General features: G+C 43.2%; 3 protein-coding genes and 1 non-coding gene across 12 annotated transcripts in view; 3 read left to right on the forward strand and 1 right to left on the reverse strand.

The window, feature by feature from the left end:
- Nucleotides 1-13,289: 13,289 nt before the first annotated feature.
- On the reverse strand, nucleotides 13,290-32,488 carry WBP4 (WW domain binding protein 4). Of its 2 annotated transcripts, XR_012275294.1 has the most exons (12): nucleotides 32,306-32,488; nucleotides 30,722-30,745; nucleotides 29,416-29,488; nucleotides 28,450-28,512; nucleotides 26,643-26,769; nucleotides 25,775-25,936; nucleotides 25,255-25,310; nucleotides 22,489-22,561; nucleotides 22,190-22,410; nucleotides 20,594-20,763; nucleotides 15,769-16,954; nucleotides 13,290-15,376 (listed from the first exon to the last, which is right to left on the reverse strand). XR_012275294.1 is itself a non-coding variant. In XM_073663930.1 (11 exons), coding segments are annotated over exons 2-11 (1,155 nt in total). In that variant the 5' UTR covers nucleotides 30,724-30,745; nucleotides 32,306-32,488; the 3' UTR covers nucleotides 13,290-16,746. The 2 variants fall into 2 exon arrangements, 1 of the variants encoding a protein (XP_073520031.1); XM_073663930.1 differs by having other exon boundaries at nucleotides 13,290-16,954.
- ELF1 (E74 like ETS transcription factor 1) lies at nucleotides 32,434-147,055 on the forward strand. 5 transcript variants are annotated; one of them, XM_073663926.1, is made up of 11 exons: nucleotides 32,440-32,588; nucleotides 58,733-58,853; nucleotides 60,174-60,220; nucleotides 107,066-107,361; nucleotides 129,327-129,501; nucleotides 131,900-132,007; nucleotides 132,900-133,055; nucleotides 133,162-133,245; nucleotides 136,577-136,769; nucleotides 143,281-143,721; nucleotides 145,546-147,055. In XM_073663926.1, the coding sequence occupies exons 4-11, from the start codon at nucleotides 107,290-107,292 to the stop codon at nucleotides 146,159-146,161; spliced, it is 1,845 nt and encodes a 614-aa protein (XP_073520027.1). In that variant the 5' UTR covers nucleotides 32,440-32,588; nucleotides 58,733-58,853; nucleotides 60,174-60,220; nucleotides 107,066-107,289; the 3' UTR covers nucleotides 146,162-147,055. The 5 variants fall into 5 exon arrangements, with proteins under 5 accessions (XP_073520026.1, XP_073520027.1, XP_073520029.1 ...); XM_073663925.1 differs by lacking the exon at nucleotides 58,733-58,853 and having other exon boundaries at nucleotides 32,434-32,588; XM_073663928.1 differs by lacking the exons at nucleotides 58,733-58,853; nucleotides 60,174-60,220 and having other exon boundaries at nucleotides 32,446-32,588.
- Nucleotides 32,919-32,990, forward strand: TRNAE-UUC (transfer RNA glutamic acid (anticodon UUC)). Its single transcript has one exon. It is a non-coding gene; the product is annotated as a tRNA-Glu (tRNA).
- Nucleotides 147,056-196,345: 49,290 nt separating the features above from the next.
- The window catches only part of SUGT1 (SGT1 homolog, MIS12 kinetochore complex assembly cochaperone), a 123,289-nt gene continuing 31,276 nt past the window's right edge, over nucleotides 196,346-288,358 (forward strand). Inside the window, exons 1-11 of one of the 4 annotated variants that reach the window (XM_073663933.1) lie at nucleotides 196,346-196,462; nucleotides 198,141-198,205; nucleotides 204,190-204,235; nucleotides 210,122-210,212; nucleotides 217,940-218,009; nucleotides 222,117-222,187; nucleotides 233,151-233,204; nucleotides 237,128-237,147; nucleotides 240,970-241,004; nucleotides 245,934-246,030; nucleotides 261,964-262,071. In XM_073663933.1, coding sequence (XP_073520034.1) covers nucleotides 198,192-198,205; nucleotides 204,190-204,235; nucleotides 210,122-210,212; nucleotides 217,940-218,009; nucleotides 222,117-222,187; nucleotides 233,151-233,204; nucleotides 237,128-237,147; nucleotides 240,970-241,004; nucleotides 245,934-246,030; nucleotides 261,964-262,071 — 606 coding nt within the window. In that variant the 5' untranslated portion in view covers nucleotides 196,346-196,462; nucleotides 198,141-198,191. Of the gene's footprint in view, nucleotides 196,463-196,488; nucleotides 196,553-198,140; nucleotides 198,206-204,189; nucleotides 204,236-210,121; nucleotides 210,213-217,939; nucleotides 218,010-222,116; nucleotides 222,188-233,150; nucleotides 233,205-237,127; nucleotides 237,148-240,966; nucleotides 241,005-245,933; nucleotides 246,031-261,963; nucleotides 262,072-288,358 lie in introns of those variants that run through there. The other 3 variants (XM_073663935.1, XM_073663932.1, XM_073663934.1) reach the window with 3 other exon arrangements.

Consider the following 288,358-nt stretch of genomic DNA (forward strand, 5'->3'; position numbering starts at 1 on the left):
TTTTCCTGCCAGGTAGAAGCATTTGTCAAGCGTTTTTGCATGCATTTCTGCATGCGGGTTATCAAGCACTTTTCCAAGCAATTTTAGCATCACTTGGGAAAAGTGCTTGACAACTTAGTCACACTATATAAATCCATGCAATCGGCATGGATTTATATAATGTGACCAAGTAATAGTTTAAAAAAAAAAAGATTATACTTACCTTCTGATGGCCCCTGGTCTCCTTCTCCGATGCCTCCGGTCTCCCCGATGTCTCGCGGTTGTGTAAAAGGACCTGCCATGACGTCATTTAGTCATTTGACAGGTCACGCGACCGCCGACGTCAGCGGTTGCGTGACCTGTCACATGAATAAATGACGTCATGGAAGGTCTTTTCACACCACCCCGAGCCGCCCAACACACCGGACGCATCGCTGAGGAAGCCGGGGGGCCATTGGAAGGTAAGCATAATCTTTATTTTAAATTCTTTTTTTTTTTACAGGTACTATGGTACCCGGGTCTGGATGAGTCTCCTCTTCTCCAAACCTGGGTACCATCCGCCCATTGAATCGCTTCATATCCGCGTGTGCACATGTAGTAATGCGGATATCAAGCGTTTCAATGCAAGTCAATGGCGGCAATTGCGCTGCGTGTCCGCAAAATTAATGGACATGCTGCGTATTTTTCCGCAATGATAACCCGCAGCGGAAATTTCCGCAGCATGTGCACAGCACATGCGGATTATCATTGGGGACCATGGGGCACGTATTACCAAGTGTTTTTTAAGCGTTTTCGCTGCGGAAATTCCGCAGCAAAAACGCTTGAAAAACGCACAGTGGGCATGCAGCCTTAAGCTGCCAGTGAACAATTGATGGCTGTCAGACGAACAATGCTTCTGCCGATCGTCCAGCTGACTCTACCATACACAGAAGCGTTCATTCAGCCGACTGACATGTTGGCTGGTGGATTATTTCTGGGAGAACAATGCAATTGGCAGTCCACAATTGGACCTGTCTGATCTACATCTCTCTCATCAGTCGTCCACCGCCCCATGAACATTAGCCGTCAATATCGGCAGCTTCAGCCGACATTAGTATGTGTTAGGGGACCTTAAAGTCTCATTCAGACATCTGTGTATAGACTTATCAACATACTGGCTCTTGGTCTAATGACACGAACTTGACAGCATCATAGGAATATATGTCAAGTTCAGGTCAGGAGACTCGTGGCCAGTCCGTGCATCACGGTCCATATACGGACCGTGTTACACAGATGTTTAAATTTGGCCTCAGGCCAAATTGGTGAAAATGGGCTTTTGCATAAACGGTCAATCATTGATGGCCCCAAACATATCACAGACTACATTCAACCAATATTAGATTTTTTCAGCCAATAATTAAATAATAATATAATAATCTTTTTATTTATATAGCACCAACATATTCCGCAGCGCTTTACAATTCAGACAATTTACTGACATTATAGGCAGTGTCCCCATTGGGGCTTACAATCTACATTCCCTATCAGTATGTCTTTGGAGTGTGGGAGGAAACCAAAGAACCTGGAGGAAACCCACGCAAACATGGGGAGAACATATAAACTTCTTGCAGATGTTGTCCTTGGTGGGATTTGAATCCAGGACCCCAGCGCTGCAAGGCTGCAGTGCTAACCACTGAGCCACCGTGCTGCCCATCAGCCTGCGTTTATCATTGTCCAAAAGAATCCAACATGGCCCACTGGTGTTTTAAATGATTATAAACATTTGTCAGCTGGTCAAACCGATCATTCCACCGAACCAGTCGTTGGTCTTTCTTTATGACCAAAATCGGCCATTTTATTTGAGTTTCTTCTAATGTGCATTGGCTTCATAAGGCTATGTGCCCACGATGCAGAAATGCTCCGTATTTTTCCTGAGCGTTTCTGCATCTCTCTGGCAAAAAAAAAACGCATGCGGATTGTACATGCATTTTTCCTGCCAGGGATAAGCGGATGTAAAGCGTTCTTCACTTGCATTTCCGCATGCGGGTTGACAAGCGCTTTCCAAGTGATTTTAGCATCACTTGGAAAGTGCTTGACAACTAGGTCACACTATATAAATCCATGCAAACAGCATGGATTTATATAGTGTGATCGTAAAGAATGGTAAAAAAATAAATCTATACTTCCCTTCCGATGGCCCCCGCAGTCTTGCTTCACTCTGCCCTGACTGCCGGCAGATCGCGGTACACTGAAGGACCTGCCGACGTCAGCGTCGCATGACACGTCACATGACTATGACGTCAGCGCAGGTCCTCCAGTCCATCGCGATCTGCCGGCAAGGGAGGATGAGCGCAGGGGGGGCCATCAGAAGGTAAGTATAATATTTATTTTTTATTTTATTCTTTTTTTCACAGTTTCTATGGTACCCGGGTCCGGAGGAGAGTCTCCTCTCCTCTAGACCCGGGTACCATCTGCATATTGAATGCATGCATTCCGCATGTCCTTATCTAGTGAAGCGGAATGCATGCGTTCTAATGCAAGTCAATGGCGGCGAAAACGCAGCGCTTCCGCAAAATAATTGGTAGTGCTGCGTATTTTACCGCAATGATAATCCGAAGCGGAAATTTCCACAGCATGTGCACAGCACATGCGGATTATCATTGGGGAACATGGCAGGCCTTCTACCATGCGTTTTTTAAGCATTTCTGCAGCGTTTTTGCCGCTGCGGAAACGCTTAAAAAACGCATCGTGGGCACACAGCCTTTAGTCAGCAAAGCCAATTATACATGAAGCTTTAGGGGGCATTTACATTTAGAGATCCCATCACAGATTGCAATTAACAGCAGCACAATCGATGGAACTCTTATTTATTCAATGCCAGAAGTCGAGAAAAGCTAATCAGCACGTTGTGGACAGAAATTCACAGAAAACAGGCTGCCGTGGTCCTACTATCCTGCAGCTGGAATTAGTAGGCCTTATGTATAAAGGCTGCAAACTCTTAACGGCTCATAATGACAATGTAATTAAAGTGACTCAAAAATGTCACATTAAAATCCATATCTGCTGATTTATGTTCTACATGCTACTTGTAATGATGTTTTGTACATGAAGAAGCTAAACTTAATATGTTTATCTTGAAAAGTAGCAACATCATCTCTCCTTATCTAGACACACAGGCAACTCCTCCTTGAAGCTGAGAAGCCCCGATAGTACTTACCAGCACTCCAACATCTTCTGTGCCTGAGTCTTCTTGTCCACAGAGCCCGTATGGAATTGTCTGATTTCTGGTCTGCTGAATCCTAGTTCGCGGGCAACTATAGTCCATTCAAAGCCCAGCTGACTCCCCAGGTCCTGGACGGACTTTAGGTTGATCACTGCATCCTAAGAAATAGCATATAGAATGCATTTACCTATTAAACCCATATGTTCAAAGCCAGACAGAAAAGGGCCCCGATGCAAGAACAATATTTGGGCCCTTTGTAGCCCACAAAACCTCATCATAATGCACACTTCCACCTGCTTAGGAAGTGGAAGTGGTCCTCTTACTTCTTGGGCCCCAGGTTACACCAATGGTATGTCCACCCCTAGCACAAAACCACATGAATGGAGCCTGTATGCCAAGATATTACAAAAATATTCTCCCATAGCAATGCTCCAATGGACATGTCACTGTTATATATGGAAACATGGCAGAGGAACGCAAAAGCACAGTATGGTCCCAGCGGTGGCTGTTTATGGCCCCATACAGCATGGAGGTTGAACAGAGCCTTATTACCACCCTGTACAGTACATGAAGCCGATATGGATACTAAATGTATCACTCACCTCTTGTGCTTTATTGGGCATCTTAATATGGTTTCCACTTCTACATCTGCCAGTGCTCTTCGGCCAGCTCAAAGAAATATCTAAAATTACAGATATGCTATTTTACATATTTTTTGTCATTATTATTGATCCCTGATGATAAAAAAAAAATAGATGTTTGTGATTAAATTTTGTCTCCACAAAAAAAAAAAAGGCTCAGGCTATGTTCACACGTTACAGAAAACTTTTCACTTCCACGATAAATCCACAGATAAAATCAGCATGTGTTACTTGCGGATTTCACACTAGTCCATTTATTAAACTTGAATAGGGTAAAAAAAAAAAAACAATAAAAATCCACATAATAAAGAGCATGCTGTAGAATTTAAATCCGCGCCATGCTTTCATTTTCATGCTGAATTTTCTTCTGTGTGTAACTGGAATTTTGAAAAACCCATTTACTGTTATTGCTTCTACACCACAAATCCAGGACGTGTGAACTTGGCCATACTATTTAATCACTGTTGCTGACAATCTATTCCCCTGTATAACTTAAGTTTTACGATCTAAGGAATTGAAAACAGATTTGATGCTTACCTCTGTGTCGGACTGAGCTCAGTATCCACAAATCAAGTGTCCTTATGGAAAGACATATAGGCAATAACACATATGTCTTTTTACACAGGTTTAATATGTTGTTAGGAGGTTACCACAACAAATGCTAGAAATCTTTCCGTTAAAAATTAAAGAAATTCCTTGATGCCTAACTGTTACACATGACTGGAGCTCACAGCTTTGGAGTGATGGCTTATAAACTTAGCAACTTTTAAGTAGTTTTTTGTCCTTCTTATCAAAACCAAGAGAACATTATGTTTATATTACACCAGACTCAAGCATTAGGTTACCTCTATCTTCCTATAGGTAATCCCAAACTGACACAAAAGGGGTTTAATTCATAAATATATACATTTTATTACACAATAGCGATAAAAAAGTGTAAAAACGGATAGGGAGGGGAGAGGACAGCTAGAGAAGGCAGGGTAAGATGAGGGCACCCTGCTTGGAGACTGACATCCCTAGAAGCAGCTTACAGTATATAACAGATGTAAATATAGGCTGTCGGCTAGATAATACGATGATAGAAAGTCCTGGCAAAAAACATGCCAGGTAATATCAGATCTACCAGTAATAATATGAAAATGCAGCATGTAGCATATATGACCGGCAATAATGGATTATAAGTTCAGATATAACGCTTTAAAAATATCTGTATCGTCAAGTCAGTAGCATTATATGGTTCCCATTACCTTGAGTCATTATTGGTAGAGTCTAGGGCAGCGTGTGGTAAGATGCTGGGGATGCCTGGCAGCCTCTCCCCTCCCTATCCGTTTTTACACTTTTTTATCGCTATTGTGTAATAAAATTTATACTGTGTAATAAAATTTAGATATTTATGAATTAAACCCCTTTTGTGTCAGTTTGGGATTACCTATAGGAAGATAGAGGCAATTATTTATAATAAGGGGGTCTTTTCTCCCTTCATATTTTACCTCTTATTCCCAAAGTGAACTTTTGTTGGTGTTGTTAGTCTCATAGGGGTCACGGACCATATATTTTATGGCCAGTTAATAGGATTTCAAGCATTAGGTTTTAGCTTTTTAACTCACAGAGGTTTTAGTTACATTTTCCTTCCCTTTAAAGAGGACCCTTTACCTGTTTGAACATGTCAAAATGGCCATATTATGGAATAGTAACTACAGAGCTGAATAAAGCATAGATTTATTTTATAATTTCTCATCTCTCATACCGAGATATTAGCTTGTAAAGTTTAAGTTATAATTTATGATAAATAAAAAGGGGGGAGACTTTTCTCTTGGGGCATGTACTTTGTCCCCTATATGACATTGACCAATCATACTCAGGAGGCATCTTGTAGGGGTAATAACAGATATAGTAATAGACATCCCTGCTCTCTGCAACTATTGTTGCAGCTGAGTGTGATTACAAACCCTTTTCAGAGCAGTAAGTGTAGCGGGAGGGAGAATATAGCAGAGGTGATGTGATTAACTACACTTCCATATCTGCTTTCTGGACAGTATCAATGTTGGGGATCTGATAAAGCTTTGAGAGAGCTGTAGTTGCAGACGTGTTTATAATGATACTCAGCACTGCTGTATTCTTTCTTCCCCCATACTGACTGTCATGACATGTGATCTGGAATTGTTTGTAATCGCATTTAGCTCCACTGTATTCTCTCCCCTACCACACTGACTGCCTTGAGAGGAAACTTAGAGGTGTTTGTAATCACATTCAGTAGCTGCAAGAGATCAGAGCTGAGAGCATGGCTGTCTATCATTACATCTCACAGGAGAAAGAATTTTCTTCTGACCTTCTGGGGGTGTGTTATTTTTCCCCTGCATGACACCTCCTGCTTATTATTGGTAAATATCATGCAGAAAACAAAGTACACACCCCAAGAGACAAAGCCCTGGTAACACCCAATAGGGTTGATCATAAATTATAAACTTTACAAGCTAATAGCTTTGTAATGGAGAGGAGAAATTAAAGGGGTTGTCTATTACTAGGACAACCCCTTCTCATTTCTCAAGTGTGGTCCCTTTAAAATAAAAACACCTATACTCACATTCCGTGCTGGCACTGTTCCAGCAGTGTCGCACTCGCGGTCCAGGGGCTAACGTGAGGTTGTTATGACACATGAGCCCTGCGCTAGCGTCACTGTCCCAGCCTTCGGACAAATCAAGCATCTGCGAACAGACTTGGTGGTGGAGTCGGCTTACTCTTGTCCCCACAATGCACCTTCCAGGTCATTCCCCCAGTTCCCACCCAGTTCCTTGACCATTTTTCTGTCTGGCTGCCCCACTTCATGTCCTCAGATTTACCAACCCTTATCCTGGGAGACTTCAACATCCCCATAAACAGCCCCACCTCCTCATCCGCATCCCAGCTTCTATCTTTAACCACTTCTGTTGGCCTCTCACAGCTTTCAACCGCTGAGACACACAAAGACGGAAGCACCCTTGATCTGGTCTTTGCCCTGTTTTGTTCAATCCCCTACTTAGATAGCTCCCCTCTTCCCATCTCTGATCATAACATTCTCTCCTTCACCCTCACAAATTCTTTCCCGCCCCAGCACACTCCTACCTATCACACATTCAGAAATCTACAAGCCATTAACCCTCATACACTTACAGACTCCCTTCACTCATCACTGTCCCCAATCTCCCCTCACTATCCAACAACCCCAAAAAACTCTTCGACACCTTTCACTCCCTCCTCAGTCCTAAAGCGCAGGCCCCCATCACAGACATTTGTGCTGAGGACTTGGCCTCCTAGTTCACAGAGAAAATAGACACCATCCGTCAGGAAATCAGCTCCCAGCCACCAAGTGCCGTGACTCCCATCCCTCCCCACATCTCTGGATCACTCTCTACATTTGACCCAGTCACAGAAGAAGAAGTCTCCAGGCTCCTCTCTTCTTCTCATCCCACTACATGCACCACTGACCCCATTCCCTCACATCTACTCCATTCTCTCTCTTCAGTTGTCACTGCTCACCTAACTAAAGTCTTCAACCTCTCTCTCTCTTCTAGTATCTTCCCCTCCTCCTGCAAACACTCCATCATTACTCCATTATTAAAAAAAAGCCCTCTCTTGACCCTTCCTGCACAAACAACTACAGACCAGTTTCCAATCTCCCCTTCATCTCTAAACTCTTGGAGCGCCTGGTCTTCTCCCGCCTTGCCCGTTACCTCTCCATTCACTCTCTTCTAGACCCATCACAGTCCTTCTTCCGCCCCCTACATTCTACAGAAACAGCACTCATCAAAGTAACCAATGACCTTTTGACAGCAAAACGTAATGGTGACTACTCTCTGCTCATTCTTCTTGACCTCTCTGCAGCTTTCGACACCGTTGACCACCACCTCCTACTCTCTATGCTCCACTCTATCGGCATAAAGGACACAGCTCTCTCCTGGTTTTCTTCCTACCTATCTGACCGCTCTTTCAGTGTATTGTTCGATGACTCCACTTCTTCCCCCCTTCCTCTCACTATTGGGGTTCCTCAGGGTTCTGTCCTTGGCCCTCTTCTCTCTCTACACAGCCCAATAGGACAGACCATCAGCAAATTTGGCTTTCAGTACCATCTTTATGCTGATGACAGACAACTATATACCTCATCCCCTGACCTTACCCTCACTGTACTACAGAACACCAGTGACTGTCTGGTCGCAGTTTCCAACATCATGTCCGCTCTCTATCATCTACTCACCTCCCTAAATCTGACATCTCCCTCTCCATGTGTGGCACCACAATAACGCCAAGCCAGCAGGCGCGCTGTCTGGGTGTTGTGTTTGACACCAATCTTTCCTTCACCTCCCATATACAATCTCTTGCCCACTCTTGTCGCTTGCACCTAAAGAACATCTCTAGAATCCGCCCCTTTCTCACCTTGGAAACAACAAAAAACCTCACTGTTGCCCTGATCCACTCCCGCCTTGACTACTGTAACTCTCTATTAATTGACCTCCCCCTCACTCGACAATTTAAATTACTTGTTCTCACCCACAAAGCTCTCCAAAGTGCGGCACCCCCCTACATCTCTTCCCTCATTTCTGTTTATCGGCCTATCCGTTCTCTACGCTCCGCAAGCGACTTTCAATTAACATCCGCACTAATCCGTACCTCCCACTCCCGGCTCCAAGACTTCTCCTGAGCTGCACCTATTCTTTCGAATGCTCTACCCCAAGAAATTAGGACGAACCACAACTTACACAGTTTTACGCGCTCCCTAAAAACACACCTGTTTGTGGCGGCCTATCACGTTCCCTAATCGAAGTCCTTTTTATATTTTTATAGCCCATTCATTATTTCTCCAAACATAAGTCTCTACAAACCTCCACCGCACCCAAAACAACTACAGATACTGGCTGGTGACTAGCTCATGCAGCCTTTATCTATCCCTCATCCCCCCCAGATGGCTGGACCATCATTATAGATAAGCCCATGTACTTTGTGTCACCCCCACATCATTGTAGATTGTAAGCTCTTACGAGCAGGGTCGTCATTAGTTTTGCTTTAATTATTGTATTATCTTTAGCTATGTTACTTATGACTGTTGTATATGAACCTCTGAATTGTAAAGCGCTGCGGAATATGTTGCCGCTATATAAATAAAGATTATTATTATTATTTATATTCTAGATTTCGATTGTAGAAATAAAGCATGGTAGCCCACTCACTGACGAATTCTCGCTTCACAGCGGAGCATTATATTAGTAAGTTGCCTGTTTCCCTCTTACTGAATCTTTTGTACAGATTATACATAAAGCAACCTATCCCTTCCAGGATCTGACGTGACTTATTAGACATATAGAAGATTTGGTTCCTAGAGACAATTTGATGCAGATTTTATTTATTTTTGTATTTCCAGATAATTTTTTTTGTGAACTTCATGTGGACATTTTAAACTACTAGATGCAGTTGGCAGAAAACCTTAATAGATAAAGGCCTGATCAGGCTGTACATCCAAACTTAGTTAATGCCAGTTACATTTTGAACCAGGAAACATTTTTGGTGCTCAAGTTGGTGAAGTCCTTGAAGAAGATAATAAAGGAAATTGTTTTTCTTCTCCTCAATCAAATGAAAATTCAAGCCCAGATAAAATGTTGTTCCTTCTGTCAGTTTATGATGTCAGGTCAAGTACTATCCCAGATATCTGTCTTGGAGGCGTTTCAGAGTGCCAGTCTCAGAAAAGGTGGGGGTCTCGCTGTCAGACCCCACTGATCAGCAAGTTAAAAATTAAGGTGATAGCCTGCCCAGTCAGGAATAACTATTAAAGTGCATATCCGGGACTTTATATACATTGCTCAAAAAAATATAGGGAACACTCAAATAACACATCCTAGATCTGAATGAATGAAATATTCTCATTGAATACTTTGTTCTGTACAAAGTTGAATGTGCTGACAACAAAATCACACAAAAATCATCAATGGAAATCAAATTTATTAACCAATGGAGGCCTGGATTTGGAGTCACCCCCAAAATTAAAGTGGAAAAAACACACTACAGGCTGATCCAACTTTGATGTAATGTCCTTAAAACCAGTCAGAATGAGGCTCAGTATTGTGTGTGGCCTCCACGTGCCTGTATGACCTCCCTACAATGCCTGGGCATGCTCCTGATGAGGTTGCGGATGGTCTCCTGTGGGATCTCCTCCCAGACCTGGACTAAAGCATCTGCCAACTCCTGGACAGTCTGTGGTGCAACGTGACAGTGGATTGAGCGAGACATGATGTCCCAGATGTGCTCAATCGGATTCAGGTCTGGAGAACGGACGGGCCAGTCCATATCTTCAATGCCTTCATCTTGCAGGAACTGCTGACACACTCCAGGCACATGAGGTCTGGCATTGTCCTGCATTAGGAGTAACCCAGGGCCAACCGCACCAGCATATGGTCTCACAAGGGGTCTGAGGATTTAATCTCGGTACCTAATGGCAGTCAGGCTACCTTTTGCGAGCACATGGAGGGCTGTGCGGCCCTGCAAAGAAATGCCACCCCACACCATTACTGACCCACTGCCAAACCGGTCATGCTGAAGGATGTTGCAGGCAGCAGATCGCTCTCCACAGTGTCTCCAGACTCTGTCACATCTGTCACATGTGCTTAGTGTGAACCTGCTTTCATCTGTGAAGAGCACAGGGCGCCAGTGGCGACTTTGCCAATCCTGGTGTTCTGTGGCAAAAGCCAAGAGTCCTGCATGATGTTGGGCTGTGAGCACATCCCCCATCTGTGGATGTCGGGCCCTCATACCACCCTCATGGAGTCGGTTTCTAACCGTTTGTGCAGACACATGCACATTTGTGGCCTGCTGGAGGTCATTTTGCAGGGCTCTGGCACTGCTCCTCCTCTTCCTCCTTGCACAAAGGCGGAGGTAGTGGTCCTGCTGCTTGGTTGTTGCCCTCCTACGGCCCCCTCCACGTCTCCTGGTGTACTGGCCTGTCTCCTGGTAGCGCCTCCAGCCTCTGGACACTACGCTAACAGACACAGCAAACCTTCTTGCCACAGCTCGCATTTATGTGTCATCCTGGATGACCTGCACTACCTGAGCAACTTCTGTGGGTTGTAGAGTCCGTTTCATGCTACGAGTGTGAAAGCACAACCAACATTCAAAAGTGACCAAAACATCAGCCAGAAAGCATTGGTACTGAGATGTGGTCTGTGGTCCCCACCTGCAGAACCACTCCTTTATTGAGGGTGTCTTGATAATTGCCAATAATTTCCATCTATTGTCTATTCCATTTGCACAACAGCATGTGAAATTGATTGTCAATCAGTGTTGCTTCCTAAGTGGACAGTTTGATTTCACAGAAGTTTGATTTACTTGGAGTTATATTCTGTTGTTTAAGTTTTCCCTTTATTTTTTTGAGCAGTGTATATATAAAAAAAAAAAGTGCCTAAGCACTAACAGGCAGGTGGTTGCTACCAAGCTGCCTGTTGTGGTCGCTCTTCCCCGGTACAAAGCCGGCACAGCGGTCCCCTGCCAGCGACTCAGATACCTCTGCTGAGCCGACGGGGCGTGACTTCTGACGTCATTCTGATTGACAGCTGGCTCTCCCAGTTAGTTAGCGGGGATCCAGCTGTCAATCAGAATGACGGAAGTTCAGCCCGGTCAACAAAGCCTCCGCTCTGTCAACTGAGGCATGTAAATCGCTGGCAAGAGCAGTCTGTGACGGCTATGTGCCAGGGAAGAATGGCGCTGTCACAACAAGCAGGTAGGTAGCAACTACCTGTCTGTTAGTGCTTAGGCATATTTTATGTTTTTCATAAAGTCCCAGTTATCCCCTTTGAAGTCTTCTAAGATTTTTATTCAACGAGTGTTTAAATTCTCAGTTTCTATAAAGAGCTTGGAGTGTTTATCCTCATATTATTGTTTCCAAAGCCAAAAAGAAAGATCAGGTTGATTGTAGATTTAAAGTCTATGTACACTTTTGCACGCATTTTTATTAAAAATTGTTCAGTTGCTTCTTAAATGCAAAATTAAGCTGCTTTATAGTCTTCATTATAATCTTCCTTCCATTTTGTTGCTGCAGAATGTAAGTTCTTTATCTAGTTGAGTTCTGTATAAAACGGACACAAATTCAACTAGACATTCTGATGAGACGTGCTTGGCCTCGCTGAGTACAAGTGAATTGAGCGAAGCAGCACACATCTAGTTGGACTGTGGCCAGAAGTATGGAAATCAATCATATGACTGCCCACGCTCACTGCCGACACTGGAGAATCCTCACAGCACACAGTGTCTGCAGACTTTTAGCAGAACACAGGATATCCCCTTTAATGCATTAGGATTGTATAGGGAGGCAATAGTGTTTTCTCTGCATTGTGTATATTACACACATATGGCTTTACAGCACACACATTACTCTGCAATGCACACACATTCACAATACTGCTGCATGCACAGTCCACAATCACTTAGGTTTGCACATACATTTCTACATTTTGAAGTTTCTTTCAGGCATGAGACTGATCACATACCTGAAAAGGTAGATCTATTCAGGACTCCTGGTAGCTTTCGCTCCTGCTCTGCATCAATCAGACTGATCGGTGTGGGGCAGGAGGAGAGAGAGCAGTTCGGGAAGCTGCCTCCGAAATACAAAACGCAAACATTTTTTTTTCTTACAAAAAAGTGCATTTTATAGTCCAGAAACCACAGTATACTATTTATATGCTGCTCTTATATGGAGATACAAAAGTTTGAATGTTTTCTCAAATTAAAATACGGACTATAAACAAGCTCAGGGATAAATCAGATTAATGTGGAATTGTTGTGCACCAAGCAGGTGAGCTGATTGACTTTTTACCTGTGACTGTATACAAGACCAGTGTTACCATTTTCAAAAAGGGAAAGAGGTGACTCATGTTAGTTAACATGGTTCCACGTATTAAGGATACCAAAACTAAAACAGAGTTCTAAAAACAAATATGAAATTTCAGCCCAATAGATTGTATATTTATATTTTTACACATGTTTCGTCTCAGTATTTCTTATACTTATAGTGGGGAGCTACACCATAGCCCTAATGCCTTCTTCATGCATATTTCCAATGCTACTATGAACAATATTAAATCAGAAGAAAAATCCAAGAGACTCCCTCTTCCCAAGCCATTCATACCCTATCATCCCCCCATTCAAACACTGGACAGTTGGGTAGGGTGGCTCCGTGCCTGCTGAGCGGCATGGGGGGGCTCTATTCATCCTGATGTAAATCCACAAAGGCTGGTCTGTTTGCGCATGAAATTCATACTTCTGAAAGTGTGGACATAAGAGATAAAAGGTAGCTGTTATATGCGCAATTGTGACCACAACAGCGGTGTACATCGAAGCATGGAACGGTTAATCATATAAAAAGAAGAGGACATATAGGACACAGTAAGCCATAACTGGGAAAATTTTATTTTTTAAAAAATAGTTATTTACCAAGTTGCTTTTTTAGAACTTAGACAATGTAAATAGCATCAATTAAGACCCCCTATTGCAAAAATGGGGACAAACCTTGTTCCTTAAGTGTAAGAATGTATTCACACATGCACACAAAATTTCATTCAGGCTGCTGTATGTTAAACATCACTTTTAGACATCCATTTACCCTAGATGCTGGGAAGTTATTCTATTCAATATACTATAAACATGAAGGTTTTACAAGGGTATTACCGGTAGACACAGAGGCATGTTTACTGTATACATCCTGATACACATTCAATGAACGCCTAAATGTGATGGGAGCATAGCCAAAATTCAGTTACATACAAGAATCTTTCCCATTGTTCTATAGAAGGAGAACAGTGCTTTATAGGAACGCTGATTCTGTTCTTCAGTCTATAAAACAGTTAAATGACCCATATACAAAACTAAAAATGAATAAAAACACTGTATCTAAGGACCGCTTCCTTAGGTCCATAAAAGAGAAATGTAAACTCTTCTTTTCGACCCTTGTGATGTCCCCATTAGGTTTTATTCACATGATTCACATTATTTACAGATTTAAATTAAATCTGTGAATAATTAAATCAAATTATAAAACAGAGAAGCTTTTCATGTCACACCAACTATATATGTCATGTACCATAAATAACTGAAAAAAAAAAGAAGAAAAATTAAGAAAACAATACTCCTGCCTATGGAAACTCAGAAAAGCAACACAGGGCAACTACGGCATCCAGTACAGCATTTACTAATGAGAAATAAATCTGTAACAATAGATGTCCAGGTAAAGTCAGAAGCTGCCATTCTTCATCAAAGCCGTTTCACCAGAATTCCAGCGTAGATTGCTTTGAAAAGTTGCAAAATTATGGAGCAACTCACAGTTGCGCAAAAAGATTGTGACTTTTGGCGTTTTCACATCAGTTTCTCCCAGCTCCGCCAAAATGGGTAGGGCGTTACACCAAAGCTGGTCTAATTCATGACAAGCTGTGGCGTTCTGTACGGCAGAAATCTCACTCCAGTCCCAAACTGGAGTAAGATTTCTGCCGTGGCGCATGCCACGCCACTTGTCAGATGCTCCACATTCATTAAGAGGTGTGCGCCTCTTCATAAAACAGGTCTGACTCCACGATGTCCCCTTATTAATCAAGGGCTAGATGTCTAATTTATAGTATAAATAAATAAAACTATAATAATATTTAGTATTGTCTTCTTGGGATACTTTGAAAAAATAGTTTATTCTGAAGTTGTGCTTCTCACAGCTTGCTGCGGATACAGGAGGACTAATTTTTGTCCAAGATTTATGAAAGCAGAAAAAGCACAGCTCCTCATTATAGCATCTGTCTGATATTGTATTTCAGCCGCAATAAATTGAAGAGGAATGAGCTGCAATACCAGACTCATCCAAAAGATGGTGTTTACGGAGCAGCTAATAAGAGTAGAAAAACATAACAGCTTCTTCCTGAAACAGCACCACTCTTGTCCACAGGCTGTATATGGTATTACATTATAATTCCATTAATTTCAGCTGCAATACCATACTTCACTCATAGTGAAAAGTGGCAATGTTTCTTTGGGGAAAAAGACAGTTTTTCTAATCTCGTGCCACTCATATGCTCATACCTGAAAGGTAACACCAACACCTCCGATTCACCTACTAATGCACACAAACTATAGAAATAAAGATAACTAAAACGGTTATTGCATAGATTATTTCTCACTTCCTCCTCACACAAAATAAAGTACACCAGATAGGTGAACAACAAGTTGTACTGGATTTGAAGAACATGATGGATTTCTTCCAAAAAAAGCACCACACCTGCCTATGGCTTGTACATGATTTACAGCCCAGATCTTGTTAAGTGTACAGGCTGAGGTTCAATACCACTCAACCCATAGACAACATGTTGTTTTGGGGAAAAAGCAGCAATTTTTTTTACACCTCATTATTGGCTAAATCAGTTACTAAGGCCTGTACTATAAGTAGCTGGATTTCTTAATTATTATCATATATAGAAACATCCTACTATTCTTCATCATTAAAGAGGTTGCCCACTACCCTGATTAAGTTACTGGTTTTGCCACAAATGCTTAAAGGGGTTGTCTGGTCTAAATCGACAAGTCTGCAGACTTATGAATACCCCCCTGTGCACGCACTGTGTGCTGCGGGCATTCGCCAATTTATGATCCAGGACTGGAGGGCATGTATGTGTTATACATACTGTAGGCCAGGGCCCGTCCAGTGGGCATGGCCATGCTCCATACACCTGTATTGAGTGAGGCCACGCCCCATACACCTGTATTGAGTGAGGCCACGCCCCGTCTGGCAACGTGGCCATCCAGCGGGTGTGGCCGGCTAGAGGGCGTGGCCTCGTGCCATACAGGCCCACTGGCCGGGAGTATGTATATGCGATGGAGGGATTCATAAGTCTGCAGTCACACAGAGTAACTGCAGAAAGATCGATTTGGACCAGACAACCCCTTTAAGGATAATGCCCCTAAAGATCCCAATATACCTTTTCTGCCAAGTTTAATTTTGTTTTAGGCCTTTCTGCTTCGCTTCCTGTGCCTTGTTACCAGTTCTGTTGTCATAGCGATCACTTACTGTTCAGAATCCGCTGCTTCCTTCTGACTACATTTCCCATCATGCCTTGAGCTGGGCTGCAAGCCAGCAGTGAGCACAAACCTGTAACTCCACCTCCTACTCCTCCCCCAGGTTCACATACAGCCCCAGCACAATCTCTTGTACAGGACACTGCAGGGCATAGAAGTAATGCAAAGCACCATTACACCAGCCCTGAGAATAAAGATTATATCCTACTCCACCTCACTAACATGGATGATTGGATGGATGTATGAATAGATGGGGTGAGACCTTAATGTATTCACACTATAAAAAGAATAAAGCAGAGTGTATATACATTACACAGGATATCCAGCAGTGTGTGCACATGTATATACACTATGCTGTATACATACAGATGCAGAGGAAAGCTGGCAGCATGTACGAAAACTGAGTGAGCTCTGCTGAATGCAGCCCTGCCCACCTAGGCTGCAAGCCCCGCCCACCCGTTTCTACATCTGGGAACTGAGGGAGGATCAGATGTGACATCAAAGGAAGCAGCAGACTCTCAGCCAGCCATCATGTGAACATTAGAGCAGCTCAGGTTACAGCAGAATTTGGTAAAGGAAGGTATTTAGTGAAATGCTTATCCATCTAGTTAGTTTACATGAAAGGTACATGTGAAGCAGTGGCCAACTCCTTTAGGTAAAAGCAGAGACAAAAAGACTTCCGAAAGTACAGAAGACAGTCCTGAAATCACAAGCATATTCCCTTAACTGACCTTCAAATAAAGAAATATAGAAAAAAAAAGGGATTTATTCACACCAAGCTCTCACACACAAAACTGAATCCTATAAGCTTCCAAACATACAGTTAAAAAAAAAAAAAATGTCCCAATTAATCCAAGCCTTCTACTGGTCATTTAGTCTCTGACGTATGTTTCGGGACCTCACATTTTCTAGCTTCCTTCTCTTGAAGACGGAGGCCCCAGTGGTCGAGTCACCAAGGGAAGTGATGGTCTTTTCTTTAAACTTCACTTTGGGCTCTTGTGGCACATCGGGCACAGAGACGGCAGGATCATCGTACTCCACGTTCGGCAGCTCCAAATCCACATTCTCACTATATGGAAAAAAGATCCAGTGCTCAATGCCAGCAAGTAATTACACACAGGAATATTCATACAATATACAATTGTCATTTCAGTAAAAGCCCCTTTACTTAACCTGTACCTGAGGCTTATAACTACACATGATAATATACACCGGTGCTGCGGACAGTGATAGGACAGTGTTAGAAGACACAACGCATTGCAGCTTGCTGCATATTGGGCAAATAAGAAACATGCTGAGCCTTGTTCACCACCAAAGCACCTACAATGGCATGGGAGCATCAGAGATGGAGCAGGGAGTTATGGAAACAGCAGCCTGATCTAAGAAATACGTTTTCTATCCCCTCATAGGCAGATCACGGTGCGGGTGTGACCTGGGAAGATATGATGCCAGGGTGCACTATGGTAAAAGTCAAGCCTGCAGAGGCAGTGTGACGCTCAGGACAAGGTTCTGGGGTCCTGGCATTCATGTGGAAGTTACTTTGTCACGTATCACCTACCTACACATCATTGCACACTAAGAACACCCAATAATGGCAACAGTGCTCCCTAATGGCATTGGCTGCTTTCAGTAGGAGAATGTGCTATGCCCCGAATAACATCAAAAAAGCATGAACTCTGCCTTAAAATGTCAAGCTCTTAAAGGGAATTAGTCATTGGATTTTTGCTACCCCATTTGAGAGCAGCATAATGTAGGGGCAGAGACCTTGATTCCAGTGATGTGCCACTTACTGGGCTGCTTGCTGGCATGATAAAATCACTGTTTATCTGCTGCAGATCTAGCATTTCTTTGAGCACTGTATATTCCCACCCCCACCACTGGATTGGCAGCTTTCTGCCTATGCACAGTGTACACAGAAAGCTGCCACAGTGGTGGGGGCAGTGTTATACGGAGCTCATGAATGTGCTCGATTACTTGGCAGCAGGTATATTTATCTTCTAGTGAATCTTCTGCTGATTAAACAGTGATTTTATCAAAACTGCAGCAATCAGTCCAGTAAGTGATAAGTCACTGGAATTGGGGTCTCAGTCTCTACATTAGGTGGCAAAAACCTGGAGACAGATTCCTTTTAATACAATTGGATCGCAAGTGGATTGAACTAGAAAAACAAGACCAATACATGATGGTCCCACCGTGAAACTTACAGGACTTAAAGGGAATCTGTCACCCCCTGGGAGTTATCAGACCGCTACTATGGGCATACAGGGTATAGAAAAGTAAATCTATACATACCTGTATGGCCCATAGCAGAGGTCTGATTGCAGAGAAAAGTAGCTTTATCTTTTTTGTTTTCAACAGGCTTGGCGTCCCCCAGAATGCCCACCTATCTGATTATTATTCCCCTAAATCGCTGCCTATCAGCCTAGTATCCATTTTCCCTCCCTCCCCCGCACGTCACAGGATGCTGTGCCGTGCGCTTTCCTTCCTCACCTCCCGGCACATGCTCTTATAGGCCGCGCTTTGTTTCTCCCGGCTGGGTTTGTATGAGCACAGTGCCGCAGTGCTCTACTGCGCAGGCGCCGGGGAGTCACTGTGCCTTCCGCTCCAGTGACCCCCGGCACAAAACAAGAAGGCACTGTGTTCATACAAACCCGGCCGGGAGGAAACAAAGTGCGGTCCATAAGAGCCGCGCTTTGCGCATGCGCCGGCAGGTGAGGATGGAAAGCGCACGTCACAGCATCCTGTGACGTGCAGGGGAGGGAAAATGGTAACTAGGCTGACAGGCAGTGTGAGGCAGTGACCGGGATCGTATACGAGGGACGTTATATATCCCCAGAATGTGTACAGAGACCTATTAAATCCATTGGAGTGCATTGCAGTCACACACACAGCTGCGGCTGCAATGCTGGAATGAAGGTGAGCATTGACCTGGTCAGGCTATCTGGCTAAGGCAGACTAAGTAAAACCCGGCAGGGCCTTCATTTCTTGGAGGAGGTCACAGGAGGCAGTGGGGCGGCCTCCTCCCTCCAACCCGGGTTTTCCAGTGGCTCTTGCCACAGGTCCTTTAAAATCCCTGCACTAAGGATTAGTGTTGTTCAGTGCTGGGACCTGCTAGGAGGATAGCAGGAAAGCTTGGCGGACCTGTGTGTGGCTGAACCCACGCCTGGGAAGCCTCTGCACCCGTCAGGCTCTGAGCGGCCCGACGTGGCCCTTGTCCCCGGCAACCGTTGTTATGGACTGATGTTAACCCGGCTGCGTACCGGAGGACTTTCTGTTTTACCCGTGAGTTGTTGAATAAAAGCTGTTTATGTTGGACTTGCTTGGGTCACTGCCTCAGTTACTGCATGGTGTGAACACCGCCGCCTTACAGCGGTGATTTAGGGGAATAATAATCAGATAGGCGGGCATTGCTTGGCATCCCCCAGAAGTCAAGCCTGTTGAAAACCAAAACGATAAAACTACTTTTCTCTGCAATCAGACCTCTACTATGGGCCATACAGGTATGTATAGATTTAATTTTCTATGTATGTCCATAGTAGAGGTCTGATAACACCAAAGTGGTGACAGATTCCCTTTAAAGGATTTGCTGTGAACATTTTTTAATTTAGGTCTAGTAGAGTCTGTGACTGGAAAAATCAGTGTGGACTTGGCAGGGGCAACCATTATATTAATGTTGTGGCTGATCCATGTATTTCCCTTTTATTATCCAAAATGCTCTTTGCTATTAGCAGCACTGAAGCAAGGAAATTACATTAGCTGAGGTTCACTATTTAGGCATTCCCTATAATGTGACAGCCCCTGCATCTGTCAGGATGGGGGAGACGGCTGGGTGTGACCCTATGCTACGTCAGGACCTGTCAGCATCCGAGTGCTGCAGATGAGAAATACAGGACTAGCGAATATACAGCACAGAAACTACATGGTATCCATTTTTGTTAGTATGCAAATTTTTAAAATCAGTCAAACGTATTTTTGTTACCAAAAGGCAGAACACACTGCCATGTAGAAACCTAGCTCCACTATGGAAATCAACCACTACCTTGGAAACATTTTACAGAAACCTTAGCAATGGGCATTATCTACATCTAGAGGGGAAAAAGGCTTCTACACCAACAGACAAAGGGATTCTTTACTGTAAGAGCAGTGAGACCATGGAGGGCTCTGCCTGAGGAATTGGTCATGGTGTTGAAGAATTTAAAGGATACTTTATTTAATGTAAAAATATTACAAGTTATCACTAATAAACTAAACCAATATTTGGAATAAAGAAGGAATTTTACACTAAAATTAGCAAAATTAGATTTTTGTTAATAAGGTTTTTTTGAGTACCAAAGGATGAATATTGCATATAAACAGGACAATCTGGAGGTATTTTTCTCAGCTGTAAGAACCATGTCAGCAATTCCACAATTAATGAAAATGACCCTTTCCAAGCAGGGAATGGGCAGCCGTAGGGAACCTGACTCCTCTTGCGCTGCCCATGCACAGTAAGCAGCATTTACCGGATTGGGAATGGGATACAACTATACCTACAACTCTATTAATGGAAACTAATCACACTGAGCTGTGGAGTCTACGCCAAATCCTGCATCTGATATCGAATACATGGAGTGCACTGTGTTACCAGCAATTCTGCATCCATAAAACTGACTTGGTTGCCAAAGATGTATTTAACACTATGGGATGATTTTTCCCCACTAGTACATACTATGGATGCTCCTCTTCTTGAACAGTCTCCCATGCTCCATACGGATTCAGCTTGGCTGGCGGCTTTTGAGCAGCAGATTTTGGAGGATGATCTTTTTTTTCATCAGCTTCCTCTTGTTTGGGTTCAGGATCAGATCCCTCATCACTGTCTGATGTGGACTCCTTTTTAGGCTAGAACAGACATTTTTTTTTTTATTTTTAGTAATATTTAATCACACCAATTCAATATCAATTCAAAAGGTTCAAAGTTACATATATAATAAAAAAAATGTATTTTTACCTTCACTTTAATATATAATAGCCATAAAATTATGTCCAGGAGTAAAAATGCCCATACTTATTATTTATTTCACTGCTTATATAGCGTCATTAATTCCACAGCGCTTTACAGACATTGTCCTCATTGGAGCTCACAATCTACATTCCCTATCAGTATGTTTTTGGAGTGTGGGAGGAAACCGGAGAACCCGGAGGAAACCCACGCAAACACGGGGAGAACATACAAACTCCTTGCAGATATTGTCCTTGGTGGGATTTCAACCCAGGACCTCAGAGCTACAAGGCTAGAGTGCATTCTGCCAACAACCATGTAAGGTGTATGGGAGCCTTAAAAGGACTCTGTCATCAGGTTTTTGCCTGTGGGCACAGATCCGGATTCCAGCAATTTGTCACTTACCGAGCTGCTTGCTGTCATTTTTATAAAATCACTGTTTTATCTGCTGCAGATCTAGCAGTTCGCTGAAGGCGGAGCCCTGTATATCCTCGCCCACACCACTGATTGGCAGCTTTCTGCATACACTGTACATGACCAGAAAGCTGCCAATCAGTGGTGTGGGTGCAGGGTCATACAGGGCTCATGAATATACTTGGCTGCAGGTTTGCTAGTCCTCTAATGATTATCTTCTGCTGATATAAATATGAATTTATCAAAACCACATTAAGCAGCACAGTAAGTGACACATAGCTGGGATCAGGGTCTCTATCTCTACATCATGCTGCTCTCAGATTATGTGGCAAAGACCTGGTGATATATTCCCTTTAAAGAAGTATTTCCATCCATGTTATATACAGAGGATATGTCATAAATGTCGGATAGATGTGGGTCCTACCTCCAGGCCCTGCACCCATCTGGGCGTTAATGCTAAATATGCGTGGCTCCCTCCATTCACTTCTATGGGAGTACCAAAAATTTAAAAATGATTTAGCATTTGATTCAATCTACTCTATTGCTGAGAATGATGATTTTACATTACTGACAAGTCGCCTCACGTGTCTCTATACATAGTGCAAGTAAACCTTCTGTAGTATGACCAGCAGCCATACTCTTTTCCATTACATTCACTATAATATGAGTGTGTGATAATTACGTTTTTACAAATTATTTAACAAGACATGGACATGAGACAGTAGAGATTAAAAAAAAGCATCCATGAGGAAAGCCCCTGGAGTGACAGTACTCCTTATCAGGAGAACTACAGAGTGACAAACAGCACCCCTGGTAAGGAGAAACTATGCAGAGTAGGGAGGTCACTAAATAGGACAATAGAGAACAATATAAAAAAACACTGATAAGAAGGATAATTGTGTTTACTCCTACCCTATAATTGATTTTAGGAGTCTGTGGAATTGCAGGAGTCTTGTCTTCGGGTGTGGTGTCTTCGGATGGCGGGGACTCCTCAGAGGTAGAGTCTGTGGTTACTTCTGGATTTGCAGCTTCTCGCTCATCTGCTGTGGAGACATCTACAGCATCTGTGGAATCTTTCTTATCATCGGGGACCAGATTGGGATCAAAGTCTTCTGGTTTGTCCCATCTGGATTCTGCTCACAAGAATCATCTGTTAATGAATGTAAATATCAAGTAGCAAACAGGCTGTGGTTACTAGATGAAGCCCTTACCTCCAGTTTCAGAATTGTAGTAGTACGTATAACCCTCTTCTGAGACTCCTTCCACCCATGCAGATTTGGTTTCCTTTTAATAAAATAAAAATACACAGAATTAACCAGTCAAATAAATGAATGAAGAATGGCAGAAGACACAATGTGTTGTACATAAGTACAGACCCCTGACGAAGCTGCACTTAGTGGCAGCCCGAGTACAGACCCCTGACGAAGCTGCACTTAGTGGCAGCCCGAGTACAGACCCCTGACGAAGCTGCACTTCGTGGCAGCCCGAGTACAGACCCCTGACGAAGCAGCACTTAGTGGCAGCCCGAGTACAGACCCCTGACGAAGCTGCACTTAGTGGCAGCCCGAGTACAGACCCCTGACGAAGCTGCACTTAGTGGCAGCCCGAGTACAGACCCCTGACGAAGCTGCACTTAGTGGCAGCCCGAGTACAGACCCCTGACGAAGCTGCACTTAGTGGCAGTGTAACGAGTTGGGTATTTTCATCCTAGCGGCAATGTGATCTCTTTTATTTGCACTTAGGTTTTCTATCATGTGGTATTGTTTGTTGTTGTTAATCTCAATTCACATTGATTGTGTGTATTTTCTAGCATTTGTTGTCAGAAGACATATTAGGAGTAGGATAGTTTCCATTATTATATGGGTGGGCTGCAGTGGTTTTCCTCATAGTTATATTATGGGAACATGTTTCTGGTATGTTTTTTAATGTAATTGTATTGCTATACATTTCAATAATTTTATTTTTCTCATTTCTAATACTTTGTGTGTGCGCAGACAAAGTAATGTGGTTATTTTTCTTATCATACACTGCTGTTTTGTCACCCCTGTATACATATCATGATTTTTTTGTAGTGCCCATCCTCTTTTGTACATGAGTATATTCCAAATTTACAACGGAGACCGCAAGATTTAAAATTTACAACATTTTAACAATGGGATGACTCAAGTATACAACTCCAATCCCCTTGGTCATAATGAAGCTAGTCTTTGGAATTTTATTTTAGACACAAAATCCTGCAACACCGCATCTATTTTACAGGGCTGTGGAGTAGGTAAGCCAAACCTCCAACTCCTCAATTCCCATGACTGCGACTCCACGACTCCCTCATACATGGCTCATGTTTAAGTGATAAATTTTCTGTAGCACAGATTCATCTCAGCTAAAAGTCTAGACCCTTAGATCAGGAATAGGACGTTTCATAACTTTCCCAAATTCTTCTGAAAAAATATTCCCCACAAACTGCATTGTACTACTGCACCCAATTTATTATATATTTTAGGAGTCTGAGTCAGTCCATTTTATACCAACTCAGACTCCTCCAAAATTGCTCCGACACCATGACTCCGCCACCACAGCCCTCATGAATAAATTACGAATATGGAAAAGAGACAACTGATGTTCTGAGAAACAAGAGTCCTACAGATTTAATTAGACCTGGAGATAAGTGGCAGCTACGGCACCAACTATTTGTCCCTAATAAATTAGCTTTCTGGGACCATTGTTTTTTGTGTATTGTCTGCACTGCCCAGACAAAAGTAAGGCACCTTTCACACTGGGTGCTTTGCCAGTGGTCCTGTCAGTGATTATGCTTGAACCCCCCACAAAACGGCTTCCAGGCATATGTGCTGCTGGAGCCAGTGATTATAAAGGTGCAGACAGTCACAGTGTGGTCTGTTGTGCATTATTTTTAGGCATATATACCTACTGGAGGCGGACATCCAGACATAGTAGACTGCATGGTAAGGTTTAAAAAAAAAAACACAGAGTGGGAAAACCCCTTTAAACAACGTGCCACACTATTAGGAAAATTATGGCCTAAACATTAAAGTAAACATCAGCTTCCTTACATGCCCACCAACAAGAAGCAGATCTGTGATGTAGCTGTTGGGGCCCCAGAGATCATCTGTAATCAGTGGGGAAATCGAAAGTGCTATTGTTTTACCGAGTAGCCTGGGGCATACACAGAAATCCTGGGGACCCATAGCAGAAGTTCTAATCTGGGCCCCACATTGTATAGTGGGCCCCCAATACAGTATAATGGGCCCCACACAGCCCTCCATACAGTATAATGGGCCCCACACAGCCCTCCATACAGTATAATGGGCCCCACAACAGCCCTCAATACAGTATAATGGGCCCCACAACAGCCCTCCATACAGTATAATGGGCCCCACAACAGCCCTCCATACAGTATAATGGGCCCCACAACAGCCCTCCATACAGTATAATGGGCCCCACAACAGCCCTCCATACAGTATAATGGGCCCCACAACAGCCCCTCATACAGTATAATGGGACCAACAATGTACTCTTTGATTAAAAAAATATAAAATACTCACCTCTCCCCGTTCCCCGGGTCTCCTCAGCGTGTCTTTTGCAGCAATGCACTGCTCGGCACAGCGGGTGCGTTGTAGTGATGTCATCGCGCCCGCTGCGCTGAGATGTCAAACGCAGAGGGAGAATGATGGAGGATGGAGCATCAGCTGACTCATCCATCATTGCTTTCAACTGTATCAGCATCTAGGATGCCCAACCAGTTGAAATTGCGATGCTGAATGGGGGAGCAGTGCTGGTAACGGGCCCCCCCCAACTCACAGGCCCCATAGTGGCTGGGTGGTCTGCCGCCATTGGCGGTATGCCACTGCCAATAGCACTGCAGCAGGTGAAATATAGCATTACATGTTTCTAATCTAAACCAATCACAGTTTGTACTGTCAAATCGGGTGACAGATCCATATCTGGTATTCGGTGATTACCTTTTCATTCTTGTCTTTGTTCTCATTAAATCCCTCCGGCTCTTGCCACTGAGATTCTGATAGAAAAAGAATACGTGATGTACTGCTTCTTCAGAATAAAATAATGAAAAGGTCAAATATCATGTCTATGAGTAATGAATCACCAAGCTTTCTTCATTACATATATGCACCTACCTAGCAATATGGCAGTAACCGTAACCCTAAACAACTAACATAAGGGTATATAATTTCTGGGTGTTGCAATGATTTTTATCTATTCACATAAGTAAAAAAAAAACAGTTTTCAACAGCAAGTGAAAATCTATGATGTTGCTGAAGTGATGGGAGGAAAACCATGAATATAAGAAATGATATTTGATTTTAAAGTGAGTTACAGCAAGGCAGAACCGCGTCCGAGTCCAGTGGTGGCCATGGATTCTTTCTTACACTATATGACTACATGTAACTGGGCCTCTTAGACAGTGTGACTTTTCAGAATAATACTTTGTGAAACTTCATACATAAAAATACACACAAATACCTCCTGTCAATAAATTGTAGAAATAAGGGTACCCTTCTGGAGACAGGGATTTTGTCCACTGCCTCTTAGCATGGTGTTTTTCTAGAGCTTCTATTTCCATCCTCTTCTGCTCATCCCGTGCCCTCCTCTCTTCTATGGTCGGAAGTATAGGAGCTAGAGGCGCTAAAAGAAAGAAAGTCTTATTGGGAGCATTAGAATATAATGTCTTCAACGCCCAACTTAAATTATTATTTCCAATGCAGAAAACAAAGCATTACCCAAATATTTCCTAATTTTATGCTATCTTATTTGTAGTAAAAGAAAAATGCAAATGGATAGAAAAGACTTTGGAACAAAACATGAAGAACAAGGAGAATCAGGTAGGAAAGGAGAAAAGGGAAAAAAAAACAAAACGAGCGAGACCACAATGGCACGACATTTGTTAGAAGTAGGCCATAAAGTATGTGATCGGGGATGGATGATGGTGGAGGAGGTACGTGGTAGAGATGCATAAAGGGAATCATATTGGATTTTTACACTGAATACTCTGAATCCAAAAGGCTTAAATGAAACCAGTGGTTTTGAATGCATATTCATAAAATTTTACTGCTGGCATTAGAAAGAACAGCCACGGTATGAGAAAGCATAGCGATGTCTCCAGAAATAGCGATTACAGGCCGTGTCCTTCTGTGCTAGCATACGATACAGCTGCAGTGGAAGTGCATTATATTTCCATCCACCATGTGGATCCCACAATGAATGGATTTTTTTAATACATGTAATTCAAAAGCTTTTCAAACCTCTTATTTCTCAATGCATAAGAAAGCGAAATAATAATAATAATGACAAAAAAACAAACAGTTTTCCTGCACAGACCCTTGGACTTTACCTGGTTGTTCTCCTTCAAGTCTCTTCAGGTCTTCTTCATAAGCCTTTAGCGCAGCTTCCTCCATTGCAGCAAACTCCTTGGACTTTTTTTCATCTGCTTTAGCTTTGGCCACGCTTTTTTGCTTAATCTAGGCCAGAATGGATGTTTAGCACACAGCATTTGACTTGTCTATCACAATCACTAGTAAAATCATTTGAAATTCTCTTTAACTCAGTTGAAGCCAATTTCCGTTTTTTGTGCTTTTGTTTTTCCTCCCCTTCGTCTTTTTCCATCAACATAGTGGTCTGAGGGCTTGGTATTTTGCTGGGAGTGTTGTAGGTTTCAATGACATTATTCACTTTAATATATAATGTACTGGAAAATGGGTAAGACATTAAAAATCAAATTAAATGGTGAAAGGAAAAAACAAATTCCACTGTTGTTTTTTGGTGTTTCAATTTTACACCGAGCCACGTGTGGCAAAATTGACCCAGCAACATGATTCTGCAGATCAGTACGGTTATGGCCATAACAAACATCTATAATTTTATTATTTTCTAAATATAATTTACTGTTTTTTTTTTTTTTAATTCTGAATTTAATCCAATTTTCTGAAACCCATTTCGGGGTATATATGATGTTTTAATCACATTCTTTGGAAAGGTGCAAAAACCAAAAAAAGTCAATTTTTTTTTCGTTATGCCATTTATTATGTGTAAAATCATTTTATATTTTTATAGATTGAACTTTCATCGATAAAACCGCATATATGATATTATGATATTGTTGTATTTAAAAGGTTTATATTTTATTTTTTTAAAGGGAAACTATTATGTCCACAAATGCTATTAACCTGCAGGTTAATAGCATAGTAAAGCAGTGTGGCTGCCGTACTGGAAGCCCGGCTACCGGGAGGAAATAATCTTCAGTCACAACTCAGTACTTAGTGAGTGGCGGTTGTAACTACGCCCTGACACTGACAGCTGGCTCAGCACTGACGCACAGCAGATGTGGCTGTCAGTCAATTTGCCAGGGTGTGCTTACAGCCGTTGCTCACTGTATACTGAGTGGCAACTGAACCGCGCCTCTGACTGAAAGCCAGGGGCTACCGAGAAAAATAAAGGTAATTTTCTCCTTGTAGCCGGGCCTTCAGTAGGGTGGCGCATGGCTTTAGAACGCTATTACCCTGCAGATCAACCCCATATCTGCAGGTTACTAGTATTTGGGGACATGACAGATTCTCTTTAAACTACTTTTTACATATTTTTGGGCCACATAGGCGACTTGAAACGGCGATTTAGTTATGATGTGGGCTTTCAGTAGGTCTCTGGATGCCATAGTAATCTATCGGCACCCCTTGATTGCATCAGGTCTGGAAGAGGGTCAGCAATCAGCCCCCAACACCAGGAATAAACCATTTATATGCTGCTGTCAGAGTTCACCACGAGCTGGTTTCACCCATGACAAAAAAATGACACAAGACGTGACGTGAATAGCAATGTCATTTTGATTTCACCCAATAAAGAAGAGCTTTGCTCATGCATCACGTGACTGGCAGCCTGTTAGACTGACCGATAATCTGGAAATGAGCATCCCTAAAAATGCTGGTTCCCAATAATCCCTTAGTTTTATTAGGGAATCTTACTGATATCTTAAAGAGATTTATCTCCAGAAGGAAAATGTTTAGGGGACCAACTCCTACTTTAAATGTAGTCCATTTATTTATAGCATGAAAATCAGTATGGTGTAATAAATTATATCCTCAGTAACTTAAACACCTCCCAATATTGTTTCTTGGTCAGATCTATTCTTAGTTTAAGCAGTTTACCTCACTGATTTTCTTGGTAACATTTTCTTTGTGGTTTTTCCCTCTTTCATGGAATTCAATACTCTACAAAACAAGAGAGAGAGAAAACAGGAGTCATTAAAGAGTGAAAATAAATAGATATAAATGTAAATTATATATATATATATATATATATATATATATATATATATATATATATATATATATATATATATATATATATATATATATATTTCTACCGTGGGACAACACCATTGATGTTACTATGCAAGCATCAAAGCCAGAAGCAGTCAGTGGAGTCCAAACTGCTCCCTCTGTAGTCTGGTGTCCCATTCCCCTGTCATAATAGGGGATTTCAGACATCAGTCCTACAAGAGATGGAACTAGGGGCTGGATTGATGGACAACAATATGTAAATTAGTTTGATTATTTGAAACCTAATCTCCTAAAAAAACAAAACCCCATTTTCACCATACTATAAAAAAATAAAAAAAATACACACATAAAATATTAAATTCATATACACCTTCACATGAAGAAATAATATATTGTAAGAATAAACAGATCTTCCGATTAAAAAAATACAATAATAATCTTAGTAGCACAATTTATACTTGCTATTTGGACTGTACTTGAAACGTTTTTAATTTGCTGAAATAAAGATTCTAGAATCATTTATGGGCTGGAGAAATCTATGCTTTGTTGTTATCCACATATCAGGTGAAGCAGGAGTGGTGTTTCCATGCCGAAGAGCCAAAATGAGGGTAACCTAGTTATTTTTATTCAATTTCCCACCTAATGCATTTATCACCTACCCAGAGGATACGTCATTAGTGTTTATCACCAGGGCCATCATGACCACCAGAACATTGGTCCAGGAGTGAACTGTTCTCCCTCACCCATAGGCAATCAAACGCAGGATAGATGATAAATGTATTTGATTGGGAAAACCCTTTAATGGTGACATTCATAAGTATAAAAACGTACCGGCTTATTGTCTGCAATCCAGCACTTGCAATAGGTACAGAACTTCTTGGGTTGAGATTTCCAGTAGTCAGCCCTGCAGGGACAGAGATGTTAGGAAAAGCGCTCAGCACTGAGGCGGGCAGAGCAGTGCTGGCCTCCTGTACAGATGACATTTACATATATACTGTAGCTGCACAGCTTTATGCCCAGAAGCACAGGGGGCCGATAGAACAGGAGGTCTTCAATTACAGCACCATAATCTAAGTGAAAGATCCACCCTTATTCCATTGATCAGCAATTAAAAAAAAAAAAACATCCTACATTGCAGAGCAATACAAATCAATGGGGTCGTATATTAACCCCGAGGGAGATAAGCAAGTTGCAAAACGTCCAACCATGTCACATATTTTGCAACTTGCTTGTCATGGCATCTTCGGAGTTGCAATATGACTCCACTAAAGGAATTATCTTAAACTACAAATCTGCAGTCACACTATGGGACTGCAGACTTGTGAATCCTCACATTGTGCGCACTGTGATTCTCCAGTGCCGGCCACGTGATCTCAAGTATGTGATTTATATAAAGCGGGCATGTGCCAACTAGATGGGCGCGGCCTCACTCAATCCAAGTGTATTGAGGGGTTGTGTTACCGCAAGTATGCAATTTGCATACTTCCGGCCACATTCCGACAAGACTGTATCCGGCCTCCAGATACAGTCTAGTCGGAATGTGGCCGGAAGTATGCAAATCGAGTACATGTAGTAACATGACTGCCCGCTCCCAGCATCGGAGAGTCTTCATAGCACGCAGCTTAAGACTGGACAACCCCTTTAATTTGTATTGCATTGCGATGTAGCAGCGACACCTGGGAAACTTTGGCCGCGTGACTTTCTATAAGGCTAAAGGATAAAGCAATAGCCTTATGGAAATTAACCACACATGAGCTGCAACCTTTCCAATAAACTTAAACTTTTTGTAGTTTTACCTTTCCAATAAAAACAGGGGCCAGTTATGAATTTCTTGGGTCCACATGCACAGCAATAGGACAACTATGCCATACACTGAACCTCTCTAGAAACGACCCTTGATAAGACCACATTTTCTGTCACAGATTTTCAGTTTTATCATATATTTTACAAACTGGCCATTTTTTTGTGAGACGATCACCCCCTAAAAGCTACTTTCATGCAAATTTGATTGCTTGTCTCAAAGGCTTCACTGCATTGGGTCAATAAGCCATGAACATCTGTGCTGTGAAAACCCCTACAACTTTAATATGGTAAGTAGACAAAAGACCTGAGAACAATCATCCAGAACACGACTTACATGCTGGTTTTCTTCAATTTTTTCCTGGTAAAAAAAATGAGACGATAAAACACAGATTAAAAGGCTTAGCATTAACATAAGGGGGATGGGACAGGAAGGCCGGACTATACATGCACAACTCAGGTCTGAGCATTTTGATGACTATAAAACAGAGTTTTCCATTCTCAAATTTCTGCTGGCCACAGGCTTGTACAAGGTAAAACTACAAAATGAGAAGAGAGAGTTTTATCGGCATAAAATTGAATTTTATTACATAATTAATCAATATATAAAAAAGTATTCACACAATAAATAGAGAATAAAGTGCATGGAGATAGCAGCGATGACCACCGGTGTCAATAGTTCTACATATAGAGGAAGCGGCAATTAGAGGCCGCGAAACGCGCGTCGGGGCATGCTGGGATAAGCCATTGCTTACCCAAACCGTGGGGTCTTTTTTGGCCCATTTACTTGGTAAGACCAACGATGACTCTCTTAATCTCTAATAGATAACTCTCTTAGGCCATACACAGAGGTTTGTGTAACATATAAGTATCTTACCAGTCCTATTTGGAATCTACTTTGTTTACTGGAACCATATAATTACATTTTCCATAGGACTGATACACAAACTCATTAGCTAATTTAGCTTGGCCATATTATTTTCTACCCACTATTCGTAGATTACATGAGTTTTAGCTATATGTAGAACTATTGACACCGGTGGTCATCGCTGCTATCTCCATGCACTTTACTCTCTATTTATTGTGTGAATACTTTTTTATATATTGAATAATTATGTAATAAAATTTAATTTTATGCCGATAAAACTCTCTCTCTTCTCATTTTGATATGTGTATTATGAGTCGGCACTCCTTGGGGCTTGTGGGAAGCACCTTCTCCCATAAACACCAATATAGCTATAGACGGGTTGTATTATCAAGGTAAAACTACAATCAGCCTTGGGCCGCATTCACACATCCCTGTGTCTCGGTCAGAGGATGGACAGTGACTCATGAACCGGCAATACGTATCCCGACCCTACAGCCTCATATATATGGAGACTCATGGCCGGTCCACGAATCACGGTAAGAACTCAGAGCGTGACAAATGGATGTGTGACTGTAGCCTAACTCACACTCCCCAGGTCCAGCGATGCCTCTCTGAGGCCTGGGGAGGGTGAGTAATGATAATTTTGCTATTTTTAGCTAGTGCTATCCTATGCGCAGAGAAAACAGAAAACCCCTTTAAGTTTCTATAATCTATAGTCTAAGAGAGGTTAAAAGTAAGAAAATGAGTTCCAGTTACTCATTGCTGCCCCCAGCCATTGCTGGCAGGCTGCAGCAGTGACATCACGACTACTGAATGTGACCGATGCAGCCAATCACTGGGCTAGCAATCACTTTGATGTGGATGGCACTAGCCCATTGATTGGCTGCAGTGGTCGCGTGTGCCCAGAACCGCCGGCACAGCTACTGCTGAGGTACATAGGGCAACGATCACCCCCAGCAGAACCGCACAGCGTACACTACAACTCCCAGCATGCACAGACAGCGGCAACACTGCATGCTGGGACTTGTAGTTCGGAGACAACCAAGGACATACCAGAAGCAGCGCCGTGTGCACAGCTCGCCCGACGTCGGTCATAAACACATCGGTGCAGCCGATAAGGCGCCAGCAGATAAGACTACGGAAGCCGATACACACAGCACAGTGTACGGCGGCTGAGGAGGCTCACTCCGCGGTGTCTGTATCGCCTTCGCCTCCCTCCCTGTTTAGTGGGCGGAGGGAAAGCAAACTTGGCCGGAGAGCAGTGCAAACAAGTCCAGAGACCGTGTCACCCGCAGCCCGGGCACGGCAGGAGCGGCCGCCCGGGACCGGTGCTCAGGTGAGTGCGGGAGTGACCGGAGATGGCGGCTGCTCGTTATTTACTAAGTTGTTTGTAGTTTTTTTTTTCATTTTCACTTTTTTATTTTTCTGACGCCTAATCACGTGTTGTGCGGAGAGGGTTAATGTGACAGACTGTAACCGGCTGCACGGGGCACAAAGCACTGGAGGCGCCTCTCACTTTCCCGCTGTGACACCGGTGCTGGGGATGCTGAGAGGAGCTTGTGACGCCGCTACATAGTGCGGGGCGCCGCTGTCACACAACGGTCACGGGTGACGTCACGTGCTGCGGGCAGGGCTGAGTGCGCGGCGCCGGGCTGGGTGCGCAGCCTCCCATATGGTCTAGCGGTTAGGATTCCTGGTTTTCACCCAGGCGGCCCGGGTTCGACTCCCGGTATGGGAATCCGCCAATGTTTTGTCCCTATTTTGCAGCTGTATTGTGCAATGTCCCCAGCAGCGAGGAGCCAAAATACATTTTTTAGCAAAGATATTGACTTTTTTTTAACCAAACATGAGCCCAGCATGGCTGGAGTTCCTGTTGTCACCTGTACAACACTTTAACCCCTCACACAATAGACATTTATCACTTATCCAGGGAGAGAGGTGATAAATGTCTGATCGCTACCTCCCCCCCCCCCCAAACTGTAGCCCCCTGTGCTGCCTGATTCAGAGGGCAATAAGTCCACTGCACTCCACTTACTCGACCACCACACCTGCAGTGGGGGGATCGGGGCCTCTTTTCTGGAGATCAGTACGGAGGGGATTGGGGGCTTCTTTTCTGGGGATCAGTACGGGGGGGGATTGGGGCTTCTTTTCTGGGGATCAGTATGGGGGGGATTGGGGGCTTCTTTGGGGATCAGTACGGGGGATCGGGGGCCTCTTTTCTGGGGATCAGTACGGGGGATCGGGGGCCTCTTTTCTGGGGATCAGTACGAGGGATGGGATCAGGCCTCTTTTCTGGTGTTCGCTGGGGGGGCTCCACCAATCAGCTATTGATCACCTATACTGTGAATAGGTGATCAATGTTTATTTTGGGGACTCCCCATTAAGGATGTGGACAAATTATTATTTTTTTACCATCAGTGCAGGACTTTTTTTTTTTGTGAAGCGAGCTGCATTTTTTTAAAGGCACTATTTTACCATTTTGGGGTACATGTAATTCATTGAAATTTTTTTTGTTGTTGGAGGTTAGGTAAGGAATGGGCAAAGAACACCAATAATGACGCAGCTCATAACACTTGTTCATTGGCAGTGCATTGTCCTGTGTACACAGCGGTCTGTGCACTGATCAATCTACTATAGATCACTCAGTGCGCATCGTTTGCTTTGGTTTGACAATCAGCGGTCATATCGTGCTGCCAGTCGGTCTGTGAAACGAGACCCTTACAAAGGAGCCCACTCTTTCTGTCAAACCATTTAGATCTGTGACATCTGCTGGATTAAATGACCGGGATTGGAGATAACTCTGATCACAGGCATTGGAGCAGGTTGTCAGCTGTAAGTCAACTGGCATCACCTGCTTTAGTTGTGGGCACACCATGCATTTACAATGTTGTCCACAAATTGTCTTAAAAAAAATTCCCAAAAAACTCCACAAACTGTACTAGCCTAACAATCCTTTGCTGCTGGCCGGGTCTCTTGCTATCTCTTCTAGGGAGTGCTTGTGCCCATTACAGCCAGTGAATGGTTATGTACATTCATCTGCGTATATACAGGGGTTGCTGTGGTGATATAACCCAATTAAAGGGGGTCATCTACTACCAGACATCCCCTTAGTAATAGCTCCGGGATGCCACGTACATTTTCGTTTAAATATTTTATACATGCCTCCCAGACCAGCTCCACTCTCAGTCTTGTCTCCCGACATCAATAAGGTTATGTGACTGTTCCAATCAATCGGAGCTGAAGAGCCGGTCCGGGAGGTAAATATAGATTTTTTTTTTTTTAATTATTATTTCATTTATGCAGCAACTCGGGCTAATAATAATGGATTGCTTAGTAGTGGGCAACCCCTTTAAATGAATAGCATTCTAGAACTGCAGTAAAAACTGACACAGGGTTCTTTAGTAGAGAAGAAGTGGGAGGAAATGTAATTCTTTATATCATTGCTGGGTTGTGTGAGAACAAAACTGCCTACTATGTGATGTTACTGAGCATCTGTCACCCAGATAAGGTGTTATGTCCTGCAGGACTGTGACTGTGGCCATGATGAATTCCACGTATCGTAGGAAGATCATTTCTTCATTACCGTTTATTGCCGATTCAGTGTAGAAATGCCTATCAGTTTGGCATCTGTACAGATGTATGAGCTTCCCCAGTGATGGTATATGTACAAAGCAGTTCTTCCAGGCGGTGAAAAACACGTTTCGTTAGTGGAAACCACTTCAGGAAACGTTCCTTCTGCGAGGAGTTTTTGGAGGAGTTTTTAATTTCCTGAAGCAGTTTTGGAGTTTTTTTTTTGCAGCCTTTTGATTGGCCATTACCTAGCTCAGAGCGGATTCCATCAGGGGAGGAGGGTTCAGGGAAGTGACCATCAGGCTTTTTTATCCCACAAGTTGGAGGAAAACACTGAATGTATGAGCAGCACAGTGGCTTACAATAGAAATAAGGAATCTTTCCAGCGACTTTTCAGACATCTTTTGGAGCAGACTCCTCCAAAAACCCCTGTGTGCGCATACCCTAAGGGATGTCCGCACCCTGATCATTGGGGAAAGTCCCGTGCACTCTGGTAGAAGCCCCGGGGTCACTTTGCTCTGCTGATGGAGCTAACAGACCAGTCCTGTCCTCTACGAGAGGGTTAATACAAAGGTCCCACTTTAAACAAAGAGCGTATTGATTGGTGTAAATGAATAATTTCTCAGTATTTGTAGAGGTCGGTATCCATGTGCTGCCCTGCACTGATATCACAGCAGCGAGCCCGGCTCCTCCGCCTGTGTCCTCTCTGATGTTTCACATGACATGTTTGCTTGGGTTCTTTCCTCCCAGTCTGGGATTTCCCTGGAAAATCACCGCAGCGTTCCAGCCGGTTGCTGGGAATAGCGGTCATGTGACTGGGAGAGGTCCCTACGTGGGCTGTGTTCAGATTGTAAATAGACATGGCAGCCTGAGATTGGCTGCTGTAAGTGCGATCTGCCAGATCTCAGCTACCACCGCCCTCAGCAGAGCTGCCTGGAAGAGATGTCATTCTGGGGAATTCACTTACAGCCCTCTGCCTTTCTGAGGAAAGTTCCTAGTACTCTCCATGTACGCCGAGCATGATCATGAAAACAGATGCAGTTTACACTGACCAAAACTTCTATCTATCAATCTATATATTCTTTTCTTTCTGGTCGGGGTCACACTAGCATATATTCTCTCATGCTCGAGAATTGGATTGATTATGTTACTGATACTCCGATCAAACTATGATCTGAATGTCCGTTTCCTGTTATCTGATTCTCTGGGATGAGATAATTGTATCATAGGTGAGGAGCAGAACATCCATTTCTCCATTCTGTGGCTGTTGGACTGCACTCAGATGGCACACGAGTGCAGTCTGATATTTTACACGCACCCATAGACTTGAATGAGTGCAGATGAGCCGATTTACGAAGCCATCAATTTTTTTCCAGAAAAAAAAAATAGCAGATCTGCACTGCTGCATAATATAACATTGATCCGAGTGCTGTTTGATAAAACATGGGAGAACACTCATCTGAGTTGTATGCTCGTGTGAGTGATATAGTAATGGTGGGAGAAGGTGGTCGTCTGCAGTGGTCTGGCCTAGTATAGCCTGGGAAAATGTAATTAGTTTTTTGATGAGGATTTGAAAAACCTGACACATTAATCTGCTTAAAGTGTTCTCAGAGATATGTAAAATAATGAAATGATCCTCGATGCCGGTTCCAGCGCCACATTCCTGCCGGTGTACTGTTTACATTGATTGGCTGCAGACGTCGCAGGCCGTGCCCCGCCAATCACTGACCTCCGCAGTTCCAGGCCGTATAATGCTGGTGCCCTTTATTGGTTGCACACATCACGTGGGGTATACAGGCTGTGATGTCCGCAGTCACTGTATAGCGGCAGGGACACAGCCTCGCAACAGAGGATGAGCAAGTGTTCCTTATTTTAGCGTTCCTGCTACCTGTGTGCAGAATTTTACATCTCTCCAAGTACCCCTTACTTGCTTGTACATTTGGTTGATGGAGCATATATGGGAGCAGGGGTCAGTAATAGGTGGCACTGTAGCTGCTATAAACTACAATCCCTGCATGAGCTGGCCAGGAAATGCTGGGAGTTGCAGTGGGCTGTTGCAGGTAGCTGACCCCTTGTAATATAATCTCTATATTCAGCTGTACTAATAGCAGATCCATAATATGACACTATAGACAGTGGCTATGCAGGGTGTCAGGTACTGTAGATACCCCGGGGGCTTCAGGCCTAATGTTATACTGCCCAGGAGAATGGCCGAGTGAAGAGCTGCCAGTATTTTGTTGATGGGTCTATGTGACGTGGGCAAGAAAACTGCTGCTCCGTGCTGCAGAGTAACGTCCCCGGCTGTGAGGGGACCATTTCTGTAACGCCATTATATACACTATCTCCCATTGAGCCGATTCTTGAGGCCTCAGAATCAGACTTTCGCTGTCTTCCTGGCACAGATGTCTCTTCTACATGGATCAATGTGACATAATTTCCTGTTTCTCCCCAATGGCAAGTGTCATGGTTTGTCAGTGAGTGTGACACGGAGTATTAGATCATGAGGGTCCCACCTAAACTGTTCACTTTCCATTACTGTCAGTTTTGGTTACATTTGTGCATCTTTCTATTTTGCGCTTCACTTTAACTCTTTCATGACCTCTGCTTACTGTCAGAGGCAGAAGACCTGTCCCGACCACATGCAGCTCACACATGGCAGGAGAAGGGATTTCCACATTTCAGAATTAAAGGAGTTGGCCACATTTCTTTAATCTTAATAGATTCTGAGATTTTACCAAGATGACGGATGTTGTCTAAGGTGGAGCGCCACTTTAATCCAGGGAACAGGTGTCCCCCCGCAAGGTGAAGCGTTACAGTAAGCTGAGGATTGGGATATGCTGTTATTCACACTGCTGTCAGGTCAGCTTGTGGTTTACCAGTAAAGTCTGGGGAGTTTCCAGAATGAGCGGACCTCGCAGGTTATTGAATTGTTGGAGTTTGTGGAGAATTTTACAGCCGATCTAGGTGTAATTCTGTCACCACACAAGCGTCAGCCCCGGCCACTTCGTGGAAGCTGCCATGTCATACATATAGTGGCACACACAATGCTGAGAAGTACCTGCCCCTCCAGATGTTTGTATGTATGTCGTCCTTGTCTGGTTGTTTTACTATAATTTTTAGCATTTTTTTTGTAAGAATTTCACAGAGACTGCTGCGTGCCAGAAATTGTGCGTGGGCTGCATCTGGTATACAGACCCCATACACGTCTGAAGCCGGACAGCCTGTGGGGCCATCGAGTCTCCTTCATCCTTACACACTTCTGTCCTATTCTCCTCCACTTTGTGGATCAGATTTGGTTGTTAAAATCTACAGGGATCTGTATAAAATGGATGAGAAACTTGAGACCGCGTCCCATTTGTGTTTTCTTCTGTTTTTTCACTAATAAGGGTCAATGAATAAACCAGGGTATGTGCACACGATCAGGAAATGCTGCGTGTTGTTTAGTGTCAAATCCACAGCAGACAGTTGTTACAGCATAGTGTATGGGATTTCTAGAAATCCCATGTCCACTATGCGTCTCTGCACCTGCAGATGACAAGCGGACACGGACATGCGGCTCATCTTTCAGACCCACTGCATGTCAATTTCTCTTGTGGGTCTAAGATCTGTGAGGAAAGTCCGCATATGAAAAAATAAAAATAAATTGCAGGCGCTCATTTGCATAATGAGGCCGGAAGCCGCGTGGCTGCTCATCGTGGGCACGTACCCTAACAGTACAGGCGGTTTACCTACTTCAGGCTTTAAAAATGAATGAGGAAAAAAAAACAGATGCAAAACAGAAAGTGTTCCGTTCTACATGGATGTAGCATTCGGCTGAATTCATGTGTCCAGGTATGTACCCTGAAGCACGGAATGGACATGGCTCCCTGACCTGAACCTGACAACCTCATGTATGCTTGTGGGCCGTCTGTGTATTGCAGCCCACACTCAGACCGTGATGCATGATTGTTGAGTTTTCATCAGTGTTTGGTCAGTGTCAGTTTTACCATTAGTGTTTCATCAGTGTTTTTTGCGTCTGAAAAAAAACAACCCGTCTGCTATTCATGACAGTATTAATCACGGACGGCACACCGTCGCACGCCGATACCATCCATGTGCTGTCTATGATTTTCATGGACCCATACACTTGAATGGGTGATTTTGATCGGTGACTGGGATCAGAGTCGGACGTGTCTCCATTATTTTTTCTGGTAATGGGTGCGTGTTCTATCCATGCACAGAACACATAGGTGTCTCCCGGCAGTCTGAATAAGGCCTGAGGGTTTTGCTGCAGGAACAATAAGGAAAGCTCTATATTCCAGTATCCTATGGATGGATAGAAAGTAGATTTTCTTTATTGTTGTTCCTCACTGGATACATTCCCATTCTCCTGCTGATTCTCCAGCACATGCTATGGGTAGTAAGGCAGGGCCACCCTCAGGTGCTTGTTTGTTGGAGACATTCAGCACAGTGATTAAAGTCCATAGGTCATCAGGGTGCACTATGGGTGGAGCTGAGGCAGTCTGTACCATGGCATACAGCTCCTCTATTAACCCTTTATATACACAGCAAGAAATGAGGTCAGTATATTCTACCTGTCGTGTATAGCTTAGCTATAAGGCTGCTTTCCCACTGTAAGGCGTACATTTTTGATGTTGCAGATTCCTTGCACCTAACAACTAAATTACCATAAGTTACTTATTCTTTTTCATTGCATTTTTTTTTAGTGCACTTTTTTTTTTTTTAACATGCGTAATCTAGTTTTTGTCTCTTGTTGGTATATCATTTTTAAATAAAGTTGCTTTCTTTTTGATACTTCTTGGTATTTGACTTTGATAAAAGTTTGGTATAGTCATGTGCGGAAATTATGTTTTTTAATGCGTTTCTGCAGCAGAATTACATTAAAAATGCATTTGTATTTACCTGCGGATTTTCCACATCTAATGCAATTCTATATGAGAAATCTGCACATAAAGCTCAGCGTACTTACAAGAGAAATTGAAATAAAAAAGCCCAGTGGGCAGGAGATCTCTACAAATCCCATCCACTTTGCTGGAACTGTAAGATGCTGCACTTTTTGTACTGCGGAAATACAGAGCATCAAAAACTCCTTTATGGGGTTATCTGGGATTACAAAATTGAAGGATAAGTCATTAGTATGAAATTACTGGGGTCTGACTCCCTGCCCTCCTGATGATCATCTTTCATTGTTTACTAGGCATAGCACCATACACTTGTTAGTGGATGTGCCTGGTACTGCAAGCTTTGGCCCGTTTGTTGCACAGAGTGTGTAAAGCATCCATTCTCTGCTCAGGACCTTAGACAATACCCTACTAAATATCACTTATGGTATAACCTGAGAGGGATAAAAGGGCTTCCTGTACCGGGGACTACTACTATTCTCTCGGTGTCCAGCAGAGAGCACTGGTTGCTGAAACAGAATTCCTAAGGACAAGTTACCATATGCCATTTTACTTTATTTTTCCTTTCATATAAATCAAGATTTTGCAACTTTTTTTTTTTCCAATAGAGAAGAAGGATTTCAGCTCAGTTCGCTTCATGTCAAGTTAACTAACCTCATATGGGAGATGGTGCTTGGATTCATTCTATGTTGCAAGTGGTGGTAGAGACTTCAGAAATAGTAAGGTACCAAGGATTAAAAATAGCATTTATCTCATCCTTTTCAAAGCAAGTATAAGTATGTGCCAAGAGGCAGCCATACAGGTTTCCAAGCATGTTATCAGTCGTAGCATATACCGTATTTTTCGGACTATAAGACGCACCTGACCATAAGACGCACCTAGGTTTTAGAGGAGGAAAATAGGAAAAAATGTGGTCATGATGCACTGTTAAGGGGGAGGGGGTCTGCTGCTGACACTGTTATAGGGGTAATGTCCTCCAATTCTGTTAATATCCCCCATCAGGGCTGGCGTCAGCACCCAGGCAAGAGCCGGGGCCCTGAGCAGACGGGGCCCACTCGCGGTCGAGCACCCCACCGGGCTATGGACGGAGGAGAGCGGTGCCAGCGCCCACTCTTCTCCCCCGCTTGCTCAGGACCCCGGCAGCCGGATACTTACCTCTCCCTGTGCCTGTGCCTCAACAGGAAGACAGTGGATCTGCTCTGCGCTCCCTGTGACGTCTCAAGTCAGAGGGTGTGGTGACGTCTTTCCACCGCGCCCTCCCCTGAGCCAAGACAGGCAGCGCAGAGTGGGGCGACGCTGGAGTTCAGAGCAGCAGCAGCAGGTGAAGAGGAGTGAGGTGAGTATTTGATTTTTTTTTTTTTTTATGTACAGAGGCATGGGGCATTATATGGGGGGGTTGGGTGACATCCTGCATGGGGCATTATGGGGGTGTTGGGTGACATCCTGCATGGGGCATTATATGGGGGGTGACATCCTGCATGGGGCATTATATAGGGGGGTGACATCCTGCATGGCGCATTATATGGGGGGGGGTGACATCATGCATGGGGGGTGACATCCTGCATGAGGCATTTTAAAGAGGGGGGGGTGACATCCTGCATGGGGCATTACAAAGAGGGGGGGTGACATCCTGCATGGGGCATTATACGGTGGGGGAAAGGGACATCCTGCATGGGGCATTATATGAGGGGGGAGAGGTGACATCCTGCATGGGGCATTATATGGGGGGGTGACATCCTGCATGAGGCATTTTAAAGAGAGGGGGGGTGACATCCTGCATGGGGCATTACAAAGAGGGAGGGGTGACATCCTGCATGGGGCATTATACGGTGGGGGAAGGGACATCCTGCATTGGGCGTTATATGGGGGGGGGACATCCTGCATTGGGCGTTATATGGGGGGGGGGGGAGTGACATCCTGCATTGGGCGTTATATGGGGGGGGGGGGGGGGAGTGACATCCTGCATTGGGCGCTCTATGTGAGCTCTATGTGAGCGGTGCTTTGTGCATGCCCGAGAAGTCAGGGAGCACAGTGCACGTCACAGGGCCCTTTCTTGGCGTCCCCCGGACGCCAAGCCTGTGCAGCTCGGAGTTTATAAAAACAGATTTCTCTGCAATCAGACCTCTACTATGGGCCATACAGGTATGTGTAGATTTACTTTTCTATAACCTGTATGCCCATAGTAGAGGTCTGGTATCTCCCAGGGGCGACAGATTCCCTTTAAAGGCATATAGAAATGCCTTTAGGACTATTGGCTAGCCTCCATCTACGGTGACTGGCTTCTATGGGGCCGCAGTAGTCAGCAGCCGATACACACCAGTTTGTTCTGTGTCTTGTGATGTTTTGAGCTAAAGTCGCAGCGTGTATCACTTTTTGTTCATAAGTCAAGGTCAGGGAATTGCAACATCTTTTAACAAGAAGTTCATCCAAGGAGCTGCTGACTCTGCATCTTTTGGATTAACTTTTTTTCTTTTAAATGTAATCCATGTCAATAACGTAGGGTATTTCCACATCCATGTTATGTCGCTTACACCTACAGCACATGGACACATTAGTCAGTTTCTTCTCATGTCCTTGTTTTTTGCAGCACCTGAGAACAGTCACTACACCATGAACAGAGCTGTGCTGTCAGCTCTGTGTACATCCATCCGCCGCTGGGGGTGCCTGGTGTCGGACCTCCAGATCTAATAATGATGAACTATCCAAAGAATAAACCAAAGAAAGATTACACTTGGAAAACCTCTTTGCACTCTTCCTAATTCCAATCATTCACATGAGATGATCTTTGCAAACACATAAGCTTAGAGAACCTGTTACAAGGTGAAAAGTTGCTAGTTTTTGCTCTTATATTTTTTTTCCGCAGCTCCCAAGTATTTTATTTTTTTTAATCAGATATGGTCCTTTTTATTGAGTGCGCCCAGTATACTCATTTCTATGGTGTTTGCAAGGAGGCATGGCTTACAGGATTCCTTGGGTGAGTGTCTCACTCTGATCTATACAATTACCCTATGATCCACACCTCCTTAGTAAAACCCTTAAAAATGAGCAGACTGGGTGCACTAAATAAAAAGGCCTATATCTCAAATACTGTATAGTGGACTAAATAAAAAAAGAAAAATAAGAATACTTGGGGGTCAGTGGAAATATAATAGCAAAACTGATCACTTTTGATCGATTGATAGGGTTGAACAGTTTTGTAAACAGGACCTATCATTACTTATCAATTGGCCATATTCATCCATGTATATGGCCTACAACCAAGGGGCAGTCAGTAAACTCTGAAAATTATCAACCACAGCAGATAATTGTCACTTGTAATTTATGGTAAGATGGCTGATTATCAGACCATTAAACTTTATAATAACAGCCACTGATCAGTTTTGCATCGGAAGGTTGGTTAAGGCTGTGTTCATATGCAGCAGTTGTGCTGCAGCTGAATATAAACCTCCTTGTGCAGCTGTGGTCTTTCTTTACCAGGGCTGTGGAGTCGGTATAAAATGGACCAACTCCGACTCCTAAAATCTATAATAAATTGGGTTCAGTAGTACAATGCAGTTTGTGGGGAATATTTTTTCATAAGAATTTGGGAAAGTTATGAAATGTCCTATAAATGTCTGTCCTATTCCTGATCTAAGGGTCTAGACTTTTAGCTGAGATGAATCTGTGCTACAGTAAATTGATCACTTAAACATGAGCCATGTATGAGGGAGTCGGAGTCTTGGAGTCAGAGTTGGTGTCATGGAAATTGAGAAGTCGGAGGTTTGGTTACCGACTCCACAGCCCTGGTCTTTATGCTATTTCCCTACACAATGACTTTATCTTGCAAGAAAACCAATGTTTTACCTTGAAAAACCACGGTGCCATTTCAATCAGCTGTTCAGTCTCACAGGCGATACATCTGTTTCCTTGTAAGATTATAAGGGCGTTTTTGCAGCGTGTTTTTTTTTTTTGCGTATTTTAAGGGTCAACGACACTGCACTTTACAGTGCCAGCAAAGTGAATGAGTTTTTGAAAATCTGATGCACGTGCTGCTTATTTTTTCCTTGGGAATTTGAACTCTCAAAGCTTTTTTTTTTCAAATCTGCAGCATGTCAATTCTTTCATTGTTTTTGCAATACTTTCCCTCCCATTCAAATGAATGGGGAAAGAAAACGCATAAAAAAAAAAACCCATGCAGATTTTACACTAAAAATTTGCTACAAATGCTCAAATTGTGCACATACCTTTATTGGAAATGGAAAGTATGAGGCTAAGTGCCCACGTTGCGGAACTGAAGCATATTTTTTACGCTTCTCCCTGGCGGGAAAATTGCATGCGGATTTTACATGCGGTTTTCCCGCCAGGTAGAAGCGTTTGTGAGGCGTCTTTGCAGCGTTTTTGCATGCATTTCCGCATGCGGGTTATCAAGCACTTCTCCAAGTGATTTTAGCATCACTTGGAAAGTGCTTGACAACTTGTTCACACTATATAAATCCATGCAACCGGCATGGATTTATATAGTGTGACCAAGTAATAGTTAAAAAAAAGAATCAGAATGGTAAAAAATAAAAAAATAAAGTTTATACTCACTTTCCAATGCATTCTCTGCCCCGTCCGGAGTCTTGAGCGGCTCACCCTGTTGTGTGCAGGACCTGCGGTGAAGTCATTGAGTCATGTGATGGGTCACATGACTCAATGACGTGGCAGGTCCTTCACACAACAGCGCGACGGAGGGAAAACATCAGAAGATAAGTATAAACTTTATTTTTTCTTTTTTTTTACAGGTTCTTTGGTACCCAGGTCTGGAGGAGAGTCTCCTCTTCTCCAGACTTGGGTACCATCCGCACATTGATTCCGCATGCGGAAACGCAAAATTAATGAACATGCTGTGGATTTTTGACCGCAGCATATACGCTGCGGAAAAATCCGCAGCATGGGCATTGACATTGCGGAATGCCATTGGGGACCATGGGGTGCGGATATACATGCGTTTACGCTGCGGAAATTCTGCAGCATATACGCTTGTAATACGCAACGTGGGCACGCGGCCTAAGGCTGTTGCGGTTTTCAGCCTCAGTGTGACCTCCTGCACGTGAACGCAGTCGAAATCTCATGTCTGTAACCAGTTTAATTACAAACATTAATCTTTTCTCTGTCTGGACAATTTTGACAAACGCAAATCAGATTATAACCCCATACAAACACAGTAAAGCCAGCTCACCGACAGCCACAGCAGATGCATGGAGCTCCGTCCTGATTAGACGTGGTAGACACCAAAAATGAAGGAATGTTCCAGCTTCTTAAGAATTCCAAGATTTATTTAGTCCATATTTAAGACCTAAAGTGCTCCTGAACCGCACTCGATCCAGAGGAAGAGAGACTCATTTCGATTGCTGCAGTGATCTTTATCAAAGCTAAAACCCTTCAGTTCCCACAATGCTTTAAGGCTACACTACTGCCCATATCCATATATTTTTTAAAGTAAATTTCTGTCACACGATGAAATAGCCACCACTTTTTTATATTCAAGAGTGCCCTCGTTTAATGCGTTGTAAACCATACAAAAAAAATCATGCTTGTGCCTCAAAGTCTGAGCCTATATATATATATATACCGTAATATCAACTCAAAATAAAAGGTCAAGATGTGTACAATTTATACATCACTTGTGCTTATGCTTAGATACACCTATATTCCCTTATTCACCAGAACTAAATGGACAAAAAATATCCCCTGTCTGAATGTCAATAAATGTTCTGCAACTGCTTATCTTTTCACCCCTGTAGTAGAACTTAAAAAAAGACCCCGAGTTCCCTCCCTTAAATGCGATAATCTGAGAGCAATATACTCTTATTAGTAAGTGGGGTGATGACCTGAATAGTGCCTGTATGACCCCAGATGATCTGTTGCTCAATTTTCCCAATACCAGTGCCAGACCCTTCTCCCATTATGGCTTCCCTTTGTTGTAGTCCATGCCTTGTTTCTCAAGGAACTCATGGAACCCCTTTAACATCATCTCCCAAAGCTTTTTGATGCGACTTGGTCAGCTTTGAGTATTTAGTAAATTTTACAATCACCCATGAGTATTTCTAGATCTCACCATCCATTTCTCTCAGCTGGCTAATCATCTCTTCAGTGAGCTCCTGCTTGTTTTAGAATTTATTTGATTTTACTGTACTTCCTGGTTCAGACCTCCAGTTAACAATTCATCTGCTGTAAACATAAAATTCTTCTCTATTACTGCCCTGTTCACACTACTACCCTGCTCCAACAGTGTGTAATCTTTTCTGCAAGATAGTATCTAGTTTGTCTGTTCATCACTACTGCCTGTGATAACCATCAATCTGTTGATTGCATACAACTCTGCCATTAGCCATTTGATTGCTGAATGTCCTGGACTGACTATACATCCACAGCTCTTATGTATATGCACAATCTTGGCGCTAAGTCTTCTTGGGTTTTCTGCTTACATTTTTTTTGTTTGCCTTGATAACCTTTAGTCCTGGTCCTCACTGATCCGCTTGCAGTGCAGCAAGTCCTGCCTGTTGTGCCATTGCCTTTGGTCCTTGTTTCTCACACTAAGCTACTGCTTAGATCACCCACCTCACCAAGTGAGCCCATAATAGTATCTTTGGGCTTTAGGCCACGGCCCCACTATCAGTATTTGGTCAGTGTTTTTTCTCAGGAGTGGGAGCCAAAACCAGGAGTGGGTGATAAATGCAGAATTGGTGACTTGTTTCTATTATACCTTTTCTCTGATTGTTCCTCACCTGGTTTTGGTTCCCACTCCTGAGAACAAATACTCAGGAGTGGGGCCGTGGCCTTAATGTGATGCTAAGATCTGAGTGAAACTATCTTACAATGCTAGGTGAGCGGCATCTGACAGGGTGTCTAAGGGGTAATGTTTCTCCTTGTGGAGAGTGCCATGTCTGTGATGGCACTAGAGTTCGAGTCCTTTAACACTGAAGAGGCTATTTGGAAGTTTTAATTCCCAGTGGATAATTAAATGGCCTACAAGTCGTCTTATGCTGACATGGCACTCTTAACAAGGGGAAATGTTACCCCTTAAAAATAAATGAAGATTGGATCCAGCACGTGGATGAAGAATTTGTTTTCTTGTCAGGTGCGTGTGAATGAAGCCTAAGTTGATCTGTGATATAGATGCACGGACTGGCCATGGATCTTCTGACCTGAACTTGACAGCCACATAAATGCATCATGGACTGTGAGACACGGATGTGAGAATGTGGTCTTAGGCTGTGTGCCCACTATGCGTTTTTTAAGCGTTTCTGCAGCGGCAATTCCGCTTCAGAAATGCTTAAAAAACGCTTGGTAGAAGGTCTGCAATGTTCCCCAATGATAATCCGCATGTGCTGTGCAAATTTCCGCTGCGGTTTATCATTGCGGAAAAAAATGCAGTACTACCAATTATTTTGCAGAATCGCAGCATTTTTGCCGCCATTGACTTGCATTGAATCGCATAATATCCGCATCGCTACTCGTGCAGATGCGGATATCATGCGGTTCAATGTGCAGATGGCACTCGGGTTTGGAGAAGAGGAGACTCTCCTCCAGACCCGAGTACCATAGTAACTGTAAAAAAAAAAAAAAGAATAAAATAAAAAATATAATTATACTTACCTTCTGATGGCCCCCGGTCTCCTTAGTGATGCGTCCTGGCTCGCCGGCAGCTCGCGATGGTCTAAAAGGACCTGCCATGACGTCATTTAGTCATTTGACGGGTCACGCGACCTCTGACGTCGGCGGTTGCGTGACCCGTCACATGACTAGATGACGTCATGGAAGGTCCTTTTAGACCACCGCGGGACACCAGACGGATCGGATAAGGACACTGGGGGCCATCAGAAGGTAAATATAATATTTATTTTTTACCATTCTTTCGGTCACACTATATAAATCCATGCCGGTTGCATGGATTTATATAGTGTGACCAAGTTGTCAAGCAGTTTTCCAAGTGATGCTAAAATCGCTTGGAAAGCGCTTGACAACCCGCATGCGGAAATGCAAGTGAAGAACGCTTTACATCCGCTTGTCCTTGGCAGGAAAAATGCATGTACAATCCGCATGCGTTTTTTCTGCCAGGGAGATACAGGAACGCTCAGGAAAAATCCGGAGCATTTCAGCATTGTGGGCACATAGCCTTAGGGAACATTCTGTCACTCTACATGGATGTCAGATTGCTGATCCGACCTACACCAGTTTCATTTTGTTATTTCTCAGATTACGCCCTGTATATACATTTGTGCACCATATATACAGTATTGATTCACAATTACTAATGGCAAATGTGTTTAATGGCTAAGGCACTGTGTGATGTGTTCACCTCCAGTCTCCTGCGGACCTTGGAGTGAAAATAGGACAGCTGCCCGGCTGCCTCATTTGTTTGTCTGGGTGGGGAACCCAAGTTCTGTTTATCTGTAAAATGAGCAGTAACTTTTGTGCAACTTCTCCATTTGCGCTTTCTATGGAACTGCTTTTCCATTATCAGTGACAATGAGATCTGCTGAATCCTGGCCATGTGATCTGTGAGTTACCTTGTACAATGAATGTCCCCAGTTTAGTAATACAATGATAAAGCGATTGCCACATGTATTCAGACAGAATATACAGTTGTGGCCTAAAAGTTTTGAGACTGACAAAAATTTTGGTTTTCTCAAAGTTTGCTGTGTTTTTAGATATTTTAGTCATATGTTTCTATAGTTACTCAAGTACAATTACCAGCTTTTTAAAACTTTTTTTTTGCTGGGTGTCCATAGTCGGGCCCTGGTCCTTCTTGGTCCTTATTCACATTAAAGTAATTTTTGACACATTGTAAGCGTTTAATACTAGAGATTACGACCGTCCCGATTGGGTACACCTTAGCGTTGGTGGGATGGCTTTTGAGGTTTTTTTTTTTATCAAAAACCGTGTTTACTAAAGTACTATTATTTATATGCACTATTGCCTTTTACTTACATAAGGTTATATGTTCATTTTGTTTCTATCTTGGGTTTTGTCTGTGAAATGGCCACAGTGTGAACATGCGCCTACACGTTGCATGTATACCAACTTGTAATCCAATTCACTTATTTCGGTTTTGCAAATGTTCATTCAGCCAACAGATTTCTGATTTATATAGGTGCCTTAAAAAGGCATGTAATACCAGCCCTGTTTTCACTGATCTTCCTGCAATGCTGTGTGTGGTTAAACACCTTTTGTCATTCAACAGTCAGAATGGGGGAGGGAGATGCATCAGACTGTACTGTGAAAGGAGAGCTGCAACTTCAGACGTGTTTGTAATTGGTCAAAGCTCATTTCTGCTGTACTGCCCCTCCTACACTTACTGCTGTGAAATGAAAGCTAAAGAAGTATTAGTAATCCTACTTTTCTCCCAGCATTTTGGAATCTCCTAGAACTCTGCTCTGAGATCAGTGAACGCAGACTGTCATTACATGTATCGCACATGAGAGCCTGCTTTAAGCTATTGAGGGGCTGTGATCTTTTTTCCATGATATATTGCTGCCTATTTATGATTCGTCAATATCATACAAGGGAAGAAGTACATGCCCCCAGAGGGGAAAAACTACTTTGGTAACTCCTCCTTGGGCACTTCCATACATAGGAACTACTAGAACTTAACAGCGTTGTCCACTACTCTGACAATCCATTTTCAATTGGTATTTTCCTCATATAAAATAATAACCGCATCTACTTTCCTCCGGTGCTGGTGCCATTTTTATGACATTGGCGCCTCGTCTCCTGGGGGTCCCATGTTATGTCACGTGAGCTTTACACTCAATCAGCGGCCGCTTCACTCTCTGTGATTGTTGGTTGACTTTACAAGTCTAAGAACCCTTTTACATGGGCCGGTAGTAGGCCAAACACTCATTCGTGGAATCATCCTTTCTCTTACAAAGGCACTGATGACGATGAGCATGAATAGATATTTTGTTTGGCCTACTTTAGAGGGAGGGAAGGGAGCACCTGTCAGATACTCCTTTACTTGCGAAACAAAAGGAATATGTAGTTTAAGATCAACCTTGGCTTATTCTTGTGTCCTACAATAGAAGTTGTCAGTGGCAGTAGCCTCTAGAGATGTTACATGTCAGCAGTCATTGCCCTTTGGCAGTTAGTGCTACGAGAGAATTGTACTAAAATCTGCTCTACTAGAACCTGTTTTATTTCTGCTGAAGTTGTAGAAATATCAAGAATAAAGGGACAGAAACATACATGTATCTTCTAAGGACTCATTTAGACATTCGTTTTTCACATGCTTTTCTATCCTTGGTTTTCACTGAACACGTAATATATATATATATATATATATATATATATATATATATATATATATATATATATATATATATATATATATATATATATATATATATATATATATATATATATATATATATATATATATATATATATATATATATATATATATATATATTACGTGTTCAGTGAAAACCAAGGCTAGAAAAGCATAGATAGAGATATGTGCAGTGCCTACAAGTAGTATTCAACCCCCTGCAGATTTAGCTGGTTTGATAAGATGCAAATAAGTTAGAGCCTTCAAACTGCAAACGAGAGTAGGTTTTATGAACAGAAGCATAAATCTTACAAAGCAAAAAGTTATGTTGCTCAGTTGAATTTTATTAAATTTTAAACATAAAAGTGTGGGTCAATTATTATACAACCCCTATGTTTAATATTTTGTGGAATAACCCTTGTTTGCAATTACAGCTAATAATCGTCTTTTATAAGACCTGATCAGGCCGGCACAGGTCTGTGGAGTTATCTTGGCCCACTCCTCCATGCAGATCTTCTCCAAGTTATCTAGGTTCTTTGGGTGTCTCATGTGGACTTTATTCTTGAGCTCCTTCCACAAGTTTTCAATTGGGTTAAGGTCAGGAGACTGACTAGGCCACTCCAACACCTTGACTTTTTCCCTCTTGAACCAGGCCTTGGTTTTCTTGGCTGTGTGCTTTGGGTCGTTGTCTTGTTGGAAGATGAAATTACGACCCATCTTAAGATCCTTGATGGAGGAGCGGAGGTTCTTGGCCAAAATCTCCAGGTAGGCCGCGCTATCCATCTTCCCATGGATGCGGACCAGATGGCCAGGCCCCTTGGCAGAGAAACAGCCCCACAGCATGATGCTGCCACCACCATGCTTGACTGTAGGGATGGTATTCTTGGGGTCGTATGCAGTGCCATCCAGTCTCCAAACGTCACGTGTGTGGTTGGCACCAAAGATCTCGATCTTGGTCTCATCAGACCATAGAACCTTGAACCAGTCTGTCTCAGAGTCCTCCAAGTGATCATGAGCAAACTGTAGACGAGCCTTGACATGACGCTTTGAAAGTAAAGGTACCTTACGGGCTCGTCTGGAACGGAGACCATTGCGGTGGAGTACGTTACTTATGGTATTGACTGAAACCAATGTCCCCACTGCCATGAGATCTTCCCGGAGCTCCTTCCTTGTTGTCCTTGGGTTAGCCTTGACTCTTCGGACAAGCCTGGCCTCGGCACGGGAGGACACTTTCAAAGGCTGTCCAGGCCGTGGAAGGATAACAGTAGTTCCATAAGCCTTCCACTTACGGATGATGCTCCCAACAGTGGAGACAGGTAGGCCCAACTCCTTGGAAAGGGTTTTGTACCCCTTGCCAGCCTTGTGACCCTCCACGATCTTGTCTCTGATGGCCTTGGAATGCTCCTTTGTCTTTCCCATGTTGACCATGTCTGAGTGCTATTCACAAGTTTGGGGAGGGTCTTAAATAGTCAGAAAAGGCTGGCAAAAGAGATCTTTAATCCACACATGTGAAGCTCATTATTCTTGGTGCCTGAACTACTTCTTAATACTTTAGGGGGACCAAACAGAATTCTTGTGGTTTGAGGGGTTGAATAATAAATGACACTCTGAATTAACTTTTAACGTTTTAAAAAAAAACAAAAAAAACAAAAACAAAATTTGCTGCAGTGCATTTCCCACTTCCAGGCTGATCTACAGTACAAATGTCACAATGCCAAGTTAATTCCGCATGTCTCAACCAGCTAAATCTGCAGGGGGTTGAATACTACTTGTAGGCACTGTATACAGTATAGACCAAAAGTTTGGACACACCTTCTCATTTAAAGATTTTTCTGTATTTTCATGACTATGAAAATTGTACATTCACACTGAAGGCATCAAAACTATGAATTAACACATGTGGAATTATATACTTAACAAAAAAGTGTGAAACAACTGAAAATATGTCTTATATTCTAGGTTCTTCAAAGTAGCCACCTTTTGCTTGGATGACTGCTTTGCACACTCTTGGCATTCTCTTGATGAGCTTCAAGAGGCAGTCACCGGAAATGGTCTTCCAACAATCTTGAAGGAGTTCCCAGAGATGCTTAGCACTTGTTGGCCCTTTTGCCTTCACTGTGCGGTCCAGCTCACCCCAAACCATCTCGATTGGTTCAGGTCTGGTGAATGTGGAGGCCAGATCATCTGGCGTAGCACCCCATCACTCTCCTTCATGGTCAAATAGCCCTTACACAGCCTGGAGGTGTGTTTGGGGTCATTGTCCTGTTGAAAAATAAATGATGGTCCAACTTAACGCAAACCGGATAGAATAGCATGCCGCTGCGAGATGCTGTGGTAGCCATGCTGGTTCAGTATGCCTTCAATTTTGAATAAATCCCCAACAGTGTCACCAGCAAAGCACCCCCACACCATCACACCTCCTCCTCCATGCTTCACGGTGGGAACCAGGCATGTAGAGTCCATCCGTTCACCTTTTCTGCGTCGCACAAAGACACGGTGGTTGGAACCAAAGATCTCAAATTTGGACTCATCAGACCAATGCACAGATTTCCACTGGTCTAATGTCCATTCCTTGTGTTGTTTAACCCAAACAAGTCTCTTCTGCTTGTTGCCTGTCCTTAGCAGTGGTTTCCTAGTAGCTATTTTACCATGAAGGCCTGCTGCACAAAGTCTCCTCTTAACAGTTGTTGAAGAGATGTGTCTGCTGCTAGAACTCTGTGTAGCATTGACCTGGTCTCTAATCTGAGCTGCTGTTAACCTGCGATTTCTGAGGCTGGTGACTCGGATAAACTTATCCTCAGAAGCAGAGGTGACTCTTGGTCTTCCTTTCCTGGGGCGGTCCTCATGTGAGCCACTTTCTTTGTAGCGCTTGATGGATTTTGCATTTGCACTTGGGGAAACTTTCAAAGTTTGCCCAATTTTTCGGACTGACTGACCTTCATTTCTTAAAGTAATGATGGCCACTCGTTTTTCTTTACTTAGCTGCTTTTTTCTTGCCATAATGCAAATTCTAACAGTCTATTCAGTAGGACTATCAGCTGTGTATCCACCAGACTTCTGCACAACACAACTGATGGTCCAACCCCTTTTAAAAGGCAAGAAATCCCACTTATTAAACCTGTCAGGGCACACCTGTGAAGTGAAAACCATTTCCAGTGGCTACCTCTTGACGCTCATCAAGAGAATGCCAAGAGTGTGCAAAGCAGTCATCAAAGCAAAAGGTGGCTACTATGAAGAACCTAGAATATAAGACATATTTTCAGTTGTTTCACACTTTTTTGTTAAGTATATAATTCCACATATGTTAATTGATAGTTTTGATGCCTTCAGTGTGAATGTACAATTTTCATAGTCATGAAAATACAGAAAAATCTTTGAATGAGAAGGTGTGTCCAAACTTTTGGTTTGTACTGTGTATGAAGGGTGGAGCCAGGCAGTCCAGTTAGTTGAGAGATTATATATATATATATATATATATATATATGTATATATATATATATATATATATATATATATATATATATATATATATATATATATATATATATATATATATATATATAATTTTTTTTTTTTTTTTTTTTTTTTGCGAACTGTGCATGTGCCGAAAAATCACAGCGATATATCCTTCTTTGATTCGTTTCCCAAATCAAAATTAGCTATGCAAGTCTATGGTGTTTGTGCAATCCCTGTGCTGTTCTTGATTAACATTGCAATGTGTAGCAGAAGCTTTGCAATTATTTATTTTTTCAGCAGTGAAAATTGCTGATAAAACCCTGATTGTAAAATCTGACACTCGGACCAAACACTGATGAAAATTGGACTGTTTGTTGCGTATGCGAAAAACCAATGATGTCTGAAACTTGAAATGTAACTTTGTGCTGTTAAAATGTCCTGAAGATTGTTTCACATTCTCCAGGCATTCTCCATCCATTTGGAAAACAATAGTTTATACCCTGTATTTCCACGTTTATGACGTCTCTTATACGCGTTACTAAACTGCAGTTGTCTGACTTAAATTGGGTGTGCTTGGTACCACTCTGCTAATCACCTGCAGACCTACTGGCCAAACAGCTGTCTGCCATGGATATCCTAAAGGAAAAAGAAATACAACAGATTTGTATCATAACCTTGTGCCCATGACCCTCCAGACCTATAGTCAAAGCATTGAAAATGTAAGGCAAGACCTGGGGCCTTCTGATAATCTTGGGGTAGAAGACTGAGATGAGTGACACAGTGCTGTCGATACATACACCATGATCTATACATATGTCGCTATATTGTAACTGTTGTTTAAAAATAAATACACAATAACTACACTGTGTGCAGAATTATTAGGCAAATGAGTATTTTGATCACATGATACTTTATATACATGTTGTCCTACTCAAAGCTGCATAGGCTTGAGAGCCAACTACCAATTAAGTAAATCTGGTGATGTGCATCTCTGTAATGAGGAGGGGTGTTGACTAATGACATCAACACCCTATATAAGGTGTGCTCAATTATTAGGCAACTTCCTTTCCTTTGGCAAAATGGGTCAGAAAAGAGATTTGACGGGCTCTGAAAAGTCCAAAATTGTGAGATGTCTTGCAGAGGGATGCAGCAGTCTTGAAATTTCCAAACTTTTGAAGCGTGATCACCGAACAATCAAGCGTTTCATGGCAAATAGCCAAAAGGGGCGCAAGAAGCGTGTTGGCCATAAAAGGCGCAAAATAACTGCCCATGAATTGAGGAAAATCAAGCGTGAAGCTGCCAAGATGCCATTCGCCACCTTTTTTGCCATATTTCAGAGCTGCAACGTTACTGGAGTATCAAAAAGCACAAGGGGTGCGATATCAGGGACATGGCCAAGGTAAGGAAGGCTGAAAAACGACCACCTTTGAACAAGAAACATAAGATAAAACGTCAAGAATGGGCCAAGAAATATCTTAGGACTGATTTTTCAAAGGTTTTATAGACTGATGAAATGAGAGTGACTCTTGGTGGGCCAGATGGATGGGCCAGAGGGTGGATCAGTAAAGGGCAGAGAGCTCCACTCTGACTCAGACTCCAGCAAGGTGGAGGTGGGGTACTGGTATGGGCTGGTATCATCAAAGATGAACTTGTGGGACCTTTTCAGGTTGAGAATGGAGTGAAACTCAACTCCCAGACCTACTGCCAGTTTCTGGAAGACAACTTCTTCAAGCAGTGGTACAGGAAGAAGTCGGTATCGTTCAAGAAAAACATGATTTTCATGCAGGACAATGCTCCATCACATGCATCCAACTACTCCACAGCGTGGCTGGCCAGTAAAAGTCTGAAAGAAGAAAAAATAATGACATGGCCCCCTTGTTCACCTGATCTGAACCCCATAAAGAACATGTGGTCCATCATAAAATATGAGATCTACAGGGAGGGAAAACAGTACACCTCTCGGAACAGTGTCTGTGAGGCTGTGGTGGCTGCTGCACGCAATGTTGATCGAAAACAGATCAAGCAGCTGACAGAATCTATTGATTGAAGGCTGTTGAGTGTCATCATAAAGAAAGGTGGCTTTATTGATCACTAATTTTTTTGGTTTTTGTTTTTGCATGTCAGAAATGTTTATTTCTACATTTTGTGCACTGATATTGGTTTACCTGGTGAAAATAAACAAGTGAGATGGGATTATATTTGGTTTTTATTAAGTTGCATAATAATTCTGCACAGTAATAGTTACCTGCACAAACAGATATCCTCCTAAGATAGCCAAATCTAAAAAAATACCCTCTCCAACTTCCAAAAATATTAAGCTTGGATATTTGAGTCTTTTGGGTTGATTGAGAACATAGTTGTTGCTCAATAGTAAAAATAATTCTCTAAAATACAGCTTGCCTAATAATTCTGCACACAGTGTAGTTGTGCTCCTAAATATCTTTCACATACTTATCACAGTTTATAAAAAAAATAATAAAAAAAAACTAAAATTAATCTTAAGCTGATATGCAGCTCTCATTTCTCAATATACTCCTTTATCTAAGTAATGGCCTCCCATCCTGGAACTGTCTTTCTATATTATCGCAGAAGTATAACTACCACCATCCTTCGTAAATGTCTTAACCCAGCGACTTTTGCACTGAAGACAATTAATACCACCTTTTAGAAATCACAAGTGCAGCAAAATGTGCAAACGTCTTAACTTTTGACTTTCTTCTGGCTGTATATAAATGAGCCTTGTTTCTATTACTAAAGTCACAGCAGTGGTATAAGGGTACTTTCAAACTGTGTCTTTTCTCACCGTTTCTTGAGCTCCAGAAAAATGAAATGCTCAAAAGAATGCTCCTAATAATTTGCTTGGGAAACGACTTGCTCGTATGTTCAGACTTTTGAATGTCGAACCCTTCAGGCTTCCAAAGACACCAAGCATTTGAAATGAGTAGCATACTTCTGCTGTTTTCTGCTAGTAAGAGACTCCATACTCTTCAATCAATTTTACCAGTGTTTTTGCTTGAAAAAATAAATAAAAGCTTAAAAGCTAGTATTTTCTTCATTGTTCAACAAATTTCAAAACGTCTGAAAATCGCCAGTACAAAAGATGCCCAAAAAGTGTTAGGAAAAAAATGCTAAAAATAAAAGTTGGAAAACAACCCAAAACCTGTTGCAATGGCAGGCTTGTTATAATATTATTAATTGCTGCCTTGCAAAGTCTCCATGTGCCTATATAACGTCTAATGTCTATTCTACTGTCTGCGCTTGGAAGATAACACTCTGCAGCCTCATCTGTACAAGTAGCGAGCGTGTACGTACATTTATTGTACATGATATTGCTAATAGAGCAAGCACTGATAGGACATGTCAGCATGAATGCCTCAATACCTGAAGAACTGGTCACTCTATCTGGAACAATTGCAATGTGACATTCATGTCCAACTTCCCATACCAAGGTTTATTTTAGCAATAAGCAGTGCTGTCAAAAATGAGGCAATGTTCGTAAGTTTAGGATTCCATGCCTAAGGGGTAACGTTTCTCCTTGTGGAGAGTGACACACCGGCTCTGGCATGTCAAGCTAAGGAGACTTATTCGCCGTGAAGTGCTCCTCTGCCTGAATCCTGAGAGAAATCGCTGACCATCTGCAGCTAATCCACGTGAATGGGGCATATTACAAGACATGCAGTGTCATGTAAACTTTTACTGAGCCATTTGGCCAGTCACCTTGAAAAGAACAAAAATGTCTCTTCAAGGTGTTTCACTAAAAAAGGGGTATTATCCAATCAAGACCATCCTATCCATGTGCCATTCATGCCATATGATCCCCTCAGGAATATAATACTAATCTCTTCTTTAGTTCTCTGTTCCTGAAAACATGATTTACTTTGAAGAATAACCATATTTAGTGTTGAGCAAAAAAGATTTGCAGGATCTTGGTTCAGTGGCCACTTTGGTAGTCCATGGCCACCAGAGCAAAGCTCTGCAAACCTCCTCCCAGCTGCCAACTGGTCAATAAGCTCAACAACACGTTCTCATTGCAGTGTGACGTCGTGCTGGGAATGCGGCAGGTAGGAAAAGGTCCGCACTGCTCAGTCTGTGGTCGCAAGACCAGTTAACATGCTAATTCGGTCAGGGTCTTGCAAATACTTTTTTTTTTTTCTGTTCCAAGTCTAGTCATTTGTGGCCAGCATGCAAAGATGTAATCAAATGAGCATTTTGCCTTTTCATCCGTCCTTTTTACATTGGGCAATGATCTGGAATAAATTTTCGCATGAATAATCGTTCGAGAGAAACTATCGTCCCATGTAAAGCTATGACCATGGTCAATGAAGAGCTTTATAGTTTGCTAAAAGGGTTTTCCAGGATTAATGTACTGATGACCTATTCTTGGGATAAGATATCAACATTAGATGGGTGGTGGTCCAACACCTGGCACCTCCACTGATTAGCTGTTTTCACCTCTGCTGGCACCCAGATGTATAAGCATTAAAGGGGTTATTCAGTACTCAGACAACCCCTCATAAATACTATATTCACCAGTTTAAAAAAAAAAAAAAACCTTCTTAGTCTCCCTCATCGTCGCTGTCAGCGCCGGGTCTTCTAGTGCTCCCATGACATAGGCTGAAGCGCTCCTAGGTCATAGAAGCGCTGGGAGACTTGGAATGGCACTGGAGCAGTAGGGGAGTAAAAGGTTTTTTTTCTTATTTTGTATGTGTCACTATTGCATATAAGAGTTGTCCAGGAGTGGATAATGCCTTTAAATGGAAATGAACTCCGTTCACAGTAGTGGTCGTTCCTGGATCCTGCAGGTCAGTTCTTATTCAATAGGAGCTGACCCCCTAGGACCTGAGACAGGACCACCACAAAGTGAACAGATCCACGATGTTCGGCTCCATTTAATGTTTACATCCTGCCGCCGTCAGAGCTGAGAAGAGCTGGTGGTGATGGTGCCAGGTGATGCTACCCCACTGATCTAATAGTGATGGGCTATCCTAAGGAAAGGTCATCAATAGCAAACCTGGACCACCAATTTAGGAATCGTCCACCAGGACAAAGACATATGACAATATTACAAAAGGCTTGTATTATTGATATGTTTTAATTTCTTTTAATGTTAGCTAAATGGGTATCACAGTCTTAAAGGGTTGTCCAGCTAAAAAAAAATCTTTAAGGTGTTTAAAATTGAATTTTATACAACTGACTCAGATATTTTTATTATCAAATGTCCGCCGATATCCTGCTGTTGAGAACTGTCTTTGGTCCCTGCAGTTCCATATCTGGTTTGTGTTCACACCGGGGAGAGTTTCCTGTGTCCACACGTGGCTAGGAAAGTGTATGAAGGGGCTGAATAACTGGTGCACCCTTCTATCAATCGGCCTTGACAAAGAAGGTAAGGCAAAATAGTCGGCACTCCTTGTTGCGTCGTGGAGAAAATCCAAATCAGAAGAAGGATCCCGGCACTCACGTGTTGAACAATGGCTGTTTAATGCAGTTCAATGCAAAGTCCAATTTTTCAATAATTGAAAAAAGCCTGGGATGGGCTGAAATGTGTAAATAGATTTTGCATTGAACTGCATTAAACAGCCGTTGTTCAACACGTGAGTGCCGGGATCCTTCTTGTCCCGATTGACAAAGAAGGTAACTAAAGGAGCTAGTCAGCCAGCACCTTTGTACACATTACTGGTCATCTCCCACAGAGGAAGCCTTCTCCTGTGCGAAACGTAACCTTGTAGACAGTGTTTGATTAGACTGCAGATAACGGAATTATAGATGGATGTAAGGAGATTCTTTCTAGCTAGAAAACCCCAACAAATCCTTGATGGGTGCTAGTCCCACCTCTGTGAACATGAATAGTGATACTGCCCCCAAGGGAGGAAACCTAATGTGACCTTATAGATGCTAAGACGCCGGTGTCGGTGACAATTCAGAGCCAGTCAGAACACACTGACTGCACAAGGGCCTGATGTGGCCCAACAGCTTGGTGCACCTACCCATCTACATGTTTTCCATCTATCACCGCCCTTCTCTGGCTCTAAATCCAGAGCTGTCAATCACAATAGAGGCGTGTGTGTGTGTGTTGGGCGGATAGTAGGTGGGAAGGTGCACTTAAATGTTTGGCCACCCAAGGGTGCTCCGAGCGCCTGTACTTGGTTTGAGCAGTCACCCTGTGCCGACAAACTCCCTTTAAAGTATATAAAATGTTATGCATTAAAAACCGTAGTGAGGAGAATATAACTCTATGGTATTGGTGATATATTAGTCTGCAGTTTTAGAATCTATGTCTCATCCTCTCACAGTCAGAAGGAATTTGCCTGTTTGTAGATGTAGTGAGTGCTGATCAGCAGATTTCCTCCTGCAGCCCTATATAAATGGCTGTGGGGTAGTGTAATACATTCCTTGTTGTCTCCCAAGTACCTGGCCCTCCTTATTGCTCTGACTTTCCAGACGCCTGCCTCATGCACTTTGCTCTGTTCCTGGGTAAGGTGGGGCAGGGCGTTCCTCTTCCCAGCCTGCCCTGTGTGTTTTGTCTTACCTGCACATTTGCATGTTTGACCTAGCAGGATAATTGGGCCCCAAGCAACATGGGCGTTCCCTCCTTCACTAACACACAGTTTCATGTATGACTCATAAGGCTGAGGCAAAGATACCACTTCCCTAATCTGCCGTGGCCATTTTAACTCTAGCTTTTAAAACCTTTTTCTGATTTCAGACTTGTGGAGCATATACATGCAGGATCCTCGGGGAGCTGGTGACAAGGTAGGTGCTGCGCCTTTGGTTTCCTCCTCGCAATGACAGATCTGACAGGTAAACGCGTATTTTCCATCAAGGCGATTCTGAACCTCAGTTCTCTAGCTGCAAAGCCACAACCTGTCCGAATACTCGGAGTATTCCACCTCCCCATGTGAAAAGTCACATTAGGTCAAGGGGGCTGTATAATGAGATCCTGACATGTATGACAACTGTCATACCTAGTGACCAGGGTTGGGGTATTAAGCGCCACTGACACCCTAAGTATTGGCTTAATATCTGATGACTGATATGAAGCTTAATATTATATGGTCATACTAGTGTTTATTACATTACCCATCATCCTGTACATAGGCTGGTCGTAGGGTCTTCTAAATAAAGCAGGAATTGATTCACTCTTAAGCCCCCATACATATCAGTTGTCTGTCAGCGAACGATGCCTCTTCCATACACAAGCACTCGTTTGGCCCAGCGCTCCTGTACTCCCTATACATATTGTGCACACATTGAGTAATGGCAGCAAATTTTTCTGCACCAAAAGCTAGAGTGTTGGAAGGAAAAAGCACTCTGTAAAATCCGTATATTTATTTTTGTGTTTTTACATTTGTTTTTGATGCTTTTTTCTTCCATGCATTTGAATGGGTGAAAAAAGGCTGGAGGTATTGATATGCTGCAGAATTAAAACACCTATTGGTTCAAATCTGCAAGGAAAAAATAAGCAGCGTGTCCACGAGCTTTCAGAAAGTCATTCACTGTTTTTTACCGTTGAAAAATGTGTGGAAATAACGCAGCAAAAACACAAAGTGTGAACCGTCCTATGAGAGATGAATTGCAGACATGTCTGCTGGCTTGTCTCCAGGAGGAGACGGTGATCGGACATGCATGATCAATATATCCCAGTTGACCAGCGCTACCAAACACATTGACCAAACTTGCCCATTCTGGCGGGTACGACCGACTTTAGTCTAATATGTACGGGAGTATTTTAGTTGTGTGCTTTATCCTATTAAGGATTATATCGTCCTATGTCCACATGCAGAAGTGCTATTGCCAAGATGGAAAATAATTGTTATTTTTGACTGTGATCTAGAGAAATTGATGGTAAGCATACTGGAAAGAGTCTGGTTTCTGCTCCACTTGGAGAGGGTTATTTTGGCAGTTTAAAGTATATTTATTAGGCCGGTCAGTGGACCCAGTAGCAGTCAGCCCTCGGATCGTGAAACATTTAGGCTGTGTGCCCACAGTGCGTTTTTTAAGCGTTTCCGCAGCGGCAAAAACGCTGCAGAAACGCTTAAAAAACGCATGGTAGAAGGCCTGCCATGTTCCCCAATGATAACCCGCAGTGGAAATTTCCGCAGCATGTGCACAGCCCATGCGGATTATCATTGCGGAAAAAAACGCAGCACTACCAATTATTTTGCGGAAGCGCTGCGTTTTCTCCGCCATTGACTTGTATTGGAACGCATGGAATCCGCATCACTGGATCTGTAGATGCGAAATCCAAACGTTTCAATGTGCGGATGGTACCCGGGTGTGGAGGACAGGAGACTCTCCTCCGGACCCGGGTACCATAGAACCTGTGAAAAAAAAAAAAAAAGAATAAAATGAAAAGTAAATATTATATTTACCTTCTGACGGCCCCCACTGCGCTTGTCCTCCCTTGCCGGCAGCTCGCGGTGGACTGAAGGACCTGCGCTGATGTCATTTAGTTATGTGACGTCAGGTCCTTCAGTGTATCGCGAGCTGCCGGCAGCCAGGACGGAGCGAAGCAAGACTCCGGGGGCCATCAGAAGGCAAGTATAGATATATATTTTTTTTTAAACATTCTTTAAGGTCACAGTATATAAATCCATGCCGTTTGCATGGATTTATATAGTGTGACCAAGTTGTCAAGCACTTTCCAAGTGATGCTAAAATCGCCTGGGAAGCGCTTGTCAACCCGCATGCGGAAATGCATGTGAAGAACGCTTCACATCCGCATGTCCCTGGCAGGAAAAACGCATGTACAATCCACATGTACAATCCGCATGTACAATCCGCATGTACAATCCGCATGCGTTTTTTCTGCCAGGGAGATGCAGAAACGCTCAGAAAAAAATCCGGAGCATTTCTGCATCATGGGCACATAGCCTGATGCATGAAACTGGACTTTGCTACATTTAGCGCATTTTAATATCAATTTCTGAAATAATTTTGTCAGATTTATTTTTTATCCCGGATCCCTTCTTTTGGACCACAAAACCGGACACAGGCTTAGGCATGGTCCCTAACTGAAAGGGTTTCTGATTTATAGTATATATAACATAGTATAGATTTTGATATAATATTGAGGGCTGAAGTTATGGAGAGTTTTGACTTCATATCTACCTTATGTTTACAGAATAAATTAATTCTATTGTTTTTAAACCTTGACTATCTATTAGCAGATCTGTCATCAGATTTCACAATACAAACCATCTGCTTCATGGGGGTTTTGCCTATAGATCAACACATTAGGTTAAAGGTTGGACTTGATGGACGTGTGTTTTTTTTAAACCTTATTACTATGAAGCTGAAGTAGTAGTAGTGTTTTAGATCTGATGAGGTTAGTGTGTTTACTTTGAAAATACTTGTGAGAATGGCTGTATATACCGTAATTGATATTAAACTGAGCGTTTTATAATTCTTAAGTTTAGCTCTAGCTGGACTCTAAAATTTCCAATTCAATATAAGGAATATACAACCTACAACCATTATGACGTGGATTTTCAAAGGAAGTACACCCGCCTCATCAGATCTGAGAGATCTGTTTAATAATGTATGCAGTTTGTATTGTTAAATCTGGTTGAAGATCAGCCTTAAAACTTCTTAAAACCAGCCTTAAAACCATACATATTAGACAAAAGTCTACTGAATTTTTTTTATGTCTGTGGGGGCCTTGTGACTCTATGAAGACAAATGTTTGGGAAAGAGTAATGGGCATGTTTCAACATGCTCGATCTTTAGTTCCTGCGAAACACAAGTCCATGTCAAAAGGCTCTATGTGCACAGAGCCTGCTGTGCGATTCTTGCTATAAAGAGTACTGGAAACCTGATGGATCCATTGAGGTCATTCAAGATTCTTCATGAATACAGTACATATAATATAATTGGAAGTCTTGATGTTAATATGAACAAAGTTGCATGCTGCACTTGAACATCTGATCAGTAGCGGCAATCAAAAAGATTTGCAGGACCCGGGCACAGGGGTCACTCTAGTATTTTGTGGCCCTCTGGACCGGAGCCCTGTGAACCTCCCACAACCTGCCAGAATCCTCAATGCCTCATCTGATCAGTAGACCGGACGACTAGAAGTTGGCCATGCCAAAGTCCCACCCAGCTAGATCGATGATGCTGAGGACACAGGCCGCCCAAAGCAAACTGCTGCCTGGTTTGGGATAACCGTTTGGGTACATCCGCCATGTTCTGTTTCACTGGCAGTAGAATCATCAGCGGTAAAGGCATTGCTAAGCATGAAGTCCGCGGTGTCATCCAAAACATTAAAGTGATATGATATGTGGATTTTATACTTGCATCCCTTCTCAATTTACATTGTGGACTTTTTCTGCTGTATTTGAGTGAGACTTCTTGAAATGTCATTCACATATTGCTACTGTAATGTGCAGCGAGTTGTCTGCGGGCAGATCGGCATTGTAAAATCTGCTCTGTATTCACCCCCCTGGGGACATTCTGTAAGAATTTGGGTGGAAGACACTAAAAGCTGTGGCCTGAGGGTGGATGTGATAACTGCATGTTTAAATGTGAAGGAAAGATCCTAAAGGTCCATTTACATGGACCGATCAGCAGTCATTTAAATGCCTCTTTACACAAGCAGAACTAAGTAGATGATCTATGATGGATCGCTTAGTGCGCATAGGCGGCCGTGGTTCTCGGCAGCATGAGTGCTGTTCACACAGGACAATGCACTGACGAGAACGATGTTTTTTTTTTTTTTAGATAATTGCACTTGATAAACAAGCGCTTTGCTCATTAATTGCGTGATCGGCAGTCTGATAACACTTCAGATTATCATGAAAAGAGCATTTTTACCAACACTTGTTATCTTGCAGCATAAATGCAGTTTTATTCCTCTTTACCTCAGATGTGAAGAGGAAGCCATCTAGGACTGCTGGGCCCCCTCTGCAATCTTACATTTTATCAGCAAAAACCCTTTAAACTGTGTATAATGATTAGCGATCTGCTTTTTTCTGTAATCTATGGCAGCTTGCTAGGCGGGATCCTCACTGTTTGGGGGTGTTCATGTGCTTTCTTTTTGTTGCTTCCCTTAGTAAGTTCTGCACGATATGTTCATATAATGTAGAGAAGCTATTTCGATAGCTGACCATTTTCAAGATTTTGTCTACTGGTGTGTGACGGGGAAGACTGGTGATATCCAGTGACAGAACCGTGCTCAGCACTGACAGTGGGCTCACCACATAGTATGTGTAGTACTTCCTCCCCACCCCCATACATTCTCCACCCAGACTTCTATTTAATGTATTAAGCTTGTCTTACACAGCGACAACCTGTGTTGCACAACCTGAAGGTTGCGGTGACTGATTGCGACATTGCATCCAATGCTTGTCAGTGAGGTCACGGAGCAGCCTGTCGTGACATGACCGTGCTGAGCGCCCCCTATGTTGCCTTGCCATATCATCATGCACTCAGTAGTACCAGTAGTATTGCACTCGATACAGCAGAGACCTGTAGATCTGGTGTTGAAATCACATGTAGGTTTCAGGGGAAGTGAGAGGAGATGTTTCTGGCTGGCGAGTTGCAGAGGCCGCACTCATCAGCTGCTTTCACACCACATTTTTGCTGTACAGTTGAGGCCATATTTGCTCCCAAAGCCAAACAAGCAGTAAGCAATTTACTGTGGTGGAAAAACACTTCCCCAAACCCTTTCTTTCTAACACACTTCGTATATATTTTTTAACATCTGCTCTTTTGTATGTGAACAGGAACGTCTTTGTTTCATCTACAGACTTTTAATTTTTATGATATTAGTTGTAAACTTTTAATTTTATAATAAAAACCACTCTGCATCTGGATCCATTACATGGCGAGTGCTGCAAGCTTCCATCCCCGTCGGTCTGTGGTGTAGTACATCAGCATCATTTTATCAGAAAACAATGCCAGCAATGAGTTTTTAGCCATCAAATTTGACAGCCACACACAGGTTCACAATGCACATGTCAAGTCATAAAGTTTTATCAAACAATTTAGGAATATGCACCAAGTTGAAACTGTAAAAGTTAGAAACCGAAACTTCATGTCTATGAAGCATGAAGAAGAGTAAGATGGCGTCTATATAGATAGGGGAAGACTCTGCTGAAATTGAAAATGCAACACATTTAGTGACACAGCGCTCCTCCTCTTCATCTGAATTATTTATCTATCCTACACAGACAGCATTTTCTCCTACTTCTCTCCTTTCCTGCACTTTACTCAGTGCAGCCCTACTAATCCATGTCAGCGCCACCTCGTTCTTCACAACATGCAGGTATGTCTGCTGATGCCCGGGTTTACTCTAGGTGATGTCACAGGATCCAAAGGGCACTGATTGGACTTATTAGGGCTAGGACATGGCAAACAAGCTACTTGGGTGTGTGTTGCCTGTAGAAAAACCTGGTAATATGCATGGAGATCCCCTCCCCTCTTCCCCATGACTGTATCTTCTATGCTGCTTTACAGAACTATACCCTTGGCCAGATACCTGTGGCTGGGGTCATTGTTCTGTAGCGCAATAGATAAAATGCAATGCCCAGGGAAGATCTACTGCAACTTTCTAATACTATTGCAACTGCTTTATGTAAGGCCAGGGCCCAACAAGAATTGTAAGGCTATGTTCACACATTGTGCTTTCGCTGCATTTTTTTTCTGCAGCAAAAGCTGATCTCTTGCCAGGAGGCTTGTTTAGATTTTTTTTTGCTTTTTAGGTGCATTTTTGCTGCTTTTTTTTTTCACTGGCCTTTTGTCTCTTTATGCATGTACATAAAGTTCAGTGGAAAAAAAAAAAAAAAAAATTCATTCTGGTTTTGAAAAACACCTGCATTTTTGGTGCGTTTTTTTTCACCACCCATTACTTCCAATAGGTGAAAAAACTAAAAGAAGTGACCTGCTCTATTTTGCGAAAAATCATGCAAAGCACAAAATACTGAACATACATATGTATGCTCTTATGACAGCTCACTGATCGTTCACTGACCTGCCTCCTATTTTACCTAGGCCCACACTACTAGATGCATTATGTAAAATAGGAGGCAGGTCAGTGAAGGGTCAGTGAGCTGTCATAAGAGCATACAGATGAATATGTAAGCAGAGCACCAGATAGAGCGCCACCCACAGGCCGCCCTGGAGCACAAGCATATCATTATCTCCAAACTGTAAGTAAAAATTACACCAGAAGCACAGGACGGATTTCATCAACCAAGGTATTATTTTAATCACTGTAATGTCACCCATCTGACAGTGTGTGCAGTTTACTGAGCACAATCCTGCTGACAGGTGCTCTTTTAAGTATTCTAACTTTTTGTTATAAAGTAGAATGGTGATCTAGTGAGAAAATATCAGTTATAAAGTAGCATGAAGGCTGCCTGTACTAAGAAGCTGACCATTGACATCTGCCTCTTGTTGGTGGACCCTAATGCATATGGGACTTTGAGTATTGTTGTCAGAGAAAGCGACAATCCATCATTCTTCCTCTGTACAGTCATTTTGTTTCAACAGGAAAAATAGTTGTCTGCCTCCAGAGACTCTTGTCTCCTAGAGATGATCAAAAAGATTTGCAGGACCTTTGTCCAGCTTTCACATCTGTTGTCCGCAACCGGCAAACCGATCTCTGTGAACCTTCTTCTACCTGCTGGCATTCCCTGTGCCTCCACTGTTTAGCAGTGTCGGTGCGACGCACTCCTGCATGGGAGAGAGGGTTCAGGGGGCTCTGTCCACCGACTATGGACTACCAAGATACTCTGAATCTTTTTGATCATCTTTACAAGTATTTCCTTACCCCACCCTATTGAAATAACTCTGGTTTTAGTCACTTTCTTCAACCCTTTTTTTTTTTTGTTATCTTCACATCTACTGATATAAACGTTCCTTTCTTAGAAGCGTGATAACAGATTTTCATTTCTGCCATATAAAGGTTAGAATAGTCTTACTCCAGTAGTAGAGAGATGTCCCTCCAGCTTATGTGTTCAATAGAATTTATGGTATCAAAAATCCAAATGGTTTTGGATCGGGGCCATATATGCAGGCAAATAATCGGACCATATGTACATATTGCATTAATGACTCCTTTCATCATTTACCTCCCTAGTAGTATTAAATTCAATGCCGGATTAGATGAGGTGGGTGATTTAATGTTTTTGTAGTATCTATGTTTTTGGAGTATTTTGGAGCAAGTGCAGTTACTGTGTTAAACCCTTGTCACAGTAAAAATGTGAATGTTAAAAATCTTAGGGTTACAAGAAATCTTTGATAATAAAATCTGATCCATTGCTCGCACTACAACACATGCTCATGTGTCACATGGATAACTTCAGAAAAGAGGGAAGGGTGTTAGTTATTATTGACAGATTTACCCATCCGTGACCCCCACACGAAGTCTCATCTTTTTATAGTCATTGTGTGAATTTGACATTGTAGCGTTCCAGACACTGGCATCACCTGTACCTTCCGCCATCTTTACAGGAGCCAATAATTGACTGAATGGACATTCACAAGAATGCTGATATTCAATCATTGGCCCATGAATTCCTGCCGCCCATCAGCCGACAATTGAACATTGCATTGTGTATGAAGTGCTGGTGGGCACTGGAAAAACAAAAATTGCTCGGATCCCTTTTTCTTCTGCTTACAACATCGTTGGAATCATTTAGCCTTTCGTAATAAGTACTGACCACTTCCCGTTACATGAAGAGACTTCCTGTAGGATTACGGCATTGTGCAATAATGGACGCTGATAAACCAGACCTACAGATGTTCTCTTGGAGGTCACATCTTCCTAGTAGACCTTTCTCCCATCATACCTCATGTGACCGCTCTGGAAATCCGGTAGAACAAACTACATTTAGTAGCTTTAGCCGACCGGTTTTACATACAAGTTCTGCTGGTGCACACTTTTATGGATCCATACTTGTTTGTTCCAAATACTTGAGACTTTAGCAGTCTGATAAACCTGTCCTGGAGCTAATTTGAGAATAGGTCACTTTTGTTGGATCAACAGGGGTTCTAACTATCAGCACAGTGAAGGTGACCACTACACGGCTGTATATGACTGTACATCGCAGAATGATGCAGGGAATGGGGTCACATTGCAAATCACAAGGTACCGCAGCCGCAATAGGAAATTCACAAAAAGTCAGACCCAGTTGGATTTTTTGTGAGTTGCTTTTTGTGGTCGTAGAACCTTGTGGGTTGCATCGAGACCCCATTCACTTGCATTACGCTACAGTGTAGCATAGAGCATCTTTCTTTTTATTGCTTACATGACCTGTGTCATGGCTAAAATCGCTGTGTAACCTAAGCTTTATTGTATACACAAACACACTGCATGAACGACTGTGCCTGATGCTGATACTCATTCCCATTCAGGTGAATGGGACAGAGGTGCAGTACCAGGCACTGCCATACAGACATATATGATGCTGTCTGTGTAAACCTTGTCATTATGTTGATCTGCAGGAGTCTTAAATATGGTTGGTCGATGTTCAATTCCTACAAAGTCCCTTCAAGAACAGGGACAAGGAAGGCCTGCTTTAATCAGCCACCCAAGAAAATGCCTTTCATGTTTTCATGACTTTCCTTAGGGTGCTTTTACATTGTGTTTAGGCATTTATTCAGTGGCTCTGTCGAGGCTTACATCCTAACCCCTCGCAAAATTTGATTTGGACTTATGCACCGACAGGGCTGTACAGTATAATGGTGCTGACAAGGCTTTGCTTAATGGGTCTCCTCCAGTAGGTGTATAAGCCCGACAATGATGCGCAGCAGAGTGCTCGTTCGCTCTGTCGGCACCATTTTAGTCTATGGCTCCATTGATGCATACTTCCAAATCCTATTTTGCTGGGGGCTCGGATTTAAACCCCAATATGGCCATTAAGCGGATGCCTAAATGCAATGTGATAGCACCTTTACCCAAAATGCGCTCCACTGTGTTGTAACTACAGGTAGTAGTGTTTGTAGAGCTGAATGCAGAGAATGTAACCTTTGGTCTAAACAATTGATGACCTAATTTGCTTGTATAACAGGGAAAAGGTTTCATTCTGTCATATTTTCCATGACAAACCGTTTGTGATATATATATATATATATATATATAGACCACGTGGAAGCATTGATTTATCAGATATCATTCATTAAATAGTATTGAAATCTTTTAAAGAGGACCTGTCACTGACGCGCCAGGAGATTAAATAATTGTGGTTTGAGAAATGGTCATCAGATTGTAGGTTACAAGTTCACCCAGACTCAGTTACTTCATGATGCTTTTTCATAATAAATATATATGCACAAATGTATTAAAAAGTGTTGTCCTCTTTCAGAAAACTTTATGCCATATGCTGCGGGAGTTGTGAAAAAAGACAAAGCGATTACTTACCCTCCCCAGGTCCAGTGCCAGCTCTTTATCGCTACCCCAGTTTCTGTTTGGTTGCAGTGCTGAGCCTAGTGGCTCTGACTTGGTTGACGTCACAAGCTGCTGAACTCAGTGATCGGCTACAGCACTTTCGACATTGTCACCGTTGCAGCCAAACAAAAACTTGGGCAATGGTGGAGAGTTGGCTCTGGACTTGGGGAGGGTAAGAAATACTTTGTTTTGTTTTTTTTTCTGTTTTTTATTTTTTTAACTGTCGCAGCATATGACATTAAGTGTTCTAAAAGAGGACAACACCTTTTAACATAAGTTTTTCTTATCCATGTGCTGTCCATCTTTAAAACTGACCCACAGCACACTGACCTTATTATTTATTATTATAGCGCCATTTATTCCATGGCGCTTTACATGTGAAAGGGATATACATAGCACAAACAATTACAATAAATTTTGAACAATACAAGTTGGCGACTGGTACAGGAGGAGCGAAGACCCTGCCCGTGAGGGCTCACAATCTACAAGGAATGGGTGAGCATACAGTAGGTGAGGGTAGAGCTGGTCGTGCAGTGGTATGGTGGAGCGGTGGTTACTGCAGGTTGTAGGCTTGTCGGAAGAGGTGGGTCTTCAGGTTCCTTTGAAGGTTTCCACGGTAGGCGAGAGTCTGATGTGTTGGGGTAGAGAGTTCCAGAGTAGGGGGGATGCACGGGAGATTATCCATTTAATAGAACAAGTTACACATCCTCCTTTAAAAAAATTAAAAAAAAAATCTGTCTCCTCTGTTTCATGGATTAAAATCTGTAATTCTGGCCTCTCAGGATCTATTAAAAATGGATGAAAAATAGAAAACATCTGGTTTTCATCCGTTTTTAACTGTTCTATTGGTAAGTGACAATTCACCTTCTTCAGTTTAAAAAAATCCCAAACAAACAAAACCACATAAGGGATGTCACAATGTTAGCTGCAGAGTTGTAGGCGATTTGATTTCCGCACCATAGATCTGAGCTATGTCCCCCATATATAACGTGTATTGGGGAATGGTTTTTATGCAATTCTCCTCCATACAAGTGCAGGTTCACTTGCTGCTGAACTCGAATGTACATTTTTCCTTTTTTTTTTGTATAGCATAAAAATAATAACGAAGTGCTGAAATGAAGTTTACAATGAGAGCATGTTCTTCTACAGAGCTTATTATAGCGGGGTTGTGTCGGTGAACTGGTTTGGTTATCTGATTATCTTTCAACTGTGTCATGGAAATCTTCTTTCACACTTTGGTTTCAGGTCACATGGTGGGGTCTGCTACTGAAAGCTGTCACATTTCCTGTGTCCTACTACCAAACAGAACTGTACGGGCTTTCTAAGTGCCCATTCAGACTGACCGATATTCCCCAATTATCAGCTTGTCTGAACAGGCAAAACGCTACTTAGCTGGATAAAATGATTTTTTAGTCATGCTGCTTAAAAGTAATCATTCTCAGCAGCACATCGTCCTGGTTAAATAGGACCTGAGAACAATGACAGTCTAAGTAGTATTGATAATGTTTTTACATAAATTAAACGTATACATCGAAATTTTGGCAGACTTTAGCCAACATATAATGCACATTTTGCATTCATTGTCAACATATACATTCAACGCAGACTTACAAATGTGAATCTATCTTTCCTGCCACATACATGTTCTTTTCATTCTGTAACCATTATACTGCATCAAACTATAAACCGTACTAACACACCTCTGAATACAGCATAGCCTCTGAGTTTTTAGCTTGAGAACCAGATCCTGACAGAATATACTAAAGAAGTCCTCTGAGATATACAGTTGAAACAGAAGTTTACATACACAATATAAAAAGACACGCATGTTTTTCTCAGTATCTGACATGAAATCAGAATGAACCTTTCCCGTTTTAGGTCAGTTAGGATTACCATCATTTTTAATATTTGCCAAATGCCAGAATAATGAGAGAGAGAGAATGTATTAAGGCATTTTTATTACTTACTGCAAAGTCAAAAGTTGACAAACATTTCATTAGTATTTGGTACCATTGCCCTTAAACTGAATGACTTGGGTGAAACTTTTGGGATATCCTTCCACAAGTTTCTCACAATAGTTGGTCAGAATTTGGGCCCATTCCTCCTGACAAAACTGGTGTAACTGATCCTGGTTTGTAGGTCGCCTTGCTCGCACCTGCCTTTTCAGCTTTGCCCATAAAGTTTCAATAGGATTGAGATCAGGGCTTTGTGATGGCCACTCCAAAACATGGTCTTTGTTATCCTTAAGCCACTTTGTTAGCATTTTGCCAGTATGCTTTGGGTCATTGTCCATTTGGAAGACCCATTTCCGCCCAAGCTTTAACTTCCTGGCTGATATCTTGAGATGTTTCTTCAGTATTGCCACATAATCTTCTTTTCTCATGATGCCATCTATTTTGTGAAGTGCACCAGTCCCTCCTGCAGCAAAACAACCCCACAACATAATGCTGCCACAGTTAGAATGGTGTTCTTAGGCTTCCAAGCTTCTCCTTTTTTCCTCCAAACGGAACGATAGTCATTATGCCCAAAAAGTTACATTTTAGTTTCATCAAACCACAGGACATGTCTCCAAAAATGACGTTCTTTGTTCCTGTGTGCATTTGCAAACATTTAATCTGGCTTTTTTATGCTTCTTTTGGAGTAATTGCTTCTTCCTGGCAGAGTGGCCTTTCAGCCCATGTTGATACAGTACTCATTTCACTGTGGTTATTGACATAATCTTACCAGCTTCCGCCATCATCTTCACAAGGTCTTTTGCTTTTGTCCTTGGGTTGATATGCACATGTCGGACCAAACCACGTTCATCTCTGGAACACAGAACCCGTCTCCTTCCTGGGCGGTAAGATGGTTGGACATTCCCATCTTGGATGTACTTGTGTATAATTGTACAGATGAACGAGGCACCTTCAGGTATCTTGAAGCAGGGATGAGTCAGACTTATGCAAGTGACCATTCTCTTCCTGATATCTTGGCTGATTTCTTTAGATTTCCCCATGATGCTACACAAAGAAGCAGTGTGTTTCACGTGTGCATTAACCCCTTTAAAGCCCATGACGTACTAATACGTGTCTGTGCCCTGGGACTTAAGAGCCTGACCCATATTAGTACGTCATGGCGATCGCGTGCGCACACAGGCTGTGCGGGCGCGATCGCTGATTGTCACAGCTGACACCCGGTACTATGTGCAGGGAGCGGTCCTGCACCGCTCCCGGCACATTAACCCCTGAAAGGCTGCGATCGATGTCGATCGCAGCATTGCGGTGGCTAAGGGGAGGTGATCGCAATACTCACTTCCTCTTCCGGCCTCCAGCGCTGTCTGCCGCGGCTTCCCGGGTGTTGCCATGACGACCCGATGTCGTCATGACAACATCCGGGTCACCAGATAGCAGGAAGATTTTTTGGTCATGCGCAGTACATGACCAAACAATCTTCTCACTGTGCAGCGCTGACTGCCTGCATGGCACAGGGATGGCACCATCCCTATGCTATGCAGGCGATCAGAACAAAAAAAGTGAAAGTCCCATAGTGGGACAAAGTAAAAAAAGTAAAAAAAACTGTAAGAAAGTGAAAAAAAAAATTAAAAAAGAAATTGTAAAAAAATAAAAAAAATAAAAATATAATGTACCCATCAATAAATATTATTATGAAAAAACAAACAATAAAAGTACACATATTTGGTATCGCCGCGTCCGGAACGACCTGACCTATAAAATTGTCCCACTAGTTAACCCCTTCAGTGAACACGGTAAAAAAAAAAAAAAAAACGAAGCAAAAAACAATGCTTTATCATCATACCGCCAAACAAAAAATGGAATAACACGCGATCAAAAAGACGAATATAAATAAAAATGGTACCGCTGAAAACGTCATCTTGTCCCGCAAAAAATAAGCCGCCATACAGCTCCATCATCCGAAAAATCCAAAAGTTATAGCTCACAGAATAAAGCGATGCAAAAAATATTTTTTTCTATAAAATAGCTTTTATTGTGTAAAAGCGCCAAAACATAGAAAAACTATATAAATGTGGTACCGCTGTAAACGTACTGACCCGAAGAATAAAGCTACCTTATCAATTTTACCACACGCGGAGTAGAATAAAAAAAAAATTAAAAAAACAACTCCTGAATTGTTGTTTTTTTTTTATTCTGCCTCCCAAAAGCTGGAATAGAAAGCGATCAAAAAATGTCACGTGCCTGAAAATGGCACCAATAAAAACATGAACTCATCCCGCAAAAAACAAACCGTCACATGACTCTGTCGGCCAAAATATGGAAAAATTATAGCTTTCAAAATATGGCGATGCAAAAACTAGATTTTACAAAATATGTCTTTTAGTGTGTGACAGCTGTCAATCATAAAAACCCGATATGATTCTGGTATCTCTGTAGTCACACCGACCCGAAGAATAAAGTCGTCTAATCACTTATACCGCACTAGGAACGGCGTAAAAAATAAACGCTAGGCCTGGGGTTGGGGTTAGAGTTGTTTTTTTTTTTTTTTCAAAAGTAAAAAAAAAAGACGATATAGCAACTAGTGTTGAACGCAAGTGCTCGCTACTTGAGTTTGCATCGGGTGCTCGGGTATGCATTGAGTATCACGGGTGCTCGAGTCTCCGCCCCATATGCTTCGCGGCCAAAAAAACCTCGCGGGGATTGCCTGCCATGCACGAGCGATACCCGCATGTTTTTTTGGGGGTGTCTAATAACCGTGAAACATGCAGGCGGGGACTCGAGCATTTCACTTGAGCACCTGTGATACATGGTGCATACCTGAGTACTCGATGCAAACTCAAGTAGTGGGCACTTGCGCTCAAGACTAATGACAACTTATTCAATATGATGACCTAATGTTATCAAATTCTGTGTCGTACCTCTGGGTTCAAAATGTTCACTATACCCCTTAATAAAATCCTTGAGGGGTATAGTTTCCAAAATGGGGTCACTTGTGGGGGATTTCCACTATTTAGGCACATCAGGGGCTCTCCAAACACGACATGGCGTCTGCTCTCGATTCCAGCCGATTTTGCGTTCAAAAAGTCACACAGTGCTCCTTCCCTTCTGAACTCTGCCGTGCGCCCAAACACTGTATTTTCCGTATTGGCGTACTCAGGAGAAATTGCACACAAGTTTTTGGGGGTCCATTTTCTCCTCTTACCCTTGTGAAAATAAAAAAATTGGGGCTAAAACATCATTTTTGTGGAAAAAGTTAGATTTTTTTATTTTCACGGCTCCATGCTATAAACTTCTGTAAAGGACTTGGGGGTTCAAGGTGCTGACCACACATCTACATAAGTTCCCTGAGGGGTCTAGTTTCCAAAATGGTGTCACTTGTGGGGGGTTTCCACTGTTTAGGCACATCAGGGGCTCCCCAAATGCAACATGGCGTACGCTAATTATTCAAGCAAATTTTACATTTAAAAAGTCAAATGGCGGTCCTTCCCTTCCGAAGCCTGCAGTGCGCCCAAACAGTGTTTTTTCCCCACATATGGGGTATCTGCGTGCCCAGGGGAAATTGCACAACAAATTTTGGGGTCCATTTTTTCCTGTTACCCCTGCAAAAATATAAAACATTGGGTCTAAAGTAACATTTTTGTGAAAAAAGTTAAATATTAATTTTTTTCTTCCACATTCCAAAAATTCCTGTGAAGCACCTGAAGGGTTAATAAAGTTCTTGAATGTGGTTTTGAGCACCTTGAGGGGTGCAGTTTTTAGGATGGTGTCACTTTTGGGTATTTTCTGTCATAAAGATCCCTCAAAGTGACTTTAAATATGATGTGGTCCCTAAAAAAATGGTTTTGTAAATTTTGTTTGAAAAATAAGAAATCGCTGGTCAACTTTTAACCCTTATAGCTCCCCAATAAAAAAAAAAAACATTTGGTTCCAAAATTGTGCTGATGTGAAGTAGACATGTGGGAAATGTTATTTATTAATTATTTTGTGTGACATATCTCTGATTTAAGGGCATAAAAAATTCAAATTTTGAAAATTGCAAAATTTTTGCAAAATTTCAATTTTTTTCCCAAATAAACGCAAGTGATATCGAAGAAATTTTACCACAATCATGAAGTACAATATGTCACGAAAAAACAGTCTCAGAATCAGGGGGATCCGTTGAAGCGTTCCAGAGTAATTACCTCATAAAGTGACAGTGGTCAGAATTGTAAAAATTGACCTGATAATTAACGTGCAAACCACCTTGGCTTGTAAAGGGGTTAAAATACATCCACAGGTGTGTCCCTAATTAACTCAGATGTTGCCAAAAAACCTATCAGAAGCTTCTAAACACATGCCATCATCATCATATGGGCAGTCCAGAATTGTTTAAAGGCATAGTAATCTTAGTGTATGTAAACTTTTGACTTTGCAGTAAGTAATAAAAATGCCTTAAAACATTCTCTCTCTCTCATTATTCTGGGATTTGCCAAATATTAAAAATGATGATAATCCTAATTGACCTAAAACAGAAAGTTTATTCTGATTTCATGTCCGATATTGAGAAAAACATGCATATGTGTCTTTTTATATACTGTATGTAAACTTCTGGTTTCAACTGTAGTATACCATACACATGAGATGGTGGTTATTATTGTTAGAGCACCATTGATTCCTTGGTGCTCTTAATGTAAAAAGGGGTTAAATACAAAACACAAATATAGATTACAATGACAGACTGGTACGGGAGGTAGAGGGCCCTGCCCTTGCCGGCTTACAGTCTACAAGTTAATGGGAAAGAAGACAGTAGGTTGCGGGGTTGCGGCAGCACTGATGGTGGTGAGGTGGCAGTGGTGCCATTGCAGGCTTTAAGCTTTCTTGAATATGATTGAGGATACATGGGAGAAATCTTGGAGGCAATTGGGTGAGAAGGCGGTCTCACGTTTGAAAAGATAACTGAAGATTAGTTAGGAGATATATAGAGGAGACAGATTATGGACGGCTTTGTAGGTCAATGTTAGTAATTTGAAATGTATTCATTGGGGAATTGGGAGCCAATGAAGGGATTTGGAGAGGAGAGAAGCGAGAATAGCAAGGAGAGAGCTGGATAAGTCAGGTAGCATAGTTAAGGACAAACTGGAGAGTTACAAGACTGTTGTGAAGGCCACAGAGGAGGATATTGCAGTAATCGAGATGGGAGATGATGAGGGCATGCACTAGCATTTTAGTAGATTCAGAGTTGAGGACAGGACGGATTCTGGAAATATTATTGAGATGGAGGCGGCAGGACGTGGTAAGAGCTTTGGATGTGCGGTTTGAAGGACAGGGTAGAGTCGAGGGTTACTCCGAGGCAACGGACTTCCGGTACAGGGGAAAGCGTGATGTAATTTATTGTGATAGATCAATCAGATTAGGGAATCAAGTGGGATGGAGGAAAGAGGAGTTTGGTTTTGCCTACATTGAGCTTTAGGAAGCGTGATGAGAAGGAGGAGGATATGTTTGATGGACACTCTGGGATTCTGGACAGCAGAGAGGTGACGTCTGGGCCAGATAGGTAGATCTGAGTGTCATCAGTGTATAGATCGTACTAGAAGCCATGGAACTTTATAAGTTGTCCCAGGCCAAAGGTGTAAATGGAGAAGAGTAGGGGTCCCACGACAGAGCCTTTAGGGACGCCAATAGAGAGCGGGAGGGATGAGGCGGTAGTATGGGAGTGGAAGACACTAAATGTGCTGTTAGAAAAGTATGAGGAGATCTAGGGAAGGGCAAGGTCGTTGATGCCAAGGGAAGAGCGAATCCGTAGTAGGAGGGAATGGTCAACTGTCATAGGCAGACGACAGGACTCGAAGGAGGAGTATAGAGAATTGTCTGTTAGCTTTGGCAGTAAGTAAATTGTTAGTAATTTTGGATTGGTAAATTTCAGTGGAGTGGTGGGGATGGAAGCCGGACTGTAGGTTGTCAAAGAGCAAGTTGGATGAGAGGTGAGAGGAAAGTTGTGTGGACGTGTTAGGCTATGTGCCCACGTAGCGTTTTTGCGGCATATTTACGGCTGCGAAAACGCTTGTAAAACAGTCTGCCATGCAAAGCAATGTGAATTCGGATGTGCTGTGCACATGATGCGCTAATTTGCATTGGTTTGCAAAACGCAGCATGTCCATTTCTACCGCGATTACGCTGCAGCGTAATCGTGGTGCGTGTGGTACCTGGGATGAAGAGGAGACTACAACTCCTCTTCATCCCGGCTACCACACGGTGAAAAAAAGAAATAAAAAAGTTAAAAATAAACAAAACCTGTATATTCACCTCTCCGGCGGCCCCCAGTCTGCTCCCGGCCGCGTCTTCTCTCTTCAGCGTCCCGCACTGTACTGTCAGGACCTGTGGTGACGTCATTTAGCCAGCTGATGGTCACGCGACCGCTGACGTCGGCGGTCAGGTGATGGTCGCGGGACCATCAGCTGACTGACGTCACCGCAGGTCCTGACAGTACACTGCGGGACGCTGAAGAGAGAAGACGCAGCCGGGAGCAGACTGGGGGCCGCCGGAGAGGTGAATATACAGGTTTTTTTTTTTTTTTTTTAAAGTTTTAATTCTTTTTTTTTTTTTTTTTCTTTTTACTACAGATGCTGAATTTAAAGCATCTAAGTTGTTCACACATTATAAATCCATGCCGGTTGCATGGATTTATATTGTGTGATCAACTTGTCAAGCACTTTTCTAAGTGATGCTCAAAATCGCTTGAAAAAACGCATGCGAAAACGCTTCTCTCTGGCAGAAAAAACGCATGTAAATCTGCATGCGTTTTTTTCTGCCAGAGAGAGGCAAAAATGCTCTGCATCAAATCTGCTACTTGGGCACATAGCCTTATTGTTGCTAGTTGCTGGACATCTGGGGCAGGTGAAGAGGACAGGTATGGGAAAGTAAGTAGATGGTGGTTCGATAAAGGTACAGGTGAGGTTAGATAGGGAGAACAGGCAGGTGAAGGTAAGGTCTAATGTACTGTATGTCTGTCTGTGTGGATGTCTGTGGATAACCATTGCGTAAGGGTATGTGCATACGGTCAGGAACTTCTAGAAATCCCATCCACGATGCTGTAGCATCTGGCCGCTGCGAGTTTGACACTGCATAACACGCAGCTTCAAACAAACTCGCAGCGTCTCCTGACCTTGTGTACATACCCTTAGACCAAAGGTTAAAGCAAGTGACAGAAGTTTGAAGGCTACTGGCTGGCGGGTGTCAGTGGGGATATTGAAGTTACCCATGCTGATGGTGGGAATGTCAGCGGAGAGAAGGTGGAGAAGTAGTTGATGAAGGCAGTGGCCGGGCCTGGGGTCAGTATATACCTGCCACCTGGAGGTTGGAAGGAGAGTGGATGTGGACAGAGTGCACTTCAAAAGAAGGGAGGGTAGAGGTAGGATTGGGTTCTAGGTGCAAACGATTAGAAAACACAACTAAAATGGGCGAGTTTTGTATCAAGTCTGATTTCTGTGGGGTTCTACACAAAGGATTAATAGTAGATTATTCTAAAACAACTAGATTTTTTATTTTTTTTATTTGTGGTGCTAGAACTTATTACAGGCTTAATATAAACCTTAACCTTTTTATAATGTGTATATAATGATCCAGCTTGTTGCTGTACATTGCAAAGCCGTTCATCATGTGTCAGATTACGTGAATGTCTTTATTCCTATTACACTGGAAATAACAATAAAGTCTGTTATTCTATAGGAATTGTCCAAGAATTTAAGAAGGGAAACTAGCTACTGTAAATATTATAACATAAAAAATCAAAGTACTCGCCTGTGTAATTCCCAATAGCTTCAGTGCCGATGATCTGATGGTCCTCTGTTTTCTTTGTTTCTTAAATTCAAGTTATGTCATTGATTCAGCAGTCAGTCAGCATGTAAGGGTCCGCTCACACTGGCGTCTGTTCTCACATGTGAGAGAATCGGGCCAATTATGCTAATGACGCTCGGCTCAAAATCTGTCAGAGTTAGAGCCGAGTGTCATCTTACTGTGATCAGATTCTCTCACATGAAAGAATTGCTGCACAGGTGCAGTAAAGACAGAGAATTTAATTTCTCCATTGTCTGTGTAAATCAGACTGCCCTCGGATGACATCCGAGTACAGTCCAATGTTTTACCCATAGACTTGTAGGGTGTGCGTGATCCGATTATCGGATGCACACGCAGCATGCTGTGACTGTTTTCTCATGCCAAATCAGCAGGAGAAAAAAACCCCCACAGATCTGCACTGCCCCATAGTATAACATTGGCCTGAGTTCTACCTGATAAAACATCGGATAGCACTCTGCCGTGTTATACGCTCGTGTGAGTGAGGCCTAACATTTAGACCTGGTGTTTATCTTAAAGGTTATTTCTCATCCTTCTTTTGAGGAGCACACCACTCCTCTGTCTCCTGGCTTCCTGCTTGCCTTGGGCCGTGTGCTCCTGAAGATTGACCGTTCAGGACAGTTGCATGGCTGAGATGTTGGCCCAAACTGTACGCTCTCATGCCGCAACCAGAGCCTGCTTTGCTTCTACAGCTTCAGAGGAGTGCAGAGGCTCTGTTGCTGCCAGATGCAGTGAACCGGCCAGCATCGGAGAAATTATCAACGTTCTAGCAATGAGCTTGCTACCATTCAGGAGACGACTACCGCTGGTAGACTGCAGAGGAGACCTGGCAACGAGCAGTAAACCATAAGATCATACAGCCCCTCATACTTGATAATGGGAGGGATATTTAAGAAGAGATAAATTGCAAAGCTGCTTGTTTTTACAAGATGGTTACCATTTTAAACATTTATCATTTATTTGAAAATGGGAAGTAATAAGCGTATCCTATGTCCTGCAGAATACTATATGCTATTATCTGATATGATTACTCTGCCAGAAGACTGTATAAGAGCATACATGTCGCCAGCCGGTGCTGTGTTCAGTGGTCTCTGGTGGTCCTGTGACATGCTGGCTACATACTGGTATACAGGCAGCAAGGAATCCTTTTCTCATTTCTCTACTAATTAGAATTCCAACATGAGCTCCGGGTGCTCATACTGTATCCGGCTGCTGCCTTTACTGTCTCTAAGCAGAGTGTTCCTGAGTAGTCAGTGGGGGGAAGAGTGAAAGGTGATGGCAGCTTATATACAGGGACAACACAAGGATCAGACATATGTATTGAAACAGCCCCATGGTTATCTCCCGTGACCTCATTTGTCAGGGGGGGGTTGGAAAAACCTTTACTTCATATTAGATGGTTGGTGTCAAAAATGAGGTCTTCGTTTTACTAATGTACAGGTGCTTCTCACAAAATTAGAATATCATCAAAAAGTAAATTTATTTCAGTTCTTAAATACAAAAAGTGAAACTCAAATTATATAGAGACATTGCAAACAGAGTGATCTATTTCGAGTGTTTATTTCTGTTAATGTTGATGATTATGGCTTACAGCCAATGAAAACACTAAAGTCATTATCTCAGTAAATTACAATAATTAACAAAATAGCTGCAATGGCTTCCTACGCTTTTAAAAAGGTCCCTTAGTCTGTTTCAGTAGGCTCTACAATCATGGGAAAGACTGCTGACTTGACAGATGTCCAGAAGGCAGTCATTGACACACTCCACAAGGACGGTAAGCCACAAAAGGTCAATGCTAAAGAAGCTGGCTGTCCACAGAGTGCTGTAGCCAAGCATATTAATGGAAAGTTGAGTGGAAGGAAAGTGTGGTAGCAAAAGGTGCACAAGCAACCGGGATAACCGCAGCCTTGAAAGAATTGTTAAGAAAAGGCCATTCAAAAATTTGGGGGAGATTCACATGGAGTGGACTGCTGCTGGAGTCATTGCTTCAAGAGCCACCACACACAGACGTATCCAGGACATGGGCTACAAGTGTCACATTCCTAGTGTCAAGCCACTCATGACCAATAGACAACGCCAGAAGCGTCTTACCTGGGCCAAGGAGAAGAATACCTGGACTGTTGCTCAGTGGTCCAAGGTGTTGTTTTCAGATGAAAGTAAATTTTGCATTTCATTTGGAAATCAAGGTCCCAGAGTCTGGAGGAAGAGTGGAGAGGCCACAATCCAAGCTGCTTGAGGTCTAGTGTGAAGTTTCCACAATCAGTGATGGTTTGGGGAGCCATGTCATCTGCTGGTGTAGGTCCACTGTGTTTTATCAAGACCAAAGTCAGCGCAGTCGTCTACCAGGAAATTTTAGAGCACTTCATGCTTCCCTCTGCTGACAAGCTTTTTGGAGATTGAAATTTCATTCTCCAGCAGGACTTGGCACCTGTCCACACTGCCAAAAGTACCAATACCTGGTTTAAAAACAACAGTATTACTGTGCTTGATTGGCCAGCAAACTCGCCTGACCTTAACCCCATAGAGAATCTATAGGGTATTGCCAAGAGGAAGATGAGACACCAGACCCAACAATGCAGACGAGCTGAAGGCTGCTATCGAAGCAACCTGGGCTTCCATAACACCTCAGCAATGCCACAGGCTGATCGCCTCCATGCCACGCCGCATTGATGCAAAAGGAGCCCCGACTAAGTATTGAGTGCATTTACTGAACACACATTTTTCAAGCTGTTATCAAGTATTCTAATTTACTGAGATAATGACTTTTGTGTTTTCATTGGCTGTAAGCCATAATCATCAACATTAACAGAAATAAACAGTTTGTAATTACTCCATTTAATATAGGAGTTTCACTTTTTGTATTGAAGAACTGAAATAAATTAACTTTGATGATATTCTAATTTTGTGAGAAGCACCTGTATATGGGGGCTTTTAATCTCCTAAAGTTTGATTGTGCCTCCAGACTAGCGGTGCATTTACCACTCCCCCTTCCCCTCCAGTTGTTTGCTTGTCCTGCCGCCAGTATCTTATGCATTACATATTGTTTCTCTTCCTTTTATATAGACACTCATACAAGCAATGATTGATTTGTGTGTTTGCTGAACTCCCTCTTTTCTAATGGAAAATGAACAGTTAGTCCAGAGTAGTGGGAGGGAACGCTGATCATTTCCCAGCTAGATTATATGCTGGATTCAGAAGCATGTGACCGTGGTGAGATCACTGAATGCTGCTTTCATTCCAGCTCTCATCCTTCAGGAGTTACTGTCTGGCCAGATATGAATGCCATCTTTGATAATGGTCATGAGTCAGCACAGTAACATTATGCTTTTAATATCTGGGGAACAGCCTGATATAAACCCGATGATGGCAAAGGGCAAATCTTATTTTTAAAGGGAGTCTCTCCGTTTGACATCTCAAACCTGCTGACCGTGCAGTACAGGTACAGTACCAGATAGCAGGTGAGACATACCAGTATTTATGTGCAGGCTTGATAACTGTGTAATCCAAGCTTTAATCTCCCAGTTCAGTGACCAAAAGACACCACTTCCCCCCGTTTTAAAGGGATTTTACACTTTTTTTTTTTTTAAAGTGGACCCCAACTGATTTTTGTTATGGAAAATAAGAAGGTCAGATCTCACTCGCACTCCACCACTCTATCGCCATCTCCTCGCTGCTGATCCGGTGACGTCACGCCCACCATTCACATCACCGCAACAGCCAGTCACAGAGCTCAGCGGCTCGTCCAATGTAGATGACAAAAACTGCTGAACCTGTTGATTGGCTGCAGCGGTGATGTAAAGAGTCGATGTGACGTCACAACTGAAGCTGATGTAGGGAGCCAGTGCTGGAGCTGGGTAAAGAGCACTATCTGGCTTTATTTTATGTCACTGGAATCATTTGGGGTCCACTTCTCTAAAAGTAGAAAACCCCTTTTAAGGCTTTAGAGCCAGGAAGGAGTTGCCAATCATCCATGAATTCACAGACAATCTATAAAATGAAGGGACTTTTTATTAGTGTAATAATCACAGAAATTGCACTTGTATTTTTATATATAAACTGGAGGAGCGTGTGCAGTTAACAATAGATGTGTCTGGTGGTGGTCTGATCTGGACCCCTCACTTTAGGACTCACCCACCATGCATATTGTTTTGGGAACACCTAGATGTCGTACATTGTGTGCACTTCACATCTTCTCTTTTTGATGGTATTGTTGTGTTAATGTATTAACCCATTACTTGCCAAATTAGCAATTTTAATTTTTTGTTTTTTTGGACCTAATTAGAAAATCTTAGTTGCTAGAAGCAAAAAATTAGGCGTCCCAAAAAAGGACATGGGTAGATAATGGGTTAATGGCATTTTGGCCACCTTCAAATGAGGTTCCTCATCAGCATCGATCCCCAGGGGAGAATAATGTAGTGAAATTTGACCATTCAAATGAATAGGAAACCATGTAATACATTGTTGCGCCCCTGCACAGTATAATATAGGTCATTATTGTGCACTTACATACAGTAGGTAATGTAGAGCGAAGTCTGTGGCCAAAACATTTGCATACATCATTGACACCAGGGTGAAAGTCGGGAATCCCAAGTGCCACTTTTGTGTTTCTAATATCCCTAGTCCTTAGGAAAGCCTGGCAGCCTTCAGCATCTTTTCTTCTAATGATGAACATAGATTATTTTTAACTAATGAAGAAACAAAACTGATGCCGGAAAGGCAGGAAATATTTGTCACTAGTATTGCATATCTGCCTTTTGGCTTCCTGTCAGTTGAACCACTAGTAACGTAACAGATGTGCAAAGACTGGTGCTAATAAATGTCATTTTAAAGCCCATCCCCTAATATAAACTAAATAAACCCCCTAGGCAGATTTATTAATACTAGAGCAGGTAGAATTTTTGGTGCCTTCTATAAACCGCTCTTAGGCCTCATTCACACTTCTGTGTTTAAACATGTACATGAAAAAAATGGTACCAGTGTCATCAGTATTTTTCACGGATGAATAAATACATTACAATCGTCTATCCTTTGCAATGTTAAATACGGACGGATGGTATCTGTGCGCTGTACTTGTTTTTCACGGACCCATAGACTTGTATTAGCACTTCTCATCCGTGATACTGGAGGAAAACAGACAGGTCTCTTTTAGTTTTGCACAGACGCATGTGAACAGCCACATAGACTATAATGGGTATGTGTTGGATCTGTAAAAAATACGAATAGAACATTTACATGTGTGTGAGGCCTTACACATTACAAATTTGTAATAAAAAAAAAATGCATAGAAATTAATGTTTGTTGCTGTAACTCTGATGAAAGAAAAAAACAAAACTGAATACTGCCTGGAAATAAAACTTCAAAATTTATTTATTTTTTTTAAACACTATTTCTGCCTATCCGTGCTTGCACATATCTTCAAAAAAAAAACACCATAACGGAAGCAAGCAGAAATCTGATTGAGGGGAACCACTGGCGGCATGGATCAGACACTGGGCTGTCATCAGCCAGGTATGTGTCACTGTGAAACACTATAGGATTTCAGAGAAAACATAAATTTAATAGATGTGCAGGGACCAAGTGGCTTGGGTGACTTGTCCAAGAGGCTGGTCCCCTATGGCTTCTCCGAGGAAGTGGGGAGAAGCCGCGGGGACAGTCTTCTGAGACTAGTCACATGAGCCGTATGGTTCCCACCGTCTTTTAAATGTTGTCTTTGAAACCCCAGAGTGTTTCAGGATGAAACGCCCTGCTGAAATGGCGAAGCTGAATTGTGATCCATGATGCCTGTGCCTCGAGTACCAAGAACCAGTTGTCAGGTTAACTTGAATCTGAATTATGTCTTGTTAAAAAATGTTCAATAAAAATTTGAATTGGAATCTGAAAATGTTATTTCCTTTAAATGTCATTTGTTTCTTTTTTTTTTAGTTTTATTTACACACTTTGAAAGGTCCCAGTGGTGAGGAACAGCGAAAACCAGGAAAAAAACAAAGGGAAATTCAGCACAACCATTTAAAAAATAAACCTTTATTAGTAATCCATGAAAAGCTGGAAGTTCACCTGATGACTGCAAATCTGGCATTACAAATGCCCTTTATCATATTATACCATGTTTGTAATGCCAGAAATGCTTCAGTTTTGCATTCATCATGTGGACTTTCAACTTCTATTGGATTAATAAAGGCTTTTTAAATGGTGGTTGTGCCAAACTTCCCTTTTTGTTTTTTTATATATAATTCTGATGTACTCTTGCATAACTTTTATTAGATAGATGGCACAAAATAGATAACGGAGGCAACAGAGAAGGGACATTTTCTTGTGTGTTAAAACGAATGCGTAAATGATGCGGATGGGGCCCCTGGTGCGGCATTAAAGCTTGATATTTAGGCTTCCTTCTTATATTATTTTTAAACTTGTGTTTTTTTTTTTTTTTTATTCAACTTTTGTTTTACGTTTAAGCTATTTTCTACCAACTTTATTTATCCCAACAAACCCCATAAATGGTATAGCGAAGGACACCACGCCGCCCCCTCAGTCACCATGCCATACATCTCCTTTTATATTGATTGACTGTGTTCGCTTGCCCAGAGCATTGACGCTGTAGGAAATTATTGATCCCGCTCACACCGTGTCAGTGCGGGCACGCTCTTATCCCTCTCTAACATATTCAGCTGCCACACGCTGCACTGCAACCCAGAAGGTAGCGAGCGGCCCCCGACATTCTGCATAAGGGGAGCTGCGCAGCATGATGATTAGCGGAAGGGATGGGAGAGACGGTACACTGAAACTCTCTCATGTTGCTTAAGAAGTGTAAACACTTCAATGAAAAACTAAGCTACTAAAACGATACTACATACTATACTGGAAATTGATTTTTATGGAGGCTAAGTCCACATTATGACTGTATTGTGCAGATGTGAACAAAGCCGTAAGCTGTAGTCCAATAATAGAGATCCATGGTACTCACCCAATCATTGCAGTTTCCTTTATTTCAGTTCAAAAGGTTCATTAGCGGTAAATCCACTGGAAGGACAATACAGCATGCAGACTTTAAAGGAAATCTGTCACCAGGTTTTTGCCACCTAATCTGAGAGCAGCATAATGTAGAGCGAGAGACCCTGAATTCAGAGATGTGTCACTTCTATGCTGCTTAGTGTGATTTTTATAAAATCACAGTTTTATCAGCAGGAGATCATCGCTAGAGGACTAGTAAACCTGCTGCCGGGTAGTCAAGCACATTCATGAGCTCTATATAACCCTGCCCCCCACCACTAATTGACAGCTTTCTGCTTACACTGCACATGGGCAGAAAGCTTTTGTGGTGGGGGTGGGTTATACAGAACTCCGCATTCAGAGAACTGATAAATCTGCAGCAGATGAAACTAGTATTTTATCAAACTAAGAGCAGGCAGCCCAGTAAGTGTCACATCGCTGGAATTGGGGTCTCTGCCTCTACATCATGCTGCACTCGGATGTGGTGGCAAAAACATGACAACAGATTCCCTTTTAAGATGATCACGCACCTTCATGTGTTCTATATGAGGACAGGAAAGTCCCTGATAGACACTAGATGGCTGTTGGCTGAACAGTCTTTTGGCTGGTAGCCATTTTCTTCAACTCCTCTATACACAGGAACCAGACTCCTCTGGTGGCAGCTTATCTCCCAGAGAACAAACAGATTGGCTATTGGAAATCCAACGTTCAGGTTAGTTATCTTCTTAGACGACCTATATTGCATGAGAGTTGAGGCCCCCCATACAAATTAGACTGCCGGCCAATCCCACCGGATAGGGTTGGGTTCTGCTGACTGTAGTCTGTGTATAGGAGCCTTTATCTGCTGCCGTGGCTGATCTACAAGAAGAACAAACTTTATTTCAAACTGCCCAATCATTCTCATCAACTTAATCTATTGGCGGTGGGTCGGAAAGCCCCCATACATACATATTGGGGCTGATCCTGCAGGAATCTGCATACTTGGATTATTTTAATGTGTTTGGGGGCCTTTAGATGTTATTGCTTGAAGAAGTTGAGATTGTACTGACTTTTCCTGTTCTGATATCTCGGAAGGATAACTTTAGATTAGACTCATAAACTTTCACACGCAATGTTTCTGTCTGCCCACACTGTCTTGTTGAAAATACATTGATAGAGTTGTAGTTGTAATTGAATTTGTGAAGAAATGCAAGTCATGGGAAGACTATTGATGGCAACAACCAATTAGTTTTGTGCACATCATTTAGAATTTTGTATTTGAAACGTATTGCTGAGCATTGCAAAAGTAATGGAATAGATGAGCAGTTGGCATATAGCTATCTAATCTGTGTTGCCAGCTTTGTCTGATGGCTATTTCCTAAGCTTGAATTCTTGGCCATCTCTTGCCACAAAGAAACAATTGAGTAAAGGTGCATTTACAGTGGCCGATTATCAGGAATGAGTTCTTCTAGGAATGCTCATTTCATGATAATCATAAAGTCTAAACAGGCTGCAGTTCACCTGACAAATGAGCAAAACGCTTGTTCATCAGGTGAAAGGATTTTTACTTTTTAGTTTGCACAAAAGATTATCGTTCTCGGCAGTGCATTGCCATGCTACCGAGAACTATGAGAGTCCATGTGCGCTTGATGATCTATTACCGATCATTCGGCGTGCATTGGGAGTGTGGCTCTGCTTGTGTAAAGTCTATTGAACGACTGCTAACTGGCAGTCTAACGCTGTGCACTGTGCAGTGCGATTGGACCTAAGTTGTCCAATTTGCAATATTTTTTGCTTTACATCAAGGGACCGTTGGACTATCCCAATATCATTAGCTGATCCCTCTGAAATTAAGGTTGGCTATCGGATTGCCAGCGTAATCCTGCTTAATTTTTTTCCTTAGAATTCAAATATTTTCCATTCTTTGAGTGATGTAAATATGGAAAGTTCTTCTCCCCCTCCCCATTGACGACAATCTAGAGCCAAATATTATGACCCACAGATACACACGCACCGTAGCTTGGTCACTTTGCATAGGTGACCATCTTTGTAGCTGTTATCAGGTGATGAAATACATTACAGCGGGAAGTCTACCCGATATAATATTGGGAGCGACATGCATTGGTAACGTGCTAGTGCCGCCTCTATTCCTTTGTAAGGTTGGTGCTAGGGACGGGGCTGGTGCTAGGGACGGGGCTGGTGCTAGGGACGGGGCTGGTGCTAGGGACGGGGCTGGTGCTAGGGACGGGGCTGGTGCTAGGGACGGGGCTGGTGCTAGGGACGGGGCTAGGCTAGGGACGGGGCTAGGCTGGAACTTGTGCTGTGCATCTCAAATTGTACACAAACTGCTGCTTTTCCTTACACTAATATAGTCACTCAGGATCCTACATTCCCATTGACCTCTGGGAAGTGACTGTCACATGGGTCTGATGGCAGATGGAGATGCCGTGAATTAGTGCATTCATATAGAATCTGACTGGATGCAATGGACCATGAAGGCAACATTTTCACACTGAAATTTGTCATTAATGATTTGATAATGGAACATTACTGTGTATTTCATTTTGATATTTTAGTATTTGTGTGTCATTATTTTGTACTACATTGCACAGAACTAAACAAAACAATATTTATTTTTTTTCTTCTTAAGGAAAGAATAGTGTGACGCGCCCCCTGGGACATATTCCTTTTTGAGGGGAATACCCGGCACCGGATCAGATGGGGGGTTGTAGTCTCCGAGCGGCTGTGACCCGGTCCCGTGCCCAGGGCGTCAAGCTAAGTGTTATGTGGCAGCTTTACAGATGTTACTAAAGTTCTTTTGTGTCGACTACGCCACCCGTTGTGATGCGGTCACTGTGGCCGCCGCTGCTGCAGGGTCCGCTGAGGCTGATGGTGGGTGCGCAGCTTGGTGAGATAACCCCCAACGGGAGGGGTATAGCCTCAGAGGGGACAGGCGCAGAGGATGGGGGTTGTGGTGGTGCGATGCAGCCGGCAATGAAGACAGACTCGGGTTGTGCAGTTAAGGGTGTTTACTTACTGCTGATGTTGTACTGGTCACTCCAGCTGCTAGTGACCACCCGAGCCGTGCTGCGTCCACCAGGTCCTGGATCCGGCCAACCCCCAAACAAGTCCAGAGCGTGGCCCTGAGCTCTCCCTCTGTCCTTTCTTCAGCCGTCCCCACCAGTGATTCACCTAGGTCCAGCTCCCTCGGGCCTTCTTTTGGGACACCCTTGGCCCTGGGTTCCCTGACCCTTCATGTGGTGTGCCTTCGGGGTGAATGTGGTGGGTGACCGTGACAGACACTGCCCACGGTCTCCGGTCTCTGGCTGGGGAATGTCTTTGCCCCCACCAGCTTGGGTTCCGGTACCCTCTTGCTGACTCCTCACCCGGTGCTCTAATTTGGGTTCTTGGGTCCCTTCAGTCTTCCCCCTCTGGGTCTTTCTCTGCTCCACTCTCTCTCTCTCCAGGGCTGCTGTTTCCTTCTCTCTCCTCTCCAACTGACTTGTTCTCAGCGTCTGACCCTGATCTAAGTTGGTGCCCTCCTTATATATCCCTCTATGTGTGAGCTCAGGTGACCAGCACCCAATGAGCTCCTATCACTACCCAGACTGCTCCCCCTATCTGCCCCTACACTACATGGGATGTACCACCCCCCTCCCACTCCAGCCAGGAACAGGCTCGGTTGTACCTGCACATTTCTAAGTGGGAGTACCGTCGGCCTGCTCCTCGGAAATGGGATGTATGTAGTGCATGCAGTCTATCTGAGCTCAGTTCCACACTCCTTCCTTACCCGGGAGTGGAATATCACACCTCTGGGTTGAGGTGCAATACCCCTGTAGCAGCCGAATCCTCAGGGTGCTACAAGTGCATAACATGGAACTAAGTCCACTAATATCTGTCCTCAGCATATAGATCTGTGAGCCTGGAAATAAAAGGAATCTATTCCGAATAAAGTAGTGCCACCTGGTTTCTGAGCAGTGTGGGCTCAGTAACAGCACAGTGACCATTTAATGACTGTATTTCTTTTAGTTGATAATAGCACTGGCCAAGATTTACTGACCTTAGACTCTATATATTTAGGTTAAATGCTAGCTAATGATCCATGACCCTTTTAGATGTCCCTGCTATTGGGGAGGGGGTGTACAGTTATAGGAGAGGGAATACTTTGATCTGTTTTGTAATTAAGGGGTCTCTTGGAGCTGGTCTCATAGACAGCATTGTCTGTCCATAAACTAAAGACCTTTTGTTTCTCCTAAAATGCTTCGTTTCTGGATCCTTATTATGTATATTTTATTACAGGGCGGTTTAATATTATGTTTTAGTTTGTTTTGTCTCAAGCTTGTGTGTTAAATGATGAAATGAATTTTTTCCCCCATTATTTCCAACTCCTCTAGTAGAGCATGTCCATTGTATGGCTGGGTGCTGTGTCCTCATCGGTGATACCAGTAGTGCGACATGTAATCCCTGTGGCCACTGATTGGCTTTAGGGTCACACGTACCCACAGTATGCACAATATGCCGACAACCAGTCAGTGTAGAATTCCCATGACTTGTTGTTTTAGTAGCTGTATGTCCATGTCTCAGAAGGTGCATTTATTGCTATCTTATCACATCAGCACTGAGGGGAACAGTTGCTTCCTCACTGAGGTTACATCTTCCTATTTTTCTGCACAAACCACCGGTCTGTGTTTCTGCAGCAAAGAAGAACACTTTAGAGAAGTAGATGGAGCGCAGCCATGCTATTTCTCAGGTTTCATAGAGAATGAATGCCATTTAGTTCCTGACCATGGTTGTGATGGCGGCACCAGAGGAGACTCTGTGCCCATCACTTCTTATTGTAGCCACCGTTTAGCCTCTAATGCCGAACCGAGGTCACTTGGCCTCTGGGTCTCTCAAACACGGCCCAGCCTGTGGATACCTTCAGCTGGTTTGAAGAATCGGTCTAGTAAGGCAGTTGTTTTTTTTTCACTGCATTTAGTGTCTGCATGGCAAACATGTCAGGTCCAATTATCGGACCCCCACGATCCGCAAGTTATTCCTTATCCAATGAATAAAGGGATAACTTGCGATTTTGAGAAAACACTTATTACCTGCCGGGACCTAAAGGTCCTTTTGGCCTCTGTTGGGCTGGTAAATGTCAATAAGCTTTATTTTGCTGTAAGGAATAATGCAGCAGATCTGAAAAGGCAGCCAATAAAAGGACTGATAACACGATCGTCTGAACGAGGCCTTAAACTAGTCTCTCAAATACAATAAACGCCATTTGATCCATAATTGTAACCAGTATATTATGCTTTTTGCATGTAATTTAACACATAGCTTACAAGTTCCTTGTTCTAGTAGGAAATGTTCATTCAATATGAACACTCCTGCCATCTTTTTGTCTAGAGAAAGATGCACTTTCTTATTTTTGTAAATTAACCCTGAAAGTATATGCGCTATTGTTTTATAATGCAAAAATTACACCCAGTAAGAACTCAAAATGCCCCTGGCTAGGGAGAAACTAGACGTGGACTGTTTTTTAGGGGAGGGGGGGGAATGACTTCTGAATTTTAATATGGATCTGGGCAGAAGTATAAGCAGATGTGATGTGTGTCTCTACATGCATGCATGCTGTGGGTAATTTTGGGATTGCGCATAGCCTTTTCACTACTGATATTGAAAAACTATCCAGCGACATGTTTATGGCCATTGTTTGATGTTACAATAAAATTATTAAGCAATAGCCATAGTTACTGGCCATAGGCCATCCAGTGGCTACATTTACTCTGTGATTTTTGCATGTTACATTAGCCATCTTTGCCACATTGGATGATCATAGTTTAATCATACACCTTATCGAATCCTATCCTATTTACCTTTTTCAACACACAGGGTGAGATCGGCTACTAATCTGCCACAAGATCCACATATCAAACATGCAGATTTTGCAAGAGATTTTGCTGCCAATTTAATGTCTAATCTGCAAAAGACTAACGGTGCCAGTCCCAGAGCAGAAAAGCTCAGAATGAGCAGAGATTTAAGTACCACTCTGGAGGAGTTTGTTTTTTATTTCACCACCAGATGGGTATCAGTAATGTTTGTTCCTTGTGTGTAGTAAAATACTTAACGATCACAGTCTTCTGCTGTTCCCAGCGCTGGCTTCTGTCGTCTTCTGCACCACGTGACCGGAGTTGTGACTAGTGTTGAGTGAATTTGTTCGGCATTTCAAATTCGTGTTCGGAGTTCCGACTTTCTCAGGAGTGGGAGCCAAAACTTGGTGAGGAACAATCCGAGAAAAGGTATAATAGAAACAAGGGCACCAAGTCTGCATTTATCACCCACTCCTGAGAAAAAATACTGACTGAATACTGATAGTGGGGTGGCTTTAGGCTCTCATAGATTACATTGAGAGATAGTGATTGTTAGCAGTGACTTCTGACCAGCTAGAGCTGCGGCCACAAGATGGTAGAAAGTGACCGGAGCGGCCACAGAAATAGTAGAAGACAGCAACCAGTTAGTATTTTACAACACACAGGGAACGTACATTACTGATGCCTATACTGTGGTGAAATAACAAAGAACACTGAGTAGTTGTTTTAAATGACTAAAATACAGGTTAAACTGAATCTTCACAAAAACAATATATCCATGTGCTCCGCTCCTCCTGCTCTGTAACACGCAGCCTGCAGATTGGACTGCATTTTCCATGTGATAGTCTTTATAAACAAGCCTAAAGTGAACTTGATAGCTGACAGATGCTGCCCAACCCACGGGCAGCATGCATCAGTCCCTGGCTGTATAGTGACTGACAGGTCTCTGCCTATATGCGCATGTAGGCAGAGACCCGTCAATGCGGGGAGAAGCCGCCGGGGACCCAATGATCCAACTAGTCAACAGTGCAGCTCGGGCCCTGGCGACTCTTAAAGTATTGGACCGGACACTGGCTCTATGGGATCATACAGCCAGTACCTAATACAAATTCTCCATCAAAGCACATGTAACATCTAGCCGGCGTGTTATTTTAGTGCTGCACCCCATGGAAATTCTATTGAGCGTTTGTCTGCAGTTGGGTTGGCTACTTGGCAGACTTATTTAAAAAAAAAAAAAAAAAAGCATAAGGTGAATAATAATCAAAACATTTTGCAGTGGCTTCTAGAACAATCGCAACAACGCGAGTTGAAAAATGTTACATATAATGTGAAGGTAACGCAATGATAACATAATGTCACCATCCATATGTTCTTCAAAAATAAAATAATAATGATTCTTGAGGCTGTAGTTTTTATCATGGAAAATGCCTGCTTTGTTTTGCACTTGCATACAGAATGGAAAGGGTTAACAATGAAGTCAACAGGTATAGGCACATCCAGGTATGTGATATGTTTGTTTTGCAAGGTGCTACAAATGCTCACTGTGTGCAACCTGACACCAGGTAGGCCGGGCTAGCTTGCCTAGGAAAGCAGGCAGCAATGTAAGAGAACTGGAATTTCAGGTCCTGCTGTGTAATAGCAGCCGGCCCTCCCAGGGCTGTGACTGGCCATCCTGTCAACTCCAAGCTGAAAATAGGGGTAAGGTTCAGAGATGGTGCTCAGTCCAGAGCCTCCTTCAATGCCAATTTTGCAGAAGGTAAGGGATCTGCCTCCTTTGTCCATGGACCCAGGGTTAGTATTATTCATTATAGGCCTAAAATAATCTGGCTTCTTGATGGTACTGCAGAATAAAGCTGTTGTTGTATAGGACATAGCGACTCCTGTGAGTGCATGACCTGGATATAGCACAGCAGATGATGGCGCTGCATTTGTCTTTTTAGGCATCGTTGTCCTTACTCTTTCTGCACATTATGGAGAACCCTGCAGCCTGTCAGATAATTGCAGGTGATGGCTATCTGGGTGATGGCTATCTGGGTGATGGCTTTCGGTACTCCTTTAGTGCATCCTGTCTACTTCATAGGTTTCAGTATGGACTCGCGCTCAGGAAACTTTGCCTGTTGTCTGACTACACATATAATAGACTAATATTTTGCTGATTTCCGATGCCTTTTAGTTCTTGGCTTTATAAATAAAGCATTGATCACAAGTTTGACACCATCTCCTCTTATTGTCAGTAGATTGTTAGCAGGTATATGAGGCGTGAATGTATGAAGATGTATTGCAGCATGACCAGGGTTGTACCTACAGCTCATAAGAGTAAATGTCAGGAGTGACTCAGCTGCAGGTTATAGCAGGTTAGGGCTGCGCCTGGTCAGATGCTTCTCTTGTCTTCTGATGTTCTTCTTTAGACTGATTAAACCATGTTTCTCTTGATTTTTATTCTGTCCCTCTTTTAGTGATAATCAACCCCTCATCTAGTTGACATTGGACACTCACCTGTTGGCTGGTGGTAGACCCTTGTCTCATTTGACACCACTGTCTGGGGTCATGCTAGACTAAAGTGCATCTTGACAAAATATGACGTCTTAGTGTGTTGTCTGCTCAGCATCTGATTGGTTAAAGGTCCTAATGTGTTTCTTCATTGGATTAAGTATCTTCTTACTTTCTGTAAGTAGTTTGCAGTACAAAGTGTAGTTTTCATTATTTGCTTTTGTGCAAGTGCACCCTCTTATCCATAGAGTGGTTTTCGATGTGCGGCCTATGGAGACACTGGAACATGGGCACATACTGTGGGAAGAGCAGATTGCTGCTAGTATCCCTACCTAGAGTTTACATTGGTGATAATCATAAGGGATGTGGAGACCTCCTTTACTATTCTGGATAATGTCATTATATGTGTACCTACAAAACATTAGTGTGAAAACAAACATTCTGGATGTTAATCTATGGGGGAACTCTTCTGTAATGATGGCTATGCTTCTTTTCACCTAAATGGCTTTCTTAAATGCTAGGATTTGAGTAACACAGAAGATCATACCAGCAAAGACAGAAGCAGAATTGCGATATTTGTTAAAATTTAGAAATTCAATCATGTTATTGGGTTCCTTTGTGTTTGGCTCAGGAAGGCGTTTTACTTCGGCAGCAGTTTGGGATTTCATCAATTATTAACCCCTTAGGAAACAATAAAGGTTTCCTGACCAGCTATTTTGCAATTGAACGGACATGATTTCATATTATCAGTGAGGACCAAAGTAAATCTGGCCATAAAATTAGATGCCCCCTTCTTTATTTTATTTGTCTCATTCATTTTAAGGCCAAGACCACACGAGCGAATATTCTCTCGGGCCAATTATGCTAATGACTCAGATGAAACTCTGCCACAGTTTGATCCAAGTGCCCCCTTAGTATGATACAATTCTCTCGCATGAACAAAATTTCTCCAACGACTGTGCGAGTACATCGGACTGCACTCGGATGACATCCGAGTGCAGTCAAATTTTTCACTTGCACCCATAGTCTTGAATGGGCGAATGCGATCCAAGCATTGAATGCACTCTATTGTTTTCTCATGCCGAATCTGCATGAGAAAAAAAATCGCATATCTGCATCTACCTCATTGAATAAAATTGGCCCAAGTGCAATCCAGTTTTTTTTTCTTTATCAGATTGCACTCTTCTGATTTATTCGCTGTGTGAGCGAGCCCTGATAGGATTTGTTAACAGTATTACGTCTGTGTGTCTCAGCATGGATGCCTGTGCCCTCAATCTGCTAGTGGAAAGAATAGTCCGCATGTTGGATGTTATTGGTGTCTAGCATTGGCCTTTTCCCATCTCTCTATGGAGATAAACATGTATGCTTTCCAATCCGGACGCACATTTACCCGGAGAGTCTAGAAGGCTTAATTCGGCTGACCGCTATTTGAAAAGCACGGCCTGCTTTAGGCATTTTTCTGGGGTTGGAATATGTGATAAATGCATTTCTTTAAGCCCATGAGTTATTCATAGACCAGTGGATCTCTATAAGCATAGGGATGGCTGTTTTAAATGTGCAAACAAACATAGGAAAAGAGCCTAAATAATAAAGCATTAGGCAGATGTTCTCATTGTTACCAGTAAGGTGGAAAGCAAGTGTTAAAATATATATATATATATATAGTAATGGGGGATGGGGAGTCAAATTAGCCTTGTACCCTGTCCCAACAGGTTTCGCCTGTTTCTCCTCCTTCAGCAGTATTCTGGTTGTAGCCGCTTGTCAGTACGTGAGCCCGTCTACAGTGAATACCACCTGCAACATGTCATAATATATTCACTTGTAGCTTGTGACAAGAAGACACAAGGTGAAACCCAGCGCTTTCACTACTTCATCAACTGCTTCTTTTCTTGTGGAGACCTCCTCTATGATGCCACTGTTTGGGCAGGCTCAAGTTCATGTGACTGCTCCGCATGTAATTCTACATTCATTTCGGTTGGCGGGTGCTTCCACCACTAAGATCACCTGTTTGCTGGGGTTACAGGAACCCACTCCAGCCACGTTAGTTAAAGCACCATTCCAGCATTTATTTGTGTTTTGGCCTTGTAGTGGTGCCACTAATCTAAGTGCCCTGACCCTAGTAATATATTTACCAGCTGCTGTTTTCGGCTTTTCCCGGTGACGCACCGTTCCTTATCCGCCATCTTGTGATCACAACTTCTGATTGACCGAAAGTCAGAGGTAGCGGTCACAAGCTCTCAGTGTAAGTCTATGAGCTTCGTTATGGCCTTCTTCTGGCTGTCATAGACTTACATTGAGTTCTGACTTTCAGTTCTCCCAGCAAACACTGGACCAATCAGGGAGGTAAAAACTTGCAAAAGACCAGCCGGAGCGGTGCCAATAAAAGATGAAGATGGTGGCTGGTGAGTATAATACGAGGGGCAAGGAGCTTAGATTAGTGGCACCACTCCTGCAGTAAAATAAAAATTGCAGGAGTGGTGCTTTAAGGGCTTTTCTCTAGTGTGACAAATCCTTCAAGAAGTAGGTTGCTTGTCTATGAAGTACCTTCCTGACTCTGCTGTTGAAGAGCGAAGCAGCCATGACCAATGTGACTTACTAATGCTGTTACTTATCCATGAAAGTAAGCGATATTGCCTGTCTGCAAATGCCCTTCCCTCTTCTTCTTTTTCACCACCTAATAGTAAAAGTCATACTGCAAGATCTAAAAATGTGAAATGCGTCAAATAAATGGAGCTCTAAAATTGACGGCTTCATTTCTGAACTAGAAATGGTGGCAAGCATATGGGACACCGCTATGTTGGATAGCCACTGCCGCTATATATTTTTGCTATCTGACCCACATGATGGATTTATAACCTGAACTCTGAATGCTCTGCATATGTACTGTGACCTCCTTCAGTACTACCAGCAATGTGGGATTCCAGTCTTGCGGTGTAAAATTAAAATTTGTATTCATACATACAGGTGTGATCTACTGGAATGTGACTGGAAGATGATGTATTAGCAAGAGACTTAAATTTACCCCTCTGCAACTGGAAATTTTCTTTGTTATTCCTTTCTTAGGACTTCTTCACATTATAGAGTTGTGTACAGAGTTTTTATTTTACTTAGCTACTGTATACTTGTAAAGATCCTGCTTGATGACTGTCTTCTAATGACAACCTCTTGTCGAAAAGTCTTGTTAGGGCATATGGGTTTCATAGAAAGGCCTCATAGAGAATTCAACTCTAAGTCTAAGTTCACGTGTGCTGTAATCAACCGTTAGAACGGATGCAGCAAAGTTGTGAGAACACAACTTTTTTGTCCGCCTGAAAAAACTGATTTTGAATGGATCCGTTTTTTTTAACATTGACGTCTATGGAAAATGGATCTGACGCGCCCCTGGGCCTGCTGTGTCGCGCAGCGTCTCGCGCACGGGGGCTTACCCGGAACCGGATCAGATGAGGGTTGTAGTCTCCGAGTGGCGGGGACCCGGTCCGTGCCCAGGGGGTCAGACTCAGTGTGTGGCAGTCTTGATAGATGTTATTTGAGTGTCGACTACGCCACCCGTTGATTTGCAGCTATGGAGCTGCCGCTGCAGGGCAGACCGCTGAGGCCGGTGTAGAATTGTGCAGCGTGATAGTATAACCCCCAACGGGAGGGGTATGGCCTCAGGGCAGCCGACGTGGAAGATGGGGGTAGCAGGAACCACTCAGAGACGGTGCGGTGTAATTCAGGGTCTTTACTGGTAACAACGATAGACCCTCCCGGAGTACTTGCTAGCGAACGGGGCCTGGTCAGTCCTTGAGCAGATGGGGTCTCCCCTGACCAGGCGGAGTTGTAGGCCTCCCAAACTGACTGTACTCTTCTGGCTACCTTGCTAGAAGCGGATATAAGTAGCCCACGTCCCTGAGTGTACCGTGTGGTGCTCACCCGTATGGCCGGTGACTCGGGGCCTTCTATTGGCTTCCGCTCCACGATGGCGGTGCTGGTCCCACACGTGTGACCGTGCCTTCGGGTTTCTGGGCCTGAGGACCTGAAATCCCCTGCCGGTCGGCTTCTGCTGCTGGGTAAGAGTTAGTCCCCACAGCCTCGGACGCCGGGTCCAGTAAGAAAGCTTCTCAGTCAGGGCGAGCTCTGCAGCTGCCAGCCCCTGACTCGTAGTAGTATTGCTCCCACTGAGCTCCAGCTGTTTCTTCCTATGACTGTCTCTTGTCTCTACTCTCCTTGACTCCTAACCCTGCTTCAGCCCCGGGTTTATATAGGGGAAGTTCTTCCCCTCCCAAGACTGGGCAGGAGGTGTGGCATGCACAGGATCCCTGACCAAAGGACCTCCCACCTGCTCTCAGACGTAATATCTCTATCACTGTGGCAACCAGACCCCTGGGGTGTCACAGATCCATTAAATAGCCATCCGTTTTTCTCCCATTTGAAAAAGGATCTGTTTTTTGCTTGCTGGAGGTGGAAAAATTAAATATTTCACATTCACTACTGGACATGTGAACTTTCAAGTAATCATCTATTTGAAACTGATCCAATAAGCAAAAAAAACAGATCTTTTTCCAGTGTGAGAAAAACGGAACCAATTTTAGGAGCAGAGTTGCAGGGGCAGGGAGATTGGCAGCCTGGGGACCTGATGAGACAGTAGGCGAGCTCAGACTACCTAGACTCCTGAGGGTAACTATCCCTGTAGCATCTGACTCATACATACACTTGTACATACATACACTTGTAGCTTTACCAATAGTATTGTAATCAGACACATTAGTATTGTTAATCTGCAAATAGGTGTGCTTTAATATAGAAAACTTTCAGCAGGATTGTGCTCAGTAAACTACATATACTGTCAGGTGGGTGACATTACACTGACTAAAATGATACTTTGATGAAACCCGTCCTGTGCTTCTTGTGTAATCTTTACTTAGTTTGGAGATAATGAGATGCCTGTGCTCCGAGGCAGCCTGTGGGGGGCGCTCTATCGGGTGCTCTGCTTACATATTCATCCATATTCTCTTATGACAGCTCACTGATCCTTCACTGACCTGCCTCCTATATTACATAATGCATCTAGTAGTGCAGGGCTAGTTAAAATAGGAGGCAGGTCAGTGAACGATCAGTTAACTGTCATAAGAGCATACAGATGAATATGTAAGCAGAGCACCAGATAGAGCACCCCACACAGCCCGCCCACGAGCATATCATTATCTCCAAACTGAAAGTAAAGATTACACAAGAATCACAGGATGGATTTCATCAACCAATGTATCATTTTAATCAGTGTAATGTCACCCACCTGATAGTGTATGTAGTTTACTGAGCACAATCCTGCTGATAGGTGCGCTTTATTAAGTATTTGTTTGCAGTGACCGTAATATTTAGTAGGTATACAGCATAACTTGTGAAAATCAGTAGCATTAAAAGCTGGATCCATACAGTTTGGAACATTTGATCATAAAAATGCTCACATAATGTTAAAGCGTTGTATGTGATGTATATTACAGAGCTGAGCAAAAAGTATCGCGGGTGCTCGAGTGACCTGTTTGAGGCCCTGCATGTGTCGCAGTTGTTAGCCACAAAACATGTGGGGATTGCCTGTGTTTGTCAGGTAATCTCTGCATGTTTTGTGGCTGTCTAATATCTGCGAAACATGCGGCTGCGGGGACTCGAACATGTCACTCAAGCACCCGCAATTCTCTGTGCATTCCCGAGCACCCTAGACAACTCGAGTAACAAGCACTTGCGCTCATCACTACTGAGCAGATTTGTGTAGGATTGTGGGAGAAGATTCAGATGTTAATGAAAATCACAGCACCTTCTGGGCTCAGTGGTCAAATGGACAGCCTACTCCGTGCCTCCCGCTATCAATGAGTGAGACCACCCACTGGATTCTATAGTTTGAGCAGAAATCTAAAAGTGTAAAATAAGTTATTCGAAATCTTTTCCCTCATTGTGCTTAATAATATGAGGCTGGTAGATTGGGCATGGTGACTGTTTCCATTTAAGCTAGTCATTCACATAAGAGAAATGTCAGGTGGGATCTGGAGGGTGCCAGACGTTCTCCCACCATCCACCTTATGTAACCAGCTCTGGTCTCCAAGTGCTCCAACTTCTATTGTCCGGATCGCAGACTATTGGCGCTCTGCTCACTCTTGGCTCAGGATTATATCCCATGCCTATATGAAGGTCTGGGGTGGTTGTCATTTTCAGGAATGATTAGGTAATAGACTTCTAGAAGCCTGTGTAGAGCGGTAATTACACAGCAATAGACTATAATGGAGATTAATAAAGCTTTTACTGCGAGTGCTTGCTGGCAGGCTCACCCGGTGTGCCCTTATGTGGGGTGCGCCTACAAGCCGAGCGTTCTTGCACATTTATTACCCACAGCAGGCAGATGTTTAATATTTAAAGCATATTTTGGGCTTTGTTTATTTGCTTATAAAATGTTTTTTCTTTTTGTTCTTTTCATATTGTTGTCTCATATCAGGCTGATAATGGTGGCATAAGATGTTGTAAGCATTAAAGGAGCCCTTTTAAAGGGATTTTTCAATTTTATAAAAGTATATCAACACAGAAATCACTTTTTTACTGGTTAATCAACATGTACGGAATCTGTTGTTTCTGAAGTCCACCTCCTCGCCATGCTCTGATCATTTCCATCTTGGCGCTGTTACGGCAGTTCCCTGTACGCAGTGCACTGTCTGACCATGCTCTGCGTCCCTCCCCTAGTGTCCTGCTCCCCTCTGCACACGCATGGATCCGGCTACATTGTGCTGGGTCTATGTATGTGTATTGCACAAACGCACTACACTGATCTGGGGCGTTATTGTAGATGGCGCAGCGATAGGTCAGTGCTGTGGAGCCTCGTCCATTCCTGACCAGTAAATGTGACCTAATCATAGGCTGGTCACGATACATCTTCCAAAGTCGTGCGACACTGAGGAGCTACATGGAATGGGGACCAAACCAAAACTGTAGGTGAAAAACAAAAAGGCTCTTATCTAATAGACTAATAGATCTATGTAATAGACAAAAAATGTGAAGGGGGTTCACAGTCTTAATACATTTATGTGCTATCTTTAGGATAAGTCATCAGTATTACATTGGAGGGGGTCAGACATCTGGTTCCCCATTGCTTAGCTGTTTTCAGTTGTGACAGAACATAAACAGTGTATTAAAGTGAATAGGAGCTGAGCTGCAGTACCCGCGAACAACCACTACATAGCGGATAGCGCTGTGCCGTTCAGCACCTTTCATTGTTTACATCCGGCTGGTGCTGACAGCAGCTGATTGGTTGATGTCTGACCCTCATCGATCTTATATTGACGAACTATCCTTAGAATAGGTAATCAATATCTTAACCTAAAGGAGTTTGACCAGACTTATGTCCACACATTTAGTTTTGCATCATTTTTGTATGCAAAATAAAAACTACTTTTTACAGTACCAGCAAAAGCTGAGATTTCAGAAATCTCATTCATACACTTGTTTTTTTTTTTTTTTCCTTGACTGAATTGGAAAACTGCAGCAGTCATTAAATCTGTAGCATGTCAGTTCTTTCAGCGTTTTTGCAGCAGTTTTTCACCCATAGAAAGCAATGAGTGTAAGAAAAGCAACCATGATTTTTACTGCATTTTTGGTGAATAAAATGTAACTTTATTAAGCATGTACTGTAGAGAAATGACACATAATCTGCACCCAACAAAACTCCGCTAAACCTACATTTTGTAACCGCTTCTGTACTTCCAAGAGAGCAGGTTTTGCCTGTAGAAAAAAAACACTGCAAAAAACGCAATTTATGAACTTGGGCTTAATAGACTGACTATCTCACCCTTATTTCTCTGTCGCTGTTAGATCCATGGACTACTATTGTGTTTTGGGGGGAGGGGAGCTGGTAGCTCTCCACTCTAGATAATTGCTAATAATTTTTGAGCTGTTGACGGGATAGCTGTTTTACTGTGGAATTACATGGATGACATTCTGATTAATTACAATTTTACATTTCTCCTGTATTGGAGCCTGCACGATGCCCATAGCTTTGTGAAGTCATATACATTATGATTGCTATCCTGCCAATGGTTCTATGTTTGTATGGATGTGGCCACCATCTTTAGGAGGCATACTGTATATCTTGTGATCATCAAGTGAAGGATTCCTGGATGAACTGTGTCCTGAGATATTAAATATTAATTGGAATGTGTTATTGCAGATATCCACCCATTATAGTAATTCACAGCTATTTTATGGTAATAGAAATACCCCTCTAAAATAATCTATCTTCTAGTTATATGTTATGGTATGTCTATAAATAAATGCCTTTTACAGGTGGCGGTCACAGCAGTGGATATGCCATATCCCTTTAACAAACCTTCTTCATGCAGTTAAGACCCTTTCTAATATGATTGCTAGTGCGGAGGTTTTTACTTGTTCTACAGACGTCTTATGTCTAGTCTGTAGGTGTCAGTCTGGCTTCTATTAGCCTGCTAATATTGGAGGGCTTGGCAGGCGACTCATTATAACCATCAGGGAAAGCTGCGACTGTCTTAGATATCCGCTCTCTAGAACGGCATGATTAATCATGTGGTGTTTTCATAGTCTTCCTGTGTACTAGGAGGGTCCTTGACCGTACACCCACACACACTGCAAACAGAATGACTTCATTATAGACTCATCATGGAACTGAGCCGTGATGGTTCATGTGAATTGTGCAATACAGGAGAACACGTCGGTCTAGAGAATATAGTGGCAGCAGTTTTCTTCTTCTTTAAAGCTATGTTCAGACTCTCAGGATTTCATGAAGATTAGGTTGCTGATTCCTCATCTAAATCATTATGAAATCTGCTCATCCACATCCAATGCATGTGAATGCATGGTAAATGGTCAAATCCTGGACATGTGGACACACCTGAAAGCGCTGTTCACACTTGCATTTTTTAAAGGGGTTGTTCGGTACTTTAAAAAAAAAATGCCAGTGTGTTTTAATGATAAATACAACCTTCTTTCTAATTACCTTGCGCTGCTGATACTGCCTGTGAGTGGCGCTATCACTGGCCGCTCACAGGCAGCACATGACCCCCGGCTGCATGCTGCGGATTTCTCCACCAGTATTCAGTGCTGATGCTGTCTGATTCGCGGTCAGACAGCACTTGCATTTGAACATCGTTCATATGAACAGGTATTTGTTGTTGTTTTGTTTTTTCTCCAAATTCATCAAAATGGCACTCGCGCTCCATGAATTTTTGTCAAAATAAAGAAATGTTCTATATTTGTCTTTAACACTAGCTGAAAGCGGCAGTTTTTCTCTTATTTAATACCTGCTGCTCCCCTGAGTATCCTGTTTTTTGTTGTGTTTTTTTAATTCACCATACAGTTCTAGACATAAGGTAAGGGTTTTTTTGTACTTGGTGCAGGTTTTTATGGTCCTTACAATGGATGCGTCTTTAGACTGCTCTGCCAAATTCTTTTGTGAACCATGCCCCAGTGTAAAGGCTCTAACCATTAGCACTGAATGAAAAGGCCCAGATCTCCGGCATCATATGAGGGATTTAGAAATAAAACCAAAAGGCGGAATCCTTAGACCTTGTGACACGTCCGCTTCAAAGAAGGCACGAATGGAAACATGCAAAACAGAAACTGGGCAAAAAAAACTGGTGCAAATACAATAATGATGGGTCCTACATGGTCATGTACAGTAGTTGATCAATATATTTGGAATCTGTAGAAATCCAGGTAAGCTATCATTAAACCTAGGCTCACATGAGCGTATCTTCTGTATGAGTGCTGTCCGTGAAGAAACTAGGTGCACGGACCAGTGTTATTCAGTGGGGCTGTTCAGATTACTGTTTTCTTTTTTTTTTCACTGAAAGAATCTACATGAAAGAAACTAGTGAATGCTAAGATTTTTTTTTTTTCACATCGGGTCAGACTCGCCCATTCAAGTCTGAGCTCTCAGAACAAAATGGATCCCTTGCAAAATTTCCATATAGCATCCACTTCTTTTAACGGATACAGTACAATTCTTTAATGTAGGAAAACCCCACAGATTGCACATGGATGACAAGGGAGAAAAAAAATCAACCGAGTTTTCTGGATGACCGTTTATTTTAATACGCTCGTATGAACCTAAAAAGCAGATCGTTCTCCATTCCCTGACTGATTCATGCTTGGTATAGAGGCCCATTCACACGAAGCATACTTCCCAGGTTCTGACCACAGAAGTTTTATTATTTTTTTGCATGATTTATCATCCCTGATGTTTTGTATGTGTTTTTCCCAATTAAAGGGGTTGTACGTTATTAGTAATGGCTAGTACAGTGATCAGCCGATATCAAGCGATCCGGGGATCAGAGGTGTCCTTTGTTATGTGTAAACTTTCCCTGCGGGGATGACACAAATTAATGGCTGTTTATGTAATTTAAAGACGAAGACTAAAAACAGCTACACCAGTTCCTCATTCGTAACCTCCATAAGTTAGACAGAGCAAACCACAACTGCAAGCAGCGCCCATCGCCCCGGAAGAACTAGTACATCCATGGAGAGCTGAACGATTCCATGCACATTATGGAATGCTTCAAGGGGATATCCGAGACTTTAAAAAAATAAATAAAATGTGCTTAAGCACTAACAGGCAGGTGGTTGCTACCTATTTGCCTGTTGTGCCCGGCGCCCATTTCTGCCGGCACATAGCCGTCACAGACTTCCGCTGACGTCACATCAACAGAGAGGTCGTTTCTTTTTCTGTTGTCAAGGCTTCACTACTGGTATCATGCTAATTTGACAGGCGGCTCCTCACTGCCCAATTGGGCGAAGCCGGCTATCAATCAGCATGACACCAGCAGTCGCCCGGCCCTGACACCAGCAGTCGCCCGGCCCTGACACCAGCAGTCGCCCGGCCCTGACACCAGCAGTCGCCCGGCCCTGACACCAGCAGTCGCCCGGCCCTGACACCAGCAGTCGCCCGGCCCTGACACCAGCAGTCGCCCGGCCCTGACACCAGCAGTCGCCCGGCCCTGACACCAGTAAGAGAAACCACTGCTCTATTGACAAAGAGCAGCTAAATCTCCGGCAGGAGCGGTCAATGACCGGCCCCGGTACAACAGGAAGGTAGGTGCTTCTGTTAGCAACTACCTGTCTGTTAGTACTTAGGCATATATATATTTTTTTAAGTCACTGATATCCCCTTTAATCCTCCTTGTGGTGGCGCTACAGGGGAATTAAACACATAGAGTCCGGCACTGCAATAGTAGTTTATATAATTTCACCATCCTATTACTGGTAGAAGCATCTAAAAATATGGCATTATATAATGTGTATATCTGTATCTTTCTATGTCTAGAAAAATGGAGCCAGCGATTTGATGGCTCAAGAAGCAGTTATGATCTCATCTGTGCGAGATCCTTTAGTGTGAAGTTTCCACTTGTGAGGCTTGCAGATGAGACAAATCTAAATCATGTGATTGCAGTATGTATTTATATATACTGTGCTCCGGCCCCTGAGAATGATGACGGGGTAATCCTTTGCCCTCCAGGCCAGATGAGCCCGCACATTAGTGGCAGCAGAGACTGTCCCCTCCTACTTGGCTGGCTCCAGCCCAGCTGTTTCCATTTTGCCCTCTGTCTTGAGCGGTGTCTGGGGTGGAGTGGTTGTGGTGTGTGCAGATCTTTGCATGTTCTCTTTTGCCGTGACGTGGTCATCACGGTTTCCTTCCTGTAGTTCACAAGCTTGTTCTTCTGATAAGCCTACTTATAGTGTTGAGCAGAACTGCACAATGTCAGGGTAGAAATGCAGGGAATGTATCTGTGTTATGCTGCTTGTTGTCATTGCTTTATATGAGCTTTTTCTTTTATTTTCAGATTTTTTTATCCTGCTGCTATGTATCATACGAGTCACAGCGTGTGGATTCTGTATTTTCACTTGCAGCAATAATCATTTCCTTGTACAAGAGATAACATAAGTCCATCGTTTCTAGATATAGGAGGTCTCAGCAGGTAGAATAGGATTTCTACAGGTTATTTTTTGCTCCGGTTTATTTTGGGTGGCGTACTGTATATAGATCTTGTTGGTATTACATTTTCCATTGTACAAGATTGCAAGTTTCGTTTTGTGCAGAGAGGAAATATAATTTTTTTTCAACATTTTGCAGGCTTTGACATCCCAATGAAAAAAAACAGCTGAAGAAAATCCTTTGCTGCCTAAAGGACAATCTATTGCCTGGAATTTGATCAACTGAAATATTTGTGAATGACCGAACCCGAAAAAGCACTTTAGAAGCCTGGATTTACCGGTGTTCTTGTTTCATTCCATACAAGAAACCAACAGGGTTCTCTGTACTTCTCATGAGGATTTGTAGGACGGGGAGGCACTAGGATGGCTACCGCTGTGCAACCAAATGAGCTGGTGTTCGAGTTTGCAAGTAATGTCATGGCGGATGATCACCAGGTAGGTAGAACCTTTTGGAGAATGCTCTGCTATATATAACTCGCCAATTACACATAGTCCATATTCTTTGTTTTCAATGTTACACGTCCTTATCAGATGATAATGTTTTATAGATTGTGAATTAAAGGAGTTCTCCGGTCATATGACATTGATGAACCATGTGCAGAATTGGTGATCAATATCTTATCGGTGGGGATTGAACAACCGGCAGCCCTACGGATCAGCTGTCCTCAGCTCCACCAGTGGCCGGATGTTATTGTTGAATAGAACTTCATTACGCAGCTCCATTCAATCTGTAGCAGCTGGTGCCGTGTACTGCAGATCAGCTACCATTCTCTGTGCTGTTCAGCTCTGTTCAGCTTCTATCTGGCCGCTGCTGGAGCAGATAACAGCTCATCTGTGAGAGTGCCGAGTGTTGGAGCACCACCGATCTGATATTGATGATTTATTCTGAGGTTAGGTCCTCTATATCATATGTCCGGACAACCTCTTTTACAGGGTTGTCCACTATTGGATAACCACTGCTTAATTAATTCAGGGCCCCATTGAAAATAAAACCAATGTTAACTCCCCTCCCAGAGTGGCGTCATTCCAGCAAACATGGTTTTTTATTTTCTGTGGGACGCTGACTTTATTATGCGGTGGTTGTCAGTAGCGGGCACAGCATGGAGTATGAACAGACTATATTCGTATTTGTTTTATAAAATTCCATTAAATGTACCGGACAAAACAGATCGGAATGATTCAATTTTTTTGTCTGATCGAAGGACTGACCCCTTGATGGAAACCCAACAGATTGGCCAATGGCGTCAGTGGCATTTTTGGTAGCGTTCATTAGATGGATCTTGCCCTACTTTCGTTTTTATATTTGTTCTTCTACAATAAAGCATAAGATAAAAAAGAAATTGGGCATGACAGAGGTTTTATTGTGTGTGTGTGACTTGGGGTTGATGGCATTGCCACACTGATGACCCAGTATTTGTACTTGACGAATGATTGGTCAGATTCCAATCTAAAGTAAACCTTTTCTAGTCACTCTGTTGGTGTTGCCTCTTTAGATATCTTTCAGATGCTGTTTCCAGTCTACAATTGTGATTGACAGGCAGATTTAAGCAAGTCAGATCAGTGTTCTAGAAGATGAGACCGATTCAGTCAGATCAATTGGCCATTTACAGATCCCAATTTAGATTGATATTGGTCATATTGGCAAGGAATTGGGAAAGGAAAAGTATCCTTATATGGCACAAATATGGCAACAATTATCAGTTTTTCATGCAATTTGTATACTTGACAAGCGTGATCCCACCTCATTCAGACTTGTGAGAGCAAAGTATTCATTGCTCCGTCCTGCATTAGACTGCAGTAAAGTATAGGCCAAGTCATCAGTGACTGTACTGCACATATAACCCTAGATTATACTGTACACTACTAATAAGACAAAACATTGTTGGGGTGTACAGAAGATTATGGGCAGCACGGTGGCTCAGTGGTTACGCACTGCAGCCTTGCAGCGTTGGGGTCCTGGGTTCAAATCCCACCAAGGACAACATCTGCAAGGAAATTATATGTTCTCCCCATGTTTGTGTGGGTTTCCTCCAGGTTCTCTGGTTTCCTCCCACACTCCAAAGACATACTGATAGGGAATGCAGATTGTGAGCCCCAGTGGGGACAGTGATTATAATGTCTGTAAATTGTGTGAATTGTAAAGCGCTGCGGAATATGTTGGCGCTATATAAATAAAAATATTATTATTATTATTATTAAGAATAAATAAAAAATCAGGGATCATAGGGTACAATTCAAAGACACAGAAAATGAAGAGTTATAGAGGATGGGAGATAATCTTCAAAGGGGTTTATATGCAAAGCCATGTGCTAGTGCAGAAGCAAGGGTTCTAGAGGGCCTAGTGCTGGCTGGCATCTGATGGGCCACTCTGGGACCCAGTGCTACATCTGTTGTTGTCTATAATGGATCCGGCAGGGAAAAACCTTTTCTTGCTGGATCTGTTTTAAATGGACTTCTATGGATGCCACATTAACAGATCCGTTGCCCATTGACTCCAGTGTTAAAAAAAGGGATCCGGCAGAGATCAGTTAGTGAATAATGGACTAAAAAGTTGTCAGCACAAATGTTTTCCTAACTGATTTCTGCTGGATCCATTTTAGCGGATTATTGCTGGACTTGTGAACATAGCTTGAGTGAGATTCCCAACTTTAAGGGTGGAAGTGCAAGAAAAAGTACATCCAAATATAATTATATAGTATGGCCTCTATTTCGAGCAGTGCCCCACAATCGTTTATAATCAGATCCGCCAAGCATATATGTTTATGGCATAGGGAAAGTGGGATAAGCAGCTTACAGGTACTTCTGGCTCGGTTTCCTTCAGGTAAACAACATATTCTTTTTTTCCCACATAAATGGATATATAAAGTATGTGGCCCATTCATAGTGTGACCCTGAAACACAGCAGAGTGTTTCCAAGTGTACAGCCCACCGTACACAATATAAAGCTGTTGGTCAAATTATGGCTGTCTCTCCTGATTCTTTTGTTCTGCATGAAAGAGCTGCTGCCAGAGGCATCTGGCAGCCGGTTATATCACTGAAAGTAAAAAGATTGGTAGTCCAGAATCAGACATGCCAGATTCATCTCTCCCCAAACATCATCTGTTGGGGAAGAGTTGGGAGGCCTTATACACATTAGACTGTCAGCCAAAACCAATGATATCGGTGGGGACAACCGACATAGGTCTAATCTGTATGGTGCCTTTAAATCCATTGTTTATAGCTATGTTTATGTACCTATTTAGATCATCCAATAGTCAAATGTGTATGAGGGCCTCCGGACTTCTGCCCCCAACATCATCTGTTGAGGGAAAAAGGATCTGGCCTGAAGCATTGCCAACGACTAATCGTTTTGTTCTTTGGGAAATCTCATAGCAAACACAGGAGCACAGAGTCAAATGGTCAAAAGGGTTATTCCCACCACCCAAACTCCCTCCATTCCTTCAACCTGCACAAAAAAAAAAAGTTAGCCCCTATTCAGCCCAACAGCTGGGACCCACAGTGATCCTGAGATCTGAGCTTTGTAGGCCCCATCTTGAGTGGAGTGTCACTGCACATGCTTGGCCTCTATTCCATGCATCGTCAATGGAACTATAGATCTGGGTGTCCATCAAATAATCAAGACTTGGCACTTCTCAGTACAACGTATAAACCTTTTCCAGGGCAAATGAAACCCCAAAGAAAATGAAGAGTTCCATAGACTATAAGAATATTTAAAATATTTAATCTTTATTCAAACAATTATAAAAACAGATGATCAAATATATTTTCCAAGAAATAAGGACAGAAAATGCCTTGAGGTCACTACTGCAGTTTATAATAGTAATAATTATCACAGTATCCGGCAAGTCTTTTTCCAAAATTATATACACTGCTCAAAAAAATAAAGGGAACACTTAAACAACAGAATATAACTCCAAGTAAATCAAACTTCTGTGAAATCAAACTGTCCACTTAGGAAGCAACACTGATTGACAATCAATTTCACATGCTGTTGTGCAAATGGAATAGACAATAGATGGAAATTATTGGCAATTATCAAGACACGCTCAATAAAGGAGTGGTTCTGCAGGTGGGACCACAGACCACATCTCAGTACCAATGCTTTCTGGCTGATGTTTTGGTCACTTTTGAATGTTGGTTGTGCTTTCACACTTGTGGTAGCATGAGACAGACTCTACAACCCACAGAAGTTGCTCAGGTAGTGCAGCTCATCCAGGATGGCACATCAATGAGAGCTGTGACAAGAAGGTTTGCAGTGTCTGTCAGCGTAGTGTCCAGAGGCTGGAGGTGCTACCAGGAGACAGGCCAGTACACCAGGCGACGTGGAGGGGGCCGTAGGAGGGCAACAACCCAGCAGCAGGATCGCTACCTCCGCCTTTGTGCAAGGAGGAACAGGAGGAGCACTGCCAGAGCCCTGCAAAATGACCTCCAGCAGGCCACAAATGTGCATGTGTCTGCACAAATGGTTAGAAACCGACTCCATGAGGGTGGTATGAGGGCCCGACGTCCATAGATGGGGGTTATGCTCACAGCCCAACACCGTGCAGGACACTTGGCATTTGCCACAGAACACCAGGATTGACAAATTCGCCACTGGCGCCCTGTGCTCTTCACAGATGAAAGCAGGTTCACACTGAGCACATGTGACAGACGTGACAGAGTCTGGAGACGCCGTGGAGAGCGATCTGCTGCCTGCAACATCCTTCAGCATGACCGGTTTGGCAGTGGGTCAGTAGTGGTGTGGGGTGGCATTTCTTTGGAGGGCAGCACAGCCCTCCATGTACTCGCCAGAGGTAGCCTGACTGCCATTAGGTACCGAGATGAGATTCTCAGACCCCTTGTGAGACCATATGCTGGTGCAGTTGGCCCTGAGTTCCTCCTAATGCAGGACAATGCCAGACCTCATGTGGCTGGAGTGTGTCAGCAGTTCCTGCAAGATGAAGGCATTGAAGCTATGGACTGGCCCGCCCGTTCCCCAGACCTGAATTCGATTGAACACATCTGGGACATCATGTCTCGCTCCATCCACCAACGTCACGTTGCACCACAGACTGTCCAGGAGCGTAGAAAACAACTGATTAGCAGATTTCTGTGTACACTGTGCATATGCAGAAAACTGCCAATCAGTGGTGGCGGTAGGGTTATACAGTGCTCAGAATTATAGAGGACTACATGGCAGCAGGTTTACTAGTCCTTCAGTGATGAGTTATTTTATTAGCAGGAGATTATCAAATCTAATTCAAACAGCCCAGTAAGTGACACACCGCTGGAATCAGAATTTTTCTCTACATTACGCTGCTCTCCGACTCGGTGGTAAAAACCTGGTGACACGCTCTTTAAAAGAGTTATCCTCTCAAAAAAAAAAAAAGGTATCCCCTTTTCATATGATAAGCGATAACTAGATGGATCAAATATAAAAAACCCCGTCAACTTTGCATTAAAAGTTCTCTGAAATTTCAGTGTAGTGAATCTATATAATGGGCAGTGCAGTGTGACACATAATACAGATGATTTCTTCTGCATTGTCACACCGGCCATTGTACAGATTCACTACACTAGTTCTTGTTTTAATTTAATTTATTACATGATTTTGAAAACTAACTGAATTTTAGGCACAAAACTTAATATCAGTCAGTGGGGCGCAAGTTAAAGAGGACCGGTCAAAAGTGGCCAGTTTTTGCTTTTCTTTTATTCCCGCTGCTCTCTTGAGTGATCTTTTTTTCCCCCAATCTGCCTTTTGTTCCCACAGATGTGGGTCTTGTTTAGTGCCAGATTTCTGGTTTTTACCCACTGGGTTGTTCTCGGGGTAATCCTGCAGAGCAGCCTAAAACACACCCACTTGGTAAAGACCATAGGAATTAGCACTAAATGAGAAGCGCTAGATCTCAGAATATGGCTGATTTTAGAAGTCAAAAACTGAATAGGGAGCAGTGGGAATAAAATGAGCAAAAGCTGCCCCCTTGTGACCTGGCGACAGGTCCTCCATAAAGGAGACGTCGTCATGATAATATTCCTGCAGACATTTTGCTCACTTGTTTTTCCTAGGAACCCTCATCTATAATTAGAAGTGATTTGACTCTGCAGCCAATTCCGATGTCTGCATACAAATGAACAAGGGAGACATCTTTTGTTTTTACAGTAAACTGATAGAGCTGTGTCTGATCCACCCTGTGACCACGGGCAATGTGTAACCTGTACCTACAGACACACCCTAGCCCTACTCCATGTCCCCGCCATTTTTTCTGAGCCTTTGTTGTCCTTCGCCACTCAGGTGATTAGCTCACGTCATCCCACCAGTGGACTGGTCCTGACTGCTGTAATGATTCACTGGTCTTACTGGTCTGTACTCAGGACGGCCAAGTTGTCTTCTCCCACAGCACAGGTTACCTGGTAGAGCAGGATCCAGAGCACTGCAGCAGTCTATGGCAGCGCTATATGTCGTGTATATGCTGCATGTGGGGAGAAATTGGTGTCTACTTGGGTTTTTAATAAAAATATCGCACCTCTGTAACTGTCAACACATGAAAGTAGTCATTTAACACAATGTATGTCGGGCACTCCTCACACTGTATATAGACCTGGAATATATTGTTACCTGCTGTTGTATCCTGTTTCATATTGGTATTTATTCTAGGAGTACTCCAGACTTTGGTTGGCATACAGGGAACCTGTCATGTCCCTAAACGCTATTAATCTGCAAATATGAGGGTTAATCTGCAGGTTAATAGTGTTCTAAAGCCGTGTGACTGAAAGCCTCACTACCGGGAGGAAGTTACCTTTATTTCCCCAGCAGACTCTGGTTTCTGTCATAGAGGCACGGCCGGTGCGGCGTCTGTCACCTCTCAGTACATAGTGAGTGGCGGCTGTAACCATATACCGGCACTGACTGACAGCCGGCACCGCACTGACCACTGCAGGCACGGCTGTCAGTCAATGTGCTAGGGTGTGCGTCTATGACTGAAAGCCGGAGGCTGCCGGGAGGAATAAAGGGAATTGGTTTCTGGTAACCGGGCCTTCAGTGGCAGCCGCTCAGGTTGAGAATTCTATTATCCTGCAGATTAACCCCATATCTGCAGGTCAATGGTGTTTGGTGACATGACGGTTTGCTTTTTAATAGATATAATTTTTACTCAGCCATTCTCATTTAGGAGCCACTATTTTCTTCCAGCATGTTTGCACACCACTTAGTTGACAGCTGATTTGGACAGGAAGTCCTGTCATGGAATACTTAAAGATTGACCAGCACTTACTAACAGAATTAAGCAAGTGTGAACAGGTACAAGCTGCTATGACTGCATAATACACAAACAAAAGCATACAGCAGCCTCTGTATGCACGAAGATGTATGCAAACATTGAATTTATGACATTTGCACTACATTACTGCTATATAGAACATACTCATAGAATGAATGTACTTGGCACACAAATTGGCCAATTCATATGTGCCCACCAGCAGCAACAAGGCAACCATTCTCTGGTGGGACCTTTCTTGTAGGATGATCACCAACAATTCAGCATTAAAGCCGCACTCCAGTGTGGTTTTTTTTTACCGCTGGAGTGGTGTCTTGAATCTAAGTTCTCTGCACTTTGTCTGATACTCGCCTGCCACCGTCTTCTACCGCTGCCGTTCCCTTTGGTCTCCTGCAGTTTGTGACGTGCCAGATCGCTTCAATGTTTCTTGGATCGAACCAGAGGTCACAACTCAATACAAGTCTGAGACTCCTTCTGGCTCCCGTCGACTTGCATTTAGAGCTTTTGATGTAACTTATAACTTCCGGCCAGTCAGAAGTTGCGGTCACAAGATGGCACCGCGGGACCGAAGCAGTGCCGAAAAAAGGTGAAGACTCTGAAGGGTGAGTACAAGGCTGGGGGCAGGGACCTTACATTAGAAGCACCACTCCAGCGCTGGAACAAAAACACTGGAGTGGTGCTTTAAACCAGGGTTAGACTGTAGGCCCATTTAGACGAGACCATACGACTCATCGTGCAGGATAAATAATTGTGTATAAATGGGGTGAACAAGCAAACGATGTGTCCAAAAATGCTTGTTCATCATGCGTGGAAATGTTTGTGAGTGAAAAAAATTATTGTTGCTTGATTGTGCAATAATTACCATTTTTTTTCACTGGCTTTTCCTCACTACACTCCCAGCTATTGTCCACTGTAAATCCAGTGAACGACTTATCCATGATTAAACGATTGAATATCTTGTAAGGTTTCTTACACGATTACCATGACCTGTAAATGCTCATCTAATATCGTGTACAGATCGTTAGTGATCTTATCGTTAATTGATTACCCAATTATGGATAATATTACAAACGGCTTTTAAAAACATGTAACCTTGCAATTTACTTATTAAAAATAGTCACAGTTCTCAAGACCGGTGGGATTTTTAATATTGTTTGCTGCTCTTAGCCTAGGTTGGTGCTCTTAGGCCAGGAGCGCAGCTTACAGGGTCCTGGCTGTAGAGCTTGTTAGGACTGGTTGGAGCTGGCCGGATCACTGGATCCAACCCAACCAGCTTCAGTGCCGTTGCTCCTCCGATGCTGCAGAGGCACCGTTCAGGCCCCAGTCCATGGCACTGCTCCGAACTGTCAATCAGAAGCTCTTTGCCTCCCGACAAGCAGGAAGCCAGGAGACGGGAGCAGTGCGCTCCTGAAGATCACTTCAAACAACGTATTTTTTTGTCTTCAACTGTGTAATTCTTAAATCAAAACAATTGGTCAATTTTTAACCCGTTTGTGACCAGGCCAAATTTTTCCAATCTAATGTGTCCCTTTATGTAGTGATTCGAACACTCTTATTTCGTGACACATTGTACTCAAGTGGTAGTCAAAACTGCTGTTAGGCAGTTTAACCCTTTTAGGTGCTTCACAGTAATTAATGCAAAGTAAAATGAACATTTTTAAAAAAAAATTACCAGTTTTTTTTTTTTTTTTAATACACTAAAGTGTTAATAACAGACCACCATAGCTGGGAGACAAGTCCATTACTTGACCTCTGGTTGTCATGGCAACCATCAGGACCACATGGTTGCGATTGTGGGATGCCGATGCTATTGAACCAAAAGATGGAGGTGAAACGCGTAGAGCGCCGCACCACATGAGATGCAGAAGAGTATTCTGATACATGCTTGGTTTAGCTTTGTTGGATAATATACCCACTATTTGAACCTTGTTCCAATGCGACATGGAAACGTGGCCCTGTGTCTTGATCCCACTTATCTGGTATATTAACTTGATATATGACAGGGATACGTAACCCTATAGTTTTATCTACTTACTGCTGCTTCTCACAAAATTAGAATATCATCAAAAAGTTAATTTATTTCATTTCTTCAATACAAAAAGTGAAACTCATAAATTATATACAGTCATTACAAACAGAGTGATCTGGAGGCGATCAGCCTGTGGCATTGCTGAGGTGTTATGGAAGCCCAGGTTGCTTTGATAGCAGCCTTCAGCTCGTCTGCATTGTTGGGTCTGGTGTCTCTCCTCTTTCTCTTGACAATACCCCATAGAGAATCAGGCGAGTTTGCTGGCCAATGAAGCACAGTGATACTCTTGTTTATAAACCAGGTATTGGCACTTTTGGCAGTGTGGACAGGTGCCATGTCCTGCTGGAGAATGACATTTCCATCTCCAAAAAGCTTGTTGGCAGAGGGAAGCATGAAGTGCTCTAAAATTTCCTGGTAGACGGCTGCGCTGACTTTGGTCTTGATAAAACACAGTGGACCTACACCAGCAGATGACATGGCTCCCCAAACCATCACTGATTGTGGAAACTTCACACTAGACCTCAAGCAGCTTGGATTGTGGCATCTCCACTCTTCCTCCAGACTCTGGGACCTTGATTTCCAAATGAAATGCAAAATTTACTTTCATCTGAAAACAACACCTTGGACCACTGCGCAACAGTCCAGGTCTTTTTCTCCTTGGCCCAGGTAAGACGCTTCTGGCGTTGTCTATTGGTCATGAGTGGCTTGACACAAGGAATGCGACACTTGTAGCCCATGTCCTGGATACGACTGTGTGTGGTGGCTCTTGAAGCAATGACTCCAGCAGCAGTCCACTCCATGTTAATCTCCCCCAAATTTTTGAATGGCCTTTTCTTAACAATCCTTTCAAGGCTGCGGTTATCCTGGTTGCTTGTGCACCTTTTTCTGCCACACTTTTTTTCCTTCCACTCAACTTTCCATTAATATGTTTGGATACAGCACTCTGTGAACAGCCAGTTCTTTAGCAATGACCTTTTGTGGCTTACCCTTTTTGTTAATTATTCTAATTTACTGAGATAATGACTTGTGTTTTCATTGGCTGTAAGCCATAATCATCAACATTAACAGAAATAAACACTTGAAATAGATCACTCTGTTTGTAATGACTCTATATAATTAACTTTTTGATGATATTCTAATTTTGTGAGAAGCACCTGTATCTATGAATTTATGATCCCGTATGCTCATTGTAGTATGGTTTATGCTCAGGTTATATGAGGGTTATATAGGGACAGTCCTCGGTGAGGGGGAGCCGTTTGCGTTAATCTTAGGGTGCCAACCTCCACGGCAAGGCAGGGATTTACCAATGAATCTACAGGAACTAATAGGCCCCTTTTTGCAAAGTATTCATGGTGATTTGCTAATCCAATTCTGTGGTACTGTGACTTTATCAAACTTACATCTGTGACATATATACACATTTGTGTATATATACATATTTACCTATGGGGAGGGTGTTTTTAAGTATTACTACAAAGGGCCTACGCACTGTCTTTCCACTGGGGCCCTCATCTGTCTGTGTCTGCCCCTGCATCTGAAAACTGAAAACCTGAAACTAAATTGCATCTTGGATGTTTCTGCCCCCTGTATGTTTGGCCCTTGTTAACATTCCACATACTCAGCATTATGAGGTCAGCATTGTTTTAGTTTCTCCAGAACATAGTTTTGTACTCTTGCCAAGTCCGTCATCTGTTTTCAACTTTGTGTCCTGTGAGTTACTATTGTTACAAACATATGGCAGAACTTCAGTCTCTTCCTCCAGCTTGCATGTATGCGCTGTACCTGTTCTGGCCTCTAACTACGAATACTTTACTATTTATAAAGGGGAAATGCTCTAGAAATTAGGACTATTCTATTTGGATTAGATGTCTATTCTAAAGAGGGATCTAAGGGGTATCCTTTCTACTTGTATAGAGTGACAAGTCAGGCCTGGCATGTCAGAGTGAGGAGACTTATATGCCAAGCAAGCTCCTCTGGGAAATTACATATGCAAATTGCCTCTCCAGAGAGGAAGAGGACCTCTACTTATTATTGGAAGTAGCAATCCTAAAAGTCAATATTGACCCTTTAATGAGCCTTGCCTAAGTCATATGGGAAGGCTCGTTAAAGGGTCGATATTGACTTTTAGGATTGCTACTTCCAATAGGCTGCACTTGAGTTCAAGTTTTCTTCCTCTCTGAAGAGGCTATTTGCATATTCTTGCGGGAACATTGTCATATGGCTGCTTTAGGATGACTTGTTGTACTTAACTGCAGATTTCCGAGAGATCACATTGTATAATTTTAGTTCAATTTAGATGACTATAGATAGATCAGATTACAGTTCACTATTGAAGACTGTGGAGAGTTGATTGTGGAGGGGGGGGGGGGTGGTGGTCAAGATTGCCAGAGGGAAAGACCTATAGAGACTTCTGCAGTTTTCTAGTAAAGGTCCATTTACACAGGCCAACCAGTGGCACGATACGACTGCTGTTCAGTAAACTTTTGCCAATCAATAGTCGCTTGAATGCCTGTTTACACAGGCAGACCAAAGTAAGCTCCTAGGCTTCCATAGCCCTCGGCAGTGCAATTTCTGTTTACATGGGACAATGCACCACTAAGAGTGATTATTATGCTGCGCAAAAGATAATTTCACCCAATTGAACAAGTTTTGCTTGTTCATCGGGTGATCTGCAGCCTGTTTACACAGCAAGATAATCGTTCACGATGATCATACAGTGTAAGTGCCCCTTAAAGGGAACCAGTCACCAGCAAAAAATGCTATTAACGTGCAGATATGGGGTTAATCTGCAGGTTAATAGCGTTACGCACCTGCCCAGCTCCTGCCCGTAGCCGGATGCTGCAGGGAGAAATTTAACTATATTTTCCACAGCCGCATTTGTTTTCGAGGGCGGCGATGGCGCAGGTTCAGTCACCGCTCAGCGGCTATAACCGTGCCCCCGGCCCTGACTGACAGTGGATCTGCATAGGAGCCGGTTACAGCCACCACTCTGTTTACTCAGAGCGTTGACCGAATCGGCACCGACCCCATGACTGAAACCAAATGCTGCCGGGTAGAATAAAGCTTATTTTCTCCCCGCAGCTTTCTGCTACGTGCAGGTGACGGGCAGATTAGTGACGCTATTAACCTGCAGATTTAAGCCTATAAATCTATATAGATTTAATAGGTTAAAGTATTGTACCTTAGCCCAAGTGCTGGATTCACAGCTGCACTGCTTTAATATTACTGTACTATATCCAACAGATGCTGCTGAATCTGAACATGTGCAACATAGAGACTAGGGAGCTTCATGTCTGTGTGTGCGGTGTATGGGAGACGACATGGCAGCTAGTCTTCACCCACTTGCTCAGGGAGAACCGAATATTGAAAATAAAGCCCACATTGAGGAAGACTGGTGAAATCTGAAGGATACAAGTCATAAAATGGTTAGTTAGTGGATTTCCTCATGTGCACAGAAGATGGTTACCTAAAAACAAAAGGAACTCTCTTAATTTCTTCAAATTGAGTACAAATATAATAAGAAGGCAAGAGCATAAGTTTTGCATATCAGACACTCTCTTACGTTTTTAAGGCTGTGTGCCCACGTAGCATTTTTCAAGCGTATATGCTGCGGAATTTCCGCAGCGTAAATGCTTGAAAAACGCATGTATATCCGCACCCCATGGTCCCCAATGGGATTCCGCAAGTTCTATGCACATGCTGCGGATTTTTCCGCAGCGTTTATGCCGCGTTCAAAAATCCGCAGGATGTCATTTAATTTTGCGTTTCCGCAAGCGGAATTGCCTTTGTCCAATGCATAAAAAACGCAAGGCAATTCCGCATGTGGAAAACGCGTGATAAACGCGCGAAAAATGCACGATAAACGCGTGCGGAATTCCGCATGCGTTTTTCCGGGAGAGGACTTGCATTTATGCAGCAGAAATTTTCTGCTTCATAAATGCAACGTGGGCACATAGCCTAAAGCAGTAAAATCTGCTTGTGTGATATAGGTGTGGTGAGTCAAATAAAAATAATTGTAAAATAGAAGACTAGAATAGAAACATAAGCTGGAACTAACCAACATAGTACAGTTGACACACAAGGTGGGGGAAAGGTGAAAACACAATGAGCAAGAGGAGGTAACTGGAATGTGGTCTTCCTCGTCTTGCAGTAGGGCCTGTCCATTCTCTACAAATATTCTAACAACTGTGGCCAAGCTAAAAATATTGAACTGCTCTGCACAGATGTGGGTCACAGCAACTACATGAATATAGGAACCTGTTGACTCATTGTTTCCTGTAGGATAGTATTCTGGGAATATTCTTTGATTTGTGCAGGAATGGGGTAGGAGGCGAGCTGTGACCATCACTTATTGGCAGCGATGGATCTTATATTATCTGTCTCCTGCTGAGTTTCTTTTCATTGTAATTCTATGAAAATTATTATTTTATTATATATTGTTCCTTTTGTGCGATGTTGTCCTTTTAAAGGGGACAATTTCTTAAAGTTGACCTCAGTATGTGAATAAGGGCAGACAAAGGACCGGGTCCCGAAATATGGACTCCAGCCAAAGGAAGCTTTTTAAATGTGTTATCCAGCTCTAGGAAGGGAGGCCACACCCTGGTTTGCACAGGAGTTGCCTGCTTTGAATATTAACATTTTAATTAGAAGGATTCCCCAACAATAGACTGATCCCAGTATACCCTAAATCAGATTCTTAGGCTATGTACAGACTGAGTTTTTGTGGGTTTTTTGGGGGAATGGTGGGGTGTTGTGTTTTTTTTTTAAGTGGAATCTGCTTCAGAAAATGATCCTTTTTTGGAAGTGGTTTCGAAGAGTTTTTAAAGCTTTTTGGAAGAGGTTTTTTTTTCCTAAAGTGTTTTTTGTAGCCTTTTGGACAGTGTCCAGATTTAAAAGGATTCCATCATGATATGCTTCAAAGAAGTGACCTGCACTGTCTTTTTTTTTCCACCAGGTGTTTTTCAAAATCAGGAGTGGAAAAATAACATTCATTAAAAGAACTCCTTAGCAATTGTAAAGATAACTAGCATTGAAATGAAAAGATCGTCTTTTTTTTTTTTGTTTTAAAACTTCTTTTAGACTGATATGCTCAAGAAAATCTCTGCAGATAGCCTAAAAAGTATGTGTTTTGTGGTAGAGCACATTGAGGATCGTGGAGGGTGCTTTTCCTGAGACTCTCACCATTTTACTAAGAAAACAGGATCCTAATGCCGATAGATGAGCTTTAATACATCTCGCTGGACACTGCCGGTGCATGCACAATTGTAATCACTCCCAGATCCATATTCATGATCATCATATAAGAGGGTTTTGTTTCATGTGTTCCATTTCTGCTAGATCTCCAGTTGATTATTGTGAAACTCTTCATCCTCCTGAGGACATGACTGCCACAATTATTGGCTTGTGTCCTTGTGTGCGTGCGATTACTATGAAGTCAGCATTCCTTGTGCAGTGCTGTTTGTAATGCTGTGTTCTTCAATCCTATCATGTAACCCACAACATAAACTGTTTTACACAGTGGGCTGCATAATCTTACAGAAAGGAATTGGGCATTTCATCGGCTTGCTTGGCTTTCCAAGTTTATGAAAATGTTTTTAGGCACTATCTATACAGCTATTATACTATGTAAGGGTATGTGCACACGATAAGTAGTTGGTGCAGACATTTTTGCACCATTTCTACATCTCTTGGCAGGAAAATCGCAGCGTAAAACACACACCTTTTTTACGCATTTTTACATGTGTTTTTGGTGTAGATTTTACCCCACTAATTAGTATTGGTGAAATCTGCAGCAAAAACACTGAAAGAATTGACGTTACTCAGATTTACCATAAATCTTCAAGTCACAAATAACCAACATGTACATGAGACTTCAGGATTCTCATTCACTTTGCTTCAGGTTTTGTGACAGAACTGCGCAGAATAAACACGCCAAAAACGCATCGTGGGCACACAGCCTAACAGAGAGTACTTTGTCGTCTCAATAGCATTCCCAATCTGACTGCATCAATCTTAACTTGGTTATACACATTATATATAAACAGTTGAAGCCTATAGGTTTAACGCTATCTGACAAAAAAAACCTTTGTATTGGGGGCTCCTGATTATCTCTGCCAGTATTTGTTGGTGAAGGTGGGAATTGGCCTGCTAAATTTTAACTTGCCTGATCCTTTGTTCCCTTCAAAGATAAACAGCTCCCAGAATGCCCTCTTTCCTATAAGTAAGCATGCATGCTCGCCCACGCTCAGTGTGCAGGTTTACCTGGCAGCCAGAAGCTATGCCGTGTACGGTCAGATGTACAAGACAGAGAAGGGAAAGGAATTTAATGTATCCAATTATGTTTTCATTAGATAAGGCTTCTGTGATGTATCTGGAGTGCTGAACTAGTCACCATGATTGTAATCACTCATTGCCCAAACCGCCAAAATGTATCTTTAAAGGGATTTACAGAAGTGGTGTTGTTTTTTTTTTGTTTTGTTTTTTACAGGTAAAGCTCGTCGAATACAGTAGGTGTCTGTTGGACAAACAATGCTTTGGGCGATCGTTCAGCCAACAACCATCTCTTCCATATACATGACTGCCTGTTTGGCCAAGTGCACCTGTGTTCTCTACGAAAGCTACTGGCATCTTATTTCCGTGATTGGGCATTTCTGATTTCAAATGGCCAATCGACATCTTCCCCGGTGACCGGTTGGCCAGCGCCCCCATACACATTCTCTTATAGGCTGAACTGTGAATATCATTAGGTTCAGCTGACATTAGCCTAATGTGTATGAGGGTCTTAAAGGGGTATTCCATCTTCAAGATCCTATCCCAATATGTAGTAGGTGTAGTAATAATATTAGCGAATCAGAAGAATTTTACTACATTTCTAATTGAAAGTATTTGCTGTGTCGCTTACCCCATGTGCAGGGCATTACAGTGGCTTAGGTATCCATGGTTACGACCACTCATATAGTGACAGTTAGCTGTTAGTGGTCGTATCTAGTGTTGAGCGAATTTGTTCGGCATTTCGAATTCCGGGTTCGTGTTCGGGGTTCCGGCTTGTTTGCGCCAAAAAATCGGCTCCGCCCATTAACATCCCTGATTTGCCACGCTGTCACGCAGTTATCTGCGCGACAGCGTGGAAATTTGTCATTCGTATGTTCAGTCGTTCACATCCTTATGACCTCTGTTTTTATACAGAAACATTTAAAAAACATTGATTTGATGTCATCTATGAAGGAGGATCTGATGGAGGTGATACTATTTTTCAGATCAAATTCATAGACTTAACAAATGTTATTCAGTACCTTTTTTTGAAAACTGTGTTTTTTTTCCACTTACTGCATAGTGTATAATAAATTGTAAATATGCAAAAGTGTTTTTTTTTTTTGTATTCCAAGTTGTAGTCCAATAAATATATTTTATGTTCTACCTAAATACCTTGATTATTGTATCATAATAATGATTAAAAGCCTGATGTTACCATTTTACTACAGTAAATTTATAACTTAAACTTAAACATGAGCAATGTGTGAGGGAGTCGGAGTCTTGGAGTCGGAGGTTTGGCTTACCGACTCCACAGCCCTGGTAAAATATGCTGGTCTTAATGAGCCCTAAGGATGTAGGATTGTAAAGGCTTCATACACATTAGACTAAAGCATCTTAACCAGCTGATATTGGTGGGATTGACCAAAAGTCCAATGTACATGGGGGCCTTCTGACTCTCCATGACAGATTAATTTGGTGGGGGGGAGTAGAAGAAGGATCCTGCTGTTGGAATTTCAATGACCGATTTTTGAGGCGAGATAAGACGCAGCCAGAAGAGCCCAGCCGGTGCCCTCTAGTAGAGATCACAGTATGGAGTCTGTAATATTGCATAACATTGGACTTCTTGCAAATGTCACTAAATATTCATATATGGTGATGTTTGAAAGTTTGTGAACCCTTCAAAACGTTCCATATTTATGCATGAATTTGACCTAAAACTACATCACAGTTTCACACAATTCTAAAGAATAGATAAGGGAACCAAATCAAACAGATGGGTGAAAAATATTAGACTTTGCCATTTTTTTTTAAAGAAAATGATCCAATATCACATGGAGTTGCAAAGGTATGTGAACCTTTAGGATTTGGAGGTGAAATTAGTCTAGATATGAGAGGGTAACCTATAATTTAGAGAATGGTATTATAATCTTCATAACACATGTAGATTTCTGAGGACCTCTGAAGAAGAGTTTTGATATTCATCAGGAAAAGGTAGCCAAACCATCTTTAAAGTAAGTTCCCACGATGAGTTTTTGACTCTGCGCAAAAACCCCAGTGTGTTACAGTTCCAGCAAAGTTTATGGGATTTATAGAGATCTCATGCCCACTCTGCTTTTTTATGCTGTGTAAACTGACCTGCAGAGCATTTTTGAAATCCACAACATATTAATTTTTCTTGCGAGTGGAGTTTTATGTGCAGATTTTCCCCATAGAATTTACACTGCTCAAAAAAATAAAGGGAACACTCAAATAACACATCCTAGATCTGAATGAATGAAATATTCTCATTGAATACTTTGTTCTGTACAAAGTTGAATGTGCTGACAACAAAATCACACAAAAATCATCACTGGAAATCAAATTTATTAACCAATGGAGGCCTGGATTTGGAGTCACCCCCAATATTAAAGTGGAAAAACACACTACAAGCTGATCCAACGTTGATGTAATGTCCTTAAAACAAGTCAAAATGAGGCTGTATGACCCCTCTACAACGCCTGGGCATGCTCCTGATGAGGTTGCGGATGGTCTCCAGGTTGCGGATGGTCTCCTGTGGGATCTCCTCCCAGTCCTGGACTAAAGCATCCGCCAACTCCTGGACAGTCTGTGGTGCAACGTGACGTTGGTGGATGGAGCGAGACCTGATGTCCCAGATGTGCTCAATCGGATTCAGGTCTGGGGAACCGACGGGCCAGTCCATAGCTACAATGCCTTGATCTTGCAGGAACTGCTGACACACTCCAGCCACATGAGGTCTGGCATTGTCCTGCATTAGGAGGAACCCAGGGCCAACCGCACCAGCATATGGTCTCACAAGGGGTCTGAGGATCTCATCTCGGTACCTAATGGCAGTCAGGCTACCTCTGGCGAGCACATGGAGGGCTGTGCGGCCCTCCAAAGAAATGCCACCCCACACCATTACTGACCCACTGCCAAACCGGTCATGATGAAGGATGTTGCAGGCAGCAGATCGCTCTCCACGGCGTCTCCAGACTATGTCACGTCTGTCACATGTGCTCAGTGTGAACCTGCTTTCATCTGTGAAGAGCACAGGGCGCCAGTGGCGACTTTGCCAATCCTGGTGTTCTGTGGCAAATACCAAGCATCCTGCACGGTGTTGGACTGTGAGCACAACCCCCATCTGTGGACGTCAGGCCCTCATACCACCGTCATGGAGTCTGGTTCTAACCGTTTGTGCAGACACATGCACATTTGTGGCCTGCTGGAGGTCATTTTTCAGGGCTCTGGCAGTGCTCCTCCTGTTCCTCCTTGCACAAAGACGGAGGAGCGGTCCTGCTGCTGGGTTGTTGCCCTCCTATGGCTCTCTCCACATCTCCTGGTATCTGTTCCATGCTCTGGACACTGTGCTGACAGACACGGCTACCCTTCTTGCCACAGCTCACACTGATGTACCATCCTGGATGAACTGCACTACCTGAGCAACTTCTGTGGGTTGTACTGTAGACACCGCCTCATGCTACTGTACCTCTAGGGGTGAGAGCAATTGCAAAATGAAAAAGTGACCAAAACAACAGCCAAAAAGGATAAGAACAGAAAAATGGTCTGTGGTCACCACCTGCAGAACCACTCCTTTATAGGGGGTATCTTGCTAATTGCCTATCATTTCTACCAGTTGTCTGTTCCATTTGCACAACAGCAGGAGAAATTGATTGTCAATCAGTGTTGCTTCGTAACTGGACAGTTTGATTTCACAGAAGTGTGATTGACTTGGAGTTACATTGTGTTGTTTAAGTGTTCCCTTTATTTTTTGAGCAGTGTAGTTGTGAACAATTCACAGGTAAAAACCACATATGCATTTTTATTGCGTTTCCTCTGCAGAGACGCACTAAAAAGTCATAATGTACATAAAGTTTCTTAAGGCTGCGTGCCCACTATGCGTTTTTCAAGCGTTTTTGCTGCGGAATTTCCGCAGCGAAAACGCTTAAAAAACACTTGGTAATATGTGGCCCATGGTCCCCAATGATAATCCGCATGTGCTGTGCACATGCTGTGGAAATTTCCGCTGCGGATTATCATTGCGGAAAAATACGTTGCATGTCCATTAATTTTGCGGACACGCAGTGTAATTGCTGCCATTGACTTGCATTGAATCGCATAATATCCATATGAGCACATGTGCACAAGCAGATATTATGCAATTTAATGTGCGGATGGTACCCGGGTCTGGAGGAGAGGAGACTCCTCCAGACTCTGGTACCATAGAACCTGTTAAAAAAAGAATTTAAAATAAAAAATAAAGATTATACTTACCTTCCGATGGCCCCCGTTGTTTTCTCCGCTACGTCTGGTCTGTTGTATGGGTCGCGGTGGTGTGAAAGGACCTGCCTGTCATTTTGTCATGTGACAGTCACGCGACCGCTGACGTCGGCGGTCGCGTGACCTGTCACATGACTAAATGACGTCATGGCAGGTCCTTTCACACCACCGCGACCCATACAACAGACCAGACGTAGCGGAGAAAACAACGGGAGCCATCGGAAGGTAAGTATAACCTATATTTTTTACCTTTCTTATTCTTTTTTTTTTTTAACTATTACTTGGTCACAGTATATAAATCCATGCCGTTTGCATGGATTTATATAGTGTGACCAAGTTGTCAAGCACTTTTCCAAGTGATGTTAAAATCGCTTGGAAAAGCACTTGATAGCCTGCATGCAAAAATGCATGTGAAGAACGCTTGACAAACTCTTCAACCTGGCAGGAAAAACAAATGTAAAATCCGCATGCGTTTTTCCTGCCAGCTAGAAGCGGAAAAAATATCCAGCATTTCTGCATCGTGGGCACATAGCCTAAATCCAAATATTAGGAAACCAAATACCGACAGCTGAGCTTCACATACTTTTACCATGTACAGGTATGTGATATTGGATCGTTTTCCTCAATAGAAAATTACAATTTTGAACTTATTTTTTTTCACTTTTGTCTACTTTTTAGAACTTGCGTAAAAATGTAATGCAGTTTTCAGTCAAATTTATGTATAAACCTGAAGCATTTTGAAGCGTTTCCCAAAATTTCCAGCACACCTTCAGGCATAAAAAGATGTAAATTGTAAGATTTGTAAATGCCATTGCTTGATGGCTTGTCGACCAAACAGCCCATCTAAACTTTGGTGGCCCAGCTATGTATCATGAATCTACAATAACCATTCCATTGTAGTATTGAAGAATTACCATGTACAGATGTAGCAAACATTAACTTCCTACTCATTGCACTGTATGCAGCAAATCTTAAATTGACATTTTCCATGGCTTCTGCTGTATTACCGTATATGTCGGATTAGTTTGCTGCGTAAGTTCACATTTGGCTCATCTGTACTATTACCAGTAGCGAATAGTTGCAGAAACAATAAATGGTCCACATTATTACGGCACATTGCTAATGTCGTAGGTTAGGGTGTAGTGATCGCGCTCCGATCAGCTCTGAATACACCCAGGCAGTATGGCTAGATGTCACTGTTTGGTTTCTGTGACTCGGTGCAGTTTGAAGATGGATTTAAGACTGTATAGAACAATAAGATACCATAACTATAGAAATGGCACATTGCATGCCTGGAAATGAGGTCTGAAGCAGGAACAGTAGTAATTACCAGTTTGTGGGTGACCCTGTAACTGGTTTATTTTTAAAGAAATTGGAAAGTGATTGAATCGATGACCGCGGTGTCAGATAATACAGTATCTCCTTACATCTTAAGGCCCCCTGTACACATGGTAAAGATTTACAAACCTGATAAACGTGTGTATCAGTCGGCCATCTGATGTGTATGGGGGTCTCTCGGCTGTCCCAACATGGGATGTAGCAGTTTGAATTCAAAAGCCCAATCCTTATGTTCTCCAGCTGGATAAACCGCTGCCAGAGATGTCCGCTCGCCCTAGAGAAGTACTAGAAAGCAAAGGGGAGAGTGCTTTTACCTTCAGATATTGTATTGAGAGGACCCCACTAATAAGGCAGTTGGTTGGGTAGATAACTGTTGCTGCTGCTTTGTCCCATTTGGTACAGCCATGAACATATCCGGATATAGTGAAGTCTCATAGGACTGTGGGATCAGAGCTGCATTGCTGCTGATGAAGGATGCATGGATGGCCAATACCTGGTCACAATACTCAGGTCTTATTGTATTGGTCACCCGTCACTCCTATGGATTCTTTATTAGCGGCAACTCAGCCGCTGATCCCGCAGTCCTGCGGCACTCCACTATATCCGAGAACACGGGAACCTTCAGCTGAGCATTCATGTGCAGGGAGTCAGGGAGGCTGCCATCTAATGTGTTTGGGTATATTTTGATAGTTGTTGCCGACATCTATTCCCCCCAACTTTGGAAAGCATTCACCTGTTTTAATTGAAGAAGGAGCTAAACTGCTAAACAGGTACATTTGGGCATATTGAATTTCACTAACATCTGCCATCATGGGTAAGTCGAGACTCCCCCATACACATCAGGCCATGTTCAGTATTTGGTCAGTATTTTAATTCAATATTTGTAAGCCAAGTGCAGAAGTGGTGACGTGTGTCTATTATACTTTTCCTCTGATTGTTCCACTCCTGATTTTGGTTTACTGATACTCAACATGTGAATATGGCCTTAGATGGCTCACTTTGAACTGATGTGTATGGCCACCTTAGATCAAACATGGCAACACATTAAAACTGCATGGTATTCAGACTGGTCAAATAGTATAGGGCGCCATTGTTTCTGACCTGCCCATAGAGTTGTCATATTCTAATTGATCTGCTGTCTCCTGGCGTACTACTACTGGTACCTGGGAATGGGCTTAATAATGGAAGATCACCTAGTACTTCCAATGCTCTAAACATGACACTAATGAGCCCTTTTTCCCCATCTACAGCTTGACGACCCTTCAATCTTCCCAGCTGTCATTGTAGAGCACATTCCAAATGCAGATTTACTGCACAGTTACTCGGGGTTAACGTGTGTGGATGATCCCAATGATCTAATCACTGAGAACTCACTGGACGTGGCAGAGGAGCAAATCATAGAAGACGATGACCTCACTCTTACAGGTAAGACTGCAGAATGGACACCTGTCAATGTGACCACTAGCCGCCTCTCACTCCTGTCCGGCTCTGTCCTGCACACAGACAGGGGAAGCTGCAATCCCACAATATCTGGCCACATACATTTTTGGTTTGCGGTAAAGCAGTTCTCCACTGTCCTTAGGAAAGACCCTCTATGTTTTAGTTTTACCTTGCGTAGTAAATTAGACTTGTGAAACATTGTGGCACGAAAACTAACTCCTAATATTAGCGCTGAAGACATTGAGCATTAAAGTGACCCAATTATTGCTTTGTGTCTCGCACGTTATGACCTTTTCCTCGGAGTACATTATTGGGGTTACCTTTGCTATAAAATGTAGAGAACCAGATCAGTGGCCTAGTTATCAGATTAGCGTAAATTCATGGTGTACTGTACTGTGATAACTAGTTATGTAGGAGTAATCCTTTTGCCAAATCCAGGTTACTTTAGGCTCTGTTCACACTTTTTGTGATTTCTCCTGGTATATACCTCCTGACATTTGCCACTATGTACGGCATACATGTCGGCTATTGATTTCACCATAGAAAACCTATACCACACTGTATACTCTTCTTCTTTTTTTTTTTTCTTCTTTTACTGTCACTAAAAAATATAGAAGACCTCTATAGTGAAATAACGATTATGCCCAGTGCATGCCAAATGGACACTGTTGGCAAATATGCTGGGTGCCTTTGGGCCTATATATGTCCACCATGGGAGCTTTCCCCACACACAAGTTAGAAAAGAAGTGGCATGTGAATAGAACTTTATATCGAGAATGGATTTAGCCGAGTACATGCAGGTAGAACAAAATGTCATGTGTCAAGTGACATCTCGGTGTCACAATCCGATCTATGGCTTGGGCCTCCCTGCACTGTGTTCATCCAGCATTTTGCTGAAATTCTCACGGGGAGATCTATTAGTTTTGCTGCCTGGGCAACATAATATGGTAATGTCACTGTTACATCATGACACTGGTTACAAACAAGTGGCTCCTGATTTGATGGAGAAGGGGCTCTATTAGAAGACAATAAGTTATCTGTTAAAGGAGTCTGTCAGCCCAGTATTTCAGTATTTATTAAAGCCTTGTAGGGTATGTAGCCCCTATAAAAATCCTAACCTTACTGTTCTAGTCACTCCCACCAAACTGGAGAAACTGAAGTTTAATCAAATATGCAATTTAGGGTGCTTGGCGTACCCTTGGTGTGACAAAGCAGCTTTCCACCCACTGGTTTGCAAGCTCCACCTCCTGGTGACTGACAGGACCGGTGTGCCTGGAGCGAGCACTGTCTGCAGGAAAAGCTCAGGCTAGCCACTGCTGTCAATCCTCCGAGAGAGTGGGGGTGGGGCGTGCAAACCAGTGGGTGGAACAGTGCGCTGAGCCTCTTGGTCACACCAGGAGTGCCCCAAATGCCATAATTAACATACCTAAGTACACTTCTGTTTCTGCACAACTGAGGCAGCAATTCGACCTATCAAAGGTGCAGTGTTTATATGGGCTATGTCCCCTGCAAGGCTGTGTGTTTATACTGTCAAAATAGACTGACAGACTTCTCTTAAAGGAGCCTAGCATAGCATTATCACTTATGGCATTACATTCACCTGGTTAGCAAGACTAAATAGATGGCTGTGAATAAAGTGTTAGTTTGTTTTTGTTTTTTTCAAACCAAAAGGATCAAATGTAGCCAATCATTTAATGGGGGCAGCAGGGCGACCAATCTCAATGCATCTAAGGTACGTTTAATGGCCGCCTAAGGATGCCTTTATACTGACTTACCAGCTGTTAAATGACATCAGAATGGCTACATAAAAGCCCATCGGCAGTCCTTTACTAGCCTGCTTATACAGGCCAGCTGGACATCATGTGCTCAGAACAATCGGTAATAGATTGTCCTGTGCGCATAGAATATCATGTGATCAGCAACGCAGGTCCTGTTTACACAGCACGATATGATGCCAAGAAAGATGATTCTTAAAGCAGCCCTCCCACCAAATTGTATTGCCTAACCCTGTGTAAATATATGTGTAGTGTCGTGTAGGCGTGTTAATATACTCACCGATCGGCATCTTCACAATAATCAGCCAGTATACATGCATTATTTAGGCTCTTACAGGTATCTTGTTTGTTTTTGTTTTTTTCGGTATCATTTTAGAACACATTTTGCCTTTTTATGACAATAATGTATCTAACCCATTCCAGTTTTCACTGGCTAATGCTGTAAAACATTATTTGCCGAGAATTGCACTGATGAAGCAGTAGTGCCATCTGCTGGTTAATTCTGAAAATGCAGAATCGTGACCAATTTAAAGCTTCTTGGAAATGAAACCCACAAAGTGTATTTTACAAAATGTAAGCAATAAGTAACGGAAAAACATCTCTTTTAGTTGAAGCTTCCTGTCATAATGGTGATGAAACCATGGAAACAATTGAAGCCGCTGAAGCACTTCTTAATATGGACTCTCCCGATGCATTACTGGATGAGAAAAGATTAGGTGAGTGTGAAGTGCTTTATGTGATAACATTTGGAATTTCAAGGCTGATAAATTCCCACAAAGTCATATACAAGAAAATAACAAGCTCCAAAAAGTCTAAGACTTAGACTCTAAGTTGTGGACATAGCTTAAAAAAAAGAGCTGAGCACGGAGAGAAGCATCTGCTTCCTATATGGGAAAAAAAGTCCTAGGTCCCTCAAATTGGTCCTGCTAAAAACTACAGCTCTCCTACAGAAAAATCAAACTTTTTGGGTCTGAACGTGACTCCAGACACAAATTAAATTTTTACTTTTTAAAGTTGTTGTTTTTTTTAATTACATATATTTTATTGTTTTTGAAGGAACATTCCTGCATTTTTTATTGTCCCCGCTGTCTTCTGTTGTTCTGAATCCCATAGTCTTACATTGAGAATGTGACATCCACGTCCATACAGAAGATGCTGTGCGAATAGGCAGGTCACAAATTGGATCACATAATATAAATTGTAAAACACTCTCTGCAAATACAATACTGATTGCTAACTGGTGACAATGAAATAAACTCCTTTAAAAGCAATAAGATATAGAAACGGCTATAGAAATTTGTTTCTGACCTGCAGTAATTTTTTACTGTAAAGGCCGTAGAATTGAAACCTAGTTTCTCAGTGGTACAGTTGTGTGTTTTCACGATTCCACTCCTCAAACAATTAATGTTACGGTAACTTAGTGTCATTCAAAATTACAACTCGTCCTGCAAAAAGAACAAGTCCTCGTACATCTATTTCTACAGAAAAGTAGAAAAAAGATATGGCTCCTGGTATAAAGAAAGGGGATGAAAAAAATGTCTGGAGTGGGAAAGGGTTAAAGGAGTGGAGGTGTGAGAATGATGACATTCATTTTATTGATCTTTCTAGCAAACATATTTGGAGCAGATGATGAGCTGATGGTCACTCCGATCACACATGTGTCCGTCACCGTAGACGGAATTCCGGAGGTGATGGAGATACAGCAGAACATTTATCAGGAGCCAATCGACTCTCCTCCGGACGAGCAGCCGAAGAGGAAAAAAGGTTTGGAGAGTTACCTGTAATGAATTGCTGACAGTTTATATGGCCATCAGCCTGAAGAGGTTTCTATACAAGCTGATATTCTTTCTTCTATTATATTTTACCTTAGGAAGAAAAACAAAAACGACTCGCTGTGAGTCCCCCACCACTACTCCAAATATATCTGTGAAGAAAAAAAGCAAAGATGGGAAAGGTAACGCTGTAGCTCATTAGCTGATCGTCCAGCCAGCAGTTGTCACCCATACCCTTAATCGTTCATGCTCTTCATACCTGAGTGTGCGCCTTATTTCATTTGGAATAGTGGGATAAGCGCCAGTGATACTTCTTCCTGGAGCAAGAAAATTGTCAGACGTGACCTATCCAGCCTATCTAAGCCTAGTTTCTCTCATAAAAAGATGTCTGCACAAAATTGGTCTCAATCTAATGTGTATAATGATTAGCGGAGACACCGACCTTCCTCGTATATTTGGAAAAGCATCATGACAGGCTTTAGCCATATTGGTAATTTTCTACATTTAAGTTATTAAAGGGAACCTGACAGCTGATACTTACTGCCCGATCCACTAGCAGCATGTACCGGGCACTGGCTGTATCATTTCAGCCATATGTTTAACCTGGAAACACTGCGGCGTTTCAGAGAAAAACAATTTAATAGCCACCAGGTACCGAGCTCCATGGCAGACTAGTCAGACAGGTGGGTCTCCTGCGGCTTCTCGTTCGGTGACTGGTTTCTCGCTGCATGCGTGTACCGGGAGAGACCTATCACTCAAAGGCAGCGGGTGGGGAGAAGCGGCCAGGGACCTGACTGTCCAACTAGTCTCCCATGCGGCTCGGTCCCCAGCACTTATTAAACTCTGGATTTCTGCTCCAGCATTTCAGAGTTAATGCAAAAAACGCTGAAGAGAAAAAATAGTGCAAGGATAGGTTCTTATCTGATATGTTTTTTTTCATTTCCTGAAGAAGAAGCGGGTTACACTTTGAAACGCGGTGAAAAATAAAAGAAACCATTATTTTAGAATACTTCTGACGACCGACGTTTCTTCACAAGCTGACAGTGCGGATATGGACCACAAACTTTCCATGTTTTATTTGCATTTCAGAGTTAATCATACGTGGCTGAAATTATACAGCCATGGTCTGGTACATGCTGTCCATGGATCGGGTAGCCGGTATCAGCTGTCAGGTTCCCTTTAAGTAAAAGATACCGGAAGATGAATATTGGAGAACTAGGAGTGTATGTGAAAAATGAGAACGCGCAGCATAAAGTTATCAGTTGGATTTGCAGGCCCTAAAACTGCAGCTTCAACAATGAGGCTCTCATGACAACACTTCCTGTCTTTTCTCTGGACTTGCCCCAGGGAACAAGGTGCGGCTCCACATTACCAGAAACATCCTAACCACATTTATGTGTTGGTACATTTTGTATTTGTGAATGTTTGTTTAGATTAACTCTGTGTCCTGAGTAGCAAATCTTATTTATGAAGTGTAAGGGAGCATTATGGAGTGTGTGGGGTGCATCGCTGCATCATGGAGTGTGTGGGGTGCATAGCTGCATCATGGAGTGTGTGGGGTGCATCGCTGCATCATGGAGTGTGTGGGGTGCATCGCTGCATCATGGAGTGTGTGGGGTGCATCGCTGCATCATGGAGTGTGTGGGGTGCATCGCTGCATCATGGAGTGTGTGGGGTGCATCGCTGCATCATGGAGTGTGTGGGGTGCATCGCTGCATCATGGAGTGTGTGGGGTGCATCGCTGCGTCATGTAGTGTGTGTGGGGTGCATCGCTGCGTCATGGAGTGTGTGGAGTGCATAGCTGCATCATGGAGTGTGTGGGGTGCATCGCTGCGTCATGGAGTGTGTGGGGTGCATCGCTGCGTCATGGAGTGTGTGGGGTGCATAGCTGCATCATGGAGTGTGTGGAGTGCATCGCTGCATCATGGAGTGTGTGGGGTGCATCGCTGCGTCATGGAGTGTGTGGGGTGCATCGCTGCGTCATGGAGTGTGTGGAGTGCATCGCTGCGTCATGGAGTGTGTGGGGGGTGCATCGCTGCGTCATGGAGTGTGTGGGGTGCATCGCTGCGTCATGGAGTGTGTGGGGTGCATCGCTGCGTCATGGAGTGTGTGGGGTGCATCGCTGCGTCATGGAGTGTGTGGGGTGCATCGCTGCGTCATGGAGTGTGTGGGGTGCATCGCTGCGTCATGGAGTGTGTGGGGTGCATCGCTGCGTCATGGAGTGTGTGGGGTGCATCGCTGCGTCATGGAGTGTGTGTGGGGTGCATCGCTGCGTTTTGGAGTGTGTGTGGGGTGCATCGCTGCGTCATGGAGTGTGTGGGGTGCATCGCTGCGTCATGGAGTGTGTGGGGTGCATCGCTGCGTCATGGAGTGTGTGGGGTGCATCGCTGCGTCATGGAGTGTGTGGGGTGCATCGCTGCGTCATGGAGTGTGTGGGGTGCATCGCTGCGTCATGGAGTTTGTGGGGGGTGCATCGCTGCGTCATGGAGTTTGTGGGGGGTGCATCGCTGCGTCATGGAGTGTGTGTGGGGTGCATCGCTGCGTCATGGAGTGTGTGTGGGGTGCATCGCTGCGTCATGGAGTGTGTGGGGGGTGCATCGCTGCGTCATGGAGTGTGTGGGGTGCATCGCTGCGTCATGGAGTGTGTGGGGTGCATCGCTGCGTCATGGAGTGTGTGGGGTGCATCGCTGCGTCATGGAGTGTGTGGGGTGCATCGCTGCGTCATGGAGTGTGTGGGGTGCATCGCTGCGTCATGGAGTGTGTGGGGTGCATCGCTGCGTCATGGAGTGTGTGGGGTGCATCGCTGCGTCATGGAGTGTGGGGGGTGCATCGCTGCGTCATGGAGTGTGGGGGGTGCATCGCTGCGTCATGGAATATATGGGAGTGTGGGATGCATTGCTGCGTCATGGAGTGTGGGGGGTGCATTGCTGCGTCATGGAGTGTGTGGGGTGCATTGCTGCGTCATGGAGTGTGTGGGGGGTGCATCGCTGCGTCATGGAGTGTGTGGGGGGTGCATCGCTGCGTCATGGAGTGTGTGGGGGGTGCATCGCTGCGTCATGGAGTGTGTGGGGGGTGCATCGCTGCGTCATGGAGTGTGTGGGGGGTGCATCACTGCGTCATGGAATATATGGGAGTGTGGGATGCATTGCTGCGTCATGGAGTGGGGGGGGTGCATCGCTGCGTCATGGAGTGTGTGGGGGGTGCATCGCTGCGTCATGGAGTGTGTGGGGGGTGCATCGCTGCGTCATGGAGTGTGTGGGGGGTGCATCGCTGCGTCATGGAGTGTGTGGGGGGTGCATCGCTGCGTCATGGAGTGTGTGGGGGGTGCATCGCTGCGTCATGGAATATATGGGAGTGTGGGATGCATTGCTGCATTTCGAGGCTGTTTAACTTTTATCGCTATAGGTTTTTTTTTGTTGTTCTAGGGAAGAAACCTTTAATTAGATGTTTGCACGCTTTACAGGACATGGGAATGGTATAACTTCATTTACTTAGCTATTTTTGCTTTTATAGGAAATACCATTTACCTTTGGGAGTTCCTATTGGCTTTGCTTCAAGACAAAGCTACTTGTCCAAAGTACATTAAGTGGACCCAGAGGGAAAAGGGCATTTTCAAACTGGTGGATTCCAAAGCTGTTTCTAGACTTTGGGGAAAGCACAAAAACAAGCCTGATATGAACTATGAAACGATGGGTAGGGCACTCAGGTAAGTTCATACACAGAGGGGCGCTGTATGTGTTCTTGGAGCTCTTCATCATATGGTTGCCACTTAAAGGGGTCATTTGGTCCAAACGTAAAGTTGGCAGTCACTGTGTGACTGCAGACTACGGAGTCTTGACAATGTGCACAGCGTCACTATTCTCCATACAGGATGGCGTACAGGCAGTGATTTGCATACTTGCAGTCATGTGCCGACTAGTCTCACCCTGGCTTGTTTCGATATAAGAGAATTGAGAGAAGAGCAGGAGTCTAGACGGCATGTGGCCACCCACCGACACAAGGGAGTTGTGACAGTGTGCGCAGACTTTTATTCTGAGACCAGATTTCTCCTTTAAGCAACATCCATTTTTTATACTAGTTATCTAGTCTGGTGCTGAAAAATTGCAGCCGTTGTATTCCCACTATTAACTGCTGTATATGTGAATGACGCATCGCTTTGTGATCACCACACAAGCTTGTGTTGTTAAATAGTTGAGTTAAAAATTATTTCCAAATTGTTAAGTTATCCCAAATCCATAGGTTAGGAGATAACTGATCGATGAATGTCCAAATGTTGGAAAACCCGTCAATCCCAAGATGGGGGCCCAGCAACCCGTAGTTGCTCACCTGTCTTTGCTCCATGGCCAGGCCATGTTCTTTTGCCTGTGGCCGCCTCCCTTTTTTGTGGTCCATGCTGATTTTCTCAAGTAGCCTGGCAAATGCCGGTGACATCACTTAAAGAGGTTGTCCACTACTATTAACAATGCCCCTATCAATTTAAATTGTGGAAACTAGTCTTTTTGTAATTACCTTCCATGGACATTCTTGCCTGTGAGTGGCGCTATTGCTGACTGCTCACCCGGCATCACGTGACCCCCGGCTGCAGCCTTTTCTGACATCCGCTAATGTTACGTCAAGTTCCGGCCACAGCCAGGCGTGATCGAGTTAAGCTCACTCCCGCTGATTGATGGGCTGTGAGAGGGGTTTCACCGCACGTCACAGCCCAGCATCCACCGCTCGCTTTCACAATGAATGCAGAGGAGAGGGAACACGCGCGGCCAAAAGGCTGAACATTTCCTTTTGTTTGTTTATGGGCACCTGTGAAGTCCATGCATGGCTCCGCAATTTGTGGTGGTCTTATCCAGTTCCGGAATGAGAATGGGATTTTTTTTTTAATTGGAGCACTAGACATTGAGGACATTTTAGTTTTGCCACTTTCTGACTTATCAGTGCTTTTGAACATTCAAAGATAAGGCTACATATTCAGGTAATTAATTGGTTGTCAGGCCAGATCGCCCAGTCGGGATCATCTTGCTTTCAGAGTGCCTCAAACCTCTATAGCAATCACTCTGTTTGAAATTTTGCCTCCAATTTGCCCCTTCCAAATGTCTTTTCCAAGCAGAAGACCAAGACACTAAGTTCACATCAACCTTTTAGCTGGTCCATACCCCTTATTCCAGGTACCCAGTTTCAGCAAGAGATAAAGGATAAACTCTCCCTGTGAGGTGAAATGTACATCTCCAGCCGATGCAGGCTTCTCCGTACGAAAGAATGATGGCTCTCTGAGACTGTGCTTAGACATCTCAATAAAATCACTCTGAAAGACCTTTTTCCATTGCATTTCACCTCTGACCTATTTGACAGGATTTAAGGTGCTACCTCCTTCTCTAAATTGCACCTGCCTGGAATTTATAACCTAATCTGCATAAACAGCAAATGGAAGACCACATTCATCACACATGGCATAGATCTCATCATGCCTTTCATTTTATGCGGCACAGTGACTGAGTTCCAGCATTTCGATAATTATTGTTTTTGTGATCTACAGTACCAGTACGTCCTAGTCTACTGGATGATATCCTAATTTTCTCCAGATTCCTAGATTAACAGTCTTTATGTCCGCTCTGCTCTGAAGAGACTGTGGCAAAACCATGTTTATGCTAAGCTTGAAAAATGTCTGGAGATCTGCGTAGGGATCCAGAGAATGTTTCTGCTATTTTGGATTGGCAAAAAAATTTTAATCGCAAAGGCCTCCAGAGACTTCTCAACTTTGCAAATTATTACTGCTTGTTCGTTAAAAATTACTCAAGTAGTAGCTCCCCTTATGGCCCTTACTAGAAAAATTTATAATTCTCGGCACTGGATGGATTCTGCTGTTCATGCCTTCCAGGAACTTGAATTTTCACTACTCTAATCTTACCCCATCCTGATGTTGACAAGCCATCTTCCTTGAAGTGGCTGCCTCTATTGTTGGTTTAGGAGCAGTTCTGTCACAACATTTCTCTGAATCAAGAAATCATCCCTGAGGCTGTGTTGCCCAGGATGCGTTTTTTGAGCGTTTCCGCAGCGGCAATTCCGCCGCGGAAATGCTTAAAAAACACTTGGTAGAAGGTCTGCAATGTTCCCCAATGATAATCTGCATGTGCTGTGCACATGCTTCGGAAATTTTCACTGCGGATTATCATTGCGGAAAAATCCGCAGCACTACCAATTATTTTGCGTAATCGCGGCATTTTCACCGCCATTGACTTGCATTGGAGCGCATAACATCCACATCACTACATGTGCACATGCGGATATTCTGTGATTCAATGTGCGGATGGTACCCGGGTCTGGAGAAGAGGAGACTCTCCTCCAGACCCGGGTACCATAGTACTTGTAAAAAAAAAAAAAGAATTTAAAATAAAAAATAAACATTATACTTACCTTTTGATGGCCCGCGGTCTTCTCTCCTGTGCGTCCTGGCTCCCCGGCGGCTCGTGATGGTGTAAAAGGACCTTCCATGACGTCATTTAATCATGTGACAGGTCATGCGACCGCCCAAGACACCGGACGCACCGGAGAAGGAGACCGAGGGCCATCGGAAGGTAAGTATAATGTTTTTTTTACCATTTTTATTCTTTTTTTTTAACTATTAACTTGGTCACACTATATAAATCCATGCCGTTTGCATGGATTTATATAGTGTGACCAAGTTGTCAAGCACTTTTCAAGTGATGCTAAAATCGTTTGGAAAGCGCTTGACAACCTGCATACGGAAATGTATGTGAAGAACGCTTCACATCCGCATGTCCCTGGCAGGAAAAACACATGTACAATCCGCATGTACAATCCGCATGCGTTTTTTCTGCCAGGGAGATGCAGAAACGCTCAGGAAAAAATCCTGAGAATTTCTGCACCGTGGGCACATAGCCTAAGGATTCTTCTACAAGAAATTCTCTCCAGAAGATGGAAATATTCTATTTGTGATCTTGAGCTTTTAATCATTAAATTAGTGCTAGAGGAATGGCAACATCCACTTGAAGGAGCCAAGTTCCTGATGACCTATTAGGACCATATAAATATGGAATATATACAGTCAGACCAACTGCTGAATTGTTGTCATGCTTGAAGGTCTCTTTTTTTTCTCAGTTTGAATTCATCATCTCCTACCACGGTGCTGAGCAAAAACGCAGGACTAATGTCCGATCCAGCACATTTCATCCATGTGATGGCTCTGAAGATGCCCCATCACATGTAATTGAACCTGAACGTTCAATATAAGACATTCTCTAGTTTCAAAAGCACCCTGCCTTGAAATTTTATCTTGGGCACATTTTTCGCTTCTCTCTGGTCATCCAGATGTTAAATGAACTGCTGACGTCCTTTTTCATGTCTACTGGAAGCCCCAATGGAAACAAAATGTCAAAGACTTTGCGGCATTGTGCCCTCAGTGTGTGCTGTTCAAACTCTCATTTGAATCACATCTCTGTCCTCTTCAGCCTCTTTATATACCACAAAAAACCTAAGTTGCGACTTCTATGAAGTTTGTTACTGATCTTCCTGAAGCGCTAGGGTTCACTACTATTTTGTTCTTAGTGTACGGTTTCCCTAAGATGACTCATTTTGGTCTATTACCAGGACTTCCATTTCCTCCACAGTTGGGCCATGTGTTTTTCAAAGAAATGTTCTGATTCCACCATCTCCCAGGTCTTTTAGCGTGCAATTTGTTTCTAGGTTCTGGATAAAGCACTGCAAGAATTGAAAAATCTCCTCAGACTTCTCAGCCTATCACCCCCAAAGTGATGGTCAAACTGAGAGAATAAATCAGTCATTGGAACAATATGTATAAATTTTCTCCAATTCCAATCAAGATAATTGACTGGATTTGCTTTCTGGGCCAAATTCGCCCACAACAATTGTTTGCTAGTCTTCTGGGAAACCTCCATGTGTTACAGTGTATGGTAGAGAGCCTGCTTTTCCTCACCCAATCACATCGAAAAGCAGTTTCTGTTGTGAACAGCACCTCTCAGGACGTTCATAATTTTTGGACTGAGGTGCAGTCCAAATTGACTGCAGTTACAGCTAAAGTGAAGAAGCATGCTGATGGACACAGTTGATCTGTTTCCATCATCTCTTTTGGAGATGAGGTTTGGCTTTCCACCAAGAACATCCATTTAAAGACTAGCTGCAAGTAGTTTTCTCCTAAATCCATTGGTCCATTCCAAATTATTCAACAAATTAAATCCAGCCAGATTCCATCTGAGGCTAACTCCTATGACAGCACTTGCCTCTGATACTGTCCTGGAGTAAGAGATTAAACACATTTTTAGACTGTAAAAAGGTTTGTGGAAACCTCTTTGACTTGACAGTCTGGAAGGGATACGATCCCGAAGAGAGATGCTGGTTCCCTAAGAGGGATATTAATGCTCCACTCTTGCTCAGGAGATTTCAAGTCAAGCATCCTCTTTCTTTTGGCACATACTTTTCTGGGATAGACCCTAAAAGGAGGGTGGAACTGTCACTCGCTTTTCTCAGTTCTAAGGCAAAGCCCTGCTCCCTTCTACTATAGTCACTTCCCTTTGCTGTGGTCCATTTGGGGTTTCTCAAATTGCCCTGTGAAATCCTGTGACATCATCACGCAAGGCTTCTAAGACTGACTCAGACAGCTATGTGTGCGTATTCAGTAAGCTTGGAGTTTGCCTCACCATCCATTTCCCTCAGCTGACAATCATATCTTCTGCAAACCTTTGTTTATCAAGCATCTGCATTCACATTTTGACACACACCTTTCAGTCAACCCTTCTGTAATTGAAACAAATTCATCTCTGGTGCTGTTCATACTATAAACACTGCTGCAACAGTATGTGTGTGTTCTCTATAAGCAAGTATTCAGTTTGCCTTTTCATCACTGCTGCTTGTGGCTAACCATTTATTTGCTGATTATTACTTTGTCTGTAAGTACAGCGACCTCTTTCTGGTGGTGTTGACACTTCAAATGCTGGCCCAACAGTGTGTATCTTCTTTACAAGAAAGCATTCAGTTTGCTTGTTAATCACTATTGCCACTAAGGACCATTTGTCTGCTGATTGCATACCACTGTGTCTTTAACCAATTGATTGCTGCAATTCCTGGGCTTGACTGTTTGTCTATACTCCCGACTCTGTGTCTTCTGGTGTTTGTTCCTCCACTTGTTTGCCTGCTGTCCTTTATATCATACTTTTCTGTTCCCTGCTGATACATGTGCTGTCAAGCCAGTCATGCCCCCTGTGCCATCGCCAACGGTCCACGTTGCTCACTTTGACTTGCAGCTTAGAGAATCCACTTCACCTGGTGTGCCCATAACTCTCATCTTGAATGAAGGAGATACACCTACTTGACAACCATCCCATTTATTGTCTGTGGCAGTGCAGGAGTTTGAACGTGCAAGGAACACTCAAGACACAGGACTTTGTAGAGCCCAATTCCCAGGTTTCAGAGCGCCCATCTAAAGGCCCCGTCACACTTAGCGACGCTGCAACGATCCCGACAACGATACGACCTGTCAGGGATCGTTGCTGCGTCGCTATGTGGTCGCTGGTGAGCTGTCAAACAGGCAGGCTCACCAACGATCAGGGGAGCAGCGACATCGTGGAAAGAATCTTTCCACGATGTCCTACTCCTGGTTACGAGCCTGCTGAAGCAGGAGCAGGCTGGTAACTATGGTAAACACCGGGTTACTAGGGGCACACGCGCTCCTAGTAACCCGTTGTTTATCATGGTTACCACTCTGCTACAGTGAGCGGGAGGTTACCGCCACTTTAGCAGGCTCGTAACCATGATAAACAACGGGTTACTAGGTGCGCGTGTGCCCCTAGTAACCCGATGTTTACCATAGTTACCAGCCTGATCGCTGCTCCCGCTGGTCACACACAGCAATGTGTGCTGACCAGCCAGAGAGCAACGACCAAAAAATGGTCCAGGACACTTTGCAGCGATCAGCGACCTCACAGCAGGGGCCTGGTCGTTGCAAAGTGTCACACATAGCGACATCGCTGGTGAGGTCGCTGTTGCGTCACCAAAACCGTGACACAGCAGTGATCTCGCTATGTGAGACGGGGGCTTAAGGATTACAGGAGATAATGAAACATTTTTGCAATAACTCTTTATCACATTTAGAATTTCATTATTAGAAGTATAATCAAGTTTAAGAAGTGCCTTTTGGTAGGGTAAGCAAAGTTTCCAGATTTTAACAGTGTATATCTGTTTGCCTCCTACAGGTACTATTACCAAAGAGGTATTTTAGCAAAAGTGGAAGGCCAACGTCTTGTATATCAGTTCAAAGAAATGCCAAAGGATCTAGTATACATTGACGAGGAGGACTCGAGCTCTGCTGAATACTCAGGAAATTTGCATTCTCCAGTTTCTACTCCGAATAGAAATCAAGCTAGAGTGTCTAAAGTCTCTCCAAATGCTGGACCAAGAGGATGCTCAACCACTGTTGTAAGATCACCCAAATCTTCAAAAGTGAAAGAACTAGAGGAGTTTAGCCAGCAACAATTATTACCATCAGATATGCTGAGGACAGTGACTCCTACGCAGTCACCTCATCCAACTCAGCTATATCGGACAGTCCATCTAATGTCTGGGCAGCCTATTCCTGACCAAGGCCTAACATGCACCATTCAGAATGATCACATGCCTTCTGTACAGACGATCAGGTGAGTTTTCTTTGCAGTATAATGGCCATAGTACAAATTCAGGACTAGCATTTTTATAGTACTATATTTTACATTCCAGAAACAAGACCACTTCACTGGTTACTAGCCTTAGTTCAATGATATCATTAAAGGGAATGTTTGATACTTTTTTTTTTTTAAAAGTGTGCCTGTACACCCTAACAGACAAGTTCTTGCTACCTACCTGCCTGTTGTGGCCAGCGCTGTTCTTCGCTGGCACAGACCATTCCTGCCTGCGATTCTGCTGACGTCACGTCGACAGAGCAGTGCCTTCTTTTCCGCTCTGTAGTGTTGACAGGGACTGCTGTCGTCATGCTGATTGACTGCCGGCTCCTTGCTGCCTAACTGTGCTGCGAAGAATGGCGCCAGGCACAACAGGCGGGTAGGTAGCAACTACCTGCCTGTTTGTGCTTAGGCAAATTTATTTATTTATTTATTTTTTTTTTTACAAAGTCCCCCATATCCCCTTTAACACACTAGTTCTTTTGTGCATGAAATGTGTAGACACTTTGGCCCTGATTCATCTAAGTGATTATGCCAGTTTTGTTGCTTTCAATCCCTTTGAAAAGTTCTAAAATTTTGTGACTCATTTTGTGAATTTTGGTGTTTTCATGCCAATTTCTTCTTGCACTACCAAGATGGACATAGCTGGGGTGGGTCGAGGGCGTGATGCCACAGCTCGTCTAATTCATGACTAGCTGCGATTATTCCTTATGGCAGAAATCTTGACTGGACTAAGCTTTGTGGTGAGGCACACGGAGGCGCACGCCACTTGTCAGATGCTTTTGATTCATTGAATCTGGAGCCTCTGCCTCAAACATTCCCCTTCATAAAGATTGGTGGTGTTCATGCCAGTCTTGATGAATCTGGGCCTTTGTCTTGCTGACTTGTACTTGTTCAGCTACTTAGTCTGCAGCAGTCGTCTGTACCTAGGCATGAGAAATAAACAAAGAAAACATTTTAATTATCAAGAAAAGGGAGTCCATTTTTAAAACATAGTAAGTTGGAAATTTGCTTGTTTATTACAAACACTTTCCAATTACATTTATCTTTAAAGAAGTTGTCCGGTACTTTTTTTAAATTGTCCAATGTATTCAGCATGTGGGCATAAGTGTATTTTGTAAATACCTTGTATTGCTGTTTCTGCCTGTGAGCTGCGCCATCAGTGGCCGCTCACAGACATCACGTGACCACGCTCTGACGTCACGACAAGTGAGGTGTGACTCAGCGCTGGGGTCCCCGTGGTTGCTGCTGGGTTGTGGGTGGGGTTATTCCCCTGCGTCACACCCAGCATCCACCGCGATGTCAGCGCCGGCTGCAGCCGGGGGTCACGTGATGAGCGGCCAGTGACAGCGCCGCTCACAGGCATTATCTGCAACACAAGGTATTTACAGAGATACTTATGCCCACATGCTAAATACATTGGGCAATTTAAAAAAAAAAAGTACCGGACAACCCCTTTAATGATGGGAATAACCATTTAAATATGTACGAAAAAGGCACATGATCCTTGGCAGCATGATGCTGGAGAGGATTGTTTATTTGCATATACATATAATTTTTATGTATTGAGGAGGGGGAATATAGTATTTAGGAAGCAGTTTTCCGAGTATTGGACAATCCCTTTAAAGTTTGAACCTAGTGTACATCTTTCCATATAAATGCTGTCCTGTAGCTGTGGGCCACTCATGCAGTATTATGCAATGTCCATTCAGATGATTGGGATACAATTCTGCTGCTTTACTCCATATTGCTATTTGTCCTGCTTTATATCTATACTTGAATATTGATATCTGTGTCTTCTAGAACGATCCAGTCTCCAAGCCAGGTCCCAGTTGTGGTGTCACCAGGAAATCAACAGCTGCATACTGTAACACTCCAAACTGTGCCTCTCACCACAGTGATAACCAGCACAGACCCCACCGCTCCAGCAGGGTCACAGAAATTTATACTTCAAGCCATTCCTTCGGGACAGCCTATTTCCGTACTCAAGGATAATATGGTGCTACACCCTCAGAGAGCCGGATCGCCTCCGCCGTCCATTGTCCTGAGCTCTAGCCAGGTCCAGCAGGTTCTTAATGGCAGTGTTCAGGGGCTTTGCAATGGAACAGTCAGTGTGCCTTCATCTCCAGCCTTCTGTGCAGCCACTCCAGTAATGACCTTCTCAACAAGCACGTCACCTCTGCTTAACCAAACTCCAGGCACTGTCATCACATCAGTTATCAAATCCCCAGAGTCCAAACAAACACTTGTTCCTCTCACCAGTGATCAAGATCCCCAGGAAGATGCAGAGGAAACTGCTGAGCAAACTGAGCTGAAATATCAGCCTCCATGTGTACTGGTGGTAGCAAATCCAAATGGATTTCCAGCCCAGATGGAAATTAAAAAGGAATACGACCCATGGGAGTTTGACTCAAATTAATCATATAGATAATTTCTATATATTTAAGATTTTCCAAATGTGACGGGTTCTTCCTCAATATTCTCTCTATTTTTTTTAAAGAACATCTATATTTTCATAAATCCTCTTCCCAGTATGTGATACTCTAGCAGTAAAACTTTTAATTTCTGTTCAGTTGGTTTTGATTTTTTCATGTTTTTTTTTTCCACGTTATGGAATCTTAATCAGGAAAGTCAATATTCTTCATAAAGAATTCCACTTGGGCGTATCGCTTATTCCAGGACCCCTATGTTGAAGGAACGTGCCTTTATTGTTCTATAAAGACAATATGTAACTGTTAATGATGCAAATATTTTGAATCTGTTTTTTGACAATCTTCCGGTGTGTTCACCACGCTGCGCTTTCTGTAAATTCTATTTTGTTAGTCTGTAAATAAGAAAAGCCAATACAGCTTTATATGCTAGCAGTCTGTTTCTGATCTATGACTACTTAAGGGCCAGAATATGAACTATCCGAAGAATCCGATGTAACGTCACTGAGGTTTTGCACTGTTCTAAAGACCTTTCTTTCCATTCTTTTCCATGTCTTACTTTGTTCTGTCTTTAGCAATAACTACTGTGCCTTTGTGTGATCCAGCTATACATTACATTGGAATATTGCAGGTCTCATGAAAGTGATGTAATGGTATAGAGGAGCTTTTTTTACTTGTAAATAATGTATATTTACTTACAACCCTGGAAACAAATGCTGATTATCAAATAAATACAAACATAATTTCTGTGCATTCAGAGAAATTCCAACCAAGCAAATTATTTTATAGACTCAAGAGATCCATATATGTTTAGAGTTCAAATGTTATACTATATTGATAGATGGAATTTGTATTTAAAAGAAAACGTTAAACTGTTGAAATACTTTTCAAGCTGTTTTTGTATTTTTAATTGGTTTATTAAAAAATAAATCTATGTTCACAGAAAAATATTTAGATGCCTGCTTTCAATGTGGTGTTTTTTTACTTAATAAAGGAGCAGTGAAAATAGTTAATTTGCTCCCCTGGGTTCCATACTGGAGTCTTGTTCACTAAATCATCTATACTTCCCATTCCTAATGGTATGGTATTAAGCTTTTAATGACTTTGTTGTGGTAGCTAGAGCCAAAACGTACATTTAGGCCCTGTTTGCACATAGAGTAAATGCTGAATTTTTTCACTACATTTTTTTTGTGCAGAAAATCAGCTGCATAACCGTTTAAAGGGATCATCCACTACTAGGACAACTGCTTCTTGATCAAAATGTTTAGCGCCGATAAAATAAGAGCTTATACTCACCTCCAGTGTCGGCACTCGCCGTCCCAGGGCTCCCGTTCTGACACGTGACGCTGGCGCCCAATCAGGGCTGGCGTCACTGTCCCCTCCTTTGGACAAATCGAACATTAAGAGGAAGCCAGGGCTGCAGCTGATCTGACTTCCTATTCATGCTCAATTCGACAGGAGGTGGAGACAGTGACATCAGTGCTGATTGGGCACCAGCGACACGTGTCAGAACAGTACGGGAGCCCCAGGGAGAGCGAGTGCAACACTGCTGGAAAGGCGTCCGCACAGGAGGGCCAAGCATGGGGTATGAACAGGGGTTGTCCAAGTAGTGGACAACTTCTTTAATCTAAGTGAATGTGATTTCATGAAAACTTGTGCAAGTTTTTAGGAATCTGTCCAATATTGGTTAGAGACAACTGATGGCAACCAATTTACAAAAAAAAAAACTGAACGGACGTTATCTTTACCAATGATAACAGATGTGAGTTCTGACTCTGGGACTTTCACACTTTAGAACATAGAATAAATTATTCATGAATAATATAAAGTATTCTGGAACAACATCCTCACTCATTGCTTTTATTCCAACAGTTTATACCATAACGTTAGCCATATTTAATTTTAAAGAGAATCTGTCAGTAGGATAAGCCGTCTATATGGGCATGCAGGTTATAGAGAGTTGAATAAAATCATACCTTGATATCTTTGATCCAATGTCTTATTCCAAAGAAATGTAAATAGGCTGCTAAGATCTATGGACCGGACATGGATCTCCCTGAGAATTGTCTCTGGAGCCTATTACTAATGAAAGGTGGGCGTTACCAGTGTGAGACCTCTAATGACTGACAGTCTGCTCTCTTGATCTACATGTCTCACACTGATAACACCCCCTTTCATTTACTATAAGCCCTGGAAGCATATTATCATGCAGATCAGTGTCCGGCCCATAGATCTTAACCGCTCACTTGCGTATAAGAAAAATGTGGATTTTTCTGAAATAAGACATCTGATCGCAGATATCAAGTCATCATTTTATTCAGCTTCCTATGACCTACAGTGGGAAAATAAGTATTTGATACACTGTCGAGTTTGCAAGCTTTCCCACCTACAATGAATGGAGAGGTCTGTAATTTTTATCGCAGGTACACTTCAACTGTGAGAGACAGAATCTAAAAACAAAAACCAGAAAATCACATTGTATGATTTTTAAATACTTATTTATAAAATGCAATTTAATTATTTGGTCACTTACCAGCCAGCAAGAATTCTGGCTCTCTCATACCTATTAGTTTTTTTTTTAGGAATCCCTCCTACTCTCCACTCATTAACTATATTAATTGCAACTGTTTGAACTCGTTACCTGTATAAAAGACACCTGTCCCCACACTCAATCAATCACACTCCAACCTCTCCACCATGGCCAAGACCAAAGAGCTGTCTAAGGACACCTGGGACAAAATTGTTGACCTGCACAAGGCTGGGATGGGCTACAGGACAATAGGCAAGCAGCTTGGTGAGAAGGCAACAACTGTTGGCGCAATAATTGAAGAAATGGAAGAAACACAAGATGACAGTCAATCTTCCTTGGTCTGGGGCTCCATGCAAGTTCTCGCCTCTTGGGGTAAGGAGGATTCTGAGAAAGGTCAAGAATCCGCCCAGAACTACACTGGAAGACCTGGTCAATGACCTAAAGAGCGCTGGGACCACAGTTTCAAATATTACCGTTAGTAACACACTACGCCGTCCTGGATTAAAATCCTGCAGGGTACGCAAGATCACCCTGCTAACGCCAACACATGTCCAGGCCTGTTTGAAGTTTGCCAGTGATCATCTGGACGATCCAGAGGAGGCATGGGAGAAGTTCATGTGGTCAGATGAGACCTAAGTAGAACTTTTTGGTATCCATTACGCTTGCCATGTTTGGAGGAAGAAGGATGAGTACATCCCCAAGAACACAATCTCAACCATGAAGCATGGTGGTGGAAACATCATAATTTGGGGGTGCTTTTCTGCAAAGGGGACAGGACGACTGCACGGTATTGAACGGAGGATGGATGGGGTCATGTTTTGGTTAATAATCTCCATCCTTCAGTAAGAGCATTGAAGATGAGTCGTGGCTGGGTCTTCCAGCATAACAATGACCCGAAACACACAGCCAGAGTAACTAAGGAGTGGCTCCGTAAGAAGCATTTCAAAGTCTTGGAATGGCCTAGTGAGTCTCCAGACCTGAACCCAATAGAAAATCTTTGGAAACTCAATGTTGCCCAGCGACTGTCCCAAAACCTGAAAGATCTGGAGGAGTGGGCCAAAATCCCTGCTGCAGTGTGTGCAACTTGGTCAAAAACTACTGGAAACGTCTGACCGCTGTAATATTAAGTTCTGTTTTTCTTTTGTATCAAATACTTATTTCATGCAATAAAGTGCAAATTAATTATGTTAAAATCATACAATATGCTTTTCTGGATTTTTTTAAAAATATTCTGTCTCTCACAGCTGAAGTGTACCTACGATAAAAATTACAGACCTCTCCATTCTTTGTAGGTGGGAAAACTTGCAAAATCAGCAGTGTATCAAATACGTGTTTTCCCCACTGTACATACCCATACAGACAGCTTAAGAGGGTTCATCCTACTGACAGATTCCCTTTTAAAATGAAATATGGCTACAATTATGGTATGAACTGTTGGAATAGAAGCAAAGAGTGATGACGTATGCTTTCAAAGGGAATCTGTCACCACATTTGACCTATCTAAACTATTAATATAGGCATACAGGTTATAGACTGCTGAGGAGGGTGATACCTGTATGTCTCATATCAGATGCATTGTTGTTGAGAAATCATCTATCACTTTTATATAAATGACCTCTTCCAGGTTATGGGGAGGACGCGGGCTGGAAGATAACTTCCTCCGGTGCACCCCTTTGCAGGAGTGCGTGCCCCACCACACAATATAAGCAGTAGTTGGCACAATATACTTGATTCACTATGTACAGACTAAGGCAGCATCTCATTCATTTAATAAACTGACCAGGTTGTGATTATATAGAAGCATCGGTAAATTTGTAAGTGAAGGTAATGTAATTTTTGCATGGAGCTAAACAGTGGTTTAAAAACAATATTCACACTTTTAAGTCAATGTTACCAGTGGTCCATGTCAACACAGTCTGACACTGATATACACTGGGTGAAATAAGTATTTAAGACGTCACCAATTTTCTAAGTAAATATATTTCTAAAGGTGCTATTGACATGAAATTGTCACTAGATGTCGGTAACAACCCATCCAATCCACACAGGCAAAGAAATCAAACCATAGATGTCAATAAATTACATTATGTGTAATAATGAGAAATGACACAGGGAAAAAGTATTGAACACGCTTACCGAAATGTATTTAATACTTCGTGCGAAAGCATTTGATGGTGATGACAGCTTCAAGATGCCTCCTGTATGGAGAAACTAGTCGAATGCATTGCTCAGGTGTGATTTTTGACCCATTCTTCCACACAAACACTTCTCAAATCCTGAAAGCTCCTATAAACTCTGAGCTTTAGTTTCTGCCATAAGTTTTCTATTGGATTAAGGTCGGATGATGGGCTGGGACATTTTAGCAGCTTTTCATATCCTGTTACACAACAAAAAATTTGGTGCTATAGAAAGTCCCATGTAAAAGATACATTTATTCATATAAAGATATACAGTACAGACCAAAAGTTTGGACACACCTCATTTAAAGATTTTTCTGTATTTTCATGACTATGAAAATTGTACATTCACACTGAAAGCATCAAAACTATGAATTAACACATGTGGAATTATATACTTAACAAAAAAGTGTGAAACAACTGAAAATATGTCTTATATTCTAGGTTCTTCAAAGTAGCCACCTTTTGCTTTGATGACTGCTTTGCACACCCTTGGCATTCTCTTGATGAGCTTCAAGAGGTAGTCACCGGAAATGGTTTTCACTTCACAGGTGTGCCCTGTCAGGTTTAATAAGTGAGATTTCTTGCCTTATAAAAGGGTTGGGACCATCAGTTGTGTTGTGCGGAAGTCTGGTGGATACACAGCTGATAGTCCTACTGAATAGACTGTTAGCTGTTTTTTTCTTGCCATAATACAAATTCTAAGTAAAGAAAAACAAGTGGCCATCATTAATTTAAGAAATGAAGGTCAGTCAGTGCGAAAAATTGGGAAAACTTTGAAAGTGTCCCCAAGTGCAGTTGCAAAAACCATCAAGCGCTACAAAGAAACTGGCTCACATGAGGACCGCCCCAGGAAAGGAAGCCCAAGAGTCACCTCTGCTTGTGAAGATAAGTTTATCCGAGTCACCAGCCTCAGAAATCGCAGGTTAACAGCAGCTCAGATTAGAGACCAGGTCAATGCCACACAGAGTTCTAGCAGCAGACATATCTCTTCAACAACTGTTAAGAGGAGACTTTGTGCAGCAGGCCTTCATGGTAAAATAGCTGCTAGGAAACCATTGCTAAGGACAGGCAACAAGCAGAAGAGACTTGTTTGGGCTAAAGAACACTAGGAATGGACATTAGACCAGTGGAAATCTGTACTTTGGTCTGATGAGTCCAAATTTGAGATCTTTGGTTCCAACCACCGTGCCTTTGTGCGACGCAGAAAAGGTGAACGGATGGACTCTACATGCCTGGTTCCCACCGTGAAGCATGGAGGAGGAGGTGTGATGGTGTGGGGGTGCTTTGCTGGTGACACTGTTGGGGATTTATTCAAAATTGAAGGAATACTGAACCAGCATGGCTACCACAGCATCTTGCAGCGGCATGCTATTCCATCTGGTTTGCGTTTAGTTGGACCATCATTTATTTTTCAACAGGACAATGACCCCAAACACACCTCCAGGCTGTGTAAGGGCTAGTTGACCAAGAAGGAGAGTGATGGGTTCTACGCCAGATGACCTGCCCTCCACAGTCACTAGACCTGAACCCAATCGAGATGGTTTGGGGTGAGCTGGACCGCAGAGTGAAGGCAAAAGGGCCAACAAGTGCTAAGCATCTCTGGGAACTCCTTCAAGATTGTTAGAAGACCATTTCCGGTGACTACCTCTTGAAGCTCATCAAGAGAATGCCAAGAGTGTGCAAAGCAGTCATCAAAGCAAAAGGTGGCTACTTTGAAGAACCTAGAATATAAGACATATTTTCAGTTGTTTCACACTTTTTTGTTAAGTATATAACTCCACATGTGTTAATTCATAGTTTTGATGCCTTCAGTGTGAATGTACAATTTTCATAGTCATGAAAATACAGAAAAATCTTTAAAAGAGGTGTGTCCAAACTTTTGGTCTGTACTGTACATACAGTAGTGTTCAAAATAATAGCAGACCAATATGACTAACCAGATTATTCAAGGATTTTGGTATAAATTATATTACACACATGTCAAACAATTTACCAGCTGGTGCAGTAGGCTCTAAGAAAACCAACAGACTCCGCATTCATGATCTGCATGTTTATGAGTCTGTGTATTTGAATAATTAATTGAAAAGGGGGTGTGTGCAAAATAATAGCAGTGTGGAGTTCAATTAGTGAGGTCAATCATTCTGTGAAGAAACAGGTGTGAATCAGGTGGCCTTTATAAGGGTGAAGCCATCACATGTTATACATACATTTCTCCTTGAAAGCCTGAGAAATATGGGAGACATTGTTCAGAAAAACAGCGTACTTTGATTAAAAAGTTGAATGGAAAGCGTAAAACTAATAAAGAAGTGCAGATAATTTTAGCTGAACAGCCTATTACTGTCTCCAATGCTTTAAAATGGAAAGCAAAACCAGAGAGATGTGGAAGAAAACGGAAGACTACCATTCGAATGGATCGAAGTATAGCCAGAAATGCAAAGGCTCAGCCAATGATCAGCTCCAGGATGATCAAAGACAGTCTCAAGTTACCTGTGAGTACTGTGACAGTTAGAAGAAGCCTGTGTGAAGCTAATCTCTTAGCAAGATGTCCCCGCAAAGTCCCAGTGTTAAAAAAAAAAAAGACGTACTGAAGCGGATACAATTTGCCAAAGAACAAATCAACTGGCCTAAAGAGAAATGGAGAAACATTTTGTGGACTGATGAAACTAAAATTGTTCTTTTTGGGTCCAAGGGCCGCAGACAGTTCATCAGATGTCCCCCAAACTCTGCATTCAAGCCACAGTACACTGAAGACAGTGAAGCATGATGGTGTAAGCATCATGATATGGGCATGTTTCTCTTACTATGGTGCCGGACCTATTTACCGAATACCAGGGATCATGGACCAGTCTGCATATATTAAAATACTTGAAGAGGTCATGTTGCCTTACTCTGAAGAGGATATGCCCTTGAAATGGATGTTTGAACAAGACAACGACCCTAAACACACCAGTAAACGAGCAAAATCTTGGTTCCAGTCTAACAAAACTGAGGTTATTGAGTGGCCAGCCCAATCCCCGGACCTTAATCCGATAGAACACTTGTGGGGTGACATCAAAAATGTCATTTCTAAGGCAAAGCCAACAAATGCCAAAGATTGTGGGATGTAGTCAAAGCATCCTGGGCTGGAATAACAGTTGACAGGTGGCAGAAGTTGGTTGACTCTATGCAACATAGATGTGAAGCAGTTCTAAAAAACTGTGGGTATACAACTAAATATTATGTTAGTGATTCACAGGAATGCTAAATCCTCAAAAAAAGGACATACTGTATTGTGAGTTTGTAAAGACAAATGCAGACACTGCTATTTTTTAGAACAGCCCAATGTTCATTTCTTGTTATTTTCTGTAAAGTAGTTAAAATTATATACATTTCTCTTCATATTTTGAATTAGAAAACAGTGTGTGATGTTCCCATTGCATGGAAATAAAAAACTAGTATAAAGATTTTGTGCTTAACTCATGTTTTTGAACATACTGCTATTATTTTGAACACTACTGTAACAACACAGTTTAAAAAGACAGAGTGACTCAATGGATGACTTACAAAGGCAAAAAAAAAACAGGTAACTTGCTATATCTCTGGACTCTCTGCTTTGTGTAGTGACCAGTCACAATGGATAATATAGCATATAGGACAAAGACTAAGAATTCATAGTAACGTTTTGAATAAAGCAAATACATATGAAGACAGCATCCTATAGCTGTAAAGTGCAAATGTGCTTATATTGTTCATCACAGTAGATAGTATATCACAGCATATTTAGGATAACTTACATAATGTAATGACTCTGGAGCCTGTAATGTCCTCTGTCCTAGCCCTTATGTATAATGAAATCCCCCATTCTGAAATAATGTCCCCTTTTCTGGCTCCCATCCTGTAATAATGGCCTCTGTCCTAGCATCCATCCTGTTATAATGTCATTCGTCCTGGTGCCCATTCTGTAATAATGTCCCCCCGTCCTGGCTACCATACTATAATAATGTCCCACTGTCCTGGCCTCTATTCTGTAATAATATCCCTTCCTGACGCTCTTCTCATAAAAATTAAAAAAATTAAAGGAGATTCTTTATAATGCACCATGTGCGACGAGCACGCCAACATCAACTGCCAGTCTCTGATTGGCTGGTGGCTTGGATAGCTTCTGCGGGGCATGGAGCTGGTGGCTCCTCTGCTCTACAATATATTTCAACTGATTGTGTATTTGTGTAATGAGGGAAGGTGCAGCTTAAGGATAGCAATACCCTTTATCAGAATCATTAGGCAGCTTGTTTACCTCAGGCAAAATGGGCCAAAAAAGAGATTTAACTGACTGAAAAATTGGCCAAGTTGAAATGTCAAGACTTGGTCAAGAAATATCTGAAGGCAAATTTTTCAAAGGTTTTATGGACTGATGAGATTAGAGCAACTTTTGAAGGACCAGATTTGATGGGGCTGTGGCTAGATCAGTAATGGACACAGACCTCCACTTCGACTCAGATGCCCAGCAAGATGGAGGTGGGTACTGCTATGGGCTGGTATTATTAAAGATGAGCTAGTTGGACCTTTTCGGGTTGAAGATGAACTCAAAATCAACTCCCAAACCTATTGCTAATTTTTAGAAGACTCTTTCTTCAAGCAGTGGTGCAGGAAACAGTCTGCATCTTTCAAGAAAACCAGGATTTTCATACAGGACAATGCTCCATCGCATGCATCAAAGTCTCCACTGCTTGGCTGCCAGAAAGAATAATGACAGGGCCCCTTCCTCACCTGACCTAAACCCTGTTGAGAACTTTTGTTCTCTTCTTATACAGGAGATTTACAGAGAAAGAAAACAGAACACCTCTCTGAACAGTGTCTGTGAGGCTCTGGTTGGTGGTGCCCAAAAAAGTTGAATGTTAACAGATTAAAGGGGTTGCCCTGCCTTAAGCTACAAGTCTGCAGTTACTCTACACACGTGGTCAAAATTGCTTCTGCACAACACAACTGATTGTCCCAACCCCATATATAAGGCAAGAAATCCCACTTATTAAACCTGACAGGGCACACCTGTGAAGTGAAAAACATTTCCGGTGACTACCTCTTGAAGCTCATTAAGAGAATGCCAAGAGTGTGCAAAGCAGTCATCAAAGCAAAAGGTGGCTACTTTGAAGAACCTAGAATATAAGACATATTTTCAGTTGTTTCACACTTTTTTGTTAAGTATATAATTCCACATGTGTTAATTCATAGTTTTGATGCCTTCAGTGTGAATGTACAATTTTCATAGTCATGAAAATACAGAAAAATCTTTAAATGAGAAGGTGTGTCCAAACTTTTGGTCTGTACTGTATATATATATATATATATATATATATATATATATATATATATATATATATACACACACACACACACGTGGTCAAAATTGTTGGTACCCCTCGTTTAATGAAAGAAAAACCCACAATGGTCACAGAAATAACTTGAATCTGACAAAAGTAATAATAAATTAAAAATCTATGGAAATGAACAATTGAAAGTCAGACATTGCTTTTCAACTCTGCTTCCACAGAATTTAAAAAAAAAATTAAACTCATGAAATAGGCCTGGAAGGAAATGATGGTACCCCTGAAAATAATGTGACAAAAGGGACATGTTAAATCAAGTTGTGTCCACTAATTAGCATCACAGGTGTCTACAATCTTGTAATCAGTCAGTGGGCCTGTATATAGGGCTACAGATACTCACTGTGCTGTTTGGTGACATGGTGCGTACCACACTCAACATGGACCAGAGAAAGCAAAGGAAAGAGTTGTCGCAGGAGATTAGAAAGAAAATTATAGACAAGCATGTTAAAGGTAAAGGTTATAAGACCATCTCCAAGCAGCTTGATGTTCCTGTGACTACAGTTGCACATATTATTCAGAAATTTATGATCCATGGGACTGTAGCCAAGCTGCCTGGACGTGGCCGCAGGAGGAAAATTGATGACAAATCAAAGAGATGGATAATACGAATGGTAACAAAAGAGCCCAGGATAATTTCTAAAGAGATTAAAGGTGAACTTCAACCTCAAGGAACATCAGTGTCAGATCGCACCATCCATCGTTGTTTAATCCACAGTGGACTTCATGGGAGACAACCAAGGAGAATACCATTGTTGAAAAAAAAAACATAAAAAAGCCAGACTGGAATTTGCCAAACTACATGTTGACAAGCCACAAAGCTTCTGGGAGAATGTCCAATGGACAGATGAGACAAAAATGGAAGTTTTTGGCAAGGCACATCAGCTCTATGTTCACAGATGGAAAAATAAAGCATATCAAGAAAAGAACACTGTCCCAACTGTGAAACATGGAGGAGGCTCTGTTATGTTCTGGGGCTGCTCTGCTGCATCTGGCACAAGGTGTCTTGAATCTGTGGAGGTTACAATTAAATCTCAAGACTATCAAGGGATTCTAGAGAGAAATGTGCTGCCCAGTGTCAGAAAGCATGGTCTCAGTCGCAGGTCATGGGTCTTGCAACAGGATAATGACCCAAAACACACAGCTAAAAACACCCAAGAATGGCTAAGAGGAAACCATTGGACTATTCTGAAGTGGTCTTCTATGAGCCCTGACCTAAATCCTATTGAGCATCTTTGGAAAGCGCTGAAACATGCCGTCTGGAAAAGGCAACCTTCAAACACGAGACAACTGGAGCAGTTTGCTCATGAAGAGTGGGCCAAAATACTTGTCGAGAGGTGCGGAAGTCTCATTGACAGTTACAGGAATCGTTTGATTGCAGTGATTGCCTCAAAAGGTTGTTCAACAAAATATTAAGTTAAGAATACCATCATTTCTGTCCAGGCCTATTTCATCAGTTTAATTTTTAAAAAATTCTGTGGAAGCCGGGTTGAAAAGCAATGTCTGACTTTCATTTGTTCATTTTCATAGATTTTTAATTTATTATTACTTTTGTCAGATTCAAGTTATTTCTGTGACCATTGTGAGTTTTTCTTTCATTAAACGAGGGGTACCAACAATTTTGACCACGTGTGTATGTGACTGCAATCTTGTGAATCCTCATAAGACCGGTGATTGGAGCGGGTGGTCATGTGACCGCAAGTATGCGATTTGCATACTTATGGCCACATTCCAACTAGACTAGATGTATATCCAAGGATTATCAATAACTAGCTAACAAATTTATCCACTTAAAAATTCAAAATGTATTCAATTTAGATTAAAACCAAAGAGCTATGTGGGGGCACATACTGTATCTAAAAAGCTATGCGGTGGTTCATACTGTATCTAGGAGGCTATGCGGAGACTCATACTGTATCTAGGAGGTTACGCAAGGGCTCATACTGTATCTAGGGAGCTATGCGGGGGCTCATACTGTATCTAGGAGGCTATGTGGAGGCACATACTGTATCTGGGGAGCTATGCAAGGGCTCATACTGTATCTAGGAGGCTATGCGGGGCTAATACTGTATCTAGAAGCCTATGCGGGGGCTCAAACTTCATCTAGGGAGCTATGCTGGGTCTCATATTGTATCTAGAAGGCTATGCAGGGGCTCATACTGTATCTAAGAGGCTATATGGGGATTTATACTGTATATAGGGAGCGATGTGCAAGCTCATGCTGTATATAGGGAGCTATGTGGGGGCTCATAATGTATGTAGGGGCTATGTGGGGGCTCATACTGCATGTAGGGGGCTACGTGGTGGCTCATACTGCATGTAGGGGCTATGTGTGGGCTCATACTGTATATAGGGTGATGTCAGCATACTTAATTGTGCTCAATATTAAGTCAGACAATTAATGTAAAAAATAATTAGAATTAATATTTTAATATTGAGCAGAATTTATTTCAGTCTATTGATTCGGCCTCCACAGTCACGGTCTCTCATGTGGCTCCTAGGGAAATTTATTCTCCCACCTCTGCTATATTTTATATAGCACTATGTGATGTATAGTGCTGTGCATAAGGGTAACATTAACCGCTTTACAACCCAAGGTGGTTTGCACGTTAATGACCAGGCCAATTTTTACAATTCTGACCACTATCACTTTATGAGGTAATTACTCTGGAACGCTTCAACGGATTCCCCTGATTCTGAGATTGTTTTTTTCGTGATATATTGTACTTCATGATTGTGGTAAAATTTCTTCGATATCACTTGCGTTTATTTGTGAAAAAAAAAAAGGAATTTGGCGAAAATTTTGAAAATGAATGCAATTTTCAAAATTTTAATTTTTATGCCCTTAAATCAGAGATATACAGTACAGACCAAAAGTTTGGACACACCTTCTCATTTAAAGATTTTTCTGTATTTTCATGACTATGAAAATTGTACATTCACAATGAAGGCATCAAAACTATTAATTTACAGATGTGGAATTATATACTTAACAAAAAAGTGTGAAACAACTGAAAATATGTCTTATATTCTAGGTTCCTCAAAGTAGCCACCTTTTGCTTTGATGACTGCTTTGCACACTCTTGGCATTCTCTTGATGAGCTTCAAGAGGTAGTCACCGGAAATGGTTTTCACTTCACAGGTGTGCCCTGTCAGGTTTAATAAGTGGGATTTCTTGCCTTATAAATGGGGTTGGGACCATCAGTTGTGTTGTGCAGAAGTCTGGTGGATACACAGCTGATAGTCCTACTGAATAGACTGTTAGAATTTGTATTATGGCAAGAAAAAAGCATCTAAATAAAGAAAAATGAGTGCCCATCATTACTTTAAGAAATGAAGGTCAGTCAGTGTGAAAAATTGGGAAAACTTTGAAAGTGTCCCCAAGTACAGTTGCAAAAACCATCAAGCGCTAGAAAGAAACTGGCTCACATGAGGACCGCCCCAGGAAAGGAAGACCAAGAGTCACCTCTGCTTCTGAGGATAAGTTTATCCGAGTCACCAGCCTCAGAAATCGCAGGTTAACAGCAGCTCTGATTAGAGACCAGGTCAATGCCACACAGAGTTCTAGCAGCAGACACATCTCTTCAACAACTGTTAAGAGGAGACTTTGTGCAGCTGGCCTTCATGCTAAAATAGCTGCTAGGAAACCACTGCTAAGGACAGGCAACAAGCAGAAGAGACTTGTTTGGGCTAAAGAACACAAGGAATGGACATTAGACCAGTGGAAATCTGTGATTTGGTCTGATTAGTTCAAATTTGAGATCTTTGGTTCCAACCACCGTGTCTTTGTGCAACGCAGAAAAGGAGAACAGATGGACTCTACATGCCTAGTTCCCACTGTGAAGCATGGAGGAGGAGGTGTGATGGTGTGGGGGTGCTTTGCTGGTGACACTGTTGGGGATTTATTCAAAATTGAAGGCAGACTGAACCAGCATGGCTACCACAGCATCTTGCAGCGGCTTGCTGTTCCATCCGGTTTGCATTTAGTTGGACCATCATTTATTTTTCAACAGGACAAAGCCCTTACACAGCCTGGAGGTGTGTTTGGGGTCAATTTGACCAAGAAGGAGAGTGATGGGGTGCTACGCCAGATGACCTGGTCTCCACAGTCACCAGACCTGAACCCAATCGAGATGGTTTGGGGTGAGCTGGACCGCAGAGTGAAGGCAAAAGGGCCAACAAGTGCTAAGCATCTCTGGGAACTCCTTCAAGATTGTTGGAAGACCATTTCCGGTGACTACCTCTTGAAGCTCATCAAAAGAATGCCAAGAGTGTGCAAAGCAGTCATCAAAGCAAAAGGTGGCTCCTTTGAAGAACCTAGAATATAATACATATTTTCAGTTGTTTCCCACTTTTTTGTTAAGTATATAATTCCACATGTGTTAATTCATAGTTTTGATGCCTTCAGTGTGAATGTACAATTTTCATGGTCATGAAAATACAGGAAAATCTTTAAATGAGGTGTGTCCAAACTTTTGATCTGTACTGTATGTCGCACAAAATAGTTAATAAATAACATTTCCCACATGTCTACTTAATATCAGCACAATTTTGGAATCAAAATTTATTTTATTAGGGAGCTAAAAGGGTTAAAAGATGACCAGCGATTTCTCATTTTAACAACAAAATTTACAAAACCATTTTTTTAGGGACCACATCACATTTGAAGTCACTTTGAGGGGTCTTTATGACAGAAAATACCAAAAAGTGACACCATTCTAAAAACTGCACCCCTCAAGGTGCTCAAAAACACATTCAAGAACTTTATTAACCCTTCAAGTGCTTCACAGGAATTTTTGGAATGTGGAAGAAAAAAATGAACATTTAACTTTTTTCACAAAAATGTTACTTTCGACCCAATTTTTTTTATTTTTGCAGGGGTAACAGGAAAAAATGGACCCCAAAATTTGTTGTGCAATTTCCCCTGAGCACGCACATACCCCATATGTGGGGAAAAAAACATTGTTTGGGCGCACGGCAGGGCTCGGAAGGGAAGGAGCGCCATTTGACTTTTTGAATGTAAAATTTGCTTGAATAATTAGCAGATGCCTTGTTGCATTTTGGAGAGTCCCTGATGTGCCAAAACAGTGGAAAGCCCCCACAAGTGACACCATTTTGGAAACTATACCCCTCAGGGAACTTTTCTAGATGTGTGGTGAGCACCTTGAACCCCCAGGTGCTTCACAGAAGTTTATAACATTGAGCCGTAAAAATAAAATTTTCACATTTTTCCCACAAAAATGTTTTTCAGCCCCCAATTTTGCATTTTCATAAGGGTAACAGGAGAAATTGCACCATGCAGTTTGTTGTGCAATTTCTCCTGAGCACGCCAATACCCCATATGTGGGGGAAAACCATTGTTTTGGCACACGGCAGGGTTCGGAAAGGAAGGAGCGCCATTTGACTTTTTGATTGTAAAATTTGCTTGAATAATTAGCGGACGCCATGTTGAGTTTGGAGAGCCCCTGATGTGCCTAAACAGTGGAAACCCCCACAAGTGACACCATTTGGAAACTAGACCCCTCAGGGAATTTATCTAGATGTGTGGTGAGAACCCTGAACCCCCAAGTGCTTCACAGAAGTTTATAACATGGAGCCATGGAAATAAAAAAATCAAACTTTTTCCACAAAAATGATGTTTTAGCCCAAATTTTTTATTTTTCACAAGGGTAAGAGTTGAAAATGGACCCCAAAAACTTGTGTGCAATTTCTCCTGAGTACGCCAATACCCCATATGTGGGGAGAATACAGTGTTTGGGCTCACCGCAGAGTTCTGAAGGGAAGGAGCACTGTGTGACTTTTTGAGCGCAAAATTTGGCTGGAATCGAGAGCGGACGCCATGTTGCGTTTGGAGAGTCCCTGATGTGCCTAAATAGTGGAAACCCCCCACAAGTGACCCCATTTTGGAAACTACGCCCCTCAAGGATTTTATCAAGGGGTATAGTGAACATTTTGAACCGAGAGGTACGACACAGAATTTGATAACATTAGGTCATCATAAGTTGTCATTAGTCTTGAGCGCAAGTGTTACATAGTTACATAGTTTATAAGGCCGAAAAAAGACAAGCGTCCATCCAGTTCAGCCTATTTCTTGTGCACTGCAGCTATTCCGCAGCGTTGATCCAGGGGAAGGCAAAAAAAAACCATGCGGTATAGGCCAATTTACATCATTGAGGAAAAATTCACTTCCCGACTCCAATCTGGCAGTCAGATTAAATCCCTGGATTAATTAACTTTCACTAAGCATAAAATGTAATTTTATTATTCTCAAGAAAGGCGTCCAGGCCTCTCTTGAACTCATTAAGTGAGTTGGACATCACCACTTCCTCTCCCAGAGAGTTCCAGAGTCTCACGGCTCTGACCGTAAAGAATCCCCTTCTATGCTGGTGCAGGAACCTCCTTTCCTCCAGATGCATAGTGTGCCCCCTCGTCTTTGTCACCATCCTTGGTATAAACAGGTCATGGGAGAGATCTCTGTACTGCCCCCTGATGTATTTATACATGTTTATGAGGTCTCCCCTAAGCCTTCTCTTTTCCAACGTAAATAGGCCTAATTTTGACAACCTCTCTGGGTATTCTAGTCCCTCCATTCCCTTTATTACCTTAGTCGCCCTCCTTTGTACCCTCTCTAGCTCCAATATGTCTTTCCTGAGCACCGGAGCCCAGAACTGTGCACAATATTCTAAGTGCGGCCTTACCAGCGCTTTATACAGAGGAAGAACAATGTTCTCATCATATGCCCCTATTCCTCTTCTGATGCATGCCATGACTCTATTTGCCTTCGCAGCTGCTGCCTGACACTGGGCACTCCAATTTAATTTGCTATTAACCAAGACGCCCAGGTCCTTCTCCATGTCAGATTTCCCCAACGGTTTCCCATTTAATATGTATGGGTGACTGCTGTTTTTCTTTCCCATGTGCATGACCTTACATTTATCGGCATTGAACCCCATTTGCCATTTTTTGGCCCAACTCCCTAATTTATCTAAATCCTCCTGTAGCTGTGCCCTATCCTCATCTGTATTAACTACTTTACAAAGTTTAGTATCATCTGCAAATATTGCTATTTTACTATGCAACCCTTCCACTAGATCATTAATAAATATATTAAATAATATTAGGCCCAAGACAGACCCTTGAGGCACCCCGCTAGTAACCCTGACACACCCTGAGCTTACTCCATTGATAACCACCCTCTGCTTTCTATCACTCAGCCTGCTATTTACCCACTTGCACACATTATCCCCCAGACCAAGCATTCTCATTTTATATACCAACCTTTTGTGTGGCACGGTATCAAACGCTTTGGAGAAGTCAAGGTATACAACATCCACTGACTCTCCCCGGTCCAGCTGTGAGCTCACCTCCTCGTAGAAGGCGATCAGGTTTGTTTGGCAGGAGCGATCCCTCATGAATCCATGTTGATATGGAGTTAGACAGTTATTATCATTAAGATATTCTACAATAGCATCTCTAAGAAATCCTTCAAACAATTTACCCACAACAGACGTTAAGCTGACTGGTCTATAGTTCCCAGGGTCACGTTTAGACCCCTTTTTGAATATTGGTACCACATTTGCTTGGCGCCAGTCTAGTGGGACAGTCACTGTCCATAAAGAGTGCTTGAATATAAGATACAGCAGCCTGTCTATCACATTACTTAATTCTTTTAGTACCCGGGGGTGTATGCCATCTGGGCCTGGTGACTTGTCTATTTTGATATTATTTAGGCGTTTCTGAACTTCCTCCTGGGTTAGGTGGGTGATATTTAGCGGAGGGTTTACTTTATCACTCTGCATTTCCTCCGATAAATTGTTTTCTTTTGTGAAAACAGTGGAGAAGAAGCTATTGAGTAGGTTTGCTTTACCCTCATCGCCCTCTATGATTTTACCCAGGTTATTTTTCAATGGGCCAACTCCATCAGTTTTAATCCTTTTACTGTTTATATAGTTAAAGAACAGTTTGGGATTCGTTTTACTTTCCTTGGCAATTAGTCTCTCTGTCTCCTCTTTTGCTATTCTTATTTGTTTCTTACAGATTTTGTTTTTTTCCCTATAAGATATTAGCGCTTCCTCGCTGCCTTCTTGTTTAAGTTTACCGAAAGCCCTTTTTTTTGTTTTTCATTGCCCTCTTGACTTCCTTATTTAGCCACATTGGCTTCCTCCTATTCCTAGCCCTTTTATTCCCATATGGTATGTACCTTCTACAGTGACTATGTAGGACTGTTTTGAAAATTTCCCATTTTCTATCCGTGCTCCTATTACTAAAGATACTATCCCAGTCTATAAGGTGAAGGGCATCTCTTAGCTGAAGTTCAGTGTTTTTGTGACTCCCTTGCTGGGCACCCTACTGAAGCACATGTGGAATTGTATAATGTTGTGGTCACTATTTCCCAGGTGCCCCCCGACCTGCACCTCAGTTATTCTGTCTGGCCTGTTAGTTAATATTAAGTCTAAAAGGGCCGTCCCTCTAGTTGGTTCCTACCCAAGTTGTGACAAATAATTGTCTTTGATAATTGACAGAAACCTGTTTCCTTTCTGAGATCTACAGCTTTCGGTTTCCCAGTCTATATCGGGGTAGTTGAAGTCCCCCATAATAATCACCTCATTATTTTTTGTTACTTCGTCTATTTGTTTCATTAATAGACTTTCCGTGGCTTCTGCTATATTTGGTGGTTTATAACAGACTCCTATGATAATTTTATTATTGTTTTTTGCCCCATGTATCTCCACCCATAAGGACTCGACCTCCTCATTTCCCTCCCATACATCCTCCCGTATTGTAGGCTTTAGACACGTCTTTACATATAGACAGACTCCACCTCCTTTCCGACTTCTTCGATCCCTTCTAAACAGACTGTAACCCTGTAAGTTAACTGCCCAGTCATAGCTTTCATCTAAACATGTCTCGGTTATTCCCACTATGTCATAGTTACCTGTAGATATTTCTGCTTCCAGTTCATCCATCTTGTTTGTCAGGCTCCTGGCATTTGCTAGCACGCAGTTTACACAATTTTGTTTTGTTCCAATCTTCTCCCTGTGGATTGTATTAGAAATTTTCTTACCTCCCTTCCAAGTATGTTGTCTTGGACCTTCTTTGTCGTACTTCATATCTTTCATTAGTATATTCTCTGGTTGCATGTTCGTGTCCGGCGTTTTTCTTCCCATCCCCTCTTCTTCTAATTTAACGCCCTCCTGATGAGTGTTGCGAGTCTCCTGGTGAATGTGTGTTTCCCGGGTTTGTTGAGGTGTAGTCCGTCTCTGGCAAGGAGTCCGTCATAGAGGTAATTCACACCGTGGTCCAGGAATCCAAATCCTTAAACCTAACCCGTGAGTTTATATTTTATGCGGTTCCTCGTGCGGTATAAGTGATTAGACGACTTTATTCTTCGGGTCGGTGCGATCACAGCGATACCAGATTCATATCGGGTTTTTATAAATGACAGCTGTCACACACTAAAAGACACATTTTTTGTAAAATCTAGTTTTTGCATCGCCATATTTTGAGAGCAATAATTTTTCCATATTTTGACCGACAGAGTCATGTGACGGCTTTTTTTTTGCGGGATGAGTTGACATTTTTATTGGTGCCATTGTCAGGCACGTGACATTTTTTGATCGCTTTCTATTCCGATTTTTGGGAGTCAGAATAAACAAAAAAAAACAATTCAGGATTTTTTATTTTTTTAATTTTTTTATGCTTTTCCGCGTGTGGTAAAATTGATAAGGCAGCGTTATTCTTCGGGTCAGTATATTTACAGCGGTACCACATTTATATAGTTTTTCTATGTTTTGGCGCTTTTACACAATAAAAGCTATTTTATAGAAAAAATTATTTTTTTGGATCGCTTTATTCTGAGAGCTATAACTTTTTTATTTTTCGGCTGATGGAGCTGTACGGCAGCTTGTTTTTTTGCGGGGCAAGATGACGTTTTCATCGGTACCATTTTTATTTATATTCGTGTTTTTGATCGCGTGTTATTCCATTTTTTGTTTGGCGTTATGATGATAAAGCAGTGTTTTTTCCTTCGTTTTCTATATATTTTTTTTACTGTGTTCACTAAAGGGGTTAACTTGTGTGACAGTTTAATAGGTCAGGTCGTTCCAGACGCTGCGGATTATTATTATTATTATTTTTTTCACTTTCTGACAGTTTTTTTTTTACTTTTATACTTTGTCCCACTATGGGACTTTCACTTTTTTTTATTCTGATCGCCTGTATAGCACAGGAATGGAGCACCATACCTGTGCAATGCAGGCTGTCAGCCCTGCACAGGGAGAAGATAGTTTGGTCATGTACTGCGCATGATGAAAACATCTTCCTGCTGTCTGGTGACCCGGATGTTGTCATGACAACATCGGGTCGTCATGGCAACATCCGGGAAGCCGCGGCAGACAGCGCTGGAGGCCGGAAGAGGAGGTGAGTATTGCGATCACCTCCCCTTAGCCACCGCAATGCTGCAATCGACTTTGATCGCAGCATTGCGGGGGTTAATGTGCCGGGAGCGGTGTGGGTCTGCTCCCTGTACATAGCACCAGGTGTCAGCTGTGACAATCAGCTGACACCCGGCGGCGATCGCGCCAGAACAGCCTGTGTGCTGGTGTGATCGCAATGACGTATTAATACGGGTCAGGCTCTTAAAGCCCAGGGCGCAGACAAGTATTAATACGCCTTGGGCTTTAAAGGGGTTAAGGATAAAATTTGCGCAGCGTGCCGCTATGTCTGTCTTTTTCCATCTACAGATGTGCACCAGATCACCTGTATGTTACTCACATGATTTATCAAAGAGGATCATGTGACATGTCACATGATACATTGGGTACCTAGGGGAGCCCACGCCTTCTAAATTGCCCGGGGCCCTGGCTACACATTGTACATACAGTGCATACAGCAAATATCTAGGGGTCCATATACAGATCCTATATAGGGGCCCATGTACAGCTCCTATATAGGAGCCCATATACAGCTCCTATATAGGGACCCCAATACAGCTCTTACACAGGGGCCCAAATACAGCTCTCACATAGGGGCAAATATACAGCTCTTACACAGGGACCCATATACAGATATTACACAGGGGCCCATGTACAGCTATCACACAGGGGCCCATATACAACTATTACAAAGGGGCCCATATACACTATTACCCAGGGGCCCATATACAGCTCCCACACAGGGGCCCATATACAACTATTACACAGGGGCCCATATACAGCTCCCACACAGGGGCCCATATACAACTATTACACAGGGGCCTATATACAGCTCTCACACAGGGACCCATATACAGATATTACACAGGGGCCAATATACAGCTATCACACAGGGGCCCATATACAGCTCCCACACAGGGGCCCATATACAGCTCCCACACAGGGGCCCATATACAACTATTAGACAGGGGCCCATATACAGCTCCCACACAGGGGCCCATATACAGATATTACACAGGGGCCCATATACAACTATCACACAGGGGCCCATATACAGATATTACACAGGGGCCCATATACAGCTATCACACAGGGGCCCATATACAGCTCTTACTCAGGGGCCCATATACAGCTCTCACACATGGGCCCATATACAGCTCACACACAGGGGCCCATATACAACTATTAATCAGGGGCCCATATACAACTATTACACAGGGGCCCATATACAGCTCCCACACAGGGGCCCATATACAGCTCTCACATAGGGGCCCATATAAAGCTCTCACACAGGGGCCCATATACAACTATTAAACAGGGGCCCATATACAACTATTACACAGGGGCCCATATACACTCCCACACAGGGGCCCATATACAACTATTACACAGGGGCCCATATACAGCTCCCACACAGGGGCCCATATACAGCTCTCCCATAGGGGCCCATATAAAGCTCTCACACAGGGGCCCATATGCAACTATTAAACAGGGGCCCATATACAACTATTACACAGGGGCCCATATACAACTATTACACAGGGGCCCATATACAGCTCCCACACAGGGGCCCATATACAGCTCTCACATAGGGGCCCATATAAAGCTCTCACACAGGGCCCCATATACAGCTTACACAGTGGCCCATATACGGCTCTCACACAGGGGCCCATATACAGCTATTACACAGAGGTCCATATACAGCTATTACACAGGGGCCCATATACAGCTTACACAGGGGCCCATATACATCTCTCACACAGGGGCCTATGTACAGTGTTATGGTTAATTTTTTAATATCTAGATATCATTATTAATTTAGAAAAAAAAAACAATTTATATTTTTGCTATGTCTGAAGTCTGCTTGAGTGTTTTCTGATTTTACATTGTGGAATGTCTGACTAAGATACTTGTTTCCTGTGAAGTCCTTGACAAGAAGGTTTACGCTGGGCCAAGGAAAATGTGTTTGTTACTTATAAGTCTATTTTGGTTTTCTGTTCAGTTGTATGTAACAATGAAGTTCTGTTCTGTCTAGCTAATAAATATGGTGAGTCTTTGTTGTCACACCAGAAGACTCTACCTGCTGACAATGAATGTCACATGTATTCTGTCTCTCTTCCTTCATCGATAAAGTATCTTAATTTGAATCTCACTGGTAATGTGAAGACCCATTGCTGTCTATTCCAAAGTTCTCCTTAAAACAAAGAGGGTCTCCATAACAGTACATGGTGCCTGAAATCTGGGATTGTCATAACCGGACCACCTTTGGACCAGTCAACAAGGATCTCTCTGGGAATTACTGAGTAAAATCCGTGGTAAGTAATCCCTTGTATTACTACTAATTCAGTACTACCTAGAGGGCTCCAGGATAGGTAATTGGTGGTCCTAACAAGACAATCATTTTTGAACCCTTGCCAGTGATTGAATTTGTTGTCTTATATGTTTCAATGTGGTTTTTAAATGTATGATTGACGATTGAATGATGGTTGAATGATAATTGAATGAAGTGACGAGTAACCAACCTTGCCCAGCGTGTCGGGATTAGGCACCTCCGCCGTTCTGTATATTTCAGGAGTCGGAGGATTGTTTTATGTTGATTGTTTTGTCTACGTCATAAATGTCTGGTATGATATTGTAAACTATGAGGATCCTTGAATATGGGACTGAATGATTTTTGATTGACCAATAGGGGACTACGGTCTCTGCTTGATAAGGGATCCCGTTAGGTGTGTTCCTTCACATGTGGTGGAGAGGAAAATCGGTCCGTAAGAGGATCAGGAAAGTGTGATTGCCTATAACAGAGGAATCCTTCACAGTAAGGTAGTACATTAAGGGTATTGAATTCCCCTGTAAATTGATAAGGGCACCCTCAAGAAAGGGGTAACTGAATGCAGTTTTTAGCCCGAATACAGCAGGGGGATTAATATCAGCGATTGTGCAGTGTGCATTGAATGATTGACGTATTGTTAAGTCGTTTTTGATGAATCAGAATCGTTGTCCTCAGTGTCTGTGTTCTGTTTTGTGCAAGCTCAAGAGAGGGAAAATCATAGTAGCTGAAGTTCTTACTTAGCCTGTATACCCAGACTAGGAAACATAGTATATCAAGTAACACTTATTGCAGATATAATTGTCACGCAGTGCCTTTACAAGGTGTAGAAGGAAAACCTTTGAACTAGGAAATGTTATATGATCATGCTGAAATAATTTCAATAGTAGGTGGAGCAGTAGGCTTGGTATTGTTATTTGTTTGGTTGTGTGTAAGAATCTCCCTAGCTCACAGGGCTGGAAAATCTGTGTTAGTACTTCCTTAAAGATCTGTCTTCCGAGGCTCAGAGGAGACTTGGACAGGATCAGATCCGTCTTTCGAGGATCAGAGGAGACTGGGACGGGATCAAATTTAGAGTCTGAGAGGCTCTAGGTGTGCTGAAGAGAGTTCTGCGGTAACTCTGGCACAGTGGCTGCAGTCATGGGGACTGGCAACAGTAAGGAATTGACTAACCTAAACGGCGTGGCCCCAGTTCCAGCATGTGAGATAGTGGAGAGACTGAAAGGGAAAGAAGCAGTAGAGGGATGTGAAATAATATTGAGGAAATTTGGTATGGGAAAGTGGGGAAATTTGGAGGAGAAGGAATGGGAGAAATATATCTGCAATTGGGAAGGATGGTTGAAAGATAAAAACAAACTAGAGCAGGCTGTAACGGGTCCGGGAGGCGGACTGTAACGGGTCCGGGAGGCGGAACCTCTGAGCTACTATACAAGGGGGCGGCCCTTGTAAGGGAGCGGGTGGCAGTCTCTGGGTGAACGGACAGGGAGTTACGGCAAGTGATCAGGGCAGTCTCTGGGTAAGGGGTAGGTACGACCTGTGATGGCAGAGCCTCCGGGTAGGCTAGCAGGCAGATGGTAGATGTGTGCTCCCAGGTGAGCAAGCGAGAGTCTCTGGAATAGCAGGTGGTCACGGCACGTGACGGCGGAACCTCCGGGCTGGCAGGCAGGTAGGTAACGGAGAAGCGCTCCCAGGTGAGCGGGCAAGAGTCTCTGGAATAGCTGGTGGTCACCGCACGTGACAACGGGACCTCCGGGCTGGCAAGCAGGCAGGTAACGGAGATGCGCTCCCAGGTGAGCGGGCAAGAGTCTCTGAGATAGCTGGTGGTCACAGCACGTGACAACGGAGCCTCCGGGCTGGCAAGCAGGCAGATAACGGAGAAGCGCTCCCAGGTGAGCGGGCAAGCTGGTCCATAGACAGACTGACCGGAGTAGTAAGGCAGACCGTCGGACCTCAGGCAAGCAGGCAGGTAGCTGATATGCGCTCCCAGGTGAGCGGGCAGGCTGGTCCTTTAGACAGACTGACAGGAGTAGTAAGGCAGACCGTCGGACCTCAGACTGGCAGACAGGTAACAAGTATTCAGGCAGGAATCAGGCAGGTAACTGGCAGGTAACTAGCAGGAAACTGGCAGGTAACTGGCAACGGGACCTGAGGGCTGAAGCACAGGTGAGACACAGGTGCAAACAACATTGCTCGGGCACCTCCATTTTGGAGGAGGTGCCTTATATATGATGAAGTCCTCCGGCCATTGGCCGGGGACTCTTTAGGGCTGACAGCAGAGCGGGGGGAAGATGCCGGGCACGGAGCAGAGCGGTGAGGGGAGCAGCGTCCCTGCCTAGCAGAGGGCAGGGACGCCGGCACTACAGTACCCCCCCCTTTAGGCCCCCCCTTTTTTAGGCCAGACAGAAATTTAGCAAGGATGAGAGGGGCATGGATGTTCTCCCGGGGCTCCCACGTTCTCTCCTCAGGACCAAACCCCTTCCAATCTACCAGGAAAAAGGTCTTTCCTCTTACCCTTTTGGTGGCAAGAATGTTCTCTACCTCAAACTCGTCCTCAGCAGAAACCGGAGCAGGAGGCGTACCTGTAGACTTGGAAAAAGAGTTAAGCACCACAGGTTTGAGGAGAGACACATGGAAGGAGTTAGGGATCCGTAAGTTGGCCGGGAGTTTCAATTTATAGGCCACCGGATTGATCTGACTGATGACCTCCAGTGGGCCGATGAACCGAGGCCCTAACTTATAGGAAGGGATCTTGAGCCGGACATATTTGGACGAGAGCCAGACTTTATCCCCAGGGCGGAATTGAGGAGGGTCCAGACGTTTTTTGTCAGCGTGTCTTTTCATACGCTCGGATGACAGAAGGAGTGCGGACCGGGTACTCTCCCATATGGAGGAAAATTTGTTAACAAGAGATTCCGCAGCCGGATTGTCCGCCGAGGTGGAGACGGGAAACGGGATCCGAGGATGCTGACCGTAGACTACAAAAAACGGGGATTTGGAGGAAGACTCGCTCTCGTGATTGTTGTACGAGAATTCGGCCCATGGCAGGAGATCCACCCAGTCAGAATGGTGGGCATTAACGAAGTGCCGAAGGTAACTGGTCAGGTTCTGATTGATCCGCTCCACTTGACCATTAGACTGTGGGTGGTAAGCGGAGGAGAAGTCCAGGGTGACGTCCAGCAATTTACAAGTGGCTCTCCAGAAACGGGAAGTGAACTGTACCCCACGATCCGACACGATGTGACGGGGCAGGCCATGAAGACGGAAGATGTGGCGGATAAAGTCTTTAGCCAGCTCGGGTGCAGACGGAAGACCTGGCAGTGGAATGAAGTGAGCCATCTTGGAGAAGCGGTCAGCGACCACCCAAATGACCGTACAACCGGCAGAGACGGGCAGATCAGTAATGAAGTCCATCGCTATATGCTGCCAGGGGGCAGCAGGTACTGGCAGAGGTAGGAGGCGGCCGGCCGGCAGGTGTCTCGGAACTTTGTTGCGGGCGCAGGACACACAGGCAGAAACAAAGTCTATTACATCCTTGTGCAGGTTAGGCCACCAGTAGTGCCGGGTAATAAGCTGGAGGGTCTTTTTCTGACCGGCGTGGCCAGCTAGTTTAGACGAATGACCCCAGTGTAGGATCTTCTCCCGATCAGGTACTGGTACGAACGTCTTACCAGGAGGAAGACGATTTAGACTCACGGGAGCCACCTGCATTACTCTGGCGGGATCGATGATATGTTTCGGATCCTCCTCGAGATCAGACACCAGAAAGGACCGAGACAAGGCGTCCGCCTTGACGTTTTTGTCAGCCGGGCGAAAATGAAGGACAAAATCAAAACGAGCAAAAAACAAGGACCACCGGGCTTGGCGCGGGTTAAGTCTCTGGGCATGCTGGAGGTAAGCCAAGTTCTTGTGGTCAGTGTAAATTATTACCGGGTGAAGAGCCCCCTCGAGCAGGTAACGCCACTCCTCCAATGCCAGTTTGATGGCCAATAACTCTCGGTCTCCTATGGAATAGTTGCGCTCAGAGGAGGAGAAGAGTTTAGAGAAGAAGCCACAAGTTACCATCCTCCCGGAAGATGATTTTTGAGTAAGTACCGCTCCGGCTCCAGAGGAGGAGGCGTCAACTTCCAGGAAGAACTGCTTGTTGCCATCTGGGCGATGCAGCACTGGGGCGGAAGAGAAGGCCTGTTTAAGGGAAAGAAAGGCCTCCTCTGCTTCGGGTGGCCACTCTTTGGGATTAGTACCTTTACGGGTGAGCGCAGAAATTGGGGCCGTCCGGGAAGAGAAGTGTGGTATGAAGAGGCGGTAGTAGTTGGCGAAGCCCAGGAATCGCTGAATGGCCTTCAACCCCTCCGGTCGGGGCCATTTCTCGATGGCAGACAGTTTCTCAGGATCCATTTGTAGGCCGGTCTGAGAGATAATGTAGCCCAGAAACGGAAGCGAGGTCTGCTCAAAGAGGCACTTCTCAAATTTAGCGTAGAGATGGTTCTGCCTTAGCCTGAGCAGGACCTGACGAACGTCCCTCCGGTGAGTCTGGAGATCCGGAGAGAAGACCAAGATGTCGTCCAGGTACACCACTACGCAGGAGTAGAGAAGGTCCCGGAAGATGTCATTGACCAACTCTTGAAAGACGGCAGGAGCGTTACAGAGACCAAAGGGCATTACCAGGTATTCATAGTGGCCGTCCCGGGTGTTGAATGCCGTCTTCCATTCATCCCCCTGACGAATACGAACCAGGTTGTACGCCCCACGAAGGTCCAGTTTGGTGAAGATCCTAGCCCCCCTCAGACGATCAAATAATTCTGGAATGAGCGGAAGGGGGTACTTATTCTTCACCGTGATCAGGTTTAGGCCTCTATAGTCTATACAGGGACGGAGAGAGCCGTCCTTCTTTTTGACGAAAAAGAAGCCTGCTCCCGCCGGGGAGGTAGATTTCCGGATGAATCCTCTGGCCAGATTCTCCTCAATATATTCGGACATTGACCGGGTCTCAGCAGCGGATAAAGGATAGATACGCCCACGGGGAGGAGTAGTACCGGGTAGCAGATCGATGGGACAGTCGTATGGTCTATGTGGTGGTAATGTCTCTGCCTCCTTTTTATTAAAGACATCTGCATAAGACCAATAAGGAATCGGAAGTCCAGGTAGATTAGCTGGGGTAGGAGAGGGACGGACGGGATGGACGGGAACCAGGCAGGTTTTATGACAGTCTTGTCCCCAGCGAAGGACCTCTCCGGTTTGCCAGTCTAGCACGGGTGCATGTCTCTGGAGCCAGGGCAGACCTAGCAAGAGGGCGTGAGAGAGTCCAGGCAGAACATGAAAGGAGATACTTTCAGAATGCAGCATTCCCACCTGCAGGGTAATGGATTCGGTGATGAGTTGAATGGGGCGAGGTAAGAGGCCCCCATCCACGGCAGCGACAGACAAGGGTACAGCCAGAGGTTTGGTGGGGATGCGGTATTTCTCAACCAGGGACTGTGAAATAAGGTTCCCGGCTGCTCCAGAGTCAAGTTGGGCTAGTTCGAAATAACGGTTCTCCCCGTAGATGATCGAAACTGACAACAGCAGGGATGGAGAGGATTTATTCTTGTCTAGGTGGACCTCTCTGAGCGAACCTAGACACAGGCGTTTCCCGACCTCTCCGGGCAGGCACGGATCCGGTGCTCCTTACTGCCACAGTAGAAGCAGCTCCCCTCGGCACGGCGTGAGTCCTGACGGGTTTTGACCATCTTGGTCTGGTCGACCTGCATAGGCTCAGGAGAGTGTACCTGGGGAGAGATGGAGGGAATGACGGGTTTCTGGAAAGTAGGAGCTAAACGTGGAATCCTTCTCTCACGGGTGACCTCTTTGGCACGCTCCTGGAACCGTAGGTCAATCCGGGTGGCAAGGGTTATTAGATCATCGAGAGAGGTAGGAATGTCCCGACCAGCAAGTTCATCTTTAATACGACCGGACAGACCCTCCCAGAAGACGGATACCAGAGCGTCGTTATCCCAAGCCAGCTCCGAGGCAAGGGTGCAGAACCGTATGGCATATTGGCCCACGGTGAGACCCTCCTGACGGAGGCGTAGCAGAGAGGATGCGGATGAGGTCTTCCGTCCGGGTTCGTCGAAGACTTTCCGGAAAGCCGAGAGAAAAGCAGGCAAGTTGGACACCAGGGGGTCTCCTCTCTCTCATAGAGGATTTAGCCAGGCCAGGGCCTCCCCGGTGAGATGGGACATGATAAAGGCAATTTTGGCCCGGTCGGAATTAAACTGATGGGACAAAAGTTCAAAGTGCAGGGTGCACTGATTTATGAAGCCCCGAGCCTGGACGGAGTCGCCTCCGAAGCGAGGAGGTGCAGACAGCCGGGGACCGGGATAGGTTACCATGGTATTAGTGGGTAGCGGAGCTGCCGGGTTGCGAGTCATGGTACTGGCAGTGGCTGCAGGTGGTGCAGTCAGAGTGTCCAGGCGAGTATTGACATTCCGCAGGTGACCCAGGATGGACTCCTGTTGGGACCTTTGACGGGACAGTTCATGACACAGGTCCGTGAGCGAGGGAGCTTGGGTGCCACCGGGTTCCATGGCCCGAGCAAACTGTAACAGGTCCGGGAGGCGGACTGTAACGGGTCCGGGAGGCGGAACCTCTGAGCTACTATACAAGGGGGCGGCCCTTGTAAGGGAGCGGGTGGCAGTCTCTGGGTGAACGGACAGGGAGTTACGGCAAGTGATCAGGGCAGTCTCTGGGTAAGGGGTAGGTACGACCTGTGATGGCAGAGCCTCCGGGTAGGCTAGCAGGCAGATGGTAGATGTGTGCTCCCAGGTGAGCAAGCGAGAGTCTCTGGAATAGCAGGTGGTCACGGCACGTGACGGCGGAACCTCCGGGCTGGCAGGCAGGTAGGTAACGGAGAAGCGCTCCCAGGTGAGCGGGCAAGAGTCTCTGGAATAGCTGGTGGTCACCGCACGTGACAACGGGACCTCCGGGCTGGCAAGCAGGCAGGTAACGGAGATGCGCTCCCAGGTGAGCGGGCAAGAGTCTCTGAGATAGCTGGTGGTCACAGCACGTGACAACGGAGCCTCCGGGCTGGCAAGCAGGCAGATAACGGAGAAGCGCTCCCAGGTGAGCGGGCAAGCTGGTCCATAGACAGACTGACCGGAGTAGTAAGGCAGACCGTCGGACCTCAGGCAAGCAGGCAGGTAGCTGATATGCGCTCCCAGGTGAGCGGGCAGGCTGGTCCTTTAGACAGACTGACAGGAGTAGTAAGGCAGACCGTCGGACCTCAGACTGGCAGACAGGTAACAAGTATTCAGGCAGGAATCAGGCAGGTAACTGGCAGGTAACTAGCAGGAAACTGGCAGGTAACTGGCAACAGGACCTGAGGGCTGAAGCACAGGTGAGACACAGGTGCAAACAACATTGCTCGGGCACCTCCATTTTGGAGGAGGTGCCTTATATATGATGAAGTCCTCCGGCCATTGGCCGGGGACTCTTTAGGGCGGCGCGCGCGGCCCCTTTAAGAGGAGGGAAGCGCGCGCGCGCGCGCCCTAAGCACAGGGGCCGGGAAGGAGCGCGCGCTGAGAGCAGAGCAGGAGGAGGACGCCGGGACGGAGCGCGCGCTGACAGCAGAGCGGGGGGAAGATGCCGGGCACGGAGCAGAGCGGTGAGGGGAGCAGCATCCCTGCCTAGCAGAGGGCAGGGACGCCGGCACTACACAGGCTAGAATGTGGTTAGAAGTAGCAAAACGTCTCTCAATGAGTGAACATAAATCAGAGGAAACCAGGCATGGAACTGTCTATGTAATCTATGATAGTTTGAAAAACTCTCAAACCCCTGTAGTCTCTGTACCTGATGTAAATTCTGCACCCCCTTCAGCGCCCCCGCTTATGCTGGGTCAATGGCATGGACTTGCAAACATTGTGGTCATCAGAATCCCCTTGGGGTTAATTGTTGCAGGTCCTGTGAGTCTTCACACCCAGGGACAACACCCAGGGTGCCTCTGTTCCCTATGAGGACCACTAGTCATGCACAGTTTCACGATGCCCCCCAAGTATGGCCAATAGAAACATATCGGCCTTGGTCCCCCAGTGAACTTATTGCCCTCGCTACACAGCTCCCAGATCCCCGAAAAACCCCCTTAACATTTAGAATGCGCCTCCACAGTGTTCAGGAGGCATGTCGGGCCACATGGGATGATCTAGTTTCTGTCATTCTGCAGAAAGGCAGTGACCCCTTACTTATGGAAATTACTCAGATGCTGCCAGGCCAGGAGCCAGCCATTAAAAATACATCAGAGTCGTGTCTGGTGTTTATACAAAGGATGCAAAACTGGGCACGGGCAGAGCAGGATAAAGAAACAAGACCTGTTACAAACTGTAGTACAGGATAAGGCTCAGTCAGTCTCAGAATATACCTCTGTATTAGAACAAACATGGTTGGATTTTGGATATGAGCATAATGATGATAAGGATCGCAGATTATTGTTGCAGTGTTTTATGAATGGTCTTAAACCTACGGTTCTGACTGTAGTACACTCTAGTCGCCCAGAGTGGCGCAATATGCAATGGGTTGATTTAAAGGAAATAGCCCGAGGTGCTGAACTAGAAAGCATGTCAAGGAAAAGGGTTAACTTGGCTCCTGTGCAGCCCAGGAAGGGAAGATGGGGGGGGGGGATGTAACCACCAAGGAGGAAATAGAGATTACAGCAATGTAGAATGTTGGTCTTGCCAGCAAAAAGGACATCTATCCATCAAATGTCTCGCAAAATCAACAGCCACTGCCCAGCCCCCTCCATAGGAAACTGGAAATCCAGATGTCTCCCTCTGCCCCGTTGTCACCCCCCAGGGACCCACACTCACTGTCCCCATGTCCCTGGGGGAGGGACAAAATATTTCATTCATGGTAGACACTGGAGCAGCCCGTACAGTATTAATGCAAGAACATGTTCCAGAGGACATTTTGTCCCCCGACTATGTGGCTTGTGAAGGGGTAGAGGGACGACTTACTAAATTACAAATGACTCATCCTCTTCGGTTAAATTAGCATGACTCAATTTCAACTGTAACCCAGGTTTTAGTTTCCCCTGATGTGCCTTTTAATTTGTTGGGAACAGATGTGTTGCAGAAAATTGGGGCCTGCATAGAATTCACTCCAAATGGCCCCAAGATGACCACCCCCCTGGATGATGACACATTGTGTAGTCTTCTATCCCTAACAATTCCCACAGTTCTAGACAATACAGACTCTAAACCTCATTCCCATCCTGTTTGGCTTGAGGATATACCCAGTCAATTGTGGCCATGTAGCAAACTTGATGTGGGAAAACTACCCATCCCTCCGGTGACTGTAAAACTTAAACCAGGTGCCCATCCCCCCTGTATAAAGCAGTATCCTTTAAGCGCTGCTCAAGATGCAGCAATACATGAGAATGTCCAGGAGCTTTTGTTAAGAGGTCTAGTTATTCCTATAACCTCCCCATTTAACACTCCCCTGTCCCCAGTCAAAAAGAAAACCCCACCTGGACAGCCAGTAGCCTATCGTATGGTACATGATCTTAGGGCAGTTAATGCAGTAACTATAGTGGATACTCCACTTGTACCCAACCCCCATACTCTCCTGAATCAGGTCCCCTCCACAGCCACCTGTTTCACAGTGATTGATCTGGCCAATGCTTTTTTCTCAGTCTTCTTGTCCACGGAGTGTACCTCTTATTTTGCCTTCATCCACAGAGGTGCCCAGTATGCATGGGCAGTCCTTCCTCAGGGAGCTGCTAACTCCCCTTCCTTATTTTCCACATCCCTAAAGACTGTACTCAATAACTGGTGCCCCTTAGATTCATCCACCATACTCTTACAATATGTGGATGACCTTCTCCTTGTCTGCACCACTGACCAGATATGCCACAATGAATCTCAATCTCTGCTGATATACTTAGCCGAAAATGGGTGCAAAGGTTCAAAAGATAAACTCCAGTTGTGCAAGTCCACAGTCACTTTCCTTGGGCATTGCCTGTCTCCAGGCATTAAGCATCTCAGACCAGGGAGGATTGAGGCTATACTAAAAATACCCCTTCCAAGATCTACCAAGTCCCTTCGGGCATTCTTGGGCCTAGTCCAGTACTGCCGTCTCTGGATATGAAATGCCTCTAGTATTATGGCCCCATTGTTTCAATGCCTCAAAACTGAGCCTTTCAGCATTAATTCTGAGGCTATTGATGTATTTCACACCCTCAAGCTCACTCTTTCTACCTCACCAGCTCTAGGTATACCGAATTATGACAAGTTTTTTACTTTGTACTGCCACGAACAGGCTGTACATGAGTCTGGTGTCCTTACCCAAGAACATGGTGGTAGGCAGTGCCCTCTAGGGTATTACTCTGTAACCCTTGATCCAGTCATTATGGGTTCTCCTACTTGTGTTAGAGCTGTGGCAGATGCTTCAGAACTTGTTAAAAAGACAGAGGACATAGTGTTAGGAAGCCCCCTAACACTTCAAGTTCCTCATGGTGTATCTGAAATACTTCAACAGGCTCAGACCCGTCACCTCTCAGCATCAAGGTTGACAAAATATGAAGTCTCACTCCTTACACCTCCCCATATAACTATCAAACGCTGTAATGTTCTAAATCCAGCTACACTACTACCAGTGGATTTAGAAAAGGGAGGAAAGTATCAGGATGGGGAAGAGGGAGAGACCATGAGCCAAGATTTGCCCCTGTTTTTCAAATTGGCAGATGAGGAAGCTCAGTTTGATATGGCACATGAACATGATTGTCAGGCATTAATGAAAGCTGAAATAAAGGGCTTGGCAAATATTACTGATGTACCACTCATTAACCCCTCTGCTGAGTATTTTGTAGATGGTTCCAGAGCTTGGGACAGTGAACAAGGACGATTCATCGCCGGGTATGCAGTAGTCCACAATGGTAAGGCAGTGATACAAGAACCACTCCGCTCCAGCTGCTCTGCGCAAGAGGCAGAGCTTAAAGCACTCGCTGCAGCGTGTAATCTGGGAAAAGGTAAAGAAATTAATGTATTTTCTGACTCGCAATATGCTTATGGTGTTGCACATGACGTTGGCGCCATTTGGTGAAGCCGCAATTTCTTGACCTCTGCTGGCAAACCTATAAAGAATGCGCAAGCGGTAGAGCAGCTACTCACAGCACTCACCCTTCCCCGAAGGGCAGCCATAGTCAAAGTGTCAGCACACACTTGGGAACAAACTCCCCTTGCAGTAGGGAATGCTTTGGCTGACCAGGCAGCTAAGGAAGCAGCACGATTACCTCTGACAGAGATACTGGCTATCGCAAGTGCGGGAACCCCAGGAGACTCAGAGTCAGGAAGTGCAGGAAGCCCCCTTTCAAATAAGAGACATCCCCTGCACATGTCCCAGTGGTCGTGGACCTCGAACTACTGCAGGTCTTCCAGACCTAGGCTCCCCCCCCCACGAGCAGAATGCATGGGTCAAAGTTGGCGCCGTACAGTCAGTGTCAGGGGTATGGCAGGTAAACAAACATATTTGCCTTCCAAGCTGCCTGTTCCCCATGATGGCAGCCCTTGCACATTCTCTGGTGCATAACTCAAAGGGTGTTATGTGTGCAGTGGTGCTATAAAACTGGTGTGCCCCAGGGTTCCCAAATATGGCTGCAAAGTATGTTCAAAAATGTCTAGTTTGTGCAAAACATAACCCTGGTAGGCCTATTCGAGTCCCACGAAAATGCACACCAAAACCAGATTACCCATTTCAGAGACTGCAGGTGGACTACATACAGCTACCTAAGGTGGGTAATTATGAATACGCCCTGGTATGCATTGACCTTTTCTCTGGGTGGCCAGAAGCTTGGGCGGTACCTAAAGCAAACACAAAAACTACTGCTAAAAAATTGATCAGTGAAGTGGCTTGTAGATATGGGGTGCCCCAAACTATAGAAAGTGACAGAGGAACCCACTTTACTGGGGAACTAATGAAACAAATCATGGTCACTCTTGGGATAGAACAGGCTTTCCATGTTCCCTATCATCCACAAAGTAGTGGGAAGGTGGAACGTCTCAATGGTACCTTGAAACTAAAAATTCAAAAGTGCATGGAAGAAACGCACTTGTCCTGGGTAGATTGTTTGCCCATAGCATTGTATTCAGTGAGGACCGCCCCAAGGGGGAGGGAGAAGCTGTCCCCATATGAAATACTGTTTGGTAGTGTCCCTAAGACAGGGTTGTATTTCCCACACCAGCTGCAGGTCTCCTATGGTTCTCTCACTGAATATGTTCTGCAGTTGCATAAACATTTCACTGTTATTCATGATTGTGTTCTTTTCTCTATCCCAGACCCCAATTGCCTCAGCGACACTCACACTTTGGTACCAGGAGACTGGGTTGTGGTAAAGAGACATATGAGGAGACCACTGGAGCCCAGAGACAGTGAACCATTCCAAGTGCTGTTAACCACTGCCACTTCGGTCAAGCTTCAAGGCAAGGACACTTGGATCCACGCCAGCCATTGTAAAAAGATTTTGAACCCCAGCAGCAGCAAAGATGATGACTAGTGTTGAGCCACCCCCGTAGTGTTCGGGTTCGGTTCGGTTCGTCGAACACCGGGATGTTCGAGGAACTGTTCGTCGAACTGTTCGTCGAACACCTTAGAACACCGTCGAACACCGTTAAAACCAATGGCAGGCAAACAAAAACACATAGAAACACATAGAAAACACCTGCAAAGGTGTCCAAAAGCTGACAAACTGCTCAGAAGACACTCTCTTTAAAAAAGCCAGCCGGCAAATTCAGCAGCGGCATACACCGGTACCCGACAATTTAGACAAGAAGGAATAGAGCATCACACATAGATTAGATAGATAGAAACATGTCAGTCACACATATAAGAAGCACAGTGACAGTGTTGGTTACTGCACTTGTCATTTAGTGTAAAGGATTTATTAAAAAAAATATTAGTGTTTTCATGCACCGTCTCTTTAAAAAAGCCGGCCGGCAATTCAGCATCTGTACCCGACAATTTAGAACAGAAAGAATAGAGCTTCACACATAGATTAGATAGATAGAAACATGTCAGTCACATATATAATAAGTACAGTGATAGTGTTGCTTACTGTACTTGTCATTTAGTGTAAAGGATTTATTTAAAAAAATAATAGTGTTTTCATGCACTGTCTCTTTAAAAAAGCCGGCCGGCAATTCAGCATCTGTACCCGACAATTTAGAACAGAAAGAATAGAGCTTCACACATAGATTAGATAGATAGAAACATGTCAGTCACATATATAATAAGTACAGTGATAGTGTTGCTTACTGTACTTGTCATTTAGTGTAAAGGATTTATTTAAAAAAATAATAGTGTTTTCATGCACTGTCTCTTTAAAAAAGCCGGCCGGCAATTCAGCATCTGTACCCGACAATTTATAACAGACAGAATAGAGCTTCACACATAGATTAGATAGATAGAAACATGTCAGTCACATATATATGAAGTACAGTGACAGTGTTGCTTACTGTACTTTTCATTTAGTGTAAAGGATTTATTTAAAAAAATAATAGTGTTTTCATGCACTGTCTCTTTAAAAAAGCCGGCCGGCAATTCAGCAGCGGTACCCGACAATTTAGAACAGAAAGATAGAGCATCACACATAGATTAGATAGATAGAAACATGTCAGTCACATATATATGAAGTACAGTGATAGTGTTGGTTACTGTACTTGTCATTTAGTATTAAAATAAAGGATTTATTATTAAAAAAATTGGCGTAGGGTTCCCCTTAATTTTAGGCTCTAGCGGAGGTTAAGCAGACGGCTGGGGCAGATGTTTGAAGCCTGGGAAGGGGGTAATACCCACGGAGCTTCCCAGGCTACTAATATCAACCCCCAGCTGAATACATAGCCTTTACTAGCTATTAAAATGGGGGACCCCCCCAAAAAAATGACGTGGGGTCCCCCCTAATTTAATAGCTAGCAAAGGCTAGGCAGACAGCTGGGGGCTGATATTAATAGCCCAGGAAGGGAGCCATGAATATTGGCCCCCTCCCAGGCTAGAAACACCAGCCGTCAGCCGCCCCAGAAATGGCGCATTCATAGGATGCGCCAATTCTGGCACTTAGCCTCGCTCTTCCACGCTGCCCTGGTGCGGTGGCAGGGGGTAATAGGGTTGGGGTTGATGTCAGCTTATAATGCCAGCTGACATCAAGCCCAGGTTAGTAATGGAGAGGCGTCTATAAGACACCCCCATTACTAACCCCATAGTCAAAGTTAAAAAAAACACAAACACCCAGAATAAAGTCCTTTAATTGAAATAAAGACACAATCCTTTATTGTTCTAAATTAAACCATACTTACCATCACGCCCATTCCAGCTGAAGCCAACGATCTCCTGCAATAAAAGAAAAATAATAAAGCAACCTCATCCTTACCTTTCCATGGTTCCCACGACAGCTTCAGCTCTGCTACATCGAGATGACAGGCTGGACCGCAGCAGAACGCTGCCATCCAGCCTGTCATCCCGCAGACACTGAGAAGCGCAGGCTTGCTTGCGCTGCTCAGCGTCTCTCTGTGACGACATCCAGATGAGCCGAGTTCATGTCCAATGAACTCGGCTCACCTCATGCACGTCACTGACAGCGTGGGAAAATTCTCACGCTGAAGCGCTGATTGCAGGAGAATTTTCCCACGCTGTCAGTGACGTGCAGGAGGTGAGCTGAGTTCATTGGACATGAGCTCACCTCATGCACATCACTGACAGCGTGGGAGAATTCTCCTGCACTCAGCACTTCAGCATGAGAATTTTCCCACGCTGTCAGTGACGTGCATGAGGTGAGCCGAGTTCATTGGACATGACCTCGGCTCATCTGGATGCCGTCACAGCGAGACAGTGAGGAGCGCAAGCATGCCTGCGCTTCTCAGTGTCTGCGGGATGACAGACTGGATGGCAGCGTTCTGCTGCGGTCCAGCCAGTCATCTCGATGTAGCAGAGCTGAAGCTGTCGTGGGAACCATGGAAAGGTAAGGATGAGGTTGGTTTATTATTTTTCTTTTATTGCAGGAGATCGTTGGCTTCAGCTGGAATGGGTGTGATGGTAAGTATGGTTTAATTTAGAACAATAAAGAATTGTGTCTTTATTTCAATTAAAGGACTTTATTCTGGGTGTTGTGTTTTTTTTAAATACTTTACTAGAAATTCATGGCGGTCATGTCTAATACTGGCGTGACCCCATGAATTTTGGGCTTGGGGCCAGCTGATAATACCAAGCTGGCCCTAACCCCTTTATTACCCAGTGAGCCACCGCACCAGGGCCCTGGATGAGTTGGGTACAGCGCCAGAAGATGGCGCTTCTATGAACGCGCCATTTTCTGGGGTGGCTGCGGACTGCAATTTGTAGCGGGGGGGGGCCCAGAAAGCTTGGGCCTCCCTGCGCTGCAGATTCCAGCCCCCAGCTGCCTAGTTGTACCTGGCTGGACACAAAAATAGGGCGAAGCCCCACGTACTTTTTTTTAAATTATTTCATGAAATTCATGAAATAATTAAGAAAAAAAGGCCTTCCCTATATTGTTGTGTCCGGCCAGGTACAAATAGGCAGCTGGTGGTTGGGGGCAGCCCGTTCCTGCCTGCTGTACCTGGCTGGACACAAATATAGTGCGAAGCCCCACTTCAATTTTTTTTAATTATTTCATGAAATTCATGAAATAATTAAGAAAAAAAGGGCTTCCCTATATTGTTGTGTCCGGCCAGGTACAAATAGGCAGCTGGTGGTTGGGGGCAGCCCGTTCCTGCCTGCTGTACCTGGCTGGACACAAATATAGTGCGAAGCCCCACTTCAATTTTTTTAAATTATTTCAGGAAATTCATGAAATAATTAAAAAAAAATTGACGTGGGGCTTCGCACTATATTTGTGTCCAGCCAGGTACAGCAGGCAGGAACGGGCTGCCCCCAACCACCAGCTGCCTATTTGTACCTGGCCGGACACAACAATATAGGGAAGCCCTTTTTTTCTTAATTATTTCATGAAATAATTTAAAGAAAATTGACGTGGGGCTTCGCCCTGTTTTTGTGTCCAGCCAGGTACAACTAGGCAGCTGGGGGCTGGAATCCGCAGCGCAGGGAGGCCCAAGCTTTCTGGGCCACCCCCGCTGCAAATTGCAGTCCGCAGCCACCCCGGAAAATGGCGCGTTCATAGAAGCGCCATCTTCTGGCGCTGTACCCAACTCATCCAGGGCCCTGATGCGGTGGCTCACTGGGTAATAAAGGGGTTAGGGCCAGCTTGGCATTATCAGCTGGCCCTAAGCCCGAAATTCATGGGGTCACGCCAATATTAGACATGACCACCATGAATTTCTAGTAAAGTATTTAAAAAAAACACAACACCCAGAAAAAAGTCCTTTAATTGAAATAAACACACAATTCTTTATTGTTCTAAATTAAACCATACTTACCATCACGCCCATTCCAGCTGAAGCCAACGATCTCCTGAAATAAAAGAAAAATAATAAAGCAACATCATCCTTACCTTTCCATGGTTCCCATGACAGCTTCAGCTCTGCTACATCGAGATGACAGGCTGGACCGCAGCAGAACGCTGCCATCCAGCCTGTCATCCCGCAGACACTGAGAAGCGCAGGCTTGCTTGCGCTCCACAGTGTCTCTCTGTGAGGGCATCCAGATGAGCCGAGTTAATGTCCAATGAACTCGGCTCACCTCATGCACGTCACTGACAGCGTGGGAAAATTCTCCTGCACTCAGCGCTTCAGCGTGGGAGAATTCTCACACTGAAGCGCTGAGTGCAGGAGAATTCTCCCACGCTGTCAGTGACGTGCAGGAGGTGAGCTGAGTTCATTGGACATGAGCTCACCTTATGCACGTCACTGACAGCGTGGGAAAATTCTCCTGCACTCAGCGCTTCAGCGTGGGAGAATTCTCACGCTGAAGCGCTGAGTGCAGGAGAATTCTCCCACGCTGTCAGTGACGTGCAGGAGGTGAGCTGAGTTCATTGGACATGAGCTCACCTTATGCACGTCACTGACAGCGTGGGAGAATTCTCCTGCACTCACCGCTTCAGCGTGAGAATTTTCCCACGCTGTCAGTGACGTGCATGAGGTGAGCCGAGTTCATTGGACATGAACTCGGCTCATCTGGATGTCGTCACAGAGAGACGCTGAGCAGCGCAAGCAAGCCTGCGCTTCTCAGTGTCTGCGGGATGAGAGGCTGGATGGCAGCGTTCTGCTGCGGTCCAGCCTGTCATCTCGATGTAGCAGAGCTGAAGCTGTCGTGGGAACCATGGAAAGGTAAGGATGATGTTGCTTTATTATTTTTCTTTTATTGCAGGAGATCGTTGGCTTCAGCTGGAATGGGCGTGACGGTAAGTATGGTTTAATTTAGAACAATAAAGGATTGTGTCTTTATTTCAATTAAAGGACTTTATTCTGGGTGTTTGTGTTTTTTTTAACTTTGACTATGGGGTTAGTAATGGGGGTGTCTTATAGACGCCTCTCCATTACTAACCTGGGCTTGATGTCAGCTGGCATTATAAGCTGACATCAACCCCAACCCTATTACCCCCTGCCACCGCACCAGGGCAGCGTGGAAGAGCGAGGCTAAGTGCCAGAATTGGCGCATCCTATGAATGCGCCATTTCTGGGGCGGCTGACGGCTGGTGTTTCTAGCCTGGGAGGGGGCCAATATTCATGGCTCCCTTCCTGGGCTATTAATATCAGCCCCCAGCTGTCTGCCTAGCCTTTGCTAGCTATTAAATTAGGGGGGACCCCACATCATTTTTTTGGGGGGGTCCCCCATTTTAATAGCTAGTAAAGGCTATGTATTCAGCTGGGGGCTGATATTAGTAGCCTGGGAAGCTCCGTGGGTATTACCCCCTTCCCAGGCTTCAAACATCTGCCCCAGCTGTCTGCTTAACCTCCGCTAGAGCCTAAAATTAAGGGGAACCCTACGCCAATTTTTTTAATAATAAATCCTTTATTTTAATACTAAATGACAAGTACAGTAACCAACACTGTCACTGTACTTCGTATATATGTGGCTGACATGTTTCTATCTATCTAATCTATGTGTGAAGCTCTATTCTTTCTGTTATAAATTGTCGGGTACAGATGCTGAATTGCCGGCCGGCTTTTTTAAAGAGACGGTGCATGAAAACACTATTATTTTATTTGATAAATCCTTTACGCTAAATGACAAGTACAGTAAGCAACACTATCACTGTACTTCGTATATATGTGGCTGACATGTTTATATCTATCTAATCTATGTGTGAAGCTCTATTCTTTCGGTTCTAAATTGTCGGGTACCGCTGCTGAATTGCCGGCCGGCTTTTTTAAAGAGACGGTGCATGAAAACACTATTATTTTTTTTGATAAATCCTTTACGCTAAATGACAAGTACAGTAAGCAGCACTTTCACTGTACTTCGTATATATGTGGCTGACATGTTTATATCTATCTAATCTATGTGTGAAGCTCTATTCTTTCGGTTCTAAATTGTCGGGTACAGGTGTATGCCGCTGCTGAATTGCCGGCTTTTCATGTTTCACTGTTGGCACTGTTCCCATCGATTTGGGCAATCACTGTAATGCCACAACCACCATGGCTGTGGCATTACAGTGAGTGGCAGACAATCCCTGCATGATTGGTGCTCTAAATAGCGCCAGACATGCAGGACACGCTTTTGGTGCACGAACAGTTATCGAACATAACCTCGAACAGCCGAATTTTTTGCAAATCGTTCGGGTTCGTCGAACAACTCGAACACCGCCCAAAACAGCTCGAATTTGAGATTGGCGAACAGTTCTAGTCGAACACCGCTCATCTCTAATGATGACCCTGTTTGTTTGGACTATGGTGATAGCAACCGTACCTTTTGCCCTAAAGCCCCCGTCTCACATAACGAGATCGCTAGCGAGATCGCTGCTGTGTCACGGTTTTGGTGATGCAACAGCGACCTCACCAGCGATGTCGCTATGTGTGACACTTTACAACGATCAGGCCCCTGCTGTGAGGTCGCTGATCGCTGCAAAGTGTCCTGGACCATTTTTTGGTCGTTGCTTTCCCGCTGGTCAGCACACATCGCTGTGAGTGACCAGCGGGAGCAGCGATCAGGCTGGTAACTATGGTAAACATCGGGTTACTAGGGGCACACGCGCACTTAGTAACCCGTTGTTTATCATGGTTACGAGCCTGCTAAAGTGAGCGGTAACCTCCCGCTCACTGTAGCAGAGTGGTAACCATGATAAACAACGGGTTACTAGGAGCGCGTGTGCCCCTAGTAACCCGATGTTTACCATAGTTACCAGCCTGCTCCTGCTTCAGCAGGCTGGTAACCAAGAGCAGGACATCGTGGAAAGATTCTTTCCACGATGTCACTGCTCCCCTAATCGTTGGTGAGCCTGCCTGTTTGACAGCTCACCAGTGACCACATAGCGACGCAGCAACGATCCCTGACGGGTCGTATCGTTGTCGGGATCGTTACAGCGTCGCTAAGTGTGACGGGGCCTTTACTCTCCATGAAGTACTTAAAGAGAACTGGGATAACAAACTGATAAAGCATCACCAAGTCTTACTCCAAGACATGAACTCTAATGACCGTCCTAAGAACTGTTGGATATGCACCCATAGTCCAATATCCTCCAATACTATGCCTTATTTACCTATTCCAGTGACTTTGAATGAAATGTTTTACTTAAGTAACTACACTTTTCCTATTAGATTAAGAACAACAAAGAAAAAGAAGGCTGTAGGTCTAACTGTAGCTGCTTGGGTGACTGAGCCATGGTTGTTGTTTAACAGGAGTGGTCCACCTCTAAGTCAGACTGAAAAGCCTTGGGCGACCAGTCGTGTCGACCTCTCCTGTTATCCAAACTTTACCTCTTTCAGATAAAATCCAGAGAGTTTCCTTTCTCTACAGCTGACTATTCAGAGTGTAATGGATCTGCTACCACTACTACGCAGTGTATAGCGGTTGATGTCACTCTCAATCCTAAGCTTCATTGTGTAAATCTCACCTTGCAAAATCTAATATCAGGTTTTACCTCAAATGACACTCAGTATCAGGGAAAAATTCTGGAAATATTAAGCACCACCTTGTTATCTAATGGATTGCTAGTCTGTTCAACAACACTGTGGTTGGAATACCAGAGAGTTTATATATTGTATGTGGACAACAGGCTTACAAGTGGTTACCCAACAATTTCACAGGAGTTTGCACACTGGCCTTTCTGACACCTTCTACTTTTATAGTACCACACACAAGAGTAGATATTAAAACAATCCCGCTACACACACTGTACAGACGAGCTGCAGACGACAAGCCCAGACCAAATGGTAAACCACATCTTGTAGAAATGGGGGTGGCTAACAAATTTTTTAGTGTCTTATTCATTTACCCATTCATAATGCAAATGTGGGATAAGTTGGTAAAAGCGACTGATTATCTAGATGACCAGATCTTCCAGATTCTTGACATTCTCAATACATCTAATATTGTACACAAATAACTAATTGCAGTTACTAATCAACACACCATAGTGCTAGATTACTTGACTGCTAGAGAGGGAGGGATGTGTCAGATAATAGGCCCTACCTGTTGCCACTACATAGACCCTGCCGGAAATTTCCAGGTAAAGACCAAGATAGAGATAGTTAGAGAAATGAGGGATGCGTGGCTCCAAGAACATCATGTCAACAAAGATTCCTGGTGGAGTGACACTTTCTCATTTCTTAATCCTGTCAATTGGTTCAAGGGTATAGGTGGATGGCTAATGGGTATCCTACAAGGTATTCTACAAATAGGAATTTTGATATTACTAGTGTATATAGTTGCCAGGATTAGTATATTTGCTATTAAGAGACTATGCAACAAAACACACAAGATTAAGCATCACAGGCCTGCAAAATATAATGCCACTTCTCCTATAAACATATATGATGAGATTTACAAGCAAGATATTTGTCGGTGAATGGGATTCGTCCCCTCCAGGCTTTTATAGCATCGGGAAGTAGCTGATGAATAAATTGTTTTCTAAAATATTTAAAAGGGAGGAGTTGTTATGGTTAATTTTTTTTATATCTAGATATCATTATTAACCCCTTTACCCCCGAGGGTGCACGTTAATGACCAGGCCAATTTTTACTATTCTGACCACTGTCACTTTATGAGGTAATTACTCTGGAACACTTCAACGGATCCCCCTGATTCTGAGATTGTTTTTTCGTGACATATTGTACTTCATGACTGTGGTAAAATTTCTTCAATATCATTTGCGTTTATTTGTGAGAAAAATGGAAATTTGGTGAAAATTTTAAAAATTTTGCAATTTTCTAAATTTGAATTTTTATGCCCTTAAATTAGAGAGATATGTCACGCAAAAAGCTTAAAAAATAACATTTCCCACATGTTTACTTTACATCAGCACAATTTTGGAACCAAAACTTTTTTTTGTTAGGGAGCTATAAGGGTTAAAAGTTGACCAGCGATTTCTCATTTTTCCAACAAAATTTACAAAACTCCAAACGCAACATGGTGTCCGCTAACAATTTGAGCCAATTTTCCATTCTATTTGTTAGCGGACACCATGTCGCGTTTGGAGAGCCCCTGATGTGCCTAAACAGTGGAGCTTCCCCACAAGTGACCCCATTTTGGAAACTATACCCCTCAAGGATTTTATTAAGGGGTATAGTGAACATTTTGAACCCAGAGGTACGACACAGAATTTGATAGCATTAGGTCATCATATTGAATAAGTTGTCATTACTCTTGAGCGCAAGTGCTCGCTACTTGAGTTTGCATCGGGTACTCAGGTATGCACCATGTATCACGGGTGCTCAAGTGAAATGCTTGAGTCCCCGCCCGCATGTTTCACGGTTATTAGACACCCCAAAAAAAACATGCGGGGATCGCTCGTGCATGGCAGGCAATCCCCGCGAGTTTTTTTGGCCGTGAAGCATATGGGGCGGAGACTCGAGCACCCGCGATACTCAGTGCATACCCGAGCACCCGATGCAAACTCAAGTAGCGAGCACTTGCGTTCAACACTAGTTGCCATATCGTCATCTTTTTTTTTTACTTTTGAAAAAAAAAAACCCCTAACATTAGCACAACCCCAACTCCAGCCCTAGCGTTTATTTTTTACGCCGTTCCTCGTGCGGTATAAGTGATTAGACGACTTTATACTTCGGGTCGGTGCGATTACAGAGATACCAGAATCATATAGGGTTTTTATGATTGACAGCTGTCACACACTAAAAGACACATATTTTGTAAAATCTAATTGTTGCATCGCCATATTTTGAGAGCTATAATTTTTCCATATTTTGGCCGACAGAGTCATGTGATGGCTTGTTTTTTGCGGGATGAGTTGACGATTTTATTGGTTCCATTTTCAGGCATGTGACATTTTTTGATCGCTTTCTATTCAGCTTTTGGGAGGCAGAATAAACAAAAACCAACAATTCAGGAATTGTGTTTTTTTACATTTTTTTATTCTACTCCGCGCGTGGTAAAATTGATATGGTAGCGTTATTCTTTGGGTCAGTACGTTGACAGCGGTACCACATTTATATCGTTTTTCTATGTTTTGGCGCTTTTACACAATAAAAGCTATTTTATAGAAAAAATTATTTTTTTGCATCGCTTTATTCTGAGAGCTATAACTTTTTGATTTTTCGGTTGATGGAGCTGTATGGCAGCTTGTTTTTTTGCGGGATGAGATGACGTTTTCAGCGGTACCATTTTTATTTATATTTGTCTTTTTGATCGCGTGTTATTCCATTTTTTGTTTGGCGGTATGATGATAAAACATTGTTTTTTGCTTCGTTTTTTATTTATTTTTTTTACCGTGTTCACTGAAGGAACTAACTAGTGGAACAGTTTAATAGGTCAGGTCGTTACGGACGCGACGATACCAAATATGTGTACTTTTATTGTTTTTTTTTTTTCATAATAATATTTATTGATGGGTACATTATATTTTTATTTTTAGTGGATTATTTTTTTTTAAATATTTTTAATTTTTTTTTTTTTTTTTTCACTTTCTGGGAGTTTTTTTACTTTTTTACTTTGTCCCACTGTGGGACTTTCACTTTTTTCATTCTGATCGCCTGCACAGCATAGGGATGGAGCACCATCCCTGTGCTATGCAGGCAGTCAGCGCTGCACAGTGATAAGATTGTTTGGTCGTGCACTGCGCATGACCAAACAATCTTCCTGCTGTCTGGTGACCCGGATGTTGTCATGACGACATCGGGTCGGCATGGCAACACCCGGGAAGCCACGGCAGACAGCGCTGGAGGCCGGAAGAGGGGGTGAGTATACCGATCACCTCCTCTTAGCCACCGCAATGCTGCGATCGACTTCGATCGCAGCATTGCGGGGGTTAATGTTCCGGGAGTGGTGCGGGACCACTCCCTGCACATAGTACTTGGTGTCAGCTGTGACAATCAGCTGGCACCCGGCGGCGATCGCGCCCGCACAGCCTGTGTGCGCGCGCGATCGCGATGACGTACTAATACGGGTCAGGCTCTTAAAGCCCAGGTCACAGACGCGTATTAGTACGTCATGGGCTTTAAAGGGGTTAATTTAGAAAAAAACTATTTATATTTTTGCTATGTCTGAAGTCTGCTTGAGTGTTTTCTGATTTTACATTGTGGAATGTCTGACTAAGATACTTGTTTCCTGTGAAGTCCTTGACAAGAAGGTTTACGCTGGGCCAAGGGAAATGTGTTTGTTACTTATAAGTCTATTTCGGTTTTCTGTTCAGTTGTATGTAACAATGAAGTTCTGTTCTGTCTAGCTCAGGGGTCTCAAACTCGGCTGGGTATATGGGCCGCACATGGAAAAAATTTGAATTTGGGGGGCCGCATTCTTTGTTCAATGTGACATTTTTAGTGCTACCATTTTTTTTGTATACACCTTTTGAACATTTTTGCCGTGTTTATTTTTTTATGGCTTGGGTCGTTATGGATGTGGCGATAATAAACGTGCACTTTTTTGTGTTTACTTTAGTTTACATATAAAACAGCATTTTTAGTGCCCAATATTTTTTCATGCTTTATTTTTTATTTTATTTTATTTTTATTAATTTTATTTCCCCCAATTGGCCACATACAGTAATATTGTCTTACAATTAGCATCATATAGTAATAATGGAAAACATCTTGTAGTAATGTTCCCCATCCAAGTCCCCATCTTGTACTAATGTGCCCCATCCAGGTCCCCATCCTGTGGCTATGTGCCCCATCCAGGTCCCCATCCTGTGGCAACGTTCCCCATCCTGGCGCCCATCTTGTACTAATGTGCCTCATCCAGGTCCCCATCTTGGGGCTATGTGCCCCATCCAGGTCCCCATCCTGTGGCAATGTTCCCCATCCAGGTCCCCATCTTGTGGCTCTGGTCCCCATCTTGTGGCTCTGTGCCCCATCCAGGTCCCCATCTTGTGGCTCTGTGCCCCATCCAGGTCCCCATCTTGTGGCTATGTGCCCCATCCAGGTCCCCATCCTGTGGCAACGTTCCCCATCCTGGCGCCCATCTTGTACTAATGTGCCTCATCCAGGTCCCCATCCTGTGGCAATGTTCCCCATCCAGGTCCCCATCTTGTGGCTATGTGCCCCATCCAGGTCCCCATCTTGTGGCTATGTGCCCCATCCAGGTCCCCATCTTGTGGCTCTGTGCCCCATCCAGGTCCCCATCTTGTGGCTCTGTGCCCCATCCAGGTCCCCATCTTGTGGCTATGTGCCCCATCCAGGTCCACATCTTGAGGCTCTGTGCCCCATCCAGGTCCCCATCCTGTGGCTATGTGCCCCATCCAGGTCCCCATCCTGTGGCTATGTGTCCCATCCAGGTCCCCATCCTGTGGCTATGTGCCCCATCCAGGTCCCCTCTTGTGGCTATGTGCCCCATCCAGGTCCACATCTTGAGGCTCTGTGCCCCATCCAGGTCCCCATCCTGTGGCTATGTGCCCCATCCAGGTCCCCGTCCTGTGGCTATGTGCCCCATTCAGGTCCCCATCCTGTGGCTATGTGCCCCATCCAGGTCCCCATCCTGTGACTATGTGCCCCATCCAGGTCCACATCTTGAGGCTCTGTGCCCCATCCAGGTCCCCATCCTGTGGCTATGTGCCCCATCCAGGTCCCCTCTTGTGGCTATGTGCCCCATCCAGGTCCCCTGTTGTGGCTCTGTGCCCCATCCCGGTCCCCATGTTGTGGCTCTGTGCCCCCTGTGCTGTTCTTCACACACATAAAATAGAAAAAAAAAAAAGATGATTCTCACCTGTCCTCCGTTCCCTCGGCGGCCTTCCTGCAGATGTGGCCCGCAGGCACCACAGAGTCCGACCCCTTGACGATCCCGACCTGGTCCAGGAGGATCCGCCGACAGCAGTGCTGCATTGCCGCACAGAGACTGTCTCCCAGCACAGCATTTTCACTGTCAGCCGCCGGCCAATCAGAGGCCAGCAGCTGACATCTGCATATGGCAATGACGTCATACTCGCTGCGCCGACACGCAGATATCAGCTGCTGGCCTCTGATTGGCCAGCGGCTGGCATTGGAAATGCAGTGCTGGGAAACAGTCTCTGTGTGGCAATTCAGCGCTGCTGTCGGCGGCTCCTCCTGGACCAGGTCGGGATCGTCAAGGGGTCTGTGCCTGCGGGCCGCATAAAGCAGCCTCAGGGGCCGCATGCGGCCCGCGGGCCGCGTGTTTGAGACCCCTGGTCTAGCTAATAAATATGGTGAGTATTTGTTGCCACACCAGAAGACTCTACCAGCTGACAATGAATGTCACATGTATTCTGTCTCTCTTCCTTCATCGATGAAGTATCTTAATTTGAATCTCACTGCAATGTGAAGACCCTTTCCTGTCTATTCCAAAGTTCTCCTTAAAGCAAAGAGGGTCTCCGTAACAACAGCTTTTACACAGGGGCCCATATACAGCTCTTACACAGAAGCCATAAACAGCTATTACACAGGGGCCAATATACTGCTTACACAGTGGCCCATATTCGGCTCTCACACAATGGCTAATATAAAGCTCTTACACAGGGGCCCATATACAGCTCTCACACAGAGACCCATATACAGCTGTTACACAGGAGCCCATATACAGCTATCACACAGGGGCCCATATATAACTCTTACACAGGGGCCCATATACAATTATTACACAGGAGCCCATATACAGCTCCCACACAGGGGCCCATATACAGCTCTCACATAGGGGCCCATATAAAGCTCTCACACAGGGGCCCATATACAGCTCTCACACAGGGGCCTATATACAGCTGACACAGGGGCCCATACATAGTTATTAGACAGGGGTCTATATACAGCTCTCACACAGGGGCCAATAAACAGCTCTCACACAGGGACTGATATACAGCTATCACACAGGGCCCATATATAACTCTTACAAAGGGGCCCATGCCCAGCTCCCACACAGGGGCCCATATAAAGTTCTCACACAGGGGCCCATATACAGCTATTACACAGGGGTCCGTATACAGCTAGTACACAGGGGTCCATATACAGCTAGTACACAGGGGCCCATATACAGCTGTTACACAGGAGCCCATAAACAGTTCTTACACAGGGGTCTATATACAATACAGCTCCTATACAGGGGCCCCCTATACAGCTCTCATACAGGGGCCTATATATAGCTCTCACACAGGGGCCCATATACAGCTATTACACAGGGGTCCATATACAGCTATTACACAGAGGCCTATATACAGCTCTCACACAGGGGCCCATATACAGCTCTCACACAGGGGCCCATATACAGTTCTTACACAGGGGTCTATATACAATACAGCTCCTATACAGGGGCCCCCTATACAGCTCTCACACAGGGGCCTATATATAGCTCTTATACAGGGGCCTATATACAGCTCTCACACAGGGGCCCATATACAGATATTACACAGGGGTCCATATACAGCTCCCACACAGGGGCCCATATACAGCTGTTACACAGGAGCCCATATACAGTTCTTACACAGGGGTCTATATACAATACAGCTCCTATACAGGGGCCCCCTATACAGCTCTCACACAGGGGCCTATATATAGCTCTCACACAGGGGCCTATACATAGCTCTTACACAGGGGTCTATATACAGCTCTCACACAGGGGTCCATAAATGAGCAGCTTTACCATTCATTAAAAGCTACTGGCGGCCATTATTAAAAGTTTAATGACAGCTTTATTGACAGGTTACAATTACAGGCACTCGAGTTTTTGTTATTTTTTTATTCTTTCAAAATTCGCTTTCCAGTATTGGTATTTGTTATTTTTCGCCTGAAGACAAGAAGCCTCAGGAGCAGAATACGCGATTCCTCCTCCAGACCCGGCGGTGTCGCTGTGGCTTCGCCCGGAGCCGCTCTGCCCTCTCACTGCTCGCTGACAACTGTAGTAAGTGCCCAGCGAATCCAGAACTTTCCTGGCAGAGAGCGTCCGTATCCGGTGCAGAGGGGAACCGGGCTGAAGCGGGCACAGGTGGTGATATTGGGCATAATCGAGCTGTATCTGGGCACATTCTGCTTGTAGCAGGCACGGGTGGGCATATTCGGGCTGTAGTGAGTACAGGTGGGCATATTCGGGCTGTTGCCGGGCACAGGTGGTGCTTTGGACTGTAGTGGGCAGGTGGGTGGACGGATATGGACAGCCCTCTGCTGCTTGCATTGTAATGTACAGGAAGATGGCCAGTAACTGTCAGCAGTTGTAGAACTACAAGTCCCAGCATGGCACGTTTCATTGCTGTGGGTTTCTCCCGTTTACTATCCTTCCTGCTACATTGTTGCGCTCGGGTTTACGTCGCTGTGTGTAATAACTGTCATAGATAGAGATGTAATGATGCAGTGCGCCTCTATTCACTGCTGCAGTGTAGTTCTCATTTACATGAAGAGCCATAACATGACGACAGCGACCACAGACAGACTGACGCTATGGACGCCTGCGGATGCAGAATCCAGCCGCCACGGATGGGTAGAAGGACACTAGCAAAGCCTGACGGACTGACACCAGCGACACGAGACAGTAGAGCCTGATAGACGGACGGAATAATACCAGTGACACCTAACAGACGGACACCAGCGATAAGATGGACATAAGTTCACTAGTGACGCTAGATAGGAGGATGCACACCAGCATCTAGAAGAGACTGCTCCACCAGCAATGGCTGATAGTGATGGAAGGACCCTAGTGACACCTGATAGACACCACTGACCTATAATGAAATGTGGTCGCTTTTGTTTCCATCTGGCTGTTGGTACATTGGGTGCTCATCCTAGGATACGCTCTGTACGAATACATCTGTACTGCATAAGGGAATGTACGGAGAGAAGTGTCCTAGGATGACCACAGGGGTGTTATAGTCCAGGTAGCTTACTAGGTCATTGTAAATGACTAATAGATGACAGTGACCTAATATAAAAGGAGTAATATCGCTCCCGTACGATGCTTTGCGGGTCCTCTGATCCAGCGATGACGCGGCTGTCACACGTCAGCACACCACATCATTGATGAAGGCCAATCAATACAGAACGGCAGGCACAAGTGAACTTTCTGTTTGGAAGCAGTAGGGCAGTGTTCTCCAACTCCAGTCCTCAAGACCCACCAACAGGTCATGTTTTCAGGATTTCCTTAGTATTGCTCAGGTGACAAGTACATCACCTGCAGAGGCAATAATTCCATCACCTGTGCATCACTCTGCAGTAGGGGATTGGTAAGGCAGTGTTCAGATCATGTCTGTGATATCCACCTAGCATGTGCTCTGGAAAGCTACTGCCACGCAAGCTTAGTATGTCCATAGGGGTTCTTTGATCTAAATGAGGGCGAAGTCCTGTGGACTAAAATGTATTTGCTGTAAAAAATAAAGTCTTGGAAAGTGTAATTGACTCCACTATTCTATAGAATGGCATCCTGTAAAATAAAAAGTCTAGTTCACCTTTGGTGCTTATAGGTGATGGATGCCGTTGCATTTGGTGGCTGCCTCTGTTTAGTTTATATGTCTGGAGCTTTTCCCAATATATATGTTAAACAGAGGGTTAAACCTGATATGAACAAAGCCCAGGGTCAATATGACTTCTTTTCTTTTGTAGGAATATTGTACACTGCGTATAATAAAATTGTGGTGTGGACAACCCTTTAATCCTCGTTTTGTTTGTGTCCACAGTGTTTGTGTGCCATAATTGTACAGAATCTTAAATCGGAGGGATCAGACACAATGACAGAAGCACAGTGAGTATCTCTGCTTTACTTCAATCAAAGAGAACCTGATACATGTTGCCTAATCTATAAGCAGTATGTATCAGGCACTGACTGTATGAGCCGGGGACCAAGACTGCACCATAGACTAGTCAGACAGGTGGGTCCCTGACTGCTTCTCCCGGCCCCCTGCCCCGGATTAATAGGTCTCTCCCTATATGTGTGCCTTTTGCTTGTCATAAGGATGTTTGACTTTCCTATGGATCTGAATAACTGAACCATGGAAACCATAGTAAACAATAAGCTCAGTGAAGCAATTACATTTACTAGCATGGACTAACATTAGGAAGCGTAGCCAATAATTTACATACCAACCATTTACCTGCTGGAGCCTGTATTATGGAGCTATAGGCACTCTGTGTCACTGTATGCTTCTGTGGTCTCCCCTAGAAGTATGCATCTGTCAGGACTCTGGACACCATCTGTGCTCAACTAATCTGACAGGAATTGTTCACATTGGGTGTTTTTACACATCTCAGGGAGTTTTGGGTATTTTTGGATGTATATTTTAGATCCCTATGTATGGTTCTATATACACTGCTCAAAAACATAAAGGAAACACTCAAATAACACATCCTAGATCTGAATGAATGAAATATTCTCATTGAAAACTTTGTTCTGTACAAAGTTGAATGTGCTGACAACAAAATCACACAAAAATCATCAATGGAAATCAAATTTATTAATCAATGGAGGCCTGGATTTGGAGTCACCCCCAAAATTAAAGTGGAAAAACACACCACAGGCTGATCCAACTTTGATGTAATGTCCTTCAAACAAGTCAAAATGAGGCTCCGTATTGTGTGTGGCCTCCACGTGCCTATATGACCTCTCTACAACCTCTCTACAACTCCTGGGCATGCTCCTGATGAGGTTACGGATGGTCTCCTGTGGGATCTCCTCCCAGACCTGGACTAAAGCATCTGCCAACTCCTGGACATTCTGTGGTGCAACGTGACGTTGGTGGATGGATCGAGACATGATGTCCTAGATGTGCTCAATCGGATTCAGGTCTGGGGAGCGGGCGGGCCAGTCCATAGCTTCAATGCCTTCATTTTGCAGGAGCTGCTGACACACTCCAGCCACATTAGGTCTGGCATTGTACTGCATTAGGAGGAACCCAGGGCCAACCGCACCAGCATATGGTCTCACAGGGGGTCTGAGGATCTCATCTCGGTACCTAATGGCAGTCAGGCTACCTCTGGCGAGCACATGGAGGGCTGTGCAGCTCTCCAAAGAATTGCCACCGCACACCATTACTGACCCACTGCCAAACTTGTCATGCTGAAGGATGTTGCAGGTAGCAGATCGCTCTCCATGGCGTCTCCAGACTCTGTCACCTCTGTCACATGTGCTCAGTGTGAACCTGCTTTCATCTGTGAAGAGCACAGGGTGCCAGTGGTGACTTTGCCAATTCTGGTGTTGTGTGGCAAATGCCAAGCGTCCTGCACTGCTTTGAGCACAACCCCCATCTGTGGATGTCGGACCCTCATACCACCCTCATGGAGTCGGCTTCTAACTGTTTGTGCAGACACATGCACATTTGAGGCCTGCTGGAGGTCATTTTGCAGGGCTCTGGCTGTGCTCCTCCTGGTAGTGGTCCTCATGTTCCTCCTTGCACAAAGGCGGAGGTAGCGGTCCTGCTGCTGGGTTGTTGCCCTCCTATGGCCTCCTCCACGTTTCCTGGTGTACTGACCTGTCTCCTGGTAGCACCTCCAGCCTCTGGACACTACGCTGACAGACACGGCAAACATTCTTGGCACAGCTCGCATTGATGTGCCATCCTGGATGAGCTGCACTACCTGAGCAACTTCTGTGGGTTGTAGAGTCCGTCTCATGCTACCACGAGTGTGAAAGCACAACCAACATTCAAAAGTGACCAAAACATCAGCCAGAAAGCATTGGTACTGAGATGTGGTCTGTGGTCCCCACCTGCAGAACCACTCCTTTATTGAGTCTGTTTTGATAATTGGCAATAGTTTTCCATCTATTGTCTATTCCATTTGCACATCAGCATGTGAAATTCATTGTCAATCAGTGTTGCTGGTGAAAAAAGTTAAATGTTCATTTTTTTTTCTTCCACATTCCAAAAATTCCTGTGAAGCACCTGAAGGGTTAATAAAGTTCTTGAATGTGGTTTTGAGGGGTGCAGTTTTTAGAATGGTGTCACTTTTGGGTATTTTCTGTCATAAAGACCTCTCAAAGTGACTTCAAATGTGATGTGGTCCCTAAAAAAATGGTTTTGTAAATTTTGTTGGAAAAATGAGAAATCGCTGGTCAACTTTTAACCCTTATAGCTTCCTAATATTGATTGTCAATCACTGTTGCTTCCTAAGTGGACAGTTTGATTTCACAGAAGTTTGATTTACTTGGAGTTATATTCTGTTGTTTAAGTGTTCCCTTTATTTTTTTGAGCTGTGTTTTATTCTTTAGTGAAGTTTTCTCTGTCTCTCTAATATACATAAATTACAGGTATCCACCATAACAAAAACTACCAGGTTAATATTCTGTAGGTACCATGTGCCCCAAACTAGATCTGACCCATCAAGGCCATGACTCCAATAGACCTCTGAAAGGGTCATGTGGTATCTGGCAGCAAGACGTTAGCAGCTGATCCTTTTCGTCTTGTTAAGAACTGGGAGCTCGATGGATCAGACTTATTTTTGCAGCACCTCCAGTTGCTTGATTGGATTCTGGAGAATTGAAATCATCATGTTGAATTTTTTTGTGACGTTCCTCAAACCATTCCTGAACACTGTGCAGTGTGGTAGGGAGCATAGAAACAGTATTCTGTAGGGGGCTATTGCCTTTATAGAATACTGTTCAGGTGTTCTTGCTGTGTCGTAATGTTTAGGTAGGTGGTAGCAGTATCCACATGAATGTCAGGACCCACGGCTTCCCAGCTGAACATTGGCCAAAGCATCATACTGCCTCTGCAGGCTTGCCTTTTTTCCATAGTATTTCGAGGTGTGATTTCTTCCCAGGTAAGTGATGTACATCTACCTGACAGTCCACATGTAAAAGACAATATGATTCCTCAGACCAGGTCACTATCTACTGTATGTATAGCCCTATTCTCACTCTTTCCAATTGTGGCCACTTTTATTGCTTGTCACAGACACTGACCAGTCTTCATATATACAGCCTCGTACACAGCCAGCTGTGATGGTCTGTATTTTCTAGCACTGCTCTATTGTAGCCAGCAGTCACTATTTCAGCAATTTGTACTACAGTAGCTTGTTTGTGACCAGAAGGGCCACCCATTACTTCCCAAAGATATATCTATATATTCTCATTGCTATGTTGCCTGTTTAGCAGTTGTCCTTCTGTGGACCACTTTTTCTTAGATACTTACTGCTGCATATCGTCAACACCCCACAAGACTTGTCATTTTGTAGATGCTCTATCCCAGTTGTCTAAGCTCCACAATTTGGCCCTTGTCAATGTCACTGAGATATATAAACATGCCCATTTTTCAGCTTTAAACACATCTGCCTGAAGGCATACAACATATCTGCACCCTAACATTATAGGCCCAGAGCAGATCACAGATCAAGGAAGACATGGATCAGCAATTTATTGTCTTAACTTGTTGCAGAAATGACAAATTATATAGAAATCAATTTAATTAAATCTCCTTTTTTGAGAAGGAACTAAACTTTTTTTGGTTGGCTGTGTGCCTGCTCTATGGCCGTATGGCACATCAGTGCACGACTTTATTCTATAGCACTACCTGTTTATGGCCTCTTAATAATTGCTGTAATGTGGTCAATTTTACCACAATTTTAAAGAAGTAGGGATAAAAATAATGTAGTTTTTTTGACACATTTACAGAAAACTTGCTAAAAACACAGCAGTTCTATGTGGAAATTTACCATAAAAGGGTTGGTCTCGCGTTGTGTCTTGAGCAGCTCAGAGCAATGCAGTCTCCTTAGTTTCCTCACTTCCTGCTTTCTTACAGGGTGGGCTCTCCTCCTTGAGAGACAGTTCTGGTCAGTAGCAGAACTATAGTATTAGAGCAGAACTTGTGCTCAGCTTTATAATTCTACTAACACATTCAGCTGTCGGTTATTTATTCTGAGTCTACTCTGTTATTACTATACTTGTATATGGAGACAACAGTGCATTTCAACAAACAGCTGAGGAATGCGACAGGGCTGTGGAGTTGGTAAGCCAAATCTCCGACTCCTCAATTTCCATGACACAGACTCCGACTCCCTCATACATGGCTCATGTTTAAGTGATCAATTTACTGTACCACAGATTCATCTCAGCTAGAAGTCTAGACCCTTAGATCAGGAATAGGACAGACATTTATAGGACATTTCATAACTTTCCCAAATTCTTATGAAAAAATATTCCCCACAAACTGCATTGTACTACTGTACCCAATTTATTATATATTTTCGGAGTCGGAGTTGGTCCATTTTATACCGACTCAGACTCCGACTCCACAGCCCTGGAATGCGAGAACCATGATGCTGGGTGTCAGGTATTGTGATTCTGCAAGATTGACAAGAGCAAGATTTATAACAGCAGATGGGGAGGGCGGTGAGTAGCTAACTGCTGCATAGAAATCAGAGGGCTTTTTCAGGATACACAGTGGGGCAGATTTACTAAGGTTCATGTGCCAGAATTCTGGCTTGTAATGTGCCAAAAAGCTGTCACAGCTTAATTAGACACTTTTATTGCTTTTCTAGGTATGTTTCAGAAGCATCTAGAAAAGGGAATGTGGCTTTGTCAATTCGTAAAATGTGCTAGTTTTTTTTTTTTTACTTCAATTTAAGGCTGTGTGCCCACGATGCGTTTTTTAAGCGTTTCCGCAGCGGCAAAAATGCTGCAGAAACGCTTAAAAAACGCTTGGTAGAAGGCCTGCCATGTTCCCCAATGATAATCCGCATGTGCTGTGCACATGCTGCGGAAATTTCCGCTGCGGATTATCATTGCGGAAAAAAACGTAGCACTACCAATTATTTTGCCATTGACTTGCACTGAATCGCATAAAATCCTCATCACTACATCTGTACATGCAGAATCCATGCTTTTCAATGTGCGGATGGTACCCGGGTGTGGAGGACGGGAGACTCTCATCCAGACTCGGGTACCATACAACCTGTAAAAAAAAAGAATAAAATAAAAAAGAAACATTATACTTACCTTCTGATGGACCCCGCTGCGCTTGTCCTCCCTTGCCGGCAGCTCGCAGTGGACTGAAGGACCTGCGCTGACATCATAGTCATGTGACGGCAGGTCCTTCAGTGTACCGCGAGCTGCCGGCAGCCAGGACGGAGCGAAGCAAGACTCCAGGGGCCATCAGAAGGTAAGTTGATTTATTTATTTTTTTTTAAACATTGTTTAAGGTCACACTATATAAATCCATGCCGTTTGCATGGATTTATATAGTGTGACCAAGTTGACAAGCACTTTCCAAGTGATGCTAAAATCGCCTGGGAAGCGCTTGTCAACCCGCATGTGGAAATGCATGTGAAGAACGCTTCACATCCGCATGTCCCTGGCAGGAAAACGCATGTACAATCCGCATGTACAATCCGCATGCATTTTTTCTGCCAGGGAGATGCAGAAACGCTCAGGAAGAAATCCTGAGCATTTCTGCATCGTGGGCACATAGCCTGATGCTGTAAAGTAAACCAGCCTAGAGCTGGCATTAAGAATAGATAAATAGCTATTTTCTAGCAAGATGTGTCAAATGTATCACAGCGTGTATTACTGTGATAAACTTGGTGCACCATCTGACTGCCTTGTCCAAGTTTACACTGTCTTAATATCCGACCGCATTAGTAAGGTCTTACTCCGATACACAGACCAAAGATGGATGAAAATCTGATGCAGCACGCTGAAGAACATGTTTTTATTTTTCATGTGCCTGAAAAACTGGACCATCTGAATTTAGTTATGATTCATGTTATCTTTCTTACTTTATCTTTTTAAATCTGCAGGTTTTCTGATAGCTACATCACTGAGAATCCACAAAGATCATTAGAGGTAAGGTCTTAAGCTTTTTGGTCTATAGGGGCTATCAATCATAAGACTAAAATTCTGCCGACAGTTCTATAAAATTGCTAGCTGGTATGATATAAAATAGGGCTAGAGGAGAAAAGGTGAGGTGTGAGTGAAGGTACTCAAGGTGGTAATAAGTAAAATTGTGAATAAAATGTTATCTTGCCAGTATAACATGAATGTACAGTAAAAGTGCAAAGCGTTTAAGGCAGGAATGGAAAAAAAATGCTCCAAAGTAAGAATGGTTTAAACAGATAGAAATGTTAATTTTTATCAATTAACAAAATGCAAAGTGAATGAACAAAAGGGAAATCTAAATCAAATCTCTTTATGCCCTTTATGTCCAAGCATCAATTCTTCTAGGTACACTTGTATACAGTTTTTGAAGAAACTCATCTGGGAAGTTGTTCCAAATGTCTTGGAGGACTAACCACAGATCTTCTGTAGATATAAGCTTGCGTAAATTCCTCTGTCTCTTCTTACAATCCCTCATGATCTTAGGATCAGTGCTCTGTGGAGCATGCTGAGGATAGTTCTTAGTAACATTGGCTGCATGTTTGGGGTTGTTGTCCTGATGCAGAATAAACGTGGATGCCACCCAGATCTTATTGCATGAAGGTTAAGTATCTGCCTGTATTTCTCATTTGATGCTTGCCTTATTTGTGTAGGCGTTTTACTTGTTTTTTGATTCTCCCTTTATGCAAACTTGTGGAGCAGAAATCTCCTGCCATTGTTGGAATGAAGTGCTGCATGTGGTGTCAAGAGCAGCGCCTGTTCTATTTCTTTACTTTCCATTGGTAGCGTTGCTCCTTTTTTCAGTTAAACCCCACAGACATATTTTTTCTTTTTTTTTTTTATAAATACAATATTCAAATAACATTGCAGGCAATCACTGATATCAGCGGCTCCGCCAATATTGATGTCATGAACTACTGAGCTACGTGATTGTCTGCAGTGCTGTCAACAACTGCTGAATACATACCGAGGGCAGTGGGAGAGACTTCGCGCTGGACTTGGGAACGGTAAATAAAGAACAGGTTTTGTTTTTTTTTAAATCAAACTGCACCTGGGAACAATAGTTTTCTGAAAATGGAAAGCCCCTTTAACCATGTATCCTATCCTCTGAAATTACTTGTGTATGTTGTCATCCTTTCACTGGCATTTAATCACTGGAAGCTGGCTGTTTCCATACTTGATACGGAATTTGTTTTTTAGCCTTCTCCACCATCATAGATGTAGGAATAGCAGACTATCAGATTTCACAGTATAAACTGCATAGGTGATTAACCCTGTGCCACAATAGGATGTTAAGTTACGTCTTATTGTGGCTCCCTGAATTTAATGCGGGCTCACAAGTCGAGCCCACATCTTTCGTTGCAGATTTTTTTAGCGCATTACAGTACATCACATGATAATATGAATTGTATCATTTAAAAGTACAATGGAAAAATTAAAATAAGTATGCCTCTTGAAAGAAGGAGAGACAAAAACGGATAATAGCCATGGCGTGAAAGGGTTAAATGGATCCTAGACCTGATCATGTACTTAAAAATCCATGTAAGAATTGCTGTATAAGTCTTTTTTTGGTCAGTGTTCTGAATAATTCACTTGCTTCTTTAGCCGAAACAATTGCTGTAACTTCTAAAAGAGACTATCTATCGTACTGAAATTTAGACTGTACATACCTTGGTTCATGAGAAACTAATGGTTTAAAGCAGTTGTTGAAAATATGCACCGTTCGCATCCAAGGATACCTGCACGCTCCGTTCCATATTGTTGAATTTATTCCGCAGACGTCTGGGGTCGTAGCCTGAATTTCTCACTGTATGTTCTCTAGGAGTTCCTGAAATGTCCGTGGCTTGTTACTGTACACCCGACCATTTAAATGGCCCCAAAGGAAAAAATCCGGTGGTGTTAAATCAGGCGATCTTAGTGGCCACAATCCCTTGGAGATTATTTTATTTTTCTGGATGAAGCAGCATCTCGTGAAGCGCGTGCTGGTTGTTAGCTGCCCAAATATGGGTGTTCTCTGATTGATGTAGCCACATTGTCACTTAGGGACAGCAGGTGCCTACCTGATCCCTCGAAGTAGGGGGCGCCCCAATCTATCTCTGTCACCCGGATTACCTCAAAAGGTGGAGACGCCATGGTCACGTACCTTGCTATGCTCCTATCTTAAATCTTATCTGTTCCCTCCCCCACCCAGAAATCACTGACTGAGGTGGAATAGCAATAATTAAAAAATGATACTTTATTATAAATATTAAGATACTATAATTAAATCCACCGTACTATATGCAGTCTGTCCTGTATGTCCCCTATTTTTTTCACACGGGTCATACTTCGGATGTAAATATTCCCTAAAACCAATCACCCAATGTGTAATACCTGATGTCTAAAATACTCTCAATACATCTGTATCCTGCAACTTAGGATACAGATTTATTGAGAGTATTTTAGAGTGCCCGTGATGTGATTGCGGTGCGCCGATGGGTTGCTATGACAGCTGGAGGTCTGCTGAAAACACCTGTGCTTGTCATGACGATCCTCCTGTGAAAGCCAGCCAGTAGCTGGCGTTCATAGGAGATCAAGATTTTCACTATATATAGCAGTTCTGATACACTGCTATATGTATCACAAGCGGTGAGACAATCGCAGCTTCAAGTCCCCCTAACAGGACTATTTAAATACAGTAAAGTTTTTTTACAGTAAAGTCAGATCACCTCCCTTTTCCCCCTTAACCCCCCCCCAAAGAATTAAATTGTACTTTTTTCCCGCTCTCCAGTGCATCACATGATACAATGAATTATGTCATTCAGTAGTGACTTTTGCAATGTAAGCCTAAGGAGCATCAGAACCAGGCTCCATAGGCTTACATTGTAAAAGAGATTTCTGGCTTACACATAGTGTAGAATGAGCCGGCTTGTCTCATTTGTGGTGACGTCACTCAGAAGAGTGACTTTATTTTTCCTTTACCTACTTATGAATCCCCCCAACACACGCACTGTGATGCATGAAATATACATACTCCCGGCCAGAACCCGACTAGTGGACATGGCCTCGCTCCATACACTTGTGTTGTGCGAGGCTGCGCCCGCTAGAATCCTCGCAGCGCACAGTACCTGCGCTGAGGGGATTCATAAGTCTGCAGTCAAACAGAGTGACTGCAGACTTATCATCTTAGGCCGAACAACCCCTTAAAGGATTAAAATTAATATTAGTTTCAGACCAACTCTTTAAAGGGAACGTGTTAGGGCCTTCATTCCCTCTATCCCTGTAGCATTCAAATATGTATTACTAAATTCCCTGCCTAACCATGCCTTTATACCCTTAGTCACTTAAATCCATGTATGGCTCGCATAAATCTTCTGCACTTCCGGTCATGCACAGCATGCCTCTGACACTGACTAATAAAGCTGCGCACAAGCGCAAGATTTGCAGGGTGCCGGCGGTGACACCAGCTTTTGCAAATCATGTTATCACGCCCAGGACTGGTCCAAGCCCTAAATAGCATAAAAAATCCGGACCTTATAAATACTTTTCTAACACCTTCACAACATGCGCCATATATGTACGGTGCATGTAGTGTCCCCCTCTTTGGTGCGGGCTTCGGCGATGAGCCTGCACCTTTCCGGGCTCATGACAGCTGATCTGATCAGCTGTCATGTGCTCCTAAGAGCCACTGGTGGAATCACGATACACCCGTGGCTGTTAACATGTTAAATGCCGCTGTCAAACCACGCCATCGGCGTGTTAAAAGCGCATCACAAACCACGCCCATCGTCGCACCCGTGACATGATCGCAGGTCGCCGATGGGTTGGCATGGCAACCTGGGGTCTGCAGGAGACTCCTATGGTTGTCATAGCCAACCTGCTATGCGCACCGCCGAGCGGTCAGCGCTCCTAGCAGATGAGCACTTTTGTTACACATAGCAGGGCTGAAGCTGAAGCCTTGCTATGTGTAACACAGACGATCAGACAATCGCAGCTTCTAGTCTCCCATGGAGACTTTTGAAGCAGGTAAAAAGTAGAAAAAAAATGCTTTTAAAAATATTTAAAATATATAAAAGTTCAAATCACCCACCATTCGCCCCATTCAAAATAAAACAATAATAAAAAAAATACACTTATTTGGTATCGCTGCTTTCAGAATCGCCCAATCTATCAATATAAAAATAATCAATCCAATCAGTAAATGGCGTAATGAGAAAAAAATCAAAACGCCAGAATTACGTTTTTCTGGTCGCCGCAACATTGCAATAAAATGCAATAACAAGCGATCAAAATATATCTACCCCAAAATGGTAACAATAAAACCATCAGCAAGGAGCGCAAAAAATAGGTCCTCTCCCGGCCCATGAACGCACAAAAAATGGAGACGATACGGGTATAAGGTAATGGCGCCAATTATTATTTTTTTTAACAAACTCTTTGGATTCTTTTTTTCACCACTTTAAAAATAGAACCTATACATGTTTGATGGCTGCGAACTCGTAATGATCTGGAGAATCATGATGGCAGGTCAGTTTTAGCATCTAGTGAACATGGTAAAAAAACAACAACCAAGAAACAACTGTGGAATTGCACTTCTTTTGCAATTTCATCAAACTTTGATTTTTTTTCTCATTTTCCAGTACACGATCTGGAAAAACCAATGTGGTCGTTCAAAAGTACAACTCGTCCCGCAAAAAACAAGCCCTCACATGTCCATATTGACCTAAAAATAAAAAAGTTATAGCTCTGGGAAGAAGGGGAGCAAAAACGGAAAAGGGCTACGGCGTGAAGGGGTTAAACATAGATTTAAGTGACTAATGGTATAAAGGCATGGTTAGGCAGGGAATTTAGTAATACATATGTGAATGCTTCTGGGTTCGAGGGCATGGGTGACCTGAGAGGTTCCTTTAACTTCTGTGGTCGGCGTGGGCATCTCTGTGAGATGAGTGCAGTTCCAGCTTTGTTAAATGTTTGTATCACTTTTGCTACAGTATTCTGACTGATAAGTTAAAGCTTTGCTGATCACCTTTCTTGTGTAAAGAAATCATTCAGAAGTCATTCAGGTCTGGTGCCATTTCTCTTCCATGTGGTGCCATTTCTGAGCTCCTGAAATGGGAATGGGTTTTCTTTGCTAAGTAATAGTCACCTATTTAATGAATAATTAGACTTGCCTCTGGTTGAATTTTTGTTAATTAGAATATTGCAGTCAAAACTTTAGCTTTGCCGCTAAAACTTTCATTGGGGTGTACTCAGTTGTGCAAAACAATCTTGAATGCATTTGTTAGGAAGATTACTGTATTTATTTAGGTGGGCAAAATAACAAATCTTGTTTGGAATCAATGGTCCACATTTGTGGGAGTAATTTGTAGTATGGTATCACATAGAAAATGTTGATTCTGAAAGTAAAGTAGAGGTTATCTGACAGATCTGTTGGGGTGTACTCATTTATGCTGAGCACTGTGTTTACCTTGTATTGTAAAATCTTATGACATATCCACTTTAAATTCTTTTTGTTGCACGTTCCGCTCTTATTTATTGTGCCTCGCCATATTTAATAGTCTGTAGATTAGCTCTCCAGAATATCATGATGGGCTTTTTTCTGCTATCCTTTCTGAGGGTGAAGCTATTTTACTGTCTTTGGCAATGTATTAGCTGCTTGTAATAAGAAAATGCAGTTCTGCAAGTGATCTGCCCTATTCATTACATTACAGGTAATCATTGAGGAGCAGAAATTTCTTGTCAGACACTGTTATTGATTAAGCTGATTATTCTCTTCTAGACGTGCAGAGTTTAATCTCTGCAGCGGTAAGGAGAGCTATTCTCACAAGCAATGTAAGGCAGAGACAAATGAATAGCAAAATTGTGCTTGAATTACAGGAGCTGACAAAAGCGCTGGGAGAGAAATCTGATGACGCAGAGTACTACAATCAAAGAGCTTACGCGCACATACTTCTTCAAAATTACAACGGTAACCGCCATTTTTCACACTGGTGTTTTGTTGCAATATAATATCAGATATAATATTTCTGTTTAAACTTGCTCATTCTCTCTCATAGTATGGCGATATGATTGCAAGAGTCCAAAAATTTGAATTAAATGACCATTTTATATGGACTGATATTTCGGCGGATGAACGTTTATTCCCTATTATGTAAGCGGTCGCTGATCAGGTGATCAATAAGTGGATGAACCTTTTATGCAGACAAAGGGGTTGTCCAGTCTTTCAATAAAAGACTGCATTTACTCGATTTGCCTGCAGACATCTGAATCCTTACATAGTGCGCCTTGCACGCTTTCAGGATTCTCTGGTGTTGTTGGTGAGAGCAGGCAGTCGCATAACCGCAAGTGTACAACTTCACATGCTCAGCCTCGCTCGATCTAAGCAGGTTGAACGAGGATGAGTATGTCTAATGAGATTGTGGCTGGAAGTATGCAAATCGTATACTTGCTGTCACGTGAATGCCTGCTCTCAGCCCCAACACCTGAGAATCCTGACAGCGTGCGGTGCGCATGCTGTAAAGGTTCAGAAGTCTGCAGACATATAGGGTGACTGCAGACTATCGTCAGAAGACCAGACGACCCTTTTAAAGTCATAGTGAAACTGTATGCAAATTAACTATTGTTCTAACTGAGATCGATCACAGTGCTGATGATTGCTCTATGTAAGGGAAGACTCGGACGAGGATTGCTACGCAATGTTCGGCTTGGCCGTTGGCTCTCCCGACCCAAGCGTGACAGCACGTATTTCTATGCAACTGGCACGCTCCTATCGGAGAGCCGACGGCCAGTCCAAGCATGGTGTTGCGATCCTCGTCCAAGTTATATGGCCGTTTTGACTCTTCCTTAAGTGGAACTAAACGAGTGTCAGTCAACTTTCTATATGGTCAGTCGGTACTCATTTCGGGCAGAGAATATAATTGTGTAAAATGATCCGTGGAAAAACCCCCGAAATCCTAAGGGTGAAGAGGCTGCAGTGCTGCTGTACTTTTGGATCCCTTTTACTAGCTATCTACATTTACGTCTATGGTATTTATGAATATAGTGGACTTAAAAGTGAGTGGATTGTGTTGCTCATTCTTGACCCCCTCTCTATTTATGGCTGTGCTAGACAGGGTAAATAAGAATGGCAAACCACACTGTATGATGACATTCCATTTTAAATCTTCGTTGTTAATTTTAATTTAATTAGTTTTTTTTTTTTTAAACAGTTGTATGGAATAAAACCTATACAGATAAAAAAAACTTGTTAGTATACTTAGCTTTCCAGTTCTGCTCAATCACTTTTCAGTCTCTTTTTTTTGTAATCCTGTGTGATTACTTGCCTTTCACAGTTCTGTCATCGTTCACATTTTCAAAGAATTGTTATGTACAATCCATTGTAAATCTGCCCTAATGTGTGTACAGAAATACACTGCTCATAAAAATAAAGGGAACACTCAAATAACACATCCCAGATCTGAATGAATGAAATATTCTCATTGAATACTTTGTTCTGTACAAAGTTGAATGTGCTGACAACAAAATCACACAAAAATCATCAATGGAAATCAAATTTCTTAACCAATAGATGCCTGGATTTGGAGTCACCCCCAAAATTAAAGTGGAAAAACACACTACAAGCTGATCCAACTTTGCCTGTGCCTGTATGACCTCTCTACAACGCCTGGGCATGCTCCTGATGAGGTTGCGGATGGTCTCCTGTGGGATCTCCTCCCAGACCTGGACTAAAGCATCCGCCAACTCCTGGACAGTCTGTGGTGCAACGTGACGTTGGTGGATGGAGCGAAACATGATGTCCCAGATGTGCTCAATTGGCATCAGGCCTGGGGAACAGGCGGGCCAGTCCATAGCTTCAATGCATTCATCTTGTAGGAACTGCTGACACACTCCAACCACATGAGGTCTGGCATTGTCCTGCATTAGGAGGAACCCAGGGCCAACCGCACCAGCATATGGTCTCACAAGGGGTCTGAGGATCTCACCTCGGTACCTAATGGCAGTCAGGCTATCTCTGGCAAGCACATGGAGGGCTGTGCGGCCCTCCAAAGAAATGCCATCCCACTCCATTACTGACCCACTCCCAAACCGGTCATGCTGAAGGATGTTGCAGGCAGCAGATCGCTCTCCACGGCTTCTCCAAACCCTGTCACGTCTGTCACATGTGCTCAGTGTGAACCTGCTTTCATCTGTGAAGAGCACAGGGCGCCAGTGGCGACTTTGCCAATCCTGGTGTTCTGTAGCAAATGCCAAGCGCCCTGCACGGTGTTGGGCTGTGAGCATTACCCCCATCTGTGGACGTCGGGCCCTCATACCACCCTCATGGAGTCGGTTTCTAACCTTTTGTGCAGACACATGCACATTTGTGGCCTGCTCGAGGTCATTTTGCAGGGCTCTGGCAGTGCTCCTCCTGTTCCTCCTTGCACAAAGGCGGAGGTAGCGGTCCTGCTGCTGGGTTGTTGCCCTCCTACGGCCCCCTCCACGTCTCCTGGTGTACTGGCCTGTCTCCTGGTAGCGGCTCCAGCCTCTGGACACTACGCTGACAGACACAGCAAACCTTCTTGCCACAGCTCGCATTGATGTGCCATCCTGGATGAGCTGCACTACCTGAGCAACCTCTATGGGTGGTAGAGTCCGTCTCATGCTACCACGAGTGTGAAAGCACAACCAACATTCAAAAGTGACCAAAACATCAGCCAGAAAGCATTGGTGCTGAGATGTGGTCTGTGGTCCCCAACTGCAGAACCACTCCTTTATTGAGGGTGTCTTGATAATTTCCATCTATTGTCTATTCCATTTGCAGAACAGCATGTGAAATTGATTGTCAATCAGTGTTGCTTCCTAAGTGGACAGTTTGATTTCACAGAAGTTTGATTTACCTGGAGTTATATTCTGTTATTTAAGTGTTCCCTTTATTTTTTTGAGCAGTGTAATTGTGTGTATAACCCAGGAAGCTTTTTATGTGGGTGAGCACCATTGTGTTGTGTGTAAACAATCAGAATAATGCTGGAGAGATCAGATAAATAATAACTTACAAAAAAATGATCTAAGCTGTACATCTACTTGTGACAAACTATGTATTGTTACCATAGTCATCAAAAACTGAATATATAAACTTATAAAAATGACTGCCAAAAACAAAATGTAATACAGATAATCTTTACTGTATTAGTTACATGACTAAAACCAATAAAAAATTCAGAGAATCGTCATGTTATCAGGAATCAAAGGGGGAGCGTGCATCATAATTGTTCTTACATGATAATAAAAGTCATATGTCAGGGGCTCCATTGGTTATAAATATGATGGGATGTTGATATACCGTATTTTTCGGACTATAAGACGCACTTTTTTCTCAAATTTTGGAGGAAAGTATGTGAGTGTGTGTGTGTGGGGGGGGGGGGTGCATCTTATAGTCATAATACTAGCCATAGTATATACTATATAATGTGATTGGGGGGGGGAGCGGCAGCGGGGGATAATCGGGGCACAGGAGGCAGCAGCCGCCTGCTGCAGCCTACACTGTGCCCGCTGCTAAAGAAAATGAATATTCATTGCTCCCCACGCCCATGGGCATGGAGAGCAATGAATATTAATTTTCCTTAATAACACTGTAGCCGCAGCGCGGCTCTTGCTGTGCTCGGGTGTCAGTGTGCCCGCTATTAAAGTCCATGAATATTCACTACAACCCACTTCCATGGGTTGTAGTGAATATTCATGGTCTTTAATAGCGGGCACACTGACACCCGAGCACAGCAAGAGCCGTGCTGCAGCTACAGTGTTCGCGCAATTGAAGAGAGTAAACGGTCACTGCTCCCCATGTACAGTCCTGGCGCTGGGAGCAGTGACTATTCTGGCATAGCACTTCACTGTGTGAGGGCGCATGGCAGGGACGCCATGCGTGGCTCACACAGTGAGAGTATCGGCAGCAGAGCGGGACCCAGCGCTGGAGGAGAGTAGAGGTGAGTATGAGTGATACAGGGGGGCCATGCACTGACAGGATTGGGATCGGGGGGGGCATGCATTATCAGGATGGGGATCGGGGGGGGACATGCATTATCAGGATGGGGATCGGGGGAGGGGGGGTAATGCTTTACCAGGATGGGGATCGGGGGGCCATGTGTTACCAGGATGGGGATGGGGGTGCCATGCTTTACAAGGATGGGGATCGGGGGGCCATGCTTTACCAGGATGGGGATCGGGGGGGCCTTGCGTTACCACGATGGGGATCGGGGGGGCCATGCTTTACCAGGATGGGGATTGGGGGGCCATGCGTTACCACGATGGGGATTGGGGGGCCATGCGTTACCACGATGGGGATCGGGGGGCCATGCATTACCAGGATGGGGATCAGGGGGGCCATGCGTTACCAGGATGGGGATCAGGGGGGCCATGCGTTACCAGGGTGGGGATCAGGGGGGCCATACGTTACCAGGATGGGGATCAGAGGGGCCATGCGTTACCAGGATGGGATTGAGGGGGGCCATGCGTTACCAGGATGCAGATGAGAGGTGCAATGCATATGGGGATCGGTTCCACGTATAAAAGGAAGGAGAGAGCCATATATACCAGGATGGGGGATATTAACAGACTTGGGGGACATTACCCCTATAATAGTGTCAGCAGCAGACCCCCTCCCCCTTAACAGGGCATCATGACTACATTTTTTGCTTAATTTTTTTGCTGTTTTCCTCCTCTAAAACCCGGTGCGTCTTATAGTCCGAAAAATTCAGTAGTTAATAGCTTCCTCAATGCTGCAGGAATTATTTAAATAAAGTATAGATGCAAATAATTAAAAATAGTATAATCTATGAGGAAACATACGGAGAACTATAGGTGTTATTTATGGAGCGCCATACAAAAGATGCAAGTAGTACAAGGATATATGTGCCACAACGATAGCTTGGTAATAAATCTCTACATATGGATCATGATTGACATCAAAAGACTCACAGGCAAGGTATATAGAGTATATAGTAATTACCTGAATCATTTGCCCTTTGAGGAAGCGACAGAAAAACGCATGTGGGGCATATGCATGCGGGAGTATGATCCATAAGTAGTGATTTTATTACTAAGCTATCGTTGTGGCACGTATATCCTTGTACTACTTGAATCTCTTGTATAGGCCTCTATAAATGCCAGCACTTATCTATTATACTGTGTTTCCCGGAAAATAAGACAGGGTCTTGTATTATTTTTTGCTCCGATAGATGGATTAGGGCTTATTTTCAGGGGATGTCTTATTTTTTTCCAGGAACAATAATCCACATTTATTCTTGAACAAAAAATAATCAGCACTTAACTAACTTCTCTACTTTCTCTAGACTCGCGCAGTTAAAGGATCTTTAATGACATCATGATCACATGACCGTGATGTCATCAAAGGTCCTTAAGAAGTCTTAAGCTCAGAATAGAAAAGCTAATGGCCCCCCCCTAAGAGAGTGGAGGCTATCCTCTACCCCAACTAATGCTGGCCCTGACTGTAACTAGGTCTTGTTTTTGGATTAGGGCTTATATTTCAAGTATACTCTAAAAATCCTGTAAAATCATGCTAGGGCTTATTTTCGGGGTAGGTCTTATTTTTGGGGAAACATGGTAGTTCTCTGTATTATATTTTTATATTATTTCTTTCATCTTTGCATCTATACTTTAAATAACTTATGTACCATTAAGGAAGCTCTTAACTAAATTAATATCCCCGCATATTTATCAACAATGGAGCTATTGATACATCAGCTTTATTATCATGTAGGGGCAATTATGTATTACTCCTCTTTTGATTTTGTGTTGTGTTGATTCGCCGTATTTTTAATTGCTTTTACTCATGTAAATTATACTACAATGAAGATTATTTGTATTCCATTTTACTTGTGGTAGTCCTTTTTATAGGTTAATAGATAAAGGGGTTTTCCCAGCTCAGACATTGATGGCATTCTCAGGATATGCCATAAATGTCTCATAGATGCAGATCACACACCTCGCGGAGTTCCGGCTTGCGTTTCCATGAAGAGTGGTGGCCGTGCATTCACAGCTCTTGCCATTCGTTTCTATGTCAGATGGCGGAAACTCAAGTGTGAGCGGTTATAGGAGGGACCGATCCCTCTATTTTTTTTCCCTATATATTCAGTTTGAAGCTCCTTCGCCACCGTGCTAAACCTATGTTTCCTCCAATTTCAACTACTATTGTTTCTGTACATTACACAGGGCTTTTAAGCATTTGTATGGGTAATGTCTGCTCCACTGATTATCTCTGAATACCATAACAGTTTATGTAAAAATGGGGTAAGAGAAATGCTGTTTTTCCCCTCCTCGATCTTTCTATACTGAAATTAGTGGAGGCCACCACTACTCCATTAGTACTAGCAATGGTTTTATCGCCAAATAAATGGTCACATGGACCATGCTGCTGGATGTTACTAATTTCGGCACAACCCTAGCAGTGACTGTTGACACTTGTCAAGTCTGTTTTACCCTGTAAGTGGAGATACTATGTTATACAAAAAATAATAATTAAACAAAAAAACAATAAAGTCCCCAAAATTCTTTAACTTTTTTTGTGGGGACACCTCATTTAAAGCACCACTCCAGTTTTTTTTTTTTTTAATTTAAGCGCTGTAATGGTGCTACTTATCTAGGTTCCTTGACCCTAGTATTATATTTGCCAGCCGCTGTCTTCTGCTCTTCCCGCCGTCGCTTCAGTTCTACGCCGCCATCTTGTGACCACAACTTCTGACTGACCGTAAGTCAGAGGTAACAGTCACAAGCTCTCAGTGTAAGTCTATGGGAGCCACATTCTGGCTTTCTTCTGGTTCTCATAGACTCACCTGAGTTGTGACCTCAGACTCGTCCAGCAAACACTGTATCAATCCGGCAGGTCACAAACTGCTGAAGACCGACCGTCGCGGTGCCGGGAACAGCTGACTATGGCGGCTGGTAAGTATGGGACTATGTTCAGAGCACTGGAGTGGTGCTTTAAAAATAAAGTTAAAAAAAAAATATGTCCAAGTAAAAAAAAAAAATAATCTTAATAAAAAAAAAATATGTGGAGACATAATTAAAGTGGCATCAAAAGAGCCCTCACAATAATGTGAAAAAATAATTTAGGATTTTTATTTTAGTTCATTAAACAAAATGTGTTTGAGTGTGAAAATAAACAGTTTTTTTTTCTACACAATAAAAGGGAATATATTACAAAGCCAGCAACTGCTACATGGTAAAATAATAATGACCCTTTTTGCAATGATCTCTGTAATAACCTGAAAAATATAAAAGTTATGCAACATTTGACCAGAACATGCCAAAAATTAGAAAAATTGTGCTATTCATTAAGGTCCCGAATGCTACAAGGGCAAAGGGTTGAATGTCATTTATTCTTTTATCTTCCCTCTGCAGCTATATGACTTTGGACTTTCAATTCAGTAAATGCTGCTATTCTGCGCTTATTTTCCCATCATGTACAACGAGTTGTGTCATCATACTGTGCTCAATATGGTAGCTGAAGCTTTAGAGAATTGTAATCTAGACACTGTATATACGGCGGGTTACTCTAAGGGTTTAGTAGGGGTTAAATTGTGCTCCACCTGCCGAGCACCTGCATTTGTTCACGTACCATTGCAGATATAGTTTGCGGTGAGCGAGGCTTCCCAGTGTAATTCAGGAATGTGTATGAATTCTCAATGCTTTGCTTTAATGCAGATGCTGTTTTGGATGCGAAGAGGTCCCTCGAGCTCCAGCCTAACAATGCGAACGCTTTCCTCAGGAAGGGGTACGTGTCAGGACTAGTTTCCAATTACATTTATTACCGTCTGCAAACCTCTGGCCATGCAGCGTTAAATTGGATATTCATCAGTGCCGCTCTAATATAGATGAAGTTGTCCTATGAAAAGACCAGGAATACCGATGAGCTAATGAGAAATGTTGACCACTGATCACACACAGCTTCACCGGTACACAAAACCCACAACTTCCAGCCTGCAGTAGACAGTTTTCATGCGCTGTCTGAACGCGGGGCTTGTTTTACTGTAACCCTGATGGCTGTAATGTAAAACTAAGTGAATTACTATTTCCTTTTTTCCATCAGTCCTGAGCTGCATTATTGCCAGTAGTCACAGTCCTTTGGAAAATGGATGTTCTGATTATGTTCTTTGCTACAGGCACGAGGAAATGTGCAGATCAGAAAAGCGTTGATATATTTAATGAGTGCATTTGATGTGAAGCCCTCCACTTTGCTTAAATCAGAGACATTTTTAAATTCCGCTTCACTCTTCTGCCGGATTACTTTGTTACCATGGCAACTGCAATTTGAAAGTTGTTTCCTCTCTTAGAGGTTTTCCGATTTGCATGATGTCATTGTATTAGCAGAGCATGTAATCTTCTTCAAAGTGCCCTTTCTGTGCCCCGCGTGTTTTTGAGGCAATCTACATAGGGCTTTGGATGTCCTGCTTTATGATAATCTTGTCAGACAACTGGGCATGGGTTTTTGCAACAAGAAAGTGAAATCTGACAAGTATATTTTATGTTACTATCTACCGAAAAAGAAGCAAAAAGCATGCTTTGTATTTATCCCTAATCTAGTACGTTGTAATGAAACATATTTTATTGGCATGCATATAAATCCTATATGTCCAATACATTCACCGCATTCTGATATAAGAGTATGCGTATTAACCAGATAATGACTAAGCAGCGCTTGATCCTGGCCTTTAACCCCATGCCATCAGAGATTTTACAGCGCAGTGTTAAAACAGCCTGTCTAGTTTCCGGCTATCTGACATAGCTGGGGACTCTGACGGGAAGACAGAAGCGGTTCATCACTGCTTCTGTCTTCTCCTTTACTGGCTACATAGCACTCAGCGAGCACCATGAAGGGATAAGAAGCATCGGGTCTCTGTTGGTGTAGCAGAGCTGCAGAGTGGGAAAAAATGAACAGTAAAAGAAAGAAAATTGTTCCCCAGAGATCTTTAATGATCTCTTGGGGGACAAATTATGCCAAATATATAAATACATAAACATCTGGAAATTTTTCTAAAAAGTACTAAAAACAATTTTGTTATTTTTTTTTATCAAATACATTCTATTACATGCATATAACAAATCAATCTACACATCTCCAGGTTATTTCGGTCATTTGGATAATTCATGCAACAGGTTATTTGGTGTAAAATGCGAACAGTAAAAAATATAATTAAACCAAAAATAGCTTTTTTCTATATTTGCGTTGCAAAAAAAAAACAAAAAAACATTGCATAGTAATTTATATGTACCATGAAACTGCATTAAAAAATCTAATTTGTCCTTCATAAACCAAGCCTCATACAGTCACATCAATGGGAAAAAATACTGCTGCAAAAAAGGAGAGGCAAACATGCAAAGGAAAAAAAATTGCCCGGTCATTAATGTCTGTTCAGTTCTGATCACTAAGGAGTTAAATTCAGCAATATCGCACTACAGTGCACAAATCCATTCCACATTCTGCGCCAGTCAAGTCACCACGCAGGAAATGTGGAAGACTGCTCCAGACGCCAACTCGAAAGCTTCATAGACGTATGAGGCTGTGAGGATCGGGGGTCAGAGACCTGACTGCCGTCAGCGCAGGAAAAGCTCCATTTAACTATAGGTGTTTTAAGAACATGTTGGTGAGTGATCGGTTTATCACAGAGCTCACAGGTTACTTTTTAAGAAGGCTATCCTGACACTGTATGAAGAGGGGGTATGGCTATGCCCGTTTAGAAAGGAAGACTAGTTTGTTGGCACTTTTAGGAGGCTGACACTGTAAAACACACCTGAGCTGCTACACATCTTTATTTAATAAGTATGATTTCTACTAACTCTTTAAGGCTGTGTGCCCACTATGCGTTTTTTAAGCGTTTCCGCAGCGGCAGAAACGCTTAAAAAATGCTTGGTAGAAGGTCTGCCATGTTCCCCAATGATAATCCGCATGTGCTGTGCACATGCTGCGGAAATTTCCGCTGCCGATTATCATTGCGGAAAAAAATGCAGCACTACCAATTATTTTGCGTAAACGCAGCGTTTTCGCCGCCATTGAATTGCATTGGAACGCATGAAACCGCATCACTACATCTGTACATGCGGATTCCATGCGTTTCAATGTGCGGATGGTACCCGGGTTTGGAGAAGAGGAGACTCTCATCCGGACCCGGGTACCATAGAACCTGTAAAAAAAAGAATAAAATGAAAAATAAATATTATACTTACCTTCTGATGGCCCCCCGTCTCCATAGCGATGCGTCCTGGCTTGCCAGCAACGCGCGATGGTCTGAAAAGGACCTGCCGTGACGTCATTTAGTCATGTGACGGCAGGTCCTTCAGTGTACCGCGAGCTGCCGGCAGCCAGGAAACATTGGATAAAGACTCCGGGGGCCATCAGAAGGTATGTATAGATTTATTTTTTTATTTTTCACCATTCTTATTCTTTTTTTTAACTAACTTGGTCACACTACTATAAATCCATGCCGGTTGCATGGATTTATATAGTGTGACCAAGTTGTCAAGCACTTTCCAAGTGATGCTAAAATCGCTTGGAAAGCTCTTGACAACCTGCATGCGGAAATGTATGTGAAGAACGCTTCACTTCCGCTTGTCCTTGGCTGGAAAAATGCATGTAAAATCCACATGTAAAATCCACATGTACAATCCGCATGTACAATTTGCATGCGTTTTTTCTGCCAGGGAGATGCAGAATCGCTCAGGAAATATCCGGAGCATTTCTGCATCGTGGGCACATAGCCTAAGGGAACATTCAGACGTCTCTGCCAATTGGTCTGAGCACGGACCGCTAATGTACGGACTGGCCATGGCTCTTTCGACCCGAGCGTGACAGCTTCATATGTTTCTGCGGACCAATTTGCATGGACATCGAAATGAGCCTTAACAGTATTTATTTTTTGGGGAACAGCAGTAATGTATTATGAATATCATGCCTCCTTGATAATTAGGAATATTAGAGATCACCTTGGACTTCTATGCCCCATATAAAACCTTGGAGCCTTTGATGACTCCTAATAAATGAGATAATAGTAATGTTATATTATTCCATGTATCGGTGATGTGTGCACATTTTTATTAACTTGAATGTTAACACTTAAGGGGTATTCCCATCTACAAGATCCTCTCCCAATATGTAGTAGGTGTCATAATAATAATAGCAAATGTGTCCAATCAGTTCAATTTAGAAAAGTAGTTTAGTTCTTCTGATAACTTATGTCACTTACCTCATGTGGGGCATTGCAGATGCTTTGGTATCCATGGTTACTACCACTCACTCATATGGTGACAATTAGTTATCAGTTAGTGGCCATAACCATGGATATCTAAGCTACTGCAATACCCTGAACATGGGGTAAGCGACATGGCGAGTCAGAAGAACTATACTACATTTCTAATTGGAGGTATTTGCTAATATTATTATTACACTTGCTACATATTGGGATAGGATCTTGGAGATAGGAATACCTCATTTAAATTGGTATTCGCTTAATTTAAAGTTTTTATTTATAGGATAAAGGATAATGTACGCTTGCTGGGGGTCTGACTGCTGGAACCCTCACTGTCTCAAGAACTGAGCTTTGCAGAGCCTAGTCTGAATGAAGCAAATATGCTCATGTTTGACCTCTGCCCTATTCATTGTCTATGTAAATTGTTAGCAGTCCCATAGACAATGAATGGAGCCAAGCATGTGCATCTCTGCTTCATTCAGACAGGGCTCTGTTCTCATGATCACAAGGGATCCCTGCTGTTAGCAATCCCAGTGATCTCTTGTTTATCACCTATCCTGTGGGTAGAGGATAACTTTATTGTAGAAATAAGTTTATCAATATTACTATTTCTAATTGTTTTAAACCCACTTTTACAGGGAGGCAGAATTCCACTTAAAGAACTACTCCGCTGCGCAAGACACATTTAAGCAAGGCCAAACATTAAATTGTGAGTAGCGATATATTGGCATATATAGTGGATTTGTTGCTTTCTGGTACATTATTTGTACCCTCTACCTTTAAAAGCCCAAATGACTGACTGCCCTCCAACCTCTTCTTTGGTTAAATTTAGCTTAATACCTTCCTATCGTTTTGTCATAAATTACAAGAAAATAAAATGAAAAACACAAATGGCATAGATTTATTTCAAACAATCAATACAGGCCCAAAACAGGAAAAGGTATAAATATTCTGAAGCCAGTTATCCTATTTGTTACTTGTGCAATTTGGGTTCAAAGTTCAATTATTTGTTTCTATATGCCTGTTAAGTGCAAACAAAATCCACCTATTTACTGACCACTTTCAATTATTGTATTTTTCGGACTATAGTAGTCTCCTTACTGTAAAACGCACCCCAGGTTTAGACAACAGAAAATAAGAAAAATTATCTCATACTAATTAAAACTTGCTTGCTGATTTAAAGATGTGGACTGGGTCAATATGACTAATTTTAATGCACTAGGGGTAGAATAGGGAGATAATAGATCTATTGTTTGTTTCTTTTTAGCATGTGTACTCTGTAGATATACAGTACAGACCAAAAGTTTGGACTCACCTTCTCATTTAAAGATTTTTCTGTATTTTCATGACTATGAAAATTGTACATTCACACTGAAGGCATCAAAACTATGAATTAACACATGTGGAATTATATACTTAACAAAAAAGTGTGAAACAACTGAAAATATGTCTTATATTCTAGGTTCTTCAAAGTAGCCACCTTTTGCTTTGATGACTGCTTTGCACACTCTTGGCATTCTCTTGATGAGCTTCAAGAGGTAGTCACCAGAAATGATCTTCCAACAATCTTGAAGGAGTTCCCAGAGATGCTTAGCACTTGTTGGCCCTTTTGCCTTCACTCTGCAGTCCAGCTCACCCCAAATCTCGATTGGGTTCAGGTCTGGTGACTGTGGAGGCCAGGTCATCTGGCGTAGCACCCCATCACTCTCCTTCTTGGTCAAATAGCCCTTGCACAGCCTGGAGGTGTGTTTGGGGTCACTGTCCTGTTGAAAAATAAATGATGGTCCAACTAAACGCAAATCGGATGGAATAGCATGCCGCTGCAAGATGCTGTGGTAGCCATGCTGGTTCAGTATGCCTTCAATTTTGAATAATTCCCAACAGTGTCACCAGCAAAGCACCCCCACACCATCACACCTCCGGTGGGAACCAGGCATGTAGAGTCCATCCGCTCACCTTTTCTGCGTCGCACAAAGACACGGTGGTTGGAACCAAAGATCTTGAATTTGGACTCATCAGATCAAAGCACAGATTTCCACTGGTCTAATGTCCATTCCTTGTGTTCTTTAGCCCAAACAAGTCTCTTCTGCTTGTTGCCGGTCCTTTGCAGTGGTTTCCTAGCAGCTATTTTACCATGAAGGCCTGCTGCACAAAGTCTCCTCTTAACAGTTGTTGAAGAGATGTGTCTACTGCTAGAACTCTGTGTGGCATTGACCTGGTCTCTAATCTGAGCTGCTGTTAACCTGTGATTTCTGAGGCTGCTGACTTGGATTAACTTATCCTCAGAAGCAGAGGTGACTCTTGGTCTTCCTTTCCTGGGGCGGTCCTCATGTGAGCCAGTTTCTTTGTAGAGCTTGATGGTTTTTGCAACTGCACTTGGGGACACATTCAAAGTTTGCCCAATTTTTTGGACTGACTGACCTTCATTTCTTAAAGTAATGATGGCCACTCGTTTTTATTTATTTAGAATTTGTATTATGGCAAGAAAAAAGCAGCTAACAGTCTATTCAGTAGGACTATCAGCTGTGTATCCACCAGACTTCTGCACAACACAACTGATGGTCCCAACCCCATTTCTAAGGCAAGAAATCCCACTTATTAAACCTGACAGGGCACACCTGTGAAGTGAAAGTCATTTCCGGTGACTACCTCTTGAAGCTCATCAAGAGAATGCCAAGAGTGTGCAAAGCAGTCATCAAAGCAAAAGGTGGCTACTTTGAAGAACCTAGAATATAAGACATATTTTCAGTTGTCACACTTTTTTGTTAAGTATATAATTCCACATGTGTTAATTCATAGTTCTGAAACCTTCAGTGTGAATGTACAATTTTTATAGTCATGAAAATACAGAAAAATCTTTAAATGAGAAGGTGTGTCCAAACTTTTGGTCTGTACTGTACCTTTACATCACACACATTATATACACTACATGTATTATATCCATGCGTATTACATTGATGATTGGACCATACAATACAAGCAATTGTTGCCATCCACCTTTCGTGTCCCCCCTATTTTCGCATCGATTGTAAGCTTGTGAGCAGGGTCCTCACTCCTCTTGGTATCTGATTTATGTGATTATCTTTATTCTGTAATGTCTTTTATTGTCTGTACAATTCCCCTCTAAAATGTAAAGTGCTGCGGAATATGTTGGCGCTATAGTAATAAAAAAAATATTATTATTATACACTCTCTGCAGTGCACACATATACACAACACTGCTGCCTGCACCCTAAACTTTGCTAAATACTCACACGGCTCTGCTACACGTACGCACACAGTGCTGGTACATCACGTTCAGCTACATCAGGGGAGAGCAATTAATTTTTCCAAAGGGCCACATGAGATACAGTGGCTGTTGTGGAGGGCCGCACCAACTGGCCGAACTTAATTCTTATTTTATATTCATTTTTATCACTTAATATTGAGCAGAATTAAGTCTAGTGACTCGCTGGTACTGTTATTACATGTTAGGGCTCATTGTAACCTGTTAACCTGTATTCTTACCTGTAGCAGCAAATCAACACCATATTATTTGCTGCTTTATTTATGTAAAGCAGTAAATCATATAGCACCTGTTATGCAGTCCTTGTACCTTGATCAACAGCTCTCAACACAATGATACCTTCACAGTTCTCACACACAGTATGATGTCCCCACATAGTATGTCACCACACAGCTACTAAAAAAGTCACCTCCAATAGTATTCTCCCCCCACTCAGTCCCCTAACATAGTCTTATGTCCCCACACAGCCCCCTTACACAGTATTATGTCCCCACACAGCCCCCTTACACAGTATTATGTCCCCACACAGCCCCCTTACACAGTATTATGTCCCAACACAGCCTCCCTCACACAGTATTATGTCCCCACACAGCCTCCATGCAGAATGATGTCACCTCACAGCCCAGTAGAAAAGCGGAAAATCCAGCTTTTGGTAAGTATAAAAATTCAAATCATTTATTGAAGACGTGATTAAAATCCAAAGATTAATGTAGCAAACTGGGAGCAGGATGAAGCATCAGCCCTAAATCCACATTCCATGGATCTGATTGGGTGAAAAACGTATAAAATCAAATTAGGAAACAAAAATTGAACAAACGACCATACACATAATATATATAAGAAAAACAACCTGTTATAAGTGCAAAACAAGGAAAGAGAAATGAAATAAACAAATGTGCAAGTAAAGTCAGTAATGACACATTTTGTCTCAAAGTAAATTTAACCCTCCGGGAATCTCAAACCTGGATTAAATATCCAGTATGCCTCTCTGTTCAAAAGCACTCTTGGTGTCCCCACCTCTCGGCATAATTTTATAATTTTGATCTTTTCAATGCCAAAAACGCGGATAAAAGTTGTCTGTCTTTGATGTTGTGTTGTAAATTAAGATACAGTAGAGATATTTCTGCTATTACTGTTATTAATATTTACAATATTCAAATGCTCATTGAATCTCCCCTTCATTTTGCGGCTAGTAAAGCCGATGTAATTTAGCTGGCAAGATCTACATTGGATACAATAAATTACATTCTTTGAATTACAATTAATTAGACTTTTTATTTGGTGTGTCTGGGTAATTGCAAGTGTTACATCTCGTAGCACCGCAGCAAAAGAAGCCCTTGCAATGAAGGCAGGTGTCTGCAGATTTGGATGAACTGAAAAAACTGGGAGACAAAACATTGCTAAGTGAAGGAGCCTTTTTAGTTAGTATATTACATCCTGATTGCAATATAGAGGATAAAACTCTGTCCTCATATAAAACCGGTAAGTATTTGTGAATAATTCTTTTCATAGCACAAAATTGGGAGCTACTGGATAGAGAGAACAAGCTTAGAAGTTCCACTGGTAATGACTGATTGTTGTTTGGTTAAATTAACGTCAAGACATAATGTGTCATTACTGACTTTACTTGCACATTTGTTTATTTAATTTCTCTTTCCTTGTTTTGCACTTATAACATAAAGGGAACACTCAAATAACACATCCTAGATCTGAATGAAGGAAATATTCTCATTGAATACTTTGTTCTGTACAAAGTTGGATGTGCTGACAACAAAATCACACAAAAATCATCAATGGAAATCAAATTTATTAACCAATGGAGGCCTGGATTTGGAGTCACCCCCAAAATGAAAGTGGAAAAACACACTACAGGCTGATCCAACTTTGATGTAATGTCCTTAAAGCAAGTCAAAATGAGGCTCAGTATTGTGTGTGGCCTCCACGTGCCTGTATGACCTCCCTACAATGCCTGGGCATGCTCCTCATGAGGTTGCAGATGGTCTCCTGTGGGATCTCCTCCCAGACCTGGACTAAAGCATCCGCCAACTCCTGAGCAGTCTGTGGTGCAACTTGACGTTGGTGGAAGGAGCGAGACATAATGTCCCAGATGTGCTCAATTGGATTCAGGTCTGGGGAACGTGTGGGCCAGTCCATAGCATTAGGAGGAACCCAGGGCCAACCGCACCAGCATATGGTCTCACAAGGGGTCTGAGGATCTCATCTCGGTACCTAATGGCAGTCAGGCTACCTCTGGCGAGCACATGGAGGGCTGTGCGGCCCTCCAAAGAAATACCACACTTCACCATTACTGACCCACTGCCAAACCGGTCATGCTGAAGGATGTTGCAGGCAGCAGATCGCTCTCCACGGCGTCTCCAGACTCTGTCACGTTTGTCACATGTGCTCAGTGTGAACCTGCTTTCATCTGTGAAGAGCAAAGGGCGCCCGTGGTGACTTTGCCAATCATGGTGTTCTGTGGCAAATGCCAAGCGTCCTGCACGGTGTTGGGCTGTGAGCACAACCCCCATCTATGGACCTCGGGCCCTCATACCACCCTCATGGAGTCGGTTTCTAACCGTTGTGCAGACACATGCCCATTTGTGGCCTGCTGGAGGTCATTTTGCAGGGCTCTGGCAGTGCTTCTCCTGTTCCTCCTTGCACAAAGGCGGAGGTAGCGGTCCTGCTGCTGGGTTGTTGTCCTCCTACGGCCCCTTCCACGTCTCCTGGTGTACTGGCCTGTCTCCTGGTAGCGCCTCCAGCCTCTGGACACTACGTTGACAGACACAGCAAGCCTTCTTGCCACAGCTCGCATTGATGTGCCATCCTGGATGAGCTGCACTACCTGAGCAACTTCTGTGGGTTGTAGAGTCCGTCTCATGCTACCACGAGTGTGAAAGCACAACCAACATTCAGAATTGACCAAAACATCAGCCAGAAAGCATTGGTACTGAGATGTGGCCTGTGGTCCCCACCTGCAGATTCACTCCTTTATTGAGGGTGTCTTAATAATTGGCAATAATTTCCATCTATTGTCTATTCCATTTGCACATCTGCATGTGAAATTGATTGTCAATCAGTGTTGCTTCCTAAGTGGACAGTTTGGTTTGATTTCACAGAAGTTTGATTTACTTGGAGTTATATTCTGTTGTTTAAGTGTTCCCTTTATTTTTTTGAGCAGTGTATTATGTGTATGGTTGTTTGTTCAATTTTTGTTTCCTAATTTGATTTTATATGTTTTTTACCCAATCAGATCCATGGCATGTGGATTTAGGGCTGACGGGAATTTTTTCCCATCAGGCCTTGAGGAAGAACGCAGTTAGCGTTTGAAACGCATCACCATGCTTCATCCTGCTCCCCGTTTGCTACATTAATCTTTGGATTTTAATTACGTCTTTATTAAATGTTTTGAATTTTATACTTACCAGAAGCTGGATTTTCCTCTTATATTTTGTATTCCATATTTGGGCAGGATGTTTTCCGTGCCTCTGGACACCAGATATGGTGAGCTGGTTACACCCTTTTTTCTTCCCACCACACAGCCCCCATTAGCAATATGATGTCCCCCACACAGCTCCCATGCTTAGTATGATGCCCCCATACGCAATATGTTGTCCCCCACACAGCCCTCATGCTTAGTATGATGCCCCCATACGCAATATGTTGTCCCCCACACAGACCATATGCACAATGTTGTCCCCCACACAGCCCTCATACTTAGTATGATGCCCCCATAAACAATATACCTCACCCCGTTCTTCTGCAGCGCTGGTCTGCGCTGTGTACGGAGGCACAGCTGACGTGATGTACAGTAGTGACGTCTAGTGCTGCCATTTGGCCGTCCTAGTCAAAAGGCCGCACTTTGCCCACACCTCAGCTACATCATCAATATAAGACACGCCACTCAACTACAACGTGCTCAGCTACATCATCAAAAAACACAATTCAACTGTAATGCACACAGCTCAGCTACATGATCTAAACAACATGCACACACTTTACATTACCATGGTTTGAACTTCTTTCCAGGCATGTGAGTGATCACATAACCGGAGGGCTCCTTCTGCTAGTCATAACGTGCAGATCCCAGTAGCCTTCTCTCCTGCTCTGCATCAGACTGGACAGTGTGGGACTGGAGGAGAGAGAGCAGTTCTCTGTGATCGGGAAGGACGCGGTGTCGATGTTATCACCATTCATAGGTCGTTGCCCCCTCCAGACTATAAGATGTGCACACTTTTTAGCAAGGTTTTTTTCTTGCTAAAAAAAAAAAATGCGTCTCACAATATAAAAAATGTAGTAATGTCAATAAAAGACCTCTATATATAAATATTAGACCTCAAGTGTGTCATGATTAATATATGAATCTATTGCTATGAATTCAGTACAATTGTCTCTACACAAATGTCATATTAAGACCCGAGATGTGGATAATCAAACAAGGAGGATGAGGCAATTGCAGTTTTGCTTCATTTGAAACGAGAGAATGAATTGGGCTGAAACTCCTTTCTCAACGGTAAAACACTACACCAGTGTTTTATATTTTTTATTTCACTAATGCATGTTCCCTGCTCCTAGTAAAATACTTACCAGCCCCCATCGTCTTCTTTTGTAATCGGTGGCGCTCTGGTCGGTATTCTCCAGGTTGTGACCCGCCGGATCGGTACAGTGTTTGCTGGGCGGGCCAGAAGTCACTTCTCATTGTAGGATTATGAGATCCAGCACGAGGGTCTCAGACTTAAGGCCCCGTCACACTTAGCGACGCTGCAACGATCCCGACAATGATACGACCTGTCAGGGATCGTTGCTGCGTCGCTATGTGGTCGCTGGTGAGCTGTCAAACAGGCAGGCTCACCAACGATCAGGGGAGCAGCGACATCGTGGAAAGAATCTTTCCACGATGTCCTGCTCCGGTTACCAGCCTGCTGAAGCAGGAGCAGGCTGGTAACTATGGTAAACATCGGGTTACTAGGGGCACACGCGCATGGATATTTTGAGGAGGCGATATTAGAAGCGAATCCAGATATTTAAGAATGTAATTGGAGACTATCCATGAATAACCTATCAAAGGGGGAGAAATTAGAAAGAAATTTTGGTCCAGAGTAATGTTCAGCACAAAAAATTGGCTGACACTGAGGAATAGTGGCTCGTACGCATGAGGGAGTTGTAGGTTTTCTTCTCTTTATCTCCGAAAAAATTTTTTTTCATTAATCCTGTTGATGAACATTTATAGGAGGTCATACATTCAATAGATCAAAGGGCATTAGATACGTGATTATGTGCCCTTGTCCCAAAACTGTATAGGACCAACCAGGAATTTAAAGGGAGAATTTTTAAACCTATGTATTCAATAAACACCAAGGCTGACTTCCCGATTCACAACATGTGAGAATTTTACATGGAGATGACCCTAATGTTTTTATTTTTAGGGGAATAAAGACGCATTAAACTTGATCCATGTAAAGGGAACCTTGATGAGCTATTGCTTTAGGAAAAAGCGAGATGGATATGTGGATTAAAGAGTCAAAGCCCACAGGGATTTGCTTTGCTAAATGCTAAGCAAGTTAAAGATACTTTAATAATAGAAAAAAAAAGTTTTTTTAAAAAAAACTAAAAAGGGTCCAGGAAACGCATGTCTTTAAAAAAAAACAAACAAAAACAAAACGTAACTACTTCCTCACTGCTCAGAGTTAAAATATTCGGACCGTTAACATTATACTCTACAGTGACGTTCTAAAAATCAATGCATATTATCGCAGCTGCATGAGCTTGTGAAGCTGCGGAGCAGGTAAAGATGTTTTATTACCATCTCTGCGTGAACCAGTGGTGTATATCCCATGTAGAATCTATGTTAGGGATGTCAAACTTAAAAACACAGAGGGCCAAAATGAAAAACTTGGACAAAGTCGCGGGCCAACCAGTATACAGTATATTGGGCCCCACATAGTCCTCCATACAGAATAATGGGCTCCACATAGTCCTCCATACAGAATAATGGGCCCCACATAGTCCTCCATACAGAATAATGGGCCCCTCATAGCCCTCCATACAGTATAATGGGCCCCGCATAGCCCTCCATACAGTATAATGGGCCCTGCATAGTCCTCCATACAGAATAATTGGCCCCACATAGTCCTTCATACAGTATAATGGGCCCCATATAGTCCTCCATACAGAATAATGGGCCCCACATAGTCCTCCATACAGTATAATGGGCCCCATATAGTCCTTCATACAGAATTCTGACCCCACATAGGGGTGGTGGTTCTGGTGTTGGGGGCTAAATATCACCACCCTGAGGGCCAGATTTGGCCCATGGGTCGGAGTTTGACATGTGTGATCTAGGTAGAGAGCAGGAGCTGCAGAGTTTTAAGAGACCTGCTCAAGGAGGCTAAATTTGCCCTATAACTGGGGCTAATGTACCATAAAAATACCAGAATATTCCAGAATGTGCAGAAAAATACATATACCACATCTTACACCTTTTTTGCAGAGACTTCCAATATGAGTAAAAGCAGTCTGCTGCGCTATATATTTTATAAAATGGCATGCAGACGCATATGTCAGACAGAAGAAAGCCTGTATTTGGCCTCCATCTGGCACATGAGCCTATGGTAATGTTAATGTATAGGAAGGAAAATCTCCAACGTGTACTTTCAGCTAAGTGCAAGAACGCAGTGTGCATTTACCCTAAGGCTGATTATGTTCTTTTCAAGTAGATCAAGTATTCTGGGCATTTTTTTTTAGACCAACCACTTTATCTGTGAAAAATACAGTTTTTTTATTCAAAAGAAACCATGTTATATTCAGCAGAGGATGTAAAAATGTCTGACGCTCTGTTCCTGCCAGGTTGTGCAAAGCATAGGGTGGTGGGGAAGGAGTGTAACTAACCCTTTGTAATCTTACTGGTTGAGGACATATTTGTACCATATAACACAATAAGAACTCCGTAGAGGATTTCCCATTGTTTTCTACAGGCTTGTTATTCATCACAGATCTGGCTTTGGTGAGAATGAGTTTTCTAGCAAGCTGTCATTCTGATTAGAGTAGTGAAGACACTTTGTTACAGGACGAGGTGAAGCGATATATTCTCTATAGACGCTTTAGAATAATGAAATCGCTACTGATCCAGTCAGCAGCAAGCCTGCCAATACGTGAGCTATTATCATCCCTGATATTCACATTATTTAGCCTGCGTTTCACTCTCTGCAGGCGATGTGCCATGCATTTTTATTCACAAGTGACAACCCTGAGTTACCACACTAAAGGCAGTTTTCACAAAATAATTGTTATGCTGAGTAGCCGAAATGCAAAATCAGCTATTAGTAAAATAATAATATATCCTGTACCAAAAAAAGCTCTGCACTTCTTAAAATAATGAATGAATGCTACTTATGAGTGAATGTTACTCATCTGAATGTAGGCCGTGTTTACATGCCCAGTACTTATTTTATTTTTTGGCTCCGTTTTATTATGATAAAAACAGAAATAAAATGATCCATTTGAATGGGGCGGAAATGTCCTAAAATGTTTTCTTGGACTGCAATCCATTTTTAAGGCAAGGGTTACATTAATATAGTGCTCCCTGCTTAGCAGTATGCTGGGGTTTCTGATGGAGTCCCTACAGTATTTCGATGGGAACTCTTAACAGATCCTCAACAGAACCATGCACTTGAATGCATACCCAGAATCCGAGAGATGTTCAGAGACGCCTAGTAAGAATGGATTAGTTACCAATAGACTTAAAATGGATGTAAAACCGTTTTCTTTAATACTGAATCTGATACAAGCAGATTGCAACTGGTCATGTGAACAGAGCCTTGGCTGTACTCTGCGGTATCTGTCAGTCTGACAGTAAATGGAGTGGTGGGCATGCATGTGCACTGCCGCTACCTACCAACTTGTCACATGAGTTCCTCATGGGCTCGTATTTTCATGATTGGTGGGATCACAGTGTTAGCGCCCCTATGCATTAGACCAGGGATGTCAAACTCAAACACACAGAGGGCCAAAATAAGAAATGCGGGCCAACCTGTATACGAATAATGGGCCCCACATAGTCCTCCATACAGAATAATGGGCCCCACATAGTCCTCCATACAGAATAATGGCCCCACATAGTCCTCCATACAGTATAATGGGCCCCACATAGTTCTCCATACAGAATAATGGGCCCCACCTATTCCTCCATACAGAATAATGGTCCCACATAGGGGTGTGGTTCTGGTGTCATGGGCCAAATAAAGCCACCCTCCGGGTCAGAGTTTGACATGTATGCATTAGACACTTATCACTTATGCAGTAGATATGTTTCCCATTTGATTATGGGAAAGCTCCTCCTTTAAGTACATTAAAATAAATTAACATTTTGATAATTGCTTGAATCTTTCAGCATCCGCTTCCTCGTTTTCTTCATGGATTACGATGTGTGAAGAGAAATTAAACAGTGAGTATGAAGTTTTGAATGCTAAATCTTTCCCCTCCTATATATGTAAGCTGACTGGGAGATTCTGTTTGTGAAAATCAGACACATTGGAGTTGGGGTAACATATTCTGTTTTGCACATTGGTTACTACAAGTTTAAGTAAAATGTGCTTTAGTGTGCCGGGGCTGATGGAAATGTCAGACATATGCCATCACTTACTGACTTTCAATTACATAGTCTGTGTAGACTAGAAGGTGCTGGGAAGACGTGAATTGCACATCACTGCTATAAAGGATGTGTGTGTCCATTTAGTAGGTACTGTTAGAAGATCTTATCCCAATATGTAGTAGGTGTAGTAATGATAGTATTAGAAAATACATGCAATTAAAAATGTAGTATAGTTCTTCTGATTCGCTATGTTTCTTACCTCATGTGCAGTGCATTGCAGGACCTTAGGTATCCATGGTTACGACCACTAGCAACTAGCTAACTGTCACTATATCAGTGTTAGTAACCACGGATACATAAGGTCCTGCAATGCACTTCAAATGAGGAAAGAGACATAGCGAATCAGAAGAACTATACTATATAATGTAATATCATTATTACACCTACTACATATTAGGATAGGATCTTGGAGATGGGAATACTCTTTTAAGCCTCTCAATTGCATTTTAGTAAATGTTGGTTATTAGAATGAGCATTAGAAATACAAAGAAAAAAATTATTCCTCCTCCTCCTCCTGGAAAAGTTTGTTTGAGACATTATTCAAAGTTCTTAAAAATCTATTCGTGTGTGTTTCATACCATTACTGCTTCTTACCCCTAGCTCTAAGGCAGTGGTCCCAACCCTTGTTACCTTGAGAGTAACCTATCGCTCTGAAACATGGTTGCGAGGCACAGCGTATGTGGAGAAATCATAGAAACCGTGTTGCCAGAACTGGTCATTAAAGAGTTCTCCTTGATCGTCAGTGAGTTATTCTGGCTCCACTCGCTTCCGTATTGGGAGGCGGCGGTGACGTCACATTTACAGACTTCTACAGGGATGTGCACTTATCCTATTCCAATGAGTAGGACTTGCACAATACCTGTTGATGGCGCCGTGTGCCCGCAGTTGTGTGTAGATGTGACAACACCAGTATATCTCGCCTCTTGATGCGGAAGTTAGTGTAGTTGGATAATCCTTTAAGGCTGCCCAAATGGTGTTTAATTTGCAATAAAATCAGAATCATGTTTAAAAGGATTATTCAGCTCCACTTCTGTATTGGAAGATGGATAGTGCCGGTGATGTCACGTCTACAGATGTATGTCGGGATGAAAGCGCCATCAGCTGCTGTTACTAATTAATCGGGACTGGTGCCGATCACACACCTTTCTCAGCAGGTATCTGTAGACATGATTTACCATTCAGCACCCAATAAGGAAGGGAGCGGATCTGTAATAATCATTTAACAATTATCAGTAATTATGTCAAATGACCATTCTTATGACCTGCATTCATCTCACTAAATTGACTCTTGCTGGAGGAAAATGTATAAAGGCCCCGTCACACTAAGCGATATCGCTAGCGAGATCGCTGCTGTGTCACGGTTTTGGTGACTCAACAGCGACCTCACCAGCGATGTCGCTACGTGTGACACTTTGCAACGATCAGGCCCCTGCTGTGAGGTCGCTGATCGTTGCAAAGTGTCCTGGACCATTTTTTGGTCGTTGGCCTCCCGCTGGCCAGCACACATCGCTGTGTGTGACCAGCGGGACCAACGATCTGGCTGGTAACCATGGTAAATATCGGGTTACTAGGGGCACGCGCGCACTTAGTAACCCGCTGTTTACCATAGATACCACTCTGCTACGGTGAGCGGAGGCTCCAGCGCACCGTAGCAGAGTGGTATCCATGGTAAACAGCGGGTTACTAGGGGCACACGCGCACTTAGTAACCCGATATTTACCATAGTTACCAGCCTGCTCCTGCTTCAGCAGGCTGGTAACGGGAGCAGGACATCGTGGAACGATTCTTTCCACGATATCGCTGCTCCCCTCATCGCTGGTGAGCCTGCCTGTTTGACAGCTCACCAGCGATGTATTAGCGATGCAGCAACGATCCCTGACAGGTCGTATCGTTGTCGGGATCGCTGCTGCATCGCTTAGTGTGACGGGGCCTTAAGAGGGTAGGTTTTGAGGGAGCAAAGGTGAGCCGTGTATGTGGTGTGCATGTGTACAACCAGGAGTAGATGAGTATGGAGTTAGGAGCTGGGATGTGGCCGGGGGACATGCCGCTCTGGGGAAGACTGTGCAGTACAAGTGAGGAGGAGGTGGAGACCGCAGCTCGCTGAGGGGGATACATCGTCAGCATGGCTCCTTCTCCACTCTGCCCTGCTTCTTGCTGTCTGCTATACCCTGGCCAGGGATGTTGCTTGGGTCTTGAAAGATCAGGAATCCAAGTCTCCTCACACAGCCCCACCACTTAAAATATAATTATACATATACAGTTCTATACTTAAGTTAACACTGTTGCTGCTATATCCGGACTAGATAATACCCACATACTAATCTGAACAAAGCAAACTCTATGAAGACCATTATTATCAATAATACCACTAAACTAGACCGAAATAATGTTGCCACACCATGACCACTATCATTACCATTTCATAGTGAGTAAATGTGGAACAAAGCATACTATACAAAGACCAGTATTGACCAAAATGGTGCTACAGACTGCTATATAACACTCCAGAGTGACTGAACTTCACAACCAAACTGTTACTAAATGTAAAAACAAAAAATAGAATACACTATAGAAAAAAACGATAATACCACCATAGAGTGCCATATAGTGGTAGTTCACTCTTCTCGTCTTTTCCATCTTGTCCAGACCACCATTGTGAATTTTGTCTGCAGAGTTTGTAACATAAGACACATTTTACTTCTCACATTTCCAGCACATTCTACCCTAACGTCTCATCCTGCTGTTACCCCCAATTCTGTGGCTTAAGTAATAATGCCCGCTCCAGTAATAATGCCATCAAGTGCTCCTTCCAGTAATATTGATTCTTTACTGTTCCCAGCAAAAATAATACTCCCAGAGTATCCCAATAACCCGGGCTGTGGAGCCGGTAAGCCAAACCTCCGATTCCTCAATTTCCATGACTCCGACTCCCTCATACATGGCTCATGTTTAAGTGATAAATTTACTGTAGCACAGATTCATCTCAGCTAGAAGTCTAGACCCTTAGATCAGGAATAGGACAGACATTTATAGGACATTTCATAACTTTCCCAAATTCTTAGGAAAAAATATTCGCCACAAACTGCATGGGTACAAAACTGTACCCAATTTATTATATATTTTAGGAGTTGAAGTCGGTCCATTTTATACCAACTCAGACACCACCAAAATGGACTCCGACTCCACAGCCCTGCCTATAAGAAATAATAGTCCCATGGTGCCTCCTGTCAGTAATAATCCCCCTCAGTGTCCCCATCAATAATAATGTACCCAAAGTGCCCCCTGTCAGTAATAATGTCTCCTGTGTGTCATGTCTGTAATAATGCCCACCAAGTGCCCTGTCCATTATAGTACCCAATGTCAGTGTTACTGCCTCCCCATCCCCTGAAGTTCCCCTTGTTGGTGATATTCCCCCCCCAAAAAAGAAAAAAGTTTTTTATTCTTTGCCCAAAGTATGTGACATTTCAGCTCCACAATGAGCCTTGTTGGAGCCAGAATAAAACCCTTTTTTTTTTGAACCTCAAGGACGTTCTCCCTCCTTCTGTAGGTCTTCCACAATGTTTGATCTATTAGCCAGTGGATCTTGCACCCGCATGCTATAGAATTGGTGCTGCTTTATTTTCTATTTTTTTTTTTTTTTTACTTGCACAGTATGTTATAGAAATGTGCACCTAGTTTTTTTCTTTATTAACCCAGTATTTTTGTGTCATTCCTAGGTTCCTCGTGTCCTGAACTGGTAAGAATAGTTTGCATTGCTCTGTGTACTTATAGAAAACACTAGATGGTGGCCCGATTCTAATGCATCGGGTATTCTAGAATATGTATGCGGCCGACAGGGCGCAATCAGCTGAGCGTTATTTAAATTTGGCGCCAATAATGCTGATTAGTCGCGGCCGGCAACCGCGACCAATCAGCAGAGCGGTGTTAAAATTTGGCGCCAATATCGCTGCTTGGTCGCGGCCGGCCACCACCACCAATCAGCGAAGCGGTGTTTAAATTTGGCGCCAATATCGCTGATTGGTCACGGCCGGTGGTTGCGACTAATCAGCAGAGCGGTGTTTAAATTTGGCGCCAATATTGCTGATTTGTCGCGGCCGCCGACCGCAACCAATCAGCAGAACGGCGTTTAAATTTTGCGCCAAAATCGCTGATTGGTCGTGCACGGCGGTCGCGACCAATCAGCAGAGCGGGGTTTAAATTTACCGCCCATATCGCTGATTTTTCGCCGGGGAGTGGCGCTGCCTGTGCGGGTACTTCCGCTGCGAACAGCTGGGAGATGAGCGGCTGCTCGCAGCAGAAGCATCCCGACCGGCGGTGCCGCTCCTCGGTCCTCCGTTCACACTTGCCGTTGGGAGATCAGAGCGTTGTTTAAATTTGGCGCCAATCTCGCTGATTGGTCGCGGCTGGCATCCGCAATCAATCAGCAGAGAGTTGTTTAAATTTGGCGGCAATCTCGCTGATTGGTCGCGGCTGGCAGCCGCGCCCAATCAGCAGAGCGTTGTTTAACTTTAGCGCCAAGATCACTGATTGGTCGCGCTCTCCGCCCGCGACCAATCAGCGAATCGTGTTGGTGAGGACCGGGGAGCGCCGCTGCCTATGCGGGTACCTCCCCTGCGAGCAGCTGGGAGATGAGCGGCCGCTCGCAGCAGAAGTATCCCGACCCACAGTGCAGCTCCCCTGTCCTCCCTTCCGCATGGAGGTCAGCGGCGCCGGCGGTCGAGGTCCTTCTGCTGATACCGGCCGAGAGATGAGCACCTCGCGCCGGTCATCTCCCGGCTGCATCTCCGTCCCGCAGATGAGCCGCTAACGGCCGCCATCTTTTTTCAGAAATCTCGCAGCGCTGATTGGCCGCTGCCGGACCAATGAGCGACGCGGGATTTCCAAGACAGAGACAGACAGACAGAATAAGACGATTATATATATATATAGATGACCTAAGTGTGGCATAATAATGATCCGCAACTACAGATTATTACCGCTCTCTTGTCTGTATGATGAAGAGATACAACTTGTTACATCTTAAACCCCTCTCAAAGCATTGGAGGAGGGATTAGGTTTCGTAAGGTAATGTCACGTTCCACTACACCCAGGTTGGGGAATCTTTTTTTCTGCCAAGGGCCATTTGGATATTTATCCCATCCCTAGGGGGCTGTACAAATTGTTCACTAACTCTGCCCACAAAGTACATCCTGATGCTGGCGCTGGTGTCAGGACATAATCTTTCATTGCATTCGCGCTCTCTCAGAGCAAGAAGAAAATAATGGGCCGGCGACAGGCAAAATACAGCTGCCGGCCTAACCACTGCGGTCCCCAGGAATCTGCCCGGGGGCCGGATAAAAGGTCATTGAGGGTTGTAAATGGCCCTCGGCCTGAGGATCCCTACCCCTGCACTACACCAATACCAATGCAAACCTAGTTTTTTCTTAAGGCAGCTTTCACATAGCAGTGTTGTGGTCAATACGTTGTGCTAGTAGTACTCATGAGCCCAAACCAGAAGCGGGAATATAACACATAAGCGCAAAACTTTCCATTGTATCTTTTCTCACTGTTGGGTCCTATTTTTATTGCAGATGCAAAGTATTGAGCAAACTGCTGCAATGTGATAGAGTAGGGGTGGGGAACCTCAGGCCCATGGGCCATTTACGGCCCTCGATGATCTTTTATCCGGTCCCTGGGCAGATTCCCAGGGGCAGCAGTGCTTGGGTCGGCAGCTGTATTTTGACGGCCACCTTCCCATTAATTTCTTCTTGCTCTGAGAGCACACACACGGTGTTCACTACTGAGCACTGAGGCACGTTCAATGAAAGATTATGTCCTGACACCAGTGCCAGCATCAGGACGTACTTTAAAGGGGTTTTCCCACGAACGAAAGTTCATTTTAAAAATTGTCTTTGTGTGACCGTGTACAGAAATACCACATCTCCTGGGCGGGGAGGAGGCAGAAGACAATACTGACATTACAGCAGGGGATTCATTTTGTGAGGTAAAATATTTCACTGTCTGTTTTTAACCCTTTTCCGACCCAAGGCGTACTAATACGTATCTGTGCCCTGGGACTTATGGACCTGATACGTATTAGTACGCTCTATCTTTAAAGCGGCACCGCGACCGAATTCGCGGTAATAAAATTAAAATTCCGGTGCCATCTTACCTCAGGGTAGATGGCGCCGGCATCTCGGGGAGTGGCGCACCCCCCCCACCCCCCGCACCCACGATCCCTGTGATTGGCTGTTCAATTCTGAACAGCCAATCACAGCATTTCTCACTGTTTCCGGCAATCAGATTGCCGGAAACAGTGCTGTGCAGCCTAGGATCGGTGCTCCTAAGAGTGTTTTTTTTTTTTTTCCCACTTTTTCATTTTTACGAATCAATTTGTGAAGCACCTGGGAGTTCCAAGTGCTCACTATGCATCTAGATAGGTGCCTTGGGGGGGGTCTAGTTTCCAAAATGGGGTCACTTGTGGGGGAGCTCCAAAGTTTAGGCACACAGGGGCTCTCCAAACACAACATGGCGTCCGCTAATTATTCAAGCAAATTTTACAAACAAAAAGTCAAATGGCGCTCCTTCCCTTCCGAGCCCTGCCGTGCGCCCAAACAGTGGGTTTTCCCCCACATATGGGGTATCTGCGTGCCCAGGGGAAATTGCACAACAAATTTTGGGGTCTATTTTTTCCTGTTACCCCTGCGAAAATAAAAAAAAATTGGGTCTAAAGTAACATTTTTGTGAAAAAAGTTAAATGTTCATTTTTTTCTTCCACATTCCAAAAATTCCTGTGAAGCACCTGAAGGGTTAATAAAGTTCTTGAATGTGGTTTTGAGCACCTTGAGGGGTGCAGTTTTTAGAATGGTGTCACTTTTGGGTATTTTCTGTCATAAAGACCTCTCAAAGTGACTTCAAATGTGATGTGGTCCCTAAAAAAATGGTTTGGTAAATTTTGTTGGAAAAATGAGAAATCGCTGGTCATCTTTTAACCCTTATAGCTCCCTAATAAAAAAAAAAAAATGTTGGTTCCAAAATTGTGCTGATGTAAAGTAGACATGTGGGAAATGTTATTTAACTATTTTGTGTGACATATCTCTCTGATTTAAGGGCATGAAAATTCAAATTTTGAAAATTGCTAAATTTTCAAAATTTTCGCCAAATTTCCTTTTTTTTTCACAAATAAACGCAAGTGAGATCGAAGAAATTTTACCACAATCATGAAGTACAATATGTTACGAAAAACAATCTCAGAATCAGGGGGATCCTTTGAAGCGTTCCAGAGTAATTACCTCATAAAGTGACAGTGGTCAGAATTGTAAAAATTGGCCTGGTCATTAACGTGCAAACCACCCTCGGGGGTTAAGGGGTTAAACAACATTTTACCTCACAAAATGAATCCTCTGCGATCCCCTGCTGTAATGTCTGTATTGTCTTTTGCTCCACGCTTGGGGTAACAAAGTAAATCATAGGATGATATGTAAATATTTCTATAAGCAATATCTTGTAAATGACTCTCTCAGTTTATGTGACTACGACCATGCTGGTGGCTTACACTCCGTCTCTTTCACCCTAGCAGCAGTCTAGTAACCAGACGAAAGCCTCCAAATACAGGTATTTTTCTCTCCTATATCATGTTTGGAAAATGATGTAGAAATTGCAAGAAAGCTTTTGGATAAGTCTATTTTTAGTGTTTTCATAGTCTTTTACCAAGGGTTACTAGTTAGTTACTACTAGTTTTCCAAGTTACTAATTGATAAAAGCAGACTAAGAAGTGAGCCTTCACTCCTCAATGTCACTAACATACAAGATGTTCTGCTCTGTGTATAGAAAAGGGCAATCGGTAGAATTCTAGAAAAAGAACCTTGGCTGATGTATGGTGCGCCGTGGTATGACTTCAGTATGATGCTCTTTCCCTTTCCAAACGATTAATTAGCAGCTCCAATATCAACATTTATAGGGAACATGCAGCCGGAGCTGTAGAACAAAACACAGTGCTCAGGCCATCACCATTCTTCACGAGCTGCGGTGCTCTGAAGACCTGTCAGATTATAATAAATGGAAATGTCACAACATTGTAAGCAAGGGGCCGTTCGGCAGATCTGAGCTGCCCTAAAAAAGTTTGTTTCTACTAAAGCTCCTACAATTGTAAGGTATAAAATGTCAAAGCATTTTTGGGTTATTTTCCTCATGTAAGCAATATTAGGATTGTACAGATGGAGGTTTTGAGAAGTTTCTGTTTTCAGTGGATCTGCTCCAAAATCCTTTTCTGAAAATGCTTTGAAAACTCCTCTTCTACTGAATGGGAAATCGACCATGAGGAATTTTTTTGGAGCTTTTTTTTTTTCTTTTTCTGAAGAGATTTTGAAAAACACCTGGTGGTGGAAAAAAAAGGCCCTGAAAGAGATCCTGATAGAATGTATAACAAAATAATCACTCTCAAATCAAAAGCCTGCAAAAATGCTAAAGTAAAAAAGCTCTTTCTAAAACAAAAACAGCCTCTGTCAGAACAAAGCCTTATGATTTAGATTATCAAGCGATGTCTGGACATTATAATGTTATGAAGAAATATAATTTTGCACACTTGTACATTTCCTTTTTTTAGGTGGGGGAGGGGGTGATAGTAGCTACGTAATTTTTTTTATGATAAATCAACAGTACAAGCAAAGATAGGACACTTTAAATTAGAATATATGTGATCAGGGAAAGTCCTTGTTTTCCCCACTGATCATTCACTTGATTTTTTTTTTTGTCTCCTGCACTGATCATTTACTTTTGTTAACTACTCAGGTCTGTCTACAGGTCTGTCTACAGGTCTGTCTACAGGTCTGTCTACAGGTCTGTCTACAGGTCTGTCTACAGGTCTGTCTACAGGTCTGTCTACAGGTCTGTCTACAGGTCTGTCTACAGGTCTGTCTACAGGTCTGTCTACAGGTCTGTCTACAGGTCTGTCTACAGGTCTGTCTACAGGTCTGTCTACAGGTCTGTCTACAGGTCTGTCTACAGGTCTGTCTACAGGTCTGCCTACAGGTCTGCCTACAGGTCTGCCTACAGGTCTGCCTACAGGTCTGCCTACAGGTCTGCCTACAGGTCTGCCTGTAGTGAGGGATCATGTTACACCTGCTGCCCATAAGGGTGAATTTACACATTGCAAATTGTGTTGCAGAAATTTCTGTTACTCCCCTAGGGAGAGGTCATCCATATGCAAGTCCCAGACAACCCCTTCAAGTCTTGGTTTGAGAATACTTCATACTGTAGTAGCCTTTGTGAGTTTAAAATAAATTAACAGCCACTTACACATTTAATAGCCATGTGTAAAAGTCCATGTTTATTACAGGGATCCTAAACATTAAAAAATAAATATGTATATGAAATTATTCTCTATAGATGAGCCAGAAAAAACTTTCAGCAAGCTGCAGACACAAGTGTTACTTGCGGATTGCAGACATGAAGGCAGTCTTTTCCTCCAAGCGTTCTTTATCTTTGGCTAGAGTATGACATCGCAAAAAATGAGAAAGTTTAGAAGGCGATGCAGCTTAGCCCATAATGATGAATTATTGCCGCTCCATGTCATGGGATGGATTATGCCTCGAGAGTGTGGGTTTTATTATTTATTTTTATAATTTAAGTTTAGTTAGTGTTGTTATACATAGTTTTTTTAAGTGTAAAATGCAAATTTGCCTTTTATTGGTGGCACAATGTCTTAGCCAGTAGATGGCTTTATCTAAGTAGATCTATTATTCTTTTTATTGCTCCAGTGCGTTCTTCTGTACTTTATTCCTCCTCTCTTCCCACTCGGGCTCACAATCTATTTTCAAGATTGTTGCTTTTTGGGCTATTTAGCTTCTTAAAAAACAGCAACAAAAAAACAGATCAAGACAGCAATAAAAAAGTCATCTGTATCCCAAAATGGCACAAATTAAAATGTCAACTCATTTCACAAAAGCCCTCCAGACCTTATATGGGGCCATCAACGAAATAAATGTTATGACTTTCTGAATATGGTGCGAGAAAATCGGTTTCAAGTGTGGGAAATATATCAGGTATAAATTTGGTTTTGCTATAATTGTTCTGAGCCACAGGATCAAGTTAGTAAGTGAATTCTGTATACTGCACAGTGAACGTCATAAAAAATAACCCCCAGAATTGCTTTATTTTTTTTATCAATGTTAATCAATCAAATATATTTCACCGAAAGGGGGCCATTAAAAAATACCTAGCTGCAAAACATAATTCTTCATATATCTATATTGGAAGATCCCTACTTATTAGAAAGGTACCTTGACAATAATCTGACCTCACAATATTCCCCCTGGTTGGGTGTGGGGATCTGAAATGGAGGACCCCACCAAATGAACTCAGAATTCCCTAATAAAGTATATGATGATGTGTTTTCTAATGTGCTACATTCAATTGTCGTGTATAAAGTGCAGCTGTCCGTGTGCATATTACTATCTAGCTGCTTTTTTCACTATATTTTACCTGCTCTAAAAACATCATTAGTGCATATAACATACTTCTCACATATATGCTTTATGGGGAGGTTTTTTTTTAAAATCTGCAGTTAGCTGTTGTACTCGCACACAAATGGAAGTATATTCTCCGATTCCAAAAAAGAGGAAGGTTTTTACCTCCTTTAGTTACAAATTGAAAAATGCATTTTCTGTAAAGCCAAATGCAGAAGTGATATTAGATGTTGCAGTATGTGAGATTCACCACTAGTCGGCAGTATTGTTCTACTTCATAGTCGAGCTCGGCTGCTATGCAGAAGCACCAAGTGATTTTTTTTTTTAGGCTTATTTTATTATTTCCTTTGTAAAAGCAATATAAAAAAGATGAATTTGCATCCCATAATAAATAATAGTCAACTTGCACCAAATATTCGACATTTGGTTTGTGAATTGCACAGTTTACCTAGTTTTGGTTTCAACATTTAGTTTCCTGAGCATGAGAAATGTGAAATTCCAGCAGATGGATGCATTTGTGCAATGTAATACATTCTGCTCATGTATGTCTTACCCAATTTTTTTGTATATGCAAAACCTTTACAGTAAAGAGGAGCAACGTACGGTGCATTCTGATAGTTACGGTATTTCTGTACTTGAATGATCCGCTGGCAGGTCTTTAGTTCAGTATCTTGTGTGTTGAGGTTTGGATTCACACACCCTTGGCTGATCATAGAGATAAGGCTATGTTCACACCTGCATTTGGGAATTCATGTCCACAAAGGATCTGATGCACAACTGACTCAAATAGTAGCAGAGGGGCCCTATTGCTTAATTTGGGGTCTGTCTGGGTTTCATTAATTCTATAGCTTTTTAGAATGGTGATAAAGTGCATCATGCAGCATTCTCTTCCCTTTCTATTGATGGACACATGACAGAACTCAGATGGTCATCATATTTAAAGGGTTATTCCCATCTTCATTGTTGGATATTATATTGTGTCTAAAAAAGCACTTTTTGCAATTTGCAAATTATTAAAATATGGAGCTGTTTTTGAGATATTAACACCCCTACATTTTTGTTTATAGCTCCTTATGTAGACAACCACCACTCTTGTGTAGCTTGTAAGTACTGTGCTGAAGCTGGCCGGGTTTAGGAGCTTAAGAGCTAACCGCACACACTACCTATACCAGTCTGCTTCAGAACAGTGCTTACAAGCTCAATAGAAAAAAGCTTGTAAGCTCTGCACATGTTCTGCTCTCTAGCAGTGGTGGTCGGTCTCCAAGGCAATGCGCTGCAAGCAAAAGAAAAGTGTTTATCTTAGGAATTGCTTCAAATATTAATAAGCAGTACATTTAAAAAATGCTTGTATTTACAAGCACTATCCAACAATACCCAGATATGAAGATGGGAATAACTCTTGAATGGTTTCTTGCAACAATTCTTCTGTCACTTGTATTACTAGGCAACTGCTGTAAAGATGGCCCCATAGTAGTTGATGGGATCCCTTCTACTTCCGTTTACTTCAGTTAAGCACCAAATCCCTTTTGAACATGAATTTTGATTCTGTTCCTGAAACTGAACCGAAAAATTGACTTTCCGAACTCAAAATGTGAACACAACCTTAGTTTGAAGGACAAGATTTCTGCTTTGTGCATGCCATTGTATGTAACCTATGCTGTGCACATAAATAAGCAGTAAATGTGTCCATCCCTGTCTCTGAACTTCAAGTCACCTTTATGGATCCCATTTTTCAAAAGATAAATTTACCCAAATATACATTTCGTATATCTAGTATGTATTTGAGAAAGGAAAACAAATGAGTTATTATTTCCAAAGAATTATTTGCTTTTTTTTCCATATTCTTGTATAATTATTACATAATGATTGTGCTAGATCCCGCTGTAATGTGTATTTGTATTATTAGTAAATGCTTTCTATTTAGTGCATTACGCATAATGCGGAATTATAGCCACTTGCTTTTTCATGTATTTGACAAGAGACACAAATGAAAATGGTAGATTGTATATTTAATTGTATTCATTTGTAGTCAGTGTAAATAATGACTTTTTTTTCTTTTATCTTTTACCCAATGAAGACATGACTGGTATCAAACAGAATCCCAGGTCATCGTTACTGTAATGATGAAGAATGTGCAGAAGGAAGATGTGCACATACAGTTTGCTGAGAGACAGGTAAGAAGAGACATTTAATGAGAATATCTACCTGCAACAGATTCTCCACAAAAGCTGATGATGTATTGTACACCGCCATTATATGTTCAGTGCGGCGCAGCTAACCGCTGGGGGAATGGAGGTAAATATGAGAAATAAAGGTGTTCATAGCCAGAGTTCTCTCATCACCATGTGACATTTCTGTGCTTAGAAACCTTATCAGATGCTGTAAGGAAGGGAATAATTATCACATTTATGGGTGCAGATCCCCAGGGCAGCTGAGAAAAGAAATTGTATCTTATTCAATACAATGCACTCTTGGTATTGTGTACTGGCTTTTTGTTAAACATATTATGTAGCATATTATTAACATATTTTTTTTTTAGGTTTTCTTTTCTCTATTTGACAGTTTATATATATATATATATATATATATATATATATATATATATATATATATATATATATATATATATATATATATATATATATATATATATATATATATATATATATATATATATATATGCTGGATTAAAGTTCACAATTTTTCCTTGAACTGGAGTGATGCCTGATTTTTTCCATTTATCTATATAGATAGATATTCATATATAATCTGCAAATATCGCTGAGAAGTGATCTCTCCAAATCAAGAAATATGAGCTTGAGTGGCAAGGTTTCAGGACATATATACGTGTGTATACTGTATATAGATAGACAGATTAAGATCCTGAAATTTTGCCATTTTCAAGCTCATACTTCCTGATTTGTAGAGAACACTTTTCAGCAATCTCCTTATCATCACAGACGTGATACAATGGCAGATAGCTAACACCTTTTGAACACAGTAAGCAGCATTCACAGTAGCTGATTTCACAACTCGCCTCCTCCTCCTCCTTCTTCCCTGTACATTGACCACTGCACAGATCATAGAGCATGCATAGAAACTTCCTTGGAAAAGTTTGACTCCGTTTTAGACTCTTGCTGGCCATGATTCTTGTGATTGATGTAAAGCATATCTGAAAATGCTATTAACAGCAGCTCAGGCAACATGGCTGCTCCCATAATTATGTACAGGAAATAGAATAACAAATCTTTGATTAAAAAATAAATAAATATTTTTTAACTTAAATATCAATCTAAAATAGTTGTAAAGGGTCATAGTAGCAGGAGCACAAAACAGACAACCTGAACATCAAGGGAACGTACGCTGCTTCTGACAACCAGCACCTTGACCAGCTATTCATTGAGGCATATGGGAACCCTGAGAGTCTGTTAGCAGTGCCAGTGGGTATCTGACGAGAGCTGTAGACCTCTGCCTGCTCTGCTTAGTCGGCTAATTAGTGGGCACACTCTTTGGACACTAGTTGACACTCGATGCATTTTTAATCTAAATTTGTGGCTTTGATCAGTATGTAATATTTCCCCGTTTTCATCCCATTACTTTTACCATCAATGCTCCCCTATATATTTAGTGATTTCCCTGCTAGTTGACGGCATAGTCGCTAAATTAGCAGTAATTCTATTAGCACTGGGGGCATGTAAACACATTTGACAATTCTGTGTCTACTCTTAGTAATCTGTAGTTGGCAGCGATTTCTCCTTGTGGCTTTCTTCCAAAAATGAAATCTGCGTAGTAAATATCACCCGCTTTCCATTTTATTGCTCAGCTTGTCAGTGCCTCATATATTATGTTGGTCCGCACCATGATAAGTTTTAACCATAGGTTTAACAACAATTCTTCATTATTTTCGCGATACGCTTGTGTATTTCTTTTCTGCTCTTATGTTTTTAACATCTCAGCGATAGCGGTGCTTATTAATAATTTTTCCAATTACCCAATAGCCGGGCCGATCTTCCTTTTAGCAAACATTTCATGTCATTCTCATTTGGAAGCCAGAAATGTAATTTGCTAATAAATGGCTCATTATTACTGAGGTGCAAGATGAGAATTCATGGATACATGGGTCATTCCTAATGGATATTGTAATAGATTGAAAGTTTGGGACTAAATCTCTTCAATTGTGTCTATTTGCAATTACAGCTTTATTATAGACTGTGGGAAAAAATCCATGAAATGCAAAGTTTTATACAATTTTCTGCAATAATGTATGGATGAATGTTTCTGTTAATAACTATTCATACATTCAGACATACTGGTACTCAGAATGATTGTCCCATCTAACCAGCAAAATTTTAAGGCTATACAATCACTTTTAGTTGGGATGACACTGATAATCAGCAGTCGCTTGGCAATCATTTTGCATAGATCGCAAAATGTGGAAGAACAGGGTTATGTTAAAAGACAGTGTAAAGCCGCCTTTCAGCTGTCCTCTCACAAGATGGATTTGCTTTAGAGAAGTCCACAGCAAAATTTGACCATGGATTTTACCGGATTTGTACAGCCACCTTCAGGAGTGAATTGATATAGAGTTATTGAGGAACTCCGATCAATATTTTTTGTCTATTTTGTTTTTACCAAGGCAAGGACAGCTCTACAATTAAAAAGCTCATGAGCATATTTCAGCTTCATGAAAGCTTAGGGTTGTGTGAAGGGCAAGTGCCTAGGGCGGCGCATTGTGTGGGGTGGCGCCCAACTTACAAAAAAAAAAAATAAAAAATTCTCGACTCTTTGTACTACACACAAGCTGCATACAGAGGGAGAGCGAAAGGCAGTGCTCCTATCACCCTTTGCAGTATCAAAAGAGCCCTGCACTGACTGGAGTTCCTGCGGACAGCAGCCCCTACTCTGTCAGTCAGAGAGCAGACTAAACAGCCTAATGCCACAGCCCCACTATCAGTATTTGGTCAGTATTTTTTCTCAGGAGTGGGAGCCAAAACCAGGAGTGGGTGATAAATGCAGAATGTGTGACTTGTTTCTATTATTATATCTTTTCTCTGATTGTTCCTCACCTGGTTTTGGATCCCACAGTATAAATGATAAGTGTCATGTTACCAGTATGTTCACTCTGAGTGAAATATGCACTGTGTGTCATACGTCTGTGTGCATGCTGTGTCCGGTGTGCTAACGATGTGTGCATGCTGTGTCTGTTATATAAGTGATGTGTGCATGCTGCGTCCAGTGTGTTAGCGATGTGTGCCATACATCTGTGTGCATGCTGTGTCCGGTGTGCTAGCAGTGTGTGTCATACATCTGTGTGCATGCTGCGTCCGGTGTACTAGCGATGTGTGTCATACATCTGTGTGCATGCTGTGTCTGTTATATAAGTGATGTGTGCATGCTGCATCCGGTGTGCTAGAGATGTGTGCCATACATCTGTGTGCATGCTGTGTTCAGTGTGCTAGCTACGTGTGCATGCTGTGTCCGTTATGTAAGTGATGTGTGCATGCTGTGTCCGTTATGTAAGTGATGTGTGCATGCTGTGTCCGTTATGTAAGTGATGTGTGCATGCTGTGTCCGTTATGTAAGTGATGTGTGCATGCTGTGTCCGTTATGTAAGTGATGTGTGCATGCTGTGTCCGTTATGTAAGTGATGTGTGCATGCTGTGTCCGTTATGTAAGTGATGTGTGCATGCTGTGTCCGTTATGTAAGTGATGTGTGCATGCTGTGTCCGTTATGTAAGTGATGTGTGCATGCTGTGTCCGTTATGTAAGTGATATGTGCATGCTGTGTCCGTTATGTAAGTGATGTGTGCATGCTCTGTTTGGTGTGCTAGCGATATGTGTATCTTATATCTATTGTGTAAATGATATGTACAGTATGTCTGTTGTGTTAGTGGCAGGTTTGGAATGTTTCAGTGATGATACCTTTGTATGCTGTTTTTGATGCTGAGTGGCATGGGGCCAGGACACACTTTTCCCTCTAACTCTTTACTGTCAAAATATGCCCTTGGTTACAAAAGTCTCCCCATTTTGTGAATGGTTAAATAAAATATTTACATTCTTATACTTTGAAGCAAATTTGTCACTAGGCTTTTGCTGCCCCATCTTAGAGCAGCATGATGTAGGGGCAGATACCCTGATTCCAGCGATGTATCACTGGGCTGCTTGCTGAATTTTTTTTTTTTAATCACTGACTGTTTTATCTGCTGCAGATCTACCAGGGCTCTGAATGCCGAGGTCTGTATAACTCAACCATACCACTGTTTGGCAGGTTTCTATGTTCTATTGTGCATAAGCAGAAAGCTGCCAATCTGTGGCAGGGCCTGGTTATACAGAGCTCTTGAATTTGGAGGACTATATAGCTGTATTTCTACTAGTCTTCTAATGATAATCTCCTACTGATAAGTCCTTTATCAAAACTACAGCAAGTAGCCAAGTAAGTGACACATCACTGGAATCAGGGTCTCTGTCTATACTTCATGATGCTCTCAGATTAGCTGCAAAAACCTGGTGACCGATTTTCTTTTAAGAGTATCTATCAATTAAGAGGTCTGCCATTTCATAGGGATATGTTACAAGTGTTGATCATTGGGCGTCTGGCAGCTAAAATTCCCACTTATCACTAAATTGAAGGGGCGGAAACGCTGTCCCCCTTCAATTCTGCTTTGATCTGCACAACAACTCTTGGAAGAGGGTGTAATCAGTGTTTTGATTGTTTCGTTTATTTCATTTACACCACTTGCACTATGTATTACTCAGTGCTCATGGATCCTTTTTAATTGGTTTAGCTTCATATATTTGCATTTTGCAGCATGAAAAATGTATCCCTTCAAATTATGTCTGTAATGTAGTGGTAGTATAGGTGCATTAAAATACTTATCACACTCTTCCGGTTTTCAGTGGCACGCCGATCTTGTTCTGCATCACATGAATGCTCCTTTTCCTTGCCTGCGCACGCAGGGACCGCTATATTTGGCAATGCTGCTTCCACCAATGTAAGTTTATGGAGCCTCAGAATGAGACACCTTAACCTCACTTTGATAAAGTGACTTCCAGTCCACACACAAACCTCTGTGTAATCCGGCTAGTGTGATTTTTAGGTAATGTATATTGCGCCTCCACTAATTTACAGACACATGTAGGAGAGATTAGGAGAGAATATTATTGCTGGTATTCTTTAAAAGGGTAATCTTAAGTTGTGTATTGATAATCACAGTTTCCAACCTTCTTGGTTGTTAGATGGAGGTAGGGGGGTTATCTCCTCCTTGAATGATCATTTTGGTTGGGTTCCTTCTGTTAAGTTTGTGCCTGCTAATGTGACACAGCAACATCTGTCAATGCTTTTTCTGAAGTCTGCAGTTATCACTATATTTCCATATAGACATAACAGTACCTTTTGATCAAGCGAGCAGTGATTAGGAAAACTGTTTGGAAACTGCTGATGCTAGGGGCTAGTGATTGCAGGACTGATAACAGCAGCTCAGGTTCTGATTGGGAGAGAGAGATATGCAGCTAATTGCTGTAAAGAGTGAATGGTCTGGAGAGGAGGTGGCTGGGCCAATAGGATTTAACTCCTCAGCCTGGAATGTATCTTCTGCTATACTTTGCCAGTCTCTGGTCGTCAATCTCTTTGGAAGCAAGCTGTACACTATGAAAAATAAATTCTCTCACAGAAGGAGAATGACAGGAAATAGAAAAAGCAAGTCAATTGCAATTTTGTTTATTTTCATGTGGTCTACCTATACCAATTTAACAGCATGGGAATAACCCTTTAATATCACTACTTAAAGGAGTTGTCCACAGCATTATTTTCCTAAGGGTGTGAGCTATTTTTGTAGTCTAGTCATCACAGTTCTTGTGCCAATGTCCTCTTCTGAATTCTGAAAGACCCCACTCTTTTTTAATTTTACATTAATTGTTGGGGATAAGAAAAGTGCTATACCCACTAGTAGTAAGCTAGGAGGAATTATAATCGAATTTAAAAGATTTATATAAAAAACAAATTTAAATGATCTGTATAGTAGCAAACCAAAGTAATATATAAAATGCCCTAGACAGCAGACTGCTTTCTAGAATATTTTCTATATTTCGTTGGTTTGTATACAGTTCATTTATATTTTTTCATTGTTTTATATATATTTCTTTTAATTGGATTTAAATCCCTTCTAGCTTATCTGCATCAGATCCCCAGGCACAGTCGACATCTGTTACCTAGAGATTGGGCTATACAGCTGCTTCTCACCGCTTCAGACTACAGACACCCAATTAGGTGAGTTTATTCCAATTTTTTTATGGACATGTTTTTGTTCCACCTAACATAGATTAGACTCTTTTTCTTCTCCTTTTTGAGTGCCTCTTTACCATATGTTTATTGACATGGACAGTTTCCAGACCCATCTACTAGTGGTCTCCATTGCATAAACTCTGTGTATGTCAGGGGAAGCTAGCACAGGCACACTGCCATACATTTTGTGAAATGATGACAACATGGACAACCCTTGTTCATGTAGTCATGGGTAGATGTGGTACTTTACTTTTGGCAATATGGTGCTATTATTTGGTAACCGTATGATAGTGTTAGCCTGCCATGGTATGGTACATGATAGTTTGTGAGAAATCATAATGATCATTTGTGAATGTTGGCAAATCATGGCGATGGGGAGTATTCGGACTTAGTGCCAGGGCCATCATGAGGTGCAAATACGGCCCAGTACATTTCTGCATGTGAGTTGTACCTCTATGCCTGAAATTATTTCATACAGATGCATGCATATGTTTTACTGTTGAAGTTATACAAAATCCAAAAAGGAAAAAAATACAGACGGCATCAAGTAGCAGATTATAGGAGAAATCTTGTTGTGTGAGCAGAAAATGGGGATTGTTTTCAGACTGTGCTCCAGAATGCTTTCATTCAGCAAAACAGCAAGGTGAAACTAAGAAATCAGTAAGGAATTCAAACATGGTATGTTAGAAAGGGGTTTAATTAAAAAGCTTTTCTGGTAATAAGAATTTATCACCTATGCACGGGATAGGTTATAGCTTCTATATAGGTGAGGGTCCGACCTTGGAAACCCCCACCAATCACCGTTATTGGGCAAATTTGTTCCCTGTTCAAATGGGGTGGCAGTGTGTGTGCTTGACCCCCAGGCCTTTATTTCTCTGTGGGACTGCCAGAAATAGCAGCATGAAAGGAGTGGCTGGTTGAGCATGTGTACTGCTGTTCTTTGCTAAATGAAGAAGCAATGGCTTTTCCAAAGCTGTCCAAAAATGATCTCTTTATTTTTATATAGCAGGGACAGGTTAGTAGTTTTGAAAGTGAAAAAGTATCCCTTTTATTGGGATCTGCAACAGGTTTGCAATTCTCATTATAAAATTACAAAGGCTTTTTATCAAGCTGTCCAAAATTACCCCTTGTCATGAACAAAAAATTAGCCCTCTTTTGTTTCATGTTTGTGTACCATCAAGAGAGTATGCCTCCCAGGGGCAGTACAGTATAGCTATACAACACACTGGACAAGTGCAGGAGATGTTTGTGGCATAATCCTCATGGTATAAAAATATGATGGTTCAGCCAAGCATTTATCTGGCAGAGTATGGCCAGCAACAGCAGCATACAGTATAGCACTATAAGGCTAAGTGCCCACGAAGCAGAAATGCTCCGGATTTTTTCTGCATCTCCCTGGCAGGAAAAATGTATGCGGGTTTTACATGCGTTTTTCCTGCCAGGTAGAAGCGTTTGTGAAGCTTTTTTGCATGCATTTCCGCATGCGGGTTGTCGAGCACTTTTCAAGCGATTTTAGCATAATTTGGAAAAGTGCTTGACAACTTGTTCACACTATATAAATCCATGCAACCGGCATGCAAGTCCACGTTTCCGCAAAATTAATGGACATGCTGCAGATTATCATTGGGGGCCATGTGGCACGTATTACCAAGCTTTTTTTTTTTTTAGCGTTTTCGCTGCGGAAATTCCGCGGCAAAAGCGCTTGAAAAACGCATAGTGGGCACGCAGCCTAAAACACAATGGTCAGCCTGGAGATGTGTGGCAGTGGCCACATGGTAGAAAAATGTGACAGGGCAGGCAAGCTGTCTGGCTGTGTATGCTCAGGCAATGTAGTCCTGCAGCAGCAGTATTACAGAATGAGGTGATGGACAAGGGAGTAGATGCCCGGCTAAGCCTATTGACAAATGGAAGGTTTTGCCATGCTTGCGGTGACTAACATGGTCTGCTTGGATGCGCCAAAGCCACAGCCATGCTGAATACCCTCTCCGACAATACAAACATACTGTATCTGTAGCTGCATCCACAACTTGTTGTAGCCCTAACGCTGGAATATGTGGGTGAGCGCTGGTTATGCTGAGAGGTGTCTCTTAGTCAATCGTACAGTCGGCAGTTATCAGCTCAGCCACCGAAAGCTTTGCAGAGCAGGTAATAATCATCCCTTTGCTTGGTAGTAACAATACGCCTTTCATCCCACAAGCATTCCAGCATATACAGTGCCTACAAGTAGTATTCAACCCCCTGCAGATTTAGCTGGTTGACACATGCGGAATTAACTTGGCATTGTGACATTTGTACTGTAGATCAGCCTGGAAGTGGGAAATGCACTGCAGCAAATTTTGTTTTTGTTTTTTTAAAAACGTTAAAAGTTAATTCAGAGTGTCATTTATTATTCAACCCCTCAAACCACAAGAATTCTGTTTGGTCCCCCAAAAGTATTAAGAAGTAGTTCAGGCACCAAGAATAATGAACTTCACATGTGTGGATTAAAGATCTCTTTTGCCAGCCTTTTCTGACTATTTAAGACCCTCCCCAAACTTGTGAACAGCACTCAGACATGGTCAACATGGGAAAGACAAAGGAGCATTCCAAGGCCATCAGAGACAAGATCGTGGAGGGTCACAAGGCTGGCAAGGGGTACAAAACCCTTTCCAAGGAGTTGGGCCTACCTGTCTCCACTGTTGGGAGCATCATCCGTAAGTGGAAGGCTTATGGAACTACTGTTAGCCTTCCACGGCCAGGACAGCCTTTGAAAGTGTCCTCCCGTGCCGAGGCCAGGCTTGTCCGAAGAGTCAAGGCTAACCCAAGGACAACAAGGAAGGAGCTCCGGGAAGATCTCATGGCAGTGGGGACATTGGTTTCAGTCAATACCATAAGTAACGTACTCCACCGCAATGGTCTCCGTTCCAGACGAGCCCGTAAGGTACCTTTACTTTCAAAGCGTCATGTCAAGGCTCGTCTACAGTTTGCTCATGATCACTTGGAGGACTCTGAGACAGACTGGTTCAAGGTTCTATGGTCTGATGAGACCAAGATCGAGATCTTTGGTGCCAACCACACACGTGACGTTTGGAGACTGGATGGCACTGCATACGACCCCAAGAATACCATCCCTACAGTCAAGCATGGTGGTGGCAGCATCATGCTGTGGGGCTGTTTCTCTGCCAAGGGGCCTGGCCATCTGGTCCGCATCCATGGGAAGATGGATAGCACGGCCTACCTGGAGATTTTGGCCAAGAACCTCCGCTCCTCCATCAAGGATCTTAAGATGGGTCGTAATTTCATCTTCCAACAAGACAACGACCCAAAGCACACAGCCAAGAAAACCAAGGCCTGGTTCAAGAGGGAAAAAGTCAAGGTGTTGGAGTGGCCTAGTCAGTCTCCTGACCTTAACCCAATTGAAAACTTGTGGAAGGAGCTCAAGAATAAAGTCCACATGAGACACCCAAAGAACCTAGATAACTTGGAGAAGATCTGCATGGAGGAGTGGGCCAAGATAACTCCACAGACCTGTGCCGGCCTGATCAGGTCTTATAAAAGACGATTATTAGCTGTAATTGCAAACAAGGGTTATTCCACAAAATATTAAACATAGGGGTTGTATAATAATTGACCCACACTTTTATGTTTAAAATTTAATAAAATTCAACTGAGCAACATAACTTTTTGGTTTGTAAGATTTATGCTTCTGTTCATAAAACCTACTCTCGTTTGCAGTTTGAAGGCTCTAACTTATTTGCATCTTATCAAACCAGCTAAATCTGCAGGGGGTTGAATACTACTTGTAGGCACTGTAGCTTGCCATGCTCGCCAGCACTATCAAGGACCCCATCGGTTCACTTTTGTCACCTTGCTGTGACGGTTGGTTGTCATGGCCAATGTTGTTGTCACTTTGATTCTGTCAGACTTGTCTCTTGCCAACCCATTGTCTCCTTCCACATGCACCTGCTCCTCCTACTCTTGATCCTCTTTCACATTTTACAGCATGTTAAGTGGACTTTGAGAGGAAGCATACTCTGAACACAGCATGCAGTAGAGAAGGAGGATGGTGGTGGTGATGATGACAACGACCAGGTACTGCTTAAGTGTGGCTTTGGTGGCAGAAAAGCGAGCGTGGCGAGAAGGGGGATGAGGACAACTTGAGTCTTGCTCTAATTGCGGTCGGCTTGATTTTTCCAAACGAGTAGGTGATGTTGCTTCATGTGCTGATGGAGAGCTGTAATTCTTAGTCTATACGAGATCAGGATGTCCATGGCTTTATTTTCCTTTTTCAGAACCTGCAAACATCAGGCAAAAGAACTTCCACACACGAGAGGTTTGCACGTACGACTTGCCACCACTGCAACTAGATCTTTCCGGCGCTGTTGAACCTCCCCCACTCACAGCATATGTGGCATTACCTGTTCCAGAGCTGACCACAGAACAAGCAGATTTTACCCCAGAGGATCTTTTAGCGATATGTCTGGACCCATGTCTTTCTTGCACAAAGGTTGAAAGTTAATCTATTCCAGTAGATCAGTTGGAAAAGGTTTTGCTGGTGAAGTATCTGCCTTAGCCCCTGGGGTGCTGTGAGTTAGGGGTCCAAGGGGCAGACCAGAAACGTGTTATGGCGGCCAAAGATATGGAATCAAGCAGAATAGCTAGGTGGGGTACACACAACAGCCAAAAATATTGGTGTTGTGGGTATGTGTTTCCAATTTAAAGGTGTGCCAAAACAGATTAGTACAGTTAAAAATCTCGATTTATTGTAATTATTTATTTTCAAGTTTTTGGTTAAAGCAAGTTAAATCCCCCTCACTATGTTACAGCAAATGCCAATAGGTAGGAACATGGCAGCAAAATGCAGTAAAATCCCACAGTATATAAGTGCAGGGTGTACCGTTGCCAAATTGGATTAAAATGGGTATGTAAAATGTGTGCAATGTTTTCACAATATATATATATATATAAATATTATGATATATTGTTGTGGCGCTTATGCTTGTTAAATTTAGCTGGTAAAATACTTATGCAAAAACTAAACTTTTTTATATATATATATATATATATATATATATATATTTTTTTTTTTTTAATAGATATTTATTTAAATTCTATTGCCAGCATTATTGATATGGCATGTACAGTTGTTAAATTGGGCTAGTTAAAACCTCAACTTTTTTTATTTGTTTTATTGGACTACTACTGAAAATGCTGGGTAGATTGATGTCCCAAAAGCAGGGCACGTATGTACAGGCCTTTTCTGTTGGACTATTACAACAAGTAAGGAAGTGTCCAAAAAATAGACACTTTGATGTACACAGGTTTATTCAAATTTCTGAATTTTGCTCTTTTAACAAAAAATTACAACAAAATGGCAAAATAAATACAAAAAAAAGGTTCTTGGCACTTTCCCTGACACATAGGCCTTGGTTTCAGCTTTTTTTGCTCAGTAGCACAATTAGGACAAAGTGGTATTAAACTGCCCTTCTTGTTTGCAATGTGCCAAGAATAAAAAAATGGTGTTAAGGTGCTGTAAGACAGTATATCACAAATCATTCAATTCACAGTCACACTGACTGTGCAGGTCCAGAACCTCCCTATCACTTGAATCTTTGTATTGTATCACAAACTGAGACAACCACTCACATTTTCAATGTTTTTCAGCCCTACAGTAGTACACCACTATCAGATTTAGGCCTTTATATCCCTCTCTGTAATGATGAGCTGTCCCTGTCCTTATCTTTGATATTCCCTGTGATAGCCCCCCTTGATCCGCTGTGCTAGATGTCATAAGCCTGCTTATTGGCTAATGCAATCTTGAACAGTGAGTGAGGCATACATTTTTTTTCTGTAAATCCTATCAAATCACTAATTTCTTGAATTCGCTTGGACCTGCTAATTTCAGCAAATTCAGCTCAAAGTTGATTTACAGTGGATTAATGTACAGCACATGTCGGGGGTGGGTGTATGGAACTAAGTCTGCGCCATACTGTGCAGGCGTGTGCTGTTTTACACAGCCGACTACCTGCTAATCTCTGATCATTGCTGTTAACTGTCAATGATCCTGGCAGAAATGCATCTCACCCTGCATGGTCACTCCATTACCATCCTATCATGACTGGAGAGAAATCTCTCTATTAGGCAGACTTGAGCTTACAAATCTTTTACAAACCTTCTGAATTGGAATTTGGAACTTTTGATCTATACAATATAAAGGGCTAATGTATTGTGTTGTCTGTATCCTCTTTTACTGCAAATAAATCTAGGCAGACATAAGAAAGCAGCAAGTAATAAGATAACTAGCATATTACCTGTTTGTATGTGCTTGTTAACTAATTCCCACACCTTGGATTCAGCCGTCTGCAATTTTAGTAAAAAGGTATACGGCCTTGGGTTTCAGTCTTTCATTTTCTTGTTATCCTTCTGTTTGTAAAGAGCACATTTCTGACATATCTGTTCACTTCTTAAAAGTGACACACAGTAATCTGGTGGTATTATTTAGTCCATAATTTGCATTATCATTTAGGGGTTTGGGTTAATCTATGTGCAGTATACAGATTCTGGTCAGTATAGTGTGCCCTGTATCTCCCAGTAGATCACATGAAGGTTCAAACACCAGGACCTGGCTGTCCACTAAGCAGAATTGCCCGGTATAGATGGCGGTTTTGTATTTTCCACGCTGGAGTGTCGCTTTAAATGTTAGTCCCCTGCCTCCGGTCATATACTCTTCACCGGTTTTCGGCACTGCTACGGTCCCGTGACGCCATCTTGTGAACCCAACTTCTGTCTGGCCGGAAGTCAGACGCTACATCACAAGCGCTCAATCAAGGACAGCCCTGGGAACAAACAGTCACCGCTCATTACAAAGTGTAATCACTGTTATCACTCCCCTGCAACTTGACTGACATCCTGCTCTGTATACACATGCGGCTGAGCTGTCTGTCAGTCAAGGTGCAGCGGTAGTGATTACAGCCTTGCTCACAGCGTACTGAGCGGTGACTGTTTACTGCTCCGGGGCATTCCTGATGACTGGAAGGGAAAGGCTGCAGGGAGAATATAGCTTAATTTTCGCCCTGCAGCCATACTTCCAATTACCGTATTTTTCAGACTGCAAGACGCACTTTTTTCCCCCAAAATTTTGGAGGAAAGTGGAGGGTGAGTCTTATAGTCCGAATGTATATATGTATATTGTGTATATATGGTGGCTGTGGGTGGTGTGGGGGAGCGGCAGCATCGGTGGAGCGGGCACAGGAGGCAGGAACTGCCTGCAGCAGCCTACACTGTGCCCGCTACTAAAGAATATGAATATTCACTGCTCCCCACGCTCATGTGGGTGTGGAGCACTGAATATTCATTTTCCTTAACAGCCGGAACACTGTACCGCAGCGCGGCTCCTGCAGCAGGTGGTCAGCGTGCCCGCTATTAAAGTCCATGAATATTCACAACAACCCACGCCCATCGTTTGTAGTTAATATTCATGAACTTTAATAGCGCGCTCACTGTACCGCCGCGCAGCTCCTGCAGTGAATATTTATGGTCTGTAATAGCGGGCACGCTGACCGCCAGCTGCTGCAGGAGCCGTGCTGCGGGTACAGTGTAAGCGCTATTAGAGAATCAATGGTCACTGCTCCCCACGCACAGAGTCCGGGCGTTGGGAGCAGTACCATACATACCAGGATGAAGGATGAGGGGGACCATACATACCAGGAAGAAGGATGAGGCGGACCATACATACCAGGAAGAAGGATGAGGGGGACTATACATACCTGGAAGAAGGATGAGGGGGACCATACATACCAGGAAGAAGGTTGAGGGGGACCATACATACCAGGAAGAAGGTTGAGGGGGACCATACATACCAGGAAGAAGGTTGAGGGGGGGACTATGCATACCAGGAAGAAGGATGAGGGGGACCATACATACCAGGAAGAAGGTTGAGGGGGACCATACATACCAGGAAGAAGGTTGAGAGAGACCATACATACCAAGAAGAAGGTTGAGGGGGGGACTATGCATACCAGGAAGAAGGATGAGGGGGACCATACATACCAGGAAAAAGGTTGAGGGGGACCATACATACCAGGAAAAAGGTTGAGGGGCACCATACATACCAGGAAAAAGGTTGAGGGGCACCATACATACCAGGAAGAAGGTTGAGGGGCACCATACATACCAGGAAGAAGGTTGAGGGGCACCATACATACCAGGAAGAAGGTTGAGGGGCACCATACATACCAGGAAGAAGGTTGAGGGGCACCATACATACCAGGAAGAAGGTTGAGGGGGACCATACATACCAGGAAGAAGGATGAGGGGGACCATACATACCAGGAAGAAGGATGAGGGGTGCCATGCATACTTGGATGAGGGGTGCTATGCAACCAGGATGAGGGGGGCCATGCATACTTGGATGAGGGGTGCCATGCATACCAGAAAGAGGGACAAGGAGTGCCATTCATACCAAGATGAGGAGGAGGCCATGCATGCCAGGATGAGGGGTGCCATGCATGCCCAGATGGGGATCGAGGGGTGCCATGCATACCAGGATGGGGATCGAGGGGTGCCATGCATACCAGGATGGGGATCGAGGGGTGCCATGCATACCAGGATGGGGATTAGGGGTGCCATGCATACCAGGATGGTGGATTGGGGTGCCATGCATACCAGGATGGTGATGGGGGGCCACATGTAACAGGACGGAAGGGCCATATATACTAGGATGGAGGATATTAACAGAATTGGGGGACATTACCCCTATACCAGTGTCAGCAGCAGATCCCCTCCCCCATAACAGTGCATCATGACCACATTTTTTGCTTAAATATTTTTTTCTATTTTCCTCTTCTAACACCTAGGTGCGTCTTATGGTCCGGTGCGTCTTAAAGTCCCAAAAATACGGTAGCCACCTGCATAAGTTTAAAATGATATGTACAAGCAGATAGCTACCATCTCTGCAAATAAATACAGTTGTTGTTTTTTTAGTTTGTTGAAGAATCTGACATATTTGTAACAAACCCTGAAAATCTATGGCAATGACTAAATGTAATCCAATTGTTTATTTTACAAATTTTATTAATTCAGAATTGTGTGTTCACCTTTGTTGAACATCTTTATATAAGAGCGTCCAAAAGATCAGTTCTGTAATGTGCTTAGCAGCAACCTATAATCTTATTCCTATAGGAAGGAACCAGTCATGAGTGCTGACGAGGAAGCCCCCACAGCCGTCCTGCAGGATTGTAAGGTTTCTGCTGTCACGCAGATCAGTTCGATTAATACTTCTGCATTGGGGAATTGTTTTTTATGCAGTTTACTCATTTATAAATATGTCATTATTTTAATTAACAAAAGAAACATAACATGGCGCACACAAAATACAATTTGCATAAAAAAAAAAAAAAAAACAGGTTTACAGCTCTTTTTGAGCTCATTCATTCCACAGAAATGTGCCCCTGTATAAATTATGAGCATGCCTCTAGTAATTTGACAGCTGTGGATTACCTCCTAGCCGATCCCATCCTGTATAATGGCTGCATTTTTTTGTTTTGTGAAATAACATTAGTTCATGTCAGCCCTACATACCAATTTCTAAGACTTGAAAAGAAGCACCTGCTCACCACGACTGTAAGTGAATGCCGGCGATTCAGAATATGCTGCTGCATATATTTACAATTGACCCTAGATCTTAATTAAGAATCATTTCTTTCAGTATTCATTTTTCACAGTAATATGAGGCATCACTGTACAGGGAACCGTCTGTGCACATTGTTCTGAGGTTTACTCTTTTTTTCTCATTTTGTAAAGTGTCTTTCTGTTTTTCTTTAACTCAGATTGCATTTCTCTTTTACAGTTAACATTAAATGTGAACCTTCCTTCAGAAGAAAATTACAACCTGACACTCTTCTTATTTCACTCGATTGTACCAGAACAAAGCACATTTAAAGTACTTTCAACAAAGGTGAGTCGTCTAATTTTCCAGGATTTTACTGCCCTCGGTGGTTGGCTGTTATCCCTATAACATCATACCTGTTAAACTTTTTGAATAGGATCTATGTGGGAAAGTCATATATATGGTTTTTGGGGTAGGTGCAAGCTATGCCCATTTCCAAGGTCATTCATGTACACTCATGAGGTATGTGCCCAACAGTGGCCATAGTCTAGATGATGTCTAGGCTTCCATCCACCATAGGGAGTGAGCTATTTAAAAAGATCAGATCGAACATACACCGCTCAAAAAAATAAAGGGAACACTTAAACAGCAGAATATAACTCCAAGTAAATCAAACTTCTGTGAAATCAAACTGTCCACTTAGGAAGCAACACTGATTGACAATCAATTTCACATGCTGTTGTGCAAATGGAACAGACAATAGATGGAAATTATTGGCGATTATCAAGACACCCTCAATAATGGAGTGGTTCTGCAGGTGGGGACCACAGACCACATCTCATTACCAATGCTTTCTGGCTGATGTTTTGGTCACTTATGAATGTTAGTTGTGCTTTCACACTCGTGGTAGCATGAGACGAACTCTACAACCCACAGAAGTTGCTCAGGTAGTGCAGCTCATCCAGGATGGCACATCAATGCGAGCTGTGGCAAGAAGGTTTGCTGTGTCTGTTAGCGTAGTGGCCAGAGGCTGGAGGCGCTACCAGGAGACAGGCCAGTACACCAGGAGACGTGGAGGGGACCGTAGGAGGGCAACAACCGCTACCTCCGCCTTTGTGCAAGGAGGAACAGGAGGAGCACTGCCAGAGCCCTGCAAAATGACATCCATCTGGCCACAAATGTGCATGTGTCTGCACAAACGGTTAGAAACCATGACGGTGATATGAGTGCCCAACGTCCACAGATGAGGGTTGTGGTCACAGCCCAACACCGTGCAGGACGCTTGGCATTTGCCACAGAACACCAGGATTGGCAAAGTCGCCACTGGCTCCCTGTGCTCTTCACAGATGAAAGCAGGTTCACACTGAGCACATGTGACAGAGTCTGGAGATGCCGTGGAGAGCGATCTGCTGCCTGCAACATCCTTCAGCATGACCGGTTTGGCAGTGGGTCAGTAATGGTGTGGGGTGGCATTTCTTTGGAGGGCCGCACAGCCCTCTATGTGCTCGCCAGAGGTAGCCTGACTGCCATTAGGTACCGAGATGAGATCCTCAGACCCCTTGTGAGACCATATGCTGGTGTGGTTGGCCCTGGGTTCCTCCTAATGCAGGACAATGCCAGACCTCATGTGGCTGGAGTGTCAGCAGTTCCTGCAAGATGAAGGCATTGAAGCTATGGACTGGCCTGCCCGTTCCCCAGACCTGAATCCAATTGAGCACATCTGGGACATCATGTCTCGCTCCATCCACCAACGTCAGGTTGCACCACAGACTGTCCAGGAGTTGGCGGATGCTTTAGTCCAGGTCTGGGAGGAGATCCCACAGGAGACCATCCGCAACCTCATCAGGAGCATGCCCAGGCATTGTAGAGAGGTCATACAGTCAAGTGGAGGCCGCACACAATACTGAGCCTCATTTTGACTTGTTTTAAGGTCATTACATCAAAGTTGGATCAGCCTGTAGTGTGTTTTTCCACTTTAATTTTGGGGGTGACTCCAAATCCAGGCCTCCATTGGTTAATAAATTTGATTTCCATTGATGATTTTTGTGTGATTTTGTTATCAGCACATTCAACTTTGTACAGAACAAAGTATTCAATGAGAATATTTCATTCATTCAGATCTAGGATGTGTTATTTGAGTGTTCCCTTTATTTTTTTCAGCAGTGTATATACTTTTTAGTGGTGACTAGTGTTGAGCGTTCCGATACTGTAATATCGGGTATCGGAGTTCCGATACTGAGTTCCGATACTTTTACAATATCGGATACCGGAATCGGAAGTTCCCATAATGCCTGCGCTCTGCAGTGTCTCTGAAGGATGACAAGCTGGATGGCAGCGCTCAGCTGCCATCCAGCCTGTCATCAGAATGCCATCCCAGCGTGGGAGAATTCTCCTGATTGTTTAAAAGCCGGCGGGCGATAAAAAGCCGCCGGCTTTCAAACAATCACACAGCCCCATACTGCTTCCCCGCAGCCCCCCACCCCGATCCTGCGCTCCCCCTGCCACCTCACATCCCGATCGTAAGTTAGGACCGGGCGGGGAGCTCAGCACCAGGGAGCGGGGAGCGAAGGACCCGGGCGGGGAAGCCGGCAGTGAAAAGACTTCACCGCCGGCTTTCCCGTTCTGTGCTGCTCTCTCCCGCCGGTTATTTCAAATGAACAGCTGAAGTATCAGGTGATGCTGATCAGTTGTTCATTTGAAGTAGCCGCGGTGCCATCAGAGGGTTCATGTGAGTTCATGCTTCACTGCATTGCATGAACTCACATGAACTTTCCCACGGCCGCACAGGTCAGCCACACCTCCCAGACCATCAGACCCATCATGATTGGTGTGTGCGCGGTGTCTGTGCGATGTCTGCGGGTGTGTGCGCACGATGTCTGCGGGTGTCTGCGTGCAGGCAGACATAGGCCGATGTGACACTACTACTCCCATCGGCCTATGTCTGTCCCCCGTCCACTCGTGCCAGCAGGATCAGCTCGATGGGAGCAGTAGTTCCCATCAGCCTGATCCTGCTATTTAAACTGCCCCATATGTTATTTTTGCCCCTATACACATCTTTTATTCTTTTAGGCCCCCATATATTTTTTTTGTTTTTGGTCCCCAATAAATTTTAAATACATTTCATTGGTGGCCAGTGGTTACCTAAAATAAATGTAGTTTATACATTACCTGTCCCCGCCGATCGCCTCCTAAAATAAAGTAAAAAATAAAAAACTACACCTATACTCACCTAGACACCTAATTCCCCGAAGCCATCGATCTCCTGTAATAAAATGTAAAATAATAAACCACAACCTTATCCTTACCCCTCCGTAGTAGTCCACGAGTGTCCCACGAAGATCTCCAGTTTAGAGCAGCCACATAGAATGTGACCGCTCTAAACCGCTGCCGCCGCCAGAGTGACGGGGCCGTAAAGCAGCCCCGTCATTGCATAAGCAGGTTCGCCGGAGTTCAGGCAACGCTGCTCCGGTTAGCTCCTTTACGGCCCTGCTGTACCGTGAGAAATTCCCACAGTACAGCAGTGCCGTAAAGGAGGTCACCGGAGCTGCGCAGACTGAATGCACTCCGGTGACCTCAGTCAGGGATCACGCTGCCGGGAGCGGACGTGTTCCCGGCAGTGTGAGCTTACAGCAGCCATGCACAGCTGTCACCATCTCCAGATGTGACAGCTGTGCATGGGAGATCAACGCAGGAACATGGACAGGTAACTATTTTTTTTTAGTAAACTAAGAATTAAATAAAATGGTGTGTTTTATTTCAAATAAATTATTTTTTTCTGGATGTAGTGTGTGTTTTCTTTTTAACACTTTGTAGGTTAGTAATGGGGGTGTCTTATAGACGCCCATCATTACTAACCTGAGCTTCATGGCAGCTGGCGCTGACATGAACCCCACCACTATTACCCCCTGCCACCGCACCAGGGCAGCGTGGAAGAGCGAGGCTAAGTGCCATAATTGGCGCATCCTATGGTTGCGCCATTTCTGGGGCGGCTGCTGTTTCTAGCCTGGGAGGGGGCCAATATTCATGGCACCCTTCCTGGGCTATTAATATCAGCTCCCAGCTGTCTGCCTAGCCTTTGCTAGCTATTAAAATAGGGGGCACCCCACGTCATTTTTTTTGGGGGGGGGGGGTCCCCCATTTTAATAGCTAGTAAAGGCTAGGTATTCACCTGGGGGCTGATATTAGTAGCCTGGGAAGCTCCGTGGGTGTTTCCCCCTTCCCAGGCTTCAAACATCTGCCCCAGCTGTCTGCTTAACCTCCGATAGAGACTAAAATTATGGGGGATCCCACGCCAATTTTTTTTTTAATAAATCCTTTATTTTAACACTAAATGACACTTGAGGGGTTAATAAAATTTTGACGTGGGCTTTGCCATATTTTTGTATGCCAGCAGGTACAGCATCCAGGAACGGGCTGCCCCCAACTCCCAGCTGCCTATTTGTACCTGGTCGGACACAACAATATAGGGAAGCCCTTTTTTTTTTTATTATTATTATTTCATGAATTTCATGAAATAATTAAAAAAAAAAAAGTGGGGCTTCACCCTATTTTTGTGTCCAGCCAGGTACAACTAAGCAGCTGGGGGCTGGAATCCACAGCGCAGGGTGGCCCAAGCTTTGTGGAGCCCCCCGCTGCGAACTGCATGAAATTCATGAAATAATAAAAAAAAAGGGCTTCCCTATATTGTTGTGTCCGGTCAGGTACAAATAGCTCACGTCAAAATTTTTGGGAAAAATTAATTAAAAAATAAATAATTTAGGGACTGCATCTTTATTAACCCCTCAAGTGTCATTTAGTGTTAAAATAAAGGATTTATAAAAAAAAAAAAATTGACGTGGGATCCCCCATAATTTTAGTCTCTATCGGAGGTTAAGCAGACGGCTGGGGCAGATGTTTGAAGCCTGGGAAGGGGGAAATACCCACGGAGCTTCCCAGGCTACTAATATCAGCCCCCAGGTGAATACCTAGCCTTTGCTAGCTATTAAAATGGGGGACCCCCCCCAAAAAAAATGACGTGGGGTGCCCCCTATTTTAATAGCTAGCAAAGGCTAGGCAGACAGCTGGGAGCTGATATTAATAGCCCAGGAAGGGTGCCATGAATATTGGCCCCCTCCCAGGCTAGAAACAGCAGCCGCCCCAGATTTGGCGCATTCATAGGATGCGCCAATTCTGGCACTTAGCCTCGCTCTTCCATGATGCCCTGGTGCGGTGGCAGGGGGTAATAGTGGTGGGGTTCATGTCAGCGCCAGCTGCCATGAAGCCCAGGTTAGTAATGATGGGCGTCTATAAGACACCCCCATTACTAACCTACAAAGTGTTAAAAAGAAAAAAAACACACTACACCCAGAAAAAAATAATTTATTTGAAATAAAACACACCATTTTATTTAATTCTTAGTTTACTAAAAAAAAATAGTTACCTGTCCACGTTCCTGCGCTGATCTCCCATGCACAGCTGTCACATCTGGAGATGGCGACAGCTGTGCATGGCTGCTGTAAGCTCACACTGCTGGGAACAAGTCCGCTCCCGGCAGCGTGAGCCCTGACTGAGGTCACCGGAGTGCATTCAGTCTGCGCAGCTCCGGAGACCTCCTTTATGGCACTGCTGTACCGTGGGAATTTCTCACAGTACAGCAGGGCCGTAAAGGAGCTAACCGGAGCAGCGCTGCCTGAACTCCGGCGAACCCGCTTATGCAATGACGGGGCTGCTTTACGGCCCCGTCATTCTAGCGGCGGCAGCGGTTTAGAGCGGTCACATTCTATGTGGCTGCTCTAAACTGGAGATCTTCGTGGGACACTCGTGGACTACTACGGAGGGGTAAGGATAAGGTTGTGGTTTATTATTTTACATTTTATTACAGGAGATCGATGGCTTCGGGGAATTAGGTGTCTAGGTGAGTATAGGTGTAGTTTTTTATTTTTTACTTTATTTTAGGAGGCGATCGGCGGGGACAGGTAATGTATAAACTACATTTATTTTAGGTAACCACAGGCCACCAATGAAATGTATTTAAAATTTTTTGGGGACCAAAAACAAAAAAAATATATGGGGGCCTAAAAGAATAAAAGATGTGTATAGGGGCAAAAATAACATATGGGGCAGTTTAAATAGCAGGATCAGGCTGATGGGAACTACTGCTCCCATCGAGCTGATCCTGCTGGCGCGAGTGGACGGGGGACAGACATAGGCCGATGGGAGTAGTAGTGTCACATCGGCCTATGTCTGCCTGCACGCAGACACCCGCAGACATCGCGCGCACACACCCGCAGACATCGCACAGACACCGCGCAGACACCAATCATGATGGGTCTGATGGTCTGGGAGGTGTGGCTGACCTGTGCGGCCGTGGGAAAGTTCATGTGAGTTCATGCAATGCAGTGAAGCATGAACTCACATGAACCCTCTGAGGGCACCGCGGCTACTTCAAATGAACAGCTGATCAGCATCACCTGATACTTCAGCTGTTCATTTGAAATAACCGGCGGGAGAGCGCAGCACAGAACGGGAAAGCCGGCGGTGAAGTCTTTTCACTGCCGGCTTCCCCGCCCGGGTCCTTCGCTCCCCGCTCCCTGGTGCTGTGCTCCCCGCCCGGTCCTAACTTACGATCAGGATGTGAGGTGGCGGGGGGAGCGCAGGATTGGGGTGGGAGGCTGCGGGGAAGCAGTATTGGGCTATGTGATTGTTTAAAAGCCGGCGACTTTTTACCGCCCGCCGGCTTTTTACCTCCCGCCGCATTTTAAACCATCAGGAGAATTCTCCCACGCTGGGATGGCATTCCAATATTAGTGTCCCTTTGACTTGCATTGGTTTCCGGTATCAGAATCGGCGATATCCGATACTTTTTGGGTATCGGTCTGATCCTATCCGATCCGATATTTCCCGATATCTGAAGGTATCGCTCAACACTAGTGGTGACCCTTCACAGTCTGCTTTCGGTGTATACTTTTTGGACAATTGCACTAACTTAGTGTACATTCAGTCTTGAAGTTATTTAGGGTATATAGAAAAATATTTAGATTTGAGAGTCCTCAGTGGTTGATACCTGTTTAATGGCTAACTGAAAAGATGGTAACAAACTGCAAGCTTTCAAGACTACGCAGGTCTTTTCATCAGGCATAGTACTATGCTGATGCCTGATGAAGAGACCTGAGTAGTCTCGAAAGCTTGCAGTTTGTTACCATCTTTTCAGTTAGCCATTAAAAGGTATCAACCACTGAGGACTCTCAAATCTAAATCTTTCTCTATCTACTGGCTAACATGATACAAAGATATATATTTTTCCTCTAAGGGCCTATAGGTAAGTGTTTACCAGTTAGATCCCAAATTTGGCCACACACTTCAGATATTTATTGGCTAATTGCTCCTTCAGCCGACAGCTATTAGTCCAACCTCCCTCCGCCTACAGGTGTGTGCTCAACTTAGTTACCTGTGAATGCGTTCTGGCAAAGAGTAAGTCTGTGCTGGACACCTCTGACAAGATATTTGCCATAAGAAGAGACCTATCATCTGCCTTCTGGGTAAAGCCAGGAGGTCTCTATTCACATTAGGTGTTTGGCTAGCCACCTCGAGATCAATGGGTTCAGCCAACAGTAATATAATATTTCTGGCCTCTTATAGAGAAACTTTCACCAGTTTGAGCATGTTAAACTGGCCACATCATGGAATAGTGACTGCAAAGCTGATTAAAACTTGTTTGTTTTTTTTTTGTTTTTTTTATTCTCTCAGTTGTAGAGTTTAGGTTATAATTTATGTGAACTTCAACTGGGTGTTACCAGAAATTTGTCTCTTGGGGCGTGCACTTCTTTCCTTGCATGAGTTTGACCGATAATAAGCAGTCATGCAGGGGAGAAAAGAACACTTCCAGATCTCATCTCACGTCAGTCAGTGTGGGGGAGGATGCGAGCTAACAGCTGTACTAAATGAGATTTGGAAGTGTTTGTAATGAAACACCTGACAAATGTATTTTTCAAATAGAAATATTTTTATCTAGTAAAGTCCAAAAATACAGTCCAGCAAGGATATATACAAAACACTTTTGGGGCATACTGCTACCTTAAAAGGACAATCTACTAGGACAATCCCTTCTTGAACTAAATGTTTGGCCTCCATGAAAAAACAACAACAGAAAAAAACCTATACTCTGTTCCCGTGCTGTTGCTGTTCCAGCAGTGTCGGCACTTGCTGTCCCTGGGCTTTCGTGCGGTGGAATGACACGTGGTGCCCGTTGCCCGATCAGCTGCAGCCCGGACTTCATCTTCATGTTTAAATCGTCCGAAGGTGGGGGAGTGACGCTGGCCTTGATTGGGCGCCGGGTGTGGCACCCCGAGGTCTGGTTGCCACAGTGGCAGCAATGTCATGTCTGAGAGCAGGTGGTAGGTTCCCTGGTTGGGGACAATTAGCATGCAGCACCTCCTGCCTCAGTCCAGGGAGGGGAGAAATCTGCATTTTATAAACTGGATCTGGGGTGGGGTTAGCTGAGAACAGTGAGAGTCCAGAGAAGTTGCAGATAGGGACAGGTCAGCAGCTGGCTGAGGAGTCCCTGTAGGCAGAGGAGGAACATGAGGCCAGGAGGGGAACTAGCAGAGTTCGTCCTGGCCAGAGACTTGTAAAGCCGGACACTGGAGTCCGAGGCTGTGAGGGTTATAAGCCCAGCAGCAGAAAACCACCATGCAGGGGACTTCAAGTCCTCTGGCCCAAGGAAGCCCGGAAGGCCCGAGTCGCCAGTCATAAGCGTGAGAACAACACAGTACACTCAGAGACGTGGGCTACCACTACACTACAGCAGGATAGCCAAGAAAGAGTGAAGTCAGCACGGTAGGCCTACAAACTCCCCCTGACCAGCAGGAGTTCCCAGTTGCTCTGACTGACAAGGCCTCCATTGTTAACCTGTATTCCGGACGGGTCCTTTAATACCACCAACAGTAAAGACTCTGACTTGCATGACAGACTCCGTGTGGTTACTGCTGCTCCCGCGCACCGTCACCACCAACATCCCTACTTTCTGCCCTGAGGCTATACTCCTCCCGTGGGGAGTTATACTATTCTCTGCTGCATTCCCAATACCAGCCTCAGCGGTCTGCCCTGCAGCGGCTTTACACTCTGACCGCAATCCACGGGTGGCGTAGTCGGACATTTAAATATCATAAAACCACTGCCATTCGGTTTGACCACCTTGAGCCACGGACCGGGTCACCGCCACGCGGAGACAACAACCCCCAGCATCCCACAAAAGGCCCGGTTCCGGGTTCCCCACACGGCCCAGGGGGCGAGTCACCGGGCACCACGTGTCATTGCCCCACACGAGAGCTCCCCATCCCCTGGGACTGTGAGTGCCAACAGCGCTGGAACGGCGCTGGCACGGGAGGCGAGTATAGTTTTTTTTTTACTATATTGGGACCAAACCTTTAGTTCAAGAAGGGGTTGTCCTAGGAGTGGACAACTCCATTAAATGGTTATTACATTTGTAATTGTATTTTTGCACTTTACCAGAAAAAAATATTTATTTTTGAAGAATACATTGTCGAGTGTTTCACTTTGAGGGATTTTAGAGAGATCGAGACCACAGACACACTGAATTGGACTTGCAGTGCTAGTTGCTGATTTTTTCAAATGTAGTATTTGTAATGATACTTAAGTCTGCAGTGACCAGAGATAAAGTAAAGCAGAGTTATGTATCAATTACAAACACTTCCAGATCTCATCTCACAGCTATGTCAGCTCTCCTCCTCCATCTACACTGACTGCCTTGAGATGAGATCTGGAAGTATTTATAATTGTAATGATACATAACTGTCCTCTGCTGTATCACTTACACAGTAGCTGCAAAGAAAAGTGAGGAGAGGAGGGCATGTTCTCACCTGCATAAGGCTCCCTGCTTTGATTGGAAAACCTCATGCCGGGGAAGCAGTACGCGCCTCCAGAGACAAAGGTCTGGTAACTCATAGTTGAACTATAACAAAATCATCCAAGTTGTTTCCAGGAACGTAGTAACTGCAGTGTATCAAAATTGTTGCCATATTTTTACCAATGGCTAAAAACCTGTCCAAGTTAATAGGACAGGTACCTGTGAGTATGTGCGTACCGTCCATCTCCAGGTCATAGCAACGGAGCCTCCTCCCGCACATACTCACAGGCTCATGTCCTATTAACATTGTAGAACAGGTTTGTGCTTGTGTAATAAGTCAGCGGCCATTTATTGTACTTTAATTATTATCTCCCAAGGCAAAAATTTATTTGCTTTGCTAGTTAAAGGAAATCTGTCAGCAGGTTTTGCTACTTCATCTGAGAGCAGCCCGATGTAGGCAGAGAGAAGCTAAATCCAACGATGCATCACTTAGTTTACTTGGTGCAGCCGTTCTGACACAATCAAAGCTTTTAGATTTAGAATAAAGCAGAGCTGAGAAAGCTGGTAAGTGACCCATCCCTGAATTCTGTGTTTCAGCCTCTATCTTCTGCTATCTCCAGATTACATAGCAAAAACCTGCTGACAGACTCCCTTTAAAGCAAATTAGGAATTTATTTATAATGACAAAGTTCAGTTTTACTGTGGTGTGTTAATTCCATGTCTCACACTGGTAATGCCCCCTTTCATTTAAAATAATCTCTGGAGGCAGATGCTCAGGGAGATCCATGTCCGACCCATAGACCTTAACAGCTCATTTACATATAAAGAAAACATGGATTTCTCTGGAATAAAACATCGGATTGCAGATATCCTGTTATTTTATTCAGCTTCCTACAACCTTCATGCCCATATAGACAACTTCAGAGGTCTGATCCTACTGACAGATTCCCTTTAAGCGATTAGGAGTTTATTTATTTTACTCACTCATTTGGCGCCATTAATTCCACAGCACTTCACAGACATTATGGGCACTGTCCCCATTGTGGCTTACAATATACATTTCCTATCAGTATGTCTTTGGAATGTGGGAGGAAACAGGAGAACCCGGAGGAAACCCACGCAAACACGGGAAGAACATACAAACTCCTTGCAGATGTTGTCCTTGATGGGATTGAAGTGCAGTCCTTGGTTGTAATGGCTACACATGGTTTGTAGCTCTGCTTTTCAGCTAATAGAAGCTGATCAGAGTTGTGTGTCAGACCCATACTGATCAGATACTGATGTCATTTCTACGGCTGGTTCATTAATATTATATGCCCAGAAAACCCCTTTAAGTAACCATCAAAGTTTGAAATTTTAAGCAAACTTAATGAGAATCTGCCAGCAGGTTTTTGCTATGTAATCTGAAGACAGCTTGCTGTAGGGAATAAAACACAGTTTTCAAAGATGCCTGTCTTATCAAGTTCCTTCCTATTGTTTACTTGCAATGATTGTTTTAGCACCAGGAGCTTATCTTTGTTTGGAAACACTTGAGACCACTCCAACTCCGCCCACTTTGGTGATAAGCAGCTCACTGTCTATAGATGTTGTGTATACAGAGCCTGGTGTGGGTGGGGTTAGCTTTCTCAGCTCTGCTACATTGCTATATCTGAAAATTCTGATTGTGTCAGAACTGCTGCACCCAGTCATCTAAGTGATACAGCGTTGGATTTAGGGTCTCTGCCCCTACGTTATGCTGCTTTCAGATGAGGCAGCAAAAAGCTTAACAACATCTGACGTACTAATACGCGTCTGTGCCCTGGGACTTAAGAGCCAGACCCGTATTAGTACGTCATGGCGATCGCGCGCGCACACAGGCTGTGCGGGCGCGATCGCCGCCGGGTGTCAGCTGATTGTCACAGCTGACACCCGATACTATGTGCAGGGAGCGGTCCTGCACCGCTCCCAGCACATTAACCCCCGCGATGCTGCAATCGAAGTCGATCGCCGCATTGCGGGGGCAAGGGGAGGTGATCACAGATACTCACCTCCTCACCTCCTCTTCCGGCTTCCAGCGCTGTCTGCAAAGGCTTCCCGGGTGTTGCCATGACGACCCGATGTCGTCATGACAACATCCGGGTCACCAGACAGCAGGAAGATTGTTTGGACATGCGCAGTGCATCTCCAAACAATCTTCTCCCTTTCCAGCGCTGACAGCCTGCATGGCACAGGGATGGTGCTGCATTCCTGTGCCATGCAGGCGATCAGAATAAAAAAAGTGAAAGTCCCACAGTGGGACAAAGTAAAAAAAAGTATATAAACTTTCAGAAAGTGGAAAAAAAAAAAAAAAAAGAAATTGCAAAAATATTAAAAAAAAAAATAAAAAAAAGAATCCACCAAAAATAAAAATATAATGTACCCATCAATAAATATTATTATAAAAAAAAATAAAAAATAAAAGTACACATATTTGGTATCGCCGCGTCTGGAACAACCTGACCTATAAAACTGTCCTACTAGTTAACCCCTTCAGTGAACACGGTAAAAAAAAAAAAAAAAAAAAAAACGAAGCAAAAAACAATGCTTTATCACCATACCGCCAAACAAAAAATGGAATAACACGCGATCAAAAAGACAAATATGAATAAAAATGGTACCGCTGAAAACGTCCTCTCGTCCCGCAAAAAACAAGCCGCCATACAGCTACATCAGCCGAAAAATAAAAAAGTTATAGCTCTCAGAATAAAGCTATGCTAAAAAATAATTTTTTCTATAAAATTGCTTTTATTATGTAAAAGTGCAAAACATAGAAATACGATATAAATGTAGTACCGCTGTAAACGTACTGACCCGAAGAATAAAGCTGCCTTATCAATTTTACCACACGCGGAACAGAATAATAAAAAAAAAAAAAAAAACAATTCCTGAATTGTTGGTTTTTGTTTATTCTGCCTCCCAAAAATCGGAATAGAAAGCGATCAACTCATCCCGCAAAAACGAGCCGTCACATGACTGTCTGCCAAAATCTGGAAAAATTATAGCTCTCAAAATATGGCGATGCAAAAACTAGATTTACAAAAAATGCGTCTTTTAGTGTGTGACAGCTGTCAGTAATAAAAACCCCATATGATTCTGGTATTGCTGTAATCACACCGACCCGAAGAATAAAGTCGTCTAATCACTTATACCGCACGAGGAACGGCGTCAAAAATAAACTCTTGGGTTGGGGTTGTGCTAGGGTTGGGGTTGTGCTAGGGTTGGGGTTGTGCTACCGTTAGGGTTGTGCTACCGTTAGGGTTGTGCTACCGTTAGGGTTGTGCTACCGTTAGGGCTGGGGTTGGGGTTAGGGTTGGGGTTAGGGTTGTGATGGGGTTGGGATTTTTTTTCAAAAGTAAGAAAAAAAGATGACGATATGGCGACTAGTGTTGAGCGCAAGTGCTCGCTACTTGAGTTTGCATCGGGTGCTCTGGTATGCATTGAGTATCGTGGGTATTTGAGTGACATGCTCGAGTCTCTGCCCCATATGCTTCGCGGCCAAAAAAACGTTACGGGGATTGCCTGCCATGCACGAGCGATCCCCGCATGTTTTTTTTTGGGTGTCTAATAACCGTGAAACATGCGGAGCAGGGACTCGAGCATGTCACTCGAGCACACGCTGTACATGGTGCATACCTGAGTACCCGATGCAAACTCAAGTAGCGAGCACTTGCGCTCAAGACTAATGACAACTTATTCAATATGATGACCTAATGTAAACAAATTCTGTGTTGTACCTCTGGGTTCAAAATGTTCACTATACACCTTAATAAAATCCTTGAGGGGTATAGTTTCCAAAATGGGGTCACTTGTGGGGGAGCTCAACTGTTTAGGCACATCACGGGCTCTCCAAACACGACATGAATGGAAAATCGGCTCAAATTGTTAGCGGACGCCATGTTGCATTTGGAGAGTCCCTGTGTGCCCAAATAGTGGAGCTCCCCCACAAGTGACCCCATTTTGGAAACTAGACCCCCCCAAGGCACCTATCTAGATGCATAGTGAGCACTTGGAACCCCCAGGTGCTTCACAAATTGATTCATAAAAATGAAAAAGTGTTTTTTTTTTCACTTTTTCATTTTTATGAATCAATTTGTGAAGCACCTGGGGGTTCCAAGTGCTCACTATGCATCTATATAGGTGCCTTGGGGGGTCTAGTTTCCAAAATGGGGACACTTGTGGGGGAGCTCCAATGTTTGGGCACACAGGGGCTCTCCAAACACAACATGGCGTCCGCTAATTATTCAAGCAAATTTTACAATCAAAAAGTCAAATGGCGCTCCTTCCCTTCCGAGCCCTGCCGTGCGCCCAAACAGTGTTTTTTCCCCACATATTGGGTATCTGCGTGCCCAGGGGAAATTGCACAACAAATTTTGGGGTCCATTTTTTCTTGTTACCCCTGTGAAAATAAAAAAAAATTGGGTCTAAAGTAACATTTTTGTGAAAAAAGTTAAATGTTCATTTTTTTCTTCCACATTCAAAAAATTCCTGTGAAGCACCTGAAGGGTTAATAAAGTTCTTGAATGTGGTTTTGAGAACCTTGAGGGGTGCAGTTTTTAGAATGGTGTCACTTTTGGGTATTTTCTGTCATAAAGACCTCTCAAAGTGACTTCAAATGTGATGTGGTCCCTAAAAAAATGGTTTTGTAAATTTTGTTGGAGAAATGAGAAATCGCTGGTCAACTTTTAACCCTTATAGCTCCCTAACAAAAAAAAATTTTGGTTCCAAAATTGTGCTGATGTAAAGTAGACATGTGGGAAATGTTATTTATTAACTATTTTGTGTGCCATATCTCTCTGATTTAAGGGCATAAAAATTCAAATTTTGAAAATTAAAAAATTTTCAAAATTTTCACCAAATTTCCGTATTTTTCACAAATAAACGCAAGTGATATCGAAGAAATTTTACCACAATCATGAAGTACAATATGTCACGAAAAAACAATCTCAGAATCAGGGGGATCCGTTGAAGCGTTCCAGAGTTATTACCTCATAAAGTGACAGTGGTCAGAATTGTAAAAATTGGCCTGGTCATTAACGTGCAAAACACCCTCGGGGCTTAAGGGGTTAAAATCCTTATTGAAATGGTCAATTTCTATTTTGTTTTTGTTTTTTTTACACTCCCCTTCTCCCAAGAGACATAGCGTCTTTTTTTTATTTTTCTGTGTGAGTGCTTGTTTTTTGCGGGACGAGTTGTACTTTTGAATGACACCATTCATTTTATCATATAGTGTACTGGAAATTTCAGTCAATAGAGCTGTGCGAGGGCTTATTTTTTGCGGGGCGAGACATTTTTATTGATATCATTTTGGGATAGATATGACATGTTGATCGCTTCAGCATTTTTTGCAGTGTTATGGCAACAAAAAAACACGCAGTTTTGCCGGTTTCAATTTTTTTCTGTTTACAGTGTTTTACCAATCGGGTTCATTTTTATATTTTGATAGATTGAACTTTTCTGGTGATACCGCATATATGTGTATTTTTTTTTTTAATGAGGGAAAAGGAGGGTGATTTGAACTTTTACGTTTTATTTTTGTTCAAATTTTTTTCCTTTTCTTTTTTTTTTTTTACTGTATATATTTGTCCCCTTAGCACATTTGAACATTCAATCATCTGATCGCTTATGCTATATGGAGCAATGCCACAATATTGCTGCATATAGTAAAAATCACCGTCTCCTTTGAAGCTCAGCCACAAGCTAGGTTTCAAGGGAGCTTCTTGATGACAAGCACTGAAGTCTTCAAATGACTCCCGGCTCTTTTAGCAACCCATTGATGCCCCATAATCATGACACGGGGGCGCCGATAGGAGCATTGAATATTGCGCCCCCATGCTGGCACATTGGAATGCCGATATCAGAGTTTGACAGTGGCATTTAACTGGTTAGTAGTCATGGTCGTAGCACTGCTCCACCTGTGACTTTTGGAGGCAGTTTCTGGCTGTGAGGTTATGTTCACACCTTCAGTATTTGGTCAGTATTTTACATCAGTATTTGTAAGCCAAAATCAGGTTTGGAACGATCAGAGGAAAAGTATAATAGAAACACGTCGCCACTTCTGTATTTATCACCCACTTCTGATTTTGGCTTACAGATACTGATGTAAAATACTGACCAAATACTGACAGTGTGAACGCTCATAAACTTGCTACCGACTTGCAGCATACTCATATGGCGGATGTTGGTAAGGGGTTAAATGTTGTGTGGCATAAAATTGAACCTTCTTTCCTCATAAATCAGATATCTGTGAACTGAGCGATAGGCTTCATAGACACCAGATTGTCATAGGATTCCACTGAATGGGATTGAACTGCAAATCTTTTACTCGTACAACATACACAGCCGTGTTGTCCCAGAGAATACAATGACAAATATGGCTGTTAAATCTATACAAATATTTTTAACATGCCAGTAATTTTATGAAGAGAATTTTACTTATTAAAAAATAAAGTTTTCCTACATCCTTTTGTCCATCAGAAGCTGTTAGTGACGGACGTCTCTGCTGGGCGGCCTGCATCCTCTGCTGCTGATCTTAGTTAATAGGGTTAACAGATCAATATCTTGAAAAGAAGTGCTGGTTGTGCCTGCTATAGTTCCTGGGGCATAGTTATAGGGAAACTCTGACTTATGCCCTGATCCATATTTTCTTTCTACCTGGTTTATCTCAAGGACAGTTACATCTTTACAGTGTACGTGATCATATTTTAGAGATAACCCAAAGCTCTTATGGAGCTGTTAATAACCTAAAATGGTTGTATTTAGGGCAATGAGGCGTACTTGTGTTTACCTTCTGCACTGGTACTAAATCCTACATGGAAAAAATTTCCATATAATATCCAGTGGCAGATTATGGTGCTGTCTTCCCTTATAAGTGTTGCTTTCCAGGGAACATATCCTCAGAAAATAACCTATTATTTAAATTAGATTTTTATGATAAATGTATTTTTATTTTCATTTTTGATATTTACCATATTTTGCAGATTTTAAGACGCACCCCAAATTTTGAGGTGCCAAGTAGGAAAAAAAGTTGTTTTTAAATAAAATGGTGCACCTTATAATCCGTTTGACCTGGGGGGCGGCGGTGGTGGAGCAGGTGTCATAGGAGCCAGGGTCACAGATACAGGTGATTGGCGGCGGAGGTAGCTGCGGCAGGAATCGGGCGATGCAGCTCGCCCCATCCTCAGAAGAAGGGTCGCTGATTCAGAATGACCTGGGCGGTTCTGGTGGCGGCGGGAGTGGGGCGATGCTGCGGCGCCATCCTCAGAAGAAGTCGGCGGTGAACGGAGGTTCCCTATCCGCAGCATCGCCCCACTCCTGCCTCAGCCACCGCCAACCTCCTCTATCTGTGACCCCGCTCCACCAACGCCGCCCCTTAAGTAAAATATTGTACCTTCGCATTATAAGACGCGCCCCCCCCCCCCTTTTCCTCTCAAATTTGGGGGGGGGGGGGGGTGCGTCTTATAATCTGAAAAATATGGTATTTATTTTTTATTTTGATAGCACTATACTAAAGAGAATAAGAATCTTGCACCTTTCACTCTTTACTCTAACATTACTTTCATACTTCCTGTTCTGCACAGATCACTTTTCAGCAGCATAATACATAATAGGAAGTTATAACTGGGCTCTGAATCATTTATTTCTACTAGAGCACTTTCTAGTCATGCTGCGATCTGGGCGAAGGTCATTGTGTAGAGAGGGAGAGGAGGGGAGTTGTGACATCTAATGTTTTGATTGGTGGATCCTGCGTTGTCAGCTGTGTATAGAAGTGTTACCTGTCATTGTGATCCTGCCTCTGCGGATTGTGAGATGACTGTCTGTACAGGACAGGACGTATGAGTCTAGTATCGGGCTTAGGGGCTAGATTTCTGATATAGTTATATTGAAAATTAAGAAAAAAAAACTTTGTATAAAAATGAAAAAAATACATTTGACATCAAAAATGACCTATTGTTTAAAAGAATATTTTTATTTCTCAGCGGTACAATGCTGTTTAGAGCCTGTTGGGACACTGTATTGTGCTGTAACACAGCGTGCATTAATAAAAAGCCCTGAAATGTATATGTTTAGCAAGCTCTTAATTTCTGTACCTAGTATGATGTGGTATTACTACCTCTGAGTTTGGCCTCCTTTGCTCCTGTGTTTAGGCTCTGGCCTGTGTGATAGAGCCGCCCGTCATTGCCAGAGGTGTAATTCCTTACCATCGACGTGGGTGATCCAACCCAGAGCTGTACTTTAACTGGTGATGGTTATTGTGACAAAAAAAAATGTACATTATTGACGTGCAGAAAAAAATTCTGACTGGTTCTTGTTTAGTAATATATATTTCTGGAATAAACTGAAATGACTCATAGCAACATGGAAATTGTAAAATGTCACATTAAACCTTATTTTGCTGCTTCCAGCTCCCTGTATATGTATTTTTTTTCCTTTACAGACATGGAAACATAGGCTGAGGCATCCTCCCCTAGGAACGGTTCATTTAAATCTGCTTGAGGAAGCTGAAATGCTCTAGGTTAAAAACATAGTTCTTAGGAAATGACACAATAAAATAGATGGAATTTTGTATTCAACGAAGGTCGCTTTTATGAAAAAATATTCTGTAGAAGACAGATCTTATGCCCTTAAGGCATTAGCATTCTCGGCATAAGAGAGATAGGAACAGAATGCTATTGAAAATCCAGCCGATGAAAGGAATTGTCTGCGTGAGAATATCTATTCTTATGGCTGGCAGTAAATAAAGCTCTGATGTTCGGGGAACACGAGCCTTAATTGCTTGCACTGTTTGACAGAAGCACAGGCTTGCTAGCATAACTAATTAGTTTAGGGCACCGTAGTTTCTAATTAGTCAGAATATGTGGTGGCCTGCATGAAACTGGAGGTTTAGGTGGGGCATTTCTCATATAACTTGTGTCTGGAAATATGAATGTATGCAAATGCAACAGTTTATTAGATTGATGGCTTAAACAAAGAGGAAGAATACCAATTAGCTCCTGTGCCCTGGTGTGACAGCCGACAGTCTCCGTACAGAGAGCGGGGCGCAGAACCGTCTACACAAGCCGGCGGTCACGTGCCTGCTCCGGACTCGTGTTTCCAGGCAATGTCTCCTTTATGCCCTTATTATACTTTGTTTAGGTGTAATTGAATATAGATTACATCTCCAGATTTCTGGCAGATTTCGCTGTTCACTCTGTAAATTACACATATCCTATCTGTCTGCACCTCTCCAGACAGCTCCTAATCAATACTCCTATAACGAGTCTGTGTATATATGTGCGTGAATATCTGTAATGCTATCACTGAGTCTCATAATTAGCTCGCTCTGATTCTGTATATATAGCCGTCACAAGTGCCAGATTAGCAGAATTTCTAGATTATCACGTCAAATTGAAGGGGTCATCCAGACAAAAGAAAATTATACTGAAATTTGCCTAAGGCCAATTCACATGTTCAGTATTTGGTCAGTATTTTACATCAGTATTTGTGTTTCAGTAATTTATTAAGATTTATATAAAATTATAGAGGGAAGGAACAGTGGGTTACCTCAGTATTTATAAGCCAAAACCAGGAGTGGAACAGTCAGAGGAAAAGTATAATAGAAACACGTCACCACTTCTGTATTTATCACCCACTCCTGGTTTTGGCTTACAAATACTGAGGTAAAATGCTGATCGTGGCCTAAAATAGTAACCTATAAAATTATTATGCTTTAATTATCACAGGTGTGATTAATCTGTGTTCTGGTGTGTGAGAAGGGGGCTGGCTATGAATAGTTTAGCTCTCCCACCTCTTTGTCACAGCTGATGCATAGACAAAGTAGGAAACCGGCTTAGCTATTAAACCAGTGAGCCAACCCCCTTCACACATATCACTGACGACATGCCAGTGCACGAAATGCTCTCCTTTCATGAGTACAGAGCAGTAAGTAGGGCGCCCGATACTGGGACACGAGGCGGGATATCTGAAGATCAGGACACATATCATAATTGAAGCATATGATTAGTAAGTTTTAAAACTTAAATATGAAAATCATTATTACAAAACAAAATGCCTAATGTGTTGTATAGTTCCATATTTAATATTATGTGTCCTTATAGTTAATCCAAGTTCTTTGACAGATTTTCTGACTTCATATTGATTATTACTATATATATATACTAGCTATATATATATATATATATATATACTAGCTATATATATATATATATATATATATATATACTAGCTATTGAACCCGTTCTACGCTCGGGTGGCGAGCATTTTTATTGCTATGTGGTCTCCCATGCTGGTATGTGCTGCCCCCCCTCCCCCTGCTATTTGTGCTGCCCCCATCCTGTCCCCACCATCCTATCCTGGTATGCATGGCACCCCTCATCCCCATCCTGGTATGCATGACACCCCTCATCCCCATCCTGGTATGCATGGCACCCCTCACCCCCCATCCTGGTATGCATGGCACCCCTCACCCCCCATCCTGGTATGCATGGCACCCCTCACCCCCCATCCTGGTATGCATGGCACCCCTCACCCCCAATCCTGGTATGCATGGCACCCCTCACCCCCAATCCTGGTATGCATGGCACCCCTCACCCCCAATCCTGGTATGCGTGGCACCCCTCACCCCCAATCCTGGTATGCGTGGCACCCCTCACCCCCAATCCTGGTATGCGTGGCACCCCTCACCCCCAATCCTGGTATGCGTGGCACCCCTCATCCCCAATCCCGGTATGCGTGGCACCCCTCATCCCCAATCCCGGTATGCTTGGCACCCCTCATCCCCAATCCCGGTATGCGTAACACCCCTCATCCCCAATCCCGGAATGCGTGGGCCCCTTATCCCCCAATAATGGTATGTGTGGTACCCCTCATCCTGGTATGCATGGTCCCCTCACCCCCCAATCCTGGTATGCGTGGTACCCTTCACCCCCCCCAATCATGGTATGCGTGGTACCCTTCACCCCCCCCAATCATGGTATGCGTGGTACCCTTCACCCCCCCCAATCATGGTATATGCATGGTCCCCTCACCCCACAATCCTGGTATATGCATGGTCCCCGGCATCCCACAATCCTGGTATGTGTGGCCCCCTCATCCCTTTCACACTGTACACACATACAAAAAAAATAAACAGTTATACTCACCTTTCTTCTCTGTGCTCCAGCGCTGCTGCGTCCTGTTCTGCCGGAGGCCGGGGGAGGAGTGCGGCGCCAGAACACCGCTCTGTCCGGCGCCATTTTGCTGAAGACACTGGAAATGTGTCTTCAGTAAAATGGCGCCGGATAGCGCAATGCGCATGCGCCGATCCGGCGCCTCACTCCTGCCCCGGTCTCCGGCGAAGAGAGGCGCTGTGGCAATGCTCCTCTGGTCAGGTAAGTATGGCGCTGGATATCGCGGTATGGGTTCAGTGCCTACGCATACCGCGATCTCCGGCGCCATACACCTCCTCTTACCTGTAACGGCTGGATGCCTGCTTCTGTCTGGAGCCAGACTGCGCGTCACGCATGTGCAGTCTATCGAGGCTTCAGACAGAGACACGCATCCCCGGTTATATTATAGATATTTATACATATATACAGTTGAAACCAGAAGTTTACATACACTATATAAAAAGACACATATGCATGTTTTTCTCAATATCTGACATGAAATCAGAATGAACCTTTCCCGTTTTGGGTCAATTAGGATTACGATAATTTTTAATATTTGCCAAATGCCAGAATCATGAGAGAGAGAATGTATTAAGGCATTTTTATTTCTTACTGCAAAGTCAAAAGTTGACATACATTTCATTAGTATTTGGTACCATTGCCCTTAAACTGAATGACTCGGGTCAAACTTTTGGGATATCCTTCCACAAGCTTCTCACAATAGTTGGTCAGAATTTGGGCCCATTCCTCCTGACAAAACTGGTGTAACTGATCCTGGTTTGTAGGTCGCCTTGCTCGCACCTGCCTTTTCAGCTTTGCCCATAAAGTTTCAATAGGATTGAGATCAGGGCTTTGTGATGGCCACTCCAAAACATTGTCTTTGTTATCCTTAAGCCACTTTGTTATCATTTTGCCAGTATGCTTTGGGTCATTGTCCATTTGGAAGACCCATTTCCGCCCAAGCTTTAACTTCCTGGCTGATATCTTGAGATGTTTCTTCAGTATTGCCACATAATCTTCTTTTCTCATGATGCCATCTATTTTGTGAAGTGCACCAGTCCCTCCTGCAGCAAAACAACCCCACAACATGATGCTGGCACCCCCGTGTTTCACAGTTAGAATGGTGTTCTTAGGCTTCCAAGCTTATCCCTTTTTTCCTCCAAACGTAACAATGGTCATTATGCCCAAAAAGTAAAATTTTAGTTTCATCAGACCACAGGACATGTCTCCAAAAATGAAGGTCTTTGTTCATGTGTGCATTTGCAAACATTAATCTGGCTTTTTTATGTTTCTTTTGGAGTAATGGCTTCTTCCTGGCAAAGTGGCCTTTCAGCCCATGTTGATATAGTACTCATTTCACTGTGGATATTGACACAATCTTACCAGCTTCTGCCATCATCTTCACAAAAATCTTTTGCTTATACCCAAGAATGGGCCAGACTTGTGCAAGTCCACAATTCTCTTCCTAATATCTTGGCTGATTTCTTTAAACTTTCCCATGATGCTGCACACAGAAGCAGTGTGTTTCAGGTGTGCATTAAAATACATCCACAGATGTGTCTCTAATTAACTCATGTTGCCAAAAAAACAGAATCAAATCAGAGGCTTCCAAACACATGACATCATCATACAGTGGGTACAGAAAGTATTCAGACCCCTTTACATTTTTCACTCTTTTTTTCCATTGCAGCCATTTGGTAAATTCTAAAAAGTTCATTTTTTTTCTCATTAAAGTACACTCTGCACCCCATCTTGACTGAAAAAAATCAGAAAAGTAGAAAGTTTTGCAAATTTATTAAAAAAGAAAAACTGAAATATCACATGGTCATAAGTATTCAGACCCTTTGCTCAGACACTCATATTTAAGTCACATGCTGTCCATTTCCTTGTGATCCTCCTTGAGATGGTTCTACTCCTTCATCGGAGTCCAGCTGTGTTTAATTAAACTGATAGGACTTGATTTGGAAAGGCACACACCTGTCTATATAAGACCTCACAGCTCACAGTGCATGTAAGACCAAATGAGAATCATGAGCTCAAAGGAACTGCCCAAGGAGCTCAGAGACAGAATTGTGGCAAGGCACAGATCTGGCCAAGGTTACAAAAGAATTTCTTCATTACTCAAGGTTCCTAAGAGCACAGTGACCTCCATAATCCTTCAATGGAAGAAGTTTGGGAGCACCAGAAGTCTTCCTAGACCTGGCCGTCCAGCCAAACTGAGCAATCGTGGGAGAAGTGCCTTGGTGAAAGAGGTAAAGAAGAACCCCAAGATCACGGTGACTGAGCTCCAGAGACGCAGTAGGGAGATGGGAGAAAGTTCCACAAAGTCAACTATCACTGCAGCCCTCCACCAGTTGGGCCTTTATGGCAGCGTTGCCTGATGGAAGCCTCTACTCAGTGCAAGACATATGAAAGCTCCATAGAGTTTGCTTAAAAACACATGAAGGACTCCCAGACGATGAGAAATAAGATTCTCTGGTCTGGTGAGATGAAGATAGAACTTTTTGGTGATAATTCTAAGTGGTATGTGTAGAGAAAACCAGACACTGCTCATCACCTGCTCAATACAATCCCAAAAGTGAAACATGATGGTGGCAGCATCATGCTATGGGGGTGTTTTTCAGCTGCAGGGACAGGACGACTGGTTGCAATTGAAGGAAACATGAATGCGGTCAAATACAGAGATATCCTGGATGAAAGCCTCTTCAAGAGTGCTCTGGACCTCAGACTTGGCCGAAGGTTCACCTTCCAACAAGACAATGACCCTAAGCACACCGCTAAAACAACAAAGGAATGACTTTAGAACAACTCTGTGACCATTCTTGACTGGCCCAGCCAGAGCCCTGACCTAAACCCAATTGAGCATCTCTGGAGAGACCTGAAAATGGCTGTCCACCAACGTTCATCATCCAACCTGATGGAACTGAAGAGGATCTGCAAGGAAGAATGGCAGAGGATCCCCAAATCCAGGTGTGACAAACTTGTTGCATCATTCCCAAGAAGACTCATGGCTGTAGTAGCTCAAAAGGGTGCTTCTACTCAATACTGAGCAAAGAGTCTGAATACTTATGACGTGATATTTCAGTTTTTCTTTTTTAATAAATTTGAGAAAATTTCTACATTTCTGTTTTTTTTGTCAGTCAAGATGGGGTGCAGAGTGTACTTTAATGAGAAAAAAAAAATAACTTTTTAGAATTTACCAAATGGCTGCAATGAAACAGAGTGAAAAATTTAAAGGAGTTTGAATACTTTCCGTACCCACTGTATGGGCAGTCCAGAATTGTTTAAAGGCATAGTAATCTTAGTGTATGTAAACTTTTGCCTTTGCAGTAAGTAATAAAAATGCCTTAAAACATTCTCTCTCTCTCATTATTCTGGGATTTGGCAAATATTAAAAATTATGGTACTCCTAATTGACCTAAAACAGGAAAAGTTTTTTTGATTTCATGTCAGATATTGAGAAAAACATGCATATGTGTGTTTTTATATAGTATATGTAAACTTCTGGTTTCAACTGTATGTATACAAATATGTAATGTGTGTGTATGTATATGTGTATATATATATATATGTATATATATATATATATATATGTATATATATATATGTATATATATATATATATATATATATATATATATATATATATATATATATATATATATATATATATATATATATATATATGCAGTGGTGTGAAAAAATGTTTGCCCCCTTCCTGATTTCTTATTCTTTTGCATGTTTGTCGCACTTAAAGGGAATTTGTCACCCCCTGGGCGATATCGGACCTCTACTATGGGCATACAGGTGATGGAAAAGTAAATCTATACTTACCTGTATGGCCCATAGCAGAGGTCTGATTGCAGAGAGATCTGGTTTTATAAAGTCTGTTTACCCCTCCTATCTGCTTACTATTCCCCTAAATAACCGCCTCTGTGCTAAACTACCATATTCCCCTACCTCCCCTGCACGTGACAGGCCCTGTGACGTGCCCTGCTCTGCCTTTCCTCCAGCGCATGCACAAAGAACCGCTCCCATGGAGCGCGCTTTGTTTCTCACCGGCCCCTTTTGGCTCTGGAAAACAGACTTTATAAAACCAGATTTCTCTGAAATCAGACCTCTGCTATGGGCCATACAGGTAAGTATAGATTTACTTTTCTATCACCTGTATGCCCATAGTAGAGGTCTGATATCTCCCAGGAGAGTGACAGATTCCCTTTAAACTTTTCAGATCACAAAACAAATTTAAGTATTAGTCAAAGATAACACAAGTAAAGACCAAATGCAGTCTTTAAAAGAAGCTCTTTATTATTAAAGAAAAAGAAATCCAAACCTACAGGGCCCTGTGTGAAAAAGTAATTGCCCCACCTCCCCTTAAAACATAAATTAACTGTGGCTTATCACATCTTTGGAAAGCGGACTTCAATTTCCCTAGCCACACACAGGGCTGATTACTGCTACACCTGTTCTCAATCAAGAAATCACTTAAATAGCACCCGCCTGACAAAGTGAAATAGACCAAAAGATCCTCAAAAGCTAATATCATGCTGCGATCCAAAGAAATTCAGGGACAAATGAAAAGCAAAGTAATTGAGATCTATCAGTCTGGAAAAGGTTATAATGCCATTTCTAAAGCTTTGGGACGCCAGTGAAACACAGTGAGAGCCATTATCCACAAACGGTGAAAACATGGAACTGTGGTGAACCTTCCCATGAGTGGCCGGCCGACCAAAATTACCCCAAGAGAGCAGCGACAACTCATCCAAGAGGTCATAAAAAACCCCACAACAACATCGAAAGAACTGCAGGCGTCACTTGACTCAGTTAAGGTCCGTGTTCATGACTCCACCATAAGAAAGAGACTGGGAAAAAATGACATACATGGCAGAGTTCTAAGACGAAAACCACTGCTGAACAAATAGAACAAAAAAGCTTGTCTCAGTTCTGCCAGAAAACAACTTGATGATTGTCAAGACTTTTGGGAAAATACTCTGTGGACTGACGTGACAAAAGTTGAAGTTTTTGGAAGGTGTATGTCCCATTACATCAGGTGTAGAAATAATACAGCATTTCAGAAAACAAACATCATGCCTACAGTAAAATATGGTGGTGGTAGTGTGATGATCTGGCCCTGTTCTGCTGCTTCAGGACCTGGACGACTTGCTGTGGTAAATGGAACCATGAATTCTGCTGTCTACCAAAAAATCCTAAAGGAAAATGTCCGGCCATCTGTTCGTGATCTCAAGCTGAAGCGTACTTGGGTTATACAGCAGGACAATGATCCAAAACACACCAGAAAATCCACCTCTGAATGACTTAAGAAAAACAAAATTAAGACTTTGGAGTGGCCTAGTCAAAGTCCTGACCTTAGTCCGGTTGAGATGCTGTGGCATGACCTTAAAAAAGCGGCTAATGCTCGGAAAACCTCCTATGTGGCTGAATTACAACAATTTTGTAAAGTTGAGTGGGCCAAAATTCCTCCAGAGCGTTGTAAAGACTCATTGCCAGTTATCGCAAACGCTTGATTGCAGTTGTTGCTGCTAAGGGTGGCCCAACCAGTTATAAGGTTTAGGGGGCAATCACTTTTTCACAGGACCCTGTAGGTTTGGATTTCTTTTTCCCTTATTAA

This window comes from Phyllobates terribilis, unplaced genomic scaffold, assembly GCF_046119375.1.
Source record: "Phyllobates terribilis strain yellow unplaced genomic scaffold, ASM4611937v1 Scaffold_2__4_contigs__length_985480577, whole genome shotgun sequence".
NCBI lineage: Eukaryota > Metazoa > Chordata > Amphibia > Anura > Dendrobatidae > Phyllobates > Phyllobates terribilis.

Bases quoted from the DNA above. Each gene is read 5' to 3' on its own strand.
- WBP4 (XM_073663930.1), bottom strand. The intron at 25,937-26,642 runs GTAAAGTCCAAG...TCTTTCTTTTAG, and splicing joins ACTTGAAGGAGAACAACCAG to CGCCTCTAGCTCCTATACTT. The intron at 22,411-22,488 runs GTAAGGGCTTCA...TCTTGTGAGCAG, and splicing joins CTACAATTCTGAAACTGGAG to AATCCAGATGGGACAAACCA.
- ELF1 (XM_073663925.1), top strand. From the start codon at position 107,290: ATGGCTACCGCTGTGCAACCAAATGAGCTGGTGTTCGAGTTTGCAAGT. The intron at 107,362-129,326 runs GTAGGTAGAACC...CCCCATCTACAG, and splicing joins TCATGGCGGATGATCACCAG to CTTGACGACCCTTCAATCTT. The intron at 136,770-143,280 runs GTAAGTTCATAC...TGCCTCCTACAG, and splicing joins ACGATGGGTAGGGCACTCAG to GTACTATTACCAAAGAGGTA.